Genomic DNA, 262693 nt, shown 5'->3' with positions numbered 1-262693 from the left:
TAGAGTTACAGACTGTTGTGAGCTGCCATGTGGGTGCTGGGAATTGAACCCAGGTCCCCTGGAAGAACAACCAGTGCTCTTAACCACTGAGCTATTTCTCTAGCCCCTCCAACCCCCACTTCTATACCTTAAAAACTTGGAGGAAACATCAAAGAAGGTCACTAAGCAATAGAGGGTTACACTGGTGATCAGAACCCATATTTATCATTTGTATTCTGATACATATCCTGATTATAGTAATTAGTATTACCAATATACACTCTTTGGTGGGTGCTTGCCCTGGGCCAGGCTTTGGGCTAAGCTCTGTTGCACATTATTTCAGGAGCTCTCCACAGAGTTTTTGAATCAGTTTCTACTAGCTTGCAGTTGAGAAAATGAGCTTAGAGGGGTTAGATAGGGAACAGGCTCAAAATTGTTGGGTCTGGAATTTGAATGCAGTGAGATTTCCGAACCCTCTCTGATAATGTTCTTTTTGAGGGAATCCACTCCTGGCCCCAAGATATAACCTAATCGCAGTAGCTTGTCCTTAACACTTGGCAGCTAGCTGGGCTATGTAATAGGATAGCCAAGGAAATAAACGAGCCCATGCATGACTACTCAGAGGCAGACTGGACCACAGGTTTCAGGGACCCAGTTTGGGGTGGGGAGTCTCTTACATTCAAAGTGTCATAATATTTTAAAGTGTCCTCGGGAGGAGCCAGAGTAAAGGGAATTGCCAGGCAAACCAAATTGCACCGATGTCTAGAAAGGTAGAGACAGGTGCCCGGGGGAATGTAAAAAGCCAAGTGACAAGCTGAGGGACTAAGCGAGAACTTGTGACAGGACCAACAGGAAGAGAAGAAGTCCATGAGATCTGGGCCTTTGCTTTCTGAGCCAAGCCAACAGGGAGTGCCAGAGAAAGGTGTGTTTGTATAATGGAGATCAGGAAGCAGGGTAGAATTTTGCAAGCCCATAAACGACCTGCTTCAGGGCAAAGTAAAATCCAGTCAGGCAGTTTCTTGTAAGGCACAGGGGTCAAACCCCGTATCTCCTGACTATGCGCCCACATCTTATGCTTTCATCTCCCCACCTACCCCGGTGTCCCCCCTCTACAACTTGTTTGCCTCACATAAATATGAAGACCTTGGACCTCAGCTGTCCAGGCTGTGGCCTAACAGAGCTACTAAACCAACTGAACAAGCGGGCTGTCTGGCGAGCAGAGGCTGCTTGCTACTCAACCATGTGGACGGGCCTTGTAGGACTTCTCATCTGAACTACCAGACCTTCCTATCGGCCAGGGAAAACAAAAACCCAGAACTCTGCGTTCTTTGTGATGTGGACAACCAAATCAAAATGTTGGAAAACAGGTTCTCAGGAGCACGTGGGTGGATTGTGAGGTTGTGACCTTGGCTGAGAACACCCGAAGTGAGCTCAGCCGATTTATTACCCGTAATGAATATTATCGGAGATGTTTGACCTTCATTGTCAACCTGACTGGATTTAAAATCACCACGGAAACACTCCTCTGGGCGTGCCCATGAGAGTCTTTCCAGAGAAACTTAACTGAGGACGGAGGACCCACCCAGAGGATGGGCAGAACCTCCCAGGGGTGGGGACCCAGACTGAGTAAAAGGAGAAAGGGAGCTGAGCATCAGCTCCCATCTCTCTCTGCTTCCTGATTGTAGATTAACAGCTGCATCAGGTTCCTGCGGCCACACCTTCTCTGCCATGGTGGACTGTACCCTCTCACGCTGTGAGCCAAAAGAAACTGGTTTTTCCACAAATTGCTTCTTGCTAGGTATTTGATTCTAGCAATGAAAAGAGAAATTAAAACTATTTCTATGATGTTTCTATGGTCATTTTGGTTTGTATGATGTAGTCTAAATGTCCTGGAATCAAACCAAGACTCCTCAAAATCCCTAGCCCGGACATCATATGAGCCATGTGCTGCTTCCTTGTCTGTGTATGCTACCTCCGGAAGGGCTCCCCTCAATGGGACAGATGGCAAGGGATGGGGCATTTGTGCTATATGCTATTCCTGGCCTGCCTAATAACTCAACTGGGTGCTGTCAGCTCTAGCAAGTGAGCTGGGCCACCCAGAAACCTCAGTCTCCCACGTGTACACACTGTGCCTATCTTCATTTTATAAATCGCCAGTATTATTTCAAACTTCCCCTTTAATTTTTGCTTTTGAGACAGTGTCTCTCTATGCAGACCAGGCTGTCCTCAAACTCATAAAGATCTGCCTCCCGCATGCTGGAATTAAAGGTATGCGACACTACACCTGCCCTTCTCTCTAAACGGTGTTAGAATTAAATTGGCCAGAGTCAGAGAACCCTGCCACAGGAACAGCAGCAAGAATTGAACCCAGGGTGGTGTTTCTGGCAGAAAGAGGTTGTGGAATCTGTTCTCCAAAGTTCACCCTGAATGTGCCCAGTGCTCAGCCTGCCTGACCCGAGTGCCCACTGTGTCTATGTAAGCAATGCCAAAAGGCCCAAGTGACCTAGTTAGGTCACAAGAAGCCTGCAGCCCCTGCCTTGTTTCTCTCAGAATGCTGGCTCGCTTGCTCTGGAGACATTCTGCTTTGACTCTGGCTGGCTGTCATGCTGTGAGATACTCACGTCACACGTCAAGGCTCTCCCAAACAGTCTGAGTTTTTATACGTGCTCCAAGTTCAGTGCGATGTACACTAAAGTTTGAGGAGTGAGTCTGGATCAATGGCTGCCCAATCCCCCAGCACACACTGGAGCCCATCTCAGGAAGACAGAGGACGCCTTTGCTCACATGGCCAGCCTTTGGTTTGGTCATCTCACTTTTCAGGGTCAGTAGGATTTGATAATAAGAACAAACGGTGCATGCCTTTGATCCCAGCACTCAGGAGGAAGCGGCAGGCAGATCTCTGTGAGTTCAAGTCCAGCCTGGTTGGTCTACAGAGTGAGTTCCAGGACAGCCAAGGCTGTTAAACAGAGAGACCCTGCCTCGAAAAAATAAAAAACAAAACAAAACAAAAAACAAAGGGTCCTGTGGGTAGTGGGTGCCTGGTATTGTAGTCAGAAGTTTTCCTGTGTCCCTCCTGCAGCCGCTCAGTCCCAAGTAAACACACAGAAGCTTATATTACTTACAAACTGTATGGCCTATGGGTCAGGCTTCTTGTTAGCTAGCTCTAACTTAACTCAGCCCATTTCCATTTAATCTATATGTTGCCATGTGGCCTTGGCGTTACCTATCTGCTGGCATCTTGTTGTTCCGTCAGGCGTGTGGTGGGCTGGCATCTCTCCACCTCTGTCCACCTGCCTCTAAGCTGCCTTGCCATAGGTTGAAGCAGCTTATTTATTAGTCAATAGGAGTAGCACATATTCATAGCATACAGAAAGACATCCCCCAGCATGGTATTTCTGCCTGTACAGGGTTGCTTCCTTCTTCCTCTTGTTATGATTGCTTTGCTCTTGCTGTAATAGTTACTCTGCACCCCCACAATCACAGTAGCTGCCTGGAACAACTTGAGGAAAAGTTTTGTCTTTTTCTTTTGGGGGGGGGGCCTCACAGTTTCAGAGGGTCTCGGTGTGTTGTGGGAGGGAAAACATGACAAAGCCTTCATGTTCAAAGTGTGTATCACAGGCTGTTCAACGTCACTGGTGTCCAGGAAAGTAGAGGGCGAGGGTTGAGTAAAACCTTCAAAGACCCACCCTCAGTGGCTTACTTATGCCAAGTAGACCCAACCTCCCAAAGTTTCACAACACCCCGCAAAACAGCACCAGCTGCTAGGAAACAAGTGTTCAAAACAAGAACCTGTCTGGGGCACTGCAGAGTCAAACCATGGCCTCCCTGGTTCCACATGCCCGTGATGGAGTTGAATGCAAATGTTCTTTCCCACAGCCCTGGTAGGACACATGAGTCAGCCTGAATCTTCCAAGTACCACTTTCCTCTGGGAGTGAGAGGCCCTGACCCAAGAGAATCAGAGCTTTTTCTGGAACTGTCAGACCCAGTTGAGAAAAGATTCTTCATGAGGCAGTTGACCTGTCACTCTGTTTCCCTGGAGCTGGTAACCAGCTAGGGACAAAGCTTTCAATTAATTGCAAGAATGTCAATGAATTCCTTTGAAATTTAAGCTGCAGGAATTTGCTTCCTCTCACTGGCCAACCAGAGCCCTGGCTAGTATGAGTAAATCTGATAGGATTATACATACATCCGCTATAGTAATCAAGGATTGATAGGTTCATATGTAAGCTGAAATTCAGCCGTAGTGGCAGATTTGTTACTGGAAAAGAACTAAGCCCAAAGCTGCTGGTGGAGCGTGCATCCCTACACATGCCCGTGCTACTGGACCACTGGAGTCTGACCCAAAAGGTGCCAAAAGAGTCTTTGGGGGCTAGGAGCCTGGGGAAGCCTTTGTTTCCTCTTCCCACCCTCTCTGTCTGAAATGCAGAAGCCACCCCAGGAGTGCAGCAGGCAGCCTGAGAGCTTGAGGGTCAAACCTCCTGCTGGAGGTGCAGGTGCTGATGGAGGAAGACGGAAACAGCCTACTGCCTGCTGCTGCTGCTGCTGCTGCTGCTGCTGCTGCTGCTGCTGCTGCTGGAGGAAGCTGTTGTACTGGCCAAGGTGGCCTTTCTCCCATATGCCTTTCTCTGCCCATGAGTAAAACTAACCTGATCTGGTTATTGCACGTAGCCAGAAGTGACTCTAAGTTAGACAATGCCCTTCGCCCATTATATTCCAAGTTCTTGGAATTTTGGATCAGGTAGATAATATTTGGAGACTCGACTCGTTGCCATAGACCAATCAGGTCGGGCTGCTATGCCAGACTTGACTCTCTGGATCCATTCCCTACCTCTGTTGTAACAAACAGTGTACATTCAGTGGCTTCGGATGACAGATTTATTATTTGGCACAAGTCTAGATCTTAGAAGTCCTCAAAGCAAGGTGTCAGCAGAGCTGCTTTCCTCGTAGAGGATTTAGGGACATCCATTTTGTCTTTTGAAGCTTCCAGGGGCCTCCTGCTTCCCTTGGTCCATGCCGCCTTCTTATTCAAAGTTGGTACTGTAGAACATACACCCCCATTGCTCTTGGCATATCTCCTCTGCTTCTCACTCCTCTGTCTCTTACTTTCTTTAATGATAACATTTGTGATTATGTTGGGCCCACGGGATCAGCCAGGCTAATCTCCCCACACTGTCATGGCTATAACCACACCTGCAAAAGCCCTCTTTTGGCATATAAGCTAATGTGCTTGCAGGTTCTGGGTATCAAGATGTAGAAATTTCAAGGGGTCACTGGCTTTTCTCCGTTTTTTCTGTCTACCTAGAGAGCGACAGTGATTTGTCCAGGTCCCACACAGAGCTAGTTGAGAGGCCAGAACTGCACAGACATGCTCATCACTGGTAGATGTGACAGAGGTACCCTCTATCCTCCTGGGCATGACTTTCGAGTCAGAGATTCTTTCAAGGCCCACTTCAGATGTCCTGTCCGCTTAGAAGCCACTGCTGCCAACCATGGCCCACAGCATCTGTCCTCTTGGCTGTATCTCAGTTACTCATTGTCACTTGGCACATATCAACCCAGCTATCCTGAAGGTGTGGTTCTATCTTCTGACCATCTTGACCTCTGAAGGCAAAGATAACATCTTAGGCCACTTTGCACCACAAGAGCCCACTGCATGGAGTAGAGGCTTCTGGCAGATTCTTCAGTCAGACTCACTTAGCTCCTACCCTGCAGTCTGGAGAGACCCAGATTCCCTTGCAGACTTGACGGGGTGCCGTCCAGCGGGATGTTGAAAAGGGAGTGGTAAGCACAGGAAGGCAGGGTTGAAAGTGTTTGGTTCTTCTGCTGAGGCAAAGGGTGTTCTGTTAGGTCCCTAACATCTTACAAACAGGCAATGGAACAGGACTGTCCAAGGAGCAGAGCGTGCAGCCATTTCTCATAGATGTACGACTCCTGGCTAAGTAGGACTCCAGCCGGATTCTTCAGCCTCCACCCTCTACGCTCCAAATCTGTAAGCTCCTTCTTGCCTGGTGAGCACAAATCTCCTCTAGCTGGAGTGGCTTCTCTCTATATATAGTTTAATACTAGTCTCTGGCATAGTAAACCCGCTCAGGGTAGACAGTACACCTTTTATTTCTCTTGCAAATAGTTCCTCCAGTAAGCTCATCAAAAGAATAATGCACAACTCAGTGGAATGGGTTAAAGTTCTAACATTCTGTGGGGCTGGAGAGATGGCTCAGTGGTTAAGAGCACTGGACAATCTCTCAGAGGACCCTGGTTTCTTTCTTCTTTTCTTCTTCTTCTTCTCCTTCTCCTTTTTGTTTTGTTTTGTTTGTCGAGACATGTTTTCTCTGTGTAGTTTTGGTGCTTGTCCTGAATCTCTCTCTGTAGACCAGGCTGGCGTCGAACTCACAGAGATCCTCCTGACTCTGCCTCCTGAGTGCTGGGATTAAAGGTATGTGCCACTGCCGCCAGGCGGACCCTGGTTCAATTCCCAACATCCATATGGCAGTTCACCATGATCTGTAACTCCTGTTTCAGGAACTCTGATGTCCTCTTCTGGCCTCTATGGGCACCAGGCATGCATGTGATATACAGACACCCATGCAGACAAAACACCCCCACACATAAACTGATGAATTCTTTATCCTTTCTGTTCACAAGAGCCTGGAATGGAAGCAGAATGTGGTCCCTCTCCTTTGAACTCTCTAATTTCTCAAATAGAAGAAGTCATTTCCTCATTTCAATTTCATTACTTCACGGGGCAGTCCAGGAAACCCCTCTGTTTTTAGACCAATGTTTGTGGCCAACATGATATAACATTAATAAAGTGTTAGAATTCATTCAAAAAATTGCTGCTTTCACACACTGTCATTCTCATTTTTCTTCCACCCCTATTACTATGGTCTTTATTTTTCCAAGGCTGTTGCATGCATACAACTTGGGGATTTTTGTTTTTTTTTTTTTAATATATAATTTATTTATTTTTATTTTGTGTACATTGGTGTTTTGCCTACAAGTATGTCTGTGTGAGAGTGCCGTATCCCTTGGAACCAGAGTTATTATAGACAGTTGTGAGCCACCATGTGGGTGCTGGGAATTGAACCCGGGTCCTCTGGAAGAGCAGTGAGTGCTCCTCACCACTGAGCCATCTCTCCAGCCCCCGGATTTTTGTTTTTCATATAATGTTAAAACAGAAGAGTTTTCCAAGGTTGCTGCCTGGTGTCTTTTTGTTTGTTTGTTTGTTTGTTTTGTTTTTCAAGTCAGAGTTTCTCTGTATAGTCCTGGCTGTTCTGGAACTTGCTCCATAGACCAGGCTGGTCTCAAATTCAGAGAGATCCATTTGCTTCTGCCTCCCAAGTGCTGACATTAAAGGCGTGCACCATCATCACCAGGCTAGTCTTTTTTTTCAACGGCACATTTCTTCCAGCATCCCTGATATTCGATCTATATCCCTACATTAATTTTCTTCCAGCTTGCAGACATCCTGTTTGCACTCCTTTAGTGTTTCCAAGGAGCGGGATTGTGCCAACTACTCAACTGCTTTCAAGATCTCTTCCCCTCTCTCTCACTTTTGAGACAGAACCTCAGTATTGAGGCCAGGCTGGTCTCCAACACTTAAAAATTCATTTATTTAATCAATATGTGTGTGTGCATGCACTCATGGAGCTCTGGAGACAATGTGCAGGAATTGGTTTCCTCCTATCATATGGGTCCTGGGAATCAACGCAAATTGTTAGGCTTCCTTGACCCCTGTGGCATCTCACTGACCCTAGCCTCACACTCTCAATCCTTCTGGGATTATAAGTGAGAGCCATCCCTCCTGGGCGGTTTTACTTTTCATTTCAATTTGCCTCGCCCCGACTCTTAGGGAGGTGTTCCGAGGAACGTGTTCTCGGCTTCTCTGCTATGCCCTGAAGATCCCTGCAGCCAAGGAACGCAGCCAAGCGCCAGGCGGGTCCACGTGGTTCCGGGTTTGCGCCCGGCCCGCCAGCTGCGGACTACATTTCCCAGGCAACCCCGCGTGGAAGGCGTGGCCGCGGGATACTGGTGGCAGCGACGCCGAGTCTGGGTGTACAGCGGGACGCGATGGCTACGTGGGCCGAGCGGCTGGCGGGCGTGCGGGGAGTGCTGCTTGACATCTCCGGCGTGCTGTATGACAGCGGCACAGGCGGCGGAGCCGCCATTGCGGGCTCCGTGGAGGCGGTGGCGAGGTTAGTGGGCTCAACGCAGGGACTGTCCGGCTGTGCTGCTGCCGGGGGCGGGGCGTTCGCGCCGGTCCCGCCTCCCCCGCACTGGTCCCGCCCCTCAGGCTGGCTAGGAACCAGGTGGGGAAGGTTGAGTTGGCCTTGGCTTTTCCGAGGGTTGGAGCTGTCCTTTGGAAGCAAGTGAGCGGTTGAACTTGGTTAACCTGCAAGTAAAATACAGATTCAAAAAGTGTAGGATATTGCAATATTAATATGTTAGGCCAGTGAGATGGCTCCATGGGTAAAGGCACTCACTAACAATTGCGTTAACCCGAGTTCAATCCCTGGGATCCACATGGTGGAAGAAAAGAAGTGACTGCTGCAAGTTGCCTTCTATCTGACCTCCACATAGTGCTCCACCCTAAAAATAAATAAATGGAAAAGTTACTTTTAAATATTTCGTTATGTTGCTTACTTGTTTAAATGACCATTTTAAATATACTAAGCCAGTAAACTATTTTAAATGTTCCACCTGTTTCTTTTTTTTCTTTTTTTTTTTTTTTTTTTGGTTTTTCAAGACAGGGTTTCTCTGTGTAGCTTTGCACCTTTCCTGGAACTCACTTGGTAGACCAGGCTGGCCTTGAACTCACAGAGATCCGCCTGGCTCTGCCTCCCGAGTGCTGGGATTAAAGGCGTGCGCCACCACCGCCCGGCCCACCTGTTTCTTTTAACTTAGAAAACTTTAAATCACATATGTGGCTAGCTATCTAATTCTTTTGTATTGGTTTTGATTTGAGGAGGAGAAGGTGTCTGGTTCTTCAAGCCTGCTCATGCAGGACCTGCCAGGGACCACCATTGGCATTAAATCTGGACTATTTGCCTTTGATGTCCCTAGCCAGTATTGTGTAAAGTTGGTGAACAGTTGGAAGGGGCTCATTGTCTAGCAGTCAGCCTCCCAGAACCTAACTAGGACTGTTTATTTACCTGCAGTTGAGTAAGTCCTTTGATCCCAAGAGGCCCTCCTCTACTTATCTGTGTGTGTGTGTGTGTGTGTGTGTGTGTGTGTGTGTGTCCAGAGAGAGACAGAGAGAGAGAAACACTCGAGCAAGAGGGGATAGTACTGATGAGATTACAAGGCCTCAAACTGTGTTTTGTAGCAAAGTAAAAGGGGCTGGTGAAGGACATCTACTCCTAGGAAACACCTGGGCCCTCAGTGTGGGCCGAAGTCCAGGTTTACCTGTCTTTCTGGCTTCTACACGTTCTCCACTAACCCCAGAATATAGGACTGCCTGTGTTACAATGAGCCTTGTGTGTTGAGCGTTATGTGGAGGCCCCTCTTGGAATCTAGTCAGACACTGGACAATGTTTTGAAGTGAAGTGGCTTCATGTAGGCAGAGAAGGTGAAGAGACCTTCATGAGGGTCTCATCTAAAGGGAAGGTAGACGATGTTTTGTGATCAAATGAATACATTGAGTCACCTTAGATCAGAAGAAGTGAAAACAGCTCTTCTTCATACAAGCCAGGGAATGGTGCCACCCACAGTGGCTGACTCTTCCCACTTTAATTAACAAATGAAGATAGTCCACCCACAGACATGCCCGAATGCATGTCCGCTGGATGATTCTAGATCTCATCAAGTTGACAATTGAGATTACCCCTGTCATACATGCATATCCACAAACATGTACACACACATGAACTTGTACACATGTACAAATAAGTACAATGAAAATGAGATTTCCTTTGGCAAGAGAGCCCTTATGTCTATGCCTCAGAATATATAAATAAAAAAGTCAGCAACTGAATGGGAATAAGGACAAATGACACAATCATTCACCAGGGAAAAAACACCAGTGACCTCTTAAGCATATGAAAAACGTTCCCCCTGACTGCATTAGAAACACAAATTAAAACTATACTAATAGTTTTTTATAAAGCAGACCAAAGTTTGGGAATGAGTTTGCTTGAGACTTAGTAGAAACAAACCCTGCCACATTACGCATATGAAGATACAATTGGCACTGCCTGACAGTAGTTCTACTTCTGGGTAGTTGTCCTGCCTTGTTTATGAGAAATATAAGGTGGCTATGTCTTTTGACCAAGTTATAAAAGACCAAGAATAACCACTCTCCATCATTAGGGCTACTGTCCCTTTGTCCATGGGAGACACCATACAGCGTGAGTGAGCACTTTTCCTTTTAGATACATTGTTAGTGAGGACAGCAGTCACATGTCTCCTCTTTTGGGTAAATTGCACATGTTCCCACTGCTGTTTTTGCATAAATCCTGGGAAGACATCTATTATTTTCGGAGTAAAGAGATAGGGTTCAAGCAGAGAAAAGTGGATGGTGGGGATAAGAGTGCAAGAAAGACCCTTCACTGTCCAGCTTTGCATAGTAACATTTTTAAAGCTTTTGAACCATTAAAAAAAAGTAAAAAAGTAAAGTCAGCCAGGTGGTGGTGGTGCACTCCTTTAATCCCAGCACTCGGGAGGCAGAGTCAGGTGGATCTCTGTGAGTTCAAGGCCAGCCTGGTCTACAGAGCGAGATCCAGGACAGGCACCAAAAAATTATACAGAGAAACCCTGTCTTCAAAAACGAAAAACCAAAAAAAAAAAAAGTAAAATCATCATATGTGGCTGTAGGCAGACTTTTCTGTCTGGCCAGCCGATTCCCAAATAACCACACAGAGTCTTAGTATTAATTATAAATGCTCAACCAATAGCTTAGGCTCATTTTTTTTTTGGCTGTCTCTTATAATTTAAATTAACCCATTTCTATTAGTCTATATGATGCCCCAAGGCTCGCTTACCTCATCCTGCTTCCATGGCATCTCCTCAGACTCTGCCCTTCTTCCCAGCATCCTCTGTGTCTGGCTGTCCTGCCTATACCTTCTGCCTAGCTACTGGCCAGGCAGTTCTTTTATTAAACCAATCAGAAGGCACCTTGGCAAAGTCACATCTTCATAGTGTACAAAAAGATTGTTCCATTAACATGTGGCTTTATTCAGCTATGGGGTGAAGAATGGTGTTAAAAGACCATGAAGCTGGGGATGAGGGAGGAACCATGGTGGCTAGTTTGGACACTTAAAGTGGCTGAGGGAGGAGACAGTCAAGTTGGGAACAGAAAAAGAGGTATTTTAGAAGTATGTCTAGTGGGACTTTTTCCAGCGTGGGTACTGTAGGGCCAGAGAGAACAGGAAGTGAAGTGGAGTCAAGGCAACAGGAACTTGAGGAGGCAGCTGGTCATGTGGCTTCTGCAGTCAAGAAGCAGAGTGATGAATGCTTACACTTGGCTAGCTTTCTGCTTTTTATGGAGTCTAGGACCCAGGCCTGGGGAATGGTGCTGTCCACTTTTAGGGTGGGTCTTCCCACCTATGTTAACAAAATCAAGAGAATTGCTCACAGACATGCTCAGAGGCTTGTCTTCTATGTGATCCTATCAAGCTGATAATCAGTATAAACCACCCCATTCCTTTACTATTCTTCTAAAGTCTGAGCCACTTGAAAGCAACAGACTGCTAAAAAAAAAAACCCCAAAACTGTAGCCCCTGCTGACATCAGACTCAGCCTCCTGAGTGCTGGGATCATGCTGTGTGCCAACACGCCTGGTTAAAAAATTACTAAAGTACGTTTTGCATCTAGAAAACATTCATGTTGTGCACGTAACACCCAATTCATCTCACTCTCTTGTGTGAGCATCTCAGAAAGCCCCCTCCATGCTTACCAGCCCAGGGCAGCCACTGCTTTGCCCTCTAGCCCCATAGGTTATTTTTGCTTGTGACGCTGGATATTGTGGGGCCAGAGAACACGAAGTGAAGGGGACTCAAGGCAGCGGGACCTTGAGGAGGCAGCTGCTCACATGGCTTCTGCAGTCAAGAAAACACAGAATGTGTGTCCCTTTTATGATGGTCCCTTTCACCTGCTATTACTTGTGAGAGATCTGTTCTATCTGTGGAAAGTGGTTTGTAGATGGTTTGTGATACTAAGCGTGGTTCCGTGGAGTGATATCTTACTGTTCTACTATGAAAAGATACCATGACCAACTTACAAAAGAAAGCATTTAATTGAGGGGTTGCTTGTGGTTTCAGAGGGTGAGTCTATGACCATCATCAAGGGGAACATGGCAGCAGGCGGGCAGGTAGGCATGGTGCTGGAGCAGAAGCTGAGAGCTCACATCTGATCCACAAGCACGAGGCAGAGAGAGCTACCTCGGAACAGTGTGACCAATGACACACCTCCTCCAACAAAGCCACACCTCCTGATCTTTCCTAAACAGTTCTATCAACTGGGAACCAAGCACTCAAATATATGAGCTTATGGGGCAGGGTGGGGAGCAGGGGGAGGGGGTTCTTGTTCAGACCTCTGCAAATGATGACACAGTTTGTGCACTCCTCTATTTCCTATTTGGGTTATTGCAACTGGTGTTTTGGAGAGTGTGTGAATGTGTCCTAGAGGGTGAGCATCCATGGAGCATGGGAGTGTCCAAGTGGAGTAGCTGAGTTAGAAGGCAGAAGTGTGTTTGATAAAGTGCTGCTAGGGAGTTCTCCAAAGTGGTTGTGTCGTTTGTATCTCAAGTCAACAGTGTACAAGAATCCTGGCTGTTCTTGTATTCAGCCTGTCTGTCCTTGGAGGGTCCGAAGAAACGCTGAAGGAAGACCCCAGACTCAAATAGTATGCAAGAACAAAGAACGTTTATTATACCACTTGTAAGTGGGGTCGCTCACCTGTACAAAATGGCGACGACCCCCAGAGGGACATGTAGGCTCCTTTTAAGCACAGCTAAGGGGAGTTTCAGGGTCAGCTACATAATTGGTTACATAAGAGGTTACATTAGTATATTTTTAATTGGCTGAGGTTTAGTTTTATCATTTTTGGACACATCTGCACAAGCTTGGCCGTGACTCAGAAGGGGGCTGCTGGGTTTGTCCTTGAGACACTGTGACGGTAACTTAGGCCCTCTGTGTTCGTTCTCTCGCTCGACCCTGAATGTGAGGGCCTTGGAGATAAATGGCCCTGTGTTGGAGAAGACACCTGTTTGCCCTTCTCAGAGAAGTGGAGCCTAATTCAGTTGCGGCAGTGGAAGAGTTGAACCCTTCATCCTTTCCTCGCAGTGAGGTGGGCTAGAGGACAGAGGAAAGCCTAGGGAAATGAGAAATCAGAGGAGCCCTTCCCCCTGGAGTCTGGTGGAAGCCTCCTACCCACAGAATAGTTCCCGCATAATTAACAACTGGGTAAGACCTTCTTCCCTTCCCAGCTGTCAACCTGCACTTTTCTAGGGCTCTCACCAGAAGCCTCTTAGAGAGACAGGGCATGTGCTAAACCCCTCCCACATGTACCCCAGTGACTCCTGATTTTACTTTATCAAATTATAATTCCATCCAAGGCACTTCCAAGGCCTATCATCTCTCTTATCAAGAGAGAGAGAAAATGAAGAAATAAAAATAAAATAAGATTTATTTATCCATTTATTTTGGTTTTTTAAGACAGGGTTTCTCTGTAAAAGCCCTGTCTGTCCTGGAACTCGCTTTGTAGACCAGGCTGGCCTTGGAACTCACAGAGATCCGCCTGCCTCTGCCTCCCAAGTGCTGGGATTAAAGGCGTGCGCCACCACCACCCGGCTCTAAAATAAAATTTTTTAGCAACCATTTAAGATGTAACTTGAAAACCCGGCATGATAGCACATGCCCTTAAGAGGCAGGCTAATCTCTGTGAGTTCGAGGACAGCCTGGTCTACAAAGCGAGTTCCAGGACAGCCAGGACTGTTACATAGAGAAACCCTGTCTCAAAACAAAACAAAAAGGCATAACTTGAGAGCTACCAAAATATTTGCGGTTAATGCCAAGACAGTTAGTTGCACATCTCTGTTGAGAAGTCCATCCTTACACTTGGGCATGCCTTACCTCCTGTGACTCTTGGAGAGGCCCATACCTGTGTACGTGGGGTGTGCCTTACTTCCTTCTGAGCACCTCTCTTTCTCTCCTCAGCCTTGTGCTTAAGTCTTCATGAAAATATCTTCAATAAAACTTCCAATTCTGCTTCATAAACTGGCCAGTCCCAAAAATCTGATGAGAACTGAAGCCACGGATCCTGTTTTGGCCTGATAGGAGGTCCCTAGAAGTCTAGGGGAGTTCCTCTGGCTGCTGAGGGAGCTGTCCCCTTCATCACGGACACCAGCAGGGTCATTTTTACACCGGAGCCCTGTGAAAAGTAGAGTGGAGCCATGGAGCTGTGGAGCCTCAGCCTCCCTTAGCCATCCTCCCTCCTGTCAGGAGCGCAGATGTTGGCAGGGACCGGCAGGAAGAGGTATCCCTAGTTTACGAGACAGTAGTGTGGTTGGGATAAATCACTGCTCAGGCAGGTAATGGCTCAGGTATCTTCCCAGGTAAGGTAAGGTAGCTGGCCTTTGAGGGCGAATGTTTGCTACCCACAGGCATTTTATTAGTGACTTCCTTTTAGCCCCAGATGTCCAAAGTGGGGTGTTGTTACCTTTCTTTTTCTTGTTTCTTTTTTCTTTTTTGGCTTTGTAGTTGTTGTTGTTTGTTGTTTGTTGTTTTTTGGGGTTTTTTTTGAGGCAGGGTTTCTCTGTGTAGCCTTGGCTGTCCTGGCACTCCCTCTGTAGACCAGGCTACAGAGATTGACCTGCCTCAGCCTCCTGAGTGCTGGGATTAAAGGCGACCTCCACCACTGCCCGGCTTCCTGTTACCTTTCTTAACTAGCAGGCATGCTTGAGACTCAGGGTGAGGGGAGCTCACTCAGCACCTGAGCTGGGACCCCCTGAACCTCATTTTGCCGGACCCAGAGCAGGATCTTAACTGCCACCCTAGATTTCTGCTTGGACTCCTTTTGACTCTTTTGAGGAGGAAGGGGCCCTGGGACAGGACAAGGCTTCCTTCTGAATCACTGGTTCTCAACCTTCCCGATGCTCCAACCCTTTAATACAGTTTTTCATGTTGTGGTGACCCCCCAACTATAAAATTACTTTCATTGCTACTTCATAACTGTAGTTTTGCTGCTGTTATCAATTTATAACGCAAATAGTTTTGGAAATAGATAGAGGTTTGCCGAAGGGGTTGCAACCCACAGGTTGAGAACCATTGCTCTAAATGGTTGCCTCTAAGCTGATGTTCCTAACCTGACATAGCACTATCCAGGAAAAGGATACAAAGAGGTATGGTGTTGGGAAGGATTCCGTTCGACCCTGTGGATTCTGAGCTGTGTCTTCTGACTGGTCCCAGGAAGGCTTTGTTAAGATGTCCTTTGAGGGCTGGACAGATGGCTCAGTGATTTTGGCCCTTGCTGCTCTTGCAGAGGATTAGGGTTCAGTTCCCAGCAGCCACCTAGTGGCTCACAACCATCTATAACACCAGTTCCAGGGGACGCCCTCTTCTGACCTCTGCAGGCACCAGGCACACATGTGTACAGACATACATGCCAGCACACACTCATACACATAAATAAATCTTTAAAAAAAATTAAAGGGGCTGGAGAGATGCCTCAGTGGTTAAGAGCACTGACTGTGCTTCCACAGGACCCGGGTTCAACTCCCAGCACCCACAGGATAGCTCACGTCCGTAACTCCATTTCCAGGGTACCTGACACCCTCATACAGATATACATGCAGGCAAGACACCAATGCACATAAATAAAAAAAAAATAAAATAAAAAGTTTCTTTTGACCCCACAGGCTTGCATAGCAGGGCGACTCTGTGTGGCGAAACTGAAATGTAGCAGCCTGTGACAACAATCCTAAAACACACGGAAGGCAGCTGGCAGAGCTGGGGAGCTCCCTTTCCAGAAGCCCGTGGGATTGTTCCTGAGGATTATCCCAGAGGACCCCGACACTTTCTGAACTCCCTGGCTTCCTTGCTACTGGACCAAGTCCCTGAATCTGTGCCTGGCCCACTGGAGCGTCTCAAGTGACCTCTGCCTGTCTCTTGCCTGCCATTCCTTTTCTTACCCCAGTTCTTCTGTGGGGTTTGATGAGAAGGCTTCCAAGCAGCCCTGGCCTCTCTGGGGCCAACCCTTCCTGCTCAGGCCTAGGGGCAGTCCCACAGGCCCTTGCTCCCCTGTGACAGGTGAGAGAGGCTTGTGGGGGTAAGAGATTTGCCCTCTGTTAAAACACACCTGCTTTTGAAGTTTTCTGAGGATTTGCCAACACTGGTCCCTCCCAGAGCCCTCCACAGATGGGTCCAGCTTGCCAGGGTTCACCGCTGGGCATCCAGCTGGCTTGTGTGGCCTTGGCAGTTCTTTCCACCTTTGCCTCTGTGACCCCCTTGAAGTGCAGTGTTCCCTTTGAAGTTCTGCAGGAGCTCAAAGGAAGTTCCCGGGGGGGGGGGGGGGGGGGACTGGGGGGAGCCACTGCTGCAGAGGGACAAGTGTGATGGGGTGGGGTGGGACCTGGGGACATGCACTTCCCTGGCAGCCCCCCAGCACAGTGACCCCAAGGCACCTAGGAGGGGATGGCTTACTGTCTCCCATTATTCTCTCTGGGTTTTCTGTGGTAACAGATCCTTTTTTTTTTAGCAAGTTCCTCCTTGGGGGGGGGGGGGGGGACAGAAAGTACAGGAAGAGGGAAAACTTAGACTTTACAAATGAGATCAACCACAGTATAGAGGTCACCTGCAGGAGGCAGTTGCCCACCCCCCTACCTCACTCTCCCCTGTGCCCATGAGCCCTTTTCAAGGAGAGGGCTGAGGTCTTGAAAAGCAGGAAAAGAGGCTGAGTTCTTGTTAAAGACAAATGATTGCATGCATCCACCCCCAAACCCAGCAAACATTCTCTGGACACCTGCACTGTACCGGGAACCCTGCTCTAGACCTGGAGAATTTATGATGGCAAGCCAGGTGGCAAGAAACCAATGCCTTGGTGGAGCCAGGTTGGCAGTGCCAGGAGACCAGCAGTGAACAGCTTGCACTAGGCAGGCTGGTGTGCCAAGTGGAGAAAGGCTGAACTGTGCAGAGGTCCAGGGCTGCAGGTGCTCATGGGCCTTACAGAGGTGAGCCTAAGAGCATCCCAGATGGAAGAAGGGGGCAGCTTTGCCCTTCCCATGTGGTGTCTCCCCCCACCCCTCCAACTCCTGCTACCCACCTAGTCCTGGAAGCTGCTGGGTGGAGTCCACTGACTGCTGTAGGACCTGTGGGCGGGCACGGACATCTGTAACCCGCCTGGGTTCCCCCAACAGGCCTTTATTGGAGCCCATTTGTGGTTGGATCAGGCTCCCTGAGGGGAAGCATTCAGAGGCAGGCTGGGCACAGCAGGGGCTGCAGCACAAAGGCCCTGGCGGCTGGGCAGGCCCTGGCGATGGCCCCCGAGGCATCTGCATGTGAAAGGCAATGAGCATTTACTGCATCCTGTGGAAGATCACTAAAGCACATCTGCCGGGCCAGCCTAGCCCAGACTGGCCTTTTTGGAGCCCTCGGCGGAAGGAAACAGGCTCGGCCTCAGCCTAGGGCAGTCTCATAAAGCAATTCCCACCCAGGATGGTGAGCCAGGCCCTCGACCCAGCCTTCCAGATGGCCCCTCTTGATCCTTAGGGTGAACAGAAATCTTGGGAACCCAATGGAAACCCAAATGCCATACAGACGGTCTTGAGGCAGCAGCAAGTGATTGGGCCAGGGCAGCTTTGAAATCTGGCTGGTCCTCACCTCTTCTGGGACCTCCTCAGTGCTCAGCTGCTGTGACAGCATCCAGCCATGACGACACAGTTAGTTCCTAGGAGTAGCCATGTAACAATGCAGACCCATAGCCCAAGCTGAGCTGCTTCTTCTCAGATCCACCTGTGGGCCTGGCTAGCCAAGGAGTCAGCTGCAGGAGGCTCCACCTAGGCCTTGGGCAAGGGGTCTCTACTCTGACCTTGGGCTGTTGGTGATGACTGAGCTCTCCTATACATTGCCCTTCCCTGTCCAGAGATGAGCCATGATGGGGGAGGACATGGGTCAGAGCAGCATGCTCTTTATCCTGGGTTCTGGGTTTTCTGTTTTGTAATGTCAACACTTGAAGTTTCATAACACAGGTGACTTCCTTCTGTAAATGTTCCTGCCAGCACTTGATTCAGAGAAAAGTCCAAGGCCTCCGTCATCAGCCCTGTCCCAATAGATGCCTCCCACTGACCCCGTGGGTCTTCCGGCCCCTTGCTTTTGTGTCCCCCAAAAGCACAGAGGATTTGTGACACAGCCTTCTCCCTCTCCTGATCGCTGCAGTCCCCAGGGCAGCTGCCCATCACGCCACACTACCTTTCCCCTGTCCGCCAATTCTGTATTTGACTAGAGTGAGATTTTAACTCTTTATTGCCCTCAGAGCAATTTTTTTGAGAGGAGGGTGGAGGTTTAAGACAGGGTCTCTCTATGTAGCCCTGGCTGCCCTGGAACTCACTCTGTAGACCAGGCTGGCCTTGAGCGCACAGATCTTCCTGCCTTTGCTGGGATTAAAGTCATGTGCCATGCGCCACCACTACCTGGCTTACCCTCAGAGCAGTTTTAAAAACTTGCACTTAAGTTATTTGCGTGTGTGCGCTCATGCGCACGTCGGAAGGTCAGAGAACAACGTGTAGGACTTGGTCTCAAGAACTGAACTCTGGTTATCTGGTGCCTTTACTTGCTGAGCCCTCTCACCAGACTTAGAGCATCTCTCCTTCTACATTTCGTTTGGGGAAAGAAAAGCTAAATTAAAAAAGAAAAGAATGTTCCCTGTGAGATCAGGCAGTGAAAAGCTTGAGGGTGTTTTGGAGAGTGATGGCGGTGAGGCTCAGGGCGCAACTGCACACATCTGCACACACAGGGCCTGCCCAAGTGTACCAGGAGACAGAGTGCGTGGACAGTGCTTTGCCCAGACCGCACCGCCTCTGAATGACACCTTATCCAGACTGCAGCAGACTCTTGTGTAGCTGTGAAGGATGTGAAATTAGCTCTTTTGGTGTGGATGTTAGTTCATATGACCCGGATGGTATATAAGTGAGAAAGCTGTAGGATAATCTATATAGAATACCTTTTTGTTGTTGTTGTTGTTGTTTGAAGCAGGGTTTCTTTGTGTAGCTCTGGCTGTCCTGAAACTCGATTTGTAGACCAGGATGGCCTCCTCAAAGAGATCGGCCTACCTCTGCCTCCTGAGTGCTGGGATTACTGGGATTAAAGATGTGCACCCACCACCGCCTTGCCATTAGAATACCTTTTTTTTTTTTTAAAAAAAAAATGATGTTATGTTTTTATTTGTTTAGTTTACAGTGTGTGTGTGTGTGTGTGTGTGTGTGTGTGTGTGTGTGTGTGTGTGTGTGCGCGCGCGCCATGGCCCACATGCAGAAGTGAGATGGTAAGTTGCAGGAGTCAGGTCTCTTTCCACTGTGTGGGTCCTAGAGATCAAATTCAGGTGACCAGTCTTGTCGGAAATCTTCCTTAGGTGTGAGCCAGCTCACCTTCCCTTATTTGGTTATTTTTGAGGTGGAGATTTTCCTGTGTTGCCCAGAACATAGGGAGACCAGAACTGCTGGGCTCAAGAGTATTGCCCTGCTCCTGTCTCCATAGAGCAGTGGTTCTCTGCGGCACGCCCCGACCAGCGGGGAAGGACACCACGACTCGAGGATTCTTCTTCTATCACGGTTTATTGAAGCACTGCTTGGTTGAGGGAGAGCTGGAGGTGAGGGGCCCCGAGCACGGATGCCGGAGTGCTTATATGCAGGCTGGAGGTGTGTCATGCCGGTCTGATACACGAGGCAGTGCGGGATTGGACAGGCGCTGTTGCTAGGCAGACAGGCTTAGGCATACGTGACAGACAGCTCGAAGGCTGATGTGGCAGGGCGTTGCCCAGAGAGGAAGTCGGCGCCATCTTGCAATGGCGGACAGTCGCCACAGTTCTCCACCTTCCTAATGCTGCTACCCTATAATACAGTTCCTCATGCTTGCTGACCCCCAACCATAAAATTATTTCATTGCTACTTCTTCACTGTAATTTTGCTACTGTTACGAATCATAATATAAATATCTGATATGCAACATCCAAGGGGTCATGACCCACCACAGGTTGAGAATGATTGATTGCCTTAGAGGTTGGGATTCTAGGTGTTCACCACCGTGCCAGACTATTATGCCATCTTTTAAAAGACAAAATAGGCCAAGCAGTGGTGGTGCACAACTTTAATCCCAGCACTCTGGAGGCAGAGGCAGGAAGATCTCTGTGAGTTTGAGGCCAGACTGGTCTTCAGAGTGAGTTCCAGGACAGTGAGGGCTACGTAGAGAAAGCCTGTGTAGATGTACCGATCTTATTAAATAAGAAACACAGAACCAAATGTAGAGTTAAAAGCCCAAGAGGTCAGAGCAGTAACCAAGAGCTGAGACTAAAAACCTCCTTTTTACCCTTTGTTGTCATTGTTGTCCTTTCCCTGAGAAAGAGACCTATTTTTTGTGTGTTTGTTTTTTTATTGACTTTTTGTTTTGTCTTTTTATTGGTTGTAAACCCAACCACATGACCTCTTCATCATTGTCTGTCTATACAGATCTCTAGGTCTCTGTGGTTGGTATTGTCAGGTGATCGAGATTAAGGGCATGTGCTACCACTGCCAGACTTCTGTTATGCCTTGTTATTAGCTCTGACCCCCAGGCAACTTCATTTATTAACATACAAATAAAATCACATTTCAGCACAAATAAAATATCACCATAACCCTGTGTCAAAAAACTAAGAAAAAAAAAAAACAAAAAATACAAAGTAAACACAACAGACTTCATCCGTCTGGGTTGGTGTCATAGTTGATTCATGAGCTTGAACTTGGTGGAGGGAGGCCAGAGAGTCTTAGGGGAATATGGGAGGCTGGAAACACAACTCCTCCTTTAGTGGTATGATTTGTTGCCTGGATTATGATCTCAGGTGGGCAGGGTCACCCCCAGAGGTCAAGGCAGCCAGTGTGGGTGTTCTGGAGCAGGGTTACTGCTTCCCTTTCAGTGTGGCACAGTAACCCGTGAGACCCACTTACGAAGCCGTGGCCCCCAGGGCCGATGGAGAAGTTCTCAGGCACTACTCAGGGTGGCTTCTCATACCCTTGGGGACAGGAAAGATGCCATCCAGCTTATAAAGGAGGAGTCTGAGGGAGATGTTGAGACTTACATATCTCATGAGAAGCGATGGGGTCTGGTGGTCACACCTAGCAGGTGTCACCTTTTACCTGTCATCAAAAAAGTGATAGGTGTCAGAGCCAAGGGATGAAAGCCTGGGTTTCTAATCCTAGCTCTGCCCCACAGCTGGCCTGTGGGCTTAGGCTAGGTTCCTCAGTTTTTTTGCCTGTAATAACCTGCATGGTGAGGCATTGTAACACAAATTCTGAATGGTCTTGTAATAAAAAAAAAAAAAAAAAAAAAAAAAAAAAAAAAAAAAAAAAAAAGGAACCAGATATTGAGGTGAAAGCTGAAAGAGCAGAGAGATAAAGGAACAAGCCACCTCTTACCTCTAGGACTCCTCAGCCTGAAAAAGCCTCAGCCAATAGGCCTCTAGCCAAATGAGCTTCCTCAGCCCAAAAGGTTTTAGTTCCTGTCTCCTTACGCCTTATATACCTGTCTCTGCCCACCATATCACTTCCTTTTTCAACCACTCTAGTGTTGGGATTAAAAGCGTGTGTGCTTCCCAAGCAAAGGCATGAGCTCTCAAGTGCTGGGCGTATGATTCCGAAGTACTGGGATTAAAGGTATGTGATTCCCAAGTACTGGGATTAAAGGTGTGTGCCACCCCTGCCTGGCTCTGTTTCTCTCCTAGACTGAGTCAATCTCATGTAATCCAGGGTGGCTTTAAACTCACAGAGATCCAGACAGATCCAGACTCTGCCTCCTGAGTGCTAGGATTAAAGGTGTGTACCACCACTGTCTGTTCTCTATGTTTAATCTAGTGGCTTGTTCTGTTCTCTGATCTTCAGGTAAGTTTTATTAGGGTACACAACATATCACCACAAGGCACAGAATTAGGCAAAGGATTTTCTCGGTCATCGTCAAAGTCTGCTGTCAGATGAAGAGCGTGGAACGAGGGATTGCTTCCTTGAAAAATAGCATCTTTCAGGTGTAGAACTTGGTTCCTATTCAAAGTTTAAGCATTCTGTTCTGCCCAAGGCCAACATTAGGTATCTCAGCATCCTCCCATAGGTCTCCACCTGTGAGTGGGACCCCCATCTCTCAGATTGTCACAGGATGCAGTGTGATGTGTGAGTAAAGCCGGATACTAGGTGCTGCTAGTAGTTGTCGAAGGGGAGTGTCTCTCTGTCCTGGTACCTCCAGGACACCTATCAAGTCTTGAGGCTTCTCCCCGGAGTAGAACTCTCTCTCTTCCTGCAGGTGCCCTGGGCAGTGCACTCTGGGTTCTTCCCTCTGGTCCCGCTTCAGTGAAATCCTGCCTTCCTATTAGACAGAACCTACCTGAAAGGCTGAGCTGCCCACAGTAGCACAGGTCACCCTATAGTCATCCCTGAGACTTATTATTGAGTATTTGCAAATTTGCCAGGTACTTCCTGTATGTCTCTTTATAGCATCAGCAACCCTATCTGGTAGCTGCTGTGAATGCCTTGCTGCATAGATGAGGAACCTGGGGTTTGAGAGGCTTAGGGAACAACCTGCAGAACACATAGGGAGACATGTCTGCTTTCTGAGCCCAGCTTCCACCATGCCCTTGGGGACGCTGGGCACTGAACAGTCTGGCCTGTTCAAGGCCACCTGTGCTTGGGGATGACTGCCTGCCAGCCGAGTTTGCAGGGCTGGAGAGAGGGACTTGTGTCCATGGACATCCCCAGCATGCTGCATATGCCCCAGTCTCCCCTCTGTGTGACTCACTTAGGTCAGGTCACCAGGGTCTCTCCAGTTACTGAGTCTCATGCACTCGACTCAAGTGTTTGTCAATTGCTATGAAATCGATGCTCTGGCCTTGGCATGTCCCTGTGATCTGAGCTCAAGCACGTCATAGAGAACACAATGGTTAGATGTTCTGAGGGCAGGTAAGGTGGTACCAGCACAGGGTAGGCGGGCTGTGTGTTTTGTAAGGGCCTTGGCTAGGGTCCTGCCCAAGTCACATGACCTCCCTGAATGCGTGTGGCCTACATGCATTCCCTGAGAGGAGCCATCACCTGACCACCGCGCTGCTGCTCTGCTCTCTGCCCAGAGTTTGGACTCTGACCACACATGTGCTACTGTCCAGCAGTGCCCATTGGAGCTTGGGGAGGTCTGGGCAGGGATAGCCATCTGCCAAGAGAGAGGAAAAGGATAAGGAAGGTGTAAGTAGGGCCAGCCAAGCTTTTGGCCATGCCATGACTGGTGCCTTCCACCACTCAGGGTCTTCTGCTGATGTCAGTGAGTGAGGAGTTCACGGAGATCTCTTCTCCTCTGTGCCAGTCTCGATAGCGTCTCCAGCTGTGGCACTAGAGAGCCTTCTGAGTGACAGCCCTGAAATGGGGTGGCTTCTAATCCCAGTTTAGGAGGAAACTAGAGAGTCAGGAGTTCAAGGTCATCCTTAGCTACACAATGAGTTTGATGCCCACCTGGGCTCCTCGGAGCCCTGTATATCAACAAACAAACAAAGAAACACGTAAGAATAGTGCATGCCTGTGATTCCAGCGCTCAGGGTACTGAGGCAAGAATTTTTTTTTTTTTAATTTATTTTAAGTTAAGGCCATCCTGGCCCACTCTGTCTCAAGAAACCAAACCAAACCGAACCAAAACGGTTCTGATACCCTCTGGATGCTGAGAAGCTTGGGTAGCTGCCTGTATTTCATTTTCTAATAACCCCAGAGGTACTATTAACATCTTTTCCCCTTGTGATGGTTTGTGTCACATGTTGTTAGCTGGACAGGATCTAGTAATACTTTGGGGACAAATCACTGGGCATGTCCAGGAGAGATTTTCTAAATTGGGCAATGGAGATGGGAACACCTGCCCTACATGTGGGTGACACCATTCTATGGGCCGGGGTCCCAGGCTGAATAAAAAGGAGAAAGCCAGCTGAGCATCGGCGTTCTCTCTGCTTCCCGCCCGTGACGACAAAGGTGTCCAGTTGCCTCCAGCCGCCACGCCTTCCCCGCCATGATGGACTGTACCCTTGAACTGTGAGCCAGGGTAAACAATTCCTCTCTCAAGTTGCTTTACCCGGGTGTTTTGTCCCACCAACAGAGAAGTGACTGACTGATCCATCCCTCCAGGAAAGCAGACCTTGTATCTCGCTGGCCTGCTTCCCGTTTCAATAGTTCGTGGGACCTGCCTTCCCACCCTCGGTGAGGTCGGAGTGGGACTTCTGGTTAGAGCAGTGGAAGACCGATGAGGGAAGACCGATGAGGGAAAGGCAGATGAGGGAAGACAGATGAGGGAAGACCGATGAGAGAAGACCGATGAGGGAAAGGCAGATGAGGGAAAGGCAGATGAGGGAAGACAGATGAGGGAAAGGCCTTCCCAGTCTCTGCCACGTGAGCGTCTCTGGTACCAGGTGGGCCTTGGATTCAATTTGGGTCACTTAGGTCACTCCCAGGAAAGCATCAGCAATGCTGGATTTGGGGACCATGACAGATTCATTTTGGGCAGGAATCTAGAAGGCTTCCAAACCACTTCCGTACAGGACTGTGCAGGTCACTTCCTGTCCATCTTGGTCCCCAGTGAGCCTTTGAACTGCCATTTCCGAAGTCTGAGATTACTTCATGGACATTTCACCTGTAAACACGTGCTTTAAACCCGTTGATGGCCCTGTCCCCTAGGGTCTCCGTGACCCTGTTCAGGGGTTTCTTGTAGTCTCTGTGACATCTTTTGGTTTGGGGGACACTGGCGATTTCCACCCAGTTGCTCTAGCTCTAGGTCCACACAAGGCTCTAGCCACTGGAGTTGTCCCCAGGGCTGCTGTGCTCTGTCTCCTGTTCCTGTGACACCTGGGGAAGCACAGGCCATGATGCCCTGAAGTCACAGCTCTGTCTCCAGACATCCTGGAGCAGCAGAGCGGCTGGAGGAAGGAGGTCTTGGTAACACACAAAGCATGGCCGGAGGAGGATGGCCTCTGTGTGAACAGGGGGAGATCAAGCTTTTGGAGGGAGGATCACGTGGACCTGGCCTGGAGGGAGGATGAGATTCAGCTCCAAGGGACGATGATGAAGGCAAAGACGTAGACAATGAGAGGACCTCCAGGCAGATAAAGGCAACAAAAGTCAGGGCTTGAGGGTTCAGAAGAGGGGACCCATCGGGAGTGACCCGGGCCCTTCTTCCCCTGACAAACTCCTGGCCCTGCCCAGTCTCCCTTTCTGGTCCCCCTGAGAGGAGCTCCTTACTCTCCAGCTTCTCAGCCCTTGGCAAGCTGGAGAGGGCAGGCTTTGAGCTATCCCAAGGTCACTCAGGATGTCCAATAATTGTCCTAACACTCTACCTGCCACGGAACGGTAATGAGAGGGTTTTCATTATTTTCGGGTGAGCGCTCCTGGCAGATGCCCGACAGCCAGCAGATGTGTGAAGTCCGAGGTGATTTGTAAGGGACCGGCTCATCTGATGCACGGTAATTGCACAGGGCGATGTTGTCACTCAGAGGAGTGTCCTGGCCCGCTGGGATGAGGTTAAGGTCAGTTCAAAGATCCAGCTGGGTCACAGGAAGTGGGACTCCTGCGGGGGGGCGGGGTTGGTCAGTGGCGAAGACCCTGGCCACAAACTCAGCGGGGTCTTCAGGCCAGCCAAGGGCCTTCCCTGCCATGGCTTTTGGGTATTGGGGTGGACCTGCAGCCACTGTCTTTCATCAGGGATTCTTCTGCAGCTCTCTGGAAGCTGTGCCTTCTTGGGCCTTTTCTCGTGATCTGGAATCTGTGTTCTAGGCCTCCCAGGGCCAGATCTGTAGTATATGGCACCAGCGCTCACAGAGAGATGTTGACATGATCCCTCAGCTCCTTCTGCCTGGGTCGCTGTAACAAACACCAACAACTTGCAGCTTATACTATATGCATTGCTTTTTCCCAGTGATAGAGGTACTGGCTGTCCGTGCTCAAGGTGCTTGCGTGGTCGGGTTCTGGTGACGGCGATTTTGCTGTGTGTTCACGTGATCTCTGTGCTGTGTCTGCACTGAGAGAGATGAGAGAGTAAGGAAGAGAAGGGAGACAGCATGCACTAGGCCTCGCAGGGTTCTTTTTGTGTGTTCAGGAGATAGGGTCTCCTGAGGTATCTCAGGCAGGCCTGAAATCTGCCCTGTGGACGGACCATGGTCTCAGACCGGCAGCGATCTTCCTGCTTCTGCCTTCAGTGCCGGAGTTACAAGCCTATGTCACCAGACCCAGCCTGTGGGGCCTCTGAGGACATTAGTCCTATCATATGAGGACCCCTGTCTTATGATTCTACTTAATCATACTTTGCTGCTCTAGGCCCTGTCTCCAAGAACAGACACCCTGGGGGTTAGGGCTTCAGTGTAGGAATTTGGTGAGGCACAGTTCAGTCCATAGCTCGGGCCATCCAGGCCTTCACATTGGGGTGTGGCTTCTTCCCTATCTCAGTTTCAACCCAGGTACACACCCAGGTCAGACCCACACGTGTCTCACCCTTCCCTACAGTAGGATGCCTGGGGCATAGTGTTACATTTGAAGGCCCTCTGTGCAAGGCCCTGCACACACCTTCCTAGAGAGCTGAGGGCCCCATAGGCTTTGTGCTCACAGGCCAGATGACCTGGGTCAGGCCTCTTCTAGAAGATTTCCCTTCTTGTCTCCTGAGTGGGGAATACGTTTACTCGGTTAGCTGGTACATAAGGAGGGCTACCTGTGAGGATGACCTCCCTGGGAGAGTGAAGGCAAGTTCAGGCCGTGGACACTCAGCCCAGTGAGAGTACTTCTCCACAGCCGAGATCCATGGAAACCTGCACTGGCACTTTATTAACTTTAAACTTTAAACATCTTTAATTTTATGTGCATGGGTGTCTGTGCACCATGTGTATGCAGTGCTCACAGAATCCAGAAGAGGCTGCCTGAACCCCTGGAACCGAAGTTACATATAGTTGTCACATACAGTTACAGTTGTGAGCTGCCATGTGGGTGCTGGGAACCAAACTTGGGTTTTCTACAACAGCAGAAAGTGTTCTTAGCCACTGAACCATGTCCCCATCCCACGCTTTACTATTTTAATAATGACAGGGACTGCTGTCATAATATCCAGTGATTTTAAATACAGAGACTTCGTGGGGCTGGCCTCTGGTGGTCACAGGGCCTGTGGTAACGCATCAAGAAGGGACATGGTTGGTGGCACTGAGGGACAGAACTCAGAGGGAAGGCTCTGCATACATAGTTCCAGGCACATTGTCCCTGGACAGATAAACTCACAAACAGAAAGCACCGATTTCCAACCAACTCATGTTGGTCTCTCAAAGGAGACAACGAGCTCCTCCCTCCCACCCTCCCTCATCAGAAGTTGTGTTTAGAGTGACAGATGTGAGGCCCTGCCATCTCGCTGTCACACCGATTGCTCACTGTTCTGAGAAGGTCACATCATCATTCATTAGCGGTAATTAGTCCCCGGAGACCCCTGCACTTCTTCCCTCGACTGCCCCATTAACTTGGGTGTGAATCACACATTCCAGGCACCAATCAATGAAGACCCCTCCCTAATACGCAAGGTGATGCTATTAGTTACAATATATTAACTGCCTAATTTAAAAATAAAAAAGCCATCTTTATGAAGGGCAATTAACCACTGAGTGTAATTGGTCATTCATAAACCTCTGATTAGGAAAGACAAATAATAAGAAAGGGATGAGCCCCCTAGGCTGCAGAAGATGTGGTCCCCGCACCGAGGGCTGGAGAGCTACAGATTTCTCCATCCATGGCACCTGGTAGCCCCGGAGCTGGACGGTCCCTGAAACTCACCCCTTCTGTGGGCGCCTAGGGGCCTCAGGATCAGGGACAGCCTAAAGGGGTTTCAGGCTAGTGCTTTCTCCTCGAGGTCTCAGCTCTAGGTGGTTTCCCAGTAAGGCCTCTCCAACCTTACTGTCCAGACAGCCATTGTCCCCTCACCCCGTTTGTGTCCTTCAGGGTCCCTCTCCTCCCAGGTACAAATGGCCTTGCCTGCGATCCTTCTTGTTCACAGCCAGCCAGCCTCCATGCTGCCCGAGAACTGTGGCCAGGAAGGCCCTTCCCGCAGGCACAGCACCAGCCTGCAGTCACTACAGGTCCATGCCCAGTACCAAGTGCACACTGGTTATTTGTAGATAAGCTGAATGTCATCTCACTGGGGGCCTCTTGAGGCATCCACTTTGTGGCTTTGAATCCAAAGAGCTCACCCAAATGTCACTAGGACGCTCCGAAGGAGGGGGTCATGGTAACCGTTGGCTTCAGTGCATCTCAGTTTTATGGAACCTCGATTCTGGGTTTATGCAGGATGGGGTTCCCGCTTCCACATTCCAGAACTGTCATGTTCCTGCTGTCTGTTTCTGACAGACCCTGTCTATTGACTTTAGTGAGAAGACAGACCTCTGCCTAAACCTGTTGGAGAAGTGTGGATCCAGAGTTAGTAACTCGTGGATATGGGGAGTAACAAGTACCGGGGGCAATGCAAGTGCTATGGAGTGAGGTGGAGAAACAGCTGAGGCATTCTAAGATGGCTTCCAGCTAGGCCAGGTGGATGGTGATGGGGAGTTGATGAGTGAGTCTGGAGTCGGTGAGGTGTATGTGTGTGTGTGACATGTCCCAGGTTGGGGTGGTGGTGGTGTAGTGTTCTAAGCAGAGGTTGGGTGGGAAGCCCTAGGGAAGCTCAGCTGACTCAGATCATGTGGGGTTGACAGGAAGTTTGGGGGTGTGGCCTGCCAGCATTCTGCCCTTCAAGAAGTGGTCTGTTCCAGCTATGAAATCCTATCCTGAACACATCTGTGACGGTCTGGGCCACCTCAGGGACTTGCTGTGACTTGGTCTGCACTGCTACTTAACCAGTTGCTCTTGCAGAAGTCCCTCTCTGGGCCTCTTCTCAGGAGGCCACACTCCTCTGTGCTGAGCACACTCTCCTTGGTGTTTTTGTGGCCCAGACTGAAGCGGTCCCCGTTGAAGGTGAGGTTCTGCACCAATGAGTCCCAGAAGTCCCGGAGAGAGCTGGTGGGGTTGCTTCAGCGGCTGGGATTTGACATCTCAGAAGGGGAGGTGACCGCCCCTGCACCAGCCACCTGCCAGATCCTGAAGGAGCGAGGCCTGCGGCCACACCTGCTCATCCATGACGGTAGGCCTGCCTGGGACGGACTTTTGTGGTGGAGGCTGGGGAGAGGACTTCCACTCCCACTTGGGCCGAACCATGAGAAACAATGCAGGTCAAGCCTGACTTCCTCCATGACACTTGTGAGTCTTCAGGGTACAGAACTCATGAGGCTCCCTTCTGGGGGATAGGGGAAAGGTAAGACCAGACCCCAGCTATCCCCCTCCAAGCCCCAGCCTCAAGGCCAGGCCTGAGGTGTCCTGAGAGTAAAGCCTGAGGTGGTGTTCCTTGATCTAGGCAAGAGGTCAGGGATTTACCCAAGAAGTAAGATTGTTGAGAGAGAAGAAAGGAGGGGGGAAGGAAGTGGAGGGGGTGGATAGGAGAATATGAAAATCAGGATTGCAGTCTATAGCTTTCCAGTGTCTGCCGCCCATAGCCTGTCTGCCTCAGTGACACCCAGTACTGCTCTTTGGTGCAGTTTGCAAATGACTGTCAGAACAAGCTTTGAACTCAGGTGATTTTGGTCTGCAAGAGCAGAGATCCTCGAGCCCTCAATGGGGACCTTTTGAGGAGCAAAGCAGAGGGAGTGATGTTCTCTGGTGACTGTTTAAAAACAGGGTTCAGGTACTTTGGAATGCTTTTTTGTCCTTCCTTCCTTCTCCCCCCCCTCCCGTCCCCCCCCCCCCCCCCCCCCCCCCCCCCCCCCCCCCCCCCCCCCCCGTTTTCATTTTGACAAACCTCTGGGCAGAGGCAGGGCACTCTTCTGAAGTGGAAAGTACTCCCTGGAAGGCTGGAGGATGGAATCATTGCCCTGGCATCAGTTGAGGGAATCATGACCATCCTTTAAAAATCCTCTTCCTAACCTCCATTCTCTGTAGTTAGGAACCCGGCCAATGCATTTAGAAATCCCGTCTCCTGTTTCCCGGGAAAAGGGTTGCTAGGCATGGAAGAAAGGGTAGAGAAGATGGGCTGGGGTGGGGCAGGAGAAAGCATGGGCTCAAAGGCGGTGCTAACCAAGGAATCCAGCTGACAGGACAGAACTTGGGGGGCTGGAGGAGCAAGGGCTGTCCTTCCTCGCTGTTTTGTCTGTGCTCTCAATGAATGCACCTGTTTTTCAGGCTTTGACTTCTTCTAGGTTTTATTATTGATGTTTTCCACCCAGCACTGTATTATTAAAATCTTTAGACAGATAGCAGGCCTCAACAACTTTTACTTGGTGAGGCTCTGGAGGTGACCCAGTCAGTAAGTACCTGCTATACAAGCAGGAGGACTTGACTTTAGTCCCCACCAGCCATGTGAGAAGCCGAGCATAGCAGTGTACCTCGGTAATCCAAGCACCGGGGAAGTGAGGCCGTGAGGCTCCCTGGGGCTCGCCGGCCACCCAGGCTGGCCAGATTAGCACAGTGGGTGTTGGTGCAGTCCCCCTCAGCATTTCAGCCTGTGACTAACTGGAGCTCAGTGTGTGGTCAGTTTTTTTTTTTTTTTTTTTTTTTCTGTTGATGTAAGAGTTATGTGTGGCCAAGAACCCAAACCTCTGCTATGCTTTTGCTGACCTTAACTTTTGTACCCCCGGAATCCCACCCTTCTAGAGACCTCCATTATTATCTCCCTGAAGCTGCCTGCATACCTTTCCAGTCAGTTCCTACACCTACCCCTTAATGACAGTTGTTATTATTATTATTATTATTATTATTATTGGTTTTCCGAGACAAGGTTTCCCTGTGTAATGACTGTCCTGGAACTCTCTCCATAGACCGGGTTAGCCTCCAACTCAGAGATCTGCCTGCCTCTGCCTCCTGAGTGCTGGGATTAAAGGTGTGTGCCACCACCACCCAGGTGACAGTCATTATTTTTATATTTCTATTGCAAATAAATGTACCTATTTAGAATTACATATCAATAGAATGGCACAACGTCTATTTGATCCAGGGACCCCAAAGGCGACTCTAGGTCTCAGTTACTCCCTGGACAGGCCCAGAAAGACATTGCATTCACCATTAAAGCTGGGCACAGTGAAAGATCACAGCTCAGCTTGACCAGGGAGGAGCGGCATGAGGCGAAGGGCAGAGGACGCCAGGCATGAAATCCCAGTTGTCCCCTGCATTGGATGTGCTTGGCTGTCTCTGCAGTGATGTGTGACATGGCAGGTTGGAAAGCCTATACTTTTCTGAGACGGGCTGGCCATCTGAGCACACAGTCCTCATGTGACTAACCTTAGGGACTCCGCCTCCATCCACATCCGTCTCTCAAGATCAAACTGACCCAGTATGACCCGGTTCTTCAGGTGCGAAACTCCTCCCATCAGACTGGACCTTTGTAGGGACACAGGGGTTCTCCCTAGAGCTGTTAGAGGGCCAGTCTTAAAGACAGGCCTCTCTCTGGAGTGTGCAGGATTCGAGCGAGCCAGGCCTGCTGAGGTAGCCCTCTCTTTCACAGAAAGCAGTCTTTTTGTCAAGTTTTTCTCAGCAGCCTAGAGGCTCACCACATGTACTGTGTTCTTGCTCTTTGCCCTGTGGGGACCGTACCACAGTTTTATTTATGTCTGGATGTTTCCCAGCTTCAGGCTGTTCTGAAATATATATTCTGCCAGGCAGACCTAGCTGAGAGAAGGTGTCCCAGTTAGGAGCTGGTCGGAGGCCAACATTCCGGGCTTGAGGACTGTCTGTGTCTCTCGTCCTTCCAGGGGTCCGCTCAGAATTTGATGACATCGACATGGCCAACCCAAACTGTGTCGTGATTGCGGATGCTGGTGAAGGCTTTTCCTATGAGAACATGAACAGAGCCTTCCGAGTGCTCATGGAGCTGGAAAACCCCGTGCTCATATCCCTGGGAAAGGGGTGAGTCAATGGCAGCAGGGGGATGTTGCTGGGCAGGTCTGCCCAGTGCTTTGTGGTTCTCTGCTATGGAATCAAGTAGAGACAGAGGCAGACAGGTGCTGTGGGGGTGAGCACAGGGGACTTTTCTCCTTGCCTTGCTTTTTCTCTTCATCCGCTCCTTCCCTCCCCTCTAATAATCTTTCCAGAGCTGTTTGACAGAAACTTGGGCCAGGAAGGGGCGGGGCATCAGTGCAGGTGGAGGCCCTGAGGAGATCTCAAAGGCCAGGTGTTGTCTGTCCTAAGTTTATAGTAAAGTAGGAGAAGATCCCTCAGCGTGGGACGTAGCACAAGATGTTTAGGAATGGTCCCTGGGATACTTCATGTATTAATAGATGGACCTGGGGTCTGGGAGGATGCTTTGGTCTGGATGCCAGATGCCGTCTGTAGAGTTGGGATTGGTCCCCATGCTTTCGCAGGGCTTTTATCACACTTCAACACCATGCTAGTCAGTTTCTACCTCTCCAACAGATACCTGAGGTAAACTGGTTAAAGGAAGGCCAGGTATCGGGGTCATAGCTTTACAGGCTTGCGTTGGGCTTGTGGTGAGGGTGGACACCATGGGAGAAGTGTCCAGCTTAGCTCCATGGGGACTGGGAAGGAAAGAGAGAAAGAGGAAGAGTCCCCAGAGTCCTTCCAAGCTCCCTCACCTTAGGGGTCTAACTTTCTTTTACTAGACCCCACCTCCTTTTTAAAAAAAATACTTGTTATGATTTTATGTGTATGAGTGTTTTGCCTACATGCATGTCTGCACACCATATATGTGTAGTGCCGGTGGAGGCCAGAAGAGAAAGTCAGATTTCCTGGAACTGGATTTACAGACTGCTGTTAGCAGCCATGTGAGTCCCAGGGGATTGAACCCAGGTCCTCTGGAAGAGCAGCCAGTGCTCGTAACCACTGAGCCATCTCTCCAGTCCTAGACCCCCACCTCCTTAAGGATCTACCACCTCTCAACACTGCCACCAGCTGTGGACCAAGCGTTCAGCCCCCGGGCCTCTGGGGGACAGTCAGGATGCACACCCTCACACCAGCTTTTCCTTAAAGGAAAGCACTGTTTGCTTCACATCTTCCCTTCCTTCCTTTCTCCCGTATCTGCTTTCTTTGGTTTTTTAATTTTATGTGTGCACATGTATTGCCTACATGTATGTATGTACACCACATGCGTGCCTGCCACCCGCGGAGGTCAGAAAGGGTACCAGATTCCTTGGAAGTGGAGTTATTGCTAGTTGTGAGCCGCCCCGTGGGTGCTAGGAACCAAACCCAAGTCCTCTGTGAGAACAAGTGCTCTAACTGCTGAGCCGTCTTCCTGGCCCCTGTTTTGTTTTGTTTTTTTTTGAGACGGGGTCTGGTATCTCCCCAGGCTGGCCTGAAGCTGGTTATGTTCTGTATAATTGAGATTGGTCTTCAACTTCCGATTCCCTTGCCTCTGTCTCCCGCCTCTGCAGTTACAGGTGTGCCCCCACAGCCAACAGAGCACGCTTTCCCTCGCTGTCGGTCCTGGGCATTGACCAGCTAGGCGAGGCTGGACCACTGAGCTGTATCCCCAGCCTAGTAGCATCTTTCCTTACCCCCGAGATAGCTCTCATTGAAGAAAACTTAGACATCACAGAGCCTCAGAAGAAAATCAAAGGTCTCTGCAGTCCGGCTGTGCAGCACCAACACCAGCCTGGGGGTGTATGTCCTCAGATGCAGGCATTCATCCGGTGCTGCGAACAGGACTGGATCGAGAGTCACCTGAGATACACACTTCTGGACCTATCCACGAGGGTATTTGTAGAGAGGTTTAAATGAAGAGGGAAGACTCATCCTTGGGGCTAGAGAGTTGGCTCAGTGGTTAAGAGCCCTGGTTTCTCTTCCAGAGGACCCGAGTTCAATTCCCACACCTCCATGGCCACTCACACCTGTCTGTAACTCCAGTTCCAGGGCTTCTGATCCCCTATGAAAAAGGGAAAAGAAGCACGTGACTCTGTACCAGCATTCACTGCTCTCTGCTTCCCAGTTGTGGATGCAGTGGGACCCAGTGCTTCATGATTTTGCCCCCACGCCTCCCCATCGTGGTGTTCTATACCCCTCAGACTGTGAACCAGCATTTCCTTCCTTCCCGGTTATGTATCTGGTCCCAACAACAAGGAACCAGTGTGGGAGTCAGGCTTGACCTTGTTCTGTCACGTGTGGGTTTTTTTCTTCTTCTGTTTTCGTGTGTGTGTGTGTGTGTGTGTGTGTGTGTGTATACACTTTTGCATGTGCATGGGTACACGTGTGTGTGTGTGTGTGTGTGTGTGTATGTGTGCGCGCGTGTGCGCGCGCGCACATCAGGAATAGCATCCTCCATCCATCTTCCACATTATTCAGTGAGGCAGCATCTCTCAGTCAAACACAGATCAGAGGTATGATCCAGCTTGTCGTGGGGGTCTCTGCCTTCCAAGGCTGGAATTACAAGCGGGCCACTATGTCCACCAGGCATTTATGTGAGCTGGGGATCTGAACTCCACTCCTCACTCATGTACAGCAAAGGTTTCAACCACAGAGCCATCTCCTCAGGCCCCTGTGGCCTGTTTCTTACAGTCACCAAACAACAGCGTGTGAATGACTTGGTACACCCAATATCTCTGTGACACAGTTATCTGCCTTGTGAGTGTCCTGGGGTTGTGTTCAGTGATCCCTAGTGTTGGACAGGGAGGTTGTGTCTTACTGTCTGTGACCGTAAGTGATGGTTGAGTGTCTTTGTCACATCAGATGTTGTCCTTAGAGACCACTAAAGGAAGGTTTTTAAGGGTTTGTTTTTTTGTTCTTTTCTATCCTTTTATTTATTTCTCCTTTTTATTATTAATTTTGATGCAGGGTCTCACTCTGTAGTTCAGGATAACCCATACTTTCAGCAATCCTCCTGCCTCAGCCTCCCAAGTGCTGTGATTACATGTATGAGTCACCAGATCTGGCTCATTTTGAGCTTCATGATGCGTGCTGCCCAGCTCGTTTCCAGAAGACTGTACATGTCTAGTCTGGTCAACAGAAACAGTATCAGAAGTTCAGCGTCTTGCACTCTGGAGGTTGCATGATTCTTTGGGGTTCCTGCCGAGCTTGGTAGGCAGCAGGGCTTCCTGCTGGAAGTATTTCCATCTAGTGCTTGGTGACTGGGCCCTCATGCCCATTAATCTCGGCACACTTGGCCTGCTTAACTTACTGACCTGGGCCCTGCCCTTGGGTATTTGAGTCGGCAACCCTCCACCAGAAAATGTGCATAATGAAAAAGCAATATTGTAGGTCATTTATGTCAACACATTTTTCTTTGATGCAGTTTTATCACTGCTAAAGGTTATTCCAGACCGCGAGTAATGGCTTGAATAAGCACGTTGGTGAAAAGGATGAAAGCAGCAATTGCTTGCGATTGCCTGGGTGATAACTTCAGCAGACTCAGCAGTAGGTGAGGGTTGATTTGATATGGGGGGGGGGCTTCAGCTCCCTAGACTTTGACTTGGGTGAAGGGTGGCATGTTTCAAACCCAGACAGAGAAAGGGCTCAACAGCTTCCAGAGGGTGGCAGCTTCTCCAGGCTGCCCAAGGACCCAGGAAGAGCCCCTGTCACTACAGTCAAGGCTGGGGTGTCTTCCCTGAGGGTACGGGGAGGCAGGATGTCCCCCTCCTCCAGAGGGAGTGATTTACATTTGGCATCTGTGTGGACTGAGAGAGGGAATTGCCTTTGTAATTTCTCCTGTCATGCCGCCATCAGAAAATTAAGCTGTTTACTCTACAGACTATGGAGGTTAATGGCTCTTCTGGGAGAGGTCAAGTGGTCATTTTGCAGGGAGGCCTCACCGAGGAATCAGAAACGGTGGGAGAACGAAGCATAAAATCAGATGTGACTGCTCCCTGTGCCCCGATTCTCCCGGTAGCCACAGTGGCCCTCAGTGGCTAGAGGGCCCAGGGCCCTCACAGGCCCGCAGTAGGCCACACTGTGCCATAAAGGAAGGAAAACTATATCCGGTTGCTAGTGAAGGGGTGTAAATTAGATGCCTGTTTGCTATTCCTCTTAAAGGGAACACACAGTGTTTACAGCCAGCAGCTGGTTGCAAGGTAGATTTTTGTTTTCCTGAATGAATAAGAAATACAGAAAAATTGTGTGCTCTATAAGCAGCAGCCCAGATTCAGTCTAAAAAAGAAAGTAAGCTGGGCGTGGTGGCCCAGGCCTTTAATCCCAGCACTCAGGAGGCAGAGGCAGGTGGATCTCTGTGAGTTCCAGGCCAGCCTGGTCTACAGAGTGAGTTCCAGGACAGTTAGGGCTATTGCGTAGAGAAAAACTCAAAAAACAAAAACAAAAAAGTAAGAAAGAAAACTGAGAGGGTGGCTGGGGATGTAGCTTGTTTGGTAGAGTTCTTGCCTAGCATTCACGAAGCATCCATCCCCAGCATCACATAAACTGAGGTAGTGGGCACATCTGTAATTCCAGCACTTGGGGGTGGGGGTGGAGGCAGAAGGACCTCTGTGAGTTGGAGGTCTACACAGAGAGTGTAGTGGGACCCTGTCTCAAAAACAAGCCTCTGTTGAGAGAGGGAGAGGTGGGGTGGAGATTAAAAGTTTTCATTTTAGCCGGGCAGTGGTGGCACATGCCTTTAATCCCAGCACTCGGGCGGAGGCAGAGGCAGGTAGATCACTGAGTTTGAGGCCAGCCTGGTCTACAGAGCGAGTTTCAGGATAGCCAAGGCTACACAGAAAAATCCTGTCTCAAAAAAATTTTTAAAAAAAGTTTTTATTTTAATTTCTGAAAATCCATTTTCTCTGGCCCAGAAGGTCATGCTTTGGCTGTATTTCAAGTCACCCAGTAAATCCAAACATCCTGAAATTACTTTAGAATAAACCTCTAGATCCAAGGCCAGCAGAGCTGTGTTCCAAGGACTCCTTAGGGGTGAGATTTCCAAATGAGAAGGGCGTGTTCCCCTCCATCCAGTCTCCTGTGTCCTCCAGCTGGCCCTGGTGTAGCCTGGAAACCCCCAGAATCCTTAGCTGCAAACAGCTGGACCCCTTACAGTTTTGTTTTGGAAGTTTCTGTTTACTTCCTGGCGAGCATCTCCTGTGCTGAGTTAGGTCTGTCCCCACTCTGTCCTCTGCCTAACCCATTTCTACTAATCCTTTCCTTTGGGAGGACCCTGATAATCCTCTCCCGGGGATCTTTCTCTGGCTACCTATTGGAACAAGGGTTGTAGCCTCTGGGAGTCTCCTGAGGGCCCTTGCCCAAAGAGGGTGGCCCAACTGTGGGTGCGGAGGTGGGCCACTGTGGATCCCATCAGGTGCTCTGGTGATCCCAAAGTGACCCTGGTCTTCACACTCCTTCCCCTCACTCATAGAGTGACCTGCTCCCCATCAGGGCACAGCTTAATCATCTCTTCTGAGGGATGCCTCTGTTACCTATTCATGCAGCTCACCGTGTGTGTGCTTACAGTTTCTCTGTGGGTCTGTTTGTGTCTCCTCTACACTGGGAGTCCAGGGGTGCATGCCAGGTCTGGGCATGTCCCTGAGTCCTGCAAAGAATCCTGGACGGAGCAGGGTCAGGCACCTGCCACCCAGATAGCACACAGCACAGCACCAGTGTCTCCCTCTGCTGGCCAGATTCTGTTTATCATTCTCCAGTTCTTTGAAATTCTAGACCCTGGCTAAGGAAATAGTCATTATAGTTTACTGTAAAAATAGGGGGAAAAAATGAAACAAACACTTTTAAGTAAGTGTATATGTGTCTGTCTTTCTATTTGTCTGTGTTTGTGTGTTTGTGAGTGTAGGCATACTCGTGCCAGGGGGTGCATGTGGAGATCACAGGTGTGTGTGTGTGTGTGTGTGTGTGTGTCTGTCTGTCTGTCTGTCTGTCTGTCTGCTGTTTTCTTTCTATTTGTCTGTGTTTGTATGTTTATGAGTGTAGGCATGCTCGTGCCAGGGGGTGCATGTGGAGATCACAGGTGTGTGTGTATGTGTGTGTGTGTGTCTGTCTGTCTGTCAGTTAGTATAGGCATGCTCATGCTAGGGTGTGCATGCTGAGGTCACAGGACAACCTCAGCTGTCGCTCTTCACCTTCCGCCTCGTTTGAGACAGGGTCCCTTTGTCGTTTGCGAGGCTAGCTTCTGGGGCTTTTCCTGTCTCCACCTCCCATCTGGTGCAGGATTACTGGGGTTGCAGACACATGGTACCACGCCTGGGTTCTGGGGATCCGAAGGTCCGCATGCTTGCATGACAAATGTCTACTCACTGAGCCGCCTCACCAGACTGGAGAAATTTTTAAAGAAAACTTCTTGAGGACTTTGGAGATGGCTTAGTGGTTAAAGCTATTGGCACGCAAGCACCAGGCCTGGAGTTTGGGTCTCCAGAACCCACACAATGCCAGGTGGGTGCGGCAGGCCACCCTTACTTCCAGCCATGTAGAGACGGGGGATTCCAAGAGCAAGCTGGCTTGCAAGACTAGCTATATCAGCAAGCCCTAGATTTGATTGAGAGACCATTTCCCACCCCACCCCCCAAAAAAATAAGGTGAAGGAGTGGTCTCGGGTGTTCTCGATCCTAGCCTCAGGCCTCTGTGTGCACATACTGCACACACATACATTCATGTCACCACTCTAGAGGTGGTGGGATCTAGGAGAATGGAGCCAGTAAATGAGTCGGACTAAAGTCTCATGCAATAGCCAGCTTTATTCAGAGCATCAGACAGTTTATAGTCTGAAGGTTAAAAAGAATCACAAGAGTAAAGTTCTCATGAGTTCAAGCTGTATAAAACCACAGGGACAAGCTGCATGTGGCAAAAACCTATTTTTCCATAGAGGCATAGAAAGGATCATTTAACCATTTCATTGAATAACAGCAGCAATAATAATGAGTCATCAGAAGTAAACTCACTCCTGCCCGCTATATCTGGGAGGAACACGAAAACACATTCCAAGAGCAATTCAGTGTTCTGCAGAAACTGAGATCACAAGACTCTTGTTTCTGGGAGTTTTCTCACAAGCACTCGGGATTCCCCTCACATAACTCCATTCTTAGACCATGTTCCAACACATACACATGAAGAAAAGAAAAAAAATTCTTGAGATAGGATCTGCTATGTATCCCAGACTGGCATAGAATTCACAATCCCCCTGCCTCAGCCTCCTGAGTGCTGGATTACAGGAGTAGCACCACCAGATCTGGGGCTTGTATTCATTTCTCCCCCTGAGCTCCTGTTTCAGGGCCTGTGTCTCAGCTCCAGTGAACAGCAATTTGTAGACTTCTCCAGTCCTCTGCTGAGTGGTGTTTGTGTTCTGGGCCTGTAAGGAACTTTGTGTGTTGTTTTGTCCAAGCTTCACAACAGCCCAGATATGGATGGGTCGCTTCTTTTGACCATTTTACATGTGAGGAAGCTGACGTTCTTACATAGCCCAAAGTCCCTGCTAGGAAGCAGAGGGGATCTGAATATGGAAGCCAGCCTGCGTGTGTCTCTCTCTTGTCCTCTGCACACATGCTTAGGTAAATGTCCCCTGCTGGACACAGAAGGAAGAGAAAACTGACAGAGATGGTCAGACCTCTCAATAATTCTAAACTCAGATCCCCGTACCATTCCTGGGCTTCAGCGAACCTTGTCTCTAGAGTATGATGTGTTAGCCACCTTCTTGCTTCCTTATGGTCACAGGGCTTTGCTCAGAGAGCCCCAGGTACGGATGACTTTGCGGTCAGGACTCCTGGTACCTCCAGGCCTTGGTCTGATGTGGGATGGGCCCGTGGGCACTTGGAAGAGCAATGAGAGGATCTTAAGGAGGAACGCTCCCAGAGAGCCTGCATTGTCTTTGGTTGGGACGACATTCTTGTCATCTCATGGAAGCAGCTGGTGCCCGTGAAACCTGGCACCTTGCCTGACCCCAGCTAACAGGAGATGTGGCAGGCTGCTGTGGAACTAATGGAGTTCTCTCCTCAGGCGGCAGTTAAGGGTTAATTATTAGCAATTAGGGAGTCAGCACATGCTCTGGGGGGCCTGCGGTCCCTTCCCAGAACACGGGTCACTTGTCTTCCTCTGTGTTAGTAACTGGATCCATCTGTCCCTCTTGGGTCCCTGGTTAATCATTGCGGTAGGGTCCCTACAAGACCAGCGGCAGGGGGCTACTGGCTGAATGATCCATGGTGTCCTAATGCTGCCGGCCCTCTGGTTCTGCCATGTGGTCTCCATCAGTCACTCTCAGCATGGCGTCAGTACTGCCCTGCACCTGTGGCTCTCTGTTCATCTCTTCCCTTCTACTCTCTTGCAGACGCTACTACAAGGAGACCTCTGGCCTTATGCTGGATGTTGGAGCCTATATGAAGGCACTCGAGGTACCTGCCCTGGTTCTGTCCCTTGCCCTCTTCAGGCTTTCTGGAGAAGAGGGAGTAGCCTTTCATGTCTCTGAGTGGGCCTCCTGTGTGGGGTTTCCAGCCACACACTCCCTCTCCTCTGGGGTTGGCTCTCCCGTTGCCTGGGCCATCACACCGTCATTTACATGTGTGTCATTCTCTTACCCCAACCCCGGCCAACCTCCTGCTGCTCTCTCCCAGCATGCTCTTTACCACTCTTCTTTGACTCATGGCTGCCTCCTTCCTGGCCCTGTAACACTTCAGGCTTGATATGTCCTCCCCGGCCTTGTCCCTGAGATGACCCTCCCTCCAGGTTACAGAACCATCTGTGGCCAGACCTCTGGAGTCCACTGTGACTGTGGCCAATCCCCTGCCTAGACTCCTACTATACCACGCCCTGTACCAGTGGTATCAGCCCCTGCCCCCCTGTATGCAGGTGGTTAGGATGGGCAAGTGTGTAGTTTTTGCTTTGTTTTGTTTTTTTTAACTCTTCGAGGGCCTGCCACCCAGCTCCCAAATAAATACATGGAGATGTATTCTTACTTATAAATGCCAGGCCTTTAGCTTGGCTTGTTTCTACCTAGGTTTTCTTAATTTAAATTATCCCATTTAGGACTAGAGAGATGGCTTAGAGGTTAAGAGCACTAGCTGCTCTTCCAGAGGTCCTGAGTTCAATTCCCAGCAACCACATGGTGGCTCACAACCATCTGTAATGAGATCTGGTGCCCTCTTCTGGCCTGCAGGGATACATGCAAGCAGAACACTGTATACATAATAAATAAATAAATCTTTTAAAAAAATTATCCCATCTACCTTTTGCCTCTGGGCTTTTACCTTTCTCTATTCTATATATACCTTTTCTTTACTTCTTACTCCATGGCTGGCTGTGTGGCCAGTCCCTGGTGTCCTCCCCTTCCTCCCTCTTTCCCTCTCTCTCTCTCCCAGATTTCTCCTCTTATTTATTCTCTCTGCCTGCCAGCCCCGCCTATCCTTCCTCCTGCCTTGCTGTTGGCCATTCAGCTCTTTGTTAGACCTTCAGGTGTTTTAGACAGGCAGAGTAACACAGCTTCACAGAGTTAAACAAATGCAACATAAAAGAATGCAGCACATTGTAGCTAGAGTTTTCCTGCCAGGCCCATAGTCAGGACATATCTCTGCCACCTGCCAGTCCCACAGCCGCTCAGACCCAACCAAGTAAACACAGAGACTTATTTTGCTTACAAACTGTATGGCCGTAGCAGGCTTCTTGTTAACTGTTCTTATATCTTAAAGTAATCCATTTCTATAAATCTATACCTTGCCACATGGCTTGTGGCTTACCGGCATCTTCACATGCTGTTTGTCATCGTGGCGGCTGGCAGTGTCTCTCTGACTCAGCCTTCCACTTCCCAGAATTATTCTCCTCCTTGTCCCGCCTATACTTCCTCCTGCCTGACTACTGGCCAATCAGTGTTTTATTTACTAACCAATCAGAGCAACACATTTGCCATACAGAACATCCCACAGCAGCACATCTTTTCATCATTAAAACAAATGTTCCACAGCATAAGTGGATGTAACACATCTTAAACGAATATTCCACAACACAGGTGGGTGGATTGAATCCTGGACCCCTCAGGGGAGTCTGTGATCTACTTGGAGGTGGGCAGCAGGAAGGGGCAAGAGAATGGGATTGTAGCTGAACAGGCAGATGAGAGCCCTGGTCCCCTGTCCCTTGGGAGGCCTGTGGCTTTGCTAGGTATGTGTGCCACTTTGCTGTGGGCAGCCTTGGAGCGGGTGGCAGAGCTGAGGGTAGGTATCCTAAGCATTCTGGGCTGCAGCCTATTGTGGAATTGTGGCACTCTTGTCTGTGAGATGTTTTTGAGGCCCATTAGCAAGCATCCTGCTTTGTGAAGGGCTTCACCCATCACAAGACAGTCTCTCCCATGTTTGGTCACGTTCCTGTTCCTGATCTCAAACCCGTGCTCTGTCTTTTCTTTGCCAGTATGCCTGTGGTATTGAGGCTGAAGTGGTCGGGAAACCTTCCCCTGAGTTCTTCAAGTCTGCCCTACAAGCCATCGGGGTGGAAGCTCACCAGGTAGGAGGGGCAGAATCTCCTCTCTTCTTTAACTTTTTAAAAGGACCTTTACTGACTTAGTTCTTCTGGGTGTGGGATGGTGCCCATTCATTCTCTCCCTCCACCCTGTGGGTTCCAGGAATCGAACTCAGATTGTCAGGATCAGCAGCCAGTGCCGTTACCCACTGAGCCATCCTTCCAGCCCAGAACTCTTCTCCCTGAGAGGAATGAGATAGTTACTCGCCGTGTGTCCCAACAACCAGATCACACACATTCTCCTCTTGTAATGTTTTCCCCCGTCTTAAAAAACAAATTTTTCCTTTTTTGTTTTCTGTGTGTGTGTGTGTGTGTGTGTGTGTGTGTGTGTGTGTGTGTGTGTGTAAGTCGCAGGTACACGTGTGCCACAGTGTGCATGTGGAGGGCAGAGGACAGCCTCGGGTTGCCTTGTACTCTGAGATGAGGTCTCTCTTACCTGCCACTGCCTATGCCAAGCTGGCTAACCCCTGAGTTTCCAGGGCTTCTCCTGTCTCTGTCTCCCGTCTCAACATAGGAACACTGGGATTACAGATGTGTGCTGCTGTGCCCAGATCCTTATGGGACTCATGTTCGCGCAGCAAGCCATCTCTTCCAGCTAAGCCATCCCCTCAGCCCCAGAGCTGATTTTTTACTGTCGTGTTTTAAAGCAAATCTCAGGCCTATTGGATCCTTCCATGTTAAAATGTTTCCTTTAAAACCGGGCATTTTAACAAAAGTGCGAAGCAGTAAAAACCCCAGGCAATGACCCGAGAGCAGACAGAAAGATGCTGAGTCTCTTGGTTCCTTAGGACCACAAGTCAAACCCCATCACCTGCTATGGCCACTAAAGGAGAGAAACAGCAGGAAATGCCAAGTGTTGATGTGGAAGAGCTGGGGCCCTGTGTCCTGCCGGTAGGGCTGCTTTAGCGCACCAGTGCTGTGAGGGAAACTTTGGTGATGAGTCTGCCGTCTGCCCCCGTGGTTACACTCCCAGGTGTGGACCCAGATGAACTGACACTGGTGTTCAAACAACAACAGACTTGGAGGGCCTGAGGGTGCCTCCGTGGTTGAGCACTTGCCTAACAAGAACGAAGCCCTGGTTTTGAGCCCCAGAACCAAAGAGTCCTCTAAACCACGTATAGATGATCATGGCAGCTGTATTTACAGTAACTCAAAGGCTGAACAGAACTCAGCTGTCTGCCTATCCCCTAGGAATGGGTCAGCAGCATGTGTCCCACTCAGACAGTGAAGTATCACCGAGTCATAAAGAGGAGGGATGGACCATGAACGTAGTCTGCCAAGGACAGGAAGCTAGGTGTAAAAGCATGCATGGAATCCTTTTATAGGGCTTGTCCAGAACAGGCAAGCCCACAGAGGCAGAGAGAGTGGACTAGTGATTACCAGAGGTTGAGGTGTGGGCACGTGATGAACGTCGGTTCATGAGTACCTGGTCTCCTGTGGGTGATAAAAATGTTCTAGAGTTCAGACTGGCGTGATATCATAGTGGGTTAAATCACCTACAGCCAAGCCCAATGACCAGGCCTCCCAGGGTGGAAGGACAACTGACTCCTGGAACTCGTCTTCTGACCTCCGTATATGTGCCGTGGTGCACACCTGGGCTTTGTGCCTGGCACTGGGCGAGCTAATGCGGTCTGAATTTAAACAGGTACCTGTGCATCTCCCCCACTGTCCTCTCCTGGCTCCAGCCTGCCATTTTGCGGAAAGGCTTGCCAGTGTTATTTAAATCTCCGGATGTGTAGACAGAGTTTCACGTAACTATAGGCACACACAAGTAATAATCCCTGGCTCTGTAGTGTGTGTGTGTGTGTGTGTGTGTGTGTGTGTGTGTGTGTGTGTGTGTGTGTGCTTTTAATGGAAATGGCCTGGGAAGGGCTGCTGTAGGCTGCTCGGGTGCCAGGTCGTGGCTCACCTTAACTGTTCTGAGCTGCCCTAATCAATGAAGTCATCACCGCTCTTCCCTTGGTAATGGCTCTGCAGAGGTGTTTAGAGCCTGAGCTCCCCGTGGTGGCAGCCCCCAACCCAGTTTCCACCAGATTTTTCCCAAACAGCCTAGAAACAGCAGAGGACTGGGCTTACCCTATTAGAGGTAATCAGGCCCTTTCAAGGGTCCAGAAATAAGGAGAACAGCACACCTTAAATATACATTTTTTTTTAAAAAAAATCACATAAAAAAAAAAGATCCTTGGCTTTTGCCATGTTTGTGTTTGTCCTTATAAATGTGCCAAGCCATGGTGAAAATGCCTTAGTGAGTGTCACCTCTGCATTTCTGAGGTGACTGGAAGCTGAAGGTGTAGATATCCCTTGAGGACTGTCCATGCAGGGTGTGTGCCCTGCCTGCCCCACTGTGTGCTTCCCTGTGACGGGGGCGGACTCTGCCCAGCAGAGTCGAGGGAGAGCTGACAGCTCACGGGACACAGACTTTCTTGGGAAGTGAAGCCCTGGGGCTCTGGAAGCCTGTCCTCCAAAGCTTGTCACCTGTTAGGCTCCATTCTTCTGAGCACCCAGGATGGTGAAGGAGAGACCTGCAAGCAGGCAGTACTGAAGGAGCCGGAGGATCTCCTCTTTTAGCCCAGACTGTCTTCTACATCACTCTGTAGCCGACGATGAGCTTGAACTTCTGATACTCCTGCATTCCCATCTCCCGAATTCCACGATCTCAAGCATTCTCTTTGCTGCTGGGGGAATAGGAATGCAGGCTTCCACACACACCAGACAAGTGCTCTGCCCACTGACCCATGTGCCCCACACCAGAGACCGATTTACAAATCCAAACCACAGAGTCTGTCTTGGAGAGTGACAGCCCCCTGCAGCCCTCCGCATTTCTGGGTTCTCTTGGACTACAGTCCTTCAGTTTTGAATGTCTGTCTCCCCTGTATCACATCACAGGAAGGAGTAAAAGCCAAGCCTGACAGGTAGAGTTTTTTATTTCCCCCGACAGTGCACCTCTTGACCTCCATCTTCTTGCCAATGATTTTTTAAATCCTAAATGATTTGGCAATAATTGCTCCTCTCCGTGTGATTATTGTCCTTCACTGATGGTAAATCTGGAAATTCCCCAGGGTTCTGAGAGCATTTTGGTATGCGGAGCCCACAAGCTGGCCCAGACAGGCTTCACTGCACACCCCACTGGCTGCCCATGTCTAGCCCCAGCTCCCTGCCGCCCACATCTCTGCTTCCTGGGGTTCTGTCCCATGCTGGCATCATGTCATTGTCCCAAGCATCTATCCCACAGATGCTCTTCCATGTGATAGCACTTCCTCCGCGGGATTAGTTTTTTTCAGAAACCATCTCCAGGAGCCACATCAACAAATACCAGCCTGAGAGGATCCTGAGAAGACAGTTTCCACTGTCTAGTTGTATGTGTGCAGGCACGTACGTAAGAGTTTGCTTGGAGGCAGTATTTCTTGTGTCCAGGCTGGCCTTGAATTCACTGTGTAGCTGAGGATGACCTTGAACTTCTGATCTTTCTGCCCCTATCTCCTAAGGATTACAGGCACACACCACCCCACTTAGTGTATACAGTGCTGGGGGCTCAAACCCACAGCCTTGTGTATACTAATCAAGAACTCTATACTGACTGAGCTACAGCCCTACCCCATCTGTACACAATTCTACTGTTCTCAGAGGCATGGAAGGTACCAGGCATGACATGCCGTAGCTGGGATTTGCATTCCATTTCTAGGAAGCCCAGTCACACAAAGATCCCAACGCCTTTGGCAGCAGTAGACGCCCGAGTCGGAACCCTTGAGTGTTCAAAGGCTGAATCAACAGTTTTAGCGTGGCTCCTGGAAAGGGAGCCAGCAAGCCTGACATGAAGCATCTGGCCATCTGTACCTGAGGCCACTTTGTGCAAGTTGCTGGGTAGTCCTACAGCTTTGAAGTCTCGAGCCCGTGTGTCACTGTGCCCCAGGCTGTCCCACTAGGGCAAGTAGATGTCACTGGCTGGATCTTCCCAGGTGGCTGGATGGTTTCTACACTGCTGTATGAAAGTTGGTAGAAGACAAAACAGAGAACCTCCACTCCAGCTCCAAGCAGTGTTCCCCCCAACACTGTCCTCCTAGGAGAAGGTTCCGTGTTTTGCCAAAGCTGGGCTCTTGCCACAGGCACCATTATCTGCTCAGGATTGCTTTAAACTGACTTTTTAAAACTTAAGGGAGTTCCCACTAGTTTGGCCGACCGTCTCTGCAGGTTTCCCCATCATGATCCTGATGCCCCTTGCTCATAGAATCCCTCTTCTCTCTCTTCAACTGGACTTCCGGAGCTCGGCCTGGTGCTTGACTGTGGATCTCTGCATCTGCTTCCATCAGTTACTGAATGGAGGCTCTATGATGACAGTTAGGGTAGTCACCAATCTGATTACCGGAGTAGACCAGTTCAGGCACCCTCTCCACTATTGCTCGTAGTCTAAGGTGGGGTCATCCTTGTGGATTCCTGGGAACTTCCCTAGCACCCTGTTTCTTCCTGTTCTCTTGATGTCTCTCCCTATCATGGTATCTCTTTGCTTGCTCTCCCATTTTGTCCCTCTTCCAACTCGACCATCCCATTCCCTTATGTTCTCATGAACTGTGGACCAATAGTTGTGGATCCTCCATGGGACTGGACTAGGCCCTCTGCATAGGCGAGACAGTTGTTTAGCTTGATCTGCTTAAGGGGCCCCTGGCAGTGGGATCAGGATCCGTTCCTGCTGCATGCGCGGGCTTTTTAGAGCCCAGTGCCTATGGTGGGACACCTTACACGCCTTGGTTCAGGGGGAGGGGCTTGGACCTGCCTCTACTGAATGTACCAGGCTCTGCTGACTCCCATGGGAGTCCCTGCCTGGGAGGAGGTGGGAATGGGGGGTGGGTTGGGGAGGGGAAGGCTGGGAGGTGGGAAGAGGGAGGAGAAGAGGGGCACCTGTGGTTGGTATGTAAAATGAACAGAAAATTTCTTAATAATAATAAAAAAGAAAGAAAAATAAATAAATAAAAATTAAGTGAGTTTTAAAAGGAACTTTGGTGCATTACTACAACTGGAAGACCAGAATGTCTTGACTTTCCATAATATTCTAAGAATAAGCACCATATGATTATCTGGGGACATTGATGGAAATCAGCTTGTCACCAGTATTTGTAACATATCTGTGAAACACAGGAAGGAAGTGGAAGAGAGGTCGGAGAAATCCAGTGAGGATTTTCAAGTGTGCACTGGTCCCTGGCACCCCTTGGCCTCCAGCTGGTCTCCTCTCTGCTAGGCAGCCCTGCTCTGCTTCCTTTCCATGTATTCCTTTACTCTTTCTACTTCCCACCGCCCTGCGATCTGTTCCTCTCTTCACGTGGTCGCCTTTCTAGTTTCAGGACCTATAACCACACACGTATATAAATGCACACACTCATGCATGCACACCCACACACACAAGTGCACACACACGCACATATACAGATACACACATGTGTATAGTTTCGATTTCAGATTCTGCTTATGAGAGGAAACATGCTGTATTTGCCTTTTTAAGTCTGGCTTGTTTTGCTTAATGTAATGATTTCCAGTTGCATCCATTACAGAGTCCTCCATTGATACCATGACACTGGAGACCAGGCCACCAGCACAGGCCACCAGCACGTAAACCTTTGGGAGATACCCTCCAACCATATCCAAACCACAGTGGCTGCCTCTTTGCTGTGTCCTCACGTGGCCTTTGCTGCACTTGTCTGGAGGAGACAGCTGTGGGGTCTCTTCCCCCTCCAATAAGGACCCCAGTCACACTGGGTCAGGGCTCCACCCTTGACTTCACGGAATCTCAGTTACCTCTGCAGGTGCCATGTCCAAGTACTCACACTGGGGTTCAGGCCTTGCTGACTTCGGAGGGTACAGCTCAGCCCATGATAGCCTCCCCACACATACACCGTGAGAACACTGAAGGCAGGGGCTGGGCGAGTCACAGATTCACCTCACCTGCTTCCTGTGCCTGGAAAGACACACCCCTCCTTGTGTGATGTCCAGTGCCTTGAGAACTGTTGGTTCTGAGAACTTGCCTGGTTTGGGGGATTGTTTCAGGTGGGAGGAATCTGTCCCACAGACTGCTTCTGAAACCCTAGCCAGTAAGCAAGTATTTCTTGTGTGTGTGTGTGTGTGTGTGTGTGTGTGTGTGTGTGTGTGTGTGTGGTTAGAGTTTGGTTTTTACACGGAGTCACTTGACAATTGAGAGCAAAACCTTTTGAAATGGAGACTACACAGACTTGCCAGACACTGACTTAGTTTTCACAACACAATCACCTGACCCCAGAGGAGCATTTAGCATCAAGTAAAAGGCAGTCTGCTCTGTGTGGAGGCGGGTGCCCCTCAAGGCGCCAGATCACTTGGACGGCTGCTGATTGATTTCACATTGAATAAATAAACTGGTCATGGCCCAGGGGGGCAGCGGGAGATAGATTCAAGGTGGGTTGACTTTAAATCAATGCAATGACAATATTATCTTGTTTAATTTGTATGATGGTGGCTTTAAACATCAAATCAAGCCGTTTATTATGTCACGAAAAGAAAAAAAGAAAGATGAAGAACCCAGGAATAAGACTCTCCTGACATAACTTCTGAGCATATTTCACTACTGACAGGCCATCATGATCGGCGACGACATCGTGGGTGATGTTGGCGGCGCCCAGCAGTGTGGAATGAGAGCGCTGCAGGTGCGGACCGGAAAGTTCAGGTCAGTGCCCGCGGCCGCTTCGTTTTCCTGCTCTTCTCTGGACTGTCCCAGGGTGACAGCCTTCCTGTCTTGGGGCTTTTCTTTCCAGACAAACAGTATGTGGACATTCACGGCCTTGTCTGTAGCTGGCCCCTCAGGACCCGGATGGCTGACCTTTGTGGTAGAAATCACTGTCCTTCGTTGTGTGGTGGTGGTGAGGCAGAGCCTGGACTTCGAGGCAGACATGAATCTGCGTGGCGTGAGGATAAAGAGGCGAAGCTCTGCCCATGCTGGGGCTGCGGCCAGGGAATCGGGTGGAGCCATCCACGCTCCTTTGGGCAGTGTGCTCAGAACCTTTGCAGCCACTGAGGTTACAGCTGGCCTCACACTGTCTGGCTACCTGCCTTTTCTTTTCATTCCACCTTCTCCAACTTGTGAGAGGCACAGAGACCCCGGATAGCTGTCAGGGATACTCTGGGTCTGACATTTATGAACAGTTGCTAGGAATTGGGCAGTTGGGTCTGCCCTCTGGGGACTGGGCTGTGACTTGCTTCGCCGTTGAGAGTGTCTTATGCATCAGCCGTGTCTTGCTTATTTATTTATTGCTTAATAATTTTTTTATTATAATTAAAATATAACTACATAATTTCTCCCCTTCCCTTTCTCCTACCCCTCCTTTAAGTTTCGAGACAGGCTCGCATGTAGCCCAGGCTTGACTCAAACTTGCTATGTGGCCAGAATTGATCTGGAACTTCTGAGCCCCTCCACCCCCAGCTCTACCTACCAAGTATTAAGATTATAGGGGTGTGTCACCATTCCTAATTTATGCTGTGCTGGGGATCGAACCCAGGGCTCTGTGCGTTCTAAGCAAGCATTTTACCAACCGAACCGTATCACTAGCCCCTGCCTTGCCTATTTTCAGTGACTTCCATTGTGGCCAGGCCATTCAAACAAAGCACCATTTTGTCAGTGCTAGAGAGACTTGGTGAAAACATGGTTATCTGGATATGAAGGATGGTAGATCAGTCACACACATCTGAATGATTGTCTTAGACAGGGCTAGAATCCACCGATGGCCTAACCTTCACTCTGAGATCCATCCTGGGTGAGAAACCTGAGGCAGGCATGAGCTGAGGCCCTCTGTAAGCTCAGAGTGAGGGAGGGAGTGTCCACACTCCTGGAGTCTGGGGTCAGAAGCCACTTAGACTCTCCCAGGGTGGAAGTGGTTTTGAAACCCCAGCATCCCTGAAATACAGACTTTCTTTCCTCCCCAGTCTCTCTGAGGAGGCTCTTATGGCTCCATTGGTTATATCTGACCTGAGGGAGTCCTGCTCAGAGGCTACAAAAGCATTTTTCCCAAGTGGCCAGCCTGCCCCTTCCTGGTCTGTTCACACTGATGTAAAACACAGTACCACATTGCTGAAGACAAGAAATAGAGTCCCTCACGGTTCTGAAGCCTCGGAGTCCAAGATCAAGGTGCCGATAGGTCAGTGTCCCATTCCAAGATGGCTCCAGATGTGTCATCCTGAATCCCCAGAGGAGGAGGGATAGTGGATCCTAACATGTGCGATAGGAAGCAGAGAGCCCGCTCCCTCGAGGCCTTTTCATGGGGTATTAATCCTCATGACCAAGCGCCTCCCCAAGGCCCACCTTCCAACACTGTTGCACCAGGAATTTGGTTTCTAACACCAGAATTTGAGGGGACACATTCAGGCCATAGCAGACTTTACAATCCATGATCCCTCTTTTCCCTGAGAGTTGCAAAGCCTGATTCTGCTTTCTCCTGGCCAGAGGCTCCTCACTGGGCAGTGGGGCTCAGCACCCTTCTGTGGCTGCACTACTTATGGTAGTGCCCCATGCTGCTTAGCTGTGGGAGCCCAGCTGGCACATGTTCGGTGTGTGTTGCAACTTGGTGGCCAGACACGTGAGTAGCACTTTTGTTTTTGAAAGCCCAGAAGCAGGACTACTCTAGTTTATTAAGGAAAACATCTTAGTTGAGGAAAATGTGTCCTTGGTTGGGGCCTGTCTGGCCAGTCTAAACCTGTGTGGCCCATGTACTCAGAATGCACTGTGGCTTTGCTCTTGGCTGGAACAAACCTCTAGGCTGCTGAGTCTCTAAGGAAGATCCCTCACACCAGGAGGGAGGCCCACACACAAGTAGGATTAGGAGCTACACCCACACTAGTCCCCCAGGTGTGGGCCCATTGCAGAGTCCAGTGATCTCCATGCCATTCAGAGGGAAGTGTCAGCGGGGTGGGGTGTAGCTCAGTGGTAGAGTGCTTACCTGTAGCATGAATCTTAAAAAGTTCTTATTAATAAAACAAACCTGGAGCCAAGTATTGGGGTGAACACTGGAAGATCAGAGAGACAGAACAAGCCACAGCTAACCTCACCTGGCCAACTTCTCAGCTGATCTTGTTTCCTCGGACTGGAAGCCTCTGTGTCCTCATATCCGAATGGCTCTCAGCTGAACTGTGCTGCTCAAAACCTAAAAGCTTAACCAGCCAAATGCTTAACCAGCCAAATGCTGCTAGTTTCTGGTCCTCATGCCTTATATACCTTTCTGCTTTCTTTTTTTTTTTTTTTTTTTTTTGGTTTTTTGAGACAGGGTTTCTCTGTGTAGCTTTGTGCCTTTCCTGGAACTCACTTGGTAGCCCAGGCTGGCCTCGAACTCACAGCGATCCGCCTGGCTCTGCCTCCCGAGTGCTGGGATTAAAGGCGTGAGCCACCAACCTTTCTGCTTTCTACCACCACTCCCTGGGATTAAAGGCTTGCTTTCTGGGATTAAAGGCGTGATGAGTCACCATGCCTGTCCATATCCTTGAACACATGGATTTCTGCCTCTGGAATGCTAGGATTAATGGTGTGTCCCACCACTGCCTATCCTCATGTTTAATATTGTGGCTGCTCTGTCTCTGACCCCAGATAAGTTTATTAGCATGCACAATATTTGGGGGAATACAATACTACACTTACCCAAAATGTGTGAGGCCCTAGACCCAATCAATCCCCAGCACCATAAAACCTAAAATCAGCAAGAGGGAAGTGATATCCACCTGATGGAGCTTGCACTTGCAGAGAGAATTCCATCTGGAGACCACCCTTTTGGTCTTACAAGCACATGGCTAATGTTTTGGGTTTTCCTTTATTACAAAAATGGGATTATACTGTGCAACATGCTTTTTTCTTGACTGTTTTATGGCATCTTTCTGTAACTGTAAAGTTCCAACTAGTGCCTGGCACATGCCAAGTCCTTTGCTGGTAGCCCAGGGTGGTGACTGTGCAGCTGTGGTTAATTACCAACAGGCTTCTGGAAACTGACCACTTGCCCTGGTTCCACAGGACAGGACTTGTTTGTGAGGAGGCAGATCCTCTTTTGCTAGCCTGGAGAATGACAAAATAAGAATCTTAGTTCTTACAAGGGAGCAACTGGGTCACTCTAGTTGGTTGTATTTTTTTTTAAAGATTTATTTATTTATTATGTATACAGCATGTATGACCAGAAGAGGGAGCCAGATCTCATTAGGTGGTTGTGAGCCACCATGTGGTTGCTGGGAATTGAATTCACTCAGGACCTCTGGAAGAGCAGTCAGTGCTCTTAACCTCTGAGCCATCTCTCCAGCCCCTTGTTGTTTTTTTTTTTTTTTTAACTCTTTTACTCTTTACTCTTTGAGGACCCACCACTTAGCTCCCAAATAAATACACACAGAGACTTATTATTACTTATGAATGCCCGGCCTTAGCTTGGCTTGTTTCTAGCCAGCTTTTCTTAACTTGAATTATCCCATCTACCTTTTGCCTCTGGGCTTTTATCTTTATCCTACATGCCTTTCTTTACTTCTTACTCCATGGCTGGCTGTGTAGCCGGGTGGCTGGCCCCTGAAGTCCTCCTCCTTCTCCTTTTCTCATTCCTTGATCTTCTCCTCCCAGATTTCTCCACCTGTTTATCCTCTCTGCCCACCAACCTCATCTGTCCTTTCTCCTGCTTTGCTGTTGGTCACTCAGCTCCTTATTAGACCAATCAGGTGTTTTAGACAGGCAAAGTTACATAGCTTCACAGAGTTAAGTAAATGGAACACAAAAGAATACAACACATCTTTGCATCATTAAAACAGATGTCCCACAGCATAAACAAATGTAACGCATCTGAAAATAATATTCCACAACAGGTCACCCACAGTGAGGCTATTCCAGCACAAGAGGCTCGGTTTGTGCCGTTGTTCGTGAGTGTTGAAAGGCTGAGGGACTGTAGCATGAATCTTAAAAGTTCTTATTAATAAAAACAAATCTGGAGCCAGGTATTGGGGTGAATGCTGGAAGATCAGAGAAGCAGAACAGGCCACAGCCACCTCACTTTGCCAATTCCTCAGCTGATTCTGTTTCCTTCAGACCGGAAGCCTCTGTGTCCTCATCCAAATGGATCTCAGCTGACTGCTGCTAAAAGCCTAAAAGCTTAACCCCTAGTTCCTGGTCCTCATGCCTTATATACATTTCTGCTTTCTGTCATCACTTCCTGGGATTAAAGGCTCACTTCCTGGGATTAAAGGCTTGAGTCACCATGCCTGACTGTTTCCAGTGTGGCTTTAAACTCACAGAGATCCAGATGGATCTCTGCTTCCCAAGTGATAGGATTAAAGGCGTGTGTGCCACCATTTTCTGGCCTCTGTATCTAGTGGCTGTTCTGTTCTCTGACCCCAGATAAGTTTATTAGGGTGCACAATATTTTGGGGAACACAATATCACCACAAGGGACCTAGAGGTTATAGCCCTAGAAACACTGCCAGATAGGAGAGCCTCAAGTGGCTTGAAAAGTGACTTGTCCCAATGGGAACATGCAAAAAACACTGTTTTCAGAGACCAAGTAGAGATAGCAAGCCCAGCACTGACTTTCTATGGAGAAGACAGTTTGGAATGTTGATACTTTGTTACTCTTACTGTTAGTGGCTGTCTTAGTGGTGTCTTTCTATTGCTGTGAAGAGACACCATGACCACAGCAACTTTTATAAAGGAAAACATTTCATTGGGGAGGCTTACAGTTTCAGAGTGTTAGTTCATTATCCTCATGGTGGGAAACACGGTGGCATGCAGGCAGGCATGGCGCTGGAGAGGGAACTGAGAGTTCTGCATCTTGATCCACAGACAACAGGAAGTGAACTGTGACACTGGGAGTAACTTGAGCATAGGAGACCTCAAATCCCACCCCCACAGTGACACACTTCGTCCAACAAGGCCACACTTACTCCAACAAAGCCACATCTCCCAATAGTGCCACTCCCTATGAGCTTGTGGAGGCCAGTTACATTCAAACTACCACAGTGGCCTACTAGGAAATCTACCCTTAATCTTAACCCTGACCACTAACCCTATCTCTAACCGTAACGCTTTATGTTACACTTACTATCAGTGAACTACTGGAAAATTTTAGTCTAACCCTAACCCTAACCCTAACCTGAGCTTTTGTGACTGGAGGTGTGTGTGTGTTCTCGCACTGTCCCCTTTTCACTGCAAATGACACTCTTAATTCACAGATGCACCCTCAGGTGACCGCTGACTGCACACTGGTGGCCACAGGGGTCCTGTGTCCCTTATCCCTAGGGAATAGTGGTGGCTATTGTGAATAGCCGTGGTGGCTGCTGTGACTCCAGCAGCATCTCTGGCATCCTGCACACTGCCCCCTGCAATGTGTGCTCTCGGTGTGTGCCAGTGGGCGGCCTCTGAATTCAGACAGGCTCAGATCTCTTCCTCTTCCTCATTTTGTCCCTTCCAAACACATCAGGTCTGAGGACCAACTCTACCAATGAGCTGGTTTACAGGAAGACCTGGCTTTGGGAGCCTCTGACCCGGAACAGGTCCTGCAGTGGGTCATCTAACCTCATCCCCACACCCGGGAAGTGTCACCTTGTGCCTGTGGATGATGCCTGCAGGGCCTGGTTTCCAGGCTTCTCTGAGAGGTGGAAGGGAACCCTGTGTAACCTTTAGCTTCCGCTGTCTTCACGTGGGGCGCTGGAAGGGCCCTCACAGACTCCTCAAGGAAACTGCACCCAGAAAGGTACATCAGAGCCATCTCAGAAGAGACCCAGCTGCCTGGAGTGGGGTGAGGTCCCTTACCTAGGGTCGACCCCAGAGGACTGAGTGCCAGAAGCCTGAGTAAAAGGCCCAAGGCATCCGCATTAGGGTGACACTGGTCTAGCCTTGTCCTCTGTCCTCTGGTCCCTAGGACAGTACTGGAGGCTGGTCCTATTTCCCACAGATAAAAGAGGAAACGGAGCCGAATCTCAGAGGGACCACAGAACCCCCAGTATCATTGTGCCATCTCCCATTTGCAGACACAGAAACTGAGGCCCAAATAGAGCAGGGACATTGGTGCTGGGATGTCCTGCCAACCACTCCTCCTGCTCCGTGACCATCACCTCTGCGTCCTAGATTGCCATTGCTAAAGCAGTGGCTGGTGGTCAGGAGCACTGAGTGTAGGTGGTGACCATGCTGAGTAGAAAGGGGAAAGGCTAAGTGTCATAAGTGACTTTGTGCCCTGTACCCTTAGGGGTCCCCTGTGTCATGACACTGTTGTAAGAACAAATGGTCTTTCAGGGTGCACTCAGCTTGCCCAAGGCTTGTGAATTTGGGGCTTCTCAAAAAGGAAAGCCATCCCACCAGAGCTAACGCCTGCTGACCCATGCCCAACCAGGGCGGCCCTTGCCTAAGTGGAAATCACTGGACACGGGACTCTGCCTGCCCCAACACGGGCTGGCTGGCCCATTAAGTGGGCGCAATGGTAGCCAATGTATCCCTGCACTTTAACTTGTCCCAGCCCCCCGCCCCTCCCCACCAAGCAGAACCACATCTAGACAAGGACTCTGTACCTCAGACAGGGTTACTCCAGGATCATGGGGTGATGGCGGTGGCATCTGACCCTGGCCTGTGACAGGGAAGAATGGGGGGCTGTCACACAAACTGTCCTCACAGTATTCCCTCTCCCTGGTGTAGGGTGACCTCATTTTATCCCATACTCAGACCTGGGTTCCACATGCTAGCTGAAAGGCCCAAGCTTCCTCCTGTATCCATGCAGCTAGTCTGACAGGGTACCTCAAGTATTGGGGGGGGGGTGAAGCTCAGGGAAGACAGGACAGCACCAGGTCCCCCCTCCCCTAATTGTCCTCTCCTTCCCATCCCTCTTCTCCAGGATCACCACCACCAGCTCCACAGTCAGCTTTCCTTTTCCTCGTTCTTGCGCTGCCTCCTGCTCTGGCCACGAGAGGGCGCTTGATCACCAGGTTCTAGAAGAGCCAACCCTTCCTTAGTTCAGGACTTGAATGCACAGACCACAGGCTGCAGCACATCAGACCCTAGTGCACATTCACAGGCACTCACAGCCAGCCTCCCTTCCACCCCTCACCGCCCACCCCCCACCCCAACACACACACACACACACACACACACACACACACACACACACACACACATATTCACAGGCACTCACAGCCAGCCTCCCTCCCACCCCCACCCCAACACACACCACACACCACACACACACACACACACACACACACACACACACACACACACACACACTCACATCCATGCCCCTGTACTCGCAGCTCACTCCCATGCATGCTCACCCCCTCCTGCTCCCCTGCTGATATGTGTCTTTGTCATCCTTGGGGTCGGGCTAGCTTGCTAGACGCAGGGCAGGCTGGGGTCTCAAGAACCAAAGCAGGTTCTGTGACCCATGGAGGCTTCTCTTTTGTTCTTCTCCAGCTGGTACCTTCCCAGGAGGAAAATCCTGGGTCCCCTGCCATTGTCAGAGAGGAGAGAGGCCAGGTCCCTGTGTCAGGAGAGTCCTTGCCCACAAGTCCCCTGCTGCCCCCTCTGCGTTTGTTCCCGGAGCCATTGTCCATGCTGTGCCCCTCCACCCCTGTTCCCATGTGTCCCCGCCTAAGCTTGTCTGGATCCCGTGAGGATCCCTGCCTAGCTTTCTTCATGCCAGACTCTCAGTGTCCTCCAACCAGCAGGAGGCTCCACCGTGCCGGGTGGGGCTAGAGGGGCAGGGTGACTTAACACCAGGTGGTTAACACTAGCTCCTTTCCCTCTGCACCCCACATGTGCTTTGCTCCAGGAGCTGGGCAGATGGCTCGTGAGTAAAGCATGTATTTGCCTTGTAAACACGAGGACCTGAGTTCAGATCCTCAGAACCCACATAAGACTGGCTGTGTCAGTGAGCGGCTGTAATCCCATACAGGAGAATCATGGGAAGTTTGCAGGCCAGCTAGCCTGCTGTCTGCAGCAGCAAACAGCCAGAGACCCTGTCTTGACCCACGAGATTGTCCTCTGACCTCCACACACAGCCATTCATGATAGGCACACCCACACTATCACAGATGAACACGAGTGTGCAGAGGCGTGCACACACATAAATAAAAATAACAAAGAATTCCCCCAACCTTCTTATTTCCACACCATTTTGAAATTTTCCAAATGGATGTCTTTATATGCTGTTTCACACAGATCCCATTCAAGTCTCTTTTAGTGACTCCCAGAACTCTTGAGAGAGCTGTGAAGTCCCCTGGTGACCTCCAGGCTCCTTCATCCCATGTTCTACCCTGACCCAGCTCTGTCAGGAGCAACAGTTCTGAAGCCCACCGGCAGCAGTTTCATGTGCTTTTTCCTCGTGACAACACCCAGTCCACGCTGTGGGGCAGTAGATGAGGGCCAGTTCCCCCCAGAGTGCCATCCTGCCAGGTGACCAGTGATGCCCGTTACTGGTGAGGTTAGCATTGACTGCTTGATGACAACGGTGACTACCGTTGGAGGTAGGTGGTCAAGTTCAAGCCTGGGGTCTGTGAGGCTGTGCCTTAAGCATAAGCAAACAGGCGTCAGCCACCATGTGTTTCTACTGTCTCTTAATGTCTGTGGGAAGACACTAGTGGCCTGTCCCTCACCCACTTTCACACAGTACCCTCAATATCAGTGGACATTTCTGTTTTGAGCTGGTCATTTTTCCTTTTTTAGATTTTTTTTTCTTTTTTAAATTACGTGCACATGGTGGGGTTGGGCAGGAGGGATGTGTCCATGAGTGCAGTTGGTCACAGGGTCCAGAGGAAGGTTTTGGGTCCCCAGTAGCTGGAATTACAGGTTGTGATGAGCCACTTGACAAGGGTGTTGAGAACTAAACTGAGGTCCTCTGCAAGAGCAGGGCACACTGTTAACCACAGAGTCCTCTCCCTCGCCCGAGTCTGTTGTCTCTGTGACAGTCCTGGAATCATTTCATCATTTGTCCTTAGGTTTAGTATTGCCATTCTCCTCGAAACAAAACAAGAGTTTCTTCCCTCCAGTTCATTTATACCACCGTGAGTCCGCAGGTTCCTGTTTGATCTATCAGGTTATCATTTGTCTGCTCAAACGCTCCTCATTGTGTCCCCTCGCAGCCCCTCCATCTGGCCCCACATTCTTCTGATGCCCCCACACCGTTCTCTGTGCCCTTCCTGGATTTCTGGTGCAGAAAGCCCTTTCAGGTTCATCTTCTGTCTTTGCACAACCCTGGAATCAGCCATTTCTCCAGGAAGCCCCTGGTTCTCTCCATGCCAAGTGCCCTGTAGCCTCTAAACCTGGGGTGAGGAGTGCCTCTGGGTGTCATTCTGCCATTCTCGGCCCTCCAGTTACCAGAGGAGAAAAAGTGCATGCCCCAACCTTCATGGTGTACTTACACGGCGGCGAGCTTATTTCTGCGTCCACATCCATTTGTGGAGAGTGTGAGGTACTTACCAGTGGCACCTGGCTGCAGTTTTCCTCCTCCAACAGGGAGAACTTGACTCCTGCTGCCTCTCCCCACCCTCCTACTTGCTCGCTCCCCACTGGCCTTCTTTGGCCTTGTCTGGGAGCATGAGCCAGTCTGAGCAACAGAGACCTCCCGGCTGGCCCCATCATACTCTCACTGAGCCTCGAGGCGGACGGAAGTCCACTTCCCTAGGAAGGAGCTGACTTACCTGGGGTCGCCCTGCTGGGAAAGGTTGAGCAAGACACACACAAGCAGCGTGTGTGTCCTGTGTCTCCAGTGAAGGCTTAGCTATGAGGCTTCAGTGTCCAGGGAAAGCGGCGTTTGTGCTTGGTGATCGTGTGCTGGTGTGGCAGGGTGTGAGCTCTGAAGATGAGAACCTCAGGTTTACTGGGCACTAGTGATGAAGAAGCTTCCAGGAATGGGTTTTGCATGGGGGGGGGGGCGGGGGCGGGCGCTGGGGAACTTGGAACCTTCTGCTACAGAGGAAATTCCCAGACACCCTCCAATGGGTGAGTAGGGGAGTCCATGGCCAGTGGTGCCCAGTTTTAGAAGCGATGTATCGATTTCCTTCAGTGCCTCAGTTCTACACACGGCCCTAGCAGAATGCTGGCTTCTCATTTAATCTTGGTTGGTTGGTTGGGGTTTTTTTCTTTGTTTTTTTTGTTTGTTTGTTTGTTTTAGTCTCTTGTGTCTAAATTATACAGATAGCTGTAGCAGGAAGGTGCAGCACCCATTGTCAGCAGTATCAGGCAGGAGGCTGGGAGGCTGGGGTACTCTCGGCCTGCAGGGTGCTGTGGGGCCCCAACAGGTCCCCACCCTCACAGCATCTGATGGTTCCGAAGAAAAGGTGCTTGCTGTTGGCATTGGGGTCTGAACTCTGTGTTCCACTGCACTGCATCCCAAGGGGTTCAAACTGCAGAACCAAGAGGGGCTGTTTCAGGGTTTCCCAGGCTGTGACTGCCGAGCTCCAGTTCTGCCCTGGTCTCTCAGGACCTGGGGACCATGGTGAAACTTAGAAGTCTCTCCTCATAGTGTATCGTAAGCAGCTCTTTTGACTCTTCCTTATTCCTTGACTCTTCTGGACCAGGGAAGGTGGTGGTTATCCCACCTCTGCCTTAAAAACAGAGCCAGGTTGGGGAGCTCTGACCTGACCTGTTAAAGAGGGAGGCTGAGTTTAGGGAGTCTGTGGGCTAGCAGGCTGCTCTGGCCCCAGCCTTTCTACACCTCTCTGTTAGCCTCTCCACCTCACAGTGGAACAGGCTTATTCTGGAGTGCTCCACCAGGAATCCTAGCTCCCATGGGTACAGATGCTCATGGAAAGTAGGATCCCCAGTAGGGTGTGTAAGGCAGTCCTTGGTTGTTGTTTTTCTCTCTCTGTGTGTGTGTGTGTGGGTGGGGCAGTTCTGGCAGGCCTTAGGCAGCACGGAGAAGAAGGGGTTAACCTTCTTGGACCCCACCAGTAAAGAGGAAGCTTAGTGTTTCCATGTGAAATAGTTTAAAATAAACTTCGAGGCGAGCTCAGACAGGGCTGCTGCAGCCAGATGGAAAGAAGGCACTGAAGTGCCGGGCTGGGTGAGTGTCCCAGCTGGTGGGCCCCCCTCGAGCCCAGTGGGCTGTGGACAGGAGGTGGGCAAGCCGAGGCTTTAGTCTGGCCCCTGGAATGTAGTCCTGGCTCTGCTGGAGAGCGCCAGGTGGCTCAGACTCCCTGGTTTCCTAATAAAAACAATAGCCATCTCGGAAAAGAATGTGAGCCTCACATTGCGCCAGGAGACAAGCCCTGGTGCTGCTTCTTGGAACAACCCTAGAAAGTAAATATAGTAAATTATTTAAACTCAGCTGCCTCTGGGCTTCAATAATTCAAATTCGGGGAACAGTTCAACCTAGTAGACCCTAGAGTTCAAGTGACTGTAGAGTTCCCAATTTCCCCATCTCCCCACAGCTTTCCAGCTGCCGAGAACAGTCCAGGGCACATGTTCTATGAGGTACTCCAGGGAGATGTTGGACATCAGACCAGTGGCCGCATGACCGGAAGCAGCCTCCGGGATGGAGGCTCCAGGGGTGTCATCAATCAAGGCCCGGAGAGTGGGTGGCAGGCATGCCCAGCCTGAGGCGAGCTGTGTTGTGTGATATTTTGTTAGGACCACACTTCAGAGCTGTGCAGTTGGGGGGTAGTAGATACCTGGTACAAGGCTGTAGATGCCATCGGTACCTCCTCTACCCCGATGCCCAGTCCAAGGTCTACAGCAAACCTGCACTGCTCCAAAGCTCCCCAGTGCCCGGCTGTAGCTCTGGCAGGATGCCATCCCTCTCCTGTCCCTCCGCAGTGAGTCTCACCAGCTAGTAGAACATTATGCCATGGCAGCCAGGGTGCTCACTGCAGTTGAGTCTTTCATTTCTGCACCTCCTTCAGGCTGCTCCCCCTGTGTCCTGAGGGCAGTTGCTGCAGTGGGCAGCTCTGGAGCAGCTCTTGCCCCAGGTACCATGCACCCCGGCAGTGTGCTCAGCCTGGCACTCCAGCCCAAGGCAGCCATGCTTCTCATTTGCCTTGGTGGTTCCTGTAGATTTTTTTTTTTTTCTGCTGGTGTCTGGGGCTATGTGGGCTGGCTTGCCATAGTTTAGGAGCTCATGAAGATGTTTTCATTTCTTTTGAAACCAGAAGCAAAAACGTATGTGTAGTCAAATGCCTGAGCGGGCACAAGTCCGGGGTTCTCGCTGCCCTGCCTACTCTGGCCCGAGCCTCTCAATCCCACGTTTTCCCCACGGATCTCCCTCACCTTCCTTGGGGGTTTTGGAGGGCATGCCTGCCTGCCCTCACAGCTGCTGTCCATCTGTGTCCTGCACATCTGGACCTCATCACACTGATCCTTCTGGCCCTCCTGTCCTATAGTTCTTAATGTAGCTGTGATGCAGCCACTCTGTGACCAGTGTCTTTTGTCCCCACCTTGTTACATGTGTCCTATGAACAGGGTCTACCCAGGCCACCCTCACTGCCACCTGGTACCCATCTCAGGGTATGGTGCATAACAAATCCTCTGTCAAGACCTGTTGGAGGGATAGGTGCCCAGATCTAAGTCCTTGTCTAAGTCCTTGAGAATTTCCCCTATTTCAGCCAGTATTATGCAACCCTGTGTAGGCCATATGTAGGATAGACAGTACGTATACTGAGAGAGGCAGGAATCCCTGACTAGGGGGGCGGGTCCCATCCTCCCACAGCCTATATGCTTCTAGCTGGCCCAGGGGACCCCAGACCCTGTCATCTTCCCCTCAGACTTACTCCATTCCAGGGTTGACATGCCTGTGGGCATATAACAAGCGCCTGTGCCTGCAGCTGCTGTGAGCCTCCAAGAAGGAGAAGATCTGAAGCCCTATCACGACTGAGACTGGGAAGCCTGGGAGCCGGGAGCCTTTCCTGTGTTCAGTACCTTACTTGAGAAGAGAGATCTGAGTAGCCAGGGCCTCTTCCACAATGATGCTAGGCTGTGCTCTGTCCTCCTGTCAGGTGGAGGGTTCTTGTGGGGCCTGCCTAGGCCCAAGTCAGCAGTCTATAGAAAAGCCATTTCCTGCCCTCGAGATTCCAGTTCTCCTTCCTGTTTTTAAATGTTTAATAGAGGCTGTAATTTTTTTTTAAATTAAAGTGATTTTTCTATTTCTGCAAGAAATGTCTGCCCTTTGGAAAATATGGGAAAGCACAGAGGAAATAATTCAGAATCCCATCTCTCTGAGGAACTCCAGTTAGCATTTTGTTCTGCCTGTTTCCTTAAGAGGCAGCAATAACAAAAAGACATGAAATATGATTCTTTATAAAATGCAGTTTTGTACTTAAAATCAGATGAAGAGTATTTGAGCCTCACCATATTTCTGTCCTAGGGCAACATTGTGTCCTGGCAGGTGACCTAACAGTGAGGGAGTGACCCTTGGGGCTGCCCAGGGATACGTGTACCCAGGAAGTTAAAAGCTAGCAGAGTGAAGGGGATGTAGGGAACTTTATCTGGTCTGGCCTGAAAGCAGTGGAAGCCAGAGCTGAGCACGTACCTCTCCCAGCCTTGGATGCCAGAGGAGGCCTCCCGCCCCCATACAGTGCGAATCTGGATCTCCCCATCTGTGGTTTCTGGGATAGAGTAGAAATCCTTCTCTTCTTGGAAGTCAGGGGTGGGGATTCTGCTTCCCATTGTGAGCTTTCATCTGAGGACAGCTCTGTGTACATTTGTCATGTGCCAGCCCTCGACCTAACTAACCCTCCTTGTGGTGTGGCCTGTGGCTGGCAGCCCTGAGGGCCCCACCTCAGAGGTAGCCGCCCCTCAGTTACAGCATTGGTCAGTTTGATAGGCCGAAGTGCTCCAGCATATATCCAGCTGTTAGCGGCCCCTGGGCTGGGGGTTTAGGTCAGAAGGCAGGCATCGGAACATCCTGTTTGCTGGGGTCAGGGTTCTTCTCATATATAAACAAATAAAACTGATTATTAATGCATCACAAAAGCACACAGACCCTAGATGCACGCAGCTCTGTGAATGAGTGAACGCCCTGGCCTTTCCAGCATCTTCTGCCCTCCAGCCCTCAGACGCACCCTCCTGATAGCTAATAACAGAGACACTTTTGCCTGTCCCGGGACTTGCTATAAATGGAAACAAACCATGTGTGCTATTCCTTCTCATGGTCAGACTTTTAAAGGGGCTTCTGTCGGTCTGGCAATCAGGCTGTGTGACGCCATCCTGCCACCTATGGTGGGGAAGGCCCCCTGCAGAAACCAGGAAAGAGTCACGTGTGAACAAGGAGCTGCTTCTGGGCTGGAGGGCATAGGGTTGCAGCCACAAGACATGCCTCCAGCCAGCATCGCCTCTCCCTGAGGAGGATCCTGAAGGGTAAAGATGAGTACTTCATAGGAGAGTCAAGAGAAGGTAAATGAGGAAGAGGAGCAAGCCCTGGCCACATCTGCCCTGTCCTTTTGCTGCAGGGGGCTCAGGAAGCCTGTGTGCCAGGGCAGGGGCCAGAGGGGTACCCATTACCTATCCCACCCCTTAGGGGAACCCATTCATTAGAGCTCCATGTTCTGCTCCTGGACTAAGCCTGAGAGACAGTGACACATGCTGATTCTGGTGCCTCCAGGAAGCAGCTACTTCTCCAGACCGCCTCCATCTTCTTCCGGGGGTGGAGCCGTTTCTTTACCTTAGGACTATAAGGAGGAAAGGAAACAGACAGTCATGTAGGATGGGAAGGGGACCAGATGCTGTGGCCCAGCTATGACTTGGCCAGGCCTGCCTCTCAGTGGGTCTTAAGCTCTTCTCCCAGAAGAGATAGAGTTGGTTGACCAGGCTCTGGGGTCTATCTCTGGTCACCTCCACAGCCAAGGGTTTGGCATCTTAGGGCAAAGGTAGTGTCCTAAGCTCAGGGCTTGGTGCCTTCCCACAGCAGATCTGGAGGAGCAGGAGTGAGGGCTGGGCTGGTGGCGTGGCTCTCGGTTTGGGCTGTGACCAGGCTTTGGGACTCTGCAGAAGTGGGTGCATTATAGAGCACTGTGCAAGTGGCAGCTCCGAGTGACTGTTGAGTTCTCTGTGGACCTGGAGCAGAGGGACCCTGGATGGGTCCTGACCTTGGCAGAGGCCAGGAAACAGCCACACGGTGCTACCAAGTCAGCCCCGGTTCAGACTGCAGAATTTACTGATTCTGTCCGTGCACAAGCGCAAAGCCCTCCCAATCCACCTGTCTTGGCCCATCTGCGCTGCTGTACCAGAGCCAGAGACGGTAATCAACAGAGAGCAGAAGCTTGTCCGAGGCTCTGCCCCTGGTAAGGGCTTTTCTTGCTGTGTCCTCACAAGGCAAGAGAACAGAGCAGGATGAGGATGGTGCCCTTTGAAGCCTCTTTATAAGTCACTCAATGTCATTCACCATCAGGGAGGCCTCGGTTCTTTGTTGCCTCCTAAAGGCCCCAGCTCTTGGAACCAGCACATGGGCACATCTAGGAAGGAGCACAATGACACCTGGCCCATCCTCAGAGCCCACCTCCTCTGAGGGTCTGTCACGATGACAATATCCATCTTGCCTGGGCTGCCGAAGTTCAGCAGTATTCATGTCGTAACCCACACCCCTCCCTGTAGGAGCCTGGCAGCTGTTTATAGCTCACCCCCATGTGGTCTTATGCAATTCAGAATGAGTGAGGCGCCCTGTGCAGCATCCTCGCTGGGCTGGCGGAGTAGCTTGTTCCTGTGTCTCCTCGCACTGGACATCCCAGGGTTCAATCCGACAGCAGGCATTATGAATGGGTTACCCAGCAGGCCTGTAGTCAGGCTGTAGCTGTTCTTCCCGGGACATCACGGGGGCGAGCTCAGGGGAGTATACCGATCTGTGTGGGTTGACACATGCGAGCCACATTGTGGCTAATCCCCTGGGGACCCTCAGAACTGAGAGTTACAGCCTCAGCTCCCGCTGGCCTCTCCGTGGGGAGGAAGACGCTCAAGGCCTGGGAGAGCTGCGGCCTTGGGGCAACAAGAGCCAAGTTTGGGTGCTGGGGTCGTAGCTTAGTCCTCCCCCTCTTGAAGCGTCCTTCTTGCCTGTGGTAGACAGGATGTTTGACTGTGCCCGCTTCTGGGAGCATTACAGACTAAAGAGGAACACCCCTGTGACCCGGCTAGAGTGGCCCCAGGTGCGTGACTAAGGCTCCACAGTGTCCAAGCTGATGTTGTCCATCTCCTGTAGGCATGCCCTTCAATCCTGCAGTCCCCGGAGAATGCACAGTCGAGCTGTTGGTTTTGCTGGGATGGGAGAGGTCTTTCCATTACAGACAAACAAGATAAGGCTTTCTTATGGCATGTTGTAATCCTGTTCCTAATTGCTCACTTCAATACTGAGACTTAAGATTCACTAATGATTCCATTAATTCTATTTGTGAAAAGACGCATTCTAGAAAAATCCACAGCTTATCCTGCCCGGTGTCCACAGGTAGAGTTTGAACAGACAGAAAGAGTGAGCCTGTGCCTCCCTCTGAAGGGCTGTTACCATTCCTGACTGTCTTTGGCCTGTGTTGAGGTGCAAAGGCCCTGGGCCACCACTTGGCCAAACAGACTTGGCCTCCGAGCAGAATTCAGGCTATGTGGGGAATGCTGAGCTTGACTGGGGATAACTGTAGAGGTCCAGGTGGCAGGAGCCGGCAAGGGAGGCTGCATTGGGAGGGTTAAGAGCTAGCTAGGACTTCATGGCCCTCCCCAGTGAGGACAGCCTAGGAGCCCCGTCTCTCGAGGAGATAGGGACACACCACAGTCCGTTAATCCACAGCCCACCAAGCAAAGATGGCTTTCTCTCCTGATTGGCGTATGGATGAATACCATTCACCCACTTTCAAGTGGGGTGCCGTGGAGGACAGAAGGGCAGGGCACCCTGAGCCCCAGGCCCTCTGCACTGATAGACGGGAAGGGGGATATGGATGGGAGACAGAAGGGCAGCACATAGGGCCAAGGCAGCCAGCCCCACAGTTCAGGGGAGGGCTGGACCGCCTGTGGCAAGTAGAAGGGCTACGGGGCAGCCTCTGAGAGTCCAGGGCCACGTAGCACAATCTGGCACATGTGTAAGACACAGCAGACAGCCACAGGGCCTTTGGACATATTGACTATATCTTAGTGGCAAGGCCAAGTGAAAGGGGACTGCATGTTTCTGAAAGCCCAAGTCAGCTGGTCACCCCCCTGAACCCTGGACTCTTACCTTTGACCCCAGAAGCTAAGGTAGAGAGGCCCTGACAATGTGCTTGTCTCTGTGACTTTTCTTCCCTGGAAACTAGCCCAGCTCCTGGGGATAAGAGGCCACAGTACTTCTACTCAGTCTGTCAAAAACATCTCTCTCTGCTCCAGAGACTGTGCTCTGTCCCAGCTTGACCTCATCCATCTCTGACCCCTCCATGACATCCCATCACGTGAGTTCTACCTATGCACCCCACCAGCCTCAACTCCAGTGGCCCTATAAAGAGAGAAGGAAAGGCAGGAGAGGGCTGCATGCAGCCCGAGAGGACCGTCCCCAGGAGCCTGGAAGGAGGGTGCCAGAACAGAGTGAGAGTGAGGCTAGACCAGAGAGACCGGGATGTGGGTATGACCGCCAGTGGATGCCAAAGGGCTCGTTGGTGGTCTGGGGAGATGGCTCAGTGGGTAAAGAACTTGCCATGCAAACACGAGGATCTGAGTTCAGTCTCCAGAAACCACATTAAAACACAAACAAACAAGCAACAAGCTGGGCATGGCGGTGTATGCTTGTAATTCCAACAGTGGGGAGGCAGAGAGGCGGATCCCTGGGTTTCACTGGACTTCCAGCCTAGCCAGTGGGCAGTTAGGGACCAAGCGAGAGACTTCTCAAACCAAGGTAGAAGCACACTGAGGGTTACACCTGAGGTTGCGTGTACACTTATATGTGGGGTGGGGCTGGAGGCATGCTCACGGGCACACACACACACACACACACACACACACACACACACACACACACACGGTGTTTCCTGGGGAGAGGTAAGAATCCAGAGCTCAGAGCAACCAGCTGGCTTGGGCTTCCAGAGACATGTGTTCTGTTCTTCTTCCTCTCCCTCCCAATTTCAAAGCCTCTCCGCCTGTATAGCAGGGAGCAGCCTTCAGAATAAAGCCTCAAAGAGCCAGCATTTCAGCAGTGTGACCCTGAGGAATCGGAATGGTCCCTTGGCTAATTTATATGCTATACATTTGGGGTTTAAGTAGAGCATAATTGTAATCCATATGCCTGTTAAGGTAATTACACTTATAAACCTAATATAATCCATAGATCAGTGGGTTTGGAGCTAATGAAGGCAACCGTAATTAACATTTACAAAACCCTTACAATTACGGGCTATCCTCTAAGCTGGCCTTCCAAGCTGATAATGAGCGCCACTCAGCATTCTTTATTCTGCACATTGGGGCCTTCTGGGTCCCCCTATGGGGAGGGGTCAGCACCTGCTGTTACCACCCCTGGGGCTCCGAAGCAGGTCCCCACCAGGGTAGTGGTAACTGTAGGAAGCAGGATCCTGTGCCTTATTTCCTGGCCAGTTAGATTCCCATAACAAAGGGCATTTGGGGGAAACAAATGTACAAGTCCCTCAAACCCAAAGCAGAGTTCTCGTCTGGGGAATGTGGAGCCTCCCCAGGCTCAAGAGCTTCCAGGATGACCTATGCGCTCCCCTCACTGCCCCCTGTACATGGCTTCTGCCGAGTGGAGGCTGGTAAGAAGGGGCCTCCAGAAAACCCAGACAGCACAACAGTTAGGCAAAGTACCACCGTACCTAAGAGCCATGCAGAAGTCCTCTGTCAGCCCCCATCCCATCTGGGAGAGCAGAAAAGCCCTGGCAACCTAGGCCCCTGCATTGAAAGGATCACAGCAGCTGTCCTGTTTAGGATCCGACTTTTCCTTGATTGGGGAGGGGTAGGAATTCCCACTGCCCTCGAAACACGTCTTCTGGGCCCAAGGTACTCTCCTGGCAGCGTTCCTGTGTGAGCAATTCTAGTGTGGAAGAAGGATACTTCAGGCCTGTGTACAGAAGGATTTGGGGAGGGGTTATTATTGGATTGGGCCACCTGGGTGCTGGTGGTTTGGTGACCTCTTTTAGACTCTACATAATGGGGATATGAAGATAAAAAACAGTGGGCATAAATCGCCTAGTGTAGAGCCTTGTGCACAATAAGCACCCAAGTATTGTACCCACTGCTCTTGCCATCTACGTTGACCAGGAGGGCAGGGCCAAGCGGGGGGGGGGGGGGGGGGCAGGGCCAGGTAGGCAGGTCCTGGTGCCGGTGTCAGTGCCAGTGCCTGTGTGTTGCTGGTGTCTCTGTGTCTGGAGTCCCTTGGTGGGCCCTCTCCTCTCATCATTTCTACACTCTTTCATTTCTAGGCATCGGGTTATTATTTCAGCACTTTGCAACTCTGTGAGACATTTCCAGCTAGAAGCAGGTTCCTGTGATGGAGGGTTAGGACAGGGTGCGCAGGAGAGCATGAGTGTATGTGAGGGGTGCCCCCACACCGAAGAAGATGGCAAACCCGCATGACGGCTGTGCATGACAGTGCATGACAGATACCATGCTCCGATGCCTGACAACGGTAATGCAGCTGGCCTTGCAGGTGTGAGAAAACAAGCCCAGAGAGGCTGAGTTATCGTTCAGAGTTTGTTCAGAAAGTGTGACCGGGCCAGGATTTGAACGTAGACTTTTTTTTTTTTTTTTTTTTTTTTTTTTTTGGTTTTTCGAGACAGGGTTTCTCTGTGTAGCTTTGCGCCTTTCCTGGGACTCACTTGGTAGCCCAGGCTGGCCTCGAACTCACAGAGATCCGCCTGGCTCTGCCTCCCAAATGCTGGGATTAAAGGCGTGCGCCACCACCGCCTGGTGAACCTAGACTTTTTTGCCTCACTAACACCCTTGCTTCTCCAGGGAGCCCCACTCTGTTCTCCTCCTAAGTCAGCCATGTGAGGGTGGGCATGGCAGGGGATGAGACGCAGGGCAAGGCTGCAGGGCCCAGACAAGGCGGGAGGAGGTGGCTAGCCCAGGGGAAGGACCACAGTCTGGAAACCCTGCCCCGGGACCCTTTGGTGGTCTGTGGGCCTTCCTAGCACAGCTGTTCCACAGAGAGCCTGCCCAGGAAGGGAGGGCACCACAGAGAAGCCGCCTCACCAAGCCCTGATGTGCTCCCTGCCCAGAACCCTGCTGAGGTCTGTGCATCAGAGAATGTGTGCGGCTCCCATCTCCATCTTATCTCTGCCACCTGGGAATGCTGGGATTCCCAACAGAGGTGAGTGTGGCAGGGGCTCCCTTTTCCTGCACAGGGCCGCACAAGGGCTAGCCTCATTGGGTTTCTGCACTGCCTGGCATCCAGGACCCCAGTACCATCTGTGGACATATTTGATCCCCTTTAATACTTTCCTTAAGGCTAGAGAATCTTTCTGTCACGACCATCAGCCTCATTTAAAAAGTAAAACTATAGGGCCGGGCAGTGGTGGCGCACGCCTTTAATTCCAACACTTGGGAGACAGAGGCAGGTGAATCGCTTTGAGTTTGAGGCCAGCCTGGTCTACAAAGTGAGTTCCAGGACAGACACCAAAAGCAACATAGAGAAACCCTGTCTTGAAACAAACAAACAAAAAACCCAACTGTAAAAATGAGCAGTTTCTCTTTTATTTAAAGGTTTTTAAAAGGTGTGTGTACATGTGAATTTATGTGCACCATGTGCAGAAGTCTGTGGAGGCAGGACTAGGGTGTCAGATCCCCTGAAACCTGCGTTTAAAGCCGTTGTGAGCCCTTCTGTGAGTGATGAGAACGGAACCTGGGTCCTCTGCAAAAACAATAAAAGTGTTCCTACCACTCCCGTTTGCAGTTTTTCTTACAGGTAATAAAGCTGCAGGCACCGCAGAGCTCTGGAGTTCTGGGCCCAGCTCTGCCCTGAGCTGTTTCCATGTGTAGGTTCTCTGGCTCCGTACACTAAGTCCTGGATGTGGGCACATCACTTGTTTAGGGCTAAGTAAAATCCTTGACTGTATTTGTACCCCCATGACATATGGGAACCAGGATGAACAATGGCTGGCTTGCCCCTAGTGGCAGCCACTCATTTTGTCCCTGCAGTCACCCAGAGGCCACTACTCTGGGGTAGAAAGGGCAATATTTTAAAGTCAGGCAGGCTGGCTCCCAAGCCTGTACTTAGATTTGCTGTTGAGAATTTTAGGAAAACTCAAAGAAAAAGGTATCGACCAGCCCCCCAACTCATGGGGTTTCTGATGGCATCTGCTGCCTACCCCAAACCTGCATGTGCTAGGGCACATGGAGAGCTCTGTGCTCTGTTCGAAAATGAAGTCAGAGCGTGTGCTCTTTGTCTAGAAACAGTCTTACCAGTGATGGGTGAAGGACATCCCTCTACATCACTAAGCCTGTCACCATGGTGCCTTCTCCCGCATGGCCACATTAGTGGTTACATCCAGCTCCTTTGCAAGGACACACTATAGCCAGCCTTTTATGATTATGATTATTATCAGACGATACAGTTGTTTGTGACTCTTTGGTTTGCTTGTTTGGTCTCATTCTGTAGCTCAGGCTGCCCTGGAACCCATTTTGTAGTCCAGAATGATCTTGAACTCGTGGCAATTCTTCTGCCTCAGCCTCCCAAGCACTGAGATGATGGGCATTGAGCCACCATGCCTGACACTAACCCCTATTGTAGACAGGGCCACCATGGGCATTCTTGTTCACGTGGCCTTGCACTTAATTGTGATTTCTGCATTAGGATAAATTCTTACAGAGGAAATTGTTGGGTCAGGGGGTGTGCAGAATTCTAAGATTTGAATTTCTGCAGAATTTGCCCTCCAGTTGCTTACCCTATCTGTACGATGGGCATCTTACTTCTTAATATCTGTGACAACTAATACTGCCGAGGCACAGTGTTGTCGTTTTAAAAGCAGGCCTTCGTTGATAGGGGAAATGGAGTCATCTTTGATGGCTGATGAGACCTTTTCCCTCTATAAATTGCATATTCATTTCCTTTCTCAGCCTTTATTGTGTTTTTTAGATGACGGCTTCCTCTTAATGAGAAATCTGCATTTCATCAGAGATGGAACGCAGAATCTGTAGCTTATTTATTCCCTGGAGAGGATGCCTCTTTTTTGTTCTCTAAACCAATCAGATCCTAGGACTGCAGACACCGGCAAATTAGTTTCAGGCATGTGAGAGTGGTGGTCGGTGCACATAAGGCTCCTGGCCAACTACATTTCAGTCATTATGCAAAATGGTGAGACTGTGTCTCAGCACAGACTGAGGCTCAGTTCCCCACTTAGCCACTTTCTGTCAGGAGACTAGACACCTCAGCAAGTGCATGGTAGAGTGCGTCCAGTGTGGTCACCAAGTCCTACTTACTTGACTGGGGAAAGCCACACCGTCTCCTAGGAAGGCATAGGCTTCATATGTCCAGTTCAGAAGCAGAACTTTCTGGAAGGCTTGTAGGAAATGACTGGGTAGAAGCCATAGAGGCGGAACCAGTAGGCAAGTGACATTTGCCGTGTTGCCACACCCCACAGCCTGCCCAGCGTCTCACAGAATGGGCCTAATGCCCATTTTTATCACTGAACAAGCCTTTAGTGTTTTCATTTGCCCTCCTAGGCCCTGATGCTGAGCATGGGGGTAGCAGAGGCTTTGCCAGAGAAAGATGGATTAGCCAGAGTAGGAACTTCATGGTGACAGCCAGCCAGCCTCCTCTGCTGACCACCTCCCCACCCGGCACCCTTTGGGATGACGTTTGGTGAGAATGTCAAGTCACTCAGTTCTTTCTCGACCTTTTTGCTTGGACTTGTAGGCCCTTAACACAGGAAACAAAAGAAATTACAAATAAAATCTTGGCCGGCTTCCTGGGCCTGGACAGCCCAGTGGCCAGGCCTGGCCCTTCCTCCTATCTGACCCTTGCTGTGCTCGCCACAGACGACTCTGAGCACAGATGTCTAACTAGCTTCCCCTCTGAAAGGCAGTCAGCCATGGTTTCAGAGAGCAAGGTGTCCACACCTTGGGCTGAAAGAGAAGAGGGGGACTTGAAAAACAAGAGAGCCATGGAGAGTACTTCAGCAGGGCGGCTTCCGTCCAACAGGCTGGAGCCATCTGAAGTGGAGTCTGGACTCTGGAATGCTCACAGATCTCCATGAACTCTAGAAGTTGCCCTTTGGCCCTTGGGCAATACTGACCTAGTGCTGAAGGAGGCTGGGTGGGATCCAGGTGCACCTGCTGGGTTGTATGCTAGTTGACTCCAGCTGCATCGCGTCCTCTACTCCCTTAGCTGTGGGTCCCAGGCTTCCAGCCAGGGGCCTGACCAGCTTCCCTAGGACTCACACCCTCCCAGCCAGGTCATAACCCAAGCTGTGTTGATTTCAAGGCCACCCACCAAGGCAGCAGTGGGGTGGGGGTGTCTAGTGGAAGGGCACCAGGCTCGAACTATTTCACAGAGGGTCATGAATGGGTCCTGGAGGATGTTCTCGGCAACCTGGAGTGGGCCATGGGCCTGGGAGACTGGTTCTTAGAGGGCTGGCACTCACTTTCCCCTGCATTGTCCACTAGGGCATCTGCTTGGGATGTGTACTGCCAGCTCTGGATTTTTGTAGACCGTGGGTTGGTTCTATGTGTCAGCCTAGCACATGAATTTGAGAAGCTGCCAGACCCTTAGACCAGCACCAAGCCCATCTTCATATGCCTGCATCCAGTCATGGTGAGCCTATGTATACAACTTGGTGGAAACCCTTTGGGCCGAGCACCAGGTCAGCCTAGTTAAGGTTGATAACAAGAAACTAGGGGCATGGGCCCCTGTGAAGCAGATCACAGGGAGAAATCTTGTAAAGTGGTTGGTTGTAGTTGTGTAGTGAAGGACAGTGGCAGAGACTCTCAGGCTAAGATGCCATCAGAGAGAACTTCAAATGCAAGAAAGGAATAAATAAATAAGAGGTGACTCAAAAAACCAACCACGTAAACAGACAAACCGCCCGAAGAACTCTAGTGGTGATGGAAGTATTTCCACTGGAGTGAGGTTGGCATGTCGGCTCTGGGAGTGCTGTGTAGTTTTGCGAGACTCTGCCATTAGGGGAAACTGAGTCACTTCGATTTCTTACAACTCCATGTGGATCTACACATATCTGGAGAAGTTTACTGACTGTATCAAGGAGGAAAGGAGCCCTCACATGTAACAACCCAGGGAAATGGCTTCAATAACCTGAGGGTAGATGCCAATGACAGACGGGAAACATGCTACACAGGGAGGGAGCCCCAGAGTAGCAGAGGGAGAGGCTTAGGGTCACCCATCTGTCTGTTTGGACATGGACATCAGCATCCTTCCCACAGACATTTGTAGAGTGAACACTGGATGCAAGCCCTGCTTCCCCAGGGGGAGGTGGGTAAGTATGGAGTGATTCTGGGTTGGGAGGTATGCATGCCCAGGACTGTGAAATCATGGAGAGTTTTCTTCCTGTCCCTAATTCCAGTGTTTGCTATAGTTACATTATTGTTTATTAAGGAAAAGGTTAGATACTGAGAAAGGAAGCCACCTGGCCATTCTCAGAGAGTTGGTCGGGCGTCCGAGGGCCTGGAAAGCCATTTGGCAGCTGCTCTGGGCTGGAGGGCCTGACCTGCCAGGCTGTGGGAGAACTCGTGACTGCTGCTCTGCTGGGCTCTGCCCTGACTTCCCCTGACGCGCCCCGTTCCAGCCTGTCCTCCCATCAGGGACTAGACCAGAGAGCACTTGAGTGAGGCTGTGGCTGCGGCTGGCCGTCCTGGGACAGCGCTGGCCCTGCAGTGTGGTCTGTGCCCTACTCCACGACTCTGTAGTGCTCTGCACTCCGTCAACAAGGGAGGCCCACCTGAGACTCTGTAGGGAGGGACTTCCTCCAAGCAGCCCTCACGTTCCACAGCCTGTGGCAGGCTGGCGAACGTGTAGGTGGGGAATTTCCATCTTCGAGACACCTTCTGGTCACACGGGAGGGTTGGTTTGTCTGCCTGCTTGTTCTTTATCTGCCTGCAGAAGCGAGCGCCATCCCCCGCTTGTCGTCTTTCAGTGGGAGTCTATAAAGAATGAAGACCACAGGGGCTGGAGAGATGGCTCAGCGGTTAAGAGCTCTGGCTACTCTTCCAGAGGACCCGGGCTCGATTCCCAACACGCACACATGGCAACTCACAGCTGTTTATAACTTTAATTCCAGGGAATCTGACACCTTCACACCAATGCACATAAAAAAAAAAGCATTGTTTTTTTTTGTTTTGTTTTGTTTTTGTTTTTTAAGCCAATAAAGGCATTACAAAATAAAAATGAAGGCCGTGGGGTCAGTGAGATGGCTTGGACAGTAAAGGTGCTTGCTGCCAAGCCTGACACCCTAGGCTATATCCCCGGTCACTACACGGTAGAAGGAGAGAACCCATTTTCAAAAGTTGCCCTCTGACCTCCACACACACACCCTGGGCATGGGTGCTGTGGCATATGCACCACCCAATAAATAAAAAAATAACCTTGTAGGTATTTTATTTATTTTTTTAAATTAAAATATAATTACATTGTTTTCTCCCTCCTCTTTTCTTCCTCCAACCTCTCGTATGTAAACCCCCCCCACTCTTAAATTCATGACCTCTTTTTCTTTAAAAATATGTTTTCAGAAAGAATTCAGGCACCTTGGGACTCTGTGCAAGCCGCAATCGCCCCAAACGCAACCATCAGTGTGTCCCTGCTGCGGAGTTTATTAAGGGTTCTAGTTTAGCTCGGGGCACTAGTCTAAAATCGGTATCCAGACATCCAGAACGTCACTCTGACCTTGTGTCCTTTGGGGACTTAGGATCCAGTGTTACCATGTTTGGTGGTGGGTGCCGTAATCCCAGTCCTGAGGAAGCTGAGGCAGTGGGCTGCCTAGCAACGCCAACAGTGCCAGGGATGAAAGAAGGGGTGGGGGTGGGGGTTACGACTTGTCAGGCACACCCAGGTTGGAGCATCCCTCTCATTGCCTCAGTATGCCCAGACCTTGCCCGAGGTCAGGAGGGTGGCAGACAGCCTTGACCATGGCTGCTAACTCCCGGCTCCAGCCGACATGATCTGGTTCCAAGAGCGAAGGAGAGAACCTCTCCGCCTTCAGGAGCCAAGAAAACCAAGGCAACAAAGCCGAGGGCGACCCCGGCTGTCCTCGGAGGGCCTGGGTTACTGGACTGGAGAGGCCCACGCTGTCCCTGGGTGGCCTGGAGCTCCAGCCTTGGCAGCTGCGAGGTGTTTGTTGTGGGCGGTTACCATGCCACCCTCTGGTATCTCCGCAAGAGGCCCAGGGACAGGTGTGGCTGAGCACAGAGATTCCCAGTCTGGCCTGGCCTCCCAGACGCACCTTCTCCTCTTACCCTAAGGGAACAGATCCTCAAGACCTCTGCGATACTAAGTACTCTCTAGTTCTTGGCACCTTCTCCACATGAACAGCCTGCTTAGGATGGCCATGTCCCCGAAGGAACTTACCCTCAGCAGGGGTTACTCTTGCCTCCCTGGGACACAAGCCACTTTCTTGTCGTCGTCCCCCCCCCCCCCCCCCCCAGAGGCCACTAAGCTGAGAGACCAGGGAAGCATTCCTGCTTCTGTCTGCGTGGGTGACTGTGGGTAGGCCCGAGGGTGTTGGGAGTGGCCTGGTGGTACTGGATATACCTCTTCCCAGGTCTGCATAGTCATGGTTCATTCACAGCTTGGGAAACTTTTTTACTGTGAAAATTGGCTAGTGTGTCAAAACGGGCAGCACTTTACAGGAACAGTACAGGCCTGCTTAGTGGGGTCTTCTGTGCAGGGGTGGTTGGACCCCTGCAGAACTTGCTCGTATAAGGTGGGCAACTGAGTTCCTCACTTAGATGAAAGAGGCAGAGTCTGGTGAGCAGCTATCAAGAGGTCTGTTTAGGGGGCTAGAGAGAAGGCACAGTGGTTAAGATCACTGGCTGCTCTTCCAGAGGTCCTGAGTTCAATTCCCAGCAACCACATGGTGGCTCACAACCATCTGTAATGGCATCTGGTGCCCTCTTCTGGCCTGCAGACATACATGCAGACAGAACACTGTATACATAATAAATCTCTGTTTAGAATTTATCTCGGGGGGGGGGGGGGCTGGAGGGATGGCTCAGTGGTTAAGAGCACTAGGCTCTCTTCCAGAGGTCCTGAGTTCTGTTCCCAGCAACCATATGGTGACTCACAGCCATCTCTAGTGAGATATGATGCCCTCTTCTGGCACAAAGGTGTAAGGGCAGATAGAGCACTCACATACATAAAATAAATTTAAAAAAAGAATTTATCTCAACCATATTGCAATGGTTTTTTCCCACACTCGTGAGAAGCGGTGTATTTCCCAGGCCAGAGCCATATTTCTTCACTCTACAGGTCTAGAGAAGTACCCAGGTAGGCAGCCAGAGCCTGCATCCCCTCAGCACTCCTTCCGATGGTACTGGCCAGGGGATGGAACCCCTCAGCACTCCTTCCGATGGTACTGGCCAGGGGCTGGAACCCCTCAGCACTCCTTCCGATGGTACTGGCCAGGGGCTGGAACCCCCAGCCCCAGGCAGAGCTCTCTGTTGGCCTTGTGTCCCAGGCTCCTGCTGAGAGCAGTGCAGATCAGATCGAGGGCATTTCCCTAGGACTCTTAAAAACTCCAAGCTGGGACTTGCACCTTGACCTCTGGGTGTCAGATGGGCCCCTGTAGCTCATCTTCTCTCTACCCCAGCCTCTTGTCCCAGTCTCTGTATTGCCAATTGTATTTGTTTTGATTGTTCCGAAAGAAGACTTGAAGATCCCTGAGGTTCTTGGTTGTCCTATAGCCAGAGGCCTGGGCCTAGCCAAGATAAGGATTGCTAAATAAGAGGGACAGCTCAATCCAGGGAATGCTGAAGGGTCTCAGACTGGCCAAAGGACCCGGGCCATCCAATCCCAGCTCAGCCTTCAGCTGTCCCCTCCTGGCCTGGGTCTCCTACATTTATAGATGGGCATAAGGAAGAGAACAGGAAATACAGACCTCGTTCTTGGCCTAACACCCAGCATAGAACAATGCTTGTACATAATGAGTGTCAGCGAAAATGACCTTTCTGGTCTATTGTAGATCAGGAAGGTCCCCAGCTGACCACAAAACAACACCTGGGTTTGACAGCGGACAGAACTATTGACAAGGGACAGTTGACCTCTTACATTGCTGGCTGTCACTTACGATCACCTCTGCTAAACTGAATTGTTACTCTCCGCACACACACACCATCACGTGTCCACACAGGTGCCCATGAGCCCACATGGTGTACAAGCAGACATTTAGGCATGCACTTATGTAAGTCCACACATGCACACAATGCTCACATGCCCACACCCACGTACAAACAGCTGTTGGTTGTGACTGGCTCTGACGCACATGTTAAGTAGCTGCATTTCTTCTGTAAATTATCTTTACTGGAAAGCAAGTAGCGTGAGGGTACGGTCTGCCTTTTGCCTTCCTTCCAGATAGGATCTCACTCTGTAGCCCTGACTGGCTTCCAACTCTCTATTCTCCAACCTCAGTCTCCTCAGCGCTGTATGCAGATGTAAGCCACCACAACTGGCTCTGGTTGGTGTATCTTTTTTGTTTTTGTTTTTTGAGGCAGGGTTTCTCTCTGTAACAGTCCTGACTGTCCTAGAACTCACTATATAGACCAGGCTGGCCTCGAACTCACAGAGATCCACCTGCCTCTGCCTCCTGAGTGCTGGGACCAAAGGCATTTGTTACCATGCCCAGCTTGGTTGGTGTGTCTTGACAGAGTAAAACACAACCCTGTAACTGGCCCTAGATGAAAGAGCAGGACGTGGCCTGCTTTTTCAAGATCCCTGCTTCTCCTTGGGGTAACTACATCCCATACTTCCCCCACAAGGAGCACTGTGTTATTGGTACTTTGGGGTCTATTTGTTTGTTTCTGTTTTTGTTGTTTTTCTTTGCTTTTTGAGATAGGTTTCCTGTAGCCTAGGCTAGACTCAAACTTACATTGTATCGGTGGATGGCCTCAAAACCCGGATACTCCTGCCTCTCCCTGCTCAGTCCTGGGATGAGTTTGTGTAGTGCTGCGGGTGGTACTCAAGGTTCCATTCATGCTGGGGGGCTCTCTCTCTCTCATCTGAGCTGTATCCACAGAGGCCTAACTTCCTAGACTACAGTGAGTTCGTAGATTCTCCCCACTTGTGGTATGGAGACCAGGATCACTCACAGATATCACTGTGCAGTCCTCTATTCTTTCAGTATTATACTGATAGAGACTTATGGACCTGTTTGGAATGGTGTTCTGGAATGTTCTTCTGTAAGTTCTGTCATGCATTAACTGGCTCGCCTTTTTCCTTCATTTCCTGAGTGCTAGGATTGTCACTGGGACCAACTTGGGCAGCCATCTTTAAAGACTGGATAAGAATATCTGGGGAGAGGTGCTGGGGGGATGGTTTGGTCAGAAAAGTGTGTTCTGTGTAAGCATGAGAACCTGAGTGTGGATTCCCCAGTAAAAAAAAAATGACAAGAGCAGCAGCACAGACCTGTGATCCCAGCTCTGGGGAGGCAGAGGCAGGAGGATCCCTGGGACTTGCCAGCAAGTCTTGCCAATTGGTGAGCTCCAGGTTCAGTGAGAGACTCTGTCTCAAAAAAAAAAATCAGATGGAAGAACAATTTATTAAGCATCAACCTTTGGTGTACACATACACACTTGTATACACGCACACATGCACATGAGCAAGAATATATAAGGAAAATGACATCTATTCCACTTCCTCTCGTGAGCCAGCCCAAAACAACATGGCTAATGTGAACCTTTGGTATCCTGGACTAAATGGCCCCTCTGGAGGCATGTTCTTTCAGGGAGCTATTGGGAGAAAATGTTAACAGATCAGTGAGCACATAGCTCACAGAGTGGCCTTGTCATGTTCTTGTGGTATATTTGGGAACCCATTCCCTCCTAGGCAGCAGTCACTGGGTAGCCACGCTGTGTGAGCCTCCCACAACCAGCTCCTGAGTGCTGGGATTACAGATGTGCTCTGTCATGCCTGGCTATGCTCTTTATAACTTTCTATCATTATCGTTATTATTGTTGTCGTTGTTTGGTTTTTGTTTGTTTTTTGAGACAAGTTCTGACTCTGCAGCTCTGGCTGTCTTGGAACTCACTCTATAGACCAGGCTGGTCTCAACTCACAGAGATCCACCTGCCTCTGCATCCCAAGTGCTGGAGTTAAAAGCGTGTACCACTATACCCAGCAGTAACTTTGGATTTCTAGAAGGTTCCCTAAATAGACAATAATCCCATCACGCCTCTTCCTGATTGCCTGCTCACCTCTCACATGCCCTACTACATGTGTCCCACCCAGGGAGCTGACATCTTTGGCTTGGGCTTCACTGCAAACGTTCTTGTGTGCTTTGATCATTTGTCAGAACCGAGTTCCCTGAAGTGGGATTGCTGGGCCGCTGGAGGCAGATGTGCCGTTCAGTTCTTGACCCCTTTCCCTTATTGCTTCCAAGAAAGGGAGGGCCGTGTCGTTCCGCAGAGCGAGCAAGGATCACGCCATTCCCACCTTCACTGGCCTCTTGTCACCAGCCAAAGTAGTATGCAGGGATCCAGGTCACCGGGACAGCCCTTCTCCCCTTCTTTGGAGACAGGGTCTCATGTAGCCCAGGCTGGCCTTGAAATTCTGATCTTCCTGCCTCCACTTCCCGACTTCTGAAGTACTAGGAGCGTGTCACCACTCCTGGTTTATGCAGTGCTGGGGGTGGCACCCAGGGCTTTGAGCATGCTGGGCACGTACTCTATCAGCTGAGCTACACTCACAGCTCCCACAACCCCATTCTGTAGAACTGGACATCGAGACTGGCATTTCCCCAAGCCATTCCTGACCCAGGAGATTCTTCTCATCCTCAAACAGTGGCTTCCCCGGCCTGAGACTCCTACAGGTTCTGGTCTATATGCCATACCTGGGAGACACAGAGCCGTCCTCACAGCCTCCAGGTACACAGGCCCCATGAAGCTACCACACTGCCCTGCAGCTGTCACTGGTGGTCATGCCTGTCTCAGGCCCTGCACCCAGTACAGTGGCAACCACATTCAGGGGATCCGAGACCCAGTCCTGGTGCCCCTGTGGTGTGTGTCCCATCTTCCGCTCAATAGCGTGTGTCGTCTGTGTGCATTTGTGTGAAACCGGAAGGGCAAGCAGATGAGACCCGCCTGCCAAATATCTGATGCCACACAGAGCAGGAAGTCGTGTTTGACACATGGCTCTCAGCACGCAGCCTTGGCAGACGAGCAGGAGTATCGGGGGGGGGGGGGGGGTAGGCTTGCTGGGCACAGGAGCAGGAACATGCCAACAGCAGATCCCCAGACAAGCACAGGGTTCATCCACTGCCTGAGGTTGTGCCCCAGAGGGAGACCCTCAGCCCAGGCTGCTTGAATCCCACACTTCCTATCCAGCCTGACTTTATCTCCACCAAGTGTCCTGTCCTATTTACAGTTTGCTGGGTTTGGGGGCTGTGAACATCAGACCAAGTTCACAGAGACTCATAAACCACACAGGTATGCCAGGCTCTGAGAGGGGAGTGGTCCCATTGTACTGGGTATCTGGGATGGCCCTGGAGGAGGAAGTAGCTGAATGGGGCTAGGGAGGATGTATGGCACAGTAACTGGAGGGTAAGATCACATGGTGGCTCTGGGCAGGGCGTGGAGTTGGGGGAGGGGTACCATCTTGACCCAAGAGGGGCTTCGTATTCCACCTGCTGCCCTCCAGCACGTCATAGCAACCTTCAGCCTCCCCTCACCATCTGGCCTCTCATAGCTCGGGCTCCCAGCTGCTTGGCCCGGGCCCACTGTCCTCTGTCTGCTATGCTTCTGTGACTTCTGTCTCCAGCTAGCCCCTACCCTGAGTCCAGGAAGCTTTGACAATCCCCCTTACCCGCCGCAGAGTCCTCTGAGATTTAAACAGCAACGAAGTATGCGTGTAACCTTTCAAAACACCTGCCCCATGGCCAGGATCCAGCCATTACAAGTGGAGGGAAACAGGAAGTTTGCAGTGAAGGATGCTAGCAGATACACTTGGGCCTTGTGAGATGGCAGGCAGCGTCCCACACTTGAGAGGAGTTGGGGGAGGGGCGTTATCTCCCATAATGCACAATTTTGGTCCAACACAACATGTCTAGAGCAGGTACCCAAACACTCAACAGTGGGTCTGGCCTTCAGTGTGAACGTGGGGAAACAGTTGGGATTAACATGCCCTTTATATTTGGGGGGTCACCACAACATGGGAAACTGTATTAAGGGGACGCAGCATCAGGAAGGTTGAGAACCACTGCTCTAGACAGTTCCCTCAGTCTGTTTGGATTTTCAAGACAGGGTTTCTCTGTGTAGCCCTGGCTGTCCTGGAACTCGCTTGGTAGACCAGGCTGACCTTGACCTCACAGAGCTCTGCCTGCCTTTGCCTCCCACGTGCTGGGATCAAAGGCATGGACCACCACTGCCCAGCCCCTCAGTCATTTGCTGTACCTCATACCGTAGCCCTCCCTCTTATGGGGGAGGGCAGCTCCTGTGGGTCCCAGGCCATACTACAGCCTCTGGCCAGGGCTCAGTTTAGCCAGTCATACTTAATCTTCTTCTGTTTGTTCTCTCGCCCACAGCTGTCTCATCTATTCCCTCAGCCCTCGCCCTACCCCAGCCTCCTTGAGCACACTGCGCCCATGTCACTTGGAGCCATCTCTATCCCTCTTCTGTTACTGTCTCAGACTCAGGTCCTATTCCTCAGCTCCCTGGTCCCCCAAGGTGCCGGGCATGTGGATGAGTGAGTAAAATACGTACCTAAGAACCTGCCGAGGATGGGAAGACGGCTCAGCGGTTAAGAACACTTGCCTCACAAGCTTGATGACCCCAGAATTCACAGAAAGAGGTGGCATGCACCCATCTGTAATCCCAGCATTCCTAGGGTGAGGTGGGAGGTTGGAGACAGGAGAACCAGCCTGAGGCTGGGGAAACAGCTAGCCTCGGGCATGCAGAGCTGAAACGAGGTGAAAGGGAAGGCAGGTGGGTGGAAGGGCGCACACATGCGTGCAGCCTGGATGTGGGGGTGAGCAGGCCTAGTGAGATGGTGGACAACAGAGGCTGGGACTGAGCAGAGACCGTGGCCTTGCCATGCTGAACACTGAGGTGGCCTGCTGCCTCTCCCGTCCCCAAAGCCCCTCTGCCAAATCTTCTGCACAGTCATTTGATCTGTGAAACCAAAGTGCATGCCAAAGGAAAGCGTGGGTCCTGGCCGGGCTGGTCATTTTCACCTTGTCCAGAGCATTCAGGTCTGGTTTTCGTAACTACTGCACACCCAGGGTTCTGTCGCTGGCTAAGAAGGATGACTTCATGTGCTTGATGAAGCATACATATGAAAGAAAAAAAAAAAAGCATCTGGCAGAACAGGAGTGAAAACATAGGTTTTCCAGAAAGTTAAAGAAACAAATGTTAGGAGCTGGCAGAGCATAAAGCGCCAGTGTGAGGTGTGAGGCAGCAGAGAGATGAGGGGCGCATGGGGAGGAGAGTCCAACCTCCTCAGCCCACCCCCGGGTACCAAACCCTACCCCAGGCCTCCCACATGATCTGCTCCAAGTTCCCCAGATTCTACCCCAGGCTTCTCCTGTAGTCTATGCCCAGACCCCCCAGATCCCCTAAATTCCCTAAATCCCACTTCAGGCCTCTCCCATGGTCTGCTTCTACATTCTACCCCAGACCTACAGGGGCGCAGGGACCTCCGGAGTCCCCACTGTGCCTGCCCACACCAAAGTCTTTCCTCCTTGGACAGGGGACAAGCAAAGGACTGGAGGTAGAGTGGAGCTGGTCCGAGGTTTGGGGATCCAAGTGTGGGCTCTACCCTGGAGGTAGAGTGGAGCTGGTCCGAGGTTTGGGGATCCAAGTGTGGGATCTACCCTGGAGGTAGAGTGGAGCTGGTCCAAGGTTTGGGGATCCAAGTGTGGGATCTACCCTGGAGGAGGAAGAGGCTGTCATTGATAGTCTGTCTTCCCAGCTCCTTTTCTGTCCCATCCTTCCGGACTTCTGCCTCCACCCCATCAGCTAGTGCCCGGGCAGAGTGCAGGACACCCACCACAGCCGAGTCTCAGTGTGCTAGTCAGTCCCAGGGTGGTCCACCCTGTAAGGGTGACTAAGATTAAGCAGATCTAGGCCTAGGCTTTGCATCTTGTAGATAAAGAAACCAAACATCACGTCTACTGAGTACCAACCGCTGGGCATTGACTGCCTTATTTAGTACCTGGGCAGAGGGAAGCATTACCCTCCCCAGTTTGAGTCCACAGAGAAGCCATAGCTGCTGGACAGAGTGGGGTGGGGCTCTTTGCTGTGCCAGGAGAACTGGATGGGCTGGTGGGTCTCTTGATCCCAACCATCACAATCCGGGGGGCAGCCTCAAACTGTGTCCCCTGGATGAAAACTAGCCCAGCCCGCTGGACGTAGGCAGCACCTCCCACCCCTAGTCCACCCATCAGCCCTGTCCACCAGCCAATCTTTTCTGTACATCTCCTGGAATGAACCCACCTTGAGATTTTATTGTTCTAGGGAAATAGTAATTAGCTTCATAAATGGTCACATGACACTCTCCAGAGGTCATTCCAGGGCCCCTAGGCTTCTGAGGCCTCAAGGCAGGCAGAAAGACCAGGTGGCGTGTCACCGGTAACCGTCACCATCACTGTCTGGTCAAGTGGGACTAGGTTTTACCTCATTACTCACATGTGGGTGCATATACATGAAGACGAACCACATGTGTGTATATCCACATACAGCTCCCTGCCTCCTCTTCAGTGAAAGGCATTTCCTTAGGGTGGTGTCTCTCCCTCTCCCAGGATACTGCCCTGCTCCCTCCCACACCACCGCTGTACTTATTATTCTGTGTGTGGTGATTGGCCCCAGGTGCTGGGCTCCCTAAAATGGGCCCAGGCCTTCTCAGTCACAGCCTGACAAATGGAGAATCCCTGGATGCCCTGGTGAGGGATGACAGATGTCATCAGGACTCCAGGAATAGGCTACATGGCTCTTACCCTTCTGCTTTTTCCGCAGTCCCCCAGACCCCTCCTGGAGGCCAGAAGATGGCCGGTGCCCAGTGGAAGCCCAGAGGCCTCACCAGAGTGGCCTCTGCTCAGAACTTGGCCTCTAAGCCTTGAGGCAGGAGGCCAGCCCATGCCCAAGTTACTCTTCCTCCTTTCAGCCAGGCTTCCAGGTTCCACTGACCTCCTGGCCTCAGTCAGAGGCTACCACCTCTACCCACCCAGGCCCCAGGGACATCAGAAAACATCCTAGGAACCTCTTGGGGGTGGTGCTGTAAGCCCCACCTGACAGGTGAGCAGAGCCCCCACCTGACAGATGAGCAGAACTCAAGGCATTATTCAGCATGGTTGAGGAATGCCTCAGGTGCTGGGCACTGTGCAAGGCACGGGAACCCAACCATGGGCAGGGTTTCTGCAGGCCCTAGATGGTTACCAGGATTCACAGTCAGGCCGCTCTGATGGGAAGGGCCCTGGGGACTGAGGAAGCTGCAGGACAGCAGAGCCATCGGGAAAGACAGACCTAAGTCTACCCCACCCCACTTGTGTGATCTGTGACTTGTGTCCCAGGAACCTGGTGGAACAGACCAGAAGGATCTGCTTAGAAGAGAAGCTTTCCCTAATGAGGCCGGAGCCGCGCCTGTGTGGCCTGGTGCCCAGCAGCACTAACTGGGGCACTGCACTTCGGTTGTGGGCTTGAAGAATGTTAGCACCACTAGGTACTGCCACCATGCTGGTATTGTCATCCTCAGGATGCCAGAGGTGTGGCATGTGGACCAAGAAGGCTCCCAGGAGAGGGGTCACTCAGGCAGAGGCTTCTGTGGGTAATCAATGGGAAATACTGGACACTTGAAGTTAATGTGCCCAAGGGACCTTCCCCCCACCCTGCCCCCAGGGCTGTTCTGGTCACTGACAGTGTCAGCAGAAGGGTCTCCTACAGTAGGGTAGGCAAGGGGATGGGCAAGACTGACCCTGTTATCTCTCCTACCCTCCCCACCCCATCCTGTCACGCCAGGGAGCTTGTCTACTACCCTCTTCTCCTGCTACCCCAGCTCTGGCAAATGTGAGTCACTCCTGCACAGTCAGCTTCTGGGGAGGGAAACGCAGTACTGCCCTCCCTGAGCACCAGCCAGTCGCCCTCAGTTGTATTCACACGGCGCCAAGCGGGGAAGACCGCACATAGCACCTATTCATCCCTAGGCCTGGCACACCTTGAAATCAGCATTTCAGCACAGCCAGGAAAGAGGCCAAAGCGACATCGTCGTATTTCAACATACTACTGCCCCACAGTTCCAGCCTCCCAGGGATAGACATGTGGGTGGACTCCAAGCTTTCATTCTGTCTCATTACACATTTCATGTATATAATAAAGACATACCACAAAAGAAAAAGAAATCTAAAAAAAACTATGCTATATCGTGAGCAGAGTTGTTGCATTGTGCACGTGCACGCGCATACACAATAATGGTGATAAGTCAGTTGGCCTTATGTAATGGTTTGTCTGTACCAGGACAGCACAGCACTGCACAGTCGCTATGGCTTTGTGGTTAGTTTTGAGGTTGGTGAGCATGAGTCTTCCCACTTTGTTTTTTTTTTTCCCAATTTTGCGTCTGGTTTGGGGCCTTTGCAATTTTGTGTGAATTTTAGAATCAAGTTGTCGGTTTCTGTGAGTTCAGCTGGGATTGTGTTGAGTCTGTAGCTTAAGTTGGGGGATGTCACGGACTGAGTTGCCGTCACAAAACACCCAAGACTGAACTGTTTATAAAGGAGAGAAAGAAGTCTCCTCGGTTCTGGAGGCAGGTAAATCCAGTATCAGTGCTGCCAGATTCTCCTGAGGCTTGTTCTCTGCTTTCAAGATGGCGCCCCTCCATGTGCTATCTTGCTATTTTTAAATTTTTCATGTGTGTGTGTGTGTGTGTGTGTGTGTGTGTGTGTGTGTGTACACATGACTGTGTGTGCAAGGGCAGACGCCCGAGAAGGACATCAGGTGCCCTGCACCTCCACTCTCCACCCTATTCCTCTGAGACAAGGGCTCTCACTGAACCTGGAGCTATGCTGGCATCCAAGAAGTCCCACTGAGTCCTTTCTCCACCCCCACAGCACCGAGGTCACAGGGGTGCACAGCTACATCTAGCTTTTAATGTGGGTGCTGGGGGTTCAAGTGCTCTTACTCACTGAGCTCTCTCTCCGGCCCCTATTTTACCATTTTTGATGCGGTTATACATGGACTTGGATCTCTGTTTGATGTGTTTCTTTTTAAAAGAGACAGAATAATTTTGAAGTCTATTCATTGGTTTGGGGGAGGGGGTCCACGGGTGCCAGTGTACATGTGGCGGTGAGAGGACAAACTTGCAGGAGTGGGTTCTCCTTTGTCATGTGAGTCCTAGGGATCAAACTCTGGTTGCCGGGCTTTGTGACAAGCCTTTATTTACCCCCTGAGCCATATTACTCATGGCTAAGGTAGCAAATTAGTCACACAGGTCCCTGCCCCTCCTACACGTGGGGCTGCTGCTTTTCTGTGTAGGTGACGCATAGAGAAGGAGGGGACATCTGTGAGATAAGCCAATCCTCCCTGGTGGAGTAAGTGGACAGAGACCGGAAGTGATCCTGGGGTCCTCCTTCCTGGCGTGGGGGCAGAATTAAGGAAAACAAATGGGCCTTATCCCAAGACTTCATCAGATGTGAGTCATGGTCAGTTCCAAATAAGAGATGAGCCACCCTCAAGGGCCTCCTAGATTCATGGGGAGAGAACATAAAATGGCCCTGCTGGACCTGAGGACAGAGTGCTGTCTCAGGGATAGCGTTTGCCTGGCGACATGGGATCTAGCAGCAGCAGCACTTTAACTTGTGTTTGTGGAGAGGATGAGATTGTAGTCTTGCAGGGGAAGGGCAGCCCCCACCCCCGGCAGGCAGGGGGAAGGTCTGCAGAAGCCTGCAGATGTGGTAGGCGCAGTGTGCCGGCAGATTTTAATGGCTCAAAATTTTTCATAAATTAAAAGTTTGCAAACCTGGGCATAGTGGATCACACCTGGAATCCCAGTTCTCAGTAGCCAGCCTGCACTACCAAGTGAGACCCTGTCTCAAAAAGGAAATGAATTAATTAATCATTTAGTTTAAAAGGTTTGCCCACTCGAAGAGGCCTTCCCTGGATCAAGTCATATTATTTTATTATTGTCTCGGGTGTTGGCTTTCTCTGCCTCTGTGGGCACAGGCACATTTACATGTGAGCACGTATAAGTCACTGTCATGTGGAGACTTCGTAACCACTAAGAGGAAGTCGGGGGCTATCAGATGAAAGCGGCGCCGTGCCTGAAGTGTATCAGCCAGTTCTGGGCTTGGGGAGGGGAGCTAAGCTGTCATCCTGCTGCTTCCTGAGGTGTTGGTGCCTCTCTGCCCTGCTTTCCAGCTGCAGCACCGGGTCATCCTGTCACCAAATGTGGAACTGGGGAGAGACACACGCAGTTGGCCCTTGCTGACTGGTACCATTGTGTGTGACCCACTTGACGTGGGCGCTAGCGAGGTCTAATGGTTTTCTGGGTTGAAAATAGCTTCAAGAACGGAGACAGTAGGTTAGGTGTGGTGGCACACAACTTTAATGTCAGCCATTGAGGGGCAGAGGGGACAGTAGCTTGGAGTAATGGTCGCTGTCTGTAATTCCAGCAGTTTAGGAGGCTGAAACAGAAGGTCAGGAGTTCCAGGCCAGCCTGTCTCAAAAACAAAAGCCAAACTAACAAAAAAAGCTGCATCAGCTAATTGCATCTCCAGGTGGGTGGGGCTTGCTGTGCTGCTGCAGGCCTGGGGTTAGATGCACAGGTGCCACTCAGAGAGGAGACTGTTGCATCCAGTCTCTGCAAAACACAGAGTAAGCATGAGTACGGAAGGGAGCCCCGAATGGGCTGCATAAACCAATAAGGAGCAGAAAAGCCCCAGTACCACCACGGGACACGGCCTGGAACTCCACTCAGTATTGCATCTGAGTACTGGGTATCTGCAAAGTACCAGTGACCCAGCTCTAGCCACAGCCCATTACAGTTGGCACTCAGAGAGCATGCGTGCCAACTGGCATTCCTCTAGCCTGAACCTAGAGGGGTCAGGAGGGGCCCCCTGTCAGCACCTTGGCAGTGTCTGCAAAGGCCAGAGGACAATAAGCCTTCCTCTGTGGAGAAGCTTCCTGTGCCTTTAGACAGATACGTCTACAACTCTTCACACAAACAGGCCTGTATGTGAGGACCTAGCTCTGTAGGGACAGCTGCGGCTGCAGCCTCGGACACAGGTCCCTAAGGCTGCCTTCTGAGAGATGATGAGTCCCGCCCTGAGGTCACCTTGTCGGCTTCCTCGCTGATCCCGAGTAGAGTGAGAAGCTCGTGGGCAGCGCGCTGCCCATCCCCCAACCGACGCCACCACTCTGCGTCCTAGGCCGAGGAAGGAAGAGCGCCGAGTGGTTAGGAAACCTGGATGTCCCCCTCCTGACCAGCTGTGTCGCTTATTTAGAAGCGTGGGCTGGACATAAATTGCGCTGCAGAACAACTGAGGAGGGCCCTGCCGTGATCTCATGGTGCCCTTTCAGGAACAGTGAGAGAACAGGCTTGTCACCCTTAGAGACTCGTGTGCTGAACAGCTCTGGCCAGACCCTCTCAAACCTTGTTCCTGCCGCCATGAGGCAGACACTCCATGTAGAAGCACAGATCCTTCTGCATCCAACAGCTCAGAGATTGAAGATGGCGCCTGTTAGTGGAGGTCATTTACCACAAAACAGATGGGACTTCTGTCCCTCTTCCAGCATGCATCCCAAGTGCCAGCTTCTTGTCTCTTCTATGCACAGAAGCTTCGGCTGTGGGCTGGAGTCGAAGCATCAGTGTAAACTTGACTTTCACAAGGTGACGTGGCTGTGACCACAGGAAGCCCATGGCAGGTCCACAGGGGAAGGTAGGGCTGTGTTCATGAGGGAGAGCACAGAGGAGCCCTGCAAGCTTAGGGAGGTCATGGCACTGGAGCCCCATCCAGCTCGACTGCCATGATGGATGGATGGCCTAAATCTCTGTTCTCAGGTGTCTCCTTGATGTGTTTGCTAGAGCAGGACTTTGTCCTGTTTGCCCTCAAACTGTCCCATTGGCCTCTGTGGGGATACCCACAGCCGCAGAGCTACCGTTGGCTCTGGGTCAGACCTCTGGGGTCCCTGGTGCCATGGCCTCTCACACTTGAAGGCCCCTGCCCCGCTGGGCTATGAATAGCTACATTGTGCCTCAGCCTGACCTGCCACTGGGCCACAGTTCTTCAGGCTGGTGGAATCCAGAGCTGTCTGCCTGCCAATTCCAGTTGTTTGACTTCATACTTCAAGGCCAAGTCCTTTCAGGAAAGTTTTCTATGCCCGCCCCCCACCTCCCCTGCTTAGAAAAATAGAGGTGCAGTTGACCGGCATTGCGGGTTTTGAATCTGTCATTCTTTCCAAAGAGTAATGTTAACAGCATTCATTCATTTACACTCTGTCTCTCTCCCTCTCTCGTCCGTCCCCTACTGCCCCTTCCCCATCCACCAGCAGCAGGAAGATGTGGTGCGTTTTGGGGTTGGGGTGCAGAACAAACACTTGGCTTTGTCTGGGGCCTGTGGAGGAAGCTATCCTCCCCACACATCCATGGGAAAGCCCCAGGACCTTGTGGGCTGTGCTGCAGCTCGATGTCTTTATTGCCCGTGATGTAGAAGCCTAGCTCTGTTAACAACACATCCATGCATGAATATGCCTAGCTCTGTTAACAACACATCCATGCATGAGTATGCCCACCCTGCCCAATGGTTTGGAGACAGTGCCATGCTGCCTTCTGAATGTGGCCATAAGTCTTTTGGAGATGGGTATATGAAGGGCATGGTCAGGGGAGGCTTTCTCCTAACCCAGACACAAGAACTCTGCCAATCCAGAATTCCCAGCCAAGGTCTAATTTTGGTGTTGGTCATGGTGAGTGACTCCAGTCAGCCCAGAGACAACTACTCTGCAGCCCCATTAGGGGACTTGGCTTCCTTGCTTGAAACATCCATAGCCCCACCACCACCACCACCACCACCACCAATACCTACCTGCCTCTGTGCACGGGCTAAACTCATGTCCCCAAGGCAGTAGCTTCAGGACACCAGACATTCATCTATCCCCCAGCCCCACAGTGGACTGGACACTATGTGAAGAGACAGTAGGAGGTCCCATGCCCAGCGCTGTCACGTCAGGCTCTGTATCTGAGAGAAGGTATGACCCTTCCAGAACATGTGTCCTTTTCCGAAAGGCAAAGAGCGTCACACAGCCAGCTAATAGAGGGGCAGGGTGCATTCCCAGCCTTGCCTGACTAGGTAGACAGCCTCTGGCCTCCTTGCAGGAAGTAGGCTCCTTGCCCTAGACAGAAAAGATCTGAGGTCATCGTTTTTTTGTTTGTTTTCTCTAAGATTTTTCCACCAGCCCCAAACCCAGGAAATCTTGTTTCCGAGTCTCTGTGTAGAGGGCATCGCCAGAGGCAGAGTAGTCCTCCCAAGTAATTGGGGAGGAGTTTGCAGAATAGAGGGTACCTAAGTGCTGCTTGGGGGTCCGGGTGTGTCAACATGGGCAGTTGGGGTCCAAGAGAGAATTGAAATGTTGGCATGCATGACACTTACCGGGGGGACCCATAAATACATCTTGAGTGTTTTGTAAGAATAATTGAAAAGTTAAGGCCCAACCTCCTGCATGGTGAGGTCTCTGTAGGTGCTGCAAAGCTGGAGCTCATTTGCTAGTATAAGCTGGAGACTCTATTAATCACCCCCCAGGGGGAGAGACCCAGAGGGCATGGCTTCTGCTCCAGCTGTCCCTCCTGTCCGTGCTGTCTCCGGGCTCTTCTGTAAGCTCCAGGCTCTAAACAGCACAGGAAGCTATCTGGTCTGTGGACTGTGGGTTACAGAGAGGAGAAGGACTTGCTCAAGACGCAGGAGCCGCTGGTGCGGTGTGGGCACCTTTCCGGTTCCTGCCTCCACCTGCTCTGGGTTCATCTTCTCTTGGTTTCTTTCCCTCTTCTCTCTCTCTCTCTCTCTCTCTCTCTCTCTCTCTCTCTCTCTCTCTCTCTCTCTCTCTCCTCCCCCACCTCTCTCTCCCCCTCCCTCCCTCCCATACCTTCCTCCCTCCCTCCCTTTCTTCCTTCATGTGTATGTGTGTTTGTGAATGGGCGTGCACAGGCCAGAGGATCCCCCATCAGTTCCCACCTTATTCCATTGAGACGGGTCTCTCACTGAACCTGAAACATGCTGTTTGGCTAGGATCTGCCTGTCCCCACCCTCCAACAGTGGAGCGCAGCCATGCCCTGCATTTTCTCACGGGTCCTAGGGATTCAAACTCAGGCTGTGCTTGCACAGCAAGCAATTTTTACTCAGTGGGCTGTCTCTGCAGCCTTCTACTTTCTCTTATTTAAATTTGGGGGAAGGAATTTCATACATGAGTACCATATTTACATCATTTCCACCCCTTCCCTCCTCCATTTCCTCCCGCGATCTCCCTTTCCTTTTCAAACTCATGACCTCTTTTTCTATAGTTATTATTGTTACATTCACACACAGCCTACTGGTCACTTAGTGTTGCTCTTCTGTATGTGTTTAGGGCTGACCACTTGGGATTGGATAGCCCATCAGGGGGGCTCATCCCGGCGGGGGAGGGGGGACGACTGATCCTTCTTTTCTGAACCATTGATTGCCTGTAACTCTTCATCTAGGGACAGGGCCTTGTGAAACTTCCCTCACCAGTCAACTGGTGCTGTCATTATGCAGGTCCTGTGTAGGTAACTGTATTGTTGAGACTTCGTGGGTACAGCTTCGCTGTCATCTCTAGAAGACACTATCTAGCAGTAGATGTTCTGGTCCTCCGGCTCTTACAGTCTTTCCGCCCACTTTTCCGTGATGTTCCCTGAGTCTCAGGTATAGAGGCTGCACTGAGATGTATCAGTTGAGTCTGGGCACGCAATGGTCGCCTAGTCTCTGCATTTTGACCCTGGTGGCTCTCTGTAATTGTCTCCATCTGCTGCAAAAGGAAGCTTCCTTGATGAGGGGTGAGAGCTACAGTTCCCTGCGGGCAGAAGGATGAGCATTTAGAATACATTCAAGAAGTACACAGGTTTAAGACAATGGCAGAAGTAGGTTCTCTTCTAGGTCTGTGACCTCTCCAGCAACAGCTAGTTTGATAGGTTTACAGTTTCTTCGGGTGCCACCTCCGCCATTGACTCGAGACTCTCCACTCAGCTGTGGCTTCCCTTCTCACCCTGGTCAGCTGCCTCCCACTTTGATACTGGCATGAATTTTTTTTCTGCGTCCACGGGAGTTCGACCGAACACCTAAACCAGCTCTTTCCACCCACCTCTGATCTTGGGCTAACAGCCCTTCCCCAGAGTCCCTGGAGGCAATTAGACACTAAGGTTTCCTCCCCTCTGAGGAACTTCATTTAGGGACAATTTAAGACAACCCCAGGTGTGTGCTCCCCCCACCTCCACCTCCACCCGAGACAAACACATTTATAGAGGAGAATAAGCAAATTAAATGAGTCAGGAAGTCGAGTGGGCAGGGAGCGGAAACAAGCCCTGTGGGATGTTAACCCCACAGCAGAAAGCCTCAGAGACTAGTGTGCTCAGGGCCTGACTGACACAGAGCGGGCCCAGAGTGGATGAGAGAGGGTGCAACCATTCCTCACCTAGGAAGGGCTAGAACGGGAGGTGCCCCTGGGCCTGCTTCCCAGTGATCACCCCCAAGTCACCCTAACAAAGGTGTCCCATTCCCCTTGCCACCCAGCCCCCAACAAGCCTTGCCCATCCTCGTAGCTCAGCAGAGCTGATGCCCAATACACCAAACTGAAAGCTAATGAGGGGCTTCCCTTGTGAGACCCATGGAGGGGAGCTGCAGAGGGGGGTAAGCGGAAGCTGATCTCTGGGGCCTCGCCCAAACTCAGGAAAAAGCTCAACCTAGACTCCTCGTGCAGTCTTCCTCCCACGCCGGCACCCCGGCACCCTTCTGAGGGTCACAGAGTCCTGCTGCCACCGCCATCCACTCACGGCAAGCAGCGGGTGACGGGAGGAGATCTCAGCCTCCTTTGGCCTGGCCTCTGGCTTCCTAGGCACAGTGGGATGGCAGGCAGGCCTTTGAGGGGCAAAGCTGCGTTGAGTAAACGCTCCTCAGAGCAGCTCAGCCTCCTGGTCAGGGCTGAAAACTGGAGAAAACAAGATTCTGTCCAGGAGCCGTCCAGGCAGCCCGCCAGGAGCCCAGGCAGCTTGGACGGGGTCCCCCATGGACACAATTGGCCCAGTGTGGGGCACACCACCTCAGGCAGGCTGGCTTCCCAGCCCAAGCTGAATGGCCCCTCACCCTACTGCTCCGCTGATTTACGAGCTGGCTTTTCTGGCCTGTGATTAAGGAGGTGGTTTAGTTAGCTTTTCGTGGAGCCCGGTACAGGAGGTGTTAAGTAAATATGGGTAGGATGCTGGCCTCCTCCCTGGTCCCTCTGGGGTTGTTTCAATTTTCTCATCTGTACAGAGGCATGAAGGTAAACTGCACTGGTCTGCCCAGCCTCCCATGTGTCCAGGAGAGTAGCTAGGGAAGGGATAGAGGGCACCCTTCCTATTTAGGCACTCACCTAGGGGTGGCAGAGAGGCTCACGTGCCCCAGGGCTGGCTCTGACCTCTCGGGTACAATCTTCTCCAACAGTATCTGCCCTCTCTTGGCCTCAGGTTCCTCACTTGGAAGCTAGGGGGCTGCACCATAGAGACCCTGTCAGGTTTGGGGGCTTGATAGATTTTCCCTCTGGTTATTTCCAGCATCAGGGCTAGGCTTGGGACCCGTGTCCCCCCATGCTGGCTCTTTGACCTGAAGCCTCTAAAGCTCTAAAGTTCTCAACCTGTGGGTCGTAACCCCCTGGGTCACAAATCAGATATTTTTTTTTTTTTTTTAAAGACACCATTTTTTTTAAAGATTTATTGTGTATACAGTGTTCTGTCTGCATGTATGCCTGCCAGCCAGAAGAGGGCGCCAGATCTCATTACAGATGGTTATGAGCCACCATGTGGTTGCTGGGAATTGAACTCAGGACCTCTGGAAGAGCAGTCAGTGCTCTTAACCTCTGAGCCATCTCTCCAGCCCCCACAAATCAGATATTTTTACATTGGGTTCTTGATCTATCCCCGCCTCGGGGTTACCTGGCCTGGCCCTGTCTGCAACAATTGGATGTGATCTGCAGAGCACATGGCATCTGTTGTACCCAGGCAAGTATTTGCCCTCAGGGCCAGCACTAGCCAGTCTTGTTTCTCCCATAGTTGTCAAGCCACAGGTTCAGAAGGGACTGCCCTGGTCCTGGTTGAGGCTAAAGAATAAACTTGCTAAGTGTGGTAGCACACACCTTGACGCCTAGTACCCAGGAGGCAGAGGCAGGCAGATCTCTGTGAGTTTGAGGCCAGCCTGGTCTACATAGTAAGCTCTAGGCCAAGGCTACATAGTGAGACCCTGTCTCAAATCATCATCATCATCATCGTCGTCGTCGTCATCATCATCATCACCATCACCATCATCATCATCACCATCTCCATCATCATCATCACCATCTCCATCATCATCACCATCACTATCATCACCATCATCATCACCACCACCATCACCACCACCATCATCATCATCATCATCATCATCACTCTGCAGCCTGATACTGTTTCTGGGGAGAAGTGGCGGGTACAGAACAGAATCACTGTTGTCCTCATCGTGTGCTTTCCTAAGCCACCTCCAAGGAGCTTAAGTGTGCCCTCACAGTGGCCTCACTGGGACAATTGTTAATTTCCCAATCTTTGTAACCATGGCCCTGTAATATTTAACTCTTGTCTACTCATCCTGACTCCTCTTCAGAGTTATGTAGTACCCTGCCAAGCAGATACACCACACTGGACTCACTTTCCTGCAAGGATGTACTCTCTTTACTATGGACTGCAGTGCACGGCTGCTCTAAACATCCTTGGAATTCCTTAGAGCGTTTGTCTTTTAATTCAGCAAGGATTTACCGAGAACTTGCCACAGACCAAACTCCATGTTGCTTTAGAATTAACTCTTAGCAGAAATACCCAGGCCTTCCATGGATCCGAATGCTCAGGCCAGTGTCTCTCCATCATTCGGAATGCACAGGGTGAGCCCTCCTGCCCCTGGATAGGGTGGAGTCACAGGCAGTCTGTCCTGCTCTCTAAAGCTGGCTCAGCCTATCACTCATAGGCATCCTTAGTTATCCCTGTGTTAATGCGCTTCAGAGGGGCAGCTTGCTCAGGGTGGGGTTTGGCCGAGGCTTTTGGAGCATGCTGTTGCCGATATTGCCTAGTGGCTCCTGTGGCCTGTGTCCCCCTCGGGTACTCTCGGCACCTGGATTCCCTGTTTACTACTGGTCAGTGGAGCAGGTGTGATAGAGGCAGAGGCTGCTCCACCAGAAGTCCCTGGAGAGCCACAAGGTCAGGAAGCCAGTTTCTAAGCTCAGGTCACACTTGCATGGAGTAGGAACTCCCAGGGAGCAGCCTGCTCACCAGCAGTGAACACTCTGAAGGAGGGGGGGGGTGCTCACTGGGAGCAGAGAGATCAGGACAGGGGTTCCAAGTGGAAGCACCACCCTGCCATCCTGGTACTCTGGGCAAGTTGTTTTCAGGAGTATTAGTCCCCTCTCCCAGAGTGCCAAGCCCTGGTAGCCTCTCTTTGGCCTGCTAACAGGATCCCTGGCTCAGTTACTGAGGTCTGTCCATGGCACTAGGTCCTCAAGTGACAGGATTCAGTGATGCCAGCCAGCTGCAAGTCCAGCAAGGATGCCCCTTTCCATGCCTTTGCTCTCCTGGCACCCCGTGAAGACTCGGAGCTCAGGAAGCCAGCTTGAGAGGGCAGAGTGGCTTTTCTGAGAGGCCCTGAGTGTGTGGACCCTGGCCCCATGCCCCGGGTGTTGTGGGTACAGATCACTCAGGGACTCAGCTGTTGCACTCAGCAAGGGGTGGGACCAACTTGTTTAAATCCAAACACACATACCAGGTGCTTACCATGTTTTCATCAAAACATGAACAGCTGTTAGATCTTCCTCTGTCCCAAGCCAGCTGCCAGCCCCAAACAGGCCTGCCTTTGCCGGCCTTCAAGTGACCATTGTCCATCACCTGACAGTTCAGCCCTGGATCCCCATGGGATCTAGACCAGGCTACATATGTTTCCAAACCAACCTCTCTCTCTCTCTCTCTCTCTCTCTCTCTCTCTCTCTCTCTCTCTCTCTCTCTCTCTCTTTGGTTTTGGTTTTCAAGACAGAGTTTCTCTGTGTAGCTTTGTGCCTTTCCTGGAACTCACTCTGTAGCCCAGGCCGACCTCGAACTCACAGAGATCCGCCTGCCTCTGCTTCCCGAGTGCTGGGATTAAAGGCGTGAGCCACTACCGCCTGGCCAAACCAACCTCTCAACACGAGCTCTGTGACCCTGGGCAGTCCACTTACCCTTTCTGAACCTTGGTTTGTCAGCTGTAAGATGGGGCAGTAGTGCCTCCTCTCCTAACTGCTGTGAAGACAGAGGAGCTGTGTGGGGCAAGTCCTCTTACCAGGTCCCAGACGTACAAGGTGGCCGGGATAGACTTTCAAAATGACTTTGTGAACAGCACTTCTCATTGGCTTGGGGATCCAAGAGGTATTAGTTGCTGCCCTTTCTGTCTTAGGGGAAATCCAGAATCCCTTGTTACCTGTCGTGCACAGCTACACAGGTCTTTGCAGGGCCTGATAATCTGCTTCCAGGGACTTACTTAGAAACTGCATCACACCCTTGTGACCCTTAGCCCCTGGTATGACTAGCATACAGCTCCATGGTTCCGTTGAGAGCCCCTTAAGGAAAATGCTTTCCGCTGAAATATGTTGGCCTCAAGACCTGGCTACAGTCTGTCCTACTGGTCCAGTGTGAGTTTCCAAAAGGCTTGGAAGCTATCCCTGCCCACTCTGGCCGGAGCCCGCTGAGAGACAACAGGCAGCAGAGGCACCTTTGACCAGCCACCCAGTGCAGCAGACCTTCATCAGTCTTCTACCTGGGATCAAGCTCCAGCTTTGGGCCCTATTCTCTCCATCCAGCATGTCCACCTAGGTCCAGCACTTGCTGTGGGCACACCCCGCCCCAGCCATTTCATCTCCTCACTTCCCCCTGCAGCCTCGGGAGGGGCTCTTCTCAGCTCACTTTCTTTTTTTTTTTTTTTTTTTTTTGGTTTTTCGAGACAGGGTTTCTCTGTAGCTTTGCGCCTTTCCTGGAACTCGCTTTGGAGACCAGGCTGGCCTCGAACTCACAGAGATCCGCCTGGCTCTGCCTCCCGAGTGCTGGGATTAAAGGCGTGCGCCACCACCGCCCGGCTCAGCTCACTTTCATAGACCAAGAGAAAAGGCTCTGAATGTCCATTTGTCCAAGGACTCGTGGGTGTCAAAGCCAGCCTTCTAGGATCTCCTGTGTCCCTATGAGAAGGACCATGACTGATACCATGCAGTTGTAGAAGGAGTGAAAGGTGCTCAGTGTGAGTGCCAGGGACACAGAGTGGGTACCTAAGGAAGGAGGCCAGGACTGGGAAGGCTTCAAGGAAAACTGCCTGCTGGATATGGCATGTTCCCTGGGGATTGAGTCTCAGCCAAAGTTTTAATTGGTTGGAAATGCACTTGAGTGAAGGGTGTCTGGCATATGAATGAGAATTAGAGACAGGTGGAGGTGGGACAAACAGGAGTCACTTGCCTTGTCTCCTTGTATGGCTACCCACAGCCTCTGTCCACTCTTGGGCCTACCAAATTGCTCAAGAAGCCGGATTGTAGTGTCTAGTTTTTGTTTTGTTTGTTTTGGGTTTTTGAGACAAGGTCTCATGAAATAACAGCCTTGGCTGGCCTGGAACTCATTATGTCGACCAGGCTGGCCGCAAACACGAAGAGATCTATCTACCTGCTTCTGCCTCCCAAGTGCTGGGATTAGAGGTGTGCGCCACCATACCTGGCTGGCTTTTAGTTTTGAAGGGCTCTGTAGTTACCAACCAGAAACTCTAAAGATCTTCAGTAGACGTACAAATTGAGGACACCTTCTCCATACTCCAGCCATGGCCAGGGACTTCAAGGAGGTCTCCTAGGAGACCACCATCACACCAACAGCTGGTTCCTGCTCTGCCCACACTCACCATATGCTGCCATCTGTGGGATTCGGGAACCTTACTGGAAGCTGTCCGCTGTGTGAGGTAGGTTCAGGTGGCTCCATGGGCTGGGTCCTGGTTGAGAGGTGTCATCAGTTGATCTAAGTCATGACTAGGCCAGGCCACAGGGTGATCCTAGGAAGTAAGTAACAGTGTCCTTTGCAAAATCCCTGCCCGGTTTCTGCTGCCAGCTGCCTGCTCTATCCAGTGCGTCAGGTCTGACATTGCTTAGACCTGGTTTCTAGTCCTGTTGACTCTAAGTTGCTCTCGGTGGCCCTTCCTAGAGGCTTCCAGACCTCCATCTTGTCAGCTTTTGTGAGCTATGGGCTCTCTTCACCTCACAGTCAAAGCTGCAAACACTTTTCAGCTGAGATTTGGTCTGAAGGTAGAAGGAGGGGAGAGGTGCCCCTGCCACAGGCGTCGAGGGCTAGCCAGAGGTCACCAAGCTCAATAGCAACTCCCAGAGGGGCCACTCCGAGGAGCCTTGATCTAGATTAGGTTGAAATGTTGCCAACCCAGAGCTGTCACGGCTGGGGCTCTGGGGGCTCTGGGCTGTCCCCAGCCCCTGAGCTCTTGTTCTTTGCCCCTGGAGACACTGGCCACAGTTGCATGGAGTGCTGGACAGAGCTCACGGGGGTGTTCTGCAGGGTCCGCACCCACACAGGTGGAGTACCTGATGACCTAGAGTGCAACTCACACGGTGACTGACAAGTCATCTCCCCACAACCCAGGGCTCTGAGTGTCACATCACAGGGTCAGAGGTAACGAAGCAAAGGGTACCTCTGGATCTGAGTTAAGGGGAATCTAAGACACCAACAGACTTGGCTCCCACAAAAGCCAGAAGAATGGGGCTGGGAGACCTGCCTTCTCTGGCTATAAATCCAAGTTGCTCTGTAGGCCGTAAGGGACACCCCTCCACTAGACACAACAGGGCTTCCTGCTGTCTACCTGTCGGCTCAGAAATCACTCACAAGTTTCCTAGGGCCCTGTGGGGCAGGCAAGAGGCCAGGATGTCACATACCTGATCAACAGCCAGCACCCTGGCCTGAGTCTGTGGCTCTTGAAAATGTGTGAGTCCTCGGGTAACTCCTTTCCCTGCCTCAAGTTTACCCACCAGGGCTCATTGCCCTTGTAACTGGCCTGACAAGCACCACCTCCTGCTACGGGAGACCTCTGATCTCTCCCAGTTGGAGGACAGATCAGCTTGGGATGGGCTGTGGGTCCCTGAGGCTCTGTCTGTCTCAGGGGAGTTTGGTTAGATCAGCCCTGCCCCACCATAGGTCTTCAGCTATCGATGGGGCTGAGACCACCAGGGACCCCAGGAAGCCATGGGGCTAGAACAGACAACATGCCCCCCTCCTGCCTCTGGGCTGCATGCCCAGCCTCCCACATATGCTGCCCACATGTAGGAAGGGTGTGTCTCAGTCGGGGGCACAGGTCCCCATCCCACCCTTAGCTCTGCTGACATGCTGACTGGTTTTTGCCCTGGCGGAGGTGGAGTGAGAACAGCCAGCTGGAGCCCCGGGAGGGGGATGGGAACGGGAGTTCATCTGGACAGTGTTGGGAGACGGGGCTCCTCACCACTGCACAAAGGGCTGGCTGGGAGCCCCGCCCTCCTCCTCAGTCCCATCTCTTCCGTGGAGAAGCGCAGGTGTTGGGGTTTGGGCTGGTTGGCCCTAAAGTGTACAGCATTTCCAGCTGCACTGCACTTCTGCTGGGGGTTTTCCGCGGAAGGGATGCTCCCGCTTCAGAGCCAAAATGGCAGAGCATCGGGCAGCACAGTGGACCAGACCCCGGCCACATTTTTGCTCTGTTGGGCTGCCAAGAGACGGAACATTTTGGTCACCTGTGTTGCCTAGGACTCTGACTGCAAGAGAGGTACCAGCCATAGATGATGTCTCCACTCCCTTCAGTGGCCAGGGAGCCACAGCCCTAATGTAGTGATTTGAATGAGAATGGCCCCCACAGGCTCATATATTTGAACATTTGGTTTCCCAGTTGATGGACTGTTTAGGAAGGATTAGGAGGTGTGGCCTTTTTGTTGGAGGAGGTGTGTCACTGGGGGTGGTGTTTGAGGTTTCCAAAGCCCAGGCCAGGCCAGTCTCTCTGTTTTTTCCTCCATCTTGCTGATAAGACAGATATAGGCTTCCAGCTACTGCTTCCACACCATGTCTGCCGCCATACTTCCCACCATGATGATCTGTTGTATACCGGGTGTTGGCGTACGTTCACACAGGTCCCTAGAATCAAGAGACAGAGGCTGCAGGGGTGATTCATCTCTAAGACTGGTCCTCTGTAGCTTAGCAAAGACCCCTTTTACTGTTCTCCAGTTTACACCCTTCAGCAAGTTCATCTTCACACCCCAACACCTCTCATGCAAGCTTCCCAAGGGGACGGTGCCAAGTGCAAAGTAACTGACGCTGAAGAATCCCTGCGGTGTCCCGGGTTCTTCAACCAAACTTGCATAGGCTTTGCACCTTCAGCCAAACTCCGAGACAGGATTCACGTGGAGGGTAACAAGAGAAGCACAAGGTGGATTAAGGCGAGGTGCTAGCACTCTGGAGCCGACCAGATGGAGCTCTGTGAGAATTCTCCCACAGTGATCATGGGCTAACCTTCTGAAACTATAAGGAAGCCCCCAATTAAATGCTTTTTTTAAAAAAATGTTACGCCCATTAGTATAATTATTATCTCCATGGGTGTCAGGTCCCATGGAACTGGAATTACAGACAGCTGTGAGCTGTCATGTGGGTGCTGGGAATTGAATCTGGGTCCTCTGGAAGAGTAATCAGGGCTCTTAACCACTGAGCCATCTCTCCAGCCCCAAAATGCTTTCTTTTATACGCTGCTTGGTCATGGTGTCTCTACAGCAGGAGAACAGCAACTAAGACACCTCAGTAGGGGCCTCAGGAAGACTCTTCCAGGCCTACCATTGGCCAGCCTCTCTTGTTGGAGCTTGGAGCTGGGTCATGGCCCTCATCCTTGACGTGTGGCCAACCTTTAGACTGCTCCAGGCCCATGAGGAATCCTGAGGAAGCCTTGTCCATGGTGGCTTCAGCTGATGTCAGGTAGAGACAGGGCTGGAGATACAGGCTTTGGGCTGAGGGTTGCAAGGGTACAAGAGCTGGTGCCCGAGGTTGGAGGTACCATGAACTTAGGTACCAGGCAGGCCCAGCCCTCCAAGGGCTGTGACAGGAACAAATCCCTTTTATGTCTCTCAGCCACCAGGCCTTAAGTGGACACCAGAGAGGCCTCAGCTGAATGAGGACATGGGCTCCATGGGAAGGATGTCCACATAAGTATGTTCATAATCAGTATTCATAATCCAGTGTTTCCCCAAGGGACAGGGCAGGAACACCCAACTCTGGGCACGCTTTCCGCACCCACCTCCAGAACCTAGGACTAGTGCTGTATAACAGAAAACAGAGGAAGAGGAACATTTGCCTGAGAATTATGTCCAATGCAAACCACCCAGGTACACTCCTGGGAGATCACTGACCCTCAGGTACCGGCCAGCAGCCCAGCACAGGCCAGGGGTTGGCTACTGGCTGGGTTTAAGATGACCTGGCCTCTTGCCTGCTCCTCTGGAGCTCAGGGAACTGTGTCTTGACCATGTGTGTTCTGAGCCAGCAGGTAGACAGCAGGAAGCCTTTGAATACATGCCCAGTAGAGAGGTGTCCCCTATGGGCTTCCAGAACAGCTTAGATTTATAGACCAGAGGAGGTAGGTCTCCCAGCCCCATCCTCCTGGCCTTCGTGGGAGCCGGTCTCTGGTTTCCAGGCTCCCGGGTAGTTCAGATTCCTTCCCCACCCACATTCAGATGTAAAAATGCCCTTTGCATCTGGCCCCATGAAGTGATACCCTCTGTCCTCCAGCTGCGTCACTATGGCCTAAAGTTGGCATCGCTACCCCACGCCAGTTCCCAGGTCACTGAATGCCCTGTCCCTGGGCAGCCCCAGGACCTAGCCTCAGCCACCAGGGGCAGCCAGCCCAACTGGTCCAAAGCAGTGCACAAGAATGCATGCCCCCCTGTAGTCATGAGAGCCCTGCCCTGCCTCTTGGGGAGCAGGCAGTGACTGGGAGAGAGCAGGAGCGAACCCCCTGGCAGCGCTGCCCCTGAGGAGGCCCTCGACGGGTTCCTGCCATCTGTGTGCCCTGGAGGTGGAGGTAGCGGGAGGGAGGCTGTCCTTGCTGGACTTCTTTGCTTGGGTCCCTGTGCCATTTTCCTTCACTGGGTACAAAGCCCATCCCTGTGAAGCTGGCCCGTGGGCTGCATGCACAGAACCGCCTTGTGTCTGCCCTTACCCAGCTCTTCCCTGCACTCGGCTCCTGGGGCATGTGGGGGAGGAATAGCTAATGACAGGCAGCACCCCGCCTCCCGAGCCCTTTGTTCATTCACTGGGTGACAGCTACTTCCTGGGTGACGCTGAGGGCCAACCCTGCTCAGGGGACAAGAGGGTGAGCAACTCAGCCCCTCCTCTAGGAAGCACACCCAGCACCATCAGTGGCAGGTGGAGAAGCAGGGTGGTGTCCGGTCACAGTGGGACAGGGGACAAGCTCTGTATGCTCAGAGAGCGCCACACTCTACAGACAGTGCATACAGGAGTGGAGTCTTGAAGGGTATGTAGGAGTTCCCATAGAGCGAATCTCAAGAGCATTCTAGGCCTGGTGCTGGTGGTAGTGTACGCCTTTGAGGAAGAGGCAGACGGAGCTCTGAGTTTGAGGCCAGCCTGGTCTACAGAGTGAGTTCCAGTACAGCCAGGGCCACACAGAGAAACCCTGTCTGGGGGGGAGGGGGGAGATCGAGCATTCTAAAGAAAGGCAGTGGTTAACAGTTAACAGGAGGATTGCTGTAAGTTTGAAGGCAGCCTGTGAGACCATCTCAAGAAGGAAGGGAGGGAGGGTGGGTTGAAGAATTCTAAAACTTAGCATGGACAATGGCCTATATGTGTGGGGAATATCTGAGGCTGGTGGCTGTCATGTGGAGGGATGGAGGCAGGATGGACCTCTGCTGAGGGTCTGGGCTGCGGGCATTTAAGACACTCAGCAGTCTATACAAGGGAGAGGCCAGAGCAGGTGAGCATCCTGGAACATCCCTGGCTGCAGGAGAGAGGGGAGGAGGCCAGACTAAAGAGATCTCCAGTGGAGCCAGTGGAGGGGCAGGGGCAAGCTGGAAGGAACCAGTCTGGCCTGGCCAGAAAATACCCCCTTTCCCTCGTGAGGAATCCACCAGAGGGCAGGATGGCAGCCATGCTGGTGGAGGCTGACCTGATCATGCAGCTTCTGTGAGACCCACCAGAGACTGCTGTGCAGGGAGAGAGGAGGGCCTCTCCCAGGTAAGCCCTTAAGCTCCAGATTCCAGACAGTACCCAGGTGAGCCAGATGGCTGGCAAAGCTGCTGCTGCCCCACTTCTAGACAGGATCCGAGGGCCGGGGCGAGCTGCTGCAGAGAGACATCCTGCGTCATCCCCAGCACAGTGGTGGAAGCTGAGCTCAGGCCTTGGACCCTTTCACAAACTCTCTGACCTAACTACCCATCATACCCTCAAATCCTGGCTGTTTCCTTTCCTTCTCTGCACAGCCCCACCCCCACCCCCACCCCCGCCCGTGAACATGGAGCTAGGCTATTCTTATCACCCTTCCCTGTGGAGAGAGGCTCCTCTGGTCCCTTCTAGTCCAGGGCCTTGGCAGCTGCAGGAAAACCCCTTCCCTCCGGGATGTGACCTCCAAGCTAGTGTTCTAGAATTGTCAGAATCTAATATCTGAAAAAGGACAACATGGGTTTTAGCTATTCTCAGGCAACTGAACCACTTCCTTCAGGCTGGGTGGAGGCTCGAGGGTGCAATAATAGTCTACTACAGGTTGTTACAGTTCCGAGGACGTGTGAGTCAGGCCTAGGGTCATCCCAGCAACATGTCCCTTAGCAGTGGGAGGTTTGCAGAGGCTAGCCCTCCTCCTGCCACACCCTACTTGACTGCTTAGCAGCGTGAAGCCATGAAGCCTGGGGACAGTGGGAAGGAAGGGGCTTTCTGGTGGCCAAGACGAGACTCTGGCTCACTTCCCTGGCAAGGCTGCCCATGGTCCCTGGGATGAGGCCCACACATCTTCAGAGGACTGTGAAGATGAGCCCACCCCGGCCCCTCCACAGTCTTGCTGTCTGCTCAGAGTCCATTCTGAATTCAAGATTCAACCACATTGAGTGTCCAGGCTTCTGCACCAGCTCAGTGTCCAGCCAGACTGCAAGCGCGGCCAGATAATGGGTAAAGGCTTAGGCGAGGTCCTAGTCCTTAGCATCCCAGTCAGAGAATGGCTTTGCCAGGAGCCCCTGGCATCCCTATGAGGCAGCAGTGGCCTCCAAGAACTGGGCAGCACATGGCACCCCAGAGCATCAGGGAAGGGAAGAGTTCTGATTGTCAATACCCCTAACCGTTCCCAGAAAGCACATGTACCAGACCAGCACCCCAATTTACCAATCAGGGTGCTCTTCCTGGGTGATTCTTCTGGTAGGTGCAGAAGGAAGCCAAGGCTAGCAGTTACTCTGCTGCAGACAGTGGAGTGGCAGACAGGAGTATGTGTGTGTGTGCCCTAGAGAGACTGCAGAGGAGGGCACAGTGGGAGCCACAGTCCTGGCTGCCTGACAGGGCAGACAGCCTGGAGGTTCCTTCGGGGTAAAGCCAGGCCCATGCTACTTGCTGGGAGGCAGGTTCACTGTGGCCAGCTGGCAGTGGCTTCAGGAGGCCATTGTAGAGTCACTGGCTGCTAAGGTTTGAGTGTGGTTTGTCCCCCAAGGGCTTGTGTGATGAAGGCTTGGTACCCAGTGTGACCATGTGGGACGTGGTGGGACTTTGAACGACTTGGGGTCTTGGGGATGCTCACTGAGTTACTGTTTTCAGGAGGGGTAGGGGTGGTTCTTGTAGGCACTGAGAGGAAGCACCTGCTTAGTAGTGAGTTTTTAAAGCTTAAGCCTGACCCCAGAACACTCTCTTGTACCACACTCCCTCCATGACACTGTCCTTCTGTTCTCCATGAGGCCTGAGCGAGGGACTCAGGTGGGATTTTCAGTCTCTAAAATGTGGAACTACACAAATGTCTTTTCTTTATGATGTTACCTGGGCTCTAGTACACAGTAATAACAAAAGTGGACTGTACGCTACCAGACTGATCTGCGGTCCTGTCTTCCAGGCCTGCCGATGAGCATCATCCGGAAGTGAAGGCTGACGGGTACGTGGACAACCTTGCGGAGGCTGTGGACCTGCTGCTGCAGCACATGGACAAGTGACAGGCCTTCGGGAGCAGTGGACAAGTGCACCACCCTGTGCCCACACTTCTTCCCACCGCTGTGCCCCCCTCCCCCACGCTTCCAGGCCCCAGGCTACCCAAAGCTCTGCTCGCCCTGCCCTCTGCCCGCTGCCGGCATGGGCAGGTGCAGGCAGTTCTGGGATGCTTGTCCCTCGGCCAGAGCCAGTCCTCCCCTTCCTCAATGTCCCTCTACTAGTTTCCTGTCAGCATTCCTCCCTCCCCAGCCTCTGGGCAGAGGATTGTTCCCTACCTATATGGCCTGCTCCCCTCCCTGGCCCATGTCATGTTTCCATTAGTGACATCCAGGAAGGTACAAGAGACCTGTCAGGCCTCCAGAAAATGAAACCCTCAGACATGGGCTGGAAGGTCCCCCTGAGTCCCTGAATTCCTTCAGTCACCATTGGCACGTGGTCCTTTAATTGGCACCATCCAGTTGGATGAGGCATGTTGACGCCTCTTTGAACTCTCTGATGTGAACGAGGAGCCTGCAGAAAACTCAGGGGCCTGCCCTGCACAATCCAGGAAGCCCAGAGCTGAGCCAGCCTGCCCACCACTCACAGCCCTACCTGGCCCCAGTCAGAGTGCCTGATGAGCAGTCTGCCCCCTCCCCCTTCCCTCAGGAAACAATGCCAGCCCACTGTTCTTCCTGTCCCCATGAGTTACCCAGACATGGGCTGGGGAGCTCTCAGGAAACTGAAGATACCCTCCCACAGAGCAGAAATGTCCACCTCTACAGTCAAGGCTGCGACACAGAAAGTACCTTGGAGTTGGGATGGACAGACTTGAATGGGCTAGAGTTGGGATGGACAGACTTGAATGTGCTGGAGTTGGGGTGGACAGACTTGAATGGGCTGGAGTTGGGATGGACAGACTGGAATGGGCTGGAGTTGGGGTGGACAGACTGGAATGGACTGGAGTTGGGGTGGACAGACTGGAATGGGCTGGAGTTGGGGTGGACAGACTGGAATGGACTGGAGTTGGGGTGGACAGACTGGAATGGGCTGGAGTTGGGGTGGACAGACTGGAATGGGCTGGAGTTGGGGTGGACAGACTGGAATGGGCTGGAGTTGGGATGGACAGACTGGAATGGGCTGTGCCCAGTGCACAGCACCAACTAATGTTTCAATAAACGTGGCCTCAACAGTCCACCTTTGACTCAACTTTTGTTGGTAAGGGTCCAAAGTGGGTAGAGAGAGGAGGCCCCAAACAGGTTCTTAGGTTCCAACCCTGTCCCTGCCACTTGCTAGAATAGTAGAGGGGCGAGGCTACGGAACTTCTTACCTGCTCTGACCCCTTTAAGAAATTCAGACATGGAGAGATGTCAAGGAGAGTTCCTTCGTCTCCAGTGGGAGAAGACAGACAAGGCAGACATCAGCACTGCCTCCTATGTTCATTCATATTTTTAAAGAATTTATTTTCAGTTCTATTTATTTATTTATTTGTGTGTGTGTGTGTGTGTGTGTGTGTGTGTGTGTGTGTGTGTGTGTGTGTGTGTGTGTACAAGCACGGCATAGGTACACTTGTGGAGGTCAGAGGAACAGCTTGTTAGAGTTGGTTCTCTCCCTCCACCTTTACTCAGGTTTGGGGGCTCGAACTCAGATCATCAGGCTTGCGCGGCAAGCCCCTTTACCAGCTGAGCTTCACCAGCCCTGAGTTTTCATTACTACAACAAAATACCAGAGGCAGTCTAAATGTGGTGGGTTTACGTGTTCATGATTCTAGCACTCAGGAGGCAGAAGCAGAAGGATTGTCACAAATTCCAGGCCAGCTTGAGCTGCATGGCAAGACTGTCACAAAAAATATAACAGAAAAATGAAAGAAAAAAAGGAAGAAAAGAGGGAAGAGCGGGTTGTATAGCTCAGTTTGGGAGGCTGGAGGGCACAGCACCAGCCTCAATTGAAGTCTCATAAAGACCTCATGGAATCTGCCATGGTGAGATGGGAAGACAGAGGGGATGTCCCTTTTGAGGACATGCCCCATCTGACCTCAGGACCTGCAACTTTTTTGTTTGGTTGGTTTTTGTTTCTTCAAGACAGAGTTTCTCTGTGTAGCTCTGGCTGTCTTGGAACTCAATCTATAGACCAGGCAGGCCTCGAACTCAGAGATTGACCTGCCTCTGCCTCTGAGTGCTGGGATTAAAGGCGTGCACCACCACCACCCGGCAGATTTTTCACATTTTAAAGGTCCCACCAGCTCCTGACATCACTATCTAGGGAACCAAGCCTCCAACTTTTGACTCTAAGGGCAACACAGCCATCTCCAACCATTCCTTACTACACCTGGCAATGGTGAGCTGTGCTGTCCACAGTGGGACAGGACAAAGGGCAGTGGCCTTCTCTGTGGGGCCCCTGGGATAGTAACCCCTCCTATCCGAAGTGTCGGTTTCAGAATCTGCTGAATGGGTAGCTGATATTGCGGGTTTTTTCCCCCCAATCGATCCAGAAGCCATTGGTGACTCTCCGGAGACTTCTCATAAACAGAGGTCAGCTAAGGAATTGGCTCAGTGGGTAAAGGAGTCAGCTGGGAGGGCGCTCACTGAGAAGGAAGTCAGCTACAAGACGCTTCAGTCAGTTGCTAGCCATTCAAGCATGGGGACCTGAATCGATCTCCTAGGAGTCAGGTTAGAAGAGGGTACCAGTACATACTTGTAATCCCAGCCCTAGGGAGACGAGACAGGAGGATCCTGGGGGCTGGATGGCCAGCCAGCCTAGCCAAATCAGTGAGCTCCAGGTTCAGTGAAACTCTCCATCTCAAAACACAACCTATAGGCCGGCAAGGTGGTTCCTGAGTAGGCACCTGCCACCAAGCCTGACAACTTGAGTTGGATCCCTAGGACACATAATCCCTAGGAATCAACTCCTGCAACATGCTTTCTGACCTCTACACTCGTGCCGTGGCCCACACACTCACACATACTCAAATAAATACATGTAGTGAAAAAACATGAAAGAAAGAGATTGAGGACAATGTCTGACATTGACCTCTGGCTTCCACACATATGTGCATACACACGCACGCACGCACGCACGCGCACACACACAACCAAAAATACGATGTCATCTGAGGACCAAAACCTGAGGTTGACATCTGGCCTCCACACGCGTGTGCACATCCTAGTGCAACTACAAACACACAAAGGAGTCGGGTCCTTTGTGTGAGGACTTCCCTGAAACCCGGGTCCCCCCGGCACTGTGAGCACACCAGCGGGGCCCTGCTGGGCCGGCTGACCTCTAGTTTATCAGAGAGGACCAGTGGCTGACTGTCTGCATCAGGATGAGGGGCCACCAGTCTGGCCAGTGTCACCGACCTTCAAAGAAGGGCCTTTGGTTTATTAGCTGGACACAGAGAAAGCTCCAGGGTTGTCCTGCAGCAGTTCAGAACGGAGGGGATGTGGACACTAGAGCTAGTGCCGTAGGTTGTGCTTGCTAGTGAGTGTGTCCCATGGGTATTGGGGCTCTCTCTCTCTCTCTCTCTCTCTCCCCCCCCCCCCTCCTTTGATGCTTAGCAGTTGCCACACACTGGCTTTCATTGACTGGTCTCTCCAGAAAAGCTGAGCTTTTTCTACAGACCCTGTATGATCTGGGGGCAGAGACCACACTGTCCTCTGAGCCACAGTGGCTCAGTGACATGGTCCTTAAAGTGACCCATCAGAGGTCCAGAAGTAAGAGGCAGAGTGGAGACCCATGGTCTACCCCACATCCTGTGCCCTTTCTGAAGTTGGATTCTGGGATGCTCCCTCCAGCCTTGTCTGAAAGCCCATGAAGACGGCCTGTGGGGACCTCAGGGCTGCAATCGTCTAGCACACAGCTGTCCTCTCCCTCCAGAGAGGATCCATTCCTGCCCCCTACATCCGACGGCCTCTTGCCTTGATGCTTCTCAAGATGACACCACTGCCCAGGGGCATGGCTTCCCTCCTGGTCCTTCAGCTGTCTACCAGTCAGCCTACAGGATTATCACAAGGGGCCCCACTGCCTACGACTCTTATGTCCTCAACAGGTAGACCAATCAGGAAGATGCCGCCTGCAGGTAGCCTTAAAATGGTGACACAGGAGACGCAGCCATGTGGCGAGGCTACAAGGGTGTTCAGGGACCCACCTCAAAAGCCAGTATGATTATCATTATCCCTCCAACTTTTCCTCGGGTAGTAGCTATGTTGGGCAATTTGCACTAAATTCTGATGTTTGGGGGCTACAGAAGCAGTGTTATTGTAGGAACTACAACCAGAAAGCTTAAAAGAAACCAGTAGCCACTTGGAGGTCTGGCCACTGTCCAGGCTGGGGCGGTTTTTTCCTTGGCTATCATCCTATGCACATTTCGAGAAAGGGCTGCTCTCTAGTGTACAGAGGACCAGCATCAGCTTGATCACAGAAGCCCACTGGGTCCCTAGCCCTGTGTACAGACAAGGGGCCTGCTTAGTGATTGGGACTAGCCCTAGATGGATGCACCCATGAGCCAGCTGGACTTGGAGGCTGCAGAACGCCGAGACCTGAAGCTGTCCAGTGACAGCAGTGATCCCCACAGCGACAGCCTGTGAGCCCAAGCCTGGCCACGAGCAGGGTCCTCAAAGTGCAGAAGACACAGAAATGATAGGGAGGCACCAGAACAGAGGCCAGGGCAGTCATGTTGTCAGATTGGGCTGGAGCAGGATCAGTATGAAACTGGTACCCCTGGGAAGTGTGAGGTGCAGGTAAGAGGCTGTTGGGTCATTCAAGGCCACTGTGCCCTGCCTTTGGGAAAGCTTGGTGGCTTTCCTTGCCCTCTTCCTGATGTTGTCACCTTACCTACAGTGTACAAAAGGCAGAAGGGTGGTGTCCTGGGAAGACCGAATGATGGCCAGCCTGGGATCTCTCGTGTGTGCTCGAATTTTAACAGTGTGTGTGGTGTATGTTGTCTGAGTATGGGTGTGTGCCAGTGTGCATGTGATGGCCTTTACCTGCCAAGTTCTCTCCCTGGCCCCAAAGGTGGTCTTGTGGGTTGTTTTGTTTTGGTGGCTCTAGGGACTGAACCTAGCACCTTAGCCCGTGGTTTGAGGCAGGGTCCCGATATTTAGCCCAAGCTGCCCTTGAGTATGCAATCCTCCTGCCTCAGCCGCCTGAGTAGTGGGGTTACAGGTATGTTTCACTACTCCAGGACACCTTTTTCTTTTAAAGTTTTTATTTTTATCTTTTGTTTGTGAACGTTCTGCCTACATGTGTCTGAACCACATGCATGCAGTACCCAGGAAGACCAGAAGATGCCACCAGATCCCCTGGAACTGGAGTTACAGATGGTTGTTAGCTCCTCTCTGTGGGTGCTGAGGACTGAATCTGGGTCCTCTGGTTCTCCGTCCACCCCCACCCCCCTTCTTCAGTTACATGTTCACATACCATTTTGTTTGATGGAGGATCTGTTGTCAAAAAAGCAAAGCAGAAGAGTATTCCAGGATGTCACTTCCAGACTAGGACACTGGCCACAGCAGAGGGTCTAGGAGGACATTCCAAGGCCAGATAACATTGGGTGACAGAAATTAAATACTCCCCACTGGGTCCTCAGGACTGCAGACACAGTGCATCGCCTGAGTTTTAGTGACCCAGGTCTCCAGTTTGGAGAGTAAGCTCAGGGCTGTGTACCCGTTCTGGGATGAACTGTGTGTTCTAATGCCTCCACAGCTCAAGAATCAGAGTTCTGAACGGTACTGCCCTCCATGGGGGCAGAGGCCCTGAGCTGACAGCCCAGCTCTACTTCAGTACTGCTCTGTGGAGGAGGAGGTTGGTGCCCGGCCCTGCGGCCCTCTTCTTGGCGGCCTTGTCTCTCAGCCAGGTCAGCTTCCTCTCTTGCTCTCACCTCAGAAATAACAAGGCAGCCTGCCCCTCACGCCAGTGTAGGTCTCTGGCTCCTCCTTTGAGGCTGTGATGGTGGCTGTGGCTAGCCCTCTCTAGAAGTTGACCCCAGTCACCCTGCACTGTATCGTCTTCCCAAGGCACGAGGACAGAAGTCCACCCTGTGGTCTTCCCAGTCCGGAGTCAACACTCTCATGGACAAGAGTGGGCAGGAGAGCTGCTGGTTCACTGCCCCCAACAAAAACCACACAGCCATGCCCAGGCAGCCGGGGGTTGGACCAGGAAGCTTTATTTACACAGTAAAAGTAACAAGCGAATTCCTGAGACTACAGCGACTGTAGTGCGAGGCAGTCACGGCCTGTGTGGGAGGGCAGGCAGCGGGGTGTGGTACTAGTGAGAAGACCCAGCACGGGCTGCCCACGGACTGCTGCCTCGGTGGGGGCCTGACTCACCACACCAGTCACCACACTACCTGAAACTGGACCACCGCTGCCACCTGCCCGGGACAGCACACATGGCCCGAGCACAGCCTGCAGGCCAGTCTGTCCCCGACCCCTGGGCGTCTCTCGACACTGACAATGCGATTCATTTGCCAATGAGACTATGCTAGGAGGTCAGGCTATCCTACCTAGGCTACAGAAGCTCCATCAGTCTGCAGTTTTAAAATATTTTTCTAGAGGCCTGACCAGCAGCATGGATGTGGCAAGGGACAGCATTGTGGGCTGCATGGGCAGAGGGTCCCTGAGCCCTGGCTCCTGGCTTACGTTTTAAGTGGCCATCATTCAAGTAATTTTAACCACGTCAGTGGAAATGGGGTGCAGGATCCAGGGGTAGTTCTAAGTGCTGTGAACCTTGAATGAGCCCGAGAAAAAGTCTGCCATCTATCTGCATAGGAGACCCATCTGGAAACTGGGGGGTGGGGCGGGGATTTCCTGTTTAATATGGACCTTTCTTTTATTTAACTTTTTTTTCTGCATACAAATTTAGAAAACTTTCCTACTACAAAAGAAAAAAATTGAAGTAAGGCTTTCTGAGAATGAATGCCCATTTGCATGTGTGTGCAGAACAAGTTCCTTGGGCCTGTACATGAGGAAGCCCATGGGTGCTGACCGGGTCCTCCCTTCACCACCCATGAGTAAGGCAAGCGTGGGCAGTCATGTAAACTGTCTAGGCCGCTACCCTGAACTCAGGTCAGGCGCCTGCAGAGGGCAACTCCTGTCAGTCCTGTGGCTTTTGGAGTGAGCGGGCAGGGATGCAGCGTAATGGATGGTCCCCTTCCCTAGTTGGCTCTGGTAGAGCCACAGCTTGCTCAGGACCTTTGGGCTCCCTAGGCAAGTGGGTGGCCAAGCATATTTTGGGGAATGGCACTCACAGGCAGGCTGAGGAAGGGGAGGCTTTTGCTGTTGCCCGTCCTGAAGCCACAGTGCCGGGGGCTGAGCCAGAGGGAACCTCCCAAGGGAACCTTCCTCCAAGAGATCCAGGACCAGAGGTGTGGGGGCCAGTGAACGGGGCAGATGACTGAGGCTGTCTGGGCAGCATGGCTGCTGAAAGACAAATGGGTACCTTCTAGATGAGCCCTGCTTTGCTCAATTAAAAGAAGGGCAGAAAGCAAATGAAGATTTCTTTCTCTAAGCAGAAAGGCTCCTGCCATCTTCTCTGGCTACTGTGCTGGGGGTTTGGACTGAGACCGTAGTGGGACAGGGACAGTCCAGAGGGGCTGAGGAGGCTGGAAAGAGCCAATCCCTACCCTAGGTTTGGTGCAGTTCCTCTGCCCAGGGAACAGTGCCCTAGAGGGAGGGAGGATGAAGGTGTCCTTCAGCCATCAGGCTTACAGGAGACGGTCTCAAGACAAATCACCCATTCAACAGCCTTGAGACACACCTGTCACCAGGAGCCTCTGGTCCCAGTCCACAGGAGAGACAGCTGGCCAGTGATCTATGCAGGCTGTGTGAAAAGGACCGGAGAACCAGGTCCAGCCTCTGCCTTCCTTAGGAGGGGTGGCTTTAGGGACTGGGAGGTAACTCCAGATCCAGAACCTCTCCTTGTGGGCTTTCTGGGGAACAGGGCACTGGTGTGTGCTTCCCACACCCTCTCAACTACCTTCCTCCAGGTTTGCTCAGAGAAAATAGGGGCTCCATGACCCACCAGGCAGGGCTCCTTCGCCAGCTTTCTACTTTGGCTTTCCAGTGCCCCCTGCGTCCCACTGGTCTCCCACCACCACCACATGTACCCACCATGCTGCCCACCCTGGGGCTACAGGAGTGGAACTTCCTGTACCCTTGGGTCTGATTTTAAAGAAACATTGCCTATACATCAGAACATGCGCCTCCGTCCTTCTGGTGGATTGACAAATTAAAGTTTAAACAAAAGGTTCCCATCAAGGTCTTTCTTTAGGAGAAAGGTAAGAACCATTTGGGCTTAACCCGTGGAGGGTGCAACCATGGAGGAGAGGCACAGCAGAGTGACTACCAAAGGGCCTAGATCACATGTCCATGAACTCAAGAGAATGCACCAGTTATTTTTAGCCTTATGGGAAAACAAGCCACTTGTGTAAGCCAGCCCACTTGCTATTGTCTGCAGAAGGTGCCAAGTTTGCTAAAAGCCAGAGTCCCAGAATGCACAGCCCTGTAGCATGTCTGCAGGAGAGACTGGGGGCGCTGCCTGACCAGATGCCCTCTGGGAACTATGCTGGGAGTGAGGAACTGCAAGGGGGAGTGTGATTCAAGCCATGCTGTGGCTGGGCCTGCAGAGAAGAGCCTCAGGGCTAGGCTCCCTTCAGTGGGCTGGGAGAGGGTGTCTTGAAGCCGATGGTGGTACACCTTCATTAAAGCCAGCAGTGTCTGTGAACAAGCAACAATGTGCCAGGAATGCTGTGGAGACCTGCGGGCCCCCAGCCTAGGTCGATACACAGAGATGCCTGCAAAGTGGCCAGCCTGCAAAGCAGCCAGCAGACATCCCTCTGCCCAGGAATGTACACAGGCCCGAGACTCCTGCACCTGCTTGTAGTTCCTGAGGACACTATGAAGAGGTCATCTTGTCACTGACATCTCTACACTTGGCTGAATCCACCAAATTCAGCCCTCAGGGACTGGAGACAGTAGGAAGGCTGCCAGTGCCAGCCTTGCCAAGGCAGGCCCTGTGCTGGCAGAGGTGTGGGTGATTCTTGGTGCCATGGGAGAACTCATGGGCCCACCTTTCAGTCAACACAACCACCAAATGCCTACCCAGTATGGATGGCTTCTGGTCATCCCTGACCTATCCCCTGGTCCCGAAAAATGGGACACGGATTATCCCCAGAATCCCTGCACAGTGCCCCAAATGGATTAAGGCCACACGGTCTGGTGTCACTACAAGAGGCATCTCCCGAACCTTCCCAAGCCTGGGGCAGGGAGACCTGGGAGAGAAGGCACGGAGTAAACTAAGTAAAGGAGGCTTTGGGCAACTCCCCAGATGGAGCCTGAGTGAGGCCACAGCGGGCTCAGGCCCGGCACCCGACGTGAGGGGTGCAGCTGGCCCAGCCCTACTGGAGAATGGCTACCCAACACTCCATGAGGAGCAAAGAGGAGGAGACCAAACCAAAAACCTGTTCCTGGGCTACAGTAGTTCCATGGAACTGGTGGGAGGCCAGCTGTCGCTTGGGAGGTATGGCCAAGTTGCCTTCACAAATTTGGGCACTGTGGGGTGACCGCTGCTCCCTGGGAAGTAGGTGGGCTCCCTTTTGGAAGCTTTTTCCAAACCCAGGAGCCAGGATCCCCCTTGGAGTGACCACCTAAGGCCTGGAGGAAGGCCCATCCATGGCAAAGCCTCTGCCCCGGGCCTCGCCCACCGCCCCCCTCAGTTCTTCTCTATCTGCTCAATGTCCAGCTCGCCATCCAGAGAGCAGAGGCTGTTCGTGCAGGCTCCAAGGTCCTGCCAGGCTGTGGCCGGCTCCCCCTTCCTGCAGCAGTCCTCATCTGGACTGCAGCCATCCGACTCCTCACAGGACAGGTCCTCCTGGCAGGGGAAGTGATCATCGAAGGAATGGGGAACGGGCTCTGGAACCGGGGTCCCCGCAGGGGTCCTGCCCCCTGGGTTGGAGGCTGAGAGCAATGCGGTCCAGGATCGGGTACTGCTGACGAGGGCGAAGGGGCTCTGGGAGCTGTGGTCTTCCACCCCCATGCTCAGGCAACTGAGGCTGCTGAAGGTCTGACAGTTCTGTGGAAGAAGAGATACGCTGGTCAGTGAAGGGGCCAGTCTCCTTCTGGAAGCTCAGTCCACACCCCCCCGAAAAGCCCCACAAAGCCTAGTTGGTACTTCATCTGCCAGGCTGTAGCAAGTCCACCATGAAGAAGTACCCCTGGCTACTGAACGCTGTGTTGCTAAAAGGTATACAACTGCAGTCAGTCACTATATAAAGGGCAGAAATGTGATGAGGCCCCACTTGTGAGACAGGTTCATTTGTGACATTTCCAGAAGACTCTTGGAAGGGTGGCCTGGCAACAGGGTGTCTGATCCTTGCTAAGGCCATTTCATTCCAGATGTCCCTCGTCTGGGATTGGTTCTAGGACCTCCTCCCTCTTCAGTGTGCAAATCCTTATATAAAAAAATTACGTGTGCAGTCAGCTCCAGGGTTCTGACAATACCTGCTATGATGGAAATGCCCCGTCAGTAGCTGCTAATACTGTGTTATTCACACTTTCTGTGCAGATACATTTTTTATCTGAGGCTTTTCGTCTGAGAAGACAGTTTCAGGTGTGTGTGAAAACAGAAACAAGATTTTTTTTTTCTTGGTGGTGGTGCCTGAGGTTGGACCCAGAACCTCACATGTGCTAACTCTGCCCTCTATCACTGAACTACATCTCCAGCCCCGGCATGAATCCTCATGGCTACACTGTATTAAACGGAGCCAGTGAGTGACCCAGATTCCACATGTCCTTTCAGAGACACAAACCAGGGTGGTAGTGAGCTCGCTGACAGAATGCCACCTTTCTTATGTGAAGGGGGCTGCGTCACATGGAACCATCACCAGGCTACACTGCGGCCATAATTCCTACCCTACCCACTTCCCATGACCGGAGTGAGGTGGGATGGTGCTAGAGATCTTCATCTGATGTCCCAATTGGGTATTCAGAACCATCCAGGGATCTGGTTTAATACCAGTTCTGGATTCCACCTGGTGCTGAAAATGCTTTCTGTCTAGAGGGCAGTGGCTTTGACCCACACTGATGTGCAGGAGGAGGTCAGGCTCCAGCTGATTCTAGCCGTCACCAGTTAGGGGCCTCCGAAGCCTCATCGGAAAGGTGTGACAGACCCCACCTTAACTGCTGAGCCTCTACTAGCCCCAGAGAGGAAGTGTGGCTGCATAAGAGCTTCTCTCTGGCGGGGCACCGGGGGTAACTAAAGCTGGTGTCCAAATCAGTCCTGTTTTAAGCCACTGACCAGAGTGTCAGCCCTGATACTGCACGGTGGTGTCACCGAACAGTTTAGAGAGATGTGGGTCTCCTAAGCAGATATGGATCAGGGCTGTGGCAGCGAGGGGCACTTTTGTCCTGCCTGACATCCCTCAAAGGCCCTGCAGCAACCGGGGAAAGAGGAGCCGGCTTTGGCTTCTCCCCAGTGCACAGGAACTTAATAGCACCGGCTGCCTCTCACCAGCCGATGAAAGGCACAGACCTGTCCCAAGGGCCTCAGTCCTTTCAAAGGCCCAAGTGTTTGTGTCTGCTAGCCGCCACAACAAACAGGCTATTAGAACAGGCTCAACAGACAGAAGATGAAAGATGTCCTCTCTAGGGGAAAGTGGCTGTGCCCATCACAGGCACACACACTGTTCTGATACTCCACAAGAGACACCCTTCTGATGGGCTCACTTTTCTCGGGATCTTTCAATTAAAGAAGAAAGGAGAGGCTGACAAGATGGCTCAATGGATAAAGACACCTGCCACCAAGCCTGATGACCTGAGTTCAGTCCCCAGAACCCCCATGGTGGGAGGAGAACTGACTCCCAAAAGTTGTCCTCTGACCTCCACAAGCTTACCCCAGAGCATCCCCCGCTGCCATGTGCCCAAGAAATAAATACCAAGAAATGAAAGAGAAAGGAACCAGCTGAGGCGCTGAGAGGCTCAGCTCTGGGTTCCAGGAAAAAAGGTTGGGCCACCATCTGGTCCTGAGACACAGGCCCAGGCCAGAAGACCCCACAGCCAGCTGTGAAGACCCTGCCGATGCTGGCATTAGATGTTTGATGTAGGCCCATGGTGAAGAAAGCATTCCTTCCTTAACACGGCAATATGTGGATGTGCCTCGGGGGTTCCTTCTGCCTCCCAGGCCCCTGGCCTGAGCGGAGTGAGACAGAGCAGGGCACAAGAGAAGCACGGCGCAGCACTGGCCGGGCTCTGCTGGGTCAGACTGCAGAGATGGAGGGGGCCTGGGGTGGGGCCTGGGGGTGAGGCCGGGACTAGTCGAGGACTCAGGAGCCCACAGGGCCCAACCCACCCTCCTGCATCCCTGGCTAAGTGGTGCATCTTTTTGCCTGAACAGGTGTGTAAGAGTAAAGAGCAACGTACAGTTAGCACCTGAGCGTCTCAAGTGCTCACTGACTGTTTGGGTGGGTGATGCCAACAATATTTGAGAACCACCACATCTATTCTAGCCAGATGCCACAACATGCCTCATTGTTCTCTGTGAGCTGTAGCGTGAACAAAGGCCTTGGGGTAGGCCCCAACAGAAATGCTCCCTGCACAGTGCTCTACAACTGTGCTCTCCTTATCACCTTGCCGGAGCCATCCTGTCTCATCTAGATCTTGCCCAGTAGATGATCTAAGGTACAGCTAATAGGTCCCGACTTTGTGGCCAAGGTAACAGCATATGTGGTCAGACTGTGTGTCCCAAATTTATGTCGATGCCCAAAGGAATAACAAGTGGGGTCACTGGGGTGTGCTTAGGTCATGGGGGTGGAGCCCTCATTGAGTTGAGGGTCAGTGCTGTAAGGATTGAGGAAGCACGTCTCCCCCTTCATCATGGATGAATGACAATGAGAAGGCGTCACCTGTGGGGCAGCAATCCCTAGCAGGTGTGGCCCCTCTAGTGCAGAGATGATGATCTATCTCCCCGGCTCCTAGAGCCAAAGTCCACTCTGTTGTTCCTAAGTTGCTGGCTCCCGGGCTTGCTGCTACATGAAAAGACTAGCGGTTATGTTACGCATGGGGCATAGCCCATAGTAGGGTGCTGGGGACCCATTTGCTGGACCTAAAAAGTGCCAAGGTCCCACAGGCGATTTCAGGAGCAGAGTCAGCCTCACAGGGCATCACAGCTTCAGCAAAGATACCTCCACCCGTGAATGTTGGTCTGTCTGTTAAATATGGGTGGCCAAGGGCACCCTGGGGCCACCCCTCTCCAACTGTCTGTAATAATTGAGACTTTCTTGCTTCATAGCAGGGAGGGAAGCTACATGGTCTGGGTGGTGTATCTTGTCCCGGGCAAAACACAGAACGCCACAGGAATCCCCAGTATTCCTCAGAGTCATCTATGTGTCACCTCCCTGCCAAGCCAGTGCCACTTGGAAAACTCTGAGGACTCAAAATTCAGTCATTTGGCCACTGTCAAAAATAAGAGCCAGCACTGAATGTCCCATCTGGTGGCATGTCCCACCTGCCAGGGAATAATGTGGCTGCCACAGTGAGGCAGTGAGAGTTCTGTCCAGAATCCCACCCTTGGTAAGCCCACCCAGGTGGAGGGAGACACACACAGAGTTTAGCCGTGCTCGGGCCCACTGTATCCTCAGCATGCCTGCCTGCCCTCCGCAGCAGCTCAGGCTGCTCCCATGAAGACTGAGCGCTGCATGGGACTGTTGCTAGCCTGGAGGCCTGTGGACCCTCAAGAAGGTCTGGGGAAAGCACAGAACGGTGGAGTTCAAAGTGCCACGTGAACCTATCATTCCAAGTTGAAATTGCTACCCAACAACTTCTGTTCCTGAGGCCCATGGATGGGCCTCCCACTTCTTACAGGCCTGCTCAGCCAACAAGCTCAGTGGGAACTGTCCTTAGGGCTTCAGGCTGATGACCAGAGACACTGAGCCCACTCTTAGAGTCCACAAGAAGGACTACAGAACAAAACCAGGCCCAGGGAGCTTTTCTACCAAACCAAGCAGACCTCAGCTCTGGCCAGCCCCAACAGAGGCCACTGACCGTGCTGCAGTTCTAGCCTGGGTCTCTGGCTCAGCCCCCAGCCCCAGCCTCCTTGGGCCTGCCAGCCAGAAAACACTGCTCTCTCTTCTCCCAGCTGCAGGGCCTTTCTCTGCACAGACTTGTTCCAGCATCTTCCTTCTGGGTAGGAGGCTCTGGGCTGGGCAGTGATGAAAGCGGCTTGCTCCTGGGGGTCCTTGTTTTCCTGGTATAAGGCTGAATCCCAACCCCGAGGGAAACATGTCAACTCAGCATACCCTCGGCTCCTGTTGCCTGGACAGGGCGACTGCCCTGCCAAGCCTTGTGCCCGATCAGCTTGTTCCCTTCTCCAGGTGCTATGGGCCAATATGTCAAGCATGACGAGGGGACCCCAGAAAGATCTTCTAAGCTACCAAACCATCTGTTCCCTCAGCAGTGACACGGAAGGCTGAGTAAGGCCTGAGCAGAGCAGATGACAGCAAAGCCCCCAGGGAATACTGCCTGGGTGCCAAGGGCCCCAAGCTTATAAGCCCTGTCCCTCATACTTAGAAGTGGGCATCTGGGGACACAGACAGGCCAGCTGGTGGGGGGGTGTCTGCCTAAGAACAGATGGCACAGCATCCTTCTCACCCTGTTGCAGGCTTCAGAGGAGGAGTACAGGCAACCTAGATTCTAGAGCCGCAGGCTCTGGGCTTCTCTGGTGCCCTGTGGCCTTGCTTCCTGGCTCCTCACCTGGGAAATGCATTGTTGTTTTTGATCTAGCTGTGTCAGCGGGATATTTTAAGGACTGCAAAGGCAAGTGGAGGAAGACTGGGGGCAAGGAGGGGGTGGACTGCCGATGTCCCACCTAGCTCCCCTGACCCACAAAAGCACCTACTCGCCATGGCTTGGCGGCTCCTTGCTCACAGCTGTCCCTTTCAGAGCCTGGGGGCTAAGAAGCCTGGAGGACAGCTTCCTCACAGGGGCAGCCCAGCTCAGGATGGACTGTCACAGGGGAAAGAAGGACTATCCTGCAACCAGTGGGATGACATCTCCAGGGCTAGCCATGCTCCCTGAGCCCTAGGCAGAGGCCCAGCTCCTGTGCTGCCTCTATCCCCAGCCTTTCCGAGTCTTGTCAGCTTCCCTGCCCTCCACCACGGTTTCTTCCCTCCCTCCATCAACCACCTGCTTAAGAATCCCCAACTCAGGCTCTGCTTCTTGGAACTAAAACACGGTACCCGAGATCCGGCATGTGTGACCACAGTTTCTGTCACACATCTGCTCCCTAGTGCACTCCTCCCCAGGAACTCCTCCTCTGTTCCTTCCAGAGCAGGAATGCCACGCCCTAAGCAGCTGCAGCTGCTGGGCCCTCAGCACCACCACCTTGAGTCTGCCTGGGAGCCAAGGCTGCTGGAGACACCACCCCTTGAGCAGCCAGTGTTCCAGGCACAGCTGGTGCGTGAGGATGTCAGTGTCTGGCAGCAATCGGCTCTGCTCACCAAGTGCGAGCATACTTTCTCCTGGACCCACAGAAAGCCATGTTGCGGGCTGGGGAGATGGCTCTCTCACTACAATGCTTGCTGCACATGCACAAGGACCTGAGTTGGAGCTCCACAATCCCTGCTTCTTGTTTTTGTGTTTGTGGAAGCCGGGTGCTGTGGTGCAGGCTTGTAATCCCAGAGCGAGGGACCAAGGACAGGCAGACCCTTGGAGCCTGCTGGTGATCCAGCATGACCTACTCAGAGAGAGGCCTTGTCAGGAGGCAAGGATGAGGACTAGAAAGACAGACCAGTGGTTGAGAGCAGCTGCCTCTCTTGGAGAGGACTGGGTTTGATTCCAAGTACTCCCATGTCAGTTCACAAAACCACCTGCATCTCTAGTTCTAGGAGAGCTGATGCCCTTTTCGGGCCCCCACGGGCTGTTGCACACATGTGGTGCACACAAATTCATGAAAGCATGCATACATATGCAAAAGAATGAATAAATGAATAAACAGGTGGCTAGCAACTGAGGAACACTTCCCAAGGTTAACCTCTGGCTTCCACACAAGTGTACAAACATACACACATCTGAACACACACACATGTGCACATGTACATATACAAACACATAAGTGAAGATTAAAAAAAAAAACCCAAACATTATAGCCCTCTCTATGTTATAGGTCTTAGAACCACCTCAAATCCTGCTAAGACATCATAACAACAAGGCCAGTCTGTGAGGCCAGGTGGGCAACTGGCTCCAGTTGGCTTGCATAAGGCTGAGCCCTCAGATCTGCCTGAGTGGAGGCACTTCCTCCCCAAGCAGACACTTGCACAACAGAACTGTGCAAGGATCTAAAAACAATAGACCACGAGACAAATTCTCTATGTCTCCTTGGTGTTGGGGCTGACAAAGCATGCAGTTTCCCTGGGTTTGGTTTTGATTTGTTTATTTATTTATTTAGAGACAGAATCTCACTGTGTAGCTCTTGCTAGCCTCAAACTACCAGAGATCCACCTGCTCCTGCCTCCTGAGTGCTGGGATTAAAGGCCACCACACCTGGGTTTTGACACATCCTCTTCAGCAGGGTCAACAAGACTGTGCTCAGCCTACTTCCCTGTAGTGCTTTGGGCCTTTTTGAGCCCAGATGGCCTCCTTACTCTCAGGAATGTGGGGACTGCTGACTGGAAGACCTGGGTGGGAAGCCAGGATGCCAAGGACTGAGACTAGGAACTGAAATGAGAGGTGGTCCTCGAGGGCCCTGACAGCCCTGCTGATCTGGCACCAAAGACTCTGGGCTCTTCCCAGATCACAGGTTCCAGAAGCCAACAGACTGATGGGCACAGTAAATACCTGTTGTGTGGAAGCCAGACCTATCACTGGGGAAGTTCTCTCCTTCCTTCCTGGGCCACTGCTTCCCCAGTGTCCCTCTCCAGGAGCCAGTAAATGCTCTGCAAGAATCTGCCTCATGCTAGGGGATTGTGGCACCTCTCCCAGGAGCTACGCCAATGGGTGACAGACTATAGAGCCTATTTCGGCTCAGGTCGTCATTCGTCTCTTCTTACTAACAAGGAAACAAAGACCAAGAGACATGATGTGCTTCAAAACTCTGGCAACTGCCTCCAGGCCAGAAAGGCCAAGATACAGCCAAAGCTAGGTATGCTCTGAGAGTCAACCTAGGAAAAGCACCACCAACCTTGGTGATCCCCCTTCAGGACTTTCTGGCCACAGCCGCTCTGGGCCTTGGCTATCTCTGCTCTGGATCTAACTCCCTTGCTGCACTTCTGGGGGCCACCTTCCTCTTACATTCTACATGCTGTGGTCTAGTCCTGGCTAATGCTGGAGGCTCCAGCTCCAGAGGGTAGGATGGACTGTAAGAAAATGACCTAACACAGGGGTTGTCATTTTGGAACAGTCCATTTACAGGCACAGCCTAGGAACCTGGGACTGTGAAGAATAGACCTAGGGCCAGCAGCCTCAGCCAGATACCAGGCCCAGACCCAGGGAGAATAAAGGCAGGGTCCAACAGAGGTCTCTGATGCCACCCATCAAATAAGTGCTGTCAGGGAGAGGCTGCTTCATAACAGGAAACTCCAAAACTAACCGCCTGACTCGGTTCCCAAGGACTGGCTAGAGTGACATGCACTGGACCAAACCTTCCAGACAGGCCGGAGGCTGGCCCTACTCCAGTCAGCTCACTGCTCCCAACATGTGCTCTGGATCGTCCAGTCATGTGAACTCCCTCTGCTGCCAACAGTTCTGGCTACCCAGCTCCTACTGGGTAGGCTTTCCTTTCACTGGCACACTCTTTCTCCCCTACTAAACCCAACCTTGCACACCGTGTTTTGGAGCAGACCTCAAATTCCTATTGGTACTCTGTTCCCTGCCAGCCATACAGGGAACCCTGGTCATGCCCCATAGCATAGTTCAGGGACTGCCTCACAGCGTGGCTACTGAAGGGCCCAAACCTAGAGTGTTGCAGGTAAGAAGAGGCCTTGGAGGTCCGGAACCCTGCAGATTCCTGGAATGGCAATTAGCCAGTGCCCCCTTTCTCCTGGCACTGGACAGTACACGTTGATGGTTGCTGTTCCTGCTCTAGGCCCCAGGATGGCAGATGGCATGCCTGAACACTGAGGGTGTGGAAGCCAACTTCAAGGGCCTCCCTGAGCCCTCACCATTGGAAAACAAACATTTTGTTTCTGTAATGAACATTCCACTCAGCACAAACTCAGGAAGGAGTTTGTGAAACCACTTCGCTCACAGTTTGGTGTGAAGAGGCTTCTTTGCTAACAAACGTCAATGGACCTTTCCAAAGCACACAGGGATCTGGCTGGGGGCCAAAGCCAATGCTGTCTGAGCCCACAGCCCTCAAGGGCAGTGCTGGCCAGCAGAATGTCCAGGAGCACCTTCCAGAGCAACTCTGGGGCACAGAGGTGGGACTAGGTTCCTCAGAAAGGATGATGAACCCTGGCTGGTCTTAGAAGCTGTGATCCTAAACCACTGCACCTGGGGCCAGGAGACAGTGCTGATGTGCACCAGGGCCTTCTCAGCTCCACCTCTGGGGCCCTTTATCCCCATTCTAGATACTGTTATCCGTGGAACATAACTCAGAGAATGGGAATCCATACTGGAAACGCGAGCCAGTGTCGGCCATCTCACTTTACAGATGGGCCAATCAAGCCTGAAGCAGGAAGGGACTTACATAGCCAATGGATGTGCAGTCAGCTCTCACAACCGTGCCCGGACTCAGAGGACCTGGGTGGCCCACAGCAGGGCACAGCCAAGCATCTGAAAGCTCAGCTTTGGTTCAGAATCTGTACTCAACTGCCCTAGTTTCCAACAAAATACCGAGTAAAGACCAAGAAGACAGGCTAGCCACACAAAAATAAAACACCTAGGAATAAACTTCTAAGACTGCATAAAGTTGGTGAAAGACAACCTTAAAGAGCATCCAACAGGAACTCAACAGACACTGCCTTCCTCTACCAGGGATGGGAAGTCACAACTGGTTCTCCATAAGTCAGTTCACAAGCCTAATGTGACCTCAGCCTGAGGCATAAGAGCACTCCTGCACTCATGGTCTCAAGCTGTACAGTTATAGAGTGTTTTCTGAGCTTTGAGATAGGGTCTGACTGTGTCACCCAGGCTGGTTTCAAACCCTTGATCCTCCTGCCTCAGCTCTCAAGTGCTAGGATTATAGGCCTGTGCCACCATGCCCAGCTATTTCGTTCTTGATGGGAAAAGAAACAGATGACATGAGCCTGGAAAGTTCTATAGCCAACAATACAGGCTCATTCTACCAGACCTCCCCCCCCCATACCAAATAGTACGTTTAAGCAAAGCCTCAAGAGCTAGAAAGACACAGCAAGTGCCCATGTCAGTGGAGCCCAAGACAGCAGAAGACGATGTCCCAAGTAGACACGGCACAATACATGGCAGCAAAGGAATCTCAAAATGGGGACGAGAAGCTGGGTCTCCAGTTGAGACAAATGGGGGAGTGTATTGAAAGCAGCGGAGTGGCTCCACATGCAGAGCATGCACAAGGACTACAGACCAGAGACCACAACATAAAGCCATAGAGGACTAGAAGGAAACGGGAGGACTGCTTCCTCATCTTCAGGTTGACCTAACTCAAAATCCAGAGCCATTAAAGAAATAATTAAATATGACAAAAACAAGTACACGTCAAAAGATGCCAAAGGCTGCTGGCGTGCATAATGATTGCGATGCTGCCATGGAGCCACTGTACCCAGCAGTCTGACAGTTCCTGAAAAATGCCAAACAGCGCTTCCTTGAGATCCAGCAGTTCAGCTCCGAGGTAGATGTGCAAAGTGTGCCCTGTAGAAACCCGTTCCTAGTGCCTCTGTTGTGTCGCTCATCATGGTCACAGAGGAAAAAGGATGCAAAAGCTATCAGAAAGGAGGAACTGAGAACACTACAGTGTGGAAGCTGTGTGCAGAGTGAAAGAAGCCAGTCGTAAAAGGATGTGTGTTGTGTGATTCTGCTTATGCATAATGCCCAAGATAAAGGAGTCTGCAGAAAGAACACAGATCAGTGTTTGCCAGCGGCTGGGGAATAATGACCATCTAAATGTGGCCAATCACTGCTCTTGTGACATGGACCTGACCTGTGACCAGCAATCCTCCTGGAGGGAGTGCATCTGATGGGAGATATAGCTGCCACATCCCAAAGGAGTCACACATATTGCAGAACACTGCTGAAGCAGACTGGAAACAGGACAGGTCCATGATGGAGCCCTGAGGGAGGCCAGGTAAAAGCAGGCTGACTCATAAAATGAACAGCCTGCAGCTAGCTGGGGAAGTGGAGGGGGCAGCTCATGCTGGCCACAAAAACACCTGTGGGTGCTGGGCTAAAGGGATGGATCAGCTGTTAAGAGCACTAGCTGCTCTTCCAGAGAACAAGGGTTCAGTTCCCAGCACCCATATGGAGGCTCACAACTGTCTGTAACCCCAGTTCCAGGGGATATGATGCTCTTTTCTAGCCTCCATGGGCACCAGGCATGCACATGATACATGGATACACATACAGACCAAATACCAATACACATAAAATATATAGGTGCAAATGGGAATGTACAGCTTGAATCCTTCTGTGTAAGTGGTCTTGTACACAGAAGCATGACGTCATTTGGATGATCAATGTCCCCTAACGGTCCACGTGTTGAAGGCTCAGAACCCAGCCTCTGCCACTATTGGGAGGGGGTGGCACCTTGGTGGCGCGTCCAACTTTTTGACATTGCAATTCATGCCCTTGACGGGAAAACTGGGACCCCAGTCTCCTCCGTTTCCCTTCCCAGTGGCCAGGAGCTAACCAGGCCCCTTCTGCCATGCACTCCAGCCATGAGTCCGTGCTGCCACACACTCAAGCAACCATGCTGTAACCCTTTCCTCCCGCTAAGGTGTTTATCTCTGGTATTTCTGTCACAGCGACAGGCAGCTGAGCCCTTGGAAAAATGAGGATTTCTTTGTATACTACTCTTAATTCCCAAACTTGAATGCGCTGTTGAAAAATGTGTCTGGATAGCTTTTTATTTTAGGAGAGGACACCCTAAATTAGGGATGAAGGACAAAAAGCTTAGTCAACCTGTAGTGTTTTCAGAAAGGAAGCCTTCACCCCATCTCCATGTGAAAGCTTTTTGGTGAGTCTCCTTCAAAGTTCATTTTTTTTCTTTCCTGTTCTTTTTGGTAAGAATTTTACAAAACTGCCGGGCGGTGGTGGCGCATGCCTTTAATCCCAGCACTTGGGAGGCAGAGCCAGGCGGATCTCTGTGAGTTCGAGGCCAGCCTGGGCTACCAAGTGAGTTCCAGGAAAGGCGCAAAGCTACACAGAAAAACCCTGTCTCGGGAAAAAAAAAAAAAAAAAAAAAAAGAATTTTACAAAACTATATGGACAAAAACAAACAACAAGAAAAACCTACTAGGCCCAGCTTCCTTTACCTAGTATCACCAATTAAATCTGAGTTGGGATGAGAAAACAAGAACCAGGGGGCCATACCTGTGTGGACACTTGCCTGTTGATGGTCAGCCCAGAGCCTTTGCACATGGCCACAGGGTCCTTATACAGAACACAGGATCGGGGACACCCTGGTGGACATTGCTGCCATGAGGTTCCAATGTTCTTGCTGCATCTGCCTGCCTGCCTGTCCAGGGCTAGAACGGGGCTTCCTGTCCTGGGGGAGAATGTTGCTTTTTAGACTCCCAAGGCAGTACCTGGCTCACCCAGAAGATCTCCAGAGCATGTAAAGAGAAGTCTGGCTTGTCACAGGAGAAACACTTCAGCACAAATGTGGAAGACACACATGGGCTGGTGTCTATATTTTCAATGTGTGTGGCAATGGACCCCAGTTCCACCTGTCACATCTCCACCCCTTCAGATGAGGTTCAGAGGCCAAGTTCAAAGGGTTAGACTCAAGTTGGGAGGGGAAACGCTAACTCCTAAAGAAAAAGCAAGCATTGTAGAAACAGTTGTCTCATTCCTGTGACCTGCCCACCTGGGCAAAGACAAATCAGAAGCAGTCCCCAACCCTCCAAGGCTGTCCTTTGTGGCTGGCAGTGTGTTTTCCCTCCTGCCAGGGGCCAATCACAGTAGGGATGGATCTGCATGCATCCCTGGGGCCAGCAGGCACACCTAGCTTTTCTGAGTCTCTGTCCTCTGGGTAGAAGTGCTTCCAAGGGTTTCACCTTGCTGACGTCATAGCAACTAAACTCACTTATCTTTGGGAAATGCACCATACATCACAAGATAGCTAAAATGTCCACCGACCCTGGCCCCACCAAGCACCCCTGGAGCCTCTCTGCCCAGCAAAGGGAACCCCATGTCCTCCAGGCTGCAGCCCCACACCTGGGCAGGCTGCTAGAATCCTACTGGGTTATCACCTGCATAGACCTCTGCCAGGGAATCAGTATATATTAATTGACTCTGATGCCTGCTGGATCAAAGATGGATGGGCCGGTGGGTGAATTAAAGAGATTGAAAATGATGGACAAGGAGCTGGGGTGAAGTTCAGTGGAAGGCTTAACGTGTGTGAGGCCCCAGAGGGAAGAGACGGACATGTGAGGCACAACCTGGCTCTGACCTTAGAATTAGTATCTCTTTCATGCATGCTACCTCTAACGTGGGAAAACAAAACTGCACTTTAAGGGCCCGTATCCAAGCTCAGATGAAATCATGTGCGATGCTTGGCTCAGAAGGGTTGAAATAACACTTGATGGTGCCCAGCAGCACCAGGCGTGATGAAAAACAATCCCAAGTGAGGCAGAGTGGGGACCCACCGGCTCCACTCACAAGCCGCCAAGAGCAGACCCTCTGGCATGTGGGCTGTGGAAAGGAAGGACTGCGCTGGTTCTCACTGACCACTGGAGTCCTGTGAGGCAAGTGCAGGGCAGCATCCAGCTGGGCTTGGCCGGCATGTCCCAGCATGCCTAGGCAGGGTAAATGGCTAGGGACATGCCCACGGGCAGCGGGTGTGGCAGGACATTCCTGGGCACATTCTGCTTCTCTGGGCTCAGCTGGTTCCACCCACAGAGCCACAGGCGAGTGGCGGGGACAAAGCATGCGGCTCCTTGATGTCCTCTGAGCCTAACAGGAGGACCTGTGAGCGAGGGCTACCTTTCTCGAGACTTTACCTGGAAGTAAATAAAACACTTGCTTGGCTTTAGTGTCCCGGAGAAAGAGACACCCTGGACTCTTGAGCACCAGGCACCTGCCAGGGATGGCCTGCTTTCTCACCTAAATAAATAAATAAATAAATAAAAGGAATGGTGCTGCTCACCTTGGGGACTGCATGTAGAAGCTCCAAGCCCAAGGCTTCTGTGTGTCCCCATTTGCATGCTCCACCACAGGCTCTGGAAGGGCTGGCCATGGCGGGTCCACGGCTTTGACTTTCCCAGGGACACACCTCAATATAACTGTGCATTTCCTGACAGGTTTATTTTTTCCCCTTTGTTCATTTCTGTCTAAAAGCTTGGCAGGCAGGACCTAACAACACAGCACCTGCATCCCTGGGCATTTAGAAGACCCCAGAGAACACTGCCCTGTCGGGTGCGGCTGCCACAGACATCTGTCCTGTAACCAGGCCAGGGAGATCTTCATGAAGTACAGGAAAGCTGGGCCACGCATGTGGATAAGTCCACGGGGACTGTCTCGCTCTCGTGCGAAACACCTTCTCTGGCTACTGTGATTTATATTTTTAAAAAAGGGGGGGGCGGCTTTGAGGGTAGGGTAGCAGGGGACAGAGATCCCATTTCGTCTCAACAGATGGACAGCCTGGCATGGCCCAGATGCTACCTTCACAAAGCTAAAACCTCCTTCCTACAGGACAGCCAGCCTGGAGTGAGTGCCACCTCGGGGGCCTGACAGACGGGGTGTTCAGGCTAATTCACAGCCATTGTGCTCAGTCACAACCACAGCCAGACTGGTTCACTCAAACTGGAACACTGTAGGTCGGTGCCCAGTGGAGACACGTGTGCACTAGTAACTGATGCTCACAGACATGGGGATGCTGACACCAGGAAGATTAGCTGCTTTCTCCACCTTGGTTCCCACTGCACAACTAAGCAGGAGCCACGGATGTTATTACCGGGCAGGCTGGGGTGAGCCCAGCGGAAACCCTTAAGCTGGCACGCACCTCTGGTACCCAGGCTGACCATTTCTCTACTTCCATTTTCTTGTGTCCTTTCCTTGCTAATCTCCACCACAGTCCCCTCTAAGTGAGACTTCGGGGTTCACACAGAAGCAAGAAAAACCAGCGGTCCCGAAGGGCCTGAAGGGCCTGTCCCACCACAGGCACTCACGCGATTTTCTCCCTACTAGCTGGAGGGTATTACAAAGTGAGGGAGACAAAAGACCGACCGACCCCTCCCTCCGTGGCTGACGAGAGTATGTGTCTTAAGAGACGCCATCTACTGTGGCACTGTGGCGGTGCTCAGGCTAATGGAGAAGTAAGGAGCCCACTGGCCCAGCTGAAAGCAAGAAAGCAACTTCCAATGGCTCGGAGGAGCAACATTAATTGCAGCTTTACAAAACTCTTTTCTTTGCAGCAAGGCAGGGCCGTGGGGCCACTGAAGCCCAGGCGGCTTCAGCAGCTCCTGCTATTCACTGCTTGCAGGTGGCTGACCAATTTCCCAGGGCTGCTCGAACGGTGACTGCGCCCTGCTCTTTCAGCATGCCGGCAGGAATCCATACAGGTCCACTTAAACCAGTCTGAAACTGTGAAAGGCTCCATCTCTCGCCGCCCAGGCCCAGCGGCCCAAACAGAGCCCTAAGAGGGCTGGAGGGCCAGTGGGAGAATGGTGCCAATTAAAAACCCAGAGCCTGTGGGCCTTTCTCTTTCTTGTTTTCATTCCTCCAGCAACATTGTGTCCACTGGCAGCAGGTTCCAAAGGCGAAGCAGTCCATTCACCTCCCAGGGCTTTGGAGCCTCCACCACTGAACTAAGCCAATTAAAACCAGGGTCCCCTCCCTGGCAGCTTGAAAGATGGGGTGCAACTGTGCACATTGGGAGGATGGGTCCCTTCAACCTCCTTCTGTTCCAGAGAGGCACAGGACACATGGAGAGGGCAAGGCCCCACCTGAACATCTAACTCTAGAAAAATCCGGTCCCTTGAACCTCTGGAACGTTCTAAGGCTGCCTGCAAGTGCCAGAAGCTCCCAAACTTGGCAAGCATGGGAGAAGGAATGGGTTGGTCTGTGGCTTACACTGCTCCAGGGATGACATGACCCCAGGGACTTCTGTCAACTGCGTGGTGGCAGTGCCCGTGGGGGAGAGTCCGCTGGCCCATCGGTGGTGACCACGGAGACTCATAGCTGGGCAAAGACAGGACCTGGGCCTGGATATTTTCTAGCCGCTTACCCTGGTTACTAAGCACCTTGAGCCTATTTCTATAACTGGACACTGGTAAGGGCTGGCTTGCCAGTTGGCGGGCTCAGCATGGTTACAACTTCCTCCAGTGACAGCAGAGACCACAGCCACTAACCTAGCAACACTAGTAACAGAGCCCTGCAGGTGCTCTGCCAGCAAACCCAGGAGCTTTGAGTCTTTGGAGGCCAATGAAAGCCCCCAGGGGTTGGGGCTAGCGGGGAGGGGGTGCCCACTGCCCTTCCCTCCTTTCCTTTAGAATTCCAGGACAGCTCCTAGCCCAGACATGGATGGAGATGTGGGTGGCAACTCTGCTCTTTCAGCAAAGCACACGTTAATTCCAGCTGACCTGCCTGGCATTCAGCAGCCTTCTGCAAATTAGCAGGGTATCCGAGTTGCTGAATGCTCAGTCCTCCCACCAGGAATGCCTCCAAAACGCTCTGCTCAAAGGTTTCGGCCACAGAGGAGGCCCAGGAGGGACCTCCCTGGTTTGCTGGAAGGGCTCAGGATTCTGGTTCCCAGAGGGCTGTAGGTGGGCCCTGGAGAAATCAGGACAGACCCAGAGCTTGACCTAGAGGGGGGGGTAGGGCTAGGCAGCAGTGTGGTGGAAAGGTGGGGGAGGGAGACAGGAGGGCCACGTGTGTCAGCTTTCCCAGGCAGAGCCTCCTCTAGTCTGGTTGAGACAGGACTCAACTGTCCAGAACACCTATCCATTCCCCAGTGGGTAAGGGCAGGAATGCACACTCACTGTAGTCCTGAGGATCACTCACCTGCAATCCCATGAAATGGAGCCACGGGAGTGCCACCTGCAGGGCAGAGGCCCATGGCCAACAATACCAGCAGTGGTCTTCTGCCATGGAGGCAGCTATAAGCAATGACTAAACTTAGCCTTCAAGGAGTCCCAGGGTACCTGTGGCCTGTGTCAGGAGCTGGCTTAAGGCTTCAGTGTGTCAAGAGGCAGCTTAGGCAGCTCAGGATTCCTTGGAGGCCTCGGGTACATGATAAGCACCAACATCATCACCTCTACCCTGTGATCTGTTCTCCTATCTATGCTTACAACCTTTCTCAAGGAATGGAGGGTCTTACTAACCTAGGATCTTCTTATATTTGAAAAAAAATTAATGGAAAATGAGAGTAATAATAAAAATCATTAATTCTGATGCTTCCTCAGTCCTTGCTGAGACCTGAAAATGTCTTAGCCCCTTAAACAGGCTCCAAGGTTTTGAGGTGGCCACACCCTCCAGAAGTCTTTGCAGTGGGGGTTGGGGGTTGGGTGGGGACAGTGGATAATAGCCAATGCTGTGCACAGAGAGGTGACAGCAATCAAGCAGGGCTCTAGCCAGGCAGTTGCTCAGACTGCTTTGAGAATCCTGAAGTCCTGATTAATGGACAAGATGGCGCTGGGCTTTGGCAGTGGGGCTAGGGTGCCTTTTCTTATGAAAAGCAGGGCCGCACACTGCTGGCGGCTGTCTGGCAGAAAGCCTGCTTGCCTGGCCTCATTGCAAGGGCTCAGGGGAGACCCTGGAATCATCCAGGAGCCAAAAGAAGTGAACTGAGAGGCCACTGGACAATGTCACTACCTTTCTTGGACCTTAGGGACATGGACTCAAGAGCTGGAAAGAGCAGGAAATGTGGGGCCAACAATGAGGGGTCGGGGAAAGTCCTAGGGACAGAAACCTTTGCAGCAAGCCTGTGTTTCTAGGAAACAGGATGGTCTGCTGCCCAGCTCTACCCTACCATGCATGGCATTTGGGCTAAGTGGGCACCAAGCAGGTACCTCCCCACTGCCATTGTCTGATTCAGAAGGATCTGCTTTCCCCTCTGAGACCAGGGAGAGAACAGGCCCTCAATAGCCACAGCTTCCAAAGAGGGTCAAGGTCTTTCACTTGTTAATGGTTCTCAACCTGGGCAATATTACTTCCAAATAAACATTGTCTGTCACAGAAGGGGTGGGGCACTTCTTAGAATCCAGTGTTCAGAGCAGGAGAGCTCCTCTCCATAGCAAAGGGCACAGGCCCCAATGTTATTGGCATGAAGGCTGAGAAGCTCCACTCTGGTCTTAATGTCACTATTTCTTTCCCATCACACTGGGAAGGGCAACTACCTTTCTTCTTGGTATTTAAGTGCCTTAGAGACTGTTCCTTTATGGCTCCAAAGCTATATTTGCTCTGGCTCCACCTTGGGCTCACACGTCTTTCCCAGGTGTCTCCTCCAATGTCTGGAGGAAGAGAAGAAGGAGAAGACAATCCCAAGGCATGTATCAAGGAATAAGAGCCAATGAGAACTAAAATTAGAGCCGTCTACCCAAGAGCCAATGAGAACTAAAATAAGAGCCGTCTATCCCTGACTGGGGTTCTCCATGGCTGTGCTAGCACTTTGTATCTCCAAACTGTCCTGCGCTTCCATCCCTGGGCATCTGAACTGTGAGGCCAACAGCTCAAGACACAAGGCACAACACAAAGTGTACAGTGTCACAAGCTTCTCCATGCACTGGTGCCCCTGTGTCCAGCATGGAAGTCAAAGCTGCTCTCTGCTGCTCCTTCCCATGTCTGCCAAGTCTCATGCCATCCCTCTGAATCTCAAGCCTGTGGTCGTGGCATGACTGACTGGACCACTTTGGAGGAGGCTGGAGATACCAGGATGGGTGTTCAGATCCTAGCCAACTGCTGGTATTTCTTCCCTACTGTGATAAGCCAAATCAGATGTCAGACACTCAAATGCCATTCTCTCCAGGTCTACAGTGAGGTTCCATTCACCAGATCCCAGTGCTCAGGCACCCTTGGGATCAGCCCGGGGGTCATGTATGACAGGGCCATCACCATGCACAGAGCCTACTGTGGCTGACCCAGCTCCAGACACTGGGGGCCCAGAGCAAGTATGTGTCATTGTTTCAGAAACTTCTAGTCAAGGTGAGGGGGGTCTAGGAGCAAGTGACAATCAAGGAGACTTGAGAGTGAGGAACCTGGGGAAGCATGTGCCAGGCACTCTGGAAATACAATCTCCTTTAACCCGGAAGACTTTCCAGAGACCCAATTTTATCATCGTCCCTCTTCATGAGTGGGACATCTGGGTCTAAATTACTTGAGTGTATGGCTGGTGGAAAGCCATTGCAAGACTGCACCTGCCCAACCCCCAAGCCCTGCTCTGCAGTCCATGTGCCAGGGTGTGAGGAACATGGGCTCTGGGCCTCGGGTAGGATGTTGATGCAGACATTTGGAAGCTCCAAATGAAGTGGACTGGGAAGGACGAAGGAAGAACAGAGGACTATCTGCTGAGGACCTCTGTGTACCCTTCTTCCACAGGGTACAATTTGACCCTCCTAACAACCAGGAGAAATGAAGTAAGTCACCAACACATGAATGTGGTGCGGAGGATCTGTGCCCGGTACCACAGTGAGGAAGGAAGCAGCCGGGAAAGGCCAAGGTCACCCACAGGGGTCCTGAGTCATCTTGGCACCTGCCTAAAAGGATAAGCATGGTCCCAAGAGAGAGAGCTGCCTAAACTAAACAGATAACATCACCAGATGTCACTAGAGAGACACTCAGTAGGAGCTTTACCAGCAGGTGAAGACACCATACAGGGCCAATCCTCAGAGGGGCAGACTAGGGCACTAAGACCGCACATCCACTAGCAGCCAGCAGGGGGCCCAGGGTAGAGACAGGAGAGGAAAGGAAGTGGGTGCGGGCAAGGACAGTATCAACAGGAAATGCCCTTGGAACATGCCCTGTAGCAGGCTGAGGCCTGGCCGCCACCACCCCCACAGTTCTCTAGTCTCAGTTCTCCCTGAGATGTTGAAAACCTGTTTGCCTCTGCAGGACAAAATGACACACCCCTCCACCCGAGAGCCCTCTCTCGTGTAGCACTGGGACACCCCAGCTTCCTAAGAAAAGTCTCAGAAGCTATGGGAACATCTGTCTGAGCTTGAGACCACAGGCAGGGGCATGGCAAACGCCCAAGCCTGAAGCAGGACACACACCTCTAAGATGCAGAGGGACAGATGGGCAGTGGCTGCCTCCAGATTCAGGTGCCCAGCGCCCATGAGCCTGAGACTTCCATGAAGAGCACAGGCCTGGTAGGGCTTCAACCTGCCATGTCCTAGCCTGGATCTACCACCATCTGCCGTACAGCCATCTCCTCCCCTTGGAGCTGGACCTCCCTCAGCCACAGAACAGAAAAGGCAGCCTCTCTTCAGCCCTCCTACTAGGACTAGAGAGGACCCGGAAGGGAGGTCTGTTGAAAGGACACTGCCAGTTATCAGTACCTAAGGCTGCACTCTCACGGCGGCCACAAAGCCTGAGAGGGGATCTGCTTTGCTTTGCTGGCTGGCACTCAGGTTCACAGAGGTTCAGGAACTTGCCAAAGGCCCTGCAACTCCAAGTCTCAAACGAGAAGCAGGCCCAGCTCACCTGCCCTGTGTGCTCGAGCTGCACCGCCACTTCCAGCCTGGATGGGATTAGTAAGTGTGGGAAGCTGCCTGGGGAGAGAAAACACCACCCCAGCCCTGAGGAATGTGCCTTGTCATAGGAGGCCAGGGAAAGCTGTGACAAGTCACTCAGGCTCAGGAAGAGCAGAGCAGAGGAGACAGGATGGAACCAGCAGGAGAGATGAGTATAAGACAGTGTCTTCTCAATTCACAGAGGTGGCGGGGGACCAGCTGGGGGAGCGCCAGCAAGAGGGCAGGCCTGGTCGTTTCCAGGCACCACCTAGCTCACAGCGATCTCGGGCAGAGAGCCTCACCCCTCTGGGCCCCAGTTTCCCGGGTACACAACCCGCCCCTTTGAGCCATAAGGCTGATGATGGGCTCAAGCCAGGCCCTCCTGCACCTTTTTCAACCTCAAATCTGACCACAAGAAAACCAGCTCTGACCGTTCAGAAGCATCAGGCTTTTCTGCGGTCTCAGTGGAAGTCTCTCTGCTCTGTGATTGAGCCTGCTGGGTTCCCTCCCTTCCCCCACGGGAATAAGCAGGATGAGATGGGTGGAGAGGTTCCTCGGGAGGCTAGCGGCCAGGCGCGAGAGCAGTGGTGGGAAGGACAGAGCGCAGCCCTACCCCACCAGCCACCACATCAGTCAGCAGCTGCCATTGCTGGCAGACATTCCCCCAGGGTATAGTCCGCAGTTGGCCTGAATGCAACTGCAGGATGCCTACTGTGAACAATACCCACATGGAAGACGGCAGGACTTGTAAGCTGAGATCGCCCTCCCCGGAACTTGGAGCAATGCCGTTCTTAGTCTTCGGGGTACGAGAAGAAGTACGGCTTTCATCCCTTTAGCTGATACTTACCAAATGCATGTAGGTCTCAGGAGCTGTGCCACACACTCCTCTAGAAGGCAGGCACTATCATTCCCATTTTGTAGAAAAGAAAATAGAGGCCTAGATTAGTAACCTGCTCAGAGTCCTGCAGCTTAAGAACGACAGAGCCAGGAGTGGGCCCTTGACCTCTCAGTCCCCGGCTCGCTCCCCTCTCTCTGTACTCTCGGATCTCCGGTAACCTACTAAGATATTTATAGCATTAGGAATTAAAGTTATAACAAGATGGTTGGGCGACAGGCACAGAAGACATAATTGCCTACCAGACGACGTTTCTCCCTAATGGAACCAGAATATTTTATTCTTAGGAATATAATTTGAGTATTGGTTAATTTTACCACACTGTGGGATCTACTCTCAGGGTAAGTGCTGAAGAGACAGGCCTTTTCCTACAAGGAAGGATTTTTTACCACTTGGAGGAGGCCAGAGACGAAGAAGCCTTAGTGAGCGGACGGGAGCCCAGGTCACTAGGGCAACTGAGGATGGGTATCTGCCACCCGAGTCTCGCCCAAGCCCGAGCCTGCAGAGGCTCCAGGGACTCTCGATGCCGGAGGAAGGCAATGAGGCATCATGGGGCTGAGATGACGATATATCAACGGTAGCTCTTATCCCCTGGCCAGATGTCGTGGATGATTTGTACCCTTTGGCTTGTGTGGTCTTCACAGCAACCCCACGAGGCAAGTTATTGCTGTCCCCACTGTGGGGAAAGGAAAAAACAAAACAAAGTCATGCATAGTTACACATGCCCACAGAAGCAGAAGGCCCAGACGTTCAAGGCCAGGCCTGGCTACACAGTGAATTCAAGGCCACCCTGAGCTACATGACACTTCATGAGATCTCATCTCAAAACACAAACAAGTAAGGGCACAGAGTGCATGCCAGGCTAGAGGGGTGAGGTGGAGACCTGAGGGGCTCCCATTCTCTGCTGCCTTGTGATGCCCAAGTGAGACACGCCCGGAGGGAAACCGCTGCTTCTCTAGATGGTCCATTGATGGCCTATTTCCCAGTGCAAACCGCCCCGTCTCCCTCCCTCATCAACCACACGCCCCTTTGCTCCCAGCCCTTTAAGATAGCAGGCTTATCTGGCATGAAAGCATTTGTTTTCTAGACTCTCCTGCCTTTACCAGTAGCCGTGAAAGTCAAGTTCTTCACTCTGGAGTGAGCAACAGGGGGAAACAGTGGGCACTGGAGATGCCGAGGGACTCCTTGTACATGTCTCTGCTGTACCAGACACCAGGGCCACCCCCAAGCTCCCTTCAGAGGCCAGTTTCTGCACCAACCAGCCCAAAGCTAAGGTAGCGGGAGTGGGGAGTGGGGCAGACGATGGGACAGACCAGTCGCACCCCTGCAAAGCCAAATCTCCTGTAGTTACTGCAAGAGACCCCGCTTCCGACTGGTGGGCACCAGGGATACTGCATGGGCAGGGGGCACTCCAGAACCAATGGCTGGAATTGAAAGGCAATTCCAGTACTGGAGGAGTGTTCCTTCGAAACCTGATGCATGGTAGTATCCTCACTCCTCTGCATTATCCAGATGTGACCAGATGTGAGGATAGGGATAGCACAGAGCAGATGCCTTTGTCTTTCTCCCAGTTAAATCCCTGGGTCTGTGAGGCAGCTCCTTGAGGAAAAGGTAAGGAGGCCCTGTGTGACACTTGCCCTACCCTTATTTGGCCTAAGGAACCCAGTGGGGTGAGTTTACACAAGGCCACCAGCTTCGCTAAAAAGCAAGACAGGCAGGAACAGCATGATGCCTACTGTGCCAACATTCGAGGCTAACGTGGGCCACAGTGGAGTCACAGATGCACACAGGTCTTGAGCTTCTGGGATTTTTTTATATCACCTGGTGGGAACTCAGCTTGGAGCTCCAGGGTCCAGAACTACCTCCCCAGGTCTAGTTTAGAAAGCATTTCTAAGTTCACTGCCACACTGGATACTTCTCGCACATTCAGGTGACATGGCCAAACTCTAGACACAGTCACCTTATCTCTCCACTCAAAGCCCAGGACTACTCCCACAATGAAACCTTATCACACCACACAGACGGCTAGAAGGCCCTAGTGAGTCTATGTAAGTTCAGGGCTGGCACCAAGACCCACCGGGGTGGATGACTGGCCTCTTGGATGTCAGTCAGAAAACCGCAGGCTCCTGAACTTGACACTTCATCACCTGACCTCACTTTCTCAGGCCAACCAGGCACTGCTGAGGAGGAGAAAGAGCCGCACTGTGGGGATTCTGGATATCTCACAAGTGGGCTCTGCCACTCCAGGAGATGAGCTATCAGCATCCGGGAGACCACTTGCTGGCAGCAGGGACTGGATCAGGCAGGAGCCTGAGTTCTGGAGGGAGTCCAACCAGCACCAGTGGACACCCAGCTCCTCTGCTTGGCTGGGTAATGGTTAGCTGCTGCCAGCCTCTGGAGGTTCCTCATACCCTCCATGGAAAAGCTTTCTGCTTCTCTGCCCACCACCTCTATCCTGTCACCCATGTTTCTTGTCCCCAGATGAATTCACTGAGAGGGAAGGATGGGTTATGTTTTCATTGTCCAGCATAATAGGTTGCCAGAAAGCAATAGATTAAACAGGTGACAGAGAACTGGAGTAGGTCCCTTCTAAGTACAAAGGAGTCCAGGAGGGTACCTAGATTCTGCCCGCTTCAGCAGGTCCCAAGACCCTGGGAGACAGACATGCAAGCGAGTATGTCTGGGGCCAACTCATAAAACACAAGTCCAGCTATGTGTGGCAGTGTGGAGCCACAGCAGGCATCATGGACCTACAATCCCTGAATGCCCGTGGGCCAGTGGTCTCAGGGAGCTCTGCCATGTAAGAGACAACGGTGTTCCCAGGCAGCAGAGTTATAACGGAAGGGCTGGCTCAGGGAGAGTGGCACACTGCAGACTGGAAAGAACCCACAGCAGCAGCAGACACCGTCCAGTGGGTTGTGCAGGGTCCTGGTATGGAAATGACAATTGAAGCAACTCTACTTCATGGATGAGCTGCAAACATCCGGTGAAGCCATGATCAACGCAGCCAGCCAATGCAGTCCTTCTGAACGGATGATGGAGTTGATTAAAGAACACATGACGTGTGGCCTAGGCTGATGGTGTTGGATAGTCTGGAGTTAAAGAGGAAGGAGAGATGCTGCAGACAAGGGCACAACAGCATCAACAAGTTCACAGAGCCTCACCTAAAGAGCCCAAAGGAATTCAACTCTCTGCACAGGGACAAGAAGGAAAAAAGAGCGTGTGTGTGTGTGTGTGTGTGTGTGTGTGTGTGTGTGTGTGTGTGCGCGCGCGTGCATGCGTGCGAGTGTGTGTGTGTGTGTGTGTGTGTGTGTGTGTGTGTGTGTGTGTGTGTATGCACATGTATAAAACAATGTCCCTTTGGGGCTGGAGAGATGATGGCTCAGTGGTTAGGAACACTTACTGTTTTTGTAGAGGACCCAAGTTTGGCCCCCAGCACTCACAGCAAGTGACTCACAACTACTTTTAACTCCAGCTTCAGGGGATGTGACACCCTCTTCTGTCTTCTGCAGGCACCTACACACATGTGGCACACACTCTCTCATACACACATAGTCATGTCACTAAGAATTAATAAATCTTCGGCTGGGCATGGTGGTGCATACCCTTAATACCAGCACTCAGGAGGCAGAGGCAGGCGGGTCTCTGTGAGTTCGAGGCCAACCTGATCTACAGAATGAGTTCCAGGACAGCTAGGACTATTATACACAGAAACCTTTTCTCCAAAAACAAACAAACAAACAAAAAACAACAACAACAAATTAATAAGTCTTTGAAAACACGTTTCAGAAAACTCTGTGCCTTAACTGCAGAGTAAGAAATGGGTGCCACGCACCACACTCTGTTTAAGCAGCTCTTCTTTCCTTTTCCCCTTTTGAGGAGAAACTCTTATGTCCCATCATTGCTCCACAGCTTATGTAGACAATTTAAAGGACTCAACGGACTCTTGAAGCTAAGGAGGGCATCTAGAGTCTCTATTACAGTTGTTTAGAAAAAGAATGGCAGGCCGGGCGGTGGTAGTGGTGGTGGTGGTGGCGGCGGCGGCGGCGTACGCCTTTAAATCCCAGCACTCAAGGGGCAGAGCTGGGTGGATCTCTGTGAGTTAAGAATGGCAGGGTCGCCGGGCGGTGGTGGCGCACGCCTTTAATCCCAGCACTCGGGAGGCAGAGGCAGGTGGATCTCTGTGAGTTCGAGGCCAGCCTGGTCTACAAAGTGAGTTCCAGGAAAGACACAAAACTACACAGAGAAACCCTGTCTCCAAAAAATAAAAAATAAAAAAAAAAAAAAAAAAGAATGGCAGGTCGGGCGGCGGTGGCGGCAGCAGCAGCAGCGGCGGCGGCACACACCTTTAAATCCCAGCACTCAAGGGGCAGAGCCGGGTGGATCTCTGTGAGTTAAGAATGGCAGGGTCTAGCTCAAGCCCTGAAACACGGCCACTCTGTGACTCTGGAAGAATTTCATGCCCTGTACTTTAGACTTCACAAGATCTTTTTAAAACCATTTGAACTTTAAGCTTCTTACACATGTACTTTGTACCTAAGAATAATAAATAACAAATCAAAAAATTACTGTTTCTTTTTTCTCTTGAGACAGGGTCTCATAGTATTGGCTTGAACCCTTTAGCCTTGTGAGGTATGGGACTACACACATGCACCAACACAGCCAGCTTCCAATCGCTCAAGCTGGTAGAGCAGAATGTTAGCCCCACAACAATCGGGGCCCTTGTTTTCACCGTGTTTCACAGCGAGGAAGCAGAGGCTCAGGGAAAGCCGGGTCTTGCCAAAGTCCCACAGCCACATCCACAGCAGCTCCGCTGTTCCAACAACCTTGCTCCTGGCCTGTTCTCAGTCTCCTGGCAGCCTCAGGCTCCTTCCAACCTGCCCTTTTCCTCCTTGGCCACCGAGAGCAGCTAGCATGATATGTGGGACAGGCTAACCGCAAATGTTAAGACAGCAGAACCAAATGGCACTCTGGAAGAGTCTGGGTCATAACAGGTGACATCCTTTCAGTGAAAACCTAGCCTGTCCCTAGCCTCATCCAGCAGAGAGCCCTGTGTGAGGAAAAGATGGCCAGGGGGCCTGGGAAGGTTTTGCTAGACATCAAACTAAAGAAAACACTGCTGTGATAAGGATTAGAGATATTGTTGGCCAAGATTCTGAACATTATGCCACCAAGTGGCTATGGGTCATCTCAGCAGGGGTCCCAGGCCACATGCCACATCCTGCACACTGCCATGTGTGCGACCCTGGTAACACACACACTAACTGCACTCCTGAGAATGGCAGGTGCCTTGGCAAACTAGCTATCTTTCATCCCAGTAACCTGGAGAGGAGGTGCCATACTTTGAGCTAAACGGCTTTGCTCCTCAGTTCCACACATACTACCCAACTCTGCCTACTAGGCCTTCTCCAGCATTGGATCCTGAACCCCCACAGTCCTCGGTGGCTGTGCTACCCAAGCTCAGCACCGAGTATCAGCCACACGCCCTGAGTTCAAACCTCACACCAGCTAGGACTAGCACCTGGCTTCTGGTAAGCCATTTCATCAAGTCTCTGTATTTCCACACTTGGCAGTAACCTGGTGTGCCAACAGCAATACTTGCATTATTAGGGCTAACATGAAGACTAGCAGGCCAGTTTGCAGACAGTATTCAGAGGAGTTCTCCATACAAGTGCTTTTGTAGGACTTACAATTCTGTTGTTACCACCTAGTCCTTTCTTGAGGACCCCTACGATGTTTTTGGTGCCTTCATTTAGCATGTGCTCCACCTCAGCTAACTGCTTATGTACCTCTTTCCCAGGAAGAAACAGAGGTTAAAGCATGCACCAGCCCCAGTGTCTGCTACACAGTGGGAGCTTATAGGATGCATGGAACGTCCTAGCCTTGGAAGCTAACTTCCTTTAGAAAACGGCAATCCCTGCTGATCCCACTGTCTAAGTCTGAGCAGACTGCCATCCCATTCCCCCTACATAGTTGCCCTAAGGGGCCATGCAGGGAACTGAAGGGATGGAGGGGATGTGACTCAAGACCAGCTTTGCATCGTTCCACACGTCCTCATCATTCATCAGCTCAAATCAAGCCTGTGCCAATGTCCATGATGTGTATGCTGAGAACTTTCCAACTTTACTCCTGGGTTCCTGGAGATGCTCTGGACCCTGAACAGCACTCCTGGCTCTGGGCTGGCTGCTGAAGTTTCAACCCTGGGATGGGCTCACTGAGCTTGAGGTGGGGCACAGGATAAAACCACAGTCACAAGAGGCTTTTAAATGTTGGAGCCAACCATCCCCGCCCTTATTTTTACAAAGCTGCTACAAAACCACCTTTCAGGGCCAAGTTATTTTTCTCACAAATTAATGTCCTCTAGCAACTTCTGAGCTGGTTGTCCACCTCGGTCAGAGAATACATCAGGCCAGCAGCGAGACTCCTAGGTTCCCAGCCTGGGAGAATTTTCTAGAACTTTGTCTGAATGATGAGAATCCCAGCGCCACCCTGGCTGCCTGGGTTTTGTTCCACCATATTGAGTGGCATAACCCCACCAAAATTCTTCGAGGGACAGGAGGGAGCGAAAGCATAGGAAATGAACACACCCTGCTCTGGCCCACACTTTCTCAAGCATGGCATAGACTCAAGGGCCGCCTGGAAAAAGAACTGCAGGACCGGACAAGCAACAGCCAATGCTTCCTTCCAGCAGTGTGGGAACATGGTGCTTTCGTGCACCCAAGGCAGGGTGCCCAGGTGCCCCATTTCCACAGTCCCTTCCCCAGCAGCATTCTTATCTGCCACTCTGGGAGCATAGGAATGGCCACACAGGAGCCAGCTTAGGGTGAGGCAGAGCTGGAGGCAATCATGGGATGGGCTATCTTATGCACGTCACTGCCACATTCCTGACCACCAAGACAATTGTCCTGAGCCCTTTCAGGGACCAGCTTCTGGTGAAAAGTTGCTACATAATCCAATTTCTTTCTAAATAGGGAAACTGAGGCCCTGGGCTATCCAGTAGATACTGAAGTTCTGCAGGCTGTGGGGTTCCTGTGGGAATGCCCCCTGCCTTGCCAGGACTCAGCCCCACTGTCCCAGCAGGAAAGCCAGAGATGCCATATGCATCAAGAGGTACTGTGTCAAGAGAACTTCATTACATCATCAGACTCTTCACCTGGAGAGCCTGAGGTGAAAGCTGTCAACATCCCTGGAAGATATGTTTTTAAAGTCCCACAGAATACCCCCTCTTCTCAAAGTGTTGGAGGAAGGAAGTGTGCTGAGGCCCCTACAGAGCCCGAGACACTGGGCTGCATCACTGTGCGTGCTCCTGAGGACCTGCTCTGTGATGAGGCAGTCCCCACAGTCCCTCTTGTACTATCAGGTCTCTCTAGGCTTCCGTGATGGGACAACAAGAAGCCCTTCATTTCTTCTACCCTACCTGCCCCTTCTGGAGGCTGCTGGGATTCGTCAGGACTACCTTCAGTGTCCCATTCCATCATCACTTCAGACTTAAGTCTCAGGTTTCAGTCACAGTCCAATTTTAGCCCCACTTTATCCAGAATGATGACAACTGTCACCTCAGGAAGTCGAGACTGCGCTAATACTGGTGGCAGCAGAGCCCAGAATGCGCTGCCTGGATGATGGTGTTTGAGTTCTCAGCTGCCATCCCAGGACTGTGGACCCATCTCTGAGCCTGGCTACTTGGATGTCTTCACACAGGGAGTCCTCTCTGTCTCCCTCTGGCCTCCCTGCCTAGGCCATGTGACTAGGAGTACAACAAGCACACCCTTGGAGCAACTCCTGGCCTTGTCACTAGGGCAATGACTCTGACTTTACAGTTTCTTGTGTAAAACAGTAAGGAGCTGTTTTCTCAGGCTGTAAGGACGATAACGGTTACCTATGCCCAGGAGCAGCATATGCCAACCTTGTCGCTGAGTATCGTTGATGCAGCAGCTGACTGTCCAAGAAACCAGACCTTTCCCCCTCTTCATTAGTTCATTCATTCATCCAAAGTAAATATCCAATAAACTACTGTACTTCTCTGTTATAGATACAGGTCCTCAGAGCACAGGGAACATACAAACATTCACATTTATTACACAGCTTGGGAGCATCTCCTGACATGGCTAGGTTACCACACCACCAACACTGACCCCACTAACAAGCAAAGACCAAGTGAAAAATGGTCATAGAAATGGGAAGGGATCACTGGGTGTTTGCAAGACTCACATCTGGACCTGTTCCCTATCCTTGTCTCTGAATGTCATGGGAATATGGCCCCCAAAGACCACAGTCATCCACAAGCCCTGGTCTCCATCTGTCTTCTCCCCTGCTGCTAATCTGGGCTAGCCTAGCATTGAAGCTGTGGATATTGCAGCTTCTTTCTGAATAGGGTTGAACAAGCTAACCTGCAGCCTCATCCCCGTCCCACGGGGCATTGTTGGGTACAGGACATACATGCAAAGTGCCTGTCTGAGGCCCGAGAGGAAGAGAAGCTGTCACTTAGTTATTTGCATGTTGATCAAAGTTTCAGTGGGTGGGACCTAGGGTAAATGAAAGACAGGACTCCAGTAAAGGGTTCCTAACATGAACCATGTCTTCCTCCTACCTGGGAAGAAAGGACAGTGGCAGGAAGCTGACCAGGTAGGTGACCCAAACCATAGGAGGTGGAGTTAGCACTAGGGAAAGGGTGACTAGGTAAGGCTCTAACTCAGGGACCACGCCCCAGGTCCAGGTACAAGAACCCATAGTTGGGCTGCCTAGGGCCAAAACTAAACCACAGTCGCCTCCCACAGAGGAGACTGTCTACATCTAAAACCCTTCCAAAAGCTAGGATGATCAAGTTCAAATACAGATTCTGATGTGGCAGGCCTGAGGTCGAGGCCAAATTCCAAATTTCTACCAAGTGGCTGAGCAATGCTAGGTGCTGGTGGGAGAATGACCCACCCAGTATGAGCGGGAAGCTTTCTGTGGCCATTTTCAGGCATTTGACAAGTGTTTGCTATGATCTTAATCGAGTCTAAGATTCATATTCTTCCAGAGAGCCTCCATGTCCCCAGATCTCCCTCCATTCCCACCTAGGGATTATGAAGAAGAGTTGTTTCTGTCCCAAGTCTGCTGGGTACGTAAAGACCTTGAACTCACCTCTTCCTATCAATCTGAGTCTCTGGACCAAGTTTCCAAGGTCTCTTGAGCAAGGTATTGAACACCTCTGGACCCCAGCACATCTTCCAGTGAACAGCTCACAGGAACATTATAAGGCTACAATGAGCCGATGGGGTAGGCTGGGGGTGTCAAATCCAAATAGAGGCTATGATAGTCTCCAGCTGCAGCCTCAGTTCCAGGTCACACAGACCTGGGCACCAAGAGTCTCATGAGGCTTACATCTTACTTGCCTAAGAAACCACCTCTTCACTTTGGAAAGGGGACAACTCGAATACATGGAACCCCCCTTCTGAATGAACTCCTAGAGTTGCCCAATGCCAGTAAATCAAACACAGGCTTGCCCACAGCCTTAGTTCCCTTCCTAGAATCCTGTAACATGGCTTAGGGCTCCATCTGCTCTTTGGGGCCATGCCCCACTCTTTCAACATCCACATTTCTTAGGGCTCTGAAATTGACCCCATCACATTCAAGAACAGTTGTCTGGTCTTGCCAGGTTCCTCTCACATGCTGGGTGCCCAACATCCCTGGAGGGCAGGTCTAATTGCCAAAAAAGGCTGAGGGCTAGTGAGGTGGCTCAGTGGGGAAAGGCACCTGGTGTAAAACCCGATGATGTGGTTTGATCCTGGAAAGCCATGTGGTGGACTGAGAGGACGGACACCCACAGCACCCAGCTCTCACAGAATGTCAGGCAAATCGAGGCTGGAAGAAGACAGCTGGCCTCTCCTGACCATGTCCTGTGCTGGTGCAGTCACCCAAACACACGTGACCACCACCAGAGCAGGCTGCTCCTTTCTCAGCGGCTGCTCCAGTATGCTACTCTTCCAGAGAACTCATCTTTCCCTCTCTTCAGGCCTAGCCAGCTGTGGCGCCTTCAGACGGTAGGCTGCCAAGCCTCCGGAAGGGCTGGAGGGAGCAGCTTCCTGCAGTTGCTTCTCTGGGATGTTGGTTCTTCCAAAACCTAGTTACACATACTTTTAATGACCTCCTTGAGCCCAATGGGTGGTTTGCCCTGGCCAGGCTCTGGCTGATCCAAGAGGCAGGCCACACTCCCCTACACAGAACTCTGGCAAGGGCAGCTGCCTCGCCACCTGCTCTACAGATGGCAGATGCATGATGTGGCCTTGCACAGTGCCAGGGCAGGACTGGGGGCCTGATGACCTTTAGAGATATGCACTGATGCAGTTTACTGCTTACGAAGGAAGACTCTCCTCTGGGAGTTGTTTTATATTGTAGGACTGAGCATATCTTTTTTTCTAAAAAAAAAAATTTTTTTAAAGTCACCTTCCAAATGTCAAAAAGGACTATCCAAGAGTTCTAGTCTGTCAAAGGGGACATTGTAGATCCTGTGGCCATAAAGAGCAATTAACCCACACTTAACCAAATCAGATCAAACCCTGTGGCAAGGGAACTACAGCGGAGAGCTGGTTCTTGTGTGGTATTTATTTTCCTCACTTCTCCACTGAGGCTGGAGGCTGCACAAAACAGGACTAATCCAGATGGCTGAAACCACAGAATGTTCTAGATGAATCACCTCCTGTCAACAGGGAGGCTGCTGATGTAGTGCTTGGGTGGCAGTGGACCATATCACAAACACCTGAGCCTCAGAGCAGTGGGCCTGCACAGAACAGCAGCCTGCTGGTCTCAGGAATGGCACAGCCATGCTCAGCTCCAGGCCAGACTCGGCATCAATCTCATGTCCATCTCCAGGATGCCTCTGTTGCCTTCACTGGTTCTTGCTGAGCCTTTCCCAGCCCCACTGGCACCATGCTACTCAGGGCCTGGTGATCCTTTAGGGAAGGCATTGTTCTGATGTCCTTGATGAGGGATCAAGAGCCAGATGAAAAAGGCCAAATTCCTTCCTGAGTCTGTCAAGTGTCCTTCTCCCTGTATCCTGAAGTCCACTGAGATTTACTCAGATTTATGTGGAGACTCTAATGGGCTACCACAGACACCACCCCCCCCTTTTTTCCCCCAGGAGATGCCACCCCAGCTGTTGTAAATTGACCAGATATGGCACAGCTGAGATGAGATCCAGCATGACAAGCACTCAAAACCATGGAAGAATCTTTCTGTGGCCCTATGCCAGCGCAGTCCTTCTCCAGCCCCCGGTTTAGAGCTTGCGATAGCATGAGTCTCTAATGGATAAGGACAACACTCTTTAGCAGAAGGCCTGAGGCTCCAGAGGGAAAAGGCAACCTGACTGATAATCCACTGGTATGCAATGACTGGGGTGGGGTGGCTCCATGGATGCTTGGTGAACTACCAGGCTTCATTTGTACTAAGAAACAAGCAAGAAGAAACACGTGGGCTGGGGAGATGGCCCAGACATAGAAACACTCGCCATGCGAGCACAAGGACCTTAAACGACCCATGCAACAGAGAGAGGTGCAGTGTGAGTTTCTGTATTTCCAATGCGCCTGCAGGAAGATGGGAAGAAGGACAGGAGACTCTCTAGGAGCTCACAGACCAGACAGTCTGGCATACACAGCAGAAAAACAACAGAGACCTGGTCTCAAACAAGATGGAAGGCAAGGACCAACAACTGCTGAGGTGGTCTTCTGACCTCTCCATGTGTACTGTGGCATGCGCTTGCCTGCAGTCACACACATCTTACACAGGCAAGAAAAGAAGAGACAGTCAAAGTAAGTGTGCAAATTGGATCACGGGAACTTATAATCAGCAAACTCTAAACAGAATATTCTAACGCAAGTTATGAATGCTGGGTGAAAGTTAGGGTGGCCAACTCTGCCCAGTGCAGGCTACACTGAGAAGTTGGCCAATAGCGACAACCGTACTTTGCTGGGTCCTGCAGCCCCACCTTCCGCATGCTCCTGGAGTCCTTCACACAAATCAGCATGTCCACTGCCCACCTGCTCCAGTCTGCAGCCCAGCTTGCCAACAGCACCTTGACTGGCCTCCCTGACTTCCCCAGACCCCTCGGCTCATCACAGTCTAGAGACATTTTCAGGGCTTCTGTTGCTCCTGCGATTCAAACCCTTGAATACTTCCACCCTGTGTGCAGAATAAAAGCCAAATGTCTTGTATGTATGTGGGTATGCGAGCACATGTGTATGTGCATGGAAGCCAGAGGTCAACCCTGGGTGTCATTTCTCAAGAACCATCGTGTGTGTGTGTGTGTGTGTGTGTGTGTGTGTGTGTGTGTGTGTGTGAGAGAGAGAGAGAGAGAGAGAGAGAGAGAGAGAGAGAGAGAGAGAGAGAGAGAGGGGCGGGGGGGTCCTGGCTGTCCTAAAACTCACTAAGTAGACCAGGCTGGCCTTGAATTCAGAGATCTAAGTTCGAATCTGTCTCCTGAGCATTGGGATTAGAGGTGGATGCCGCCACGGCCAGCTCATCTACTTTGTTTTTTGAGACTGGTTTTCTCACTGGGACTGAAACTCACTGATGTGGCTAGGATGACTGGCCAGTGGGACCAGGGATCTGCCTGTCCCAACCTCCCTAGTGCTACCCTACCTCCTAGACAGGAATACGGAGGTACAGAAAGGGGACAGATATTGCCCAGGATGAAGACCTAGCTGCCCCATATATACAGGGCTCCAGCAGGAAGCGGGTCCTGCCTCCCTCCGGCCTCTGCAGCCTCACTGCTTCAGCTCATATATTCTCTCTTACTTCTCCAGCAACCTAGGAATAGCATGGAGATTTCTCCACAGCCTCCTCTCAGGGCTCTTGGAGGTGAACTAGTCATGTGCTAGTAACAATGGCCCACCGGCCTTTTCTACAGTGGCCTCCTCTGGCCAGTGGGGAGCTGCCCTGGGGAGTGCTGAGACCTTAGCAGGAAAGCTGTTTTCCTTCAGCCCATAGGCTGTGGCCCCTGGAAGACAAGGCTCCCAGGACTCTGTGCCAGCACCACGAAGGCCTGGTAAGCCAAAGGTGCTCCAGATTTGATCAGAAGCTCCAGGGGCTCTCATCTTGCTAACTGTCCTAGGGAAAAAGAGGCACCTACGCCCAAGAGTCCTGGAGCCCCCAGAGCACCATTGCCTCTCAGTGAGGCATGGAAAATCACCAAGTGGCATGTGAAGCTGCCTCCCTGGCATATTCCCAAAGAGAACTCCTATTTTTTTCTCTTCCCCAGGAGATCAAAGCTATTATGTCAGCATTTGGGCCCTGATCTGAGTGACCATCAGTAGACTACTTATGCAACCTGAAGATGGAGTCTGGGAACAAGGAGTGAATCCAAGGGTCTGAGGAGGGTTCCCTGAAACATAGATTCTTCTCCAAGGTTCTATGGTATCGTGGACACACCTATCTCCGAGAGAATAGAAAAGTCATGGAACAAGTATTCCAATCCCATAGCTGGCAGGGCTTGGCCTACCCACCACACACACCCATCAGGTTGACCAGAGTGCCGAATAGCTCTGTCAGAGGAGCTGATCCACGAGCACAGGAGAAAAGCTGCAGCAGCTTCTTTTTGTAATTTCTTTTTCTTAAAATTTGTGTATATTCATGTGTATTAGGAATACATGTATGTGTGTAAGAATGCACACCTGTATGAGTGTGCAGGCCAGAGGAAGGCACTGAGTGCCCTCTATCACTTTCCAGCTCATTTTTATTTATTTATTTTTGATTGATTGATTTATGTGTGTTTTGCTCACATGTATGTCTGTGCACCACATGCATGCCTGGTGCCCAGGAGGTCAGAAAAGGGCATTGGATCCCCTGGAACTTGAGTTATAGATAATTGTGAGCCACCATGTAGGTGCTGGGAATCAAACCCAGGTCCTCTACAAGAAAAAAATGTTCTTAAACACCGGGTCATCTCTCCAGGCCTCCACCTCATATTTTTCAGCTAAGTTGGCAGTCTCTGCCCCTCCCCAACCCAGCTGGAGTTACAGGTGTGCACAAGACTACACTCCGCTCTTTACATGGGAACCATGATCTTCGAGCATGCACTCTTAACCACTAAGCCATTTTACAGTCCCTCGGCTTCCTTTTCTATAAAACAAGTGTTCAACTGAAAACTAGATGCGGGATCCACAGTATGTAACTTCTCTGCTCTCCTGAGAAAAGCAATTGTTAGTTCTATTTTACAGACACAGAGGGCCATGTGAATGCCAAGGGCGCACAGCTCAGATCAGGAACGGCAGGACAGGGACAGAACCCTGAGTTACCTGACTTCAAAGTTCCCATTATATCTCACAGGGATCAGTCACGGGGAAAGGCCCAGGGAGAGCATGGCAGTTTCCAGCCTTCCTGCGGTTTCCAAATCACTACATGGCTTTGGGCAAGTCTCTGACTCCTGCGACATGCTAAAGGCCATCTTCACCCGTGAGGATAAAGCGGCACAGGAAAAGCAGATGGTGCTCAGCCACTAAGCAGGCCACAGTGGCTATCAAGATGGCCTCTTCTGAGTTCACCTGACCAGACTGCCGTGATTGGTTAGCAATGCCTGCCAAGAGTAGGAGAGAAGGCATGTTAGGTTACTGTGCCCAAAGCTGCCATGGCTCAGCATCCATAAACCCCAAGAACCCAAGTTCTCCGCTTGGGTCAAGCCCATCTGAAGCATCTATTCCCATGTGCTGACGGGTTTGGTCTTCACTTTGATTTAGCACTTCTTCATTACAATACAACCCAGACTTACACCGGCCTACATTGCACGCTGTAGACTTCCACTTCTAAATTCCTCTCCCTACCATCAGTACAGCTTCCCGTCTCAGCAGCAAGGCCGATGGGGGGCCAAGGCAGCAGGCAAGCCCCAGGTGAAGCACTGGACACAGACAGAGTAGACAAGAGAAGGCCACAGAGGGCTAGGCCAGCCAGGCAGACAGCCGGGGATCTGACCAAGAAAGTGGAAGGCTGACCCACAACTGCCAAGGCTGCCTGAATAAGAAATCACACATCCAGCAGCATGAAGAGCCACTCCACATGCTAAGCTAGAAGGGCCTGTCCCTGTTAAAGGCAGCTCTACTGGTACACAAAGCAGAGAGGAGGCTGGCTGGAAGAAGCGTCATCCAAGGGTGACTGCCCAGCAAAGAGCCAGGAGTCATCACTAAGCATCTGTTAGAACCCCTGCTGTCTGCAAGCAGCCCCTCAGCCAGCACAGCCCTGTGGCCCTGCTCCACCAGGCTCTCTGAACTCATGGGCAAGACCCCAGCTCCCTACCATATGCCAGCATGCTTATTTCTACCTTGTGCTCTTTCCTGCCCCATAGCACCCCAGCCAGCTTTCATGAGTTTCTCAAACATCTGCTAACACAACAGTTGCTGCCTGTTCTGGGGCCTCCTCGGGGAGCTTGAGGATGCAGTGTGTGGGCAGCTGCAATCAATCAAACCTCTGTTTCGGCATCCTGAGCCCTCCCTATGAATGTCTTGCTTCTGTTTGAAGCTCTGTTGAAAAATATAATTTGTTTTCTCTTTCAAACTGACCAGCCTGGAGTTAAAAACACAGCACCCAGGGGCATAGCATTCATGAGCCTTTGTATTGTCACTTTTCTGAAGTCTTTGTTGATACACATGATCCATGTCTAAATGGTCGTGCATAACTTGGTACTTGCTAGGAGACAAGCAATGTCTGGTGGTCAGGCCAGGTCTCAAATGAAGCAGTCACTATCAATGTCAGGGAAAGTCCTGCTGCTAAACTTTTAAGCCCTCATGCTCAGACCAGCCCTGCCCTCAATGCTATACACTGGCACTGTGCAAACAGGAGGCTGTGGCTTCACACAACACCACAGGCAACAGGGACCTCAGACAATGAGGAGGAAAGCATGGGAGATCCACAGGACCAGACCCAGGCAGGACTGGACTTCATGGACTCCCACGCTGCCTTTGAACAGCTCACATCACAGAGCACAGTCCATAACTAGAAATACAGGGAAGGTGTCGTTTCTCTTCCAGAGCGCTCATTACTACAATCCCCCTCCAAGATCCAGACAGCAATGTCATCTGTAGTCTCATTCAGCATCTCTGGCCACGTTACTAACGTTGGGGTTTTAAGAAGATATGAGCAGAGACCATTGGAAAGCAATTTTTTACTGCATTTCACCTTCACTGCTGAGAGGGACAAGGGCCACTGCTGCTGGCTAAGACAGCTGTGCCCCAGGGATATGGGAGGAGAGGGGGTGGCTGTGGGCTCCAAGGATATGCAGCCTTGGTTTCAAGAGTGCTTACTGGGCCTGGGGAGAGAATGCTCACATATGGCCAACTTCCGGTGGAGGGAGGTGAATCCTATTCTGTCACCGTTTCATCACCCTTGGCTTGCAACATGGAGTTGAATAGGCATGCTGGTGGCCAGCAGACTGCCTCCTTACAAGAGGAAAGGATGAGGCAAGAGGATGAACAGATAAGGAGTGGTAAATGGCTAAGACAGTATCTATAATAGAAGAGAGGCCGCACCTCTGCGAACACTCGGCGCGCGTGTGTCAACCTGCCCTTGGAGACAGTCGCTCACACCTCTTCTCTAGTCCTGCCAAGTGCAATGGTGAACTGTGCTTGTCAGCACTCACCATGTATGTGCAAGACCTTACACTGGGTAACACGGGTGTTGTGTGCATGCATGTCTGGATAGATATACAGATCTACAGTTCATACCAATACTATAGATGGACATACATACAGAAAGACACAGAGATACATGCATATGCATGCATGCACAGTATAGTGTACAGTCTATTGGTAAACCTGCAATATGCTGTGGGGAGTGTGGTTATCCCCCACTTCAGACCCAAGAAAGTGTGTCTCAAAGTGTGCTCTACAAGACGGCCTGTCTGTGGATGGTCTCCCTGGCCCCAAACTCAGTGACAGGGAAAAGAAAAGGAAAATAATGCAAAAGTAAAAGCATTATGTTCTTTAGAAACAATTAGAAGGTGAACCACAAACTGAGGATGTTGCTCAGAGCAAGAGTGCTTGCCTAGCATGCACAGAGACCCAGGTCTGATTTCCAGCAACACAGGAAAAAACAAAAACAGAAGGTGAACCATTTCCAACAGGGGTTACCATCCTTCATCCCATGATACCAAGTTGCCTGTACTGGGAACGGGAAGCTCGAAGTTCATCCTGAGAGATGATCAGAAACTCCAGCTGGCTGCCTCCCTGACTTGATGATGTTTTGCTATCTGCTATTCTGTCCATCTGCTAGTATCTATTCTTTTATTTTGATTTGATATATACTAATAAATTCACTCATTTAAAACCAAAAACACAACTGTCCTAGACCATTCTCCAGATTATATAGAAAGCACACACACACACACGCACACACACACACACACACTATAGACACACTGGTTATTTCCCTAACTCCCTCCATATAGCCCTGTGTTGGCTGTGGACCTGCTCCACACAACGTTAAGCAAACTGCCTAGGGCTCTAGCATCATAACCCCTTTTCTGGAGCCCTTCTGGTTTGCCAATGCCCCTCCTAGATATGGATACAGAAGTAACTACTCTATCCAGAAAGGGTCTGGAGGCCTGGGAACCAGCAGAGCCTCCGTACCCTCCTGAGGTTGTGATGGATAAGCCCTGATATAACACTGACTTCTACCAGAGAGCATAGGCCCATGGCACATGCTCCTGTTAAATCCAGGGGCAATGAACACGTGTCCCAGAGTCTCAGCCTCAGGGCTCTTTACCTTCTCTTCTCATCTGGTTCTCAGATCTCACCCTGACTGGTTCCTTTTCTACTAGCAGGTTAGGTGGCACTGGCTCCCGCCAGCTGTGGAAAGGCCAAAGGGAAGCCCCACAAGCTCACACACCCTCAGGGTCTGCTCTGGGCCCCAGTGGGCCCCTCAAGGGGGTTGGTTTATTAGAACACCAGCTGCTCCAAAGGTCTAACCAAAAAGGCACTTTGTACCTTTATCTAAAGCGTTCAGACACCTGGACCCAGAAGCCACGTGCAAAGACGTTCCTTCACAAGAACACACAAGTGGAGTGAATAGACAAACTGAGATCAAAGACCCATGAAAACAGTTTGGGAGGCAGCTCAAGGAAGAAAGGGTGACACCAACCCCGGGGCCAAGCCTATCTATCCTACAGATGTGGGAAAGCACCTACAAGTTCTTCCTCCATAGACATGCAGTCCTTGGACTCTTCTCAGCTGTAAACGTCCAGGGAAGCCACAGCACGCAGAGGCTGCTATCCCACCTCAAGCATCCGCTGGCAATGTGTAGGTCTCTGTATACCAATGACAGGCCTGCCTGGTGGGAACCCAGGCCCAGGGCCCTACAATGTCCTGGCTGAATCCAGGACCATTCTAAAAAATGTGTATGTTTTTTTTTTTTTTCCTGGATGTATGTATATGTACCACATGCATACCGGTGCCCCTGGAGACCAGAAGAGGACATCAGATCCCTTGGAACTGGATTTATGGGCAGTTTTGAGCCACCATGTGGGTATAAGAGCCAAACCTGTGTCCTCTGCAGGAACAGCAAATGCACTTAACCCCTGAGCCATCTCTCCAGGCCCCTAATCCAGGACTCTTTACAAACACATACGGACTGTTTTAGGCCTGGTTATCAGGCCCCTTGGCAAGTAAGGGCTACCTCCTGACCATATATTACTGCATGGGAGCCAAAGCAGGCAGAAGCACAGAGCCCTATGGGAAGACAGCTGGCCAGAGAGAGGTGCTTGGTGGGACTCCATCCTCGGGGCCTGACCTCTGGCGATAGGGTGCACATTCTTCCCAAGGGACTCTCTCCTTTGCCTGTGCCTTGTCCCACCCAGTACTCATGGCCAAGCAGCCTGCCAAGGCAGACAGGCTGAAGCAGGGTGGCCTTCTCAGTGCACCTTCCTGGATCTTGGAGGCCTGCCTGGAATTGATGAGGCACTATACATTTGGGCACAACCCCCACTGAGCAATATATTTTTAAACAGTTTCTACACATGTGAGGCCAGAAAATGTCTTCAGTGATGCAGCGGTGTTATTCCAGCTTGTGGCTAATGAAATCTAATAACACTACGTGTAAGCTGTTTTTATTACCTCTCTAGCTTATTCACCAATTAAACAGGCTTAGCATTACCAAGTTAACTAAGGCTGTGTGTCGTACCTAGAACCTAGGGCTCTGTGTTTCCTTGAGAAGACAGTCAATGCTGTCCTCCTAAAACCTAGTTCAGACTATCTGGAGATGGAAACTTCCTCTCCGTATCCAACACACATGTTCAGTTGCTGTCCAGTGAGTAAGTCAGAAAGATCTACCAGGAGGAAGGGCCTCTGTTGGAACCAAGATGGACATCATGGAAGCTCAGTCCCAAGTCAACCCATGGGCACAGGGGTGGCACAAGCACATCACCACCTTGTCCCCAGTTGTCCTGGGTGGGCCTGGGCTCATCTGTAAAGGTGGCTCAAAATTGTGGCCTCCGAGGCCACCTCAGCTAGATACCTGTACCTTGTCTTCAGTGGGGGGCTGATAGGCTTAGAGCATGAAGAGAACAGAAGGTAACTCCATGAGTAGGAACCACGTCTTTGTTGTAAGTAGGCAGCTCCATGGGGGAAGGGTAGTGTGGGGAACCTAAGACTGCTCGTTGGTTATACCCATCTGATGCAGAACAGACACCAGGAGCCTGCCCTGTCCGTCCTGGCTCTGCCCATGGTCTGAAGAACGTGGCCAACCCCGCTGAGACCCCTCCCTCACTGGCAAATAGATCTTCATTTCCTCAAACCAAGTAATAACCAATGTTTTTATATAGAACACCAAAAACTGATACACTATAGCACCGAGCAAGAAGTCTCCCAGATGGGCATGGAGCCAACAGTACCATGATTTGCCCACCACAGCCATCCATCCTAAAGTTAATGGTCACAAGGACCAACGTCACACCATCTTGATCACATCCTAAGACCTCTATAGCAAGAACCAAATGCAGTCAGCCCTCAGGCTCTGACCCTGTCCTGACTTTGGTGTCTAACTCCAAGACCGTCTCATCAGATCAATACCTAAGAGAGGTGTTGGCACGTTGCCGGACTCCAAGGGAAAGAAGACCGAGACAGAGGAACAGAGCGCATGGGAGAGGCTCCTCCTCCAACCATTGCTACGGACAGCTGCAGAGGTGGCCCAGAGGATACTGATAACAATTTCTTGGTAGTCTAAATGTTCGACAGTTTAATCAAAGGGGCTGATCCCTTCCCACCTTTTCTAAAGTCATTACTCATGGCCCTGATCTAGGGATCAGCATAATCCGGGTGACACTGAACACTGGTGTGTGGGTTCCAGGAGAGGAGGTACCAGCAGAGGGCTAGAAGAGGATTAATTAGTGTGTGGTCACACTGGACTCCTAGCCAATGCCTGCCTCTCACCATCTGTCTGCTCCTGTTCCATTAGCAATGAGCTTAACAGGGGAAGAACATGCCTCATTTTAAATGGAGAGAACCAGATACTTAGAAAAAAGGACTTGAAAAAAAAATTTTTTTTATAGTACTTTCAAAACAAGAAAACTGACTCCTAAACATTTCTGAAAGTATCACTGTGCACTTAACTGGCTAGACCAGGACCAGAAGTCCCAGAGAACAGTGAGATGTGTCTTCTAGAGACTCTTCCAGGCCATTGGGGCACTTACCTGTGCCATCTTGGCAAGGTCTAGAGAAGGCCTTTGCTCCTGCCCTTCGTCAGGACGCCGCCGTTTCACGCCAATCTTCTTGTCATTAAGGACACACGGCTGGGAGCGGCTGCGGGCAAGCCCACTGGAGCGTCTTGCCAGCTCTGGCGTTGAGGCAGGTGTGCTGTTGGCTGAAGGGGGACAGTATTCTGGGAAGGAAAACTGCTCGTGTGAGCAAGAGAGGGAGCGCTGCAGGTCCAGCCGGCCTCCTCCTGCAGGGTGTGGGTCAGGGCTCCAGGCATCGCCCACCTGTCCACAGGGAGCTGAACCTGGTGCTCCTTGGCAGGGCTGTCCCCCAAGGCGCTGGTGCAGGCTGGACTGGTGGCAAGGCGAGGAGAGCCCATTGGCCCGAGCAGGGAGGCTGAAGCTGGAGCTCCGCTGCATGGGGCTGACACCGTTGGAGTAGCGCTGGACGCTGCCCCCACTGTAGCATCGTCTCTTCTCCACAGGAGTCCAGACTTTGGACCCCAAGGGCCGCCATGACGTCCGGCAGCTGGACATCTCATCAGAGAAGGAGAGTGACCGGCACTGGCGTTTGCTGGGGGGAGCGGAGGGGTTTCCGTTGTGGTCACTGATGCTGAGGTCTTTGATTAGGCTGGTCACTGCACAAGCAGTCACCGCCTCCTGGTGCCACAGGGAGCCATCCTGACACTTCTCAGGCAGACACTCCCAGATGCTGGCGCTTGGCTGGTCAATCTGAAGAGGGCATTTTCTGTCCAGGTCTCGCCATCTGTCATTTTCTGGTGCATAAATACAAAGAGAAAACAGGATCTGAGAGGCCTTCCCAACACCCCTGTTCCTCTACCAACAGCCTGTTTGCTATATAGTACTTTGGCACCAGAAAGGTTCTCATAAATCAGCCAGTTCAACCTTACTTTACAGATGAATACTGAGGCCCAACATGCTGAGTTAAAAACAGAACAAGTCCTTGGATCCAGACTCACTCCTGGGCTTTCTGATCCAGCTTTCCTCCCAACATCCCAGGAAGGTAGCTTGTCCTGAGCCCTGCCCTGGTCAGTGGCAGGCAGAGTCAGGGGAGCAGTGTAAGTTAGCATATGGCAGAAAACCATGATCAACACCAAGTCTTGGCCACTTCAGATGGTCAAGGTCAAAACGGGGCTGGGATACTGCTAGTTTAGCTCATCTGAATTCCATCATCAAAAGATCTGCTCATAAAAGACACAGAATCGCCAGGCAGTGGTGGTGCACACCTTTAGTCCCAGCACTCGGGAGGCAGAAGAAAGTGGATCTCTGTGAGTTCAAGGCCAGCCTGGTCTACAAAGTGAGTTCCAGAACAGTCAGGGCTACACAGAGAAACCTTGTCTCAAAAAAAAAAAAAAAAAAAAAAAAAGCCAAATCAAACCAAAACAACAAACAAAAACAAAAAAAGATACAGAATCTTTTATTGATTTGTTTGCCTTCCACCAAAATATCCAATAATATCAGCACTGACACCAGCTGCCAATCACAGCACTTTCTTCATATTCATTTGATTTCTTGCTGAAACTGAGGATATATAAAGTAGTTGAAATGGATAAGAGTATCATTTAAGCCAGGCGGTGGTGGCGCACGCCTTTAATCCCAGCACTCGGGAGGCAGAGCCAGACGGATCTCTGTGAGTTCAAGGCCAGCCTGGTCTACCAAGTGAGTTCCAGGAAAGGCGCAAAGCTACACAGAGAAACCCTGTCTCGAAAAAAAAAAAAAAAGAGTATCATTTAGAGCCAGGTGGTGGTGGTGCATGCCTTTAATCCCAGCACTCAGGAGGTAGAGGCAGGCGAATCTCCATGAGTTTGAGGCCAGCCTGATTTACAGAGTGAGTTCTAGGGACAGCCAGGGTTACACAGAGAAACCCTGTCTCAAAAAACCAAACCAAACCAAACAAACAAAAACTCTATTCAACTTTGTTTGAATGCATGAATCCATGGGCTGGTCCAGCTGTGGAATGCCTCCAGATCTGAACTTGAACAAATTATTGTTTTTCCACTACAGAATTGGGAGCCATGGCTGGGAATTTTAGGAGATGCAAAGATCAGAAGCACACACTGCCAGGAGTTAGCCCTGTCTATCACTGATCATCTGTATATGTACTATCTGGCAAATATGACAGCTTGAGTCAAGTAGTCAGTGGAACTGAAATAAAGCTGGAAATGGCACGCAGTAGGTATTTTCATGTCCCCACACTCACTCACAGCAATTCAAGTCACTCATTGAGCATCCTTTTTGGACCATGACACCCACACAGCACCCTGCATGAAGGACCACCCTGGCCCAGGGCAAGCAACACAGCTATACAACACAGTGAAAACTCAGGCCAGTCTGACTCTGGCCCTGCCTCAAGCAGCTTATGGTGCAGGAAGATGTACAGTTTCAAAAGACCACTCTATCCCTAGGTGATGCCCACTCCAGGTAACAAGAACAGCGAACTGAGCTCTACAGCACCACACTGCTATTTCTTCCAGGCAGGACGCTACTCTGGAGCCTAGGGCCGTGAGCCTGTGGCAAAGCTGCCTCAGCTTCCCAAGTGATGGAGTGAGATATGAACCACCAATGACCACACCTGGCTTACAGAGATCACTGCTCTCAAAAGGTGATACACCCTGGACTGAATGTCACCCAAGGGAAGCCAAACCAAGGCTAGATACAAAGTTTCTTCTTCCCAGACACCCTGCTAAGTCATGAGACAGGTGACCTAAAGGGCTGCAGCCTGGACGAAGGACACAGGACTGCCCAGAGCTATAAGCAGGAGCTAGAGAGGCAAAAGACTTATTGGAAGTTTAGATGGCCGGCCGGGAACCAAGCAGGACTGTGGCTGAACATCCAAAGACCTCAACACAGAACTCCCAACCCTGAGGGAGGCAACTCTGATACCTATTCCTCAAGGTGAATTTGATAAGTTACTTTCAAATATAAACTTTACAAAAAAAAAAAAAAGGGTCTTTGCAAGCTGCTTATACTGTTCAAGTATGTCTTCAGTACCCGTGGAAAACATTTCCTTCCAGTATTCCATTCCTGTGGTGTGTGTATGGGGGGATGTGTGCGTGTGTGGTGTTTTTGTGTGTATGTAGTGTTTATATGGGGGGATATGTGTTTGTGTGTGTGGTGTGTGTTTGTAGTGAGTGTGTATATGGTATGTGTGTGTTTCTGTGTGGTGTATGTGTGGTGTGTGTATGTGGTGTGTGTGCATATGTGTTTGTGTGGTGTATATGTATGTGTGTTTGCATGGTATTTGCATTGCATGCGTGCGTGCATGTAAACCAGAGTGGGACCTCAGGGGTGTGTGTGTGTGTAAACCAGAGTGGGACAACCTCAGGTTAATCCTTTCATCTTGTTTGAGACAGTATCTCTTGCTCACTGATGAGTATGTCAGACTAGATAGTCAGTGATCTTCCAGAGATTCCCCGCCTCTGTCCCCCATCTTCTGCTAGGGGCCACTAGGACCACAGGCATGAGCTCCTCTGTGTCTGGCTTTTCTGCAGGGTTTTGGATCTGAACTCAGGTCATCAGGCTTGCACAGTAAGAGTTTCACCCACGGGGCCATCTCCCCACTCAGTGTTTACCATTCTTTAAACATAGTTTTAATTTGACATTAGTTCAGTGAACCAAAATAATGAATTCCAAACTGAGGAAATATAAACTAAACTGGGCATGGTAATATAAGTCCAGCCTAATCCCAAGAAGTCGAGACAAGAGGATCACATTGAATGCAAGGTTAGTCTGAGCTACAGAACGAGAAGAAATACAAATTAACACAGACTGCGTCGTAGTTGTCTATTACAGAAGGAGAAAAGTAATCCTAAGAAAAAGTGGAAATCAAATCAAAATGATAACAAATGACAGCAAATCGGTAAGTATAATTAAAATGTTCTACAACAGGTGATTGGTTAAACAGACTCTAAGGGAATAACACACAGCATGTAGCAGTGCAGTCTCCAGGACTAACGGTCTGCAGTGTGGGAAATGCCAGCGACATGTGGCTAAAGCAGCCGTGTATAAAGCCCTATGATTCCTACATAGTAAAATACATAGTGTGCTATACACGAAATAAAAAGAAACAGACCATAATACTAATGACTGCTTGTCAGGTGGCTGGTTAACCAACGCTTTCTTAGTTGCATTCTTGTCTGAACATCTCCTATAAGGAACTGTATCAACGAGCATGTGAGAGCTGTGGCTGCTGGGCCCACAGGGCTGTGCTCTGCCTTAGCTCTGGAAAGGAGCCACTTTGGAACCAGGGCCCAAACATCATCTACTGCTGGGTTCTCTCCTCTGGGTTTTCAGGAAGTTGCTGGAACCAACTTCCCTTTGAGGCCACGACACTGAAAACACCACAAGGCTCAGGGGTGTGGCAGGCTGGGGAAGGAACCAGCAGGCCTATCCACAGAAGAGTGAAAGACCAAGATGGCACCACAGCTGGTACTTGGAAGCCCGGGACACAAGACAGAACGTGTCTCAGTCAAATGCAGAGAAAGCCATCAAATAGAAGGGGTCAATCTAATCTACGGAGGGATTTCACTTGCTTTTCATTCTGCTGGACTCCCAGGTCTGAAGTAGAACCCAGGGTGGCTCTCTGGGGTCCTCCACAGAGTGTGGTACACAGTAGACCCGGCAGAGAGTGGGAGGAAATGAAAGAGAAGGAGGTGATGGAGTGAGGCGGCGGGTGTTTACTGGTTACTTCTTGTCACTGTCCTTAACACAAGCAGGTTCAATCTGGCTGTGCCACAAACCCTCCACCCTACTCTGAGCCACGCACTGGCTACCTATGAAACAGGCAGGCAGCTAGGTAGAGTCGAGTGAAAGCTGTTTTGAAAAAGGAAAGCATTGCTAGTGTGTATCACAGCAGCCATGTGGCCACTTGTCCCGTCTGCAGCACAGATTCAACCGTTTCTAGCTTTATCACTTTGAAAGGTACAATACAAAAAAGTAAAAACAATCAATGCTATGTTTAGCTCTGGTGTTTCCACCCTTCACTCGGGGTCCACAAAGCAATTTGTTGGGTCAGGTCAGCGGACAAAAGAACAGGAATAGAGCTGATTTTTAATGGCAGAGTGCCTTATGTGTGAAGTGCCAACGTTGCAGAGCACAAAGGGCCCTGAGAAGAAGATAGCGGGTACCTCCACCCTGCCATTCAATATCACCTCTGCACAAACAACTGGAACGCTTTCCAAAGTGACAAAGGCCGTGAGTGCCGAGGAGCCACTGGCCCTTGGATGGAATCTCAGTGCTGCACATTTCTTCATCTCTCTCAGCTGCTGAGAGAAGAAGACACAGGCCCGGCAAAGCGCCCAGAGCAATCTCTCGGAAGTGGCAGTTGTCAGTGTAATTTTGAAAGGACAGCACCAAAAAATATGCTTGTGTCTGAGATCTGCTCTTCTGTACCTGGTACCAGTGTCTGTAGACTCAGGCTGAACAGGGAACCAGTATTTTTCTGTACTAGCATTTTCTAGGATATGGTTTCAGGATTGCCTGCTGGATGATGAAGGGAGGAGGTGGAACTGGGAGGTGGTGAGTAGAGATGTAGACTCCTGGTCACTACAAATGTGATTCATAAGATTGAAGCTGGTGGGTTTGATCTGCTTCTGCTTTGGGCAATTAGAGGGCAGTAAACCTATAAAAAAGAATCCCTTTGCTTTTCAAGTCCTTAGAAAGTCACAGGCCAGGTGGGAACTCCCAGGGCTTCCACCCCAAATGGCACACAGACTACTTTGCCATCCCTATTGCATCAACCTTTGGAAAGATCTTAAAAACCTCCTCAGTGTTCCTAGTGCACCCACGCTTACAAGTGTGAAATTTACACAATGGTGAGAATGTGTGTGAGTGCATGCGTGTGGGGCATACAACATACCACCCTGCCTATGGATGGGAGGGTGAACCACACACACACAAATATATCCTGGGCCCAGCTCTCCCACAAGTGAACCACATGACCAAAGTCCCTTCCAAAGTTGAGGTTCAAGGACTGAGGATGAAGTTTCTGACCAGCTACCCTTTGAGACAAGGAAACAGACCCCAAAATCACACTTACAGAACCCAGTCCTGCTGTCCTGACCAGAAAGCAGAGGCTGCTGGGTGCACAGATCTTGAGCTTTAAGAAAGAAAAGCACTTGAAGGAACGCAAATAGCATTTGACCTCAAATGTTCTTGTTTCCATTTCTGCACTTAAACTGGGAAATTCCCTGGGGCCCATATTCTTGGGGGACTATAAGACTTCTTATGTTCAAAAGATAGAGGCGTTTTACAGCCTTGGAGATCTCGGTGCTGTTTTCGATACTCTCTTAAAGTGACACGGCCATAACCCAATGTGGTTTCTAGAATAGCTTAAGCAGTTACATACAGAGCCAAGGGGCCCGATTCTTGCAGCCTTCGAGGCCAGGGAGCAAGCCCTGAGGCAGACCTGTGGCTGACTCATTCCTGAACTTCATACCTGTCTACTTATGCTGACAGTGAGGTATGGTCACGTATCCCTGCTTTCCCCAGGTTGTGGTACTCTAACTTGGCCGCAGGGCTGCAAGGACTGTCTGTTCTGAGTAGAAGCTCACCAACTCTTTAAAGAACTGATGTCTTTATGAAGGCAGCTTTGCTAAACTGAGCTTTTGATAAGAACATTGAAGGAAAAGCTAAGCAATAACTCGAGCTTCCCCACGAGGTCTCATCTGGGTAGTTGGTTAGTTTATCTTGTTTTTAAAGACAGAGTCTCACTCTATAGATCAGGTTGACTTGAAACTCACCATATTACCCAGGCTAGATTTGAACTTGCTGCAATCCTCCTGTCTGAGCCTCTCAGATGATGGGATTACAGTCATCATGTCTGGCTTTCTCACCTGCTTTTAATGAAGTGTAGGGCCTCTGTTGCCAGAATGGAAACTTACTAGCAGCTGAGTCAGGAAGAAAGGCTCCTGAGCTTCTCTGCTTTAGCCTCTGGCCCTGCTGTGTCTTAGGGACAATGAAACAAGACACCAAGTTCATTTCACAAGGACCTCCCACAGACAAAGCGTTAGGATGGCTGAAGGTAACATCCTACTGGGTCTCCTCGGGGAAACAGGAAGAAGGCTGACCTGTGGGGCTCTGAAGAAGTAACAAAGGTCAGGGTGCAGAATGGCTACCAGGGCCTTTGCCTCGCCAGTAGGGCAGGGGCTGCAAATGGCAACTGTCACGGCTCTTGGCAAGCCTGTGGTCATGGGGGAAATGTGACCTAGTGTGACCACTAAGACAGAAAAACTGCACCAGGCTGAATGTTGGAGGCACAGGCCTCTGTTTCCTCACGTGTACAAGGTGGTGTGGACTGGAGTCCTGACAATCCTTTCAACTCTGACAGGGGCCGACAACTTCACCCCCAAGCTCCCAGGCACACATACAAATGTGGGGGAAACTAGTATTCTCTATAGCAGCAAAACTCCAAAGGGTGGAAGGCCAGTTTGGTTCTGTTTCTTGTTTTGTTGGTTTTTTTCGAGACAGGGTTTCTCTGTGTAGTTTTGGTGCCTGTCCTGGATCTCACTCTCTAGACCAGGCTGGCCTCGAACTCATAAAGATCTGCCTGCCTGTGCCTCCTGAGTGCTGGGACTAAAGGCGTGTGCCACCGCCGCCCGGTGTTTTTTTGATTCTGTCCTGTTTTCAGTATAGACGGAGCACGTGAGATAGACAGTTCTCGAAACTATGCACACAGGCTGGGTGCCTTTGTACCAGATGAGGGAACTGTCAACAGATGCAATACCTACCAAAATGGGGTCCTGGTTGAAACTGAGAGGGAATATGAACATGTACCCTAAGCAACTGTTCATCTCCTGGGTCATCACAGCAATCTCTACACTGGTGAAACTAGGCTTCAGAATAGTGCCATGTGTCCTCTAGGCACACCCAGTTGACAAACAGCAGAACCCAGACCTCTGCTCTGCGGTCCCACAGCCATACTCCTGTGAGTAGGACAGGCTGTTCCTGACATACCCACTGCCCTCCCTTTTCCACTAAGAGGCCAGCACCCAAAGATAGTGCAGTAGCCATTCTTGGGCCCCCTTCCTCACCTCCGTGAGAAGGCAGCCCAGGAGAGTCTCTCTTCACTGAAACAGCTATCCTGTGCCAACTCCATCCCATCTACTTCCACTCTGTACTTTATCCTACACACACTGTCTGGAACCAATAAAAGGTACATGGAAGAACTGAAGGCACTCTGTATGGCTTTCAAAATCACATACATATGTAACCACAACAAAGGTACATTTAAAATGTAAAGAGTTAGGTTTTTAAGCAGACATATGTACTTGTATGCGGATGTCCTTTTTCACTGGAAACAAATTGTATGCTAGCCTGTATTAGTTCGCAAGCAGTTTCTTCTAGGAGGCCCTGGCTCGAGGATCAGATTCAAAACGGCACAAAATCCTGGGCTGAGTAGCTCTGGTATTGTTATTGGTGTTTTTCATTTTGTTTTGGTCATTCAACTACAAGGGAAACTGTCTAGCCCTGAATGCCAGCTTCTCTATACAGGTACAATCACGGACCACTTTCAGTGACCAACTGGGGCTGAGTTAAGAGACCTAAGGCTACTGAATCTCAACATGAAATCTCTTCAGCCCTACGCAGCTCAACACAGACAACTGGTTTCCCTAGGAACTCCATTCAGAGAGCGCCTCCGGGAACAACCCTTCTATGTTCAGAGTAGCCGTTAACAGCCGAGTAATTAAACACTGAAAGTAAGGGATATAATTAAAATGCTGACAAACCTGAACCAGAGTGGCACAAGTTGGGCCGCTATAATGTTTTTACAATTCCTTTTTATACATAATGTATGATCCTTCTGCTCAAGTTTCCTCTATGTTCCTTGCCTCTGAAATAATTTACATTAATAAATAATTTATTACCATAACTCCTGAAGTAATTATGGGTTTTCATCCTTTTTTTTTTTTTTAAGCATATGAATTGTTTTGTTCTCTGTCCATTGACTTGTATTTACAAGATTCTTCCTAGTGGCCTTTTGGGAATAATTGGTGTTGCCTTTGCTTTCTCACATTTTATATGATTTCTAATCTCCTGGCCTGAGTGGTAAGAAAGATGGAATGTGTGGTATCTACTATCCTGACGAAAATAGGGTTTAGTTAGTGGCTGCGATTAGCCAACGGTAATGAATGGGGTCTGCACTCACCCCACTTGCCCTGTTTTATATAAAAAGAAAAAGGAAAGAAAGGAAAGAGAAGCTGGCACACCTGTGACCTCAGGCAAGCATGAAGTCGCCTCTCCCAGAGGGTCACAGGCTCAGGCTAAGACTTCCCATGCAGCCCCTGCTTCACGGAATCCAGGACACCCCTCCCACACCTCCTGAGCCCACCAGAAGTAGGTGTAAGGAACAGTGCAGCTCCCAGTCCAGATGGCAGGCCGGGAGCTGCCACTCAACTCAAATGTCTTGAGTAGATGCCTCTCCCGCGAGAGCCGCCTGCATGGGAAATCCTGCCTCAGTACAGAGGTGGGTGGGGAAGATCTGAGGGTGAGAAAAGCCCCCGGCGTCTGCTAGAAGGAGCTGGCCTGGCACCTAAGAAGGAGCCTTCAGCTGGGGACAAAGCAGGTGCACAGGGCTGGGCTCTGTTTTGTCTCGTGTCTCCTGTCCACACCTAACCCAGATTTGTTCTCTCCCTCACTTTAGGAAAGTGTAAAAATACTTTGTATCAAGTTCCCAAATCGAGGTGGGGCACAAGGGTAGGGAAGGGTCTGGTATCCAGTTCACAATCGCAAGAATGAAGTATTTTAAAAAATAAAACAGCCCATCCATTGTTAAGAGCACTTGATTCTACTATGCTGGACTGTAAGTTGGCACCGAGGCAGTTCAGCCACCCACAAGGGTGGCATTCTGTGAAGAAGCAGTAACCCAGTGCTGCTCTCCGAGCCCTGGTGCTCTTACTGGCTTTTCTTCAGGGCACCTAGGAAGCCCCCCACACTGGTTCCCAGATAGGAACCTGGAATGGGGTTAAGAGGGAAAACCCCGAGTCACAGAGGTTTGTCTTCAGGAGCCTGGGCTGGGGTGGTGATTATGACAATTGACATTTTATCTTTGCTCAGCACTGTCCAGCCCTGGAAGGGCCAAAAACCCTCTTGAAAAGTCTGGCCAGCCCCTCAGGGTGTTCTCTTCCCTGCTATTGAAAAGTGAGCACACCCAAGATGAGATCCCCCTGCCTGGGGTGCACTCCCAGTGTGCCACAGTGACCGAACAAGGCAAGGCCACAAACTTCTCCATTCGTGGAATCAATGGGCTGGACAGCTGATGGGAGCTACCTGCTCCAACTCACAGGGAAGTAGGGAGGCCTCTGACTGCTGAGACCCCTGGTCAGCAGCTGCTGGAATGGACAGAATGTGGGAGCACCTCCTACCCACAGAAGCTATGCTTTGCCAGAAGAAGAGATCAAGAAACGGGAAAATGGATTCTACCACTCAATGGCTCTACTGGCCTCCCCAATCTTGGCACATGGACAGCATACTGTCTATGGCTCTTGCTCCTCTATTAGACATAAAGTTCCTTTTGGGTTAGGACAGGGTCCCTTTCATTCTGCCCAGCATTAAGTACCTAGAACATGCTAAATGCTCAATGAAAATCTATGAGAACAAGCCCCTGAAACCCCTTGTGGTGAATGAAAGCCCTGGTAGCACATGTCACACGGGGCACAGCTCTCCTGAATCAAGGAAAGCTGAGCAGCAGGCAGATGAGGGGCATGGAGCTGGAGAAGCAGAGTGCACAGGCATCTCCAGCATCTAAGAAGCTACCCCTGCATCGCCTCTGAGTGGCGAGACTTCAGCACTGTTCTGGAGAAGTGTGAGCCAGTAGGCAGCCAGTGAGGCTCGGATAGGGCTTCCAGAAGAGTCAACCTGTAAACACAGACTGGCACTTCCTCCAAACCCTGTGCTACCTTGGATAGAAAGCAGGCTGTGTACCTCATAGGCTCAGGCAGCCAGAGGGTCCTGGACAACCTGGGCTGCTGACTGCTGATCACCCATCTCCTTCTCCAGGCCTCTACTCTGGCCCCATGGGCAACTCTGTCACTTATACCCACCCCCAAAGGAAGCCGCTGTGGCCCCTCTTTTGAGGAACAGTATCTTCAGCTGAGGTCTCGGTCCTCTTTGCAGACTACTTCTGTGGTGTGCTCTCTTGTGCCAATCATCACAGGCGTTCTATCACACAGTCCTCACAACAAACCCACAACTGCTGTGCTGCAGATGAGGAAATCGAGGCTCAGAAGTTACAAAGTTCACCTCTAACAAGGCTTGCCACAGACCAGACCCATTAGAGTCAGCTTTACATAGAGACCCACAGTGGAGGGCCAGGGAAGCCTAACAGAACAGCCTTGCAATGGAGGCCTGCCATCCTCCTGACACAGGTTCCAGGTCTGACTCTGTTGGAGATAAGTCTGGGGTGAAGGTTGGCCATGCATGACACCCTCCATGACAAAGCAAGGCAGCTCAGTTGTGAACCTGTTTCAGGATGCAGGAAGTACCGCAGGCTTCTGCGCCATCGAATGGTATTGGTGGTGGTGATAGGGGAAAATGAAAGCCTTTAACCACCAAAGAAGTATACAGTCATATGAGGATAGGCTATAGAAACGTGTTAGCCAGGTGACTTCCCCGCTTCAATGTCCTCTAGGCAGCAGTATCAAAAAAGACAGCCAGCTTTCCCTGCACTATAGCATATATTAAAGAGAAAATAACTGTCCTTCTCTGCCACCTGGTCTAATTCTATTTCCTAGGAGATCTTTCAGAGAGTCACCGGGCCTCAGTTTCCCCTAGTATGAATAAGCACCTGCCTGGCTCTGAAGCTGCAAACAATGTGTGTGGCAGTGTTTAACAAGACGGACCCAGGTCCCCTGTGCACTCACAGTCTTATCTATGGGAAGTGCTTTGAAATCAGAAAAAGAAACCACTGGACACAGAGAAAGGAGGGTGACGATAACCTCATATGGCCCTGTAAGGTACTGAGTCTGAAATCCCACAATGGCTATTCCATCACTGAGGTCTGGTCTCCAATTCAACATAGGTGGCACAGAATCCATCTGCAGAGTGCCAAAAAGTGCATGTAACCAATATAACCATCCTTTCTTCCCTTTACAAGAAACAGCATCACATGTGCACAGAAACACGAGACCAAGCAGCTTACTGGACAGGCTATTTGCCATATAAACCAAGAGTCTTCAAAAGGTTCCTGACCTCTGTTCTCTCTAGTTCCCTTCTGGGACTATCCTAAGAAATAAAACAAAAAACTCAGACTGAGAGAACCTCTGGGCATTACAACTGAAAATTCAACAGCTCCTTTACCCCATGACGTAAGAATCACATCCCCCAGGACATTTTAAAGCACCCACTCAGTGCAGTACTATACAGCATTAAGATGCAGGACCTGGTCATTTGCATGCTGTAGGAATTACTGAGTGTAAAACCAAACAGTCTATAAAATTATATATGTTCATGGTGGACTTGGCTATGTAAAATATGCAACACACACACACACACAAACACACAATATCACTGAGAACCAGAATTCAATGGATTTTTACTTCCTATCATATGGTATATTTTCTGAATAGAAAAACAAAATCACCATGAATTACTTAGTGATCAGCCAGAACTCAATGCTGGAGTTAGAAATGGTGCCAATAAACCATACACCAGTGCCCCTCACTCTCACGCCCAGCACCCTGTTGGTCCACTCCAGCACTGGGGACTGAACTAGTTAAAGACAGAAGAGAGTCTCTCCAGGACTACTCTAGAGTCTCACCTGGCTAGAAGGACTAGAAGAGGATGCCCATGCTGTGGAGCTACTCACCCATAATTCCACAGGAGAGAAGGGTAGGTCCTTGACTCATCTTCTTTGGCGTGTGCTGAAAACAACCAGAAAAGCTATTCAGTCTTCACGTCATCAGAAGCACGTTTGCACATGACTCTGAGCTGAGCTCACGACACTGAGATCTTCCTAAAGTCACAACTTCAGGGGGATCTGCCCTTTGCCAGCATCACGTTGAGGAAAGGGAAGGAAAGTAGCCCAAGAGACAAGATCTGCACTTTGCCTGGACTTTGCCCCAAGGCTCCAAAGCTACAGACAGAGCAGGCTAATACAAAGCGCCTGTGACTGCTGACAAGAGGGACTCTCTCCACAGAGGGTATAGGGGAGTTTTGATGCAATGACAGAACCAAACTTTACTAGGGGCTAGAAAGAAATTTGGAGAGGTGGGCCTCCTAGGAGTGAGGAGCAATGGACCCCATCCTACTCCCTGATGGCTCCCCAGGGGATAGAGAGACAGCATCCTCCACTACCCAGAAGGGAATGCTACAGTGAAGCTGCCAATCATTCTCTCTAAGCACAAGACACTCACTGGTTCTATCAGGTCTCAACCTGAGAGTTACGGTTTTCAACTCCTGAGTACTGCATATCACTGGGCTCCCCGCTCCACTGTGAACATTTTCTGCCTTCCCTCACAATCCACACCTACCTCAGCTGAATACCAGATGAAAAAGAAGCTGAGAATGCATAGCTACTAGACAGCAAGTAGAGCACAGAATATTCTGGGGGCTCTTGTGCTGTCCAGCATCCAAGTCAAGGGGCCTATTCAGAAGGCCAGTGAGGAGCAGACATCTCAGTCAGGACCCCGAGAAGAAGGTCTGCCTCATGCATTTCAGAGACTGGCTCCCTCCCTCCCGCACGTTCAGTTACAAGTATACTCAAGTCTACAGGAACTGACAGTTATCTGTATTCAGGCTGTGCTAGGGGTTGATCGTGCAATGGGAAATGAAGTTCTCAGCCTATTACACAGGCTTCTAGCTTCTGAGAGGAGCTCCAGTCCCCTACCACATGACAGAAAGAGGCAGGGTTTCTAGGGTGAGAAATGGGTGGGAGCTTGGGCTCTGGCTCATCAAGTCCCAGGAGGAGGGTGGGGCCGACTAGCAACACCTGGCCCACCCAGATAAGGTGGCTGGCGCCTGGCACCAGCTTCCTCACCCCATCCCCAGTGCTCAATTTGGGGACCTCTGCTCTTGGTCAGCAGGGCATTTATCTCAGAGAGGTTTAAAGGGCAGGATGGTCCTTCCCAGCCTGAGGACACAGAAGAGAAGAAGAGCTCAAACCTCAAAGAGGACAGTCACACAGACAACTCCCTCCATTACAGAGAGATGGGACTTGGGGGTGGGGTGCAGGGCATGTGTGAGGTGGGTAGAGATCAGAGCTAGTTTCCAGAGGAACATCTGAGCTGGTGTTGATAGACAGGAGGGTTATTGATGATAGAGAGCCCTTTTCCAGGCCTCTTCTTGGCTTAAAATAGTCTTTAACATTACCAGGCCGGGTCACCCCCTGGTATGTAACTGGCTTATAGCCACCCACTGAAATATCTAGAAAGAGTTAAAAAAGAGCTGCACCTGCCTCCATCTCAGCTAACATGGCTAGTGCTGCAGGATGTGCAGCTGGAAGCCACACCAAAGTCACCCAATAGGGAACAGGTGACACACAGGAGAGCCTGCCATCAGGGCTCCACCCACACAACCAAGTGGAGAAGCCTACAGAACCCAGGCAGGCCCCTTACTCTCCAGGGAAGGGTTCTGAGAAGGAACGGGGATTGCCTCCTGCTGGGGTGTCTTGCCAGCCAAGGGAAACAAGGTCTCAGTGCTCATGAGGTATCCAGGCTCAAGGACAACATCTACTCGGGTAGGTCCTAGTCAGCTCTATCCAGAGCACCCATGCCAGTGTCAACCAGATGGGCTAGGAGCCCACTGAAGCTATACCAAGACAGAGAGCACAGAAAGCTGAGAGAACAGGAAGGCTGGCATAGTGAGTGTGCATTACGAGCACACAGGTGTCCCAGGCAGGGCCTGGGGCTTCACATGCAGAAGCAGGAAGCAGAGTACAGTCACTTGTACCTTGTCAGGAGGGGAAAACTCAAGTTCTGTTCATTCCACTGAGTTGGCCCTGAGCACCTGCTTCTAAACCCTGCCTCACCCTGGCCCTGGTCTTTCTGGGCCTGATCCACACACTCTTCTACAGCCTGTGAGTTTTCCATCTTTATTCCAGCAGTATTCAATTTCGTTTGAGCAGACTGTAGATGACCCTGTCAAATTAAGAATCCTAGGGCTAGAGATGGCTCAGCAGTTGAGATCACTGGCTACTTTCCAGAGGACCAGGGTTCAATTCAAGGAACCTAATTGGCTTACAACCATCTGTAACTCTAGTCTCAAGGAATCTCACACTCACTTCTGGCCTCCATGAGCACTAGGCATATACATGATGCACACAGATATATGTGGGCAAAACATCCACACACAGGAAATTAAAAAAAAAAAAAAAAAAAAGAAGAACCTTGATTAGCTTCACACTGGATCTCAAGCTAGGACCAGGGCCCTGTCTTCTGAGCCCTAATCCTGAAGTGAAGCAGAACTTCATAAGCACCAGAACATCTCATCCTTAGCCTCCCAGGGTGGAAGGACCAAGCACACCCTGATCCCTGGCAGGTTTGCTTGGGGACTTCACATGGGCAAAACGACATCCAGGAGTTTCTGGCTCCAAGATGATACAAGCCTTCTTATTTCCAGTCTACCAAGAACACAATAAAATTCCCACTGCTCATGCCGCTCCTGCAGCCAGGCTTCTTACTCTTCAGATCCTCTATTCCCAGAGTAGGAAGAAGGGATAAGCGAATGCTGTGCCAAGCCAAGGTCCAGCAGCCCCAAAGGGACTCTGCTGTGAGGCCCCCCCAAGACTTCCGGAATCTGCAAAAGAGTGAGCTCAACTGCAGGCTGAGGTCTACAGGGAAGGAAGCCGAGAGCATGTTTCCTCTTTGCACGCCTCGCTCTTTGTGCCTGAACCCACCAGGGCTGTCTCAGTGAGACGATTCACGTCACAAGAGGAGTCTTTGGAAACAGGTCCTGGTAGGAAAGACAAAAGCTGGAAATCAAATTGAGGCTTCAGGGACATCTGTCTGACTAAAGAAGGCCCTGCCTTCAATAAAGACCCAATTAAGGCTCCAAAGGAGAAGCTGGCAAACACGGAAAATGCCAGGCCTTACCCGTGGCTTTCACAACTTTCTTCAAAGGTTGCTACTGCCTTATATAACTGAGCCATTTTTTCCTTTTGTTGACACAGGGAAGCCAGGGAGCCACAGTGTGAAGGGGAGATGCTCATACCACATACTAAGAACAGGCACAGTATCATGCCTACCTCTCAAACAGAACTCAGTAAGACCGAGACAGCAGGAAGAGGAGAGGAATCCAGGCCAAACAAGATGAAGAGAAGCTGAGAAGGGACAGTGCAATGGAGGGAAGTGTTTGAAGATGCCGGTGCAGCCCTGACTTCAAGGCTGAGACGGGCACAGGGGCCTCTAGGGTGCATATGTCTACCCAGGGTGAAACACACCAGGCTTCGGCTAGTCCATGGCCAGCCAGAGACTCTGGTTGGAGTTGTCGAGGCCATTACGCCAGGTTGGCCTGACAAGGAATATGAGAATTCCCTGTGCCTAGATAGCTGGACAAGGCTTAACGTGGCTACCAACTTCAGACTGGGCAAACACCTTCACGCTGGCGCTCTAATGCGGGGTGCAGAAGCCAGTGCCTCTTCTACTACGTGCATGCTTTGGGGACAAGCAGGCAGTCTATAGTTATATACTGTTCTCTGCCCGGGGCAGCCACTTGCCTGTCTCCTGTGGTCTCCGGGATTTAGAGAAAGCTGGAAGAGAAAGTTGGCCTGGCCAAAGAAGGTGGTTGCTTTGGAAACAGGAACAGGCTCTTGGCCTGCATGAAGGCAAATAGGCAGGAGCTGGGGGAGTTCGGTGCTCCAGGGTCAAACATCTGGGCTGCTTTCCAGTGACAGTGGCTAATGTTAGAACATGAGAAGGAAAAGCCCTCTGGACAGAGGAAAGCAACCCAGAAGACTAAAGAAAGAGGACCAGGAATGGTCACGGCTACCTAGTAGGCAAGGCAAGCCAGGGCTGGGAGCACAGCCGATCCCCATGCCTACCACTCCCAGGGAAGTGGGTTCCCGAGCCTGGAAGGAACGTGCTAAGCACTTGTCAGCTCTTGTTCTTTTTCCCGTACCTTCCTTGGGAGTAGGGACAGTCACCTTTGTCACCAGAATTAGGGTTTTGCTGTTTTGAGACAGGTTCTCATGTTGCTCAGGCTGGCCTCTAACTAGCTATGTAGCAAAAGCTGGTCTTGAACTTCTGATCCTCCTGCTTCCACCTCCCAAGCACTGCAGTCACAGGTATGTGCCACCAGTTCTTTCAGAAGGGAAGGAGAGGATGACTGTGAAAGGGCAGGGACCACCACACACAGCTCCTCTTGTTCCTCACCAGGACGCAGGACAGTGGCTGGGAGAGCTCCAGGGTCCCAGAGCCTAAGGAACCTTCTAGCTACATGTCTCAGGCCTTTCCTCTGGTGACTAGGAAGAGCCCAAGGGCCATATAACACACCTCAGAAAGCGGCTCCTGCCACCTCAAAGGCTCCCAGCCTCCCTAGAATCCCGGTTCCTTTTGAAATCTTAGGCTCCGTTTTGTTATCTTCTTGGTCTAATTAGAAAGCAAAAGAGAAACTGTTTCCCACCTTTTCTGTGTTAACTGGTGGCAGTTTGTGAGAAGATGATGTTACCAGTGTTGCATGTGAAGCAGGACCCCAACAACTTCCTCTGTTGCTCACAGAGGGGATTGGTTGACCTCAGACTCTGTCTCAGGGAGGTCATCACCAGATTGACACTATTTGGATCTTCAGGTACTTACAGAACTTTTCTCCTTGAGGTGGCCATGACCTTCAGACTTGGCAGTGCAGAAGGGTACTGGCCAGACCGTGCACTCCCATACTTAATTCTCTGAGCCACAGTTCCCGTCTGTCTAAGGGGCAGAGACAGATACATACACCTTTGCCCTTGCCTGAACATCTTCCATGGTACCCTCCACACCTTCTATGACCAACACCTGTGTTGAACCAGGCCCAGAATGTAACCAACAGTCAGTATGTGAGATGTCAACAAACTCACAGACAAGAAGAGCTCTCTCCAAAGAGGACACCCCTTACCACTGACCTGCTATCTGGAGCAGAGGGGAGAAGACAGATGGCTGTGGGCCTAGACAGGCCACCAGCAAAGAGCAGGAGGAAGAAAGCTGCTCTCTAGAAGGGGAACAGAGGTTGGAAGACAAAGCCTGGGCCTCGGAGCTAGAGAGCAGAGAGTGAGCCCTGAGGGAGGGATGAGTATGCCGGTCCTTCTGTCCTAGAAAGACAGCTCCTCTCCCAGGGAAGGCACAAGACCATGTTCCTCAGTTCGCGCTCAGGAAGGGCTGCTTCCACGACCTTGTGGCCCTGGTGCTGGGAACCAACTCTGTGGCTAGCCCCAGCCAGTCCTACTTTGACAAGCACAGAGGCAGCTGTGGGGGCCAACAATACAGCTGAACCCTGGGGACCTCTGAGCAATCCCTCAGTCCATCGGCACCATCTGCAGATCCTTCCCCAAAGTTGTTTTTTTTTTTTTAGTTAACTAACCAAAAAGATAAGACAAGCATGACATATATGTATGATCCATCACTACAAATTAAACACAGGGACCAAAACAACAAGGTCAGAAGCCGTGCCAAAGGGAACCTGTGCACTCGCTCACTCTAACTGAACACCTGTTATGCAAAGGTCCTGGTTCCATGAAATGCCTGGCTTTCATTAAGTGTCTGCCCCAGCACGAGGAGTCGGTCACTCAATACACAAGACCCACAGGTAACCTGTTAAAAAATGGTAAGAGCCAAAAAGGGACATAATGTGGGGAAAAAGTATGGGGGCAGGCAGGATTGAATGTTAGGCTGAACGGCCACAGAAAGGAGGAGAGAATCGTGTTAAGAGAAGAGTTCTAGGCGACTGAAGAAGTCCAAAGGTCCTGAGGCAGGCCACAGTTGGCATCTCTGTGCCAGGGGGGCAGTTTTACCTGAGTGGAGTAAGCAGAATGTTACAGTACTTGTGAGGCAGAAGCCAGGGGATGGTTCTGAGCACACGGACAGACTACACTGGTACTCCACATGGCTGCTGGGGAGAGAAGAGGTCTTAAGAGCCAGAAGCAGAGGCCCAGTTACCCCAAGAATCTACACGAGAGAGGCCAGCAGATAGGATGAAGGTGGCTGATGGTGGGGGTCGGGGATAACAGTGAGAAGTGATCAAATTGGAGATACACATTATCTGCGAATTGGAAGGAGGGTATGATATCTCAAGCAGCTCCACTCCTGCTCTAATGACCCAGGTTATCCATCAACCATGAACCTTAGCCGTTTCTCTCTGCCCTGTGTCTACAGTGCTGGGGCACAGGGAATAGCCTCAGAGATAGGTGCCCCAATACCAGTCTGAGGGAGGCTAAACATAGGCCAAGAGGCGGAGCTGGTGGATGGAAATGAGGTGAGTAAGTGCGCAAGCCACCGAGGCAGTCAGAGCCTTGCCGCAGGTCTCCGCTCTCAACTACATGTTTGGAAAATAAGATTGGGTCCAGTGGTTTTGAAGCCCCTTCTATTCAGCCTTCCAGGCCACACCCAGCACCCCAGTTCTGTGAGGCTCACCCTGATATATTTACAGCCCAGCCCGACTCCTCAGCACACCTGAACCTCAACAGGGTGTCAGCTATGAGCTGGCATACTGTGTGTTTGGTGGAGCCTCCCTCTAGACTGGGACCTACACTGGACAAGCAGGGCAAGGCGCAGCTCCAAGTCCTGCTGCTTCCTCAACTCTGTCGGCCTATGACCATCCACGGGAACAGGCACTTGTGAAGGCCCGTGGGTCAGATGCGGGTCCCAGGTGTTTCCCAAATTCACCGGGGCGAGGGGCTTCAGCCCACACACTACTCACAATGTGGGAACATGAGACAAGGAAAAGGAAGCTCACCACTGTTTGGTCAGAGGGCAAAGACCTGGGTGACTCCAGGAGGGTGGGTGACAAGACAGAAGCCCACCACCGTTTGGTCAGAGGGCGGCCGCAGAGGCTCTCACCACAGCCCGCCACCTTGCTGCCAAGCTGTTCTTTCTTTCTTCTTCATCTACCATTCTTGACCCTCAGGCAAGGGCTCTCACCCTGCACTGCCCTTTGGGGACAACCTTATCTCGGCCCCCACTCTGGCATCCCTCATCCTGGAGGCCAGGCAGGGATGAAAGAAATACTGGGCTCAGCTGAAGCCCTGGCATGATCCGCCTCCCCTCACTGCAGCAGCTCTAACCTGGGCCCAGCTGCTTCCTCCCTCTGAGGATGCAGCCACACAGTTCCTTCGCCACACAGCCCCAGCCTAGAACCTCTCACAGAGCTCTGCTTACTTCCAAGTTGTTAAGGCTGGGTGCCACCACATCCACAGCCACACCACAAACCTTCCCTGCACACCAGGCCAGAACGAAATGCAGCTCTTGAGGGTCCTCACCAGTTCAGGGACGAAGGTCCTGTGTGCTATGGAGTCAGCTCCCTGGATGATGAGGCTTCTCCTTAGGATCATCACCATGGTAAGGACCTCAGGCACTGGGCTGCATCCCAGGGTGGGCACAGGCCATCTTCAGGTGGGCACACTTGATTAATAGTGATAGCTGAGCATCCCGGGGAGTGATGTCATCAGAAACAGCTCCCCATCAGTTGCTCAGTCTGGGGACAAAGCCCTCTTGGAATGGCCAAAAGTAGTCAACAACCTGGAAAGACAAAAGACAAGCAAAGGGGTTCAATTCCAGGAAAGCCTGGGATGCCAACAGTGTAGCTCAGCCCCAGTGGTGCAGGGGACCCTATGGGGAAGGAAGCCTACCCTTACTAAAGAGGTTACCAAGGCCCAGAATGACATTCTTAGATCACACACACACACACACACACACACACACACACACACACACACACGCACGCACCAGCTAGCCTCAGGATATCCAATAGCCAATGCTCTACTAGACAGAGCAAAACATTTGGATCCAGCCATCAGCCATCTTCAAGACACACACACACACACACACACACACACACACACACACACACACACACGCACCAGCTAGCCTCAGGATATCCAATAGCCAATGCTCTACTAGACAGAGCAAAACATTTGGATCCAGCCATCAGCCATCTTCAAGACCACAGGTGCTGAGGTGTTAGCAGTATGTGGGTCCTGGCAAATGCGGCATCTTACCACTGACTGGGCTGGCTTTGCAGGCACACTGGGCTCGCACTAGGACAAGTTTAGACGGGCTGAGGGTCATACTCCTCACCCTCACATCCAATAGCAAAGGGGGCAGGGGATCCAGAGCTGGGCACTGGCTCACCTCTCCGCCTAGTCATGAACAAACGCTACTAACAAATCAGGAGGGTCTGCTTAGAGGCATACACCCCCTGCTTAGCAGTGCCGCGTTTCCACACAGTTACAACACTAGAGGCCTTTGTAGCGTTGTCCCTTTCCCCCGCAGTGAACCAAACCAAGGGACCTACGAGCAGTACCCGGACCGCCTTGGTACTGCCATTCTCCAAAGATCATCATGCCACCTCCCTGTGTACCGTGTCCCATCAGGCAAAGGCGGACACTGCACAGGCCTCAGTGCAGGTAAGAAAAGCAGTTCCTTACAAGGGGATTTCTCTGATCCTAGTTCCCCATCCCAACCTGTCTGTGGTTAAACCTTCAAAGAAAATTACCCGGACATGAGGATCTGAAGGTCACCATTGAAAACCTAAGAAATAATGGCAATAACAGCAATAAATAAATAGAAAGGCAGTTCCTAATCTGTAATTAAAAACAAACTGCTCAGTGCAGGAAAAGGTTTTAGAGGTCGCTGTGTAAAAATTAATTGCACCCTGGTATTTACTTCTCCTCCAGCTTGTAAATCACATTTTCCTGTTTACTTCGATTCGACTTTACAGTGGGTGCTATTGAATCTGCTATTATAGGCCAGCTGGTGAGCACAGGGAAACGACCTTCTACCTTCTTCGAAAACAAGGTTCGTCCAAAGTGCAAAATCAGGGATGGGGAGAGGGGAGTCAACGCATTTGTAAAGCTTGACTGTTCAGGAAAGGAGGCCCGGGGGGTCAAGAGTCCCCAGTGGCGCTGGGAGACCTGCTTCACGCTTCAAAACCACATCAGTCTACAAACCGTGCACCCTAACCAAGTGTGATGTGTTTAAGGAAAGAATGGCAAACCATTCCGCCTAGTTCTGGCTCAACAGCAGGGCCAGGAGTGCCCGCTGGCCCCCTGCATGCTTGGATCAGGAGCAGGCCAGGAGGGGTGCCCCTGGACTCACCCTTCAAAGGGGCCCTTTGTGCTGCCTAAGCAGGGGAGGCCTGATGGCAGCCATCACCTTTCTGGGTGTGAGCTTCAATTCACTCTAGGGCAGGCAGCCATTGGCACGAGGCCCAGGAGGAAAACTCCCTGCTTCCGTCTCCGAGGTGACTGGTGGGCTCAGTGGTCACAAACTCAGATCTTGAGTCCAGCACATCTGGGCTGAAATCCCCACTCTTGGAATACGATATTTCTCTATGGGGCTCAGTTTTCCTCTTTTTACTGTATCCTAGAAAAGTAAAGCTCAAGCCCTTTGCTTAGTGCCTGGTTCATCTGAGAAATCATAGGCGGTAGATACTACTGCTAGTTTCATGGGGGAGCCTGGGAGTCCCAACCCTCTTTCCAGCAGTGGACATCCAGGCCATCATCCTCTCTAGTTTGTTTAAATCCCATCAGCAGAGGCCTGGCTGTATTATAGTCCATCCCTCTGGTGAAGCTGGGAGACTAGTAAGAGCAATGCTATGGAAATTATTGCCATGGAAACAGGGCAGCCCATCTAGCCACAGCTCTGCACAGAGCTGCAAAGTGGACTGAGCTCTTTGCAGCTCCACCCCCGCTGTAGCCCTACAGAGGACCAGAGCTGGCACTAGGGGTGGAGCACTACAAGCACCTGTGTACCTGGGTAGTCAGTAAAGAACCATAGGTCTGGAGAAGGAAGAAGGATGGCACCAGCCCCGCCCTCGAAAAGAGGCAGCACTATATACATGCTGAGAGCAGAGGGAAGGGCAGTGTGTGTGTGTGTGTGTGTGTGTGTGTGTGTGGTGGTGGTGGTGGTGGTGGTGGTGGTGGTGGTGGTGGTGGTGGTGGTGGTGGGGTCTTCAAGACTCCTCTGCACAGGGGCCCAGAGCAGGAACACCCTAGCTGCCCACTCACAAGGGACTAGTTAAATAAACTACAGTATAGCTGTGTGACAGAATACTGTGTGGCCTTTAAAATGGTTTTAATGAAGCAGTCAGAACATGATGTGGGGAACGGTATGCACACTGGCAGCCATGCACAGGAAACACGGAAGGCAAGAGGACAAAGAGCTGGAAAGACCCCAGCTCTGAAAGCCATGCTGAATGCGGACTTTATTCCACAATATGGTGGCTCCCGGAGGAGTTGTAGCTGGAACTGGCTCCTGGGATCTGCTGGAAGAGGCTTTCTGCCCTTTATACACATGAGCCAGCACAGTCCCTTGAACAGAGTGTGAGCTCAGCACACACTTCTGGAATTAGGCTAAATCACAGCAGCTTCTGTGAGTCTGGGTACATCGTCGGACCGCAGAGGCTCATGCAGACCAGGAGAGCCTGGCCAATCTGGAGTTGCCTGGTTTTCTTTTGACCAGTGGCATAGGTTTGACCAACCCCATGAGGGGATGCTGGTGCCTGTCCAGTGACCTAGACCGGTGTAAGAAGGCCTCTTGCCAGAGAGAAAGGGAAAGCACTGGGAGATCCCAGCAGGGTGGGTGGCAAGACATAAGCCTGGCAGTACACCCGTAGAAGCCACCTCTTGAGCACAGGACCTGCTTGGCCTGGGTGGTTTTCTCTATAACCACATGAAGCACAGCTTTTATCTACTGAGCACTACTGTGGTCTGTCTCCAAGGGGTCACCTGCTCTCAGTGTGGCCATGTTTAAGGGGTGAAGGGCACAGTGAGAGATCATCAATCAGGTCTTGCAGGGCACTGTCCTTTAGCAGGTGTCATGAGACTAGGTGAATTTTCTTTAAAAAAAAAAAAAAAAAAAAACTTTTCTAAAATCACATGCCTGGCCACGCCCAGCCACTCCTGTCTCACCATGTGCTTTCTCCATCTTACATATAATATGTATGACACCATCTGCCGGGAGCCCTTCAGAGCTGAGCCAATTCTTCAGCCACGCTGTGAACCCTTCCCTCTTAATAAAGTCTGTTCTTCATAAGTTACCCAGCTTCAGTTATTTTATCTGCAGGAAATGAACTGACAAGTCGGGAGGCATGGTGGCTCATGCCTGTAATCCCAGCACTTGGGAGGTGGAGGCAGGAGGACCAGGAGGGGCATGGTAGCTCATGCCTGTAATCCCAGCACTTGGGAGGTGGAGGCAGGAGGACCAGGGTTCAAGACCAGCTTCAGTTACATCAGATCTTGCCTCAAACCAGCACCATCCCAAAATAAAACAGACAAACACCTACTATGCTAGTAAACGCTGCTTTACACACATTAGCTGTAAAATAGGCTCATCTATCCCCATTTCACAGCCGTATGAAGCAACTCACCAGCGTCTAGGTTGAAAGCTAGGATCTGATCCCTGGTGGACCATCTCCCAAGCTTATACCTTCACGTTGCTCCCCACCTGCCTATCCCACATGTGCCCTTCAGAAACCCACTTAGGCAATGGCCATATGGCCTAGCAATCAATTGCATTCCTCGGCATTTACCTGGAAAAGTAAAACATGTTCACCTCAAACCCTGCGTACAAATGCCTTATTCATAACAGCCAAACCAGGAAACCAGCCAAACGTCCTTCACTGGTGAATGGTTAAACAGTGGCTCATCCATTCTAGGGAATACCACTCAGCAGTACAAGGAGGAACTAGGCATGCACAAAAACTCGATGAGCCAAAGAACTATTGGAGGTGGGGGGGGGGGAGTGAACCCCCTAGGGTTTAACTGCTATATGATATCATTTGTATCAAATTCTTGAAATGATAAAATTACAGAATTGAAGAATAGCAGTCGTCAGTCTGGAAGGCGGTGGTGTCAACAAAAGCAACACAAGGTACGCTGTGGAAGAGGAAGGTGCTTTGGCCTCCACTGTTCCATGTCTGTTTTCTGATGCCGGGCTTCTGAAGCTATTACTATTGGGGAAAACAGTAGGAAACACCCATGCTCCTGTTTCATTTCTTAGAGCTGAATGAATATAAAATGACATCATTTTAAACTAAAACTTTTTGAGTACGTGCACAGGACATGGTGCACATGTGGAGGTCAAGGGGTAACCTGCAGGAGTTAGCTCTCCTACCATGTGGGTCCTGGGAATCTATCGGGCCCGGTGGCAGGAACCTTTACCCACTGAGACCTCTCCCTATCCCCAAACTAAAAATTTTAATTAAACCCTACTTCATGTGTGTAAGTTAAAACTCAGAGACCTAAATACTTCAAGAGTGCATTGTACTAGGAAGTCCTGGACACCGGTCTCCATACCCCTTTCCGAAAGCAGGGATGCAGGCCACATTTCTCATCTGTGAACCTTGCCTGACATCTGATTCTCTAGATCTGTACTGAAATTCTCTATCGTTGCTGCCCAGTCCCTACATTCTACACCCACCTGACTGCCATGACTTCCTGGGCAGCACAGACAGAGGTTTCCTGTTCTGTTTCTCCCTTTAAGCTGCCCAATGTCTGGGGAGGGTCTCCCCTGGCTGTCACGCCAATGTGAACATGGGAACACAGTGCCTTCTGCCTCCTACCCCATGAGACCCACTCAGTGACTCACCTTCCCCAGGATTTCCACCACAAAAACAAGAGCTCACATCAGACTTTCCACTGTCCCGTGATCTCGCATCACTGGGTATCAATCAACTGGCAGAGACTCCTTGCCCACTCCCAAGTCCTCACCCAATGGTGCATTTGCATAAGAACAACCCAGAAGCTGAGTACATGCTACATGCCTATAATCCCAGCCTTTAGACATACAGAGACAAGGAGCTTGAAATTAGCCTCAGATACAGTCTTCCTCCAGAGAATGAACCACCTAAACTTCCCAGTGCTGTGACCCAGCAAGACCTCAAGGTGAGAGATCCAGGGCTACAACCATGGTACCACAGCCTCCAACTCATCTCCCTGAGCACTAACCCCAGGCAGGTCTCTCACTTAATCTCCTTACATTCTTATGAAGAGATATTGCTGTACAGAGTGTTATTTTCCAGAAGGGCAGATCAAGGCTACAAGAACAGAAATCCAACCATCTGCCAGTACCACACAGCTAACAGGACAAGGCCAGCAAGCATTCTAATCCAGGCCTGTTCCTTGGATATTTCCCTCCCTTGCATACATGTGTTTTCTCCTCTACCTCCCTTTTGATACAGGGTCTTATTCTATAGTCCAGGATGGCCTAAAACTCATTTTGGAGCCTAGACTGGCCTCAAAGTGAGGGCAATCCTCCTACCTCAGTCTCTCACGTGCTGGGACCACAGGTGCGCACTGCCACACCTAGCCTGGGCCTCTCTGCTAGCACAGGGCCAGGCCAGCTCTGCTCTTTCACGGGGTCCTTCCTGACAGAAACTGCCTTGCTCTTGTTCTGCATCCTTCAGTGAGAGTCATGGCCTTGCACTCTTGAACACAGCCAGGGGACAGCACTTGCAGGCCAGGCGCTTGGCTTCTGGAGCCTGGTAAAAAGCACACATGGCCCATCTGTGGCAGGAGAGCATGCTAAATGAACTAGCACACATAGAAGTTCTGCAAACTTCACAATTCCCTGCGAATCTTAGGAAGACCGCAGGAGTTTACTGAAGGAAGGTGTCCATCATCCACTTTGAAAGCCTATCCCTTAAAAAGAAACTGACCACACTGGAAACTGCCAGGACAATTAAACTTTTCCTCCTTTTAACATCTTTATTCAGCCTGTGTGGGTTGTACAGACAGTGATATCTCAGTGTCTTAAAAACAGAACTCTGACCGAAACCTAAGCGTGGACTTGGCCACAGACACTGCTTTTCCTGACAGCCCATAGTGTCCTACTTCCCCTCTCGTTAAGCAAAGGAAGCAGGAGGGGACAGCAAGACCACAAGGTCTTTGTGAAAGTCTCATGCACATGTAAACTTGCATGACAAGTCATCTGGAGACAGGATCTAGAAACAAACTCATGAACATCTGGAGGAGTGCATGTCTCTACGATCACGCCATCTCCTATCAGATTCTGTTAAAAACTCAGAAGCATGAGCAGAGCTGAGGCAGCTGAGGCCTGCAGGCCTGCTCCCTAGCTGCCAAGAAAAGGGAACTGCATCTGTGGGGTGCCCTTTCTTGCTGATGGTCTAACTAAGCCACCTGTATTTGAAGGATGCGCGAGAAAAGCTGCTTAGGGACTTCATCCAGAGCACTACCTTCCAAACCAAGATGACATTGTAAAGAGGCTGCAGTTTCAACCCGAGGAAGGTCCTGAGAATGTGCAGCCCCACCACAGTACATATTTCAATTCAGCCCAGGCTCCTCAGTACACCTGAAAGATCAACTAGGAAAGACAGGAAGAAAGAGACGAATGAAACCTCTGTAGTCAGACACTAAGGATGTGCTCAGTACCAAATGCTGATTTAAGAAAACCCCACAATAGAAACAGCATCCACAAAAAAATACGTGTCTGTGTGTGTGTGTGTGTGTGTGTGTGTGTGTGTGTGTATCCAACTGTCCATACTTCCTCCACCACTCTCCATCTCATTCACTGAACCTGAAACTTATCTATTTGGCAAGTTCCAGGGATCCTCTTGTCTCGGCCTCCCGGGAGCTGGGATTACAGGTACACACCCAACCACACTCAGCTTTCACAAGGGGATCTGAACTCGGGTCTTTATACCTGCTTCTACAGCAAGCACTTTATTGGCTGAGGCATTCTCCCAGTTCACAGACATATATTTTTAAAGCCATGTTCCAAATTCTTCATCTCTATTTGCAGAAATGGAGTGACACAGAGTCTGCCTTTCAACCCAGAAGGAATATGAAATATTAGCCATAGGGACCACGCTGGATGCTGTACTGACTGCAAACTCAAGTGTCCCTACAGAAGGGAGGTGTGGCTATGCCATTTCCAGAGTACAAAAGAGGTCCAGGCCCAAGGTGGTCATCTAGTTGTGAAACAAACACAAAGCCTCAACTTATATCTGCTGAACTCCAAAGGTTGGCATGTCTATTAGACCCTGGGCTAGAGAGGCGGCCCGGTAAGTAAAGTGCTTACCATGCCAGCATGAAGAACTGAGTTCAATTCCCAGAACTTATGTGGCAAGAAAAAAAACCCTAAAAACAAAACACACAGCTTTGCATATAATCCCAGCACTAGGGAAGCAGAGGCAGGCAGACCTCTGAGGTGCCCTGGCCAGTCAGCCTAGGCTGTTTGGCAACCCTGTCTTAAAACACACAAACACACACACACACACACACACACACACACACACACACACACACACACACCCCACATTGGGCAATAGGGGTGCATGCCTTTAATCCCAGCACTTGGGAAGCAGAGGCAGGTGGATCTCTGTGAGTTAAAGCCAGCCAGGGCCACAAAGCAAGTTCCAGGACAGCCAGGGCTGTTACATAAAGAAACTGTTTTGAAAAACCAACACACACACACACACACACACACCCTAATACCTATCTGTGTAGCCATGCATACATACTGCTCTAACACTGAAACAGTGCATGTGCCTCCTGAATGTGGTTCTTCTTAAGCAATCCAGGGCAAGCACCAGGCTTCTAGAATATAGGCTGGAACACAGCATCACAGGTCACCCTGCAGGCAGCAGGCATGGACGGGTGAGGGCTATCTTGAAGGTGAAAAGGAGATAAAAAGCCATCACTTTCCACCTTTATATGCACAGCTAAGCTAAGTGCATACAGAAGGTTACCTGTCACCTGGGAAACTTGGTACTCCCAGGCATGGAGGAATTACACTGCTTATCACTACTCCAGCGAGAATTTGTGCTCATCCACCTTCCCAGCTCCCCCGGGCCTCTGTCTCCCATTGTATACACACCACAGCACACCCTACCCTCCTCCCGAAGTTATGGCTAATGTATACAGGTTAGGTGTGGCCCTGCCTCAGTGATCTCAGCCTCAGTATTGAGCCACACAGCAGGAGTCTTATCAATGACTATCTGTCAATCCAGCATCAAAGCTGAGGAAAGGCACTGGAAAGCGGTATTTCCAAGCTCAGTCCAAAGTAAGCCATGTGGTCCTGGACAAGTTATACTCCTTTGCTAATACATAATACGATGCATAAAAACTCTGTGTGTTACTGACTTCAGGTGTGAGATTAAGAAATAATGTCCTATCTGGTGGGGGAGCACAAAACTACCCCTAGATCCACTGAAACCCTCAGCACAATTCCCCAGAGAGCAGACACTTATACTAAATGTGTGTAAGTTGGTTAAAAAGAAAAAAATCCTGTCACTGCACTGCTGGTGCTGGGCACTCAAGGGAGGAGAAGTATTTTCTTACGCAATCATAAAGCACCTGCCATTCTTAAATAGAGAGACCCTCCTCACCCTGAGCCCTGTCCCTGCCTCAGAATAAGGCATGTCTTAGGAAGTGCTCTCTTCACTCACTGGGATGAATACATGCTCCCTGGCCCAGAATTTCGGACAATCAGAGTCCACTGGAGTCTCACATTTGGGGAAGGATTTGCAGACACAGTGCACAGCTAGAAAGGGGCCTGGCATCTGCCCTAGGCTCCCCCTGATTCTCTCTGGGTTTGGATGGGAGGAAACAAAACCCAATAGTAAGCTGAGTTGCTAAACCAAGCCAGGACTGTTTTCTAAGGTGTTCTAACCACTCTCTTAGTGTCACAGGGATTTTCTGTTCTAAGCTAACATTTCAAGAGGAGGGACAGAAACGACATTATTCCAAGACACAGAAGTGCTGTGATGGAAAGCAGAACAAATCTGCACATGGGAACAAGGGGTCCCATTGTGTGTCTTGATGCTGAAGGTGACAACATGCCTGACGTGTCAAGAGCTTATTTCTCAGTGAGAAACAACAGAGATGGGTTCCTAGGTGCGCCCCCCAGTTCCCATCGCCAGCCATTGTGAGAGAACCTGCTGAGATGGGTTCCTAGGTGCGCCCCCCAGTTCCCATCGCCAGTCATTGTGAGAGAACCTGCTGAGATGGGTTCCTAGACACGCTCCCCCCGTTCCCACCACCAGCCATTGTGAGAGAACCTGATGAGATGGGTTCCTAGGTGCGCCCCCCAGTTCCCACCACCAACCATTGTGAGAGAACCTGCTGAGATGGGTTCCTAGATGCGCTCCCCCGTTCCCACCGCCAGCCATTGTGAGAGAACCTGCTGCAGATTAGAGTTTGCCAAACAAACCAAAGGGAAGGACACAGGAGAACTAGTACTTACAAACAGCACGGAGCTAGACAGCACCTTCTCCTCCAAGGACACAGGAGAACTAGTACTTACAAACAGCACGGAGCTAGACAGCACCTTCTCCTCCAAGCCAGGATGAAGAGCAGAATGGGAGAAGAGGGTGGCAACAGGACAGTCAGGGTCCTAAGGATAAGCTACAGAGAGGTTAAGCCACTTAGCCTAAGACAATCTTGACCTGCTCATCAGCAGACCTATTTACATTATAGCGATTTAATCAATCCATGATGTAAAAAAGAGATGAGGGGTTAAAAAAATTAGAGACCACACTGAAAATGGAGAAGTTCAAACCAGAGGCAGTACGGACTGCGTGGTAGAATGGGGTGTAGGAAGCGGGGACTCTGGCCCAGCGGTGTCACTGGCCAGCAATGCCTTATCTGCCAACCACTTCCCTTCTCCAGGGCTAGAACCCCTCACCTGACAAACGGGAGGCGGGGCCAGACAAGCTCTGTCAGAGTCCAAGTACAGGTACATATCAGCTATGTGGCCCTATGCCTCTTTGAGCCTCAGTTTCCTTACCTGTCACATGCACATGGGGGCCCCAAATTGGCCCCCAAAACAATGACTATACTGGGCTGTGTTCAGTCCCATTATCCTAGCACCACTCAGAGCTGATAAACAGTGTTCACGGCCCCAGGAAACTGAGCAATGGCAAAAGCCAAATCCTCATTGGTTGCTACAGGGCTCAAAGTATGACACCCCCAGAGGTGTACTGGGACAGGGAGCCAGACCTATGTTCAGATCTGCCTGAACGAACAGGTGGAGGAGACTAGTAGCCCCTCTCCTACATACCAGTGGAGTGGGGATCGCAATGTATGTGTGAGTGCATGTTCAAAGCACACAGGAGCACAGTGGCATATTTTGGTGAAGGGAAGAACATTCTGAATTTTAAGTTTCTCAAGGGGGGAACAAACTGGCCATTGGCCAGTTCTGACACTTCCCAGAACAATAATTTTCTTTCTTCCTTTACAAAACTTTAAAAAAAAAAAGCATATATATATATGCATGTGTATGCACATTAATGTGTGACAGGCAGGTGCATGCATGCCATGACATGTGTGGAGGTCAGATGGCAAACTTTGAGTGTTGGTCTTTACCTGCCACCTGCTTTCGGACAGGATCTCTTGCTGTTTGCAACCGTGTACTCCAGGCTGGCTGGCACACAAGCATCTAGGGATTCTCCCATCTCACCACGGAAGCACTGGGATTAAAGGTGTACACTACCACACTGGCTTTATGTGGTTCCAGAGAGCTAAATTCAGTGCCTCACATTTGCATGGAAGCACTTTACCCACTCAGCCATCTCCCCAGCCCAGGAAATGGTTATGAGGCATGGGGTCCTTTGGTAAAAATGCTCTTTCCCTCCTGTAGGCCAGCCTGCAACACAGCTTTCTTAACAGTATGACTTCAGTGACCAGGCAAGCAAGGAAAAGCATTCCTGCTGGCCCTGTGCTTGCAGAAGCCCCAGGGCCGAGGCACTGAGAGGAGATAGCTTCTTAACCACTGTTACTTAGGACACAGCCAAGATGGCAGTGATCTTTACTGCTGAGGATGCTGAAGCTCCAGCATCCTTATCCAAAACAGAATCACACCAGAACACTGGAGGCAATACAGAAGATGGAACTACGAGCACTGTAGAAACCACTATAGACATGAAGGCCACCAGCCTTCCCATCTGCCACCCACACGCAGAACACATCCTGACCTCAGTTCACACTTCAAGACTTCCCCTTCCTGATCTGGTGGTGTCATACCCAATCTATTTTGCAGAGGTGGTGTAGAAATTTATCAGAGTAACCAATCACACTTGAGCTTTCTGTCTTTTCTCCTTTACCCTACATCACTGCAAGATCTACGACATCTTCAAGTTCAAGAACTCCATCAGCTGCCAAGACAACATCTGAGAGGATCAGAGCTGCCCAGTAGGTCTGTCTGTCTGTGACAGACACATGAGAACCAGTAAACTAGTAGCCTTCTCGGGTCAGACTGACGGAGCCATCCATCTGGTCCCTGTGATGTGGCGGGTTCCAAAAGACAGGATCAGCTCCAGGAAACCCACTCCAGCATCGGCTGCAGCATCACGGTGGGGAACCTCTCTGTCCAACAGCAGCCATCTGTCAGCAGACAGACCAAAATAGCACCAGACTCTTTCATCTTTAGGTAGAGAAGGAGACTCCAAACTAAGGGTTTCACTAAGTCCTAATTCCAAACCCGGTCCAGGCATTTGGTCTACAGAGCAGGCCATGGAATTAAAAGGAGAAATTTGGAGGAGCAGCTGCTCACTGGGTCTCGAGCTCCCTTTTTATGTTTGGCAGGGTGTGGGGTCAGGAGGAAGGACAGGTATTTCATTTGCAAATTCTTTTCCTCTTCCTTCTACACCAAGTCTCCAGTAAAGTAAGAGAGACCTGGGTGAAGAATCATTTGCAGGCTAAACAGGAAACAGCCAGCTCTAGTTACCCAGCCTAGAAGCAAGGCATCTTGGGAAGCTGTATAGCCTCTTCCAAGCCTCAAGCCAATCTCTGCACAATTCTAGGGACTCAAAGGACGCGGAAAGAGTTAATCTAATTTCTAAAGATGAGTACATCATAGTCCTCATCAAAAATGGCCTCTACTCCAGAAGAGACAGAAATTGGTTCTATTGTTTGTCCAAAACATACCCTAAAGTGCTTGACAAACTGCCAAGTACGCCAGCTGCTGCTGTAGTTAGCACGTTGTTGCCGTCATCCCCCAGCGGCTCCATCTGAACCAGGTTTTGGTGCAGATGTCCTTGCTCTCAGGAAGCCCACTCACTCACTGCGTCAGCAGCAAAGCTCACTGCAGGTTCTGAGCACTCCACCTCCACACACCTCCCAAACCAAGTGGCACTGATACAGAGCCATATGGAAGAGGACAGTTCCACAAACCACCAACACTGGCAGCCTAGACCATGAGCTGGGCTTGGGAGGTGTTTCACGCTCTCAGACTTAGAAATAACAACAGGGGCTGGAGAGATGGCTTACTGGTTAAGAGCACTTACTGTTCTTGCAGAAGACCCGGGTTCTCAGGACCCACAAAGTAGCTCACAACCTTTAACTCCAGTCCCAGAGGATCCAATACCCTCATCTGGCCTCCAAGGGCTCCTGCATACCCATGGTACCAATATACCAATATACCAATAAACTCATTGGCTCAAAACATCCACATACAAATAAGAAATCTTTTAAATAATAATAACAAAGTTAACCACAAATGAGATCAGAACAGATGAAATTTAGCAGGTACAGACAGGTGAGAGAGAGTCCAGCACTTGCTCACAAAAACCATGCTTAGTCAACAGTACACTGAAGTCCTGGGAAAAATCTATGTGATCAGTAATTGCATCAATTCATTCAACTAAGTTTACCAAGTGAGTATTTTGGGTGTGCTGGGATTATAGTAAGGTAGAAGACACAGCCATCCAGAACCACACTCTTTGTTTCCAAAGAAGCAAGAATTAGTAATGACTGATGCATGTAAATAAATAAACAGAATACATCAAGAAGGAAGGTATACAAATACCTACCACAGAAGGATGAAGACCTGTGTCTGAGCACTTAGAACACACATGAAGAGCTGTGGGTGGTGACAGGTTTGTAATCTCAGCTCTGGCGAGGCAGGCACAACAGACCCCTAGGGCCCAATGGCCAGCCAGCCCAGCCTAACTGGCAAGCTCCAGGTCCCAGCGGGAGAAGCTCTCTCAAAAATGAGGTGGGGCTGGGGACCTGAGTCTGATTCCCAACATCTGGTTAAAAAGCTGAACATAGTGGTGTGCACTTGTAATCCCAGTCACGAAGAGGCGGCCCCAGGTGGATTCTTGTGGCTCGCTGCCCAGTAGAGCCAGACCAGTGAGCTAAAGATTCAAGGTGAGGCCTTGTCTCAAGAAACAAAGTTGATATCTCCTGAGGAACAACATCTAAGTTTGACCTCTGGCCTACACACACACACACACACACACACACACACACACACACACACACACACACAAACACACACACATACACACGCACATAATTAAGTAAAATAATTTAATAAAGAGAAAGTACATGCTTAAAAACAAATAGTGGAACGAAACTGGGATCTCTGAGGTCCAGAAACTTGCACCACAGTGCTGTAAGGATTACAAAGCCTTCCCGGATCGTTCCCTCCCACGCCCTTCTGCGTCCTCTGCCTGAGCAGGCCCTTGCTCACTAAACTTATTAACAAACTGACAAACATGTACTACAGCTGTGATGATCATGTGGCACAATCCTATCAAGTGCCCAGAAGGAGCATCTGCCTACATGAGGTCCCGCAGGGCAGGGCTGCCAGAGCCAGACTGAAGCAGCCTGGCTGGCCTGGTCATGCCTGCTGCTGGGTGTGGCCTAAGGGTCAGAGTCAGCACAGAAGCCTTTGAGCAATACTGACCACACCCCTGGGTAAGCCTCATTCTGAGAGCCCACACAGGGGCCTGGGCCCCTTTGCAAAGAAATCACAGATAAAGGCAGCTAAGGAACAAAACTCAATGGAACCCAGCGGCCACAGTGAGGGGCAGGCCCAATTTGAGATGCACCGGAACATAATTTGCCAGTGTCCAAGTCCCGTTCTGCTGCTACCCTTTCTGCTGTCCCTTTGAACCACAGGAGCCTGGAGTGCCTGTCCATCTGTCCTACTCATGTGCAAAGTACACAGGCCATGTGGTACAGCCCAACCGGGAAGTGCTCTGACCACCTAACAGGAGGGGCAGCAGAGACGAGTGTGGAGCTGTTCATGCCAAGCACAAAGCACAGTGTGCAGAGGGCCATGAGTGTGCAATTTTCTCAACAGAACACCTTCCTGATAGCGCCGAGTCAAAAGGAGGGAATCAGAAGAATGGGTACAGCAGCTCCCATTTGGGAGAAACGGGGGACTACTAACAGACAGAAGTCTCTCAAAGGATTTAAAAGAACTAACATCAGCTATCCACAGGGAGGCCAAATGGGGATCCAAAAACAGGACATGCTCCAAGGAATGCCCTTTTATGTATTGATCTGTGCAAAAATACATAACATTTTTAGAAACTACTACAAATAAAATACAAGGGCTGAGGCAATGGCTCAGTCAGTAGTGTTTGGCATGCAAGGATGACGACCGAGTTCAGAACCCTAACACCTATGTCAAAAACAGGGCACTGCAGTGTGTGTGTGTATAGGCCAAGCGGCCTTCGTCGGGGGGCTTGCTGGCCAGCCAGTCTGTGAGCTCCGGGTTCAATGAGAGACCGTCTTAAAAAAACCAAACAAACCCAAAAAGCACAAAGTTCAGTGATTAAGCAAGCTACCCAATGTCTACCTCTAGACTCCATACACATGCATACATGCGTACCCACATATATTAAAATACAGATGCTAATATATTTACACAATGGCTTGCACACACATGGGAGGTTAGCTCTGGGAGGTTAGCAAGAAAATGGGCATAGTTAGGGGTCCGGGAGGAGTGGAAGATTGCTCTTCATAGCTGAGTTGGTGCCATGCACATACTATGCTTGTCACTTAAAACAGAGTCCTTATAGTCCCTAATTACTCTTTACTGTTTCATGCCTTCAGACCTCTGCTCACTGGCTGGCTGGGATTTGTTCACACTCCTCCAACTGCCCTCTCGGACTCCAGACTAACCATCTTCAAGCTCACACCTCTAACTAGAGGAAAGCCCCCTCTACTCCGAGTCAGGCCCGTGGGCCTGGGTTTATCTCTGGGTTTCAACCACAGTTATCTATCATCACCAAGGGCTGAGAGCTTCTAGAGGGCACGAACCCACTTTAGTTGGTCCCATCCCCGGTACTTGGCAAACACGGCTACTCAGATGTCTGCTGACAGAAGAGAAGCAGAGAAGCAAAGGCAGGTGTGGTCGGACCTGCCTGTGAATCTGAGCCCTTGGGAAGCTGCAGCGGGAGGGCTGCTTATGCTACACAGCAGAGTCTAGCTTGGTTTTGTGATTTTGGAAATGGTGAACACCACACTCACCACACCCTGTCAACCTCAGCTTTGCTGCCAAAAGATGCTGAAATGTCTTTTGCTTGTGGAGTTTCCTACATTATCAAAATGATGCTGTTAACACTAATTCTAAGCCTTGAACCACCTCACTCACAAAGGACCAAGCATGAAGCCCCAGCACCACAGCAGCCGAGCAGGTTAGAATGCCCAATGACTAGCTAAACCCCATGGAACCTTCCACCACTCAAGAGAGCCAGAGGCCTGCTCATATCCAGTCATAGGCAAGTGTAGAGCACAGAGCCCTGGCCCAAAGCTGTTTCTTGTGTTCTGCTTTTAGAAGAAGCTAGCTAAAGCCGGAGCAGGGGTGAGACAATGCTCATAGGCTAGCCTTGGGCCAGGCAGAGTCTGCGCAGCCCGAGTCTTTGTAGGCGCTCCACTGGAAAGAGCAGAGAGCCGGGGGGCAGAGCTGTCCCAGAGAGTCAAGCATGAATGTGCTGCTGCATTTTGGGTGACTCCAACTGAACAGGAAGATCCTGCACACACCCTTCCTATGTTTCCTCCATCATTATTTCCTCCTGGTATCGGAGTCCTGTCCCAAATCCAACCCTCACTGAGATGACTGTGTTGGGACCTAATGTTCCCACAGGGCAACTACAGGTATAGTAGATACCACAAGATGAGTGTCCAACACGGAGGGATGAGCCAATAATCCCTTGAAGAGAGGCAAAGCGCTGGGATTTCCTGGGGAAAGTGGCATGCGTGTTGGCTCAACAGATACAAGGATTTCAACAGCTAGAGTTGGGCTCAGAGCATTCTAAGAGGAAGTCACAAAGTAACATGTCCAACACTCCATCCAGAAACCTACAGGGAAGCTGGGAGCTGAGGGTTCTCTCTTAGCTTTAGGCAGGCAGGACACATACAGCACCCCTCAGGAGGCCCAGAGGGAGGCGTCTGCTTCACAGGGTGGCCATGGAGCCGCCCACTCTCATTACTCTGTTCTGCCCTAACTTGCAGAGTCTGCCCACCAGACCCCAGCTTGCTTCTTCTGTAGACTTCTAGACAAGTGACCTGAGCTACAAGGCTGTGGTGCACTCAACTGAACAAAGTCAGGTGACCCAAGGGATCCTGGGAGTGTCCCCAAAACTCTCCCCTTCCCACAATAGCTACATAAGGGCTCAAAGCTGCAAAACAGCTATTTCCATCTTCCAGTGCAACAATCCTGCGCTGACCCACACGGCTCACCCAGAACGCCACAGACAATACAACAATTGTGTTCTCCCCTGGGGAAGGAGAGCGGCCACACAGAGTCCCATGTGAGAACATCACGATGGTCTCAGACTCCACAGTTATAAATATGTGCTCAAGCCATGTGCAGGGCACGCGCTCCCCACGTGCTCGTATAGCTATGAAAGCACAAAGGCCAATGTGCCACAGCTGCAGGGAGCTGGAAGCTAAGGGCAGGGCCTTGGGACAGCAGGGGGGGGGGGGTCAGTGGAACTGCTAGGAACCTAGCATCTTCCAGTTCTGAAGGGAAGGAGGGAGGGAGGGAGGGAGGAAGGGAGAGAAAGAGGGAGGGAGGGAGAGAGGGAGGAAGGCAGGGAGGAAGGAAGGAAGGAAGGAAGGAAGGAACGAACGAACGAACGAACGAACGAACGAACGAACGAAGGAAGCAAGCAAAACTGAACAAGATGGCTCGGTGAGTAAAGACACCTACCACACAATCCTGGCGACGTGAGTCCAAGTTCCAGAACCCACATAAGGTGAAAAAGAGAACCAACTCCATAAAGTCATTCTCTAACTTCCACAAGAATACACACACACACACACACACACACACACACACACACACACACACACACACACTACATTTTTTTTTTTTAATGAGAAGAGATTGCAAAGAGGGCAAAGTGACTCCCTGCTGCCTGCCAGTCAGCCCATCCTTTTCAGAGTACACAAGGCCAGCCACGATTTCAAACTTACTCCACACAAAGATGACGGGACCAATCTCAGCAAGCACTAAGTCTCCCGGCCACTGGCTGGGGTTGCATGGTCTCAAGCACACACCACCTTCTTGGCTCTAGACCTCCATTCTCCAGCCATGATAGGGTTCTGACCAGTTGATTCCTGGCACTGTAGTTCCCACTGCTCCATGGGGTCCCTGAGTTCAGGCCACCTAGGACAATAAAGGCCCAACACAGACTGACAGCACGTGTCAGGAATCTTGACAATTCCAGAGAGCAAAACCAATGCTTGTCGGTTCTGTCAGTCACTCAACCACAGTCTTTCCTGGTGAGAACAGGTAAACTAAATCTCTCTGAGAAACCAAGGCTTCAAACGCCAACTCCCTATGGTCATCTGCTTTGGCATCCAGGGTCCAAATAAGGAAAGTGAGGGGACAGGAACAGACAGTGGGTGACGCATGTAAGAGAGAGAACTACCTCACACACACCAAGCAGGTGAGAACCCACAGGCCAACCTGCACCCTTAGGGTAAACATGTACCTTGGCACCTACTAAAACAGCATGGTCCCAAAGTGTAGTCCCCAGGTCAACCGCAGCAACAGCAGCGTCACCTGAGAGCTCATTAGAAATTGGACCAAATGCATGAGGAACACTGGGATGTGACCAGCAGTCACCGTTTAAGTAGATTCAGTCCCAGAACCCAAGCAACTGGGATATCAGTTTGCAAAACAGAAAACCAGGATCCATAAAAGGTAAAAAGTCAAGAGGCCAGTAAGGGACAGGAGGCCTACAGCCCACCCAGCACTTCCGCTGGGCTGGGACCTGAGGCAAAAAGGTTCCCAACCATCCCCATAATGCACTCAAGGACAACTCTGGCAGTGCCAGGGTCTCTGAGCTCTGACTCCAGAGACTTAGCCTAGTAAACCAAGAGACAGGCCAACCCTGAAACTTAGGATGCGCTGGCCAGTGTGGAAGATGGGCACAGATAGGAATACCAAGTTTCTGCTGAAAACGGGGGTAGGCAAGAGGGGCGTATGCCACACACTTGTTAATTCAGACACAAATCAAGGATGACACTGAGAAGCCCAAAGAATTTGCAGAGTACCTCTCACCAGAGGAGGAAATAACAGAGCTGAGTGACAAAGGAGTGGCTGCTATCTACCAGATATGTGGGAGAATGTGAAGAGAAAAACTCCATCCTTTTTTATTTATTTATTTTAACCTTACATACTTTGGTGTTTTGCCTACATGTATGTCTGTGCACTGCATGCATGCAGAGCCCATGGAGGTCAGAAGCGAGCATCAGACCCCCTGGAATTGGAGTTATAGATGGTTGTAAGCCATCACGTGGGTGCTGGGAATCAAACCCAGGTCCTCTAGAAGAGCAGTCAGTGCTCTTATCCACTAAGCCATCTCTCCAGCCAGAAAAGCTCTGGTTTTTTCATTTGTTTAGTTTTTCAAACAAGGCTTCTCTGTGTAGCCCTGACTGTCCTGGAACTTGGATATCCTCCTGTCTCTGCCTTCCGAGCTCTGGGATTAAGGGCTCGCGATCCCTCCCCGGGCATGCTCCGTTCTTAAATATGCACCGTCTCTCGGCAGTCTTTACTTGCACTAGTTTCACTGAACCTCTGCTGAGAAGCACGAGCTACAAGACTTTGCGAGGCAGGTTTCGTTTAGCCTCAGCAGTTCTTTACCACCAGGAGAAATTCTCTACTTTATACATGGCGGTTAGACGGTCTGTCAAGAGAAGCTGAAGATAGAATCTTGACTTTAGTAAGAACCTTGCAGTAGCTGTGAAAATCATGAGGGTACTTTTCAGGCTGGGAAGACTCAATGAGGTAAAGCCCCTTGAGGGACTTTATGAGGGGAATGAACAAAAAGAATGCCTGCATGCCTTTAATTCAGAGGCAGGCGGATCTCTGTGAGTTCGAGGCCAGCCTGGTCTACAGACTGAGTTCTAGGACAGCCAGGGATACACAGAGAAACCTTGTCTCAAAAAAACAGACAGACAGATAATTTAAAAATCCAAAGGTGGAGCGGGAGAGATGATCAGCAGTTAAGAGAGGGTAGTGCTATTGGAGAGGACCTGAGTTCAGTTTCCAGCACCCATGCCAGGCAGCCAGCAACTGCCTGGAACTCCAGCTCCACTGGCCCTGGAGGGCTCTGGCTTCCTCAGACACCTGAACCACATGCACGCATCCTCACACAGACATATATGCGCTCTCTCTCTCTCTCTCTCTCTCTCTCTCTCTCTCTCTCTCTCTCTCTCTCTCTCTCTCACACACACACACACACACACACACACACACACATACACACATACACACACACACTGAAAAAAAATCTTTTCTTTTCTTAAGCAAAGAGCAGGGGCAGACAGAAGTCCAAACATGGGTAAATCCCTGGGCCAAATGAACTGTAAGGACCACATCTGGCCCCCAGAACACCACTGTGCAAACTGTGCTCTGAAGGATGGTAACTATTCAGACCCCTGAAGACATCCAGGCATTTATAAGTTTTCTTACTGGTTGGAAGGGCCATATGGACTAGCTTTGGTCTTAGAAATCCACAGGCCTGTGGACCCATCTGCATCACTCCTAGCTCACTCCATGAGTTAACTGAAGGCCTCACACTGACTAGGAAGCTCAGACTGAGAATCTGTCTGCGCACATCAAAGTTGACCCATGAGTCTCCTAACCCCAGGGCAGGCCTGCCCCTCTAACCACAGACTGGAGAGATGGTGAATCCAGTCCCTTCTAGGCTGTGCCATGCCCTTCTAAGAGTGGGCTTACATTATGTGGACAGAGGGATTCTGAGATCTGTCCATCACTGGGACATCTTCCTCTGGCCTCTCCCCTAAGGTGGGGTTGGGACTGAGAGAAGCTCCATGTCAAAGCTCCATAGTTTAAACTGGGCAGATGGAGAAGCCCGTCTGGGCTGCTGGTTTTGGTTGGGGCATCATGAGCAGCTGTTCCCTCCATCCTGTGCTGCAGAGAATGGAGGGTTCTATTTTGATGACTTCTATGTAAGATACAGAAACAAGAGGGGAGTTCCCTTTATTTCAAAATATCCTAGGAAAAATGGAAACTTCTTGTACGATAACACAGTCAAAGAGAAAGTTGTATGGAGTTGGATTTCTAAAATGTCACCCCAGAGAAAGCAACCTACATCTCTGCCCACAGGCTGTGATAAAAAAACAAAAAATGTTGGCAAAGCCATCCAGAAGAGCCAAAGTGTTCTCTTTTAAATAGCAACTTGGGAACATGACTGGGGACAAAACTGGGTGAGAAAGACAGATTCCAGCCCACAGGGTCCACAATCTCAGGCCTAAGGCTCAAGCTTGTTCCATCTCTGTGACTCAGGCCCAGTTCAACTGCAATACAACATACTGATGTACACACGGACACTCAACCAGTGCCAGCTCTGCAAGGGAAAAGCAGGTCACCTTCACAGAGCTGAACCAAGGTTCTTCTGAAGGTGTACAAAATTCACCCTTCTCAGTGTTGAGACAGTACCGTTTCCACGTTCTCACTGGCCACTGACTAAAGTAGGGTCTGGAGGAGCCATGGGAGTGACCAGCTGGAGACAAACACATTGAAAAGGCACAGAGGGGTGAAGGGGGGCTGGCAGTCAATCTGCCCTTCCAAGGCTATCCCAGGATCTTTTCCTGCTTGGAAACATTTTCCCACATACATCCCCCCAACACCCAACCTCCCTACTACTAGGAACTCCTTTCACTACAGGGCTCCATTTATCAGACTTGTTCAGCCTTCTTTTTTCATTCCAGCCCAAGGTCCAGAATTCTCCCTGCATCCTCTTTATGCATTTTATGACGTTTCCATTCTGCTATAAAGGAAGTGGGAATCATCTACGGAGGGAGTAAAGATTCACATAAGGCTGTATACTTGACACTCCAGCCCCTTTCTGAGCAGCTTTCCTCCACACTCAGTCCACCAGCGGGTACCAGCATGATGGAGAGGGTTCTGGCACTCATGCCTCAGTACCTGGCTCCAGTGAACTGGAAACCATGCTCCTCTCATTCATCTCTACACCTAAGATGACTCTGCCCCTGATCAGCCTCCCCAGAGATTACTATACGAGTATACTCGAGCCAAGCCAGAGCAGAACTACACCTTAGCCTTGCCTCACATTACTCACCAGAATGCACTGTGCTTGCCATTGACACATTTTCAGAAGCCCCATGACATCAGCTAGCACAGGAGCCACCATTCTGAATGAATAAAGGAGTCCTATCTGCTGCCTGTAGCAAACATGGCCACAGCATCAGGTCAGAGACCCTCCCATCCCAGCTCAGTAGCAACAGTGACAGATCCTGGCAGGTCCAGCTGGAGCAGCAGAGAGCATGCTCTGAATACAGGCAAAGGGAGGGCTGCAGATTTCCAAAGGGCCTCAGGGAGCTCTGAGCTAGGAGGGAGGAGCTGGGCTTACAGTCTGAAGAGCAACAGGGTTATGGACTACTTACAGGATCACAGGTCAGAGGGCAGCGCTGCACATCAGGCCTGGGTTCCCTTTGCCTGGGCAGGTATTTCCCTATCCCTCAGAGGAAAGGAGCTCATTTCCAATTCTGGGTCTTTAGGCCAAGGAGCTCTGGCGTCCATCCTTCTACCAGTGCAGTGTTCCCTCTGCACTTCTGGCTCTCTGAAATCCAGATTCTCCACACACTGGGAGACAAGTCTAGAGGCCTCCTGCCTAACAGAATAGTCTTCAGGGAGGACAAGGCTGTATGTGTACGTTTGTAACATGCAGACTCGCCGTGGCCACTCTACACTTAGAATGTGGTCAACGTTCCTGAAGAACTGAATTTCGCATTCCGTTTGGTTTCATGGGTCCTGTGACTACCACCCTGACCAGCACAACCCAGAGTACGGAACATCACAGAAAGAAAGGGTCAGGACTTTCTACATAGGGCCAGGCAGGAAACAGTTTAGGCTTCACAGACCATCTGGTCTATAACTTTCTGTAGTAACTTGAAGGCAGCCATAGAAATGGGTGTGGCTGGGGTTAGAGAGATGGCTCAGTGGTTAAGAGCCCTTGCTGCTTTCCCAGAGGCCCTGAGTTTGATTCCCAACAGCCATGTCGGATGGCTCACAGCTGTCTTTGACTCCAGCTTCAAGGGATCCTCTGGCTTCTGAGGGCACCTGCATGCATATGTACATACCCACACCTACATATAACCAAAAATAATAAAAATATTTTTTTATTAAGAAATGGGTGTGGTTGTCTTCCCACATAACTTTATTTATAAAAGCAAGCAGAGGGCCAAATCTTGTTATCTGGCTACAGTTTGCCAACTCCTGACAGAGTACAAGGTTGCAAGTTCAAGCCTCAGGATTACTGACTACCAGCTGGACAACCCTGTATATCCTGCTAAACCTTAAAACCTTTACTTTCTTCAATGATAGAGCACAGGCTGGCACATGTGTGAGGCCTTGGGTCACACACACACACACACACACACACACACACACGAGAACAATAGCACTCACCTCCTGAGGTGGTTAGAGGGATTAAAAGAGAAGATGTAACACATTCAATACCTCGCTCGCCCTCCCCACCCCCTTTAAGTGCTGGAGCTCTACCATGTTTATTCGAGGCAAGCACCAAAGGGTCCTTCTGGACTAAATGAAAGCAGGAGAGTCCTGAGGGATCTGACTCATACCATCCCATGATCTATAACTCCTCTACTGTGGATTCCCAGACTACAGATGGGAAAAATCCAGCCAGAGAAGTACAATCGTGCTCAAGGTCAAATGTAATCGGGCTCCTAGTTCTGGGTTCTTTGCCAGGCTCTCTTATTCTCAAGTCACCCCAACCGGTGATGGCCCTACCAAAGCACTGCCTGGTCAACTGTATCATTTGTACTACACCGGACTTCAGTGGAAGAAATCACACAGAAACACATTGTCAGGGCTGGAGAGAGGCCCCAGTGTTTAAGAGCATTTGCTGCTCTTGCAGAGGATGGGGATTCAGTTCCCAACACTTACCTGGCAGCTCACAACCACCTGTAAGTCCAATTCGAGGCCCTCTTCTGGCCTCCACAGATACCAGGTACATGTGTGATACATATACATACACACAGGCAAACATTCATACACATAAAGTAAAAACAAGTTTTTAAAAAGAAACAGTCAACAACATCTTAAGGGCTCTAAGACATCAAGTTCCCCAGGGTTCTGGACTCCATGCCTTCACTAGTAACCACAGGAACATCCTGCCATGGTAGCTACCTTCTACCACACAGGATCACACGACCTTTGGTATAGTGGAGAACCAGGTGAATTCAGGCTGTTGACCACAGCACCACCTTCCCACAAGGCCTCCAAAATGGAAAGCCGCTGTCCTGCCCTTGGCCACTGCTCTCTGAAATGCCTTCCAGAGTCACACAAATCTCCACAGGATTAGGCCAGCTCCAACATGAACTGAGTGAAAACTTGTTTCTTACTCTATTTGACTGGGCTTTAGGTCCCATGCAGGCACAAAGGGCCACCAAGTGTCCCCTTTCCTCTCCTCAATCTATCTACCATAGTTATCAGCAACCAAAGAAAAGGTCACTAGGACCACCCCCTTATCCAGAGCCACAAAACACATCCAGCTATGAGCCAACCCTGGCACCAGCAGCACACCGCCGCCCGCCCGCCCCCCCCGCGCCCCCTCCCTCGCAAAACTAAACAAAAGACAATCAGGGAGTAGGCATTCAGCCTCTCAGGGAGAACTGTGCTCAGCTCTCTACTCAGCCCCAGCCCAGCACTAAAACTAGGCCCTCTGTCTCTAGAGGTCCTCAAAGCCCAGCAGTGCTGACATCACCAGGTCCCTTCCCACCTTCAATTCCCCCAGACACTGGACAGGAGTGCCTGTGCTTGGCTCCCAAATACAGGGGAAGGACGGGGCTGGGTCCGGCCTGTCACATTGGTTCAAAGCCCAGCAGGAAGCTACCAGGCCAGGAAGCTCTCTGCAGAGGGAGAGAGCAAACTGCTGGCCATGCATTCATGTAGCAGGGTAAGAACCACGCCACCTGACTGTGAACTTCCTGCAGTCTTTTTACAACACACAAGGCTGTGCCTAAAATTCACACAACCTAAAAGAAAGAAGAAGTGCTTCCCCAGGACAGGCTGTGGCCTACCACATGGAGTCGCCTGGCCATCAGATCCACAGGGGGTCTCACCTCCGATTCTGGCCAGGTCACCCTTGCACTGCAGTGTACAGCTCACCTTTGAGCCAGTGGAGGCTCAGCCAGGCCCAAGCTTGTTGTAGGTTGTTGTTTGGCTCTTTTGGGGGGCCCGCCACCCAGCTCAAGTAAAACACACATGGAGGCTTATTCTTAATTATGAATGCCTGGCCTTAGCTTGGCCTTTCCTTAACTTTAAATTAGCCCCATCTATCTTTTGCCTCTGAGCTTTTCCCATTCTCTTACTTCTGCAAATCTTACTCTTACTCTGTGGCTTGCTGTGTAGCTGGGTGGCTGGGCCCTGGAGTCCTCCTCCTTCTCTGGCTGCTAGATCTCTCCTTCTGTTTATCCTCTCTGCCTGCCAGCCCCACCTATCCCTTCTCCTGCCTTACTATTGGCCGTTCAGCTCTTTATTAGACCATCAAGTATTTTAGGCAGGCACAGTAACATGGCTTCACAGAGTTAAACAAATGCAACATAAACAAAAGTAATACACCTTAAAATAACATTCTACAACACATTCTCTCTTCTCCCTGTCTTTGAATGGGTCAAGGCCTTTGCCAGCCTTCCTGGGAATGAGATGAACAGGAGGGTTCATTGCCTCATCCCACCTCAGTGGTCAGTGATTATGAGCAAACCCTACAGGGCTTGGAGGAGACACCCAAAGGGCCAAGCTGGGCTGCTGAGCTGCTGCCTCCTCACAGGTTCCTTATTTTTCTTCCTTCTCCTCCTCTGGGCCAGAGTCACATGCCACACAGTTAACTGGGCCTGGAATCTGGGCTGGCATCTGCGAGCCATGAGGCTCTGAAGGGCCAGCAGCCAGCAGTCAGGTGACCTGGGCAGGCCATTTCCCAGTGCCTGTGTCAGCAACTCCCCCACCCTTGGAGAGCATGCTTCAACAGAGCCCCAGGGGCACTGAAGCTCCTTTTTATTCACATCAACACCGTGAGATGCTTTTTTCCCCTTGGTGGTGGTGGGGTGGAGGTTGTTTTACAGTGAATCCGACTTCTTTAGTTCATGCCAAGCTGAAACGCACTGTTACAGACAGACATGGGTGAGATGTGAGCCGCTCCTGTGAGTCCCAGGTGGCCCAATGAATGCTCATTGTGACTAAAATAAACTAGACCATGTCACTCTGGTCATACAGGCAGTATAGGGATAGCCTGCTCCAAGGTCAAAAGGGCAGGACCCTCAGTCAGTATCACCAAGAAGATGGCCCCTAGTGGAGCCTACTGGAGAAGACTGAAGGAAAGCCTTCCAGAGTTGCACAGATATCCACATGGACAGGCCCAGCTCCGATGTAAACTGGGTCTTAGTCATCAGGTGGAGTCTAAGTACCTATTGTTTACCACTGGCCCTCACCTGCCCCTTGCCTGCGTGGACCAACCACATCCTTCCCAGGTCACACACTGGCCCCCAGCCTGCCCTGTACTGCCACCCCCCAGACACAGAGGCTTCAAACCTGCATCAGCCTGGCATTCCCAGTTCCCAACCCTTGGGGGCTTAAAGTCCAGACCCCTTCATTTGGTACTCCGAGGCAACCCACCCTGGCCTTGACCAGCTTAATTTTTCCCATCGACACATTTCTCACCCTGGTGCTCAGGGTCCCGAGTGTCTGAGAGATGGCTTCCTGCTGCTGCTGTGCCTTCTGCACAGACTACTCTTCTCCAGCCTGACTAGCTCCTCATCTCCACCTTCATGTGTCCACATCCCTGCTCATCCCTAAGATTCAAGTCAAATGCCACCTCCTCCAAGAAGGCGACCTGACCTCTACCCTTCAGCTAAGGTCTAAGTGACCTTCCTATGACTTCCACAGGACTGTGTAACTCACGAGTACCTGTGTCAACATATCTCCACTGCATTCATCACACTGCCCGGGCGCTGGTGGCGCCCACCTTTAATCCCAGCACTCAGGAGGCAGAGGCAGGAGGATCTCTGTGAGCTCAAGGTCGGCCTGGTCTACAGAGTGAGTTCCACGAGAGCCAGGGCTATTACACAGAGAAAGCCTGTCTCGAAAAACAAAACAAAAACAAAAACAAAGCATCACACTGTGGGGCACTCAGTAGAAACTCCATAAACAACTGCAGTCTGACTACCATGACCCAAGCCTCAGTTCTGTCAAGCTGGGATTTGATTTTTTTCAGCTCTCAGCTCTTCGGGACCTAGCAGTGTATCAGACAGGCACTTGGCAGATCGGACAAACTCAGTTGAGCCCTTTTACCATCGCTATGGCAGACAGATTCTGTGCTTTCCACAAAAACAGTGACAGGCTGAAGAGGGAACACAGTAAAACAGACGACGAAGGCCAGCCTCCTCGGGGAAGGGGCTGCCACAGCATGGAACTTAAGCCCCTACCAGAATACCATAAAAGTTTCCCTTTCTCAAGGGATGTCCTCCAAAACTGCCGAAAGTACAGCAGGAAATCTCGGATGTCTACTTGGATGGGTATGGTAGTACACACCTATAACTCTAGTACTCTTCCTGGAAGCTGAGAAAAGAGGACCACAAAGCCTGCCTCAGCTGCATGGTGCGTTTGAAGCCAGCCCAGGGAGACTGTTTCACAAAACAAACAAACCAAAAACCTGTCTACTCCGACCCCTCAGCAGGAAGCTGAGTTGCGGCTGATGGCAGTGTATCACTCCTGAGACACAGGGATCAGAAGTGCTAGAAACGGGCAGGCCAGGGCCAGCCATACGGCCCAGCCTGAGCACCATGCCCAGCGGTATGGCCCAGCCTGAGTGCCACGCCCAGAACACACATAAGGGTAAAAGAGGAGGACCAATTCCATGAAGTTGTCCTGACTTCCACATGTGCACTAGAGCAGACAACACACACACACACACACACACACACACACACACACACACACACACACACACACAGAGAGACAGAGACAGAGAGACAGAGAGAAAAAAAAAACATGGGGCCAGGCAGTGGTGGCGCACGCCTTTAATCCCAGCACTCGGGAGGCAGAGCCAGGCGGATCTCTGTGAGTTCGAGGCCAGCCTGGTCTACAGAGCGAGATCCAGAAAAGGCGCAAAGCTACACAGAGAAACCCTGTCTCGAAAAACCAAAAAAACAAAAAAAAAAAAAACCAAATAAAAACTATGAACAATTCCTGAGGAACAATATCCTAAGTTGATCTCTGGCCTTCCACACACATGTGCACGTGCACACATGTGGACTCACACACACACACAAGGAACAGGCAGCCTGCATCAACAGAGGCACCGAGGACACAGTCTTTGCCCTTTGTCACTGGATTGAGGGCTCATGAGCTTAGGTGAACTCTTGCTCCCTGAAGAGACTGTGGTCATGCTCAGGTGGTGGTGGGCTTCTAGAGGAAGTGGGGCGAGTGCTCCAGCTGAACCACACAGCCTGCAGGAAGAGGGTGCTGACTAGTCGTCAGAGACCGTGCCCCAACCAAAGAGGAGCACCATCCATGACATCAAGTGCTCTTACATCAAATCTGACAAGTGATAATGGGCCCTCGCCCTCTATACAGAGGGGCACACCACTGCGCGGTCAGGCAGAGAAGAGAGAGCCAAGACTGATGCCACATCATCATCCATCCATACATTTAATTTTCTATGAGCCCAGAGAAATCACTTTTGGTAAACAAAGATTTAGTTTCTTAAAGAGAAAGCTTAACAGACTTCACTACTTTTAACTCGTTTAAAACACACAGTACAAACTAAATTATAATGCGTAATTTCAACTCATCTTCCTGAATAAGCCATAAGACCTAAGGACAGAAAGTATCAGGTCAGGGTAAAGGCCTGTCCAGAAGAGCTCAGCTCAAGGCCTCCCTGCTCTGCCCTGTGTCCTTTACCACATGAGCCCAGAAGTTCTCTGATTGTCCTCCCAAAGACACATTTGCCACTAATGGCCATTGGGCTCTACATGTACCCAACCCACAGGGTGAAGATTATCATATTCCAGATGTGGGAAGTCAAGGAGGCACACAGTCAGCATACAGCAGACCTTAGATCTGAACTTGGCACCTATCCCAGAGATGAATGCTGTCTTTGCCTGAAATGATGTGGGAATGGTTTCACCTACAGTTTGCTCCAAGTTCCTCTGTGATGCTGAACATCCCCAGTTCTGCCTACTCCCATAAAAAGGCCCTGGTACACTGTACACTGCCCTGGACCATGACAGAACCTCTGTCTACCAGTGATCTCCTATTTACATCCCTTCACCTGGAAACGACCCCCTCCTCCCCGACATTTGCCAGGAGTTTCACAAACATACTCAACTTATCCTCCTAAAAACACTGGAGTCAAGCAAGCAAGCAAGCTGTGGAGTCTGAGGCCCAGAGACAATAGCAGACAAATGAGGCCCAGCTAAGGAGTATGGTACCCACCACCTTACAACTGGGAAAGTCACATGACTGCCAGAGAGACTCCCTGGAGGTCCAGTTCCCAGGGCCCAGTCCCTCGAACTATGTGAGAGGGACTACCCTGCATTCTCTACATCGGTTAAAGACACAGAATCATAGACACACCCCCCACCCACTGGCCCTAGGAGGTAGACTTCCTCTCACCCAGAGGATGGCTAGTAGCAAGGGACATTAGCTTTCATCTCTAAACATGCATAAAGACTGTTTCCAGTCAGCCCGTGGAAGCTCCCTCCAATCCCAGGCCCTTGGCCAGTGTGAATGCCAGAACAAGCAAGGCCTCTTCCAGCTGGGCTCTGTCTGGCAGGGGCACTTTGTGCTTCAGCCTGGCAGGGAAGGTGGCCTCCACAGGACAAGGTGAACAGAGCAGACAGCAGCAACTTACCACATGGCCACCCAAGGCTCCTCCAGGCAGAAAACCTGATTCCTTTGCACTGATGGGGATAGTATGGCATGCAAGAAATATAGGACTGAGGTCAAATCCCAACCACCCTCTCAAGAGGGTAAGAGATTCCTCTAAACAACATGGGGTCAGTACGCTGAACAGCAGGTACTAATGAAAGGAAGGTGTCCATCTCCAAGCTGGACACTCAGCAGGGCCCAGTCACTGTCTGTAGGAGGAAAGTGGAAAAACATGTCCTGGAGAATTTCCCTCTCCCTGCCCTGTACTAGGCCCAAACTAACTTACTCACTGACACACAGACTTGGGGCCAAGAGGCCAACACCTTTTTCTTGGAGAACATCTTCTTCAGGCTTCGGACCTAGCCATCCAGACCCACGTCCAAGTCAGGGAATACTAGAGAACTGACTGAGCACACTGACCGGTCCACCTCAGCTGAGCTAAGGGTGCACCAGCCAAGAAGCACACGATGGCGGGCACTGTCACCCAAGAGCAAGTGAGTGTGAGCTGATTGGTCAAGGAGCGCTGAATGGAATGGCGATGATTTGGTTCGCCTGCTGCCCTGTGTGAAAGCAGATGGTCTGAGGCTGGGATGAGATCACAGCGGTAGGATGAAGATTCTGGAGGTACAGGCTTATTCCTCTGGGGATTGGCATTGTGATCACAGGAGTCACTTTACCTTTGAGTGCCGGATCTCTCTTCCAAAAGTCTGGACTGGGAAGTGAGAGGAGCTCGTGCTTGCCAAGGCCACTAGCCAAGTCTACCTACTGTAATCCTAAAGGTGGTAGTGGGAAGACAGCTCTGAGCTGGAAGCTACAACCAGGTCTGACCCTCATTTTCATGGGAAGATCACCCAAATGTGCTCTGGACCTAAACTGCATCTCGCCTCCCCTGAACCTAAGGGGAGCATCAGGTACTACACCTCCAGAGAGTGCCCAGAAAGCCTGCTTGAGAACCATATGACACCACAGCCTGGGCAGCCTCTTGCCCTCCTCAGCTCTGAGGAAGGTACCTCAGAGATCTCAGGAACCCTGAGCAGGGACTGGGTGCCCATAACAGAAACAGGAACTACCTGGGTGACGTCCACAACGGGCACCTTGCCCAGAGGTGGGTACCTTTCAGATCCTTCTTCACAGAGACAAGCAGCAGTGGAAAATTCCAAAGGCTTTGCTCCACACCTGCACAAGAAGGCCCCTAAATCCCGGCTAAAGAGACCAAAGGACGGTGGGGTCTGCCCCGGTCCCTAGTCTGGAACGTCAAACAGAATCAGCCCAGGAACATTTGAACTACCAGTGCTTGAGTCCTAATCCCCTCCCCCAACCCTAGTCATTCTCAGAAGTCGTGACATAATCAGGTCTGAGTCCTGGCAACTGGATGTTTTGAAACCTCTACAGTAAGTAGTTCACAGCCATGCCTGAGAACTACTGCTCTGCCATCGAGGGCCAGCACACAGGGAGCTAGCCCTCCCCCACAGACTCTTTAGAAAGAAAGGTCGGAGACCTAGGCAGGCAGGCCTCGCTGAGACTAGCCAGCACAGAACCATCTGTCTGGGGATGAGGAGTCTCTGCCCAGTCCTGGCAGGGGCAGACCCAGTTCCCCTGTGCTGGAAGATGTGCAATTGTGTTCTCTGATTACTTCAGACATGTAAACAAAACATGATACTGTACAAACCTGGGCTGGCAAGTACCACAACATAATTTACTTTGAGACATCTGAATTACAAATGCAAAAAATAAAAAGCTAGATTAAAAAAAAAACCCACACGCCTTTGGAAAGCCTTTTTAACAATCTCTTGAGTTAAAAAAACGGAATCTGAGTATGTGGTTAGGCTGGAGCTGCCAAATTTACTTCCTGTTTCCCCCAGAAGGTCACTGGGAATAATTACATTTTCTTGTGAATCTGTCTTTTGTAAAAGTTCAAGCAAAACATCTCAGTCTTCCCAGTGAAGGCCCTGCCTTTGGGCCTGCAGAAGATACAACTCAAGAGTTCAGCTGAAGAAAGAAAGAGAAAGAAAGAAAGAAAGGAAGAAAGAAAGAAAGGAAGGAAGGAAGGAAGGAAAAGAAAGAAAGAAAGAAAGAAAGAGAAAGAAAGGAAGGAAGGAAGGAAAGAAAGGCCAAAGGAGAGGGAGAAGCAGGGGGAAAGGCAGTTAAAATTTGTAAGTTTCGCTGCTGTGTTAACAAGACTAAACAAAACTGTAGGCTTTGAGATGGAACAGAACTCAGGGCCTCTACGCTCTCCAGCTTGTATCACTGAGACTGACAGCATGGTGGAGGGAAAAGCGGGCTTTGCGGCCAGCCGGACTCGGCTGGTGCTGCCGGCTTCTCGGCCTTCCAGCTGTGTGGTCTTGGACCAGGTACCTGGCCTCTGAAGAAGAAACGAAGAGCCTCAGTTTCTTCGATGTAAGTGCAGGCTGGCTGTGCACCGAGGAAGCCAGGCTCAGGGAGTACCTAACACAACCTGTGGGTGTTGTAAGAGTAACACACCAGCCTGTGGCTGGCTCTTTTGGGTTACAGCCTTGGGGACAGCATTCTATCAGCACTGGGAGAGAATCTGTTTCTTTGTACAATGGGAGACACGCTGGTCTGCCACCCCATCCCGGGGTCAAATGGGCTGTTTACCAACATGATTTGCTGTCACTCGCCTGAGAGGGATACAGTGGAAAAAGTCCCTCTAGAGACTCACAAATGCCTCAGAGATTCTCCTGTTTCCATGATGTCCCAGCAAGATCTGGCCATGCTGCTCCCATCCCCCATGCAAAAGGCAGCTTCCCCTACAGCCCCCAGCAGGAGAGAAAGACCAGTTAAAAGAGTGGGGGTGCCTGTCACACTTCTCGGTAACCCCTGACGTGATGTGAAAGTCTACAAGGTAGACCCTTTGAAATGCAAAATCTTCCAGAGTCCTTCAAATGTGTTTTTATTTTCTCGGGCTCCTAAGGCTGCTTTCAGACCCACCCATCAGCATTTCCCCTCTCAATCAATTGGCATTTAACAACTATCACAGGGGTGGGGGGTGGGGATCAAGGACATCTCAATTTTTTTTCTCTAGAAAAGCTCAAGTGTCACCATTCGCTTGGGGGTGGGGGGACAACTTTGACCTTGGCTCCAGCCTCCCAGCACCCGCTCCAAACCATCTTGAAGCCAAGTTTCTCCCATTTTATCATCAAGGCATTAATTTCTGCTCAGAACCTCAGAATATTTTCCTAGACAAGAATACAAGGTCCCTCTGACCCAGGTTCCTTAAGATTAAGACAGACACCATCAAAACCACAACCCCAAATGTACAAAGGCCGAACCTTCAGGGGTCTGCATTAAGTCAAAGGAGTTACCTGAAAACTGTTGTTTGGCAAAGAAAATTACTTCACCATATGAAGAACCCAAGGGAATGGAAACTGCTTTTGAATATAGACTTTTCAGTGGCACGGTCATTAATCATGTTAATGTAAACTGCACTAAAACAAAAATTTTCTAAGCAAGTCTCAGGGCACATCAGCATATTTAAGCCTCTGGGTTTGTTTCCAAAGTTCACATCCCAGCAAGCAATGAAGCTACTGTTAATGGGGTCAGCTATTACTAAGCAGTGCCCCAACCCTGGAGGATAATAAAGGTGACTATGGTGGAGAGAGAGAGAGAGAGAGAGAGAGAGAGAAACCTTCATGAAGTTAGGCAGGAAACAAACAGAAATTAATCAGAGAAGGAGAGTGAGCACATGAGTTTTGGAAAAATGTACTCACTGAACAAGAGTGAACACAAACTCCTCTGGGACAGTGTGGAAGAAAGGAGAACGGTCGGCCTTTCTGGCAGCACCCAGGTCCCTGGGCATTCTGTTTCGAAGCGTGGAGGGCAGGGCAGCAGCTGGACGAGGAGAGGCGGAATGGAGCCCAGCAGAGCTAAGCAGCCCTGAGCCCAGCCAGACCCAGCCATGTGCTCTGTGTTGGCAACAAACCGGTTCTTTCAAGAGAGGAGGAGTCTCCAGAAAGGACAGCTGCAGCAAAGCAAAGAGGCAAAAACCTCAAGAAAGCCCTGGGTTGGGGTTATCCCCTTAAGTTCAAACAAAAACAAACTACCTTCGGTTTGCAGAACTACTTAATCTATTAACACCCGCCTCCCCTCGTTGCTGGATCAATTAAACAGAGTCTGTCCACATCTGGTTTCCATCTAAAACCAAAACTTGTACTATCAGCATATTACATAACAAATTATGCCTGCAGGTTTCTTTTATTACACATCAGAGAGGTGTGCATGGGGGTAGTGGTAATGATGGGGGTTATGCTGACCGGAGTATTTATTTCAGTCTTTTTTTTTCCCCTCTCAAGGGCACAAACAAGTTTCCCATACTGTGCATGATTTAACCCTAGAAAGTCTCACGCCTGAAGGAGATATCAACTGAGTTGGTGGACCCAGCCCGCAGTTCTCAGTGCCAGCTGAAGAGTGGGAGAGAAGAAGGGTGTGCATTTCAAGCTCTGCAGGCACCAGATTGCTCCACAGTGTCCCCTGCTGACAGTATTTAAACATAGCTCTCCCCGAAGAGGAGGAGAGCTAGCTGGCCAGGACAGCCTTGGCTGAGCTTTCTTCATGGGTCAGACACTAGCTCAAGGGACTCACTTAAAGCGAATCGGCTTCCCCGAACTGAAGGATGGGGATGCTAGGGGACACTGAAGCAATCAACAGGGGGCAAAGGAAAGATTAGGAGGGAGAGATCGAGAGAGGGGAGGAAAGAGAGAGAGACCAGGAAATACCAGGGCTGCCTGTAAAAATGTCAGTTGTGTGACTCCCCTGTGAAGATCTTGAAGTAGCTATCTATCTAAAGCTCTTTCCATAACATACCTACTATACTGAAAATAAACGGGAGAAACTGATTAGAAGCATTATCAATCAAAACAGTGAACTACCCCACTTACCCTGCCTTGAACAACCTAAAAGTCCACTTCTGTAGCAATCACACAGCCAGTTTTTCCATAATGCTTGCTTCGATGTTAAAATGAACACACAACAAGCTCATCTTTTAAGGGAGAAAATAACAAGTCCTTGAGCAGAGCAACTTTGAACTGGTCTTAAGAGCATCATGTTCCCTGTTTGGACATTTGGAAGAAAACCGTAGGCATTCCCCAAGCCTCTTAGATTTCTTGCCTCCCACTACATCCAGAAACTGGATCAACACATCCCTAGGTCTACAACTGCAGTTACTACACTTAAGACTCAAACCTTCTTCAACTGAAAGAGGCCTATCACCTGGAACAAGTTAGCCATTTTCTGCTGCTCTAGTGCACAGCAAATGGCAGGTGTGTGTGTGTGGGGGGGGGGGGTACCTCCAGACCTTCAACTCACTGTCAAAACTGTAACTGAGATAAATCCCTGCTAAGTGGACAAATTAAAATGAAACCAAAACCTGGCTCAGTCAGGAGCAGTGAGTTTCATAGGTGGGCAGACTCCACTCTTGCCCAGGACTTCAAATCAAATCGCATCTTTTTAAACTAGAGTCCAGGATTCAGCAAGAAGGGATCCCCTTCCAGGCGTGGAGACTGCTGGGAACACATATGCTAGCATGTCATTTGGAGGTCTGCTAATAAGCTGAAGGGGCACAAGACGTTTGCTTGGCTTCCTGAGCCAATAAACAATGCCATTCCAACTCTTGAAGCAGTCAACAGAAAACAGTCCCTTTTCTCCACCGTCCAACAATTCAACAAACATTTGTTCCTGTTGAACAACCTTCAGCCTGGCTCCATCTGCACCAACTCCTGAGAGACAAGCACCACGGCGGCAGCACAAATGCCCTGCTCAGGGGCCAGGACCGGAATGCAACCCACGGCGGGGGCCACTTTCCCAACACCACGGAGTCCGGATTCTACCGTATGGAATACTCAAGAGTGTGGCCTATAGGAGGCAGAATCCCATTCACCAAATGCTGCAAAGAGGTTTTCTTTGTTCGCCATGGTACTAAGTACAGTACGTGTTAATGAACCCGGCGGTCAGGAGCACGCCTGGCATCAGGGAGCGTCCCAAGGCGAGGGTCCAAGGCAAGCCTGCCCACGCAATTCTAGGACCCTGTCCCGCACCCCAAGCATTGTTTCCCTAGTCCGGAGGTGGAAGAAGAGCTGGGGGGGGGGGGAGGTTGCCCGAGAAGACACTTGGGGCAACTCAAACCACAGACCCTCTTCGGATGCTGGGTTTCCAAGTCTCTTTCATCCCGGTTCCACCAAGAGAAACCCCTAGTTGGGAACCTGACTCGCACCGGCTCGCAAATCAAGGACTGGCAAAAAATGTGACTAGACTAGTATCCTGTGACGGACGGCCCTCTTCGCCATGTGCAAAAACCACGCCAGCACAGGCGACCCCCTCTCCGCAAGCCCTGACCACGGCCACGCTGCCGGCTTCCCCTCCCGAGGCAAAGCGCCCTCTCACCCACTTCGCCACCTCTCGGGCCAGTCGAGCAGCCTTGGAGTCGTCCCTGCGCACCCGCATCCCGGGGGTGGCGGGTGTAAACTTCCGCGAACAAAAGAGTTGTCTGCAAACGATGCAGAACTTCGGGGCTCAGCGCCTTCGCTGCTGCCACAAACCGAGGCTCAAGTTGAGCCTTAGAGGAGGCTGCCCAGGACGCAGCCGTCTCCCCGGCCGGCTGCCCTGCCCGCGGAGCGGACTTTCCTGCAGCGCCAGGTTTGCTCTTCCCCCTCTTGCGCGCTGACAAGTCTCACGCCTGCACCCGGGAGAGCGAGACTGAGCGCCGGCAGAAACCACCCGATCCGCCGCCTAACAAGGAGAAAGGGGGGAAGAAAGCCAGCAGCATTGGGGAAGAAAAGGGAGAGCGCAGCGCCCGCGAGCCGGGCTTCCCCCACCGGCGCCGGGGAGCACGCACCGACCCCGCTCCGGACCAGCCCCCAGGCGCGGTCGCCCAGCCGGGTCGCTTACTGTGCGCGCCGGACGGGGCCGTCACTGCTAGCGCTCGCCAAGTCGTCCGGACTGCCCGCCCGCGTCCGCCGTGCGCACGCTCTCCTGCCTGCGCCCAGCGCTTTGTACCGAGCTGCTCCCGGGGAGGAGGAAATCGACTTGTCACTTCCTGAACTGTTTGCAACTCGTCCCTTTAACTGGCCTCGGCCAGGCCGCCAGTGCTGCCGCCGGGCCGCCCGACCGCGGCTGCGTGAACTCAGCGGCGCTGTGCGGGCGGCGTCGCGGCCCGGGCGCCCAGCGTGCCGCTACGAGGTGCAGTGCGCGCAGCCGCCGGTGGGCGGGGAGTGGGGGGGGTCGCGGCGCGCCTCCGGCAGGGCTGCCGGGTGTCCAGCGAACCCGCACCGCACGTCCCCCGCGCCTGGAAGCCCCGGCCGCGGGAAATAGCCCCGCACGAGTCAGGACAGAAAGCCAGGCCGTGTGGGCTTCGGACTGCCAGCTTCCGGGTTAGGCTCCGCAGTATAAAAGGGATCCCATCTAGGGCGAACAGGACCGCAAGGGGTTGGGGGAGGGCCCTGGAGCGGCCACACTTTAGGATAATAAAGCACTGTTCCTGACTTTGGGTGCGATCGAAATAGAGGAATTTGTACTTCAGATGCCACATCCAAAATACATGCAACTGGCGAAGGAAGGATTTGCGGTTGCTAAGCAGAGGCAGGGCATGTTTAGTTCTGTAACTTAGGATGTTGACTTAAGTGCAGGAATGTAACCCTGATAGAATAAGCAGAGTATTTTCATTGTGCAGCTCACCTGGGGGAGGGGACTATGTTCCTTGTGAAACGAAGCCCTAGATTTCCTATCACTCCTTCCTGCTGATGTATGTCATTAACCTTGTATCCAAAGAGATTTTTAGAGTTGTTTTTCTAAGTCCCTTTGCCTGTTTTGTGTTTCCCTTTGCCAAAAAAACAAAACACCTCATTACTTTACATGGATTGTGTCTGCACCGTTTGAATGGTTCTATTCATAAATCAGGAAACTTTTTCTGTTGCTTCTAGGAACATTTAATTGGTTTTAATCCAATGTTGAAATCCCAGTATCAAACATAAATGAACAATTAACTTTTTGAGTTTGTGTGCACTTGGGAAACTATTAGATTTCATGGCTATTGCTGAAATATTTCAGTTTGTCACCACACTGGACCTATTCTTTTCAGAAAAGCATGAGCTAACCTCATTTAGACTTACTAAAGTTCATTCCAGAGATTTTGCCATAAGATTAAGAAGTCTGTTCACCTCAGAGAGATGATGTGAACACAATCAGATCACCCCCAAGGAAGCCGAAAGTGTCCTAATATACAGAATACAAAGACATTCATATCCATAATACACTATTTTCTTTTTTAAAACGTGTTATGGGCCCATTTTGAAAGGGGTAAGAACCACGTGTTCTGTAAAAAGAAGGTACACTTAATGTCACTTCCCTTCCAGAAGCCACCTCACCTCAGTACTACTACCTTAGCCTCCAAGTGCTCTAAGGACAGTTTAATGCACTAACTTTTTATTGGGAGGCCTAGAGTGACTCCTGCTGGCAAACATTCAGTTTATCCCTGCAATTACTAGTTCATCGGGTCAACTTAAAAAATCAAGATGCCAGGGGTCCTACGCCTGGAAACAATTACTGCAACCATTATTCTTGTGGCTTTCAGGGCCATGTTAGTCTCATGAAATTCCAAAGATGGGGGTTATGGGCAGCTTCTTTGCTCCACCACCTCCTTTTCCAAGCCTAAGCAGCCTGTTTTTCTGGTTCTTAGCCTTTCTTACCTAGGACTAAAACTCCTGCTTAAGGAGCTGAACTACCCAGCGTAGGTGTCTAAATCTCAACCTTCAAGACTAAAAAGACATATGCATTGAGGCTTATGTCATTCTTCCATAAAGGTTACCACACATTTGATCCTTAATGTTAAATGTGATGGCTCTTTATTATAAAAAGTCCTGTCCACAAGGCTGTTGTATTAGGGTTTTAATTCAGAATAGACACAAAGCCAGTCAACTGAATTTAAGATTAGGTATGCAGCAGCTGGGAAGAGGGAGGGGAGTTCAACTGTCTACCTTTGTTCATGCTTAAATAGTCAGCCAAATCAGAACCAGATTTAGAGTACTACCAGACACCTAAACACAAATTCATAGGCCAATTCAGAAAGAAGTCCACAAATCTAAAAAATGACCACTTGTAACTCTGCCATTATCCTGAATAAAAACTAACTTGATTAAAACCATGCAACACCCCGGAAAGTATAAAATGCAAGGATGACTTAGTCTCTTACTCTAAGACCAGTATGAGACCCAGGGATAAAGCAATACTGGTTCTTTTGGCTTTCCCCCAAAAGGAGGACTAGCAAATAGAGGGCTATTTGTGTGCACAGTATGCATCACGTATCCTTCACTGAGTATCACTGTTACAGCTCCCCAACTCCAACCTTACAGCTCTTATGCAACAGGAGACAATAAGGGTGTATTTTATTAAGAAAGGGTGTAACCAACTATAACTTGTATCAACAAGCTAAAGAAGTGTTCACCTAAGCACATCTGTGGAGGGGAGGGTAAAGGTTGCATTTGATATATACTAAGGAGTGTCTAAAGCAGTTAGTGGGTGTTTTATTTTTATGCCTTTAGAACCAGATCAGTGTGATGTTCAAACAACAAAGAACTAAGCTTTGAAGTTTGAGTCGGTGCCAGTAACTGTTCAGTTTCACATCTAACTGTACCTATGTCTAAGAGTACACCACTAAAAATTATAAAAGAATAACCACAGGAATTCAGTTAGACTAACAAAGTGAACTAAACAAATGTCAGACATGTTATACATTGGGCCCAACAGCAGTATGCAGGTGCTTGTGTACCAACCCCTTTATTCAGCTTCTAAAAGCCACTGCGCCTCTTTGTCACACTGCTGTATTAAAAGCCAGTCACTCACATTTCACACTGTTCTTTCTACATCTGAAAAGACCTTTTTTTTCCAAGCAAAACCTTTTAAAATTGCTTATAATAGATTATGGGAAGACAGACATCACCAAATCCACCTGAAATGTTTTCAAAGAGATTGGCTACTGAAAGCAAGTTGATAGAAAATACTTCTTTGGAAAAATATGTAAAGTTTTTGGTCAGAATTAGAGGCCAAAACTCTGAGCCCATCATGGGGCAATTTTCATATGTGGATCTTACTCAGAAAAATTCTGCAATTTTTCCCACATCTACATTGAATTACAACTAATAGCCCTACCTATGAAACGCTTTACATTAATCTTTTTGTTTTTTCCTGTGCTTCTTATCCACCTATGAAAATAAGTTAACAACTTTAGGGCTATAATATTTGTGTGCTTGATATATAAAGCATGATGTTTTAGCTAATTTTGAAGCATTTTGATTCTTAAAAAAATTGTATTTTTTTTAATCCAAGAATAAACCAAATTTATTTTCATTGAAAAATAGCCACAGCAGTGAATTTAATGATACCAATCTCACTCCTGGGATACAAAATAAAAGTTGAAAGCAGTTTGGAGAGGAATGACTATTGAAATCTGCACGTGAAGCTGTGCGGCTTTGTAACCGAACGTCTAGCACCATTGAGGTACGAAAGCATGCCAGCTGGGACGGCATTGTGCATCACAAAGTGTGGGTTGTAAGCCTATGTCCTAAGCACAAACCCCGGTTTCCAAGTTGGCAGGTGCTGAAAACACAGCAAATGTCACGCTTGCAACTCACTGGATGGAAGACCTCTGGGTAAGGCAAGCTAAAAGCTAAAAAGAACAGAGTGAGAGTTAAAACTTGAAAATTAAAACAATTCAGTAGTATCTTTTTTAAAAATTTCCTAGTGACTTTTATTATTATGTTATAAGAAAACATAGGGACGAAAAGCAGGCACTGAAGTACATTCACAGTAAATAAAAAGGAAAAAGTGTAATAACGGCATTCAGTTACTAGCATATGAAAACTTACTAAACCAATCTTATTATTCCAATATTAAGCTTCAAAAAACAAAATCTAGGGGGCTGGAGAGATTATTCAGCAGTTTAGAGCACTTATTGCTATTGCAGAGGACCTGGGTTCAATTTCCCCCATTTAATGGTGGCTCTGCCCTCTTCTGGCCTCCACAGGCACCAAGCACACACATAGTGCACATATATACATGCGGGCAAAATATTCATACACATAGAAGTAAATAATTGTTAAAAAATGAACAAAAATATACGCCCTGATCTATGTATGGCAACTGAAGTAGACTTTAGTGTCACTACCACACAACTAGCCATCTACAATGTGCCTATTACTCCACCAAAAACATAGCTAAAAACAAGGCACAGTATTTTCATATTGCCCTATGTTTAACTTAGAAAATATCTCAACTATACTCCTGAACTATATTCACATGTCCTGTTTTCCAGTAAAAACCATTTCGAGCTTTTTCTTATTCTTTAAAATTCATTTAGTATTTGCAATACAAGCCCAAATTGTTTTTCTCTGTTGAGTCTCTCATATAAGTCACTGCCTCAAGGTAAACCTAATTTAATTTGGACATACTGATAAGCTAAAAACTACTGATATCCTTCCTATTTCCCTCAAAAGGACATTTTCCACTCATTATCGAGGAACCAGGTGTAGTTCATGATTTACCAGAGCTTAAATATACAATCTAATCCCGAATCCTTGGGTTTAAACTACGAAGGGGGAAATTTTGTGTCTGGGTCTAACCAGGAGGGACTGGCGCACCATGAGAACATCCCCCAGCTTGCAAACTTCTGAATCTCTTCCCTGTCCTCAGCAGTTTGCCAATCTGCTGTATTCAAAAGCTAAGGTCTTTTGTTTTCCTTCACACCCGTCATTTAAGAGGGATGACATTCCCCTGGTTGTTTTTCTTCCCTACCAGTTTTGTATGAGTTCTCCTGAAGGTGTAGTGCATCCATACCTGAAGCATAAAGGGAGAGAGATGACTACAGAGCAGAGGGATTTAGTTTCAGTGGTAGACTGCTTGACCAGCATGCATGAAGTCCTAGGTTTAATCCCTGGTATTATGGGGGGGGAGGGCGCGGTGAGGAGAGCAGGGGAATAACTAGTATGAAAGAGAAGTTGACTTCCTATTTTAAAGAATAAATTTATAGGTGATGGACAAAAAGAAAAAAAATTTCAAGACTTGGTAAAAGCCAGGTTAGTCGATCATTGTTCTGTTAAACCACCTTGATCATAGTGTTCTAAAAACATGTCAAGCTTTAAAGAAATTTCTTTAAAATGGTACAAATACTTGTTGGGCATGATAGCAATTGCCTATAACCCCAAAACTTGGAAAGCTGAGGTAGCCAGGACTACAGTGATGCTCAGGAAAAAAACAAATTGAAAACCTACAATTTACTTCACAGGTTTATAATCCCAGAAGTAGGGAGGCAGAGGCAGGAGGCTCCCTGTGAGTTTGAGGCCAGTCTAATCTACGCAGTGAATTCTAAGCAGTCAGAACTACATAGCAAGATTGGGGTGGGAGTGGAATAACCAAAAAAGATTTAAAATTTCTTGGGGTCAACTAGAAAAAGCAGCAGGGCTCGGGTCTGACAGTTCTACAGATGATGTTAGGCACTCTGAAACTATTCACCTAACTATCAATGAGAAGGCTGAAGACATGCTTTCTAGACTAGCATAAAAAAGTGGTTCCCTACACCTTCACACACTCCATTGTCAATTCCAGCATAAACTAAGGACAGATTGGATAAACTACCACTACTCAAAATCAAACAATATAAATGGCAGTTAATTTACAGCAGGGAAAGAAATGTGACTCAAATCAAAGCAATCAAGCCTGGATGATATAAAGTAGAAACTAGCTGTAACATGTCAGTCCACTGCGTCTTAACTAGCCAGTAAAACCCAAGACCCACTCTATTCTCATGAAACCCAGCATCCCTATTTAGTAACCCTCGGAATCATGCCTTGCCTCAGATCTAATGAAGGAAAGTGCAGTAACCTTGCCCATTTGTTTTCAGTTCAAACACATTCACATTAACATTTTCACCACCACATCTACACTTTTTTTTTTTTTTTTTGGTTTTTTCGAGACAGGGTTTCTCTGTGTAGCTTTGCGCCTTTCCTGGAACTCACTTTGTAGACCAGGCTGGCCTCGAACTCACAGAGATCCGCTTGCCTCTGCCTCCTGAGTGCTGGGATTAAAGGCGTGCGCCACCACTGCCCGGCCCACATCTACACTTCTTACCATTTATTACTACTTAAAAGATCATGTTCTCGGGGCTGAAGAGATGGCTTAGAGGTTAAGAGCACCGACTGCTCTTCCAGAGGTCCTGAGTTCAATTCCCAGCACCTGAGTTCAATTCTCAGCACCCACATGGTGGCTCACAACCATCTGTAATGAGATCTGCACCCTCTTCTGTATACATACTAAATAAATAAATCTTTAAAAAAAAAAAAGATTTAAAAAAAAAAAAGATCATGTTCTCAATCTGAAAGGTGTTTTTCCATGCACTCTGAAACACAGGAAAATATCTACAAATTCAGCATGGTGGCATTTACTCTTCATTCTCTTATTAAGTAAGAAGGTGCTTGCTTCAGCACAGTCCAAGTTAAAGGCTAAGGAACGTGTAACCTTAGCTGTTCTGGAACTCACTGATCGGCCTGCCTCTGCCTCCCAAATGCTGGGATTAAAGGTGTGCGCCCAGAATTATTTCAAGGATGTTTTTTGAAAGGCCTACCTTTCCAGATGCTCTTTCTTTCTCTGACTTCTCAACACTCATTTAATCACTCCTACAATACAAACACCTTTCAGTGGAACTGAGTACATTAACGTGGTAGCACTGAGGGGTAAAATCCTAACGATTCTCCTCTTAGTTCCAATGGGAAGGGTTCTTGGAGGAAAGAGTATTTATTTATCTGGCACTAAGCTGCTTGCCATGTACCTTTGCAATATTCACAGCCCTGCGGGGTAGAGTCCACACCTGGTTCTCTCTACCTATCAAGCCTGCTTCAAAGAAGTGGACAGACAATAGTGCCGCCTTGACTAAGCATGACATGATATAACAAAGTTCAGTTTCTGGGCTGAGACGGGCTCAGCGGTAGAATGCTCGCCTTACAGGCCCAAAATCCTAGGATTTATGCCACAGCACCACCAAAACAAAAAGGGAAAACAAAAAAGTCAGCCTTTTTCATCAGTAGGATAAGCAGTTACAGGACAAACTGACAGGCCGCCTAGGCAGGAGGTACAAAAAGACAAGAGTCTCTGCTGCAGAAGAGAAGCATCTCAAAGCCCAAGGCCTTAGAGTGACAAAGTGAGTCATCTGGGAGTATTCAGTTGCTTGCATTTTGTGCGCAGAGGAATCAGGGGAAGATTCGTTAGAGTATCATGATAGTTCCTTGGACCTCATCTTAATCTTACTGTTCTACATGTAAGATGGAAGCAGACTAAACAATAAGACGCAAATTTCTAAATTTATTGGTCAAGTCATCTCTATGGTCAAATGAATACAAACTGAATAATCAAACATATATCAGAAACAATCAGTCACCAAGCACAAGTTTTTTCAGATTAAAAAAATATTCATTTGCTTCAAATATTTTATTACACAGGCATACACATCTTTTTAATAGACAGATACCTTGGTTTAAGAGCCATCAAGCTACCCAACAACTGATACTTAGTAAATGGAGTGTGTAATGTCCTCATATATATTAGAAACCTATTTTGTAGGCCTTGTTCATTCAATCCTAATTTTTAGGGATTTTTGCTGATTCCTTCCCTAAAACCATACATTGAAGCCCTAAGCCCCAAGGCAACAGTATTTGTAGGTGAGGCCATTATGAAATAACCAGGGTTAGGAGAGGTCATGAGATCAGTGTCCTCACACAGAGACCCTGAGAGGTTGTGTATTTGTTCTCTTTCACACACAGAAGTCATGTGAACATACAAATAGCAGCCACCTACAAGCCAAGGAACAAGATAAAACAAACCTGGGGACAGGCATGGTGATGCACAGTGGGTAAAGGTGCCAGCCACCAAGCCTCACAATCTGAATCCAATCCTTGGAACCCACATGGTAGAAGGAAAGAACTAAGCATACAAGTTGTCCTCTGACCTCCACATGCGTGTGTCACATACACACACACACACACACACACAAATAAATAAATGTAAAAAAGCGGCCGGGCGGTGGTGGCGCACGCCTTTAATCCCAGCACTCGGGAGGCAGAGGCAGGCGGATCTCTGTGAGTTCAAGGCCAGCCTGGTCTCCAAAGCGAGTTCCAGGAAAGGCGCAAAGCTACACAGAGAAACCCTGTCTTGAAAAACCAAAAAAAAAAAAAAAAAAAAAAAGCAATGGTGATGGTACCTTGCCAGAACTTTGGAATTCCAGCTTCCAGAACTCTGAGAGAGAAATGGCTGCATTTTAGGCCACCCAGTTTATAGTATTATGGTATCTGAGCTGCATGAGTAGGAAGGAACTTAAAAGTAAAGTACGGTTCTATGGGAAATGGTGCCTACCACCAATCCTGATGACCTGAGTTTGATCTCTGGGGCCCATTTACTTGAGACAGCACATTCACACCAACATGTATATACACATACATGCATGTGCATGCACCAAATAAACAAAACATTTTTTTTTTCTTAAAGTTTACCTTTTTATCTTTTTCCTGTGACAGGGTTTCTCTGTGTGGCCCTGGCTGTCCTGGAACTCACCCTTTAGACAAGGGTGGCCTTGAACTCACAGAGATCCATCTGCCTCTGCCTCCAGAGTACTGGGATTAAAGCTGTGCACCACCACCACCCGGCACGTTTATCTACAGAATGTCCATGACTTATAAAGAAAGGAAAGTGGTTTCTCTAGGTCCAATCCCTTTGATTCTTACTCTTCTACACAACAGATTCACTGACTGACTGAATCACTGACTTTGTGGTACTGGAGAGAAATCCAGGACCTTAAACATGCCAGGCAAGAACTGTACCAATAAGCTGTACTCCTAGCCCTCTTAAACAGACTTTACACAAACTATCTGTAATCATTCAATGAAAAGAACCAAGAGAAGTCAACTAAATTTCAAATTCAAAAATAACCTATTTCATTTGTTTCAAGTCCTTAGTCGAATAGAATGAACAAAATGATCTCTTCTGTTTCTGTAGTATCTTTACCATAGGAAAGCTGCCTCACTAAATGAACAAACCTTTGAAAGAACAGTTTACTTGATAGTGAGGTAAGATACTTATAATATGGCCTTTTAGTTTAATCTAGTTAATTACTTTTTAATTAAACAATAACCATAATAATTGGCACAACTGTAAGTCTATGTGGGACTTTATCCTATCTCTTGAGCAAATTATATTATCAATTATTTGACTCAAGAAGCTTTTTTCACAGAATCAGAGCTTTCCTTCTAAGCCTGCTATGGCTTGCAAGGGGATAAATACATCAAAACTGTATCTTACTTATAACTACTCAAAAATAATAAATATTACTCTCATTCAAAACAACGGTATAAAAGCAGGCTCACTGAAACATCTCCAATGTTCCCTTTATAAATGACAGACATAAGTTATCCCTCATAGCTCTAGGCTTTCCTCCGAAAGCTTGTGCATGGCTCTTTAACTCAGACAATGTGAAAGTCTATTAAATACCATACTATAATTTTCCCCATACAAACTCCAATGAGGCTTCTACAGAAGATATGGAGGGAAAACCTAATTACCATTGCTTCAGTGCATCTAAATTTATTTCCTCAGCAAATCAACAGACTAAGGGCTAGATGCTGTCACAGAAAGGCAGGCGGATATGGAATATAAACTGCTCTTTCCTCCACTCTTCCTCCCTGTGTCTCGCCTCTCCAAGTTCCATGGTTGGAAATCATCCTAATATTTTTTTAAGCCAGGATGTACTAAAATTAGACAGGAACAAAGGCCTGACATTTTCATATTAGCAAGGGGTTAGGAAGCAAATCTGAACTTGAAGCACCCACACTCATCTACATTTAGCCTCTGCCTCTCGAGTCTTTCCTTTCAAAAGCAGCAAGACGCAACAGCAGGAACCAACCCAGCTCAGTTTCTACTCTGCTACTGTCCCTGACAACGAACTATTTCATCCACAGGGCATCAGTGAAGACCCTAATCCACTGGAGTATTCCATATTTCTTTCTAAGCTACTCTGGTATTCTCTAGGACATATAATTGCTGGATCATGTGCTAACGCTTATGGCTTGGGGGAAAACGGAGAGATTACACTCACTTTTTTAAAAGTAGCTTCCAGGCACTATACACAATAAAAAATTAGACACTGATTTATCATTTTCTGATACAGTAATAACAACAACATGTAAAAATGTAACACAGGGGCTAGACAAGTGGTTCAGCAGTTAAGAGCACTTCCTGCTCTTACAGAAGATCGGTTCTAAGCACCCACATAAGGTAGCTCACAACTGCCTATAACTCCAATTCCAGGAGATCCAACACGCTCTTCTTTTGACCTACATGGGCACTCACCCAAATGGCATATTTTTACAGAGACAAATAAAGAAAAAATTAAAAATTGTTTTTAAAAATGTGCCATTTCTTCAGGAAAACAAGAAAATAGTTTCCTCTAGAAAATGAAAACTAGACATGGGGGTTTTATGGCTTGCTCTATTACTTGCTGGGCAGTAATTTACACACATTTTTTAAGATACAATGGACTGCTTGGTCTTCTTCAGTCTTCCTCACAACACTATCAGCATGACAAAAGTACATTCTCTCAGCTCATACATGCCCGGTTTTTGAAGTTCTACTCCACAAAAGCAGAATACTGATATAGTCATGTTTTAGGAATTATTCTTATCCTTTTAATTTGGCTTCCCTGGGCCTAAGCTCCAAGTCCACACAGTGATAGCTTGAAATTCTGCTAGAGAAACCCTTTTAATGATTAGTCTAACTCACTGTGTTATAAAGATTTTTAAAACTCAGTAAGTACCCACTCAAGCTCTCTTTTCTTCATGGTTACTAGAGCCCATCTTGACATCTAAGCTGGAAATGAATGATCTTTCAACAACACTCCAGGGATTTTACTAAGGTCATATTCAATCATTCATTAGGCCTGGTACCCAGTGCTTTTCAGAGTTCCATTGTAGAGCTGGTTTTATTCAGCATTTATGTAGCCTGTGGGCTTGGGTATTTGTCTGCTTAATGTTGAGTTTCATTTCTATGCCCCTAACATAGGAATCCATCAATTGACCAAAGAATTTCAAACTATTCCTTTACTTTCTAACAAATTGCATGGTGTGTATGAAGAATAAATTAGCATTAATTTTCTTCCATTAACTGTTAATAAGACATGTTCCTGCATTCACCCTTCATCTAAGGACATCTCTGTTTCCTGCCTGATCAAAAGAAATGATAAGGATTTTCTAATTTTTTCCACCAGTATGTCTTTAAGTCTACTGTGTTCCTTGCTTCCCACAACCAAGCTCTAAGTTGTGGCAGCCTTCTTCCAGTAAAATATACTGGACAAGATCCTTTCAGAGGCCATCTACACCCCTGCAATTAGCTGGAGTGGTTACTACTGTGCAACACAAGACACTTGGTCTCTTGCCCTGAAAGCTGAGCACTGTTTCTGCAAAAGATAGATCCTAGTTTCCAGAGGCAAAAACAGGAAGTCACAACCCAGGTCTCTCCCTTAGAGACAAACTGATTGTTTGTATTTGTTCTTATTTTCAGTGTAGGCCACCAGACAGAAAAAAGGTCAGATACATTCATACTATGTATATATAGACACAAATCTATAAAGTGGGAAAATTGCATAGTTTGAGCAGGGTGTGGTAGCAAACTCCTATAATCCCAAAACAGAAGATTGAGGCAGAAAGATCAAGGATCAGAGTTCAGGGCTAACCTCAGTTGCAAAGAAGGGTCAAAGCTTGCTTAGATTACATGAGACCTTGTCTCAAAAAGGAGAGGAAAGGAAGAAAAAAAAAATCAAACAATTATGTATGTGCCTCAAAAACTGAGGTTTCTACTGGAATGAGAATGGATGAGAATGAACCCTGTCAGCATGCAGTGGTACACTGCAGCAGTACAGAAATTTTACAAATGTATAAAAGATATTAAGGTCTTTTATATATGTTTGGCTCCCTTCTTTTCTCTAATAGAAGATTGCATGCACATTGGAGAGGAAAAAGAAGAAAAATAAGCTTGTTACTACAATGGGGGAAAAATCAAGTACAATTTGTACTTATTTTTTTTTTTTTTTTTTTTTTTTTTTTTTGGTTTTTCGAGACAGGGTTTCTCTGTGTAGCTTTGCGCCTTTCCTGGAACTCACTTGGTAGTCCAGGCTGGCCTCGAACTCACAGAGATCCGCCTGGCTCTGCCTCCCGAGTGCTGGGATTAAAGGCGTGCGCCACCACCGCCCGGCTGTACTTATTTTAAAATGGCTTTAGTCAAGCTAGTGTCAGGTTTGAATCACAGACCAAAGTGTCAGTTCCCAAAAGAAACTCCAACTTGAATACCTGGTTAAAACAAAATGTTCTCAATACTTTCTATTTGTTAAGCTGTGGAGCCTGACCAGCTACCTGCAGCATCCAGGCCTGATTCCCCATGGACCTGCAGGTTCCCTGCGGCCCTGTGCTGCCTACAGATAAGGCCTATTGTGCTATAGCAGCATCACTGCAAAATGCCCCAGTTCTTGTTTGCATTTCAAACAAGTTTCCTCAAAATGTCTTCTGATGAAATGAAGCTCCAATTCTAGTTTCTTACCCACAGACCACAGTCCTCATTACATTATGTGCTGCCCTTTTTTGTAACTGCATCATTTCATTCATGTATCCACATATTTATAAGTTAACAAAGCCAGTGGCAGTAGTGCACACCTTTGATCCCAGCACTGGGGAGGCAGAGCCAGGCAGATCTCTGTTGAGTTCGAGGCCAGCCTTGTCTACAGAGCGAGATCCAGAACAGACACCAGAACTACACAGAAAAACCCTGTTTTGAAACCCCTCCCCCCCAAAAAAAGTGTTAACAATACGGGAGTTGGAGAGATGGGGCTCAGTGGCTAAGAGTGTTGCCTGTTCTTCGAAAGGATTCAGGTTCAATTCCCAGCACCCACATGGTGCTGTCTGTAACTCCAGTTCCAGGGGATCTGACATCCTCACATAGACATACATGCAGGCAAAACACCAATGCACATTAAATAAAAATAAATAAAAATTAAAAAACAGAGTTTAACATAAAGTGTTTATAAGTTTACTTCATAAACTTAGAGATATTTGGTGACCAGGCTTTTAACAGTTTGGTAGTATTTGAAAATACTAATTTCTATTTATTCTGATTTTAATCATTAAAGGGCTGACTTCCAGCAAGATTAAAGTGCTAAGAAAAAATGACAAGTCCTTTATTTAAGCTTTATTAACAGCTCCATAGTGGAAAAAGAAAAAAGAAAAAAAAAAGCCTCTACCTTTGCAAAAAGAACAAATATGTCCCACAAAGGGACTGAATCAGTATCAACAGACATATCCCAGGCTACATGTGAGTCAGACTCCGCCTGCTCACACAGAAAGTGATTTGCTGGGTTGATGCTTAAGAACACTTCAAATTTACCCACTTAAAAGTCTAAGAGTACTTACTTCTACCTATTAATTATTGATTTTAGACAAGCTCTCACTAAGTAGTCCCAGCTGGATTGGAACTTGCCATGATGATTACCGTTATTTTTGAAACCGAAGACAAACTTGGAATACCTTTTATTATTAAAGAAAAAAATCACCTCAATATATTATAAAACAGTCTGTGTCTACAGTGTAAGACTGTGGCTAGGGAGGGGCTCAGTGAACACAAACCCATGCTGCGCAAGCATGAGGACATGAGCTGGAATCCCCAGCATCTGTGTAAAGCCAGGTGTGGCTGCACTTGCCCGCAGCGCCAGAGCTGGCCGATGCAACCCAGCAGGTGTGGCTGCATGTGCCCGCAGCGCCAGAGCTGGCAGATGCAAACCAGCAGGCCCTTGGAACTTGCTGGCCAGCTACCTAGCTCAAACATGGAGCTTCAGGTTCAGTAAGAGACCCTGAATCGAGGCAATAAGGAAGACAAAATAAGGCAGCGATAGAAGAGATACTTGGGCTGGGTGCAGTGGCACCTGCCTTTAATCCCAGCACCTGATCCAGAGGCAGAGGCAGGCAGAGCTCTCTGAGTTCAAAGCCTGGTCTACATAGTGAGTTCCAGGACAGCCAGGACTAAGTAGAGAGATCCTGTCTAAAAAAAATAACCACAAAAAGATTCTCAGTCTCCCTTTGCCTTCCACATGTGTATGCCTACACACTTGCATATATGTGTTCAGATACACTAAAAAGATCGCACATCTCAGAAAGCACAATTTTCTGAAAAGCTTAAATTGTACATATTTTAAAGTAATTTCTCACATTTTGCATTCTAAAATAAAAGCTATTCCAAAATCATTATTTTTGTTCAAAGTCCATGTAACTGTCTCCAAATCTTGAAAAGACAAGTGGTAGCCTTAATGGTCATGCTGACCTAAGTTACAGGCTTGTCCTCCTCTATCGCCTCAGAACAAAAACCATCTAATGCTGGACTAGGCTAAATACTAAAAGAATATTTACCATAAAAAAGGGTTTGAAATCCAATAGTCCCAAAAAAGCTGAAAATCATCAAAAGTTATGTAATATTTTAATTATAAAATATTTTATTTATTTTATGTATGCAGGTATTTGCCTACATGAACGTCTATATACTACACGCCTATCTGGTGCCCAAGGAGGCTAGAAGAAAGGGTATTGGATCCCTACAAACTGGAGTAACAGATGGTGTGAGCCACGTGGGTTTTGTGTAAAAACTCAGGTCCTCTGCAGGAGCAGAGTGCTCATAACTGCTGAGACATCTAGCAACCGAAAAGCTACATAATTTTTTTAAAAAATTACATTAAGACTCCAATACTAAAATATTGTCCCAAATAAGAGTTTCCTTAAATATCAGATATAAATAAAAGATACACTTTACCTTTTGCAATATATAAATGCCCTGCAGATAAACCAGCTCTCAGATAGAGCACTTTGTCTGTACATCCCTCAGAGTTCCACAGAAAGATGAATGACAAGTTCAGTTTTCACTTTTCTTTTGTGTGTGTATGCTTGCACATGTATGCATTGCGCATGGATGTGTATGTAGAAGCCAGAGGTCTTTAGGTATTTTATGGAATATTATTTTAACTGTGTAAAGGTGTGTTACAACTGTTTCTACTGCCTTTGTTAACGATACAAAGATGTGTCACATTTGTTTGATTAAACAAAATTAACCTGGGGTCAGGAGGCTGCATCAGCAACTAGCTGACAGGAAGTGGTAGGAAGGAACTAAATGTAGCCAGGGTTCTTTAGTGGGGGCCTGAGCAAAAAGATGGCCTTTTTTCAGGAGACGTGAACAAGGAGAGGAGGTTAGCTACTTGCTATTCTGAGCTAGCAGGATTTCACCTCAACCTTTGAATACTGAGTTCTATAGAAGAATAGAGATTTAGATAGTTTCCTTTAGCAGCCATGACAGAGCTGGTGCCTGAGGGAACAGAATTCCTGCCTGGCTGTGGAGCATCCAAACTGCTGCTGGAGTTGCAATTGCCAGTTGGGAGAGCAATTGCTTAAGGTGTAGCCACTGTGTTGAATGCAAAACAACAGGCTATCTTTCTCAATTGCTCTCAACTTTTTTTGAGATGGGCTCTCAGTGAACCTGGAGCCAACTGATTCACAGCTAGGCTGCCTGGCCATCAAGGCTCAGGGAATCCTCTTGTCTCTGCTCAGGAGCACTAGGATTATAAGCACACGCTGCTACGCACAGCACTTCACACAGGTGCAAGGGGTCTGAAGTCAGGTCTTCATGTTTACATGGCAATTTCTTCAACATTTTTTTCTGTTTTTGGAGAAAAGGTTTCACTGTGCAGCCCAAGCTTTTAACTCCAGCTCATTGAGAACCCAGTGTCCTAGGTTCAAGTCTCAGCTTTCCCTCTCTAAGTAAGAGATATACTTGCTCAAGGAACCTTTTCCATTACTCCTCCTTCAGCTTCCTGAGTGCTAAGATTACAGGTGTGTCATATCTTGCTTCAAATTCAGTTCCTGGTAAAGGACAGTCTTTCAAAACAGATAGTAAAGAGTCATAATGGATGTCATGAGACTCAGGTGGCTGACTCACTATTATCAAAGTCCACAGACCATCACTAGCCAGTTAGTTGTTGGTGATCAACACTAACAAAGGGCTATATGCTCCTAAAAGTAAGTGCCCACTTGGATTTTATATGTAGCACTGACTTAGATGCTATAAAGACAGATATGTGGCACATGAGAGGTAGACTATGCTAGAAGAAGGATTCTAGAGTCAGTCAGACCCAACAAAGAATCTTGGCTTTACCTGGTACTATCTGGCCTTGCAAAAAGTGTCTTCATTCTTGGCTGCAGCTCTCCTATATATAAACAAGCAATTCTTTGTGAAAATACCACGGGGACTCAATGATTTAATATAACATCATTAGTTAACATGGGGCTAAGCATTTAGAAATAGTCCTTAATTCTCTTTCCTTAAACTACCCATTTATCCCTCACAGGATAAAGACTAGAGTTACCAGTGTGGTGGCGCACACCTTTGATCTCAGCACTGGGTATGCAGAGGCAGGTGGATCTCTGAGTTCTGGGCCAACCAGGGCTACACAGTGAGACACTATCTCAAAAATAAATAACTAAAAATAATTCATCAATTTCTCTGATTTTGCTTAATAACATGACAATCAGGGAGCTCTCCCAGCTAACAACAAAATGCCATTGCTTACCATAATTCATATCCTATAACTCATGAAGAAAACTTTTAACTATTCTGGCCTTGAAACAGTTTGGTTGAGTTTTCATAAATAGCCATTTTCAATTCAACTTTTACCAAGGCACAAAAAAACAAGAATAGATGCTTTCTGTAAATTCATTTACTGCCTTGAGGCTTTCAACTGCTTAATAGTTACAGAAAACTGCCTTAAAACACAAGAAAAACATTTATATGTCAAATACAAAATAAGATTTTACATTATTCTTAGCTGACATCTAAATGCTAATTCCCATTCTTGTGGTTTCCCACCACCCCATTATCTGCACTCAGTCTGTGCACACTTAGTACTTACTAAGCACTATTTCCATTTGCTAAGCCTGGGTACTTACTAAGCACTATTTCCATTTGCTAAGCCTGGGTACTTACTAAGCACTATTTGCACTTGCTTCTGTATCAGGTTTACTTTGCTGTACAGTTTCTTGAGAAAACTAACTGACTTTGTCCAAGGAAGTCTCACTTTTTTTGAAAAACCAAAGCTGCTACAGTGTTTCCAGATCTACCTCCAAAGCTGAACTTGGGTGTTGGCAGCTCTTCAAAAAATTCAAATCCTATAAAACAAAAATTAAAATATCTGTTAGAGATATTTTGTACAACAATGTTCTTTCAAATCCTTTCTAAAGCTGTGATTTCATACTGGTGACCAAACTTAATTTTGCAGGGTTTTTTCCTACCTCAACCCCCCAATATTTTTTTAAATGAACAGGGAACGGAAAGGACCAAAAACAATCGGGAAGTCTTCCCCCCATCTCCTCTGGTCCTGCTCACCATTACCTCCCCACCACCTCCCTTATTCTATCTATTTCTCCATCTCCTTAGTAGGAAGCAGCTGCGACACACTCAATTTTTGCCATACGCCAGCACCACTACTACTACTACTACTACTTCTTCTTCTACTTCTTCTTCTTCTTCTTCTTCTTCTTCTTCTTCTTCTTCTTCTTCTTCTTCTCCTCCTCCTCCTCCTCCTCCTCCTCCTCCTCCTCCTCCTCCTCCTCCTCCTCCTCCTCTTCTTCTTCTTCTTCTTCTTCTCCTCCTTCAGTTTTTCTGAGACAGGGATTCTCTGTGTAGTTTTGGACTCTATCCTGGAACTCGCTTTGTAGACCAGGCTGGCTTCGAACTCACAGAGATCTGCCTGCCTCTGCCTCCGGAGTGCTGGGAGCCCAGCCCAGCACTGCTTATGTGGCTTTCTATGTAGGAACTCAATCACATCAGAAATATAAAGGCATGTAATACAGAAAAGTTAAATTACTTAAAGTAAAAATGAATTTGTAGATGATGAGAAGTTCTGGAAGACAGACTTCTTGTGGTTACATCACAATATGGGTGAAGCTACTGAACTGCATATTTAATTCACTATCTATCTATGGGTTTAGATGTATTTGGTTTTTCTGAGACAGGGCCTCATACAACAGAGGTTGGCCCTACGCTTTCTATATAGCCAAAGATGATCTTTAAACTCGTGATCCTCCTGCCTCCACCTAACAAATACTAGGATTAAAGGTATACACTGCCATGCCCAGTCTGAATTGTTCACTTAAAAACAGTTAAAATCGCCGGGCGGTGGTGGCGCACGCCTTTAATCCCAGCACTCGGGAGGCAGAGCCAGGCGGATCTCTGTGAGTTCGAGGCCAGCCTGGTCTCCAAAGCGAGTTCCAGGAAAGGCGCAAAGCTACACAGAGAAACCCTGTCTCGAAAAACCAAAAAAAAAAAAAAAAAAAAAAAAGTTAAAATAGTAAAAAATCATATGTGTTTTATCACAATTTTTAGAAAAAAAGATTAAACAAAAATTAATACCCAAACGAACTACTAACTGTCTTGGAAGAAATTATAACTTTCAGAGCACAGTATGCTTTTAAAAGAAACGATCATTGAGAACCCAGTGTTCTAGGTTCAAGTCTTAGCTTTCCCATCTCTAAGTAAGAGATATACTTGCTCAAGGAACCTTTTCCATTACCCTGAATTCTATTCAAAGATGACAGATAGCAAAATTTGCCACATGATTTTGTAAAGATTCAAATAAAGTAACTAGTGTTTCCCTCAACTATAAAAATAAGCTGTAAATACATTATTTTATGGGGTTTTTTCTTTGGGGGGGGGTTTGTTTTGTTTTTCAAGATAAGTTCTCACTATGTAGCTCTGGCTGTCCTGAAACTTGCTTTACAGACCCGCCAGACTCTGCCTCCCCAGTGCTGGGATTAAAGGTGTGTGCCACCACTGCCCAAGGCCAGCTTGGTCAACATAGTGAGTTCTAGCCAGGGCTATAAGAGAAACCCTGTCTCAAACAAACTAACTAACTAACTAACTAACTAACTAACTAACAAAAAGCCACTAGGGTATTTCAGTGGTACAACACTTGCCTCCTATATATAAGGCTTGGGTCTGGAATTGAAGCCCATAAAAATAAAATGATAAAACAAAGCTGAAAGGTCTCTAAACAACTAAACAAATACACTAGGCCTGAGTTTGATCCCCAGGACCCACATAATGAAAGGAGAGAACTGATTCCCATGGGTTGTCTTCTAACTGCCACATACACCACCCAGCTAAATAAACTGTAATAAAAGTATTTTTAAAAAAACATTTACATTGTATGAATAGTACTACTGAGGAAAACGGCACAATTCATTTCAAATATGGAAAAAAGAAAGAATCATTAAGGCCTGGTGAGACACTTGAACTCACAGAAACTATGGCAGCACACACAAGCCTAAACAGGTTCAAGCCAGATAGGGTCTCAGCACTAAGGGGGAAGTAGACACAGGCTCCCACTCAAGAATCTACCTGTAGTTGACACTCACTGGCAAAGAAAACAATTCAGTTTTCTCCAATGGACTCTCACTGTATTAACCACACTTCAGGATGAGCCCCATGTGCAGAAGTAATTGGCCAACACAAAACACATTCAATGGTTTTTTTGTAGACTGTCTCCATTACACTCTGTTTGAGCATTTTTGCTCGTTTATTTTTATTTCCATTTTTGTGGGGTTTTGTTGTTTTTTGTTTGTTTTTTTGGGGGGTTGTATGTGTTTCTTATGTGTCTTTTTTACTTTTAGATTTTGTTTGTTTTTAAAGAGAAAAAGAACAAAGTTGGGTACAGAGGTGGGAAGGATCTGGGAGGAATTGGGGGAGGGAAGGAAACATGATCAAAATACATTGTATGGAAAGAAGAAGACTGGTGAGGCAAGCTTCATTCTAAGTCAATGGATTATGGCACCAATCTGTGCAGCTAATATGGAGGCCATCAGCAGTGAAATGGAGCCGAGTACTCTGTTGCTGTCTTGCATATAAGTCTAAGCACCATTTTCTAAGTAACTCAATCCTAAAAGTCTCTAATGCTATGTAATTGTTTCTTTAATACCTCCTATTATAACATTTTCCGTGTTTTAATTCTCCATTTAGCTCTAAAACTGAATATAGAGTTTACTCAACAGTTCTCAGAAACACTGACATTGTAAAGCATAGTATTCCAGGCTAAAGTCTGTTCCTCATTACCAGAGACTGCCAAACATGTTTCTGTCTGCTGGTTCCAGGGTAAAAGAGAACACCTGTATTTAAGAACCAGGAGAGGAACTTGCCCCACACAGCAGAACTCTTAGCATTTATTAAAACTGTCAAGTTCTGGAAAGAAGAAGGACTGTTGATAGAACCCAACCGTTCCTTTTTTTTTTTCCCTTACGTTTTTTTGAGAGACAGGGTTTCTCTGTGTAGCCCTGGCTGTCCTGGAACTCGCTCTGTAGACCAGGCTAGCCTCGAAGATCTGCCTGCCTCTGTCTCCCAAGTGCTAGGACCAAAGACATGTGCCACAACTGCATTCTGAATAAAATAAATGTACACGGAAGATAATAAAACTAATGACATAAAACAACAGATAGTAAATCACATGCAATTCTTGTTTTCTGGAAGTTATAATGAAGCCAAAAGCTCACATTTTTAGCAATAAATGCTTCAGGTTTTCCCTTATAAAACCTGCCAAAGCCACTGAATGTACACGAGAGGACATAGGACATGTTCTCTCTGCCTAGTCCTTTAATACTAAACAAGAGAAAACAAAACCTAAGATAGGTACATGCAATATGATGCAACATGGTTACAGAAAACAGTGTGCAGTCAACTCTCTTGAGGTAGCTGATTTCTCATCAACTTGTGAGAGGGGGGTCAAAATATAACCAAATATTTAGTCTACAATCATTTACTTAATACTTCATCCTTAAAATTCTTTCCATTCCTCTATAAAATAATTAGTACTAACCCTGAAAAAAGACTCTAAGGAAAAGGTAAACAAATACCACATAAATTTCAAAGTACTTTCCCAGGAATGCCTGTGTGCTACATGGATAAACTAGAAGTAAACTACTTCTTAAAAGTGGCCAGGAAAGAGTCTTAGAAAACTCCAAACGTTCTATGAATAGAGATAGGTAGGTACTCAATGCTCACAAAGCCCCCCTTTAGCAGACATAGCACTAATATTATCTTTGGCTAATGGGGCAGAAAAAAAAAATTCTGTCTGGCATAGAAAAAAACGCAGAAGGAGATAGGTGGTGGTGGCACATGCCTTTGATCCCAGCACATGGGAGACAGTGGCAGATGGATCTCTTTAAGTTCAAGGCCATCCTGGTCTACCTGGTCTACAGACTGAGTTCCAGGATAGCTAGGCCTACACAGAGAAACCCTGTCTCAAACTGCCTCCCCCACCCCCACCATTGAAAAAGGCAGAAGGGAACTTCCTCAAAAATTAGTATGTAGAACTATTATTAATTCTCCATTTCATTTTTGTGCAATGTTAAAAATAATTGCTCCATATACACTGGAAATAAAAAGACAAATCCTAAATACTTAAATGACCCCTAAAGCAAACCATAAAACTACATATAAAATTAAAACATTTGCCGGGGAGTGGTGGTACACACCTTTAATCCCAGCACTCAGGAGGCAGAGGCAGGTGGATCTCTGTGAGCCTGAGGCCAGCCTGGTCTACAGAATGAATTCCAGGATAGCCAGGCTAAACAGAGAAACCCTGTCTCAGAATACCAAAAAAAAGTAAAATATTCATCCTGTACTTCCATTTACATGAGTATAGATTCACAAATAAATTAGTTTACTAAAGTCAAAAGCACAACACATGTGCTCTGAGTCTCGGGATAGCAGATCATACAGCTTAAATAAAAGATTGCATTGCTTAAATAAAGAGCTTGATCTTTACAAGCCCATAAATTTTAGTACTTAACTGCCAGGATTTCTGGGAAAAATGTTAAAAAGGCCTCTGGATCCCAACCAATTTACTTCTCTGTGCTTTGTATACACAGTTCAAAGTTATTACTAAGGTCATTAACACAGAAGAAAAGCAGGCAATTCCCACTACCAGAAATGTAAGCTACAGTACCCAACAGGGGAGCCAAGCAGAAGTATAAAAACCCAAAGAAGTACACATTCAAACCCGTGCAACCAGTTACCTTCACTGAACACATCTAGCAACTCTGCCTTGGTCCAATTACATGAGGTTATTAGAAAAAAGCCTTTTACTTCCAATACCCTGGAGAGAGACATCACATATTGCTTCCTCTTCTCAACTGCATTGTCAGGATTAAGACTTATGGCATCGAAAGTCCCTTTGTCAACACAAACATGAAATCCAGACAGCTTTGTGGAAAGACTCAAAAAGTCTTCTACCTATATTAAAAATGAATGCCCATATGAGAACAATTAACACAATCTTTAAATAACTTAAGTGACAACATGTAAAAGGTTACAGATAAAAGAGCCCATTATGATGGCATTTTACATATAATAAACATATTTTCAACTTTATAGCTAACTTTTATGTGCTTTATTTCCAAGATCATTAAAGCCAAAATTAGAAGAGAGGTTGACAGTGTTTCCTGGACATTTCAAATATCTACAAATTTGGAAACAAATCAAAGCCAGGAATACTGGCTCGAAAGCCCAGTTTACAAAAAGTTGATTCTTATGAAAATATTTAACATATTTATCAAAATGACAAAATTTATTTGGAACCCAGGTCACTACAAATAAGACTTATGACTTACACTCCCACTTGAGTGGCCTAAAGTAAATAAAGAATTATCAAAAGTTCCTTTGTTTTGATTCAGCAGCTCACAAAGCTACTAATGGGTATCACAAAAGGCATGAAGCTTAAGAAAGTAAAGGACAATTTAAACTATGATTACTTAACTTGGTAAATGTCCTGCACTTTAGCTTTTAATAATTCATCAGCATCCTGTTTTTAACAACCTAATACGACTGCAGAATTTGAAATAGTGATGTGCCTCTATTTTATAATACAAAATTTACTAATGAATTCAATTCTAAAATTGTTTTCGTTGGGGAGCTCGAGATAGGGTTTCTCTGTTTAACAGCTCTAGCTATCCTAAAACGCATTTTATAGACCAGACTGGCCTTGAACTCACAGAGATCTCATCATTCATACAATTTTAGAAAGAAAGTAAATATCTAAAACAACCCTCAAAATGAATAGCATACATTGGCATGTATGCGTCTTTTGTTGTTGTTGTTGTTTTAGCGACAGGGTCTCACACATGTAGCACAAGCTCTCCTAGATCTGCTGAAACTGCAGGTACATGCCAACCAGCACAACACACTCGCATGGCCTTCTATTTGCAGATGGAACCTTTCCTGCTCTCATACCCAAAATACAAAATTCACCATATCTGAATCAACATAAAGACTCCATGAAGAGCTCACTCTGTGGGGACATCCTCACCCCAAACACCTGTACAAAACATTCTTGTATTCCAAAGGTATTTTATGACATCTGTACTTACAGATATGGGATATAACAGTAAGTGAAAGAGTAAAGAAATCTGTGTTAATATAGTAGCCTTGTATTTTATAAATGGAGAAATAAATAGCAAATAAGCTGCTACTGGTTTTTTTGTTGTGTTTTGGTTTTTTGTTTTGGTTTTTTCAAGACAGGGTTTCTCTGTGTAGCTTTGCGCCTTTCCTGGAACTCACTCTGTAGCCCAGGCTGGCCTCAAACTCACAGAGATCCACCTGCCTCTGCCTCCCAAGTGCTGGGATTAAAGGCGTGCACCACCACCACCTGGCCTAGCTGCTACTGTTTAAGAGCATCTTCCAGAATACACACATTAGAAATCTAAACACAGTCATATGTTAACAGTATTTGGAAGAGACCCTCGGAAGGTGATTGTGTCATGAGGCCTCTCTCTTCATCAACAGATTAACGGGCTAATGAGGGATTGGTTTTATAATAAAAGCAAGCTTTCTCTGGCTCACTTGCTCTGCTATGAGGCATGAAGAAGGCCCCTCATCACTTCATGTAAGAATCATCCTGGACTCTCCAGCCTAGAACTGTGGGCTTAAATAAACTTCTATGCTTTATAAACTACCTAGTCTATGTTATTCAGTCATAGCAACAAAAAGCTAACTAAAACATAAACTTAAGAAAATATTTCAAGGAGCTACAGAGATAGCTCAGTAGTTAGGAACACATACTGCTCTTGTAAAGGACCCATATCAGGTGGCTCATAAATGCCTGGAGCTTGAGCTCCAAGATCCAACACTTCTGGCCCCCACAGGTACCTGCACTCACATGCACATACTCATACAGAGACATGTAATTTTTTAAAACTTTATAGTATTTCAAGGTTCAGACTCAGTGGGTAAAGGCCTTTGTCACCAAACTATAGAATCTGAGTTGATCTTTAGGACTGACATGACATCGAGAACCAACTCCCACAAGTGTCCTGTGACCTACACAAGTATAGATGATAATAATACTATTTCAGATAGGGCCAGCAAGATGGCTCAGCAAGTAAAGGCTTGCCACCAAACCTAAGTTTGAGCCCTGAAATCCACATGATGAAAGGAGAGAACCAACTCCAGCAAGTTGTCCTCTGATCCCAATCCATGAACACATATATGTCTATACAAGTACATATACAAAAATAAATAAATGCAATTTAAATTTTAAAAAACAAATTACAAATGCTTAATAATGGTATACCATGAAATATCTTTTAAAACATATTTTAGATAAAGTGTTATTAAGAAAACAAAAACTGGGGCTGGAGAGATGGCTCACCAGTTAAGAGCACTGGCTGCTCTTCAGTGGCTCCAGGTTCAGTTCTCAGCACCTACATGGCAGTTTACAATCACCTGTAACCCAAGATGTAGGGGGTCTGCAGCCCTCTTTTGGCCTTCCCAGGCAAAACATTAATACACATAAAATAAGTAAATCTTAAATAAAATAAAAATAGAGCCTGAGCTCAGTAGATGAAGGCACTTGCCACCAAACCCAACTGAGTTCAATCCCTGGAGCCCACATGGTGGAAAGAGACCCTCCACTGTGCACTATGGCACGTGTATCCGCCCACCACACACACAATAAATACATGAATGGAATTTTAAAGAGAAAAAGCTGAGCATGGTGATACATGCCTATAAGTCCAGCACTTGGGAAAACAGAGTTACAGAAGACCAGAAGTTTCAGCTACATAGCATGCTAGAAGCTAGCCTGAACTATAGAAGATTCTGTCTCAGTAGCATAAAACAAAACAAAAAACCATGAGCCATCCAAAATGGTGCATATCTATAATTCTGCCTTCAAAAAGTAAAGGCAGTGGGATTCACAAGTCTTAGGCCATACTACACTACAAAAGGACTCACTCCTAATCTTGAGGGAAAAAAAAAAGAAAACAGTAATAAGACTGTGAGTGACTAGAAGATAAATCTTTTGTTATTTAAAAAAAAAAAGCATCCTGAGATGGGCTTGGTTGTGCACCCTTTAATCCCAGCACTCAGGAGGCAGAGCAAGTGGATCTCTGATTTTGTGGTAAGCCTGGTCTACAAAGAGAGTTCCAGAACAGCCAGACCTACACAGAGAAACTCTGACTGAAAAAAAAAAATAAACAGAAAAAAAAACAGTGATATAAGCCAATTTTTGTTTTAGAGCACTCTATTTTGTAGCATGAGAGTGGTGAGGTAAAATGATTTGAAAGAAAAAAGAAACAAGGTTGACTCCTTGGATTTTAGGTGTTCTAATTGCCTTCTGTTGCTGTGAGAAAACATCCAGACCAAAAGCAACTCTGGAAAGGAAAAGACTTATTTTATCTTACATTTCCAGGCCAGGAAGGCAGGGCAGGAACTCAAGGCAGGAACCTGAAGCTAGCTTCACTTTCTGACTTTCTCACAGGCTGATGATTGGCTAGTAGCTTCCTTATATAGCCCAGGAATGTTATGGATGGTGCCACTCACAGTGGGCCGGGCCTTCCTGTATCAATTAATAATCAAGACAGTCCTCAAAGGTATGCCCACAGGCCAATCTGATCTAGACAATTCTTTGAGGCTTTCATCTCTGATGACTTTAGGCTATGTCAAGTTGATAATTAAAGCCAAGTGGGACAAAGAATTAAATAACAGTGTTTGGTATGATAACATTCTATGTATTTGTAAGATTTTTTTTTTAATATAAGTCATTTCCTTTGAGAAATAGAGGCAACCAAATCCTGCCATAATCACAGTTGAAGTTGCTGTAGCCTCCAGTTCTAGTAGAACCTGAGACAAACAACAGCACTACAGAGACACCCAGCATTTATAACTTTTTGATCTGATTAATCCAGAGTCAGGTACTGTGTATGTTTCTGCAAACTTGGACGGTATTGTATGAACACACACATATATACATACACAATGAAGAAGACACTTTGCCACAAAGCACAGTGGTACATGCCTATAATCCAGCTAGACTGAGGCAGGAGATAGCAAGGCTGGCCTGGGTTACACAGTAGGACCCCTTGTAAATACACACAAAGAAAAAGTAATTTCCCTAAACTAACTAGATTAAATTTTTTTTTTTTTAAGATTTATTTATTTATTATGTATACAGCATGTATGACTACAGGTCAGAAGAGGGCACCAGATCTCACCACAGATGGCTGTGAGCCACCATGTGGTTGCTGGGAATTGAACTCAGGACCTCTAGAAGAGCAATCAGTGCTCTTAACCTCTGAGCCATCTCTCCAGCCCCTAAATTTTTAATAGTTACTTTCAAGTGTTTCAGTTTAGATTACTTATAATTGATCCTTAATTTACAAATTCAAAAAGGTTAGCAGATTAACATACTTTAAAAACATTTAAACATTACAGCTTATTTTAAAATGTTATTTAAAATATTATAGTATTATAAGTAATAAATTACCTTCAAGTTAATGTTAGATAGACCTTCTTTCTCTAAAATGCTTGCAGAAAGCTTAATTGCAGAAGGAGAATAATCAATCCCAGTTATATTAGAGAAACCATGTTTCACCTAGAGACAGAGAAATAATTTCATAATTTAGTTTGAATCTTTTAATATGTTTTGCTTATGAACTATAATATTCCTTGAATCTAGAATTGTTTTAACTTTGTCGTAGATCAAATGTTATAGAATATCCAATTATTCACATTTAAATTTTATTGTACTCTAAATAGAAAGCAAAAGCTTAAATTTATGACAATTTTCTGCTTTTGTAATATATGATTTCTTTTCAAAAAGAAATTCATTTTCTCAAAAATAATGTACAAGCCCTTGGGCTGACAATGTTGTAATATTAATTTCTGATGCTGCTATACTCAAATTCACACATGAATTTAGCTCACATTTTACTTAACCCAATTAAAAGAATAAATTAAATGCATATGTAGTGAGTTGGTTTTCCTTCAGCAAATTATAAATTATTTAATTCTCTACCAGTCATATAATTAAGTCACCTTATATTTGTATAGTACTTCTTCACTTTTTCAAGTATTTCACACATTCAATTGGATCTCTGTGAAAGGCCTGTGAGGTAGGCTAGGCAGGTACCAGTTTCTGCAGGAACTGCAGAGGGATCACTGGCCTTGAGGGTTTACTACCTACTGGGAATAAATCCTCCTCAGATGTATAGCAAAGGTATGGTGGCTGCCATCCTTAACCCACCCCAATTATGCTGTTCATTATACTAAAAGAATTTCAAAGGAAAACAACAAAGGTTGCAAAATATGGTATGGTCTGAAATTCTTCTGGTGGGCATCACTATTCACTAAATGGTTACTTTCTTCAAAAGTTAACCTAGTGCCAGGCATGTGGCATACGTCTTTAATCCCAGAACTGAGAGGCAGAGGCAGGAAGAATTCTGAGTTTGAGGCCAGCCAAGGCTACACAGGGAGACTGAGGTCTCAAAAAAAAGGTAGCCTACATGAAAGACTTACTTTTAAAAATAACTGTATTTTGAAAACACTTTTCAACCCTAAGTGACTGAGGTGCATCTAAACTCAAGAGACACACAAAACCAGCTATTTCCCAGATCATTTGCTTTCCCTTATGTCTTGTTTTTGAGACAGTCTCTCACTGGATAGTCTAGTCTTGCTTCCAACTTTCTCTATCGCCTAAGCTTAGGCCTAAGCTTACCCCTACTTAGGATCCTCCTGACTCCACCTCATTTGTACAGGGACTACACATGAGTACCACCACACTCACCTTGATTTGTTTTTTATTATTATTATTTATTTTTAAATTACGTGCATTGGTGTTTTGCCTGCATGAATATCTGTGTGAGGGTGTCCCTCAGAACTGAAGTTACAGATAGTTGTAAGCTGCCTTGTGGGTGCTGGGTATTGAACCCAGGTCCTTTGGAAGAGCAGTCAGTGCTCTTAACCACTGAGCCATCTCTCCAGCTCTTATTCCTGTTTGTGATCTAAAGGTCTACTATCCTATCCTCTTAGCTGCCTCTACCTTTACCATTGGAGATGTTCGTTTTCCTCTCATTTCTCACAATTCCTTCCCTACGCGACTGAAAACCTAAGATGATTCTACTGACTTGTGGCAGTTCCTTCTATCATGCCTGTCGACTCTTCAGTACAACTTACAAAAATTATGCTGATGTTTTTGGGTTCCATTACAATCACTTAGAACCACAAACTATCACCAGTGTTTTTCATATTCAGTTCCTACACTGAATATATTCCCCAAAGTGAAAAATAAATGGACGTTCTAAGAAACAATACACAATCAAAAAGACAAGGATGTTAGAAACTGATGTTAGAAACAGGCCCCAACCAGGTAGTGGTGCACACAACTTTAATCCCAGCACTCAGGAGGCTGAGGCAGGTGGATCTCTGAATTTGAGGCCAGTCAGGTCTACAGAGTGAGTCCAGGACAGCCAGGGCTACACAGAGAAACCCTGTCATGAAAATAAATTAAAGACTTTTGGCTAAGAATTGTAATTTTTGCCGGGTGGTGGTGGCGCACGTCTTTAATCCCAGCACTCGGGAGGCAGAGGCAGCCAGATCTTTGTGAGTTCAAGGCCAGCCTGGTCTACAGAGCGAGATCCAGGAAAGGCACAAAGCTACAAAGAGAAACCCTGTCTCAAAAAACAAAACAAAATTGTGATTTTGTTTGTTTGTTGTTTTGTTTTGTTTCAAGACAGGGTTTCTCTGTGTAGCTTTGGAGCCTGTCCTGGAACTTACTCTGTAGACCAGGTTGGCCTCGAACTCACGGAGATCTGCCTGCCCCTGCCTCTCAGTGCTGGGATTAAAGGCGTGTGCCACCACCACCCAGCTAGAACTGTGAATTTTAATAACTAACCAAAAAATAATAACAGGAGCCGGGCAGTGGTGGCGCACGCCTTTAATCCCAGCACTCGGGAGGCAGAGCCAGGCGGATCTCTGTGAGTTCGAGGCCAGCCTGGGCTACCAAGTGAGTCCCAGGAAAGGCGCAAAGCTACACAGAGAAACCCTGTCTCGAAAAAAAAAAAAATAATAATAATAATAACAGAACTGCAATGTACAATAATTAAACCAAGAAACTCAAGTGTAAGTTTGATGGATTAGATACAGCAAATATATAGATATATATGTGTATTTATTTTAGTATGTAAGTGTACCTATGCATGTGCGCACGCACACACACACAGACACAGACACACAGACAGACACACACACACACACACACACACACACACACTTTTTAAAGACAGGCTCTCACTGTGTAGCCCTAACTGGCCTGGAAATCATTATATAAATAAGGGTGGCAGTGAACTCAAGAGATTCACCTGATTCTGCCTCTGGAGTGCTAGGATTAAAGGCATGTGCCACCACGCCCAGTTTGTGCAAACATTTTTTTTTATTTTAAAGAATTAGTAAAGAAAACATTCCTGTTCAAAACAGAATGACAAAAAGATCTAACATGCACAGAATATGAGATGTAAACTATTTACAGATATAGATATTCAGAGAAGAAGAAACCAGAATGGGCAAGAGTAAGAAATAGCAAATGACTGAGATTTTTCCAATACTGAACAAAGGGTCCTAAGCACTGCCAACGCAAACTGAGATGATAACAAACAAAACCACCCACATCATAGTATTTCTGATGAAAACCAAAAAGAGAAAAATCTCGAAAGCACCAGGGAGTAAGAACAGAGGAACAAGAAGTCAGATTACTTCCTAAGACTAACAAGGGTGGTATACAGATGACAGAGTCATATAAAATGGGAGCCAGAAGATAAGCAAAGAAAAATACCAATCTAAGATTAGTAGCAAAACCACCTGTCAAAAATGTAGAAAATGCAAAGATCAGCAGTGGTTGTTAACAAAAAGATATCACATAACACAAAGGAAAATATATACCAAGCTGGGCGGTGGTACCACATACCTTTAATCCCACCACTTGAAGGCAAAGGCAGGTGGTGGGATTAAATCTCTGTGAGTTTGAGGTTGGCCTGGTCTACAGAGCGAGTTCCAGGACAGCCAGGGTTACATGGAGAAATCCTGTGTTGAAAAACCAAAAAGAAAAAGAAAATATATACCAACAGCTAAGTTCACTTACCCAAATCTCAGAATCAAGGCTGGAGAGATGGTTCAGTTGGTAAAGTGCTTGCTGCACAAGGGTTGAAGACCTGAGTTCAGAACCTCAGAGCCCACATGAATCTCAAATAGCCAGATGGGATATGATGCATCTGTAATCCCAGTAGTCCTAGAGCAGTGGTTCTCAACCTGCGGATCGCAACCCTTTTGGGGGTCACAAATCAGATATCCTGCATATCAGATATTTACATTATGATTCTTAACAGTAGCAAAATTATAGTTACGAAGTAGCAATGAAATGATTTTAAGGTTGGGGCCACCACAACATGAACTGTATTAAAGGGTTGCAGCATCAGGAAGGGTGAGAACCACTGATCTAGAGGAAGATAGAAGTAAAGACAAGACAATCCCCAGAGTATGCAGCGGAGAAGAAGAGACCCTGTCTCAATCAAGGTGAAATGTGAGAACAAACACCCAAGGCTGTTCTAACATGGACACAAGCACCTTGACACATACATGGACATGCATGCATACACACACACATACACAAACATTTAAAAATATAATATAAAAAATACTTTGAATCAGATGTGGTGGTACACACCTTTGATCCCAGCACTCAGAAGGAAGAGACAGGTAGATCTCTATGATTTTTTTAACTAAAAACAGCTGACAATTTTATTTTCATATTTCACAATACAAATGAAAACTGTACTTTTTTTATCCCACTTTTCTCCTTCAAAACTATTCTGTCTGCTAGGAAGGGGGAAGCCTTCCTTGTCATAGAGCTTAGAAGACACTCAGGTTCAGCACTGTAATCTTCTGGTGAAACAGAACAAGAAATAAAAAACTGATGAAGAGCCCCTCTACTCTGTCTGGCCAACCCAAGTGGGCACCATCATAGGGCAAGCAGGAGGTCTCATCATTGGAGGTCCAGGCATCATGGGCATATGTCCTCTCACAGGTAGCCTCATTACTGGAGCAGGTCCTCCAGGCATCATCCCAGGAGGAGGAGGGCCCATCATAGGCATCGTGGGAGTGCCTACTGGTGAGAATATGGAGAAGTTTAAACTCATATTTACTGCTGGTAGAAATATAAGAAAGCAGCCACTGAAGAAAACAACCTAATGGTTCCTTACATCCAGCAATTTGACTCTGCAATTCTAGTTCTATGTAAATACCCAAAAGAATGAGACTCTATTTCCACACAAACTTATACACAAATTTTCTACAATAGTAAAGCAAGAAGAAAAAAATCTAAAATCCATCAATGAATGGATAAACAGGCAGTGGCATAGCCATACAATGGAATATTATTCAGCCACATAAGGGGATGAGTCCTGACATGCTACAATGCTGATGGGTCTTTTTAAAAAGTATGCAAGGGAAAGAGCCCGACACAAAGGCCACATATGAAATATCCAGAACAGACAAACCAGCTAATATGGTGGCACAAATCTGTAATTTCAACACTTGAGAGGCTAAGGCAGGAAGATCACAGCAAGTTCAAGAATGCCTGAGCTATGTAGTAAATGCACCAGGTCAGCCAGAATATATTAGAATCTATCTCTAAAAACAACAATAAAATAAAAAAGACAAATTCTCCAAGTAGATTAGTGATTTCCAGAGACTAAAGAAAAAAAAGGAGTATGCAGAGTCAATGCTGTTGGGCACAGAACTCCTTTCTCAAGTGAGTTTTTAAATTTAAAACATTGATGATCACTACACAACTTTTAGACTACATGAAATAGCACAGAACTACATACTTTATTTAAAGGGTGAGTTTTTGAGTATATGAGTTATATCTCAATTTAAGTAAAATGGCTGAAATGAACTTATTATTAATACCAAAGTAAAACTCAAAGCAAACTACACTACAAAAACTAAAAAGGTACATTATGCCAGGCATGGTGGCGCACACCTTTAATCCCAGCACTTGGGTGACAGAGGCAGGCAGATCCCTGAGTTCAAGCCCAACCTGGTCTATAATGCTAGTTCCAGGACAGCCAGGGCTACACAGGAAAACCTTGTCTTTAAATGTCCCCCCACCACCACCAAAAAAAAGAAAGAAAGAAAAGAAACATTACACAGTAATAAGTCAGTTCATCAGTTCATTCACAAAAATACAAATCTTGCATATGCTTCTAATAGAACTTAGAAGTTCATATAACAAAGACTGACAAAATCAAAGAAAATCTAAGTCCACAACTATGGTTGTACACTCCTGTTCAGTAACTGATAGAAATAGTAGAAATCAGCAAAAAATACAGAACTAAATACCACCAAAAAACTAGATGTATTTAACATTTATAGAACAGTCTACTAACTGCAATACACACTCTCAAGTGCATATCACACAAACAGGGTACATGCTGGAGGATATAAAACAAACTAAAACCAATTTAAAAGCACTGAAGTCCACAAAATATGTTCTCTGCTAATAAATGCATTATGACTACAAATCTGTAACGATAAGGTAATAGAAAAACATGCAGTATTTAGAAATGAAACAAGAAAATTCTAAATTGATAATTAAAAAAAATTAAAAATACCCTGGATGAGGAAAACGAACACATCAAAATTGTCCCCTTTTCCTACATCCATGCCAGCATCTGCTTATAGATAAGCTCACAGCATTTATCGCCTTTACTGAGTATAGTGGAAGAGGAGGAAAAAGGAGTGCAGGAGCTAGAGAAATCAAGGACAATACAGGAAGGATCTCACCATCAACTAACCTGGGCTCAGAGGGGCTCACAGAGACTGAACTACCAACCAGGGAACCTACATGGGACTGACCTAGGCATTGTGCATACATGTTACAGTTATGTAACTTGGTCCTCTTATGGGACTCCTGACACTGGGAACAGCAGCTGTCTCTGACCCTTTTACTGGCTTCTGGGAGCCTACTCCTCATACTGCGTCACCTTGCCCAGCCCTAATACATGGGGAGATGCTTAGTCTTACTGCAACTTGATATGGTATGTTTTATTGATACTCATAGGAGACAGGAGACCTGTCCTTTCCTGGATGGAGACAGAAGAGAAAGGGATTGGGGGAGGAGGCTGTAGCTGGGATGTAAAATAGATGAAATGGAAAAAAAATAGGGGGGAGAGTGATAAAAAAGATATCCAATGTTAACTTTTGTCCCATAAACACACATACACATATTCATTCATATCCACATGAACACATATGCACATACAAGAGAAGAGAAGCAATGAAAGATTAAAAAGAACAAACTAAAATTACCACTTACCACAAAGCACATAATTATAGATGGAGAAAACCTAAAGGAATCTACAATCTCAAGGATAAACCATTAGCTTCTACAAGTAAGCTATTACAATCCAAAAGGCTTGGACAATGGCTCAGTGATAGTGCCCAGCATGCACAAGACCCTGGGTTTAATCCCTGAAACATAAAACCGAGTAAGTAAAACCCCAAAGAATCTACAGGTAAAATGAACAGGTGAATAACTAACTATGTGTGTGAGGTGGCTATAAAAGCAACCCTACAGTCAGCAAGCAATGAGAATAACCAAATACTGCAGTCAGCACCAGCAGATCTCAAGAATGGTGCAGGGAGACCTAAGCTCTACTGACATACTTCAAAACAGGCTAATCAATCCAGGAAGTGCACACCCATTTGGCTAACCCGCAGAGGACTGTGGTCACTTGAGGAAACTTGACCACTGTGATTATTGTATGGATGTTCACTTTGTGACAATCCACTGAGCTGCAGACATTTCATTCCTGCACTTTAAAGAACATATGTTCTGTGTTGATATTTCAAACTGTTTCATGAAAGGTTATTCAGCCTCTCTCCTCATTACCCCTAAAAAGCAATAACTGGTTGGGCGGTGGTGGCACACACCTTCAGATCTAGCACTTGGGAGGCAGAGGCAGGAGGATCTCTGAATTCAAGGCCAGCCTGATTTACAGAGTGAGTTCCAAGACAGTCAGGGCTATTTAAAACAAAAAATAAAAAAAATAAAAAAAAATTTAAAAAAACCCTGTCTCAAAAAAAAACAAATAATAGCAAAAACTGAGCTTTTACTCAATGCAAAATATAATATGGTAGCTACCTTGAACTTAATTCTCATCTTTATTCCCACCCAACAGAAATTTTACCAATTATTTATAGACACAGGACCTATGCTGCCTCAACCTTCATGCATTTAGTTCTTGTGGTGATATTTTATTTGTGCTGAAATGTGGTGATATTTTATTTGTATGTTAAAAAATAAAGTTTTCCTGGAGATCAGAGGACATAGCCAGCCATAAACAAATCAGGCAGTGGTAGCACATGCCCTTAATCCGATCACACGGCAAGCAGAGTCTCTGTGTTCAAGGACACAGCCAAGTGTGGTGACACATGCCTTAAATCCCAGTACCAACCATAGAGACCTGGAGGTCTGTACAGAAAGGCAATGACAAGGAAGTGAAATAGATGGGCTAAGAGCCAATGAGAAGGCAGAACAGCAAGGCAATAAAGGCTCAGGTTAGACAGAAAGAAGCTCTCTCTCTTGGGAAGCTACAGTGGTGTGGTGAGCTGAGGTTAACTGGTGGCTCTCACTATTTCTCTCATCTCTATGGCTCTCACCCCTGTATGTGGCTCTATGTTTCTTATTTAATAAGACTGTTTACAAATTCATCTACAAGTTCTCATTTTCCAAAATTTTCTCCTTCTGTTATTACACTCTACCCACACTCACTACAGTGCCCTGAGATTCCTACCCAATTTGGATATTAATTCTTCAAAACCGTCCCTGTCCCTCTTTTCCAATGCTAACTGCTTTCTTTTATACTCAGTATCTCCATTATCACATACAATGATCTACAGTCTAACTATCTGTCAGTCTAGCCTCTATTATACTATAAATAATCCAAGCACAAGATGCACACTTTCAAGCTTCCAGTACCTAGTATTAATGCGTGTTAATCACTAGTAAATGTCAATCTTATATATACATCTTAAGTGGCTCAGCTAGTAAAGGCACTTGCTTGCCAAGTCTGATGCCCTCAGTTCAATTCCTGAAACGCATATGATAGAAGGAAAGAACTGACTCAAGTTGTCCTCTAACCTCCACATGGGCACTGTGATACACATGTACACACACAAACACGCATGCACACACACAACACAAAAAACATAAATGTAACCAAAAAAATTTAAATAAGAAATGACAGTAAAGGGCCAGGAATGGTGGGATCTCTGTGAGTTCGAGGCCAACCTGGTCTACAGAGTGAGCTCCAGGAGAGCCAGGCCTGTTGTTGCACAGAGAAACCCTGTCTGGGGGTGGAAGGAGAGAACAAAATGACAGTGGAACATCTAAGATGAAGACTCCATCTTACACTTCCTGCACAACAACAGCTATAAACACAAGTCAACAACTAACAGAGGAACTTGTGCCAAAATTCATGTGCATGAACAGTCGATTTTTTATTAAGCCATATGATTACCTAAGACAAGGAATACATGCTCTATTAGAATTGCAAACATCTCCTTTTAAAGGATATTTAAAATTTTATGTACACAGGTGTTTTGCCTGCATTTATGTGTACTTCAAATGTTTCTGGTGCCTGTGGAGGTCAGAAGACTTGAATGATCCCCTGGAACTAGAGCTGCAGGTGGTTGTAGTGAGCCCCATGCTAGAACCGAACTTGGGTCCCCTGCAAGAACAATAAGGACTCTTAATCAATGAGCTACCTCTCCAGGCCCATCTCTTTTTAATGTACACAGATTTCTAGAGTTTTAAACGAAAAGAAGCTAATACAGATCACCCAGCCTACACCCTCAGGAGAAACTGTAGCCCAGAAAAATGAAGTGGGCTTGCTCCAAGTAAAGACTGTAACCAAGGGGAACTGGAGAAATGGCTCAATGGTTGAGAGGTCTAGTTCTTCTTCCAGAGGACATGGGTTCAATTCCCAGCACCCACACCATGGCTCACAACTGTCTGCAACTCCAGTTCAAGGATATCCATCACCCTCACATAGACATACATACAGGGAAAACACCAGTGCATATAAAATTAAATTAATTATTTTTAAAGAAAGATTGTAACCAAAAGAACCAAGACTGTAACTTGGATCCCCTGAGGCTTCTCACTTAGGGCTTTCCGTCCTAATCCCCAAAACCACAATCTTAAACACCATACTCCCTAATGATAAAACCCCAAAAGACTAAAATACATAATCTGCAAGATCAAGAATCTCAAAGCCGGGGTTGGGGATTTAGCTCAGTGGTAAAGCGCTTGCCTAGTAAGCACAAGGCCCTGGGTTCGGTCCCCAGCTCCGGGGGTGGCGGGGGGATCTCAAAGCCAGGCAGTGGTGGGGCACACCTTTAACCCCAGAACTCAGGAGGCAGAGGCCAGCCTGGTCTACAGAGCAAGTTCCGGGATAGTGAGGGCTACATAGAGAAACCCTGTCTCAAAAAAACAAATGAACAAACAAAAAAGAACCTCAGAAATAACTCTGGGAGAAAATAATTTTAAAAACTGTTTAAGCTGGGCACAGTGATGCACACCTGTAATCTCAGCACTTAAGAAGGGAAGGAAGGAATATCCGAAGTTCAGAACATCCTTGGCTACCTAGTAAGCTAGAGACCAGCCTGAGCTACATGAGACCCTATTTCAAAAGAACAATAATAACTAAAATGTTGAAAAGGAATTTACTTAAGGGCTGGAGATATAACTTAATGTTAGACAAACTATATTCATGGAAAAACAGGTCATCTGGCATTGTGGCACACACATGGAATCCCAGCACTTAGGAAGCAAAAGCAGGAGGTTCTGAGTTCAAGAGTAGCCTAACAGCACAGCGAGACTCTATTTCAAAAACAAAACAAAACAGGAACTTGGGAGACAGAGGCAGGCGGTTCTCTGTGAATTCAAGACCAGCCTAGTCTACAAATCAAGATCAAGACCACCCAGGGCTACACAATGACCCTGTCTCAAAGGACAAAAAAAATAAACACAGGCTAGAGAGATGGCTCAGCGGTTAAGAGCATATTCTGCTCTTGCAGAGGACGTAGGTCAAGTTCCCAGCACCCACATGATGGCTCACAACCATCTATAACCCCACATAAACTCATGTAGGCGAAACAATCATACACATAAAACAAATAAAAATTAAAGTTTTTTTTTTTTGGGGGGGGCGGTCAAGACAGGGTTTCTCTGCATAGCCCTGGCTGTCCTGGAATTTGCCCTGTAGACCAGGCTGGCCTCTAGCTCAGAGATCCACCTGCCTCTACCTCCTGAGTGCTGGGACTAAAGGCGTATGCCACCACAGCCCAGTAAAATTAAAGTGAAGAAGGAGGAGGAGGAGGAGGAGGAGGAGGAGGAGGAGGAGGAGGAGGAGGAGGAGGAGAAGGAGGAGAGGAGAAGAAGAAGAAGAAGAAGAAGAAGAAGAAGAAGAAGAAGAAGAAGAAGAAGAAGAAGAAGAAGAAGAAAAAGAAAGAAAGAAAGAAAGAAAAGACACACAAAGTTTTCTTAATTTGAAAACAAAGAAAAAGAAACTTTCTGAAATTTCAGATGCCAAAAACCCCACCTCTTCATTTGCTAATATCAGTGTCTCTATGTACAAGCCAATTTTACCACTATACACCAATAACACTGTAATTCAAATCTGCAAAATGCATTATTCTAGTTTGTTGTTTGCTTTTGAGACAGAATTTTACTATATATCCTTGGCTAGCCTAGAATTCTCTGCATAGACCAGGGTGACTTTTAAACTTAAAAAGATTCATAATTCAGGAAATCCATGGATTACTGATAAAGGACTATTTATTAGAGGAGTATATAGGGGGAGCAACTCACTAATACAGGGTAAGGCAAATTCAGTCGCAGAGTCTTGGAAGGATAAGAACCCGCCCATGCTGCTTCACGCTGCCTGACTCGGTCTTCACCATCCAAGGCACAAGAGAGAAGGGAACCTTGTATGTGCTCCCCAGGTCTTAAGCTAGCCAAAAGGTCACGCCCTAGGGGCTGGTACCCCAAGGCCATAGGTGGAACAAATACCCACAACAGGTCCACCTGTCTGAGTGCTGAGATTAAAGATGTATGGCCCAATTCACAATTCTTAAGTCTTTACATACTTTATACAAAATGATGCAAAAGATGAGATATATAGCAGAGAAATTACATAATTAAAAAAAAACTGATGATTTAAAATAATGAGGATAAATGAAAAGGAAAAAAGAAAGCATGAAAACCCAACACATAAGAAGGAGGAATAGATTATGGGCAACTACAGGAAAGTAGTCTTACGTCAAGATGAGTATTTGCCTTTCGTAGAGAATATGCTTGAGTTTATCTTCTTGGGTACTGTTATTCTGAAATTCTATGACTCACATAAAACAACATAATCAGTCCCTAACTATCAAAAAGTTCTCTCTTGAATTGGATCCATGGCTGAGAGGTTAAGAGTGCTTTCTGTTCTTCCAGAGGACCTGAGTTTAGCTCCCAGCACCCATATAAGGAGGCTCACAACTGCCTGCAACTCCAGCTAAAGGGGATCTAACAATCTCTTCTGGCCTCTGTGGGTATCCTCACACACACACAGCAGACACTCACATAGACATATAACTTAATTAAAAAAACTTTTTTGGGGGGAGGGGGGTTGAGACAGGGTTTCTCTATATAGCTCTGGCTGTTCTGGAACTCGCACTATAGACCAAGCTGGCCTCGAACTTGAGATCCACCTGCTTCTGCCTCCTGAGTGCTGGGCCTAAAGGAGTATATCACAACCACCCAGCTAAAAAATAAATCTTAAAAAATAATAATAAAATTCAAAGTTCCACCTTCAGCACCATGCCTGGGTTGTTTTGGGTACTTAGCACTTACTTTCCTAATGCATTCAGACATGGGCCACAAATTCAACACACAAAATTATTGAACAAACAATACCATGACTAGGCACTTAATTATCTTCAAACCACTCAGTAATATCACCAGCTTCATCATGCAAATATGCCTTCAATTCATCAAAAGCTCCTAGAATTGCATTAGCTAGAAGTAAATTCAATAAACGACAAATGATACTTTTTGTGTGTGCATGTGTGAGTACAGGTACACGTGTTCATATGTGTGCATTCATGAGTGTAGAGACCAAAAGTCAACACTGGGAACACTGGATATCTTCCTCAAATGTTCACTTTATTGTTTGTTTGTTTGTTTGTTTGTTTTTTTGGTTCTTTAAGACAGGGTTTCTCCATGTAGCCCTGGCTGTCCTGGAACACAGAGATCCACCTGCCTCTGCCTCCCAAGTGCTGGGATTAAAGGTGTGCACCACCTGACTAAAATAACACACTTCCAATTGAAGTTTTCATTACTGCTGTGTTGCACAGCGAATACATTCATCTGCATATTCTGTTGTCTATGGTTTTACCACTGAAAGCACTTGATCACAGCTGAATTAAGTCTCAAATGCACTGGCTGAATGGAAAACAAAAGAACCCAACACAACACTTTACTGATCATGCTTTAAAATTCACTTGCTGAAGGCTTTTTTTCACGTAAGCCCTCACTCATCTATTGTTACTGATCTAAAACCTCTCCAAATCTTCCAAGTCTTTTCAAAGCTTCACTTTTCCCAGTTATTAATACACAACAGAGCAGTAAGTTTTTAAATGCTCAAGCCTAACAGAGGCATGAATTTTGTATCTTTTTTAATGGAGATAGTTTCAAAATACAGTTTGGCCCATGCATTAGCCAAACTCAGGTAGGTATTCTGCTGTTAAGACTTGATAGTGAGTATGCTTGTCTTCTTCAGGAGTCAAATTGAGCTCTCTATCTTCATGTGTTTTTGTTCAGGTCACTGAGCTTCTCAAGCTCTTTCTGAAGGGCACTCTTTGCAAGGAGCATGGTGTTGTGTAGAAGTGGCCACAGCACACAACAGTTATTCAGGAGGGAAGACCTTGCATTTTAAACCAACATTTCACTGCAATCTCGGCAACACGGCACTGTCATTGAAGAGTATTTCAGTTGTCAAATTCTGTTAAGTGTATGTGTCCCTTTATGGTTATTGTTTGGTTGTTGCAATTAAGTAGTATTCACAGCACCAATAATTAGTTTTACATTTTTTTTTTAAACTTGCTGGGCAACACCTTTAATCCCAGCACTCGGGAGGCAGAGGCAGGCTGATCTCTGTGAGTTCAAGATCAACCTGGTCTACATAGAATTCCAAGGGGTTGAGGATTTAGCTCAGTGGTAGAGCACTTGCCTAGCAAGTGCAAAGCCCTGGGTTCGGTCCTCAGCTCCGGAAAAAGAAAAGAAAAAAGAGAATTCCAAGTCAGCCAAGGCTACATAGAGATCCTGTCTCAATTAAAGAAAAAATTCAGGCCAAGAAGCAGTGGTGCACACCTTTAACCCCAGCACTCGGGAGACAGAGGCAGGCGGATCTCTGTGAGTTCAAGGCCAGCCTGGTCTACAGAGCGAGATCCAGGACAGGAACCAAAACTACACAGAGAAACCCTGTCTTAAAAAAAAAAAAAGTGTTTCTACACTTATTTTGTGTTTGTGTAAGCGCGTGAGTAGCCCTACGGAGGACAGAGGGTAACTAGCATTACTGAATCAGTTCTCCCTTTCCACACATGGATTTCAGGAATCAAACTCAAGTGGGCAAGCTTGGGCAAGCATCCTAACACCTAATGCGCTGTCTTGCTGACCTTAGCTTTAAATTGGCTGTCTTTAACAATAAGTAGAATTGTCCAATTAAATCATCAAAGCTTTCATGACAGCAAGATGGTGCAGTAGGTAAAGGCACTTGGCCACCAAGCCTAATACACATATATACAAATGAACAGATGTAAAAATTAGCCGGGCGGTGGTGGCGCACGCCTTTAATCCCAGCACTTGGGAGGCAGAGGCAGGTGGATCTCTGTGAGATAGAGGCCAGCCTGGGCTACCAAGTGAGTTCCAGGAAAGGCGCAAAGCTACACAGAGAAACCCTGTCTCGAAAAACCAAAAAAAAAAAAAAATTAAAATATTGCAAAACCTTTTTGTGAGGGAACAAGTTTGCATATTCATTTCATTATATTCTAAGGAACACAGTAAGAAGGAACGATGCTATTTCCCCAATATCAAATGTATATTAGTAAAAATATTTACAGACAAAAAACAGTTATGAGATACAGAGACACAGATACAGATATGAGTGGGGTTTATTGGAGGAATTGGCTCACATAATTATTGTGACTAAGAAGTCTCATAGGTTGTCTGCAAGGGGATGCCAGTAGCATGACTTAGCTCAAGCCCAAAGGCCCAAGAACAAATAAATGAGATAACTCTCAGTCTGTGGCTCAAAGTCTAAGGATCTAGGACCACTAGTAAGGGTCCTAAGGCCAAGAGTTTCACAGTGCACAACAGCAAAAGATAACTGTCCTAACTCTTACAACAGTTGGTTAACTTAGCTTCTGTGTTTGTCTTTGACAGGCCTCAACCTGCTGGATGGTATATACCCATACTGAGGCAGCTCTTCCCTTACTCCATCCAGACTCAGACATTAATCTCCTCTGGAAACCTCACATACACATCCTAATAACGTTCAACATAACACGATACAACTACTAGGACCACCAATGCTCTAATCCCCTCCTCATTATTCAGCTTTATACTCCTTATATACCCTTTGCTTTCTGCTATAGGAATATAGGGATTAAGGTTTTCAGAATTCTGGCTTCCAGAATTTCACATTTTAAGGTTTCACTCTTTCAGGATTATGACTGTTGAGATTTTACATTTCTAGGAATGCACCATTCACTCACTAGACATCTGGGAGTCCAGTTTTCAGGATTATGCCTGACACCATGTATTCACTGCTTTCCCCAAATCCAAGCAGTCTCCCTTTCCTCCCATATGAACACTCAAAGTTTTCCAACTGTTCTGCTGTTACACATTTAGATGTCAATCTCTTAACTGCAACATCTTTTAAAAACTTTCATTTTAAAAATTGGGGGGCTGGAGAGATGGCTCAGAGGTTAAGAGCACTGACTGCTCTTCCAGAGGTCCTGAGTTCAATTCCCAGCAACCACATGGTGGCTCACAACCATCTGTAATGAGATCTGGCACCCTCTTCTGTATACATAATAAATAAATCTTTAAAAGTAAATAAATAAATAAAAATTGGCTCAAACACATGAATACTAAAAGTACCAACAAGTTCAACCAGGAAAACACCATTTCCAGTTCCAATATCAAGCACTGAGGCATCCAATGGGATCTTTTGTTTCTGCATCCACCTTATTAGTCTGTTCATACTCTCTTCTCCAAACCTGTTAGGAACAGAATACAAAGAGCAGATATATAGCAAAAGTTACAACTACATTCCATTTAAGCTGTTTATACCATGTGCTCACTTAAGTCTTTTTTGAAAAGTGAGAATATGTATAACTGTTTAAGCTTCATCTTTATTGTTAGTTAGATTACACCTCTAAAAATGGAATACCTAAGGTATTAATTATACATACTTACATATGTAAATAACTAAGTATATAGATATATAAACACACATGTTCACATACACACATACTCTATCTACATCAGCATTAATCCTTTAAAATAATTGTCCTAATAACTGCTTTCTTGGACATCAGCAAATATCAGTACTTCAGAATTTCATTAATTAAAAAATGACAACTATGGAATGAAAGTAATTTCCTAGTACTATGATCAATTTAAATCTGGGTCACTAAAAAAGAAAAGAGATATTTTTAAGCTGTCATTGAAGCAAGAGTCAGGTAGAGGCAGGAGGATCTCTGAGTTTGAGGCCAGCCTGGTCTAATGAGCAAGTTCCAGGGAAATGCTGACTCAAGAAAAAAAAAAGAAAGAAAAGAGAAATTTAAAGCCACTGGAGCCAGATTCATCCCAGGCTTCTAGACTGTCTCTGTTGTAAGTGCACTTGCTCATGCTCTCTCACACCCACAAAAACAATTCCTTAGCTTAACTCACCAGATTTCTCCTGTATCTCCATATTCTTGGAATGTCCTCAGTTCTCTCTCATAAACAGCATCCCAACTACATAAACAACAAAATATGAAGCAAGATTCCCAAATTAAACTGTATTTTGTGAATTAAACAGATTATTTCCAATGCATTACATGGCTACTTACAACAGCCTTAAAACATTACTATTATCAATAAGTGCATACAGTTCAATTTTTTTTTAACATCCTTAGGTTAAAAGAATGAAAACTGGGGGCTGGAGAGATGGGTTTGATTCCTAGCACCCACATGGCAGCTAACAACTGACTATAACTCCAAGGTCTGACACCATCACATAGATATTCAGGCAAACACCAATAAACATAAAATAAAAATAAGTAACTGGGCCGGGCGGTGGTGGCGCACGCCTTTAATCCCAGCACTCGGGAGGCAGAGCCAGGCGGATCTCTGTGAGTTCGAGGCCAGCCTGGGCTACCAAGTGAGTTTCAGGAGAGGCGCAAAGCTACACAGAGAAACCCTGTCTCGAAAAACCAAAAAAAAAAAAAAATAAATAACTGTAATTCCAAGATCAGGGGTGCAGACACCATCTCCTGGCCTCCCTGGCCACCATAAGAAGAGGAGATTTGCACAATAAAAATTATTAAAAGAAAAAAAAAGAATGAAAATTGTGGACAAGCAGAATAAATTAAACAAGTACTTAAAGTTATCTGATGAATAATCCCATATACATTTTAGCTTAAATAAAAACAGGCAACTGCCCAAAAATCTCTAAATTCCAGACCCAACTCCATAACTGGACTGCACAAGCTGAGTTTGTTACTCCAAATTTGGTCATCAATGTGCAGATACAGGATTTTTTTGTTTGTTTGTTTTGTTTTTGTTTTTCGAGACAGGGTTTCTCTGTGTAGCTTTTCGCCTTTCCTGGAACTCGCTTTGTAGACCAGGCTGGCCTCGAACTCACAAAGATCCACCTGCCTCTGCCTCCCGAGTGCTGGGATTAAAGGCATTCGCCACCACCGCCCGGCTGGATACAGGATTTTCTAACCAGTAGGTCAGTGGTTTGCTCACAATGAACACAGCAATGATAAAATTAGGTGCTAAAACAGTCTCTGCCTCTCCCTGTATTCTAGCTTTCCCATTAAATCTCTTAATCCTTACAACGGCAAACCCCACCCATCATCTGTTTTCTCTTCCTATCTCATCTCTACAATCTCTGCTCCCGCCCCCAAATTTCCTCTCATCCTAATCCCTGTCCGCACACTCATGTTTTTCGAGACAGGGTTTCTCTGTGTAGTTTTGCTGCCTGTCCAGGATCTCGCTCTGTAGACCAGGCTGACCTCGAACTCACAGAGATCCGCCTGGCTCTGTCTCCCAAGTGCTGGGATTAAAAGCGTGCGCCACCGCCGCCCGGCTCATTCTCTATATTCTAACCCTTTGATTTCTTAGCCTCAACTTCAGGTCAGAGAACACTTTCTCTCTTTCCTCCAGGACCCCTACCGTCTCCCTAGCTCAGTTCAGAGCATCCTCCACTCCGACCTCCTCCAGTTCCCAGATCTCACAGCTCTCCCGGGACCTCCTGGGCCCTTGTCCGGTTCCGGTTCGTTGCCCAACTCTCTCCCCCTTTTCCCCAAGCCAGATCCCAGACCCCCTACACCGGCTCTCCAAGGACCTCGGGTGGTCTTGAATCCCTTTAAAGAGGGTTAACCGCTCCCCGGGGCGTGCTCGGGATCTCGCCCCTTAACCCCCACAGGTGGCTTCCACCCTCCTTCCTCAGGCCGCGGGTGGGGGATGAGGGGGCGCCATCTCCTTCCGGGCCTCCCCGCCACACTCACTGCTCTCGCGTCCCCAGCGCCGATGGGACGAAGTCGCACGCCACGGGACTGCCCTCTCGAGACCGCGCAGGGACCACAGCGCCGCCTTGGCCGCCAGCATCCGCGTTCATGTCGCTCTGCGCCTTGTGGGCTGTCGCGGCCGCCATAGAGACGCGGCTCGAGCAGAGGGGACGCGCAGGCCTGGCCTCTCTAGGCAATGGAAGACCGTCTCTCTCACTCTCTAATGCTCCAGTCCAGGCTTGGGAGGCCGACCGGCAGTAGAGAGCCTAGGCTACCTAGAGGCGGTCTCCCTCCAACCAACATCGCTTGTTTCCTTTATTCTCTTGCTCTCAAAGTGACCATATCTGGGAACTGCTGTTTGTAAGTCATCGTTCAAAGTACTGCACTTTGGGAAACACGCTGTAAGAAGCCACAAAAACACCTGAAATACACACCACTCAGTCCAATTGCATGTCATCTCTCTCTAGTGAGGCAGATCTGGAAAGAAAGGCAGGTCAGCCCATCGTATTACTCGCTTCCCGACCGAAAGACTAATTTCATGTGTGGCTAGAATTCTGGAAAGTGACTTGATGTAACCGGATGAGAGCTTACGGCCAAGAAATGAATGCCTTAGGGCCACCCACAGTACACCAGCCATGGAGTTACGATAGAATGAGTAGCGGATGATAGGGTACCTCAGTGGGTCTTCCTCTATCCCCACCCAGCTAGGCATCTGAGCCTGTCCAAGTCTCAACCTCTGCACGCTTTAGTTTGTTTATTGTAGTTTACTCAAAATAAAAGATGGCTTGTTCCTCAAGACTTCATGAACCTGAAATGTCTTCTGCCTATTGCTCTGACTGCAGCCAGTAGTTCTGCAATACAATGGAAAAGATCTTATGTGTCAGGGGCCTAGGATATTTTCTGTACTAGCCATGAAATAGTCAAAATACTCATGGTCCAATGTCCTAGGCAAGGATCTCAGAGGCCCCTAACAAGCTGCTTCCCGACGAAAACTTGTTTCCAAGGCTACGTTTCTGTGGACTCCCCAGACAGAAGCCCAATAACAAGTCCCTTGAGGCAAATGGCAACAAGAGTTGCCCTCCCAGTTTGCAGTTCATCTTCTCCTACACATGGTGTTCCAAGATCTTCTGGCAATAAAGAATAAAGTAAAGGGCAGATGGAAGTCCATGTACATAGTGATTAAAGAACTCAAGAAAGAGCGTAAGTAACCTTATTACAGAGCAATAAAACCACCGGATACCACAGCCAATTAGTGCTGCCCTGGGCGAGTAGCTGTTTTGATCTTTTCTAGGCTCTAGATGCTACAGAAAGCAAGCCTGAATGTGATGGAGTGGGTCTTTAAAAGTTTTCAGTTCTAATTAAGAAGCATCCATGAAAGATAAGTCTGCCTTCAGCCTAGTATCTTGCCAACACTTAAGATGTTTTTGTTGTGTGTGATGAAAGCTATAAACAGTTGTTGGTACGGAGCCCTGGGAAAAACCATGGTTTATACCAAATCCCTTCCCTGACTCCAGGAAGGATTATTCTGGCTGCTTAGTCCCAGGGGCTGTGGAGGCACCACCTCCCATCACCCAGAGAAAGAGGATTCTTGGCTGGGGGAGAAGTTTCACTGGGTAAGCTGCCTAGGGAGAAGCAGAACTGTATAAGGAACTCAGCCCCTCCCACTGAGTACCAGTTCCATGAGACCAAAGGCAGACCTGCATAACCTGAGGTTGCCAGCCTTGTTTTGTCTTTGTTTATTTGTTTGTTTTTTATCCCTGCAGACTGGCACAGCATCCACCCACAGCTCCTCTGGAACTATGCTTCCCAGAGTCCTCAAGCACTTCCCATTTGACAAATCCAAGGTCAAGGGCAGAGCTTTTCCTTCTTTGATCATGCAACAGTCAATACCAGAGAACACACTTCTAGAAAAACCCTCCTTACCCCACCCCACCCCACCCCACCCTGTTTCCCATTTCTGCTTTGATATGAGGTTTTTTGTTTGTTTGGTTGGTTGGTTGGTTGGTTTGGTTTGGTTTGATTTGGCTGCCTGGCTGGCTGGCTGATTGGTTGTTTTTTCAAAACAGAGTTTCTTTGTATAGCCTTGGCTGTCCTGGAACTCTGTAGACCAGGCTGGCCTTGAATTCACAGAGATCTGCCTGCCTCTGCCCCCCAGTGCTGGAATTAAAGGTGTATGCCACCGCCGCCTGGCTGATGTGAACTTTTGAAAGGGGACAGTTGGCACTCAGTTCTTGAATTGGATGCCCATGTTTTGAGGTTGGGAATCACCATGGGCAAGTTCTTTTAACTTCCCCTTGTCAGTTTGTACAGCATACACTACCACAAACATAATAGTAGTACCTAACACACAAGGCACCTAGGGGATGTCAATGAAATCACTCCAGTCCAATCACCTGTCTGACACCTGAGAAGTGGGCAGTAAATGTAAGTTAATATACTGCTTCAGAGAGATGTCAGGAAGTGGAAGTGAATACACTGTATGTTTAAAGAGCCCAGGAAGGGCCTGACAAATAGTCAGGGTTCAGAACCTGTCGGCTGTTTATTACAAGTTGAACATCTTTTCTCTAGTTTGGTTTCCTTTTGCTGTGATAAAATGCTGACCAGCATCTCTTTGAGGAACGGGTCTATTTGGCATACAGGTGATACAGCCCATCATTGAGGGAAACCAAGGCAGGAACTCAAGGCGGGAGCTTGGAGGCAAGAACTGAAGCAGAGTCCATGGAGGAACACTTACTGCTCTCCATGCCTTCCTCACCTACCTTTCTTAAATAGCCCAGACCCACATGCCCAAGGATGTCAC

At 49.1% G+C, this 262693-nt stretch overlaps 3 protein-coding genes across 14 annotated transcripts; 1 reads left to right on the top strand and 2 right to left on the bottom strand.

Annotated features, from left to right (window-relative positions):
- The first annotated feature begins 7978 nt into the window (after positions 1-7978).
- Lhpp (phospholysine phosphohistidine inorganic pyrophosphate phosphatase) lies at positions 7979-107162 on the top strand. 4 transcript variants are annotated; one of them, XM_052762342.1, is made up of 7 exons: positions 7979-8172; positions 29117-29304; positions 31961-32114; positions 40402-40465; positions 42468-42560; positions 49166-49257; positions 82134-87478. In XM_052762342.1, exons 1-7 carry the CDS (start codon positions 8048-8050, stop codon positions 82300-82302), a joined length of 885 nt encoding a protein of 294 aa, XP_052618302.1. In that variant the 5' UTR covers positions 7979-8047; the 3' UTR covers positions 82303-87478. The 4 variants fall into 4 exon arrangements, with proteins under 4 accessions (XP_052618302.1, XP_052618304.1, XP_052618305.1 ...); XM_052762344.1 differs by lacking the exon at positions 82134-87478 and adding an exon at positions 49346-49790 and having other exon boundaries at positions 7981-8172; XM_052762343.1 differs by lacking the exon at positions 82134-87478 and adding an exon at positions 105900-107162 and having other exon boundaries at positions 7984-8172.
- A 4938-nt stretch (positions 107163-112100) lies between these two features.
- Positions 112101-259691, bottom strand: Fam53b (family with sequence similarity 53 member B). Of its 6 annotated transcripts, XM_052763418.1 has the most exons (7): positions 259559-259691; positions 258068-258133; positions 257277-257391; positions 177684-177942; positions 170109-170163; positions 157283-158061; positions 112101-116029 (listed from the first exon to the last, which is right to left on the bottom strand). In XM_052763418.1, the coding sequence occupies exons 4-7, from the start codon at positions 177759-177761 to the stop codon at positions 115670-115672; spliced, it is 1272 nt and encodes a 423-aa protein (XP_052619378.1). In that variant the 5' UTR covers positions 177762-177942; positions 257277-257391; positions 258068-258133; positions 259559-259691; the 3' UTR covers positions 112101-115669. The 6 variants fall into 6 exon arrangements, with proteins under 6 accessions (XP_052619378.1, XP_052619375.1, XP_052619377.1 ...); XM_052763415.1 differs by lacking the exons at positions 258068-258133; positions 259559-259691 and adding an exon at positions 241496-241603 and having other exon boundaries at positions 257273-257385; XM_052763417.1 differs by lacking the exons at positions 258068-258133; positions 259559-259691 and having other exon boundaries at positions 257273-257380.
- Eef1akmt2 (EEF1A lysine methyltransferase 2) lies at positions 221903-260546 on the bottom strand. Of its 4 annotated transcripts, none has more exons than XR_008223221.1 (7): positions 259894-260526; positions 258068-258133; positions 257277-257391; positions 241496-241603; positions 236751-236967; positions 231670-231851; positions 221903-230893 (listed from the first exon to the last, which is right to left on the bottom strand). XR_008223221.1 is itself a non-coding variant. In XM_052763421.1 (6 exons), exons 1-6 carry the CDS (start codon positions 260037-260039, stop codon positions 231757-231759), a joined length of 747 nt encoding a protein of 248 aa, XP_052619381.1. In that variant the 5' UTR covers positions 260040-260522; the 3' UTR covers positions 221903-231756. The 4 variants fall into 4 exon arrangements, 2 of the variants coding, with proteins under 2 accessions (XP_052619381.1, XP_052619382.1); XR_008223222.1 differs by lacking the exon at positions 221903-230893 and adding an exon at positions 234977-235113 and having other exon boundaries at positions 259894-260546; XM_052763421.1 differs by having other exon boundaries at positions 221903-231851; positions 259894-260522.
- Positions 260547-262693: the final 2147 nt, after the last annotated feature.

Source organism: Peromyscus californicus, unplaced genomic scaffold (genome assembly GCF_007827085.1).
Source record: "Peromyscus californicus insignis strain IS unplaced genomic scaffold, ASM782708v3 Scaffold_4__1_contigs__length_199733344, whole genome shotgun sequence".
In the NCBI taxonomy this organism is placed as follows: domain Eukaryota; kingdom Metazoa; phylum Chordata; class Mammalia; order Rodentia; family Cricetidae; genus Peromyscus; species Peromyscus californicus.
This window is presented reverse-complemented; position numbering and strand designations above follow the sequence as displayed.

Coding starts and splice junctions, on each gene's coding strand:
- Lhpp (XM_052762342.1), top strand. CDS start 8,048: ATGGCTACGTGGGCCGAGCGGCTGGCGGGCGTGCGGGGAGTGCTGCTT. Junction 8,173..29,116: donor TCCGTGGAGGCGGTGGCGAG/GTTAGTGGGCTC, acceptor TTTGTGGCCCAG/ACTGAAGCGGTCCCCGTTGA. Junction 32,115..40,401: donor CTCATATCCCTGGGAAAGGG/GTGAGTCAATGG, acceptor ACTCTCTTGCAG/ACGCTACTACAAGGAGACCT.
- Fam53b (XM_052763418.1), bottom strand. CDS start 177,761: ATGGTGATGATCCTAAGGAGAAGCCTCATCATCCAGGGAGCTGACTCC. Junction 170,164..177,683: donor GGACCTTCGTCCCTGAACTG/GTGAGGACCCTC, acceptor GGTTGTTTTCAG/CACACGCCAAAGAAGATGAG. Junction 116,030..157,282: donor ACCTTGCCAAGATGGCACAG/GTAAGTGCCCCA, acceptor CTTCTTCCACAG/AACTGTCAGACCTTCAGCAG.
- Eef1akmt2 (XM_052763421.1), bottom strand. CDS start 260,039: ATGGCGGCCGCGACAGCCCACAAGGCGCAGAGCGACATGAACGCGGAT. Junction 258,134..259,893: donor GCGCTGGGGACGCGAGAGCA/GTGAGTGTGGCG, acceptor TTGTTTATGTAG/TTGGGATGCTGTTTATGAGA. Junction 241,604..257,276: donor GTGTTTTCCTGGTTGAACTT/GTTGGTACTTTT, acceptor CTCTGTCTCTAG/GTGAAACATGGTTTCTCTAA.